At 58.5% G+C, this 210,481-nt stretch overlaps 11 protein-coding genes across 26 annotated transcripts; 6 read left to right on the top strand and 5 right to left on the bottom strand.

The window, feature by feature from the left end:
- Positions 1–5,424: 5,424 nt before the first annotated feature.
- On the top strand, positions 5,425–30,708 carry GBX1 (gastrulation brain homeobox 1). The gene is given in 9 exon segments (XM_053898728.1): positions 5,425–6,446; positions 22,796–22,921; positions 22,924–22,998; positions 23,001–23,078; positions 23,081–23,191; positions 23,194–23,267; positions 23,269–23,308; positions 23,311–23,487; positions 24,736–30,708. Coding segments are annotated over 8 exon segments (1,071 nt in total). The 5' UTR covers positions 5,425–5,914; the 3' UTR covers positions 23,346–23,487; positions 24,736–30,708.
- On the bottom strand, positions 26,652–81,905 carry AGAP3 (ArfGAP with GTPase domain, ankyrin repeat and PH domain 3). The gene is given in 23 exon segments (XM_053898729.1): positions 26,652–27,280; positions 27,282–27,359; positions 27,501–27,756; positions 28,423–28,645; positions 28,792–28,882; positions 28,980–29,134; positions 30,837–30,974; positions 32,712–32,825; positions 36,696–36,864; positions 43,186–43,290; positions 47,873–47,965; positions 51,482–51,519; positions 51,522–51,627; positions 51,629–51,640; positions 53,222–53,349; positions 53,510–53,644; positions 54,030–54,170; positions 54,242–54,245; positions 54,315–54,400; positions 54,609–54,629; positions 54,632–54,695; positions 54,960–55,018; positions 81,267–81,905. Coding segments are annotated over 23 exon segments (2,676 nt in total). The 5' UTR covers positions 81,598–81,905; the 3' UTR covers positions 26,652–27,151.
- Positions 81,906–84,715: 2,810 nt separating this feature from the next.
- On the top strand, positions 84,716–87,246 carry TMUB1 (transmembrane and ubiquitin like domain containing 1). Its single transcript, XM_019424798.2, has 3 exons — positions 84,716–84,848; positions 85,732–86,150; positions 86,431–87,246. The coding sequence occupies exons 1-3, from the start codon at positions 84,735–84,737 to the stop codon at positions 86,780–86,782; spliced, it is 885 nt and encodes a 294-aa protein (XP_019280343.1). The 5' UTR covers positions 84,716–84,734; the 3' UTR covers positions 86,783–87,246.
- Positions 87,247–87,495: 249 nt separating this feature from the next.
- On the top strand, positions 87,496–92,460 carry FASTK (Fas activated serine/threonine kinase). 3 transcript variants are annotated; one of them, XM_019424794.2, is made up of 11 exons: positions 87,496–87,721; positions 88,505–88,927; positions 89,421–89,600; positions 89,727–89,866; positions 90,354–90,567; positions 90,672–90,831; positions 91,065–91,156; positions 91,240–91,375; positions 91,450–91,564; positions 91,665–91,768; positions 92,347–92,460. In XM_019424794.2, exons 1-11 carry the CDS (start codon positions 87,640–87,642, stop codon positions 92,354–92,356), a joined length of 1,656 nt encoding a protein of 551 aa, XP_019280339.1. In that variant the 5' UTR covers positions 87,496–87,639; the 3' UTR covers positions 92,357–92,460. The 3 variants fall into 3 exon arrangements, with proteins under 3 accessions (XP_019280339.1, XP_019280340.1, XP_019280342.1); XM_019424795.2 differs by lacking the exon at positions 92,347–92,460 and having other exon boundaries at positions 91,665–91,772; XM_019424797.2 differs by lacking the exons at positions 88,505–88,927; positions 92,347–92,460 and having other exon boundaries at positions 87,497–87,721; positions 91,665–91,772.
- SLC4A2 (solute carrier family 4 member 2) lies at positions 91,972–104,400 on the bottom strand. Its single transcript, XM_053898727.1, is given in 23 exon segments — positions 91,972–92,216; positions 92,322–92,495; positions 92,750–92,919; positions 93,015–93,268; positions 93,657–93,823; positions 94,023–94,112; positions 94,219–94,473; positions 95,339–95,533; positions 95,659–95,807; positions 95,888–96,103; positions 96,247–96,472; positions 96,584–96,768; positions 96,899–97,013; positions 97,152–97,229; positions 97,231–97,318; positions 97,413–97,548; positions 99,442–99,622; positions 100,633–100,775; positions 100,867–101,099; positions 102,514–102,632; positions 102,713–102,954; positions 103,109–103,274; positions 104,292–104,400. Coding segments are annotated over 23 exon segments (3,687 nt in total). The 5' UTR covers positions 104,316–104,400; the 3' UTR covers positions 91,972–92,135.
- Positions 104,401–109,243: 4,843 nt separating this feature from the next.
- CDK5 (cyclin dependent kinase 5) lies at positions 109,244–113,541 on the top strand. The gene is given in 14 exon segments (XM_053898665.1): positions 109,244–109,379; positions 110,039–110,127; positions 110,222–110,289; positions 110,457–110,517; positions 110,616–110,684; positions 111,410–111,478; positions 111,480–111,506; positions 111,657–111,731; positions 111,897–111,993; positions 112,161–112,178; positions 112,181–112,229; positions 112,893–112,953; positions 113,056–113,136; positions 113,263–113,541. Coding segments are annotated over 14 exon segments (888 nt in total). The 5' UTR covers positions 109,244–109,342; the 3' UTR covers positions 113,350–113,541.
- Positions 113,542–114,580: 1,039 nt separating this feature from the next.
- ASIC3 (acid sensing ion channel subunit 3) lies at positions 114,581–120,684 on the bottom strand. Of its 7 annotated transcripts, XM_053898661.1 has the most exons (12): positions 119,133–120,684; positions 117,914–118,508; positions 117,023–117,173; positions 116,674–116,801; positions 116,316–116,517; positions 116,166–116,222; positions 115,916–116,063; positions 115,522–115,613; positions 115,293–115,372; positions 115,124–115,195; positions 114,894–114,952; positions 114,581–114,761 (listed from the first exon to the last, which is right to left on the bottom strand). In XM_053898661.1, exons 2-12 carry the CDS (start codon positions 118,445–118,447, stop codon positions 114,683–114,685), a joined length of 1,602 nt encoding a protein of 533 aa, XP_053754636.1. In that variant the 5' UTR covers positions 118,448–118,508; positions 119,133–120,684; the 3' UTR covers positions 114,581–114,682. The 7 variants fall into 7 exon arrangements, 6 of the variants coding, with proteins under 6 accessions (XP_053754636.1, XP_053754635.1, XP_053754638.1 ...); XM_053898660.1 differs by lacking the exon at positions 114,894–114,952; XR_008420802.1 differs by lacking the exon at positions 115,293–115,372 and having other exon boundaries at positions 114,712–114,761.
- A 112-nt stretch (positions 120,685–120,796) lies between these two features.
- On the bottom strand, positions 120,797–137,037 carry ABCB8 (ATP binding cassette subfamily B member 8). Of its 3 annotated transcripts, XM_053898659.1 has the most exons (17): positions 136,847–137,037; positions 132,398–132,710; positions 131,874–132,029; positions 131,702–131,796; positions 131,463–131,568; positions 130,519–130,680; positions 130,334–130,419; positions 130,121–130,218; positions 129,737–129,842; positions 126,697–126,730; positions 126,376–126,512; positions 126,119–126,213; positions 125,808–125,941; positions 124,877–125,024; positions 123,268–123,518; positions 122,496–122,636; positions 120,797–121,909 (listed from the first exon to the last, which is right to left on the bottom strand). In XM_053898659.1, exons 1-16 carry the CDS (start codon positions 136,939–136,941, stop codon positions 122,511–122,513), a joined length of 2,142 nt encoding a protein of 713 aa, XP_053754634.1. In that variant the 5' UTR covers positions 136,942–137,037; the 3' UTR covers positions 120,797–121,909; positions 122,496–122,510. The 3 variants fall into 3 exon arrangements, with proteins under 3 accessions (XP_053754634.1, XP_019280325.2, XP_019280326.2); XM_019424780.2 differs by having other exon boundaries at positions 120,797–122,636; XM_019424781.2 differs by lacking the exon at positions 132,398–132,710 and having other exon boundaries at positions 120,797–122,636; positions 136,847–137,005.
- Positions 137,038–137,874: 837 nt separating this feature from the next.
- Positions 137,875–147,435, top strand: ATG9B (autophagy related 9B). 2 transcript variants are annotated; one of them, XM_053898657.1, is made up of 15 exons: positions 137,880–139,401; positions 139,795–139,939; positions 140,059–140,092; positions 140,259–140,333; positions 140,531–140,692; positions 141,242–141,383; positions 142,948–143,702; positions 143,889–144,042; positions 144,259–144,438; positions 145,027–145,263; positions 145,433–145,566; positions 145,751–145,847; positions 146,049–146,172; positions 146,259–146,400; positions 146,564–147,435. In XM_053898657.1, exons 1-14 carry the CDS (start codon positions 139,399–139,401, stop codon positions 146,384–146,386), a joined length of 2,370 nt encoding a protein of 789 aa, XP_053754632.1. In that variant the 5' UTR covers positions 137,880–139,398; the 3' UTR covers positions 146,387–146,400; positions 146,564–147,435. The 2 variants fall into 2 exon arrangements, with proteins under 2 accessions (XP_053754631.1, XP_053754632.1); XM_053898656.1 differs by having other exon boundaries at positions 137,875–139,939.
- Positions 147,401–165,535, bottom strand: NOS3 (nitric oxide synthase 3). The gene is given in 27 exon segments (XM_053898658.1): positions 147,401–147,918; positions 148,033–148,227; positions 148,595–148,743; positions 149,504–149,625; positions 150,849–150,936; positions 151,027–151,237; positions 151,509–151,673; positions 151,675–151,682; positions 152,266–152,453; positions 152,846–152,924; positions 153,038–153,170; positions 154,528–154,702; positions 154,815–154,931; positions 155,329–155,396; positions 158,514–158,618; positions 158,877–159,021; positions 159,203–159,276; positions 159,382–159,576; positions 160,182–160,283; positions 160,787–160,961; positions 161,071–161,210; positions 161,408–161,549; positions 161,642–161,733; positions 163,003–163,165; positions 163,375–163,523; positions 163,869–163,974; positions 165,273–165,535. Coding segments are annotated over 27 exon segments (3,606 nt in total). The 5' UTR covers positions 165,431–165,535; the 3' UTR covers positions 147,401–147,756.
- Positions 165,536–177,834: 12,299 nt separating this feature from the next.
- On the top strand, positions 177,835–210,148 carry KCNH2 (potassium voltage-gated channel subfamily H member 2). 5 transcript variants are annotated; one of them, XM_053898687.1, is made up of 15 exons: positions 177,841–178,325; positions 181,086–181,316; positions 195,671–195,835; positions 196,924–197,367; positions 197,930–198,141; positions 202,490–202,918; positions 203,385–203,772; positions 204,057–204,256; positions 204,699–204,951; positions 206,088–206,281; positions 206,559–206,658; positions 207,257–207,529; positions 207,604–207,790; positions 208,201–208,294; positions 209,590–210,148. In XM_053898687.1, the coding sequence occupies exons 1-15, from the start codon at positions 178,250–178,252 to the stop codon at positions 209,737–209,739; spliced, it is 3,396 nt and encodes a 1,131-aa protein (XP_053754662.1). In that variant the 5' UTR covers positions 177,841–178,249; the 3' UTR covers positions 209,740–210,148. The 5 variants fall into 5 exon arrangements, with proteins under 5 accessions (XP_053754664.1, XP_053754662.1, XP_053754661.1 ...); XM_053898686.1 differs by having other exon boundaries at positions 177,844–178,325; positions 208,117–208,294; XM_053898688.1 differs by having other exon boundaries at positions 177,846–178,018; positions 208,117–208,294.
- The last annotated feature ends 333 nt before the right edge of the window (positions 210,149–210,481 follow it).

Below are 210,481 nucleotides of genomic sequence, written 5' to 3'. Positions count from 1 at the left end.
GGCGAGCAGGAAGGCCAGCGAGAAGGTGGGTGCAGGTGTCGGCCATCAAAGAGGGTAACCGTGGTTCAGGTGAGAGTGAAAGATTCAGGTTTGGAAAAAGCAAACAACTCTACCTACTGCCTGCCCTGTGGGTCAAGGAAGACGGGACGCACACCTGGCACCCGCCCGTCTCTATCTGCTCCTTCCTTCGCGTTAGCTTCGCGGCAGTGGGCGCTGAGAGTCACATGTCCTGGGTTCTAGACTCAACTCTTTCATTAAGTTGTGGATCTTAAGTCTCTTCCCCTCTCTGGGCTCAAGTTGCCGCATCTGTGCAACAAGAGAGGAGAGAGCCCCTGAAGGTCTTTGCAGGGCCAGGGTTTTAAGAACCCACAGCTAGTCCCCAAGCGCAGGTAGGAAGAGAGAGTCGCCCCGTGACGCAAGAGGCCAATCAAATGCACCGTGATCCGTGACGTCAAGGGTCGCTGGACAGGTTTCCCAGGGCCCCGGAGGGCGGGCGGAGGGCGCAGGCGGCCTTCACGCTTTTTCCCGCCAACTGCGGGCAGCAGGTTGCGGGGCGGGGCCTGGAGGACGCAGGCGGTGGGGGCGGGGCCGGGAGGGCGCGAGGCCGGAGAGGGCGTCGAGAGAGAAGCCCAGGAGGGTCGGCGCCGAGGTGAGTGGGCCCGGGTTCCCGCCTGGAAGGAAGTTTGGCCTTGCAGAGGCGGGGCGCGACGGGGGGACGGGCCCGCCTGACGGGAGGGTCCGCGGCCGGGTGTCTCGGCTGCAGGGTCCTGAGGGCGCCGGCCCCACCGCAGCGGGGGAAGTCGCGTGCCGGGTCGGGAAGCAATTCCCGCGAGGCTTGGGCGTGTGCGAGCTCGGCTCACTGGGTGCTGGTGCCCCGGGCGCGGGGTGGGGTGGGGTGGGGGGAGGGGTGCGGGGGAGGATGCCCCGGTGCCCATTCGTCCGTCCAACCAGGGTTCAGGGCCGCGCACACGGGGGGGGGGGGGGGGGGGGGGGTGTGGCTGGCTCCTAGTCCCTGCTGGCGTGAACTTTCTAGTGAGGAGGGGAACAGTGTCAGGGGGATAAGCCCAACGCTGATTGGCAGAGAGTGCTGTTGGAGACTGGGTGACATTTAACCTGAGGCCTGCGTGACCAGGAGGAGCCAGCCATGGGAATGGAGTGGGAAGAGATGGGGGGAGGGCGTGCGGGGCGGGTGGCATGAACCGATTTAGGTTTGGAAAGCTCTCTCTGGCTGCTGAATGGCTTTGGGGAGAGGCGGGGGAGGATCAAAGGCCAGCAGGAGGCCACTGCTGAGGTCCAGAGTCGTCCCCAGAGATGGGGAAGCAGTAGGCGACACTTGGGACCCTTCTTGGAAGACTCCGAGGAGACCTGATGGACTGGACGGGGGGGGGGGGGGGGGGGGGGGTGCTGAAGGAAAGCGTAACCCAGGGTGCCTGTCAGTGTTTGGGCTGAACAACTGGGGTGGAGGGTGGTGCTGATCGTTGCTAAGGTGGGGAGGGTGAGAAGCGGGCAAGGGGTGGAGGAATCGGCTGATCACTCTGGGAGCTAGAAGTGGGAGCTGCCCATTACACGTCTCAAAGAGGATATGTTACAAGGTCCTTTGGATCTACAAGTCTGGAGTCCAGGGGCAAGGTCAGGTCTGGGGATATAAATGGGATCGTTGGCATGTGACAGGTGTTCAGTGGTCTAGGAGAATCCCGACTCCCAAGGGGATGGCTTTCCTGAGAGCGTTGTCTATGCGTTTTGATGGAAATTTTATTTAATCCCACCCGCGTCATTCGCTTTGTGCTTCCCGGAGTCCCAGGTCTTAGTCACTCATGTACAGCTGTGAAGGAGACCACTTCCTGCCCGCAGTGACTTTTCCATCTAGTCTGAAAAGCAAGCGTGTGAATGACTAGTTCAAGTATAAGGGACCATGAAGTGCATGCAAAAGGCACGTGGGAGCAAGAGCTGGGGGCTTGAGGAAGGTGAGCAGTAAAGGGCAGGCGCTTGGGAAGGCTTGACAGGAAAGTGGTAAGAAGGGAGAAGGATTTCCGGCCATGTCTGAGCGTGCACGCTCCTCTGCAGGATGCCTTTTTAAGGAGGGCGGGGGTAAGGGGAGAAAGGTGATGTGGAGTGGCCAATGTGAGGGGCTGTTGCCCAACCCCACGCGTTCTCCCACTAGCAGGCAGTGTTAGGAAGGTCCTTTCTGGGGTTAGACATCCACAGCCACTCTTGCAAGCCGGGGAGCTTCCTCCCCAGCCTCCTGGCTGCGGGTCCCGCGGGCTCAGAACCTCTCCCCGGTAATTGCTTTCCGTAATGTGTTTGCTCCAAACCAATTTCACGCCTCCGTGAGGACTCCGCCCTGCACTGGAGGCGCGGACCTCCCTCCAACACCCCCCCCCCCCCCGGCCACGAACCTACCCACGTGCAACGCGTGCGCACACACAGACGGCACGCATTTTACACAACACACAGGGTCCGAGTAACTGGACACAAAAAATGTACCTGAACCTACACGCGTGCATACTAGACTTGAAGATTCTTGGGTACAGTCCCCGCTCCGCCCAACCAGTGTCCTCACAGTTGAAATGCCCCGCAGCAGCGCCCAGCGCGCTCGCCCTAGGAAGGCTCACCTGGCTGGGTTCCTTTGCCCTCGCACGGCTCCTAGACCAACGCCAGGGGGCGCTGCAGTACTCCGCACTTCTCTCGCGGTGACGCAGCTGCGCGCTGCCGCCACCAGAGGGCATCCGCGGGCAGGGCCCGACGCTGCCCATCGCGAGTGGACTCTCCCGCCAATAAGTGACGTGGAGGTACAGATACGTCGGCTTTGACTTCAGAATACTTCGTTCTTAGCGCCCTACGTGCTGGCTTCCAGACCATGAAAGGCGGGGGGAGGGCAGATGTGAGGTCCGATACAGGCACGAAAGCAGAGAGGATAGATTCAAAATAGCATTTTTCTGTATGAGCCTTTACCCAACAGGTGGAATATAGTGAGAGGGGGACAAGTTCGAGCATGTGGACGATTAAAGAAGCAGAATGCTATTTGAGACAGTGAGAAAAGTGCTTGCCCACAATGGGCCTGTTCAGGGATTCAGTAAGAGAAGCACAGAGTTTTCCTTTGGTAAAGAAAGGAGCCAGCTCTATTCAGATTTGAGAGTGACGGCTTCTTCCCGGGGACTGATAGCAAAGTAAAGGAGAGCCCCTGGCCTGGGGGCTTCTGTCCTTGCCCACTCTGCTCTTCGTTGTCCGTTTAGTACAGGAAGGAAAGGTATTTTGAAAGGCATTTCTTCATGTTTGACCCTTGCATGGGCTTGTTGGCAGAGTAGAAATTAATCACTTCCTCTCACAGATGGAGTTAAGTCAGAAGGGCCAAGGTTACGTGGCTCAGGGAGGGGTCAGAACAGGACCTTCACTCCAGGTCTTATTTACTGGTCCGAGGGAGAGGTGTCGATATATATCCATTTGAGCTTTTGGAATCTTGTACTATGCAATTTTATTACCTATGTAAAAAAAAAAATGGAGTGCCATTCCTTTTAAAAATGTCTCTTCCTTTGTGCTTCATTCGCTGGTGGTGGTACTGCTCATTCAGCTTTAATTTCAGAGCTTGTAAGCCAAAGTCTCCTCAATAATTTATCAAGGCAGTGAGCCTCTGTTGTGTGTCCGACACTGTGCAGCCATCAAGCCAAGTACTGACCTCTCATCTTCAAAGCACAATACACTTTTGAAACCTGGTCTTCCATATTGGTACCGTGAGGCGTGTGGTCACTTCAACAAAGGGTTCCGAAGCATATCTTTAGAGGGATGTACAAAGATTATCCTAGTACACTAGTAGTGAGGTAGGGCTCGCAGACCTAGGGTGAGACACCTCTTCTTTCTCCGTGGCGACATCTTCCCACTAGGCTTGTCTCTCAGAGGTTTCATGAGTTTAATGTAGAGCCCGAGATAGATCAGGACCGCATGGAAACCGCACTCTTCTCCCTTTTCCACTCTGACGAGTTGTCAATCAAGCATAACCAAAGAAAGCGCCCTTCTTGGTTGCCCCCCCCCCCTTTTCTGTCCCACTCTGGTGACGGTGTCTTTCAGGGTACTGTTTTTTAATACCTCAGTCTGACATCAGTGGTGTTCACTAGGTCACCACGACACTCCTGATTTGAACAAGTGTCACTGAGATCCAGAGTTCTCCCCTTGCCTGCTCTGCCTTGGCTCAGAAACGCTTACCTGAGCCAAGTAACTTCCCCTATCTAGACTGCATCTTCCTAAACTGGCCTGGCTTTGCTATTAATTTTAACTAGCTTGACTCTCCCTGCTCCCCCCCCCCCCAACAGTTTCCCAGTGACCAGGTGACCCTCATTTTAGCGAGGTAGGCTTGCTCTGTATCCTGAAGCTCGGGTCACTCTTCTGTTGACTTGCCTGTCTTAAGTCTTTCGTGCCCATTGACCTGAGGCTCCTATCAAGCAAAAATGCCCATGACTTTTGCCTCTAGATTGACAACTACGCTGCTGGGAATTGGGGGTGGGGGCGGCAAAAGACGCTACCATTTCTGTGTCTGAGAATGGGGGAGGTGAGTAGAGTCATCTGCAATTAGCGAATAATTAGCGCTGCTGACCCTTGGGGCTCATCAGCGCTCCTGGGGCCAGCCCCCAGCAATCAGCTAGGGCAGGTCGAGAGTGTCAGGCCCAGGAATGAATAGGGCTCATCAGCGGTGCTGGAGCCAGGGAGCCAATCAGGGAAATTAATAGCAGGAGAGAGGGAGGGAGAGAGAGAGAGGGAGGGAGGGAGACAGAGATAGACGGACAGACAGACAAGAGATACAGATAGAGGTGAGAAATGAGAAAAAAATAGAATAACAACTGGGATGGGGAATGAGAAATAGGAATAATCAGGCAGGAATAGGGATAGAAAGGAAGGCAGGAAAGGGAAGAGTGGGAGGAAGGAAGAGCACGTAAGGGAAGGGGGAGAGGTGAGAGGAATGGTAAGTACTTGGCATAGTGTGGGCACTCGAGGAAATTACCTACAGAGGCTACAGTGAGGAACTGAGGTAGTCCGCCACGGAGGAGGGAGTGAGGACGAAGGGGAAGAGCCACTGTCGAGAGAACAGAGACCCGGGGAGAGGGGAACGGGGCTGGGAAGAAAGTACCGAGGGGGAAAGGGGCCCCTACACGAGGACCCTGAGCTGCGGCGCCCGGCGGCAGAGCGCGCCCCCTGCCGTCCCCGCCTCGCCGCCCGAGGGGGCGCCGCGGTCCAGTCCCGCCCGCGTCGCAGGGGCTTGCTCTTGGGGCGGCCCGGGAGGCGCTCCGGGGACTGGCCCAGGGTCCTGCGGCGGGCGGCGGCCGGGGCCTGGGGCTTTGTGGTCCGGCCCCGCCGCCCTCCCGCCCCTCGCGGTGTGCCCTCCTTGCCGGGCGTCCCTCACCGCGTCCACGCCCAGGCCGGGCGGGCTGGGGGGGGGGGGGGGGGCGGGTTGGGTGGAGGGAGGGGCACCGACCCAGCAGCTGCCGCCGCCTTCTCGTCGGCCGCAAACTTTCACAAAGCGGCGTGTCCGGCCTCATCAATCTCCATTAATAATAGTTGGTTGGGCCGCGGGGGGCGGGCGGGGTCCCGGGCCGGCCGGCCGGGCCGCTGGGAACGGGCTCTGCGGAGGGAGCGGAGCCGGGCGCGGCGGCGGCGGGCGGAGGGAGGAAGTGAAGCGTAATTTGAGGAAGATGGATGAGTCCGGAGGGCGACACCCCCAGCCCGCCCGCTCGCCCGCCCCCTCCCTCCTTATGAGAGCGAGGGAGCGCGGCGCCGGAGCCACACTGCGCCGAGCCCGCGCCCCGCCGCCACCTCGGCCCGGGAGCCTGGGAGCGAGCCCTGCGTGTCCGCGCGGGGCGCCCGAGCCGCGGGGCGCACGGCGGCGCCCGGAGGGGAGCGCCCCGGGGCGGCCGTAGCTCCGGGCACGATGCAGAGAGCCGGAGGCGGGGGTGCCCCCGGGGGCAGCGGCGGGGGCAGCGGCGGGGGCCCGGGCACTGCCTTCTCCATTGACTCCCTGATCGGGCCACCGCCGCCTCGCTCCGGCCACTTGCTCTACACCGGCTATCCCATGTTCATGCCCTACCGGCCGCTGGTGCTGCCGCAGGCGCTGGCCCCTGCGCCGCTGCCTGCCGGCCTCCCGCCTCTCGCCCCACTAGCCTCCTTTGCCGGCCGCCTTACCAACACGTTCTGCGCGGGACTGGGCCAGGCCGTGCCCTCGATGGTGGCGCTGACCACCGCGCTGCCCAGCTTCGCGGAGCCGCCCGACGCCTTCTACGGGCCCCAGGAGCTCGCCGCCGCCGCCGCCGCCGCCACTGCCGCCCGAAACAACCCCGAGCCGGGTGGCCGACGCCCCGAGGGTGGGCTGGAAGCCGAGGAGCTGATGCCCGCCCGGGAGAAAGTGGCAGAGCCCCCACCGCCCCCGCCTCCGCACTTCTCAGAGACTTTCCCAAGTCTGCCGGGTAAGTGCTGGGGCCCGACCAGGGCGCCGGGCGGGAGGCTCGTTCACTTGGAAATCCCAGACAGCAGCCGGCTCAGAATCTCAGCACCTGCCCGGAGCCCTGGAATCCCAGACCCCCAGATGCTGGGTTCTGCAGAACCACCTCCAGTTCTGTTCCAAACACGGCACCTCTAGAGCCCAGAACCGCTGCCCTGCTCTGTCTTCCAGAGTGCCTGAAGCCTCACCAAAGACTTCCCAGTACTCCCTTCCAAATTAGTGCCTTTTCTCCCAGCACTCTACTCCTCACGCCTTGGCTCCCATGTCTCTTTTTAAGAATCCCTTCATTTTTCTTCTCCGCAGAGGATAGAGAAGCTGCAACTGTGGGATTCCTGGGGACACTAGCAAGACCCCAGGGTGAGGGTACATTGGGACAGCTGTCAGTTCAGTAAGGGGAAGGCGATTCTGGCTTCTGTGTTGACCCCAAATGGGCTCTGTGATTGCAGGGGCAAAGGGAGAGTCTTAAAGCAGTGGTGACCACTTTGGTGACCCGGTTTAGCCTTAGTAGTAGAGGTCACTTCTGAATTGGCAGATTTAGAGATAAGCCTTGAAGAACTGAGTAACGGGCCTAGCACCTGCTTGACCAGTACTGACTGGGAGGTCGAGAGAGAGGCTAAAGGCTGGGCTGGGTTGGGTGTGGCACAAATGCCTGGAGTCAAGAATCTAGCTAAGATTCTGGAACCAGTGAGATTCAGCTAAGAGATAATTCAGGAACCCTGGATCCTCCATGGGAAGATGCCCTCTCAACGGAGGCAGGGCGTATTAAGCTGAACCCGGTTTAGAATGAAACTACTCTGAGCCCTCCTGACCTCCCTGGTCAGTCCTTAACCCCTAGAAGCCAGTAAAGCTTTCCCCTATCCAGGGGCAAATCCAGGTGTGAGGAGACCCAAAGCTTATATGATTTAGTGGACTCTATTTAAGAAAAAGAGGGGCTGCGTGCAGGTGTGGGGTTCCTGAAGCTTAAACTTCTTTAGCATGAGGATGGATCCGCCTATGCTTAACCATTCATCACATCAGCTTGGCGGGAGAAAGTGACCTCAGGAGGCCTGGAGGCTGACTCTAGCAGAGGCAAGAAGGAGATCCAAGAGTCCTTTTGTCCTTTGCCAGGAGAAGACAATTCCCGGTGATAGGTTTCTAGGCTCTTCCTTGAAATGGTCCAAAGGTCTCGTCATCCTTCCAGACTCCAAGCGCTGCTACAGGGCTTGTCTTCCTCTTCTTTTCCCCTTGACCCCTGGGCATTTTGGCTTTGGGGATCCAGTTGTTGTTTTTGTACCTGGTTGGGCCGGTGGGGGGGGGGTGCGGTGTCCAGTGGCTGAAGTCTGAGCAGCATCTTCTAAGGAGGATCAAAAGGAAATGATAGAGCAGCACTTGGATGGTGGGAGGAAATGTCCACAAAATTAAAGGGCCCAGAGGGGAGGGGAAAAGTAGCTGGCAGGACGCCATTCGGAAGAAGAATGAATCAGGAGGATTTTCAGAATAGGATAGTCCTAAGGTAGAAAGGAGCAAGGCAGGCCATCAGAGGGATGGCTTTGGGGGCAGTAGGAGCTGGAAGAATAAGCAGATACCTGAGGAAGAGGTGAGCTGAGGGGGAGGAGAAAGGGAGGCAGCCCGGGGAAGGGGAACTGAGGGAGGAACCTGCCTAAGCCCTGGGAAGACTCGTCCTACTCTTTCAGGTCCCCTCGGTTATTTTCACCCATTTATGGAATGGAGGCTCTTTTCTGAAGCAGATAGAATATTTGCTGTAAAAGCAGACAGTGAGTGAGGAAATGAGAGGAGTACGCAGAGGAAAAGAACTGAAAAGAAATATTGAGGAAAGAGGAATAGAGGAAAGGAAGGACCAACAAATGTGCTGTGTCCCCAGATTATCCAAAGGGAAAAGAGACAGAAGAGGTCTGTCTGTTGGAAGAGATAGTTACAAGGGATTTCTAGCCTGGGCTGTAAGAATACTGAACAGAGTCTCTGGACCAGAAGTGTGTGGTGTGTGTGTGTGTGTGTGTGTGTGTGTGTGTGTGTGTGTGTGTGTGTGAGTGAAAGAGTTCTGTTTTGAGAGGTTTGGGAGCAAACTAAATAAATGTTCTAGTAGGAAATGGGGAAAAGTGTCAACACCAGGAGTAATTTTTTAAAAAGGTTTTTCAATATTGGGAGTGATGGTAAACTGGAATTTATACGTAGAGAATGATCAAGGAGAGATCATCATCTGAGGAAAATGTTGGAGGCAATAAAAAGACACTTGTTCTTTGAGTAAAGACAATTTTTTTGGGGGGGAGGGGCGCCTGGGTGGCTCAGTCGGTTGAGTGTCCGACTTCGGCCCAGGTCATGATCTCATGGTTGGTGGGTTCGAGCCCCGTGTCAGGCTCTGTGCTGACAGCTCAGGGCCTGGAGCCTGTTTCGGATTCTGTGTCTCCCTCTCTCTGCCCCTCCCCAGCTCTTGCTCACACTCTGTCTCTGTCAAAAATAAATAAACTTAAAAAAAATTTTTTTTAATAAAAAAGACTTTTTTTTTTTTTTTTTTGGCTAAGAATGATGAGAAGGAGACCCTACAGAGGAAGAATTCTGAGAGGTGCTAGAGTGAAGGTAATCAGTCATATTGGGAAGAGGTACACATAAAGGGTTTATAGTGGGGCTTGTGGGGCAGAGCAGTAAGGAGAGATTTCAGAGGATAGAGACTGAGATCTTTATCTGTGACTGCCACCTCCTATCACTCACCAGGCCACTCACATCCCCCTGGCCAGCCCTCATTTTTCTCCTTAAGTAGTTGAGAAAAGAAAAGGAGATTCCAGAAATGTTAAACGTAGAATCAGTGTGGGGAGTGAGGACACATGGCCCTTGCTGAAAATGGGAAAATGGATATTTGGGGAATTGTATTAGAATATTTAGTATGAAATAAGAGAGTTTTTGCTTGAATAATGGGATTGAAACCTCAACATTAGAAGAGTTTTGGAGAAAGAATGCTGTCTTTAAAATGAGAGAGGAGGAATTGCTCTCCTAGTGTGAATGGGTAACATTGCTCTGAAATTAATTTCCATTTGTTTAGCATTTTACAGTTACTAGCCCTGCTAAGTGAAATTATAGTGAAGGTAGGCCAGTTTGGAGAATGATGAGTGAAGTTCTTTTTCTTGGGAATTACTATTTTTTTTTTTTTTTTGAAATTTTGCTTCAAGAGAGACATCACCTTACTACAATTGATGATGAAGAAAACAGAACTTTATACGATTTGCATGCAGGGGTAGAAGCTCTATTAGGAGGCAAAAAAAAAAAAAAAAACCACAACACGGTGTTCAGAAATAATGGGTAGAAAAGGTATTGAGAATGGTAGATTAAAAATAATTCTGGGTTTAGAGTGTGGGCAACAGTGAGGATAATTGGGGAAGGTATCTTGGTGGAAGTGCTAAAAGGAGAGAATTTGGATTCCTGGAGAAGATTTAAAAGTATGAATCCACAGAAGAGCCCAGAATAGCAAGCCATTTATATAATTAAAAAATCATTAGCCATATTAAAAAGGTAGAAATAAACAGATGAAATTAATTGTAATAACATATTTCATCAAACCCAATATGTCTGATACTACTTCAGCATTAATCGATATAAAAATATTTAGTGAGATATTTTATATCCTCTTTCCATATTGCCTTCAGTCTCCAGTGTGTATGTTATACTCCCAGCACGTCTCAGTTCCATCAGCCGTGTTTCAAGTGGTCAGTAGCCTCATGTGGGCAGTGGTGACTTTTACTCAACATAACTGATCTAAAAGTCGTAAGAACAGAGTCATGTGAAAGTGATGGGGGCAAGGAGCTTTGAATTGGGGTGGATAGTGAAGCCTTCTCCGTGTTAGGAATAACGCAGAAAAGAGAGTAGCAAACTCTACGTAAGTAAACCGTCAAAGGGGAAAAGGGAGTGGGTTGGGCAGCGGTGATCCTGTTGTATGTGAAGGTGCACGTGAGCTCTGACCGAGAGTAGGTCCCAGCTGACTTGCAGACGTGGTGCAAATACGCGTCACAGAAACGATGGGGGAAGGTGATGCTGTGTGCCGGGGGAATGATGGAAAGAGCTGTCCGTTGGTAGAAACACAGAAGAAAACTTTAAATTGGGGGTGCTTACAGCAATGATTCAGGGAGAAAGGAATTGGATTGCTTGAAAACAAAGACTTAAGAAGTGAGGGATGGCAGAGAGTCCAAAATTATCGTTGGATGGATGATAAACATATAGTGAGAGATTCCCATGGAAGATAATGCCAGTATGGAGCATGGTGAAGAGAAGAAAACATTTGAGAAGAAAACACTGAGATGATACAGGAAGAAGAATATGCTGGGACCAACTGGGAAATGACAGTGTAGTGAACGTTATTTTTAAAAACTAAGTTAAAAATTTGCTGATTTCTGAATAGAGATTGGCAATAATGACAGAAACCATGCAAGGAGACTAGGGAAACTTTCTAGGAGCATGATATTTGAGGGCTGATTGCTATGAGCTAAGCACCCAATTGTAGCTAGAGAACATTTTAGGTGACCATCAATTTTTGAATAGGTGCCCATTATGACTGTCAAGATGTATTTACTCATGAGAGAAAAACAGGAAATGATAATGTGATATGGAATCAGAGACTTCTGTTACAATTAGGAGGGAAATTTTTCTTGGAAGCAATGGAGACGCATGTTTTCCCAGAAATGTTGAGCACACAGAGTGTTTGCTCCGCTGACATTTATAGAAAGGCAAGTGTTGCATTAACTTAATGTGATCGAAGGGTCATTTATTTAGGAGTCATGACACATGCACTCAGGTCTCAGCTTCGTCACTTATTAGTTGTGCAGCTTTGGCAAGTTGCTCCCTTCAATTCAGGGAACATTTATTGTGTGTTTATTATGGGCTTAGTATATTCAGGACCCTATGGGAGAGTCAAGTCTTATAACTTCTCTAGGCTTAAGTTTCCTCATCTGAAGCATAAAAGTTTTGATTTAGATTATTTAAAAAAATTTTTTTTTAATCATTTATTTCTGAGACAGAGCATGAGTGGGGGAGGGGCAGAGAGAGGGGAGACACGGAATCGGAAGCAGGCTCCAGGCTCCGAGCTGCCAGCACAGAGCCTGACGCGGGGCTCGAACTCACGGACCGTGAGACCATGACCTGAGCCGAAGTCGGACGCTCAACCGACTGAGCCACACAGGCGCCCCCAGATTAGTTTTAATGTCTCTGTCAATTCCATAGAATAAAAGCTTGTTTTTCTAGCTTCAGTGCATTTCATGGGCCCCTTGTAAAGGGATCTGTTAATTATTAGTAGGGGAAAAATTACATCTTTATTTTTACTTTATTCCTAACTAAAAGTTGGCATTTTCTTTAATTACGAGTGTAGGCCAGAAACAATAGTAGTTTCAGCAGTCACTGAGATTTTTGTCATCAATAGAAATTACAGATGCTTTCTTATAAGTTTATATAGTCTTTGGAGGCATCTTGTTCAAAGAATTAACAGGCGTATATGATTATAACACAAATGCATTTTTAAATATCTGAAAACTGCATTTTTATATAGTTGGCTTCTCATGTAATCCTATGTGTTTTATGTTATACACCTAAAAAACATTATTCTGAGAAGGGATTCACAGGTTGTATCAGACTGCCAAGGAGTTCATGGCACAAACAGTGTTAAGAACCCCTAGTTGAGGGACAGAGATCTTAGAAATGACAAGAGGAAAATTGTATCCGGAGGATTAGAATGGGATCTTGAGGTGCCTTATACCGTTGTGAAAGTAACACTTGGGAGGGTTGGAATAGAGAAGGGGGATCTCTGCGGTGGCATATGTAAATACGGAGATATATATTTAGATGATTAGGAGGGTAATTCTTATACTCAGAATGATGGGCATAAATAGTCTATACTGGGAATAATGGGAGTGAGGAAGTAATTGGAATAATGAAGGGGAAATATTTTAATTGGAAAGGAGGAACATGACATGATGAACGAAGTGCTTTGCATTGAGAGTAATGTCACGATGGGAAGCTATAGGCAAGAATTTTGCCTTGAAAGTAATGAGGAAAGAAGGAGCTTTGCCTCAACCGAAGCTGGGAATTGGGAAAGGGAAACGAGCATGATGGAGCAGATGTGCAACAAGAGAAACTTAAGGAGGACTGATGGCAGGGAAAGGGGTTGGTGGGAGAGGATTTTTATCTAGAGGGAATAGGAAAATGCCCCACGCTGGGGTAGGAGAGAAGAAACCCCGAACCAATGGAAAGCATGGCACTGTCTGTGCAGGTGGTGGTGCTCATGGCTACAGTGGTAGTGATGATGAGGCAAGAGGTCTGGGTGTGGGAGTGATGGAGAAAAGGCTTGGGTTTTTCGTTGGCAATACGGTCGTGCTGGGAGAAAGTTGTCAGCTTAGAAACACCGATGTGTTAATTGGGAGAAAGAGTGTGGGGAGAAGAGATGCTTGAATTTGGTGTGATGGAACAGCGGACTTACACAAGTTGAACTGAGTTGTGGTAGCAAGAGGCAACACAGGACTACAGCTAGTTGTGAAGCAATGTCTTCATTCCCTTCCCATTGTGGAAGGGAAAGGAATAACCTTCAAGTGATGGCATGAGAAATCTGTATTAGAAGCAAGGGGGCTGCAGGGACTCAGAGAGACTAGGGTTATGAGGAGGGAAGAGCACTGTGTGAAAAATGAGCATGGGAGAAGCAGAAAAAAATGCTTCTGAACTGGGGGTGAGGGGAGATGGATTTCTTGCTGGATTACGGAGGAAATGGAATTACAATGGAAGCAATGGAGAAAATGGAAGTGTGTATTGGGAGCAACGGGAAGAGAAGCATAGTGCAGAAGTGTACTAGAAGGAGGGAGGGAGACGAAATTATCCTGAGAGTGAAGGTAAGAAGCACTTTGTGCTGGATTTGGTGACAGCCCTTCTACACGTTATGCATAGATACTAGAAACGTGTGACTGAGGGTTCCCGGCCAAGTCACACCCGTCTATGTCTTAACTTCCTCATCAGTACCATTAGGGGTTTGAGTTAGATGATCTCCAAGGTCACTTCCGGCTCTACAATCGTTTTATCTGTAAGGATACCTTTATTAATTAATTGTTTCCTTTGGGGGGAAAAAGGCATCCTGAGCAAAGGTTGGGGGAAATTCTGTACCTCTCAGTGCTGAATTGTCGTGGCCACTGAAAAGGAGGCAGGCTGGGATATGTACATCTTGAGGCGAAGTCGGGGCTGGGCTTGACGATAGTGGAGGTCTTGTCTTCTGGGATTGGGGAGGTGTTATCAGAGCTATGGCTGTGTACGGTTGTCAGAGAGAGAAACGTCTGATGAAGGTGAGTGATCTTATCAAGGCCAAAAAAAATTTGGGATGGGAGCCCCTGGGTGGCTTAGTCGGTTAAGCGTCTGAGTCTTGATTTCGGCTCAGACCACGATCTCACGATTGTGAGACCAAGCATCTGGCTCTGTGCTGGGTTTGGAGCCCGCTTAAGATTCTCTCTCTTCCTCTGTCCCTTCCCCGTTCTTGTTCTCATTCTCTCACGCTCTCTCTCCCCCTTCCTCCTTCCCTCTCTAAATAAGTTAATAAATACACAGCAACAACAACAAAACTTTAAAAAATTGGGGATCAGTTGTGCCTGACTTTACCTGGTGAGGAAGGAAGGAGTGCCCGTGAGGGAGTGAGAAAAAGAGAAGCCGTGTGGTGGAGCCCGTTCCTGGCCTTCTCCGTTACGTCTTCATCTGGTACAGTATTTGTGATAGGGTGCCACGGCAACCCAGTGTTCACAAAGAGATGTGGTGCTGCACGGCGGGACGAGCATGGGCTTTGGATACAGATATTAACAGCAGCATACTCAGTCACAGTTTCCTCACCAGCAAAACGGGGCAACGATACTTACCTCACAGAGTTAAGGATTAGATGAGAAGATGTTGTTCGGCATCCTCAAGTAATAGGTGTGCAAGAAATTCCTGGTGTCGTCCGTGTACTGGAAACGGATGGGGAGCCTACCTGGGAATTAAGTTGTGGAAGACTTCTTTACTAGAACCGCATAGGATAGGTGACACCCTTTGTGCTGATAGGGAGAAATAAGTCTGGAAGTAATGCTAGAAATAGCACCGTCTCCTGAGAAGTGAATGCCGGGAGAGAACCAAGGTATGCAGCTGATGAGGGTAGATGTCCCATTTTTTCCTTTGGCTCTTTCCCCCTCCTCTGATTTCTCTGTCTCACATTTCGGCATTCTCTGTAGAAGCCAAGACTACCCAACACCTTCCTTCCGTGTCCCACCGGAGCCTGTTCTTTTCTTTACATTGTGTGTATATTAAAAAACACCTCTCCTTCTTTCCTCACCCGAATTCCTATTCCCTCATATGTCTGATCTCGCCTTGACGTTAAGAGCAAAGCTATTGGATTAAAGTAATTCACACTCAGATGGATTAAGGAGATTTTTTAAAGTCCAGATGAATTTCAAACTGGTGGAATATTAGGTGGCGTTATTATGAATAATTTCAGGTAATGCGGAAACACTGTTTTGGATGGGATTGCTGTGGAGTGAGGCGGAGAGGCTTACCTTCCCCGGAGTCGTGCAATTATTGTCACTTGCGGTTACAGCACGGGGTGCGGTCAGAGCTCTTTGGGTTGCAGGTGACAGTAGCTCAACTCTAAGCTAAAATGGGCATTTATGGATTCACGTGGTTCTAAGTATAGGAGTTGAGTGGATCCGAAAATGCAAACAGTATCTGTTAGATCTTTTCTTTTCCTTTCACTTGGCTGAAGGAAAGAGGCTTTGCCACATTCCGTCTTTAAGAGAGGTGAGAAAGGGCACAAGCATAAGCAGCTCTAAATTTTTACAATCCTAGCTTGAGACCCCAGTGGATTCTAACACACACACAATTCACTGGAGTCCAGTCTCCTGGCAGATGGGAGAGATGGGATGTTAGGATTGGTCAGATCCAGGCCACGTGCTGCACGGCCGTGAAGGCGGGGAAATGCGATGGACAGGCCACCGTACTGGGTAGTTGATGAAAAGCGGTGCCCAAAGGGAGGGAGGGACGGGTGCTGAGCAGACAAAAATAAATCCCAAGCAGATGTCTACCTCAACCCAAAAGAAAGAATCTACCTTAACTCCCTTCCAGTACTAGGGAGGAAAGCCTTCTCCCTGGCTCAATAAATACTCCTAAGAGTGAGGGAAGAGACAGGGAGAGCGGAGCGCTGAAGAGAGCTCTGTAATGAATGAGGTGGAGAGATGGGCACGGTAGAAGAATGTCTATTCCTCAGTGAGGCTGAGTCCTGTACAAGAAAGAGCTGTACTTGAGGGATGATGGAGATATTTGTAAACTAGAAGCTAGAAAAAGAAATGGATAGTAAAACTGTTTCCATAATTTGGCGATATTATTTTTTAAATGAAAAAATACAGGGGTGCCTGGGTGGCTTAGTTGGTTAAGCGTCTGACTTCGGCTTGGGTCATGATCTTATAGCTCGTGGGTTCAAGCCCCGCCCCACATCGGGCCCTGTGCTGACAGCTCGGAGCCTGGAGCCTGCTTTGGATTCTGTGTCTCCCTCTCTCTCTACCCCTCCCCTGCTCGTGCTCTGTCTCTCTGTCTCTCTCTCAAAAGTAAACAAACATTTAAAACATTTTTTAATGAAAGAATACATTTCTAAATAAAAGGGATGCTGACTGGTAAGATTACATCATACAAACAATAAGGACAGAAAAAATAGATCTGGTAGGAATTTTGTCTTGGGGAATGATGGGAGAAATAGCCTATTAAGGACAAAGGTGAAATTTGGTAAGTGAGGCCACTCTTATGGCAAGTGTAAGAGCCTTCTCTGAGCATGGTAAGGGAAGATATTAATGATGAGGCTGGAGCTCTGGAGTGATAAGTGAAAGGAATGAGATCTAACTAAAACCAGGTTTGGTGGGAAGGTTATCTGATGAGGCGTCTGGGCATTTACTTCAAGTGCAAAGGGAAAAGAAGATATTTTACCGGAAAGGATAGAAGGAGCATTGGTTGGAGATTTAGGAGACCAAGGTTCTAGACATTAATCTATCTCTAGCCGCGTGACTTAGGAAAATCATTTAATCTTTCTGAAACTCCATGTTTCCACCTGAAATAAGGTTGCCAAACCTTCCATTAGTGCTACTAATAGGTCTACTCTATTTCAGCGAGTTGCTTAAAGGTAAATAGTAAGCGTGGAGATGTTTTGGAACATCAACGTTTGCAAGGGTGCCCTTGGCAATGACAGTGTTGGTATGCCATGAGAGGAACTCTGAGCTTGGAGTGGTGGGGAAATTGCCCTGAGCTCGTCATGAAGGTGGGAGGGGTCCTGGACGGCAGTGGTGTAGAGAAAACTCTCAAGTCAATTTGGAGTAAGGAGTGCTGAAGGGTCGTGGGAGAGTGGAGAGACAGAAAGTAAAAATGAATTTTCCTTATTGCACCAAAAGTGATAGGAAGGGGTGGTAGCATGAAAGGGGATGAGTGAAAAATAAATTGAAAGTGAGCTAATTGCCGTAAATGACGAGAGGAAGTACTGTCTCCACAAAGAACAGAGAAATAATTCCGTGCTGGACATCATGATGAAGATTTGGAAACGAGAATGGTGGCAAACATACCTCTTTTTTTGAGGGGTGACCTGAGTTTCTTTCTACCTTTTGACCTCACGCAAAATTGTTTCTGTATTCAGGAAGCTGAGTAGTTGACTCGGGAGGAGACTTACTACCCTGACAGTAGTTCAGGGTGTGTGAGGGTAGTTGTTTTGAAAGTAGAGGGAAGTCAGAACTGAGTATCATGAGAGAGAGACTTCTCTTCAGTGAATAATAAAGGCTGTTGAATTTATAGAAGGTGAAACCGAACAGGATGGATGAGGGACAGCACAGGGGCTCTGTGAGTTCCCACAGCTGGGGTCTAAAGTGGTTTTCCACTCCTTGGGTGGTTGTCTGCACCACAACCCAGGCCCGGCCCACCCTTCTTGGTGACCACAGCTCTAGATGGTGCAAGTCTGGTGCTATTTCTTTTTTCTCCTGGAGAGTATCTACCGGGGGTTCTTTGGCCCTTGATTTCTTCCCCAGCCTGACCAGACCCGCTCATAAGATGGGCTTTTCTGTACCTCTGGCGCCCTCTTGGAAGGAAGGCCCCACGCAGATGTGTCCCTGGAGCCTGAATACTGCTCTCTGGAGTGGGAAGTATGCTCTCGGCACGGACTTGACAAGTAATTGTGGCATAAACCTTCTGATTTCTGGTTCTTAGGATAATCACATCCACCATGAGAATTCGTAAGAACTCTAGATATTTCCTCGTAACTGATCTGCCCAGAACTCTAGATATTTCCTCGTAACTGATCTGCCCCACACTCATAGGATAGACACCACACTTCTTTCTGATCCTAGGCTTACACGTAAGGAGTAAGCTGAAAACTCAGCATACTCTTACGTCACCAATAACATCACTTTCATGCGCAAAGAACAGAACCTTTCTGTTTGGCCTAGCTATGTACATAGTCAAATTGTTTCCAATTAAAACTTTTTTCTTCTGAAATTATTCTCATCGAATCATTATTTCCCATGTAAAATTTGCAGTGAGGTCTTACGGATCAAGTTTTTTGTTCATATCAACCGGTTATAGCATCTGCGATTAGTAATTTACTTTTATGGACATTATATCTACCAAGCCCAATTATTCTAAATCAAATTTTGCAATTAGCAATTTTATTAAAAAGATTTGCTTCTGTCAGTTTTTAGTCAATAACACGTTTTTCTACGTGCAGTTTGTTTTATTTTGTTTGATTATATTTACCATTAATATTCATTACAAATCAGATAAAATAAAATAGCTTGCATTTATTTTGTAGCTCATCCATTAGAAAAGAGTAAGCTGTTTCAGGATCACTATATTGTTTTGTTTTTGACAGAGTGTGCACGTGCACACCAGGTGGGGAGGGGCAGTAGAGCGAGCAAGAGAACCTTAAGCAGGCCCATGCTCACGTGCAGCGTGGAGCCCCAGTCCCACAGCTACGAAATCATGACCTGAGCAGAACTCACGAAGCGGATGCCACCTGGGTGCCGCAGGATTGGTACATTGTTAAGGGTTGGTCTCCCTTTTTGCCTCACTCAATTCTTTTCAATGTGTCTCCTTCACTTTGGGCAGTGATTCTCGAAGTGCTTTTAGTGGAGCAAAGAACATGTGGCAGGGTGAGAATGCTTTGTTTTGCTCTAAATGCAGCAATGTTTGGGGGGAGAAAGGCAGGGGTGTGGTTTTTGTAAGCTTTTTGCTCTTCCCCCCCCCTATTTTCTACCCCTCCTTTCAACTTTCCAGCCCTTTGACTTTCTCCGATTCATCATTTCATTCTCCTGCCACTACATCTACCCCACTTCTCTCTCGTCCCAGTCCTCTTTCTGCCTTCTTTGGCCTTACCTTTTCTTTCCTCACTTCTCAGTGTTATTCACTGCCCTAGACCTTCTCCTTTGAGAGTCAAGCTGTATTTCCCCCTCCCGTGGCTTTCTCCTATTGCCCCGCCCCCACCTGCCTCCAAGAGTTCCTTATCAGAGCCCTCGATGTCATGATTATAAAGGCTCAGAGAGAAACTCTGGCCCCTGTCACTCGGCATCCCACCGGGATCGAGTAACCAAGAGAGGTTGTGAACCTGTGCCCCATGTATGGCTTTAAAAGCAGCACTGAGGGAGGCCTGCTTATGTGGGCTTGGTTTTATGGAATCTGTCTGAAGACAGAGGGATAGATGATATGATCTCAGGGGGCCCTGCCAGATCAAGGAAGCTGGGAGCCTCGTCTCAATCACCATCAGTTTAGATTTATGGGACGCCCCCTGGGTGCTTGGAGCTGTGCTAAATGATTTCACCCTTCAGGCCCTGAAATCCAGTTTCTGCCTTTTTAGCAGCTGTTTAAAATATTGTAGTGTTGGGCTGCGTTTTTACAAGCTTTTATTCTTTTTATTATTTACTACAAACCATGTTTTAAAAATTGCAAGTTCAAGGATTAGTAATGATGTACGTTCACTTCATGTATTTGGTATGATGTATAGAGTAATGAGGGGTTTCCCCTCCTTTCTTTAGCATAAGACCCTATAGATTCCCACTGCATATGGATTTCTCTCCAGCCAATGTGAGATCAGAGGGCATACTGAAAAGTGGATAGAATCATACTCATGGAGAGGATGTCTTCTGGGGACTGGATGGGGTGGAGTTGTGGGGAATATTTTAGGAGAGGGTTGGGAAAGGAAGAACAGAGATAGAAGTGGGAGAGAGAGGGGCGCCTGGGTGTCTCAGTCGGTTAAGCGTCCAACTTCAGCTCAGGTCATGATCTCGTGGTTCATGAGTCGAACCCCGTGTCGGGCTCTGTGCTGACAGCTCAGAGCCTGGAGCCTTCTTCAGATTCTGTGTCTCCTTCTGTCTCTCTGCCCCTCCCCTCCTCAAGCTCTGTGTCTCTCAAAAAGAAATATTAAACAATAAATAAATAAATAAATAAATAAATAAAAAGAAGTGGGAGAGAGGGAGGAAGGGAGAAAGGCTGGGAATAGGTTTTTATTTAGTCAACAAATATTTATTAGGTGCCTACTCTGTGCAGTTGATTTCCTAGATGCTGAAGATACAGCAGTGAAAAAATGTATTAAAAATCCGTACCTTCATGAAGCTTATATTCTAATAGGAAAAGACAGTCAATAAAATAAATAAAATTGGTGACATGTACTATAGCAACAATAAAGCAGAAAAGGGAGATAGGAATACTGGGAGTTGTTTGTTTGTTTGTTTGTTTGTTGTTTGTTTAGGGAGTTTTCATTTTTAAAAGATGATCAGGGAACATCTCCTTGGTAAAGCAAGGACTTGAAGGAGTCAGGAAATGAGCCAGCGCAAAAATCTAGATGAAGAGCCTAGTATTCCAAACAGAAGAATAAGTTGGCGGAGGGGGGAGGGCAGGGCAGGCAGAAGCAGGGAAACCAGTTTGAGAAAAGGTCGATGTACTGGGCAAGACATGAAGCTGACTTGGATTAGTGGTCGAAGAGGAGGTGGTGAGAAGGGCAGGCTCTGGGATCGGGCATGGGTTGTGAGAGAGAGAGGAGTGAAGGATTGATCTGAACCACAAGGAGGACGGACTACCATTAACCAAGCCGGGAAATACATGGTGCAGATGGTGAAGAGCTGGTTTGGGGGAGAGGTCAGGAGTTCAGTTTGGGACATGTTAAGTTTGGGGTGCGTGGAAACGGAAAGGAGTGTGAGGAGGAACCATTGGCGACGCGAAGGAGGAAGCAAGGATGTGACGTTGCAGAAAACAAAACGTACTTGGCCAGGAAGGAGGGACCGGAGAAAGTGTGGACCGAGAGGGGAGAGGCCGTGAGAGGGATATCGAGACACCACGTGGAGCGGGTGCTGAGAAGCTCTGACCAGCTGCCAAAGAGAATAGAGCATCCTTGCTAATGAAAAGCAACAAACAGGAGGAACATGGGAAGGCTGGGTGAGCCTAAAGTAGGGTGTGCCACACGGGTTTTGAAGTCAGATAGAATGAAGCACGAAAGGAAGAAAGGCAGGGCCTGGGGATAAAAATGCCCTTGAGATGCGCAGCAGCTGACTGTGACGGTGGTGGGTAATCTGGAGGTGGGCTAACAATTCTGGCCTCTAAGGGGAGTGTAAACATGGTTCTCAAGGAAAAGAAACAGGCGTAGATTGATTGCGTCAGGGAAGGGAAAGGACAACCCCGGGATGGGGAAGGGAAAGTTACTGGCTGTCCTGGAGACGCTGAGAAGTTCCTTCTGGAGCACAGGCAGGTGGGGAGGTGTGCTGGAAGGTGTTCTAGCCCCGTAGGCATGCTGCACACACGTTTCCCCTTTAAAGCATTTCACCGCTCCTGAAGTTATTTTACTTCGGGCCGTATTTCCACCTCAGATCTTCTGCGTGTCCCGTGTGATGCGTGGTGGTTATAGATAGATGCAGTCCGGCACCTACAGAAGCCTGCCCTCTTCACAAACATCAACCGGATGGTAAAAAGCTGACTATTCAGTTTACTCTTGTTCTCTTTCCTATGGTTGGACTTTCTTTTGAGTTTTTGTTTCACTGCTTATTGGCCCTTTGGGCAGCAAACAAGGCAGTTTTACAACTCAACTACTGAAAATATTTGTAACGCGTTCTTTGCAGTTCTGACAAAACAGTGGGCAGGATTAAAACCAATGATTAAGTATTAGAATTACACACGGATTTGAAATGCTTCATATGGCTGATTACAAATAATCAGTAATCTACTAAATGAGCCAAAATTTATTTTACCATTTTCCTATCTGTATTTTCCCCTGTTGCACTTCTCTTTCTTCGTCTCCTCCCGTATTCCCTCCAGTTCCTCCAGCTGACGTCAAGCTCGGGGGCCTCAGGATTCTGAACTTGAGCAGAAAGCAGCTGTTATGTTGCTCAAGCATCCTTGGTTGGGAAAGAGGGAAGGTGGGAAAGAGAAGATATCATTTTATAATTAAGGAGTAGGGAAGGGTGAAAAGGGGACTAAGAGGGCTAAGCGATTGGAAGAAAAATCTGGCCACAGATAAGGTGGCCCTGGGAGGGCTCCCCATTCAGGGCTGGATGATCTGGTCAAGAATTAGAAGTAGGGGTAAGGAAACCTCTTTGGGGTAAGGAAATCCTTTGATAATATTTCTTGGCCCAGATTTGGGGATCGGTGGGATGGGGAATCAGATGACCCTTAGGTTTCGTCTGGAAGTGAGATTCTAAGATTCTAGATCTAGGGAAGAGGGAAGGTAGGGAGACAGAACAGAGTTTAGCACTGGGTGGGTGAGGATTCCTAGGAGAGTAACAAAGGCCAGCAGTGTGATGTCCCCCCTCTATCCTGCAGAAGCGCATCCTTCTACACAGCTTCCTCCTGCCCATAGTAACGGAAAGGCTCCTAGGCCGGGTCCCACACTGCTTCATTCTGGGACCTGAGGCTGTGCAGTCTGGATCTGGAGGGCTGGTGAAGGAGTGGAAAGTGACTTGTCTGGGTTTGGAGAAAGCTGGGAAGGTAGTGGGTGGGGAGAAAGAGGTGGGGGGGGCGGTGGTAAAGTTGGGTCACAGTCCTGGGAATGACATTCCTTTGATATATGCACTTACTGCCTCCACCCACTTTGCTGTAGTGAAATCTGTGCTGGTTAATAGCTCTCTTTCCATCTCTTTGTCTTCCCTGAACCTCTTCCCACCCCGTGTCCTGGATGTGCCGTCCTTGTCTCCCTCCTCCCCATCTCCCCCCTTCCATGTCTCGTGCCCTCCTGCCGTCATCCTGTCCGTGCCCGGCCCTGGTTCCATGTGCCTCCTCCAACCTGTCTGCCTTTTCCTTGCCTGCTCCTTCCCCATCCGTGGTTTTCGCTCCCCACAGCAGAGGGGAAGGTGTACAGCTCAGATGAGGAGAAGCTGGAGGCACCAGCAGGAGACCCGGCAGGCAGCGAACAGGAGGAGGAGGGCTCAGGCGGTGACAGCGAGGACGACGGTTTCCTGGACAGTTCTGCGGGGGCCCCGGGGCTCTCCTGGGACCTAAACCGAAGCTAAAGGGAAGTCTGGGGACTGGAGCTGAGGAGGGGGCACAGTGGCAGCTGGAGTGACAGCTCCTGGGGGCAAAAGCCGACGGCGCCGCACGGCATTTACCAGTGAGCAGCTTTTGGAATGGAGAAGGAGTTCCATTGCAAGAAATACCTGAGCTTGACAGAGCGTTCCCAGATCGCCCACGCCCTCAAGCTCAGTGAGGTGCAGGTCAAGATCTGGTTTCAGAATCGGCGGCCAAGTGGAAGCGCATCAAAGCTGGCAACGTGAGCAGCCGTTCCGGGGAGCCCGTGAGAAACCCCAAGATTGTTTGTCCCCATACCTGTGCATGTCAACAGGTTTGCTGTACGGAGCCGCACCAACAAATGGAACAGGGCGCCCGGCCCTGAAGGGGCTCCCAAGGATCCTGGAAGGCAGCCGATCTGTCCCCGAGCCTGCTCTGAGACTGGGTTAGGGTTCTGCGGACCAGCGGGGCTGCTGCTACGATGCTGCCCTGGGAGAGGGCTCCGTCGGCAACTAACTTAGCGCTAGGTACGCTCTCCTGGCAACCTGAGACCTGGCCCCTGGCCCTGAGCCTATTCCAGGGATCCTCAGACCGGGGGCTTCAGAGCTTGAGTCCTCATCACTGCGGAGCTGTTGTCGGGGGGAGACGGACTCCTGGGGAGGGGGTGGGTTCTCACCCACCAAGGGCCTGAAAGCTTCCCACCAATGCCCTGGGATTACTTCTCACAGGGGTGGAGAGAATCCAGGGTGATGCCTAGCCAAGCTGATCACAGCTCCTTATTTATTTTCTGTAAAGTTTGTATATATGGAGCTATCTGCCTCTGTCTGTCTGTCTGTCTGCACCCCTGAGAGAGACTGGGAAAGTTCGATGTTCCGTCATCATTAGCCAGAGTTCAGTTCCCTCTTACTGCCTTGTGGGCGCGGTCTGGCCTGTCTGTAGCGCAAGGGCACGCAAAGAAACAGAATGAAACTGTCACCGGCCTCCTTAGAAAACCTTCGGCTCGCACCATCTCCCCCCATGTAAACTACCTTCACTTCTGTCCTTCCCCGTCCCGGTACCTCCCGCAGTCCGCACCTAGGCCTCACGTTCCCAGCACAACACTTCTTTTCTCTTTACCCATTAAACAGGCAAGCTTCTTCATCTCTGCTTTCTTCTCTTGGGAAGAGCTGGCAGACTTGAGAACAGAAGGTCCACTCCCTTCTGCGTTACGAGGGGAAATGAGTACTTGACCCTAGTTTATTTAGCTGGCGTACGGCCAGGCCCCAACTAGGTAGACGCTGGCAGTCCCGTCAGTGACTAGGCAGGGCAGTTTGGGGGGTGCACCGTTACCATCCACAAGCTCATTACTTTTTCCGGGCAGAGGACGCAGCAGCTTAGTCCATCCCTGCCGCCCTTTGGTATTTCAGATGTGAGGGCCCGGAGCACGACTCCTTTCTGGTCCTCTGTCCGTACTGCGGCAACTGGTGTCTCCTCCCCATCGCGTGTTTTACCAAGGTTGGGGTACCAAATCCTCTTCTGTTATGAAACGACATTGGTTGAGAGGCCCCCCCGCAAAACGGATGAGGCAGGAAGGAACGATGGTTCTGGACGTGTGTACTATAGGGAAGCTACAGAGATAGGACCTGGGAGCTTGGGGGTTGGCATTCTAAGAGCTAGTTAGGGGGACCAAGTAAACGTGAGGGTGAGAGACTTCAGGGGCACTTGCAAGAAACCGGGTATCCTGTGAGCGAAAGAAGACAAACTAAAGCTATTTGCCATTTCCCCCACCTTCACAGAAGGGCTACTATCCTGTACCAACTGTGGAGCGGGGCTGCACAGACACGCCTGCACAGACATTGGGGAAAGAGGATTATTACAGAAACCAGCTGAAGTTGGGATCATGGTAAGCGGGGCTTCTTGGGAAGAAACCTGACCTGCACTGATCTGGGAGGACAGCTAGGGGAGAGAACAGAGCTGCCGAGAAGAAAAACGGGCAGAGCGAGGAGCGAGGCTAGGACGCTCAGAAGGTTAAGGTCAGGGAGGGAAATACAAGCTCAAATACCTGGCCGGCCCCCTCAGCTTCCTTAGAAAACTGCTGCTACTCCTGATTCCTAGGACGGCAGACCAACCAGTATTCACTCAAACATCTACTGAACGCCTCGTATGATGAAGACAGGCTTTCCTTGGCAGTTCCTTTCTCCTAGCTGGTTTTGGCAACCAAACAGCAAGCCGGGGCTGTGACCGGTTATTCGCAACAGGGTCACGGTTCCCCAGCTCGGATGCAGGGGTCCAGGCTGCAATTTGGCTAAAATCCAGCAAGGCTTGAAAGTTAGGTTAAAAAAAGTAGTCCGGACCAGCCCCATTCCTGATCGAGATTGAGGCTGTCTCTGCCCACGAAGGGAACCTATGAGATTAGATGCTTTTTAGGGGCCAGGCTAGGCAGTGGTTGAGGATCACAGGAGCTATTGTCACTTTGGCTGTCGGGAATTCATGTCCACAGGTCTAGGGCTAGAGCAGACGTTCTCTGGTGTTGTGCCTGAGGGAAGGAGGCTCGGGGGGAAACCAAGGCCCTGATTTGCCATTTTTTTCTGGATTTACTATGAAGCCTCCTAAACTATACTGGACAGTACTCAGCCAGTTAAGCAGCTTGTTTTCCTTAGGGAAAATAAGAAAGTTGATTATTGCTAGTATGTTTCTGAGCCCAGGAGCCCCTTCTTATACATACCAAAGGCCCTATTTCTGTTCTACCCTGATCTTTGCCTAAGGCTCTTATCAGCCTTGCAAAAGGGCTGCGGACCAAGAAAATACAATCTGGTTTATTCTCTGAACAGCATTTACTTAGCATTTGCTTAGTTATCTACCTGCACTTAGGTGGGTTCCCATCAGAGTGCCAGCCCCCCCCCCCCCACCCCAGTGTACACTAAGTGTTGGAGAAAGACGGGGCCACCAGCAAAGCGGTTGTAGGGATAGGAAAACGGGCTCCTTGGAGAGCAGGGACCTTAACTTTGCAAGTTTTCATCCTTTAAGAATAGGTATAGAGGGGTTTCCCTCAGGTCTTTCTAGGATGAGGGATAGAGGGAGAAACAGGAACTCAGGATTCTGCCCCCAGCTTGGCAGGATGTTGGTGGGAATCCAGGTGGTGGTTCTGCCATCAGTGACCTACCTCCTCGCCTCTCCTCAAAAGCAAAGCCGAGGCCTGAGTCCCGGCGGCAGTGCTGCCCTAGTAAAGTCCAGCCACTTGCCCTTGTGGCTTCCTCAGAACTCTTCTCCTGCGCCTTGAGCGTCTCCCCGTAGGTCTGGCTGTGTGAGCGACTTCCCAGACTCTTAGGAAAGAGGACGATGCTTCTGTCCTCCTTCTGGTGCACTTTGGCCAGCACCAGGTGTGGCATGAGGTTACTGGAGACCAGCCGGAAAACCTTTCCGAGGGTAGGGGTGGGGTATGTGAGGAGGGGAAGCAGCAGAAAGCTTCCAGTAGGAAGCACAAAGCTCCGTACCTCCTTTCGGGGTTCGAAGCCAGTGCTACCCACAAACTCAACTACGCTGCTGGCAGGAAAGGGCCAAAGGAAACGCATGTAGTGGCCTGAGCAGAGACCTCAGGGCCTCAGGCCAACCGAGAGAGGAGGAAGTCCCAGAGTACAGACCGAAGATAGCACCAAGAAGTAGGGCTGAAGGGCCTTTCTGGAAGGGCAGAGACATAAAAGGGGAAAACAAGGCCACACACGGTCTGGTTTACTGGCTCATCACACACACCAGATATGTACACAAACATAAATACTCCAATGTACAAATTTACACGGACTCACAGATCACCCCCTCGTCTCTTTCATCCAGCACCCCCCAACCTGTGCCCTATCCGTCCAGGCTCCGTTTTAGGATGAAGGCTTGCAGGGGGCTGGCAGGAGAAGGTAGGAATCCGGAGGAGGGAGAGGTCCTGCTCCCCTCTCCTCACAGGTACCTCCAAAGGGTCCTGTCCCTTTTCAGTGGCACCGTGGGGTAGAGGGCTGAAATACCTCCACTCCCCCTCTGCTGCAGCTCAAATCCCAGATGTCTCCTCTGGTCCCTCTGTCTTTCTCATTTGGCTCTTCTTCTGTTTGACTCTTCCTCATTTCCTCTCCTTCTTCCTTTCTCTGTCTTGGCTCCCCCCAGTGCGTGTAGGGAGGAGGGGCCCCAGGCCATGGAGTCCCTCTGGCCCCTGTGCCCTCTTCCTGGGCCTTATAGAAGGCTAGGACTTCGGTGCAGCTCAGCAGAGGTGTTGGCGCCATTGGCAGGCTCTCTGCTGGGGGTAGGCGCTAAGCCACAGCCCTCCCCAGGGCAGCCATGCTGGATCAAGATGTCCGCGCACATCCTGGCTGCCGGCCCGACGGGCGTAGGCCAGTGGAGTCAGGCCCCGGGCGTCCCGGCTCCTCACGTCCACCCCATACTGCAGAAGGAAGCACATTTTCACAGTTGGCACGATGTGGCAAGGAAGGTGTGGGTTCTTGGGGGCAGAACGGAGAGGAGGTTGGCCAGAGGAGCCTTCGAGGGTGGCCCTGGCAAGGCGAGGAGGGCGCCCACAACTCACCCAGATGAGCAGCTGTGTGAAGACGACGTTGGCCATGGCGCTGGAGAGATGGAGAGCCGTCCGCCCATCCCCATCGCCGTAGGTCTCGTTCACCTCCTCCTTGGACCCGTGGGCCAGAAGCATCACCAGCAGCCGCAGGTCGTCCTCCACCACGGCCCGGAGCAGCTGCTGTCCCAGCGGCACGTCCGAGCTCGGCAGCGGGGCCAGGAAGAGCTTCTGTTCGTACTTGGCCCGTATCCAGCGCTCCTTCTCCTCTCTGCAACCACAGGTCCATCGAGGCATGAGCCAACGGGCGGGGGCTGGGGAGGGTGGTCAGGAAATGGCAGGAGCACCCCGAAAGGGGAATCGGCAGAAACAAGGCATAGGACGGGGCAGTGGAGAGACAAACCTAAGGAACGGACGGCACAGAGTGGGTAATGCAAAGGGTGTGGAAGAGGCTGAAAGGAACACTGAAGAGAGGCCCCTCGGGGGCAGCAGGGATGTAGGGGGCTGAGAGGGCAGGAAGATTCCAGGCAGGGCTCCCGTGGTAGCTTATCTGGACCTGCTGGAACAAAGGGGGTGGGGGGCCTACACTAGGGGCCCGTGCGCTATCCTATCTCCCACCCATTCTCCCCATCTCAGAGCTCAGGCTAGGGCCTTCACGCCACAGAGCGATAGGGCCCTGCGCATGCGCCTCCTGCTGGCCCCTGACCTGCTGATAAGGCTCAGAAAGGGCCTCTTGTTGTGAGGAGTCTGAGTGACAGGCGGGGAGGGGGAGGGGCACCCCAAGGGGCCAACTACCGAGCAGAGCAACAGCCAGTTTTAACCCTTGGAGCACGGCTGCAGCTACTCAGCACCATCCCGATCTTCCCCATACCTGGGCACCACCGTCCCTTCCCTTTCTGGCCAGCCGCAGGGCCCCCCCCCCCCTTCATCCACTCACCGGCAGGCGTCGGGCCCAGGCTTCGCATAGCCATCCAGGGCCCCCTCCCAGACACTGTTGGCCAGGGCATTGCCCATGGCGGTCATGACAGCCAGCAGCTCAGGCGGCCAGTCATCGAGGTCAAGGGAGCGGACGCGGGACAGGTGAGCCCCCAGATGTCGATGGGTCCCTGAGCACTCAATGCACATCAGGGCACCCAGGTTCAAGCTGGCCCAGTCTGGATCTAGGCGAGGAGAGGAAGCAGCATGAAGTCCACGGGCAACCAGCGTGAGACCACCAGGGAGGTCCCCTCCGGTGGCCCGCTGGAAGGCTCTCGTCAGGCTTTCCCAAAGCCACCCCGACCCCAGCCCCGCCGGCCTCCACACTCACTGGGGGCGTCGCAGTCAATACAGAAGCTGTTGCCGCGAACGGTGCGAACGGCCTGCACGGCCAGGGCCGCGTTGTGGTTCCCCACGCGAGTCTGCACAGCGGGAGAGACCGGGGGCGGGGCGGGGGGGGGGGGGCGGTCAGTCACCAGGCCACCTTGGGTCCCACCCCAACCGGGCCTCCGTGCCAACCTTGTCCTTGGCGCTGCGGCAGCCCTGCAGGCTGGCAAGGATCTGGGCCTGCACGCTCTGCACCCACAGCTCCCGCTCCTCCGCTGTCGAGGCCTCGAAGTGCCACGTCTGCCCGGTGAGGGACACCAGCACAAACTCGAAGGACTCCTCCGCCTCTGTGGGGACAGGGATATTTGCCACCATCAGGGAGGGCGCCCCGCTGCCACACCTCCATCCGCTCTCCTGCCTGCCTGGCTCTCGTCCTCTTCCCCCCACCCCAGCCTCCGAGGCCAAGCCCACGAGTGCGGAGCAGCCCTCAGACCCCTCTTTCCCGACCACCTGTGGCGCCTCGGTAAAGACAGGGTGCAAGGTCTTCGCGTCCCTGGCTGGCACTGCCAGGAATGGGCCTGGAGTTCGGAGCAGGGTGCCTCCCGGAGCAGAGCGGGGTGTTTGGAGAAGGATGCGACGGGTGCTAGGAGGCGACGCTGGGAGAGGGTGGGGGAAGGCGGGTGCGGGCACCATCCGTACATGTCAGCTGCAGCCGCCTCATTTTGCAGCTCATTAAACCCAATATTCCTGACGGCGTCAGCGTGGGGCTCCTGGGAGCCGGGCCCCTCCCCCGCTACCCTGGCAGAGAGAGGCAGGAAGGACAAGTGGATGGGGAGAGGAGGCGAGGTTGTCCCCACAAACTGGGATGTGTGAGCGGAAAGGGACCTGAGGACAGACAGCCGTGGTGCCCCGCGCTGTAGGCCGGACCGCGACCCCAAGCGACGTGGTGAAGCTGTTCCAAGCTCTGCTCCTCTCGGCCAGCAGAAGACAGCGACACAAATCTCATTCCCAGCGGTCACCACCCTACGGGTGAACGATTCCTAACAAGCGCCGAGACTGAATGTGTCCTGGGGGCTGGAGAGACAACTCAGATACCTGTGGGGAGGCCCAAGGCCGGAGTTCAGGTTCTGCCCCGGGGCAGCCTCTCGCCTCAGTGACACACAGTCCCTGGACGTCTTCCTGCTGGGCTCCTGCTCTAAGGGCACCTCTAACAGAAACTGCCTCCTAGAAAAAGAACGCTGGTACCCTTCCTTCCCCAGGCTCCACCATTCCACCTCACCTTGCTCTCAGTACAGCCTCTGAACTGCACAAACTCGGCCCTTTGTGGGGCTCAGTTCCCGGGTACCTGGGTCCCCTGCCACGCGTGCTAAGCGTCGCTACACCACGGTAGGCTGGGAAGGGCGGCTCTTTCCCCTAGAGGTGATCTCCACCCACACCCCTATCCCTGACAGTCGGAGCGGAAATGAGCCACTACGCATCGAGAAGTTCAACTTCTCTGGGAGCAAAGAGACTTCAACCACTGAGAGAGGAACACTTTGAAGATACTTTGGGAGAAAATCAGAGGAGTGCCATGATCAACGCCAAATTATGAGAAAGGCCCCGTGGAAAACACTCGAGGAGCTGCAGTTCCTTAGCTTAAAGACGACTAAGGAGAGACCTCGCCAGCTAAGACACACGTATCCAGCACCAGTCATGTGCCCAGCACTCAGGAAACTCAACGGGTGATACAAGAGACACAGAAAGCATAGGCCCTGCCCCCGAGTCTTGGAAGGGCTATTGGAGTAGCCGCCTGCTGTCTTTTACCTTCTACAGGGAATAAAAGAGAAGCTCACGTTTTAGTAGAAAGGGTTTAAATTAGGCAGAAGAAAGCGCTTTTCTAAGATTCTGGGTCTAGATTACCAAAAGAAGTTGTGGAACTATGGTTATTGCTAATTATTATTACAAAATGCTTACTCTAAAAATGTTAAGAATGGTGTTGCTTTTAGGGTACTATCCCCAAATCCCACAGCCCACCTCCTGTGCCCCAGTTTCCCTCTAGGTCCCCCTAACCTTCAGCAGCACCGCTGGGGCCGTCTGGTCGGGGGGTCCCGGTGCTCTTTTTCCGCCGGTGCTTCTTCCGGTTGGAGTGGGGAGATGGGGGAGGCTCCAGCTTGGGGCTGGAACTGAGCACCTCAGCCGGGCCACTGGCTGGTGAGGGGAGAGTTGGAGAAGTGTGGGAAGAGGGAGGGAGGGGGGTGCGCAGAGCGCGAGACCTGCCTCGTGCCACTGGGAGCTCCACCCTGAACTGCGGGCCGGCCGGACCACCCTGGGAGAGCCCCGGGGAGGGGTCTGCCGGCCGGTCCCAATCCCAGAGCTTCCCCAGCCTTGAAGGAGGAGAAGGTGAAAGGAGAAGAGTGTGGGGAACTCGGATTAAAGGCAAGGAGGCATCGTCGGCTAGGGCGGCTAGGGCTTTGGCAGCCCGGAGGGGTGGAAGGCGGCCCAGGGAACTCACAGGGAGCTGAAGCCCCAGCAGCTCCGCACCAAATTTATCCTCAATCACACTCCCCGCTCCTCACAATTAATAGCAGAATTAGAAACAATCAGGGAGCTGCCTAATTACTGTCAATTAGAGCGCGCTAATCAAGCTCCCGTCTCCCACACCCCGCCCGGCGCTCACCACTAAATGTCAAACTTCATTAGAGGCAGACACGCTCCCTCCCTCCCTGCCTTCCTCCTTCCAGACTCAACAGAGGGGCCCCAGGCCGTCAGGACAGTGACTCTGGGAAGCGCCCTCAGCTCCCCTTCTCCAACCCTCCGTGGTCACTGCCCCCAGGGGCGCTTGCACTTGGAGTAGGAGGGGGGGGAGATCCCCTGTGCTGTGAGCGCCCAGTTCCTTCCTGCCGTCAGAGCTCAGACGGGGGTTCGTGCTTCGAGGGGGATGGGAGCCTGTGAGGGGCTCCTGGGAGGCACGTGGGGAAAAGAGTTGATGGGCCTTGGGCCAGCCAGGCACTGCTGCCCCGCCTGAGGCAAAGTGGGAGGAACAGCTTTGCCTGGGCTTCTGCGGGGACAGGGAACACCCTGGACTGTCCTGCTTCCCTCACACCCTTACCTGGGAAAGGAGGGCAGCCCTGTGCCCATTTCCCTTTCAATCTGCAGAACTGCTGAGCTGTGACCGAAGGGTTAGGATACGGGTGAGAGAAATTGGGGGAGGAAAGGAGGGAAGGGCAGAGTGAGTGTGTGTGTGTGTGTGTGTGTGTGTGTGTGTGTGGTGGTGCTCACTGAAGAGGCAGGGAGAAGAAATAAGGGGAAGGGAGAGTCGGGATGTGAGCAAGGCACAAAAATGGACAAAAGGGGAAGAAAAGGAAGGAAAGTAGAAGGCGGGTGGGACGGCAGAGACAAGGCCGAATTTCTGACCAGCTACACAGGATGGGGCCTCAGCCTATCCAGCAGCAGGCCTGGGAAAACTGTCCGGATCCTGGATCCTACCTCTAGGAACCCCCTTCTCCGTGGTAGGAGAGTTGCCGCCTTCCAATCGCGTTCAAAGCCCCCAGCCTCCGACCTCCCTACTCCGCCGCCGCTTCCCTGTCCCCCCCGCGGTGAGGCTGATGAGCTGGCTGCGCAGGGGGCTGATGGGGATGCGGGAGGCGCCACCAGCGCTGCCTGGGGACAGCGGTGGGTGGGCAGACAAGCTGCGGAGGGAAGGTCTGGGGCACCAGCCAGCCACAGGCAGGGCCCGGGGGCAGCAAAGGGGTAACCGGGCACGAAGTGGCCTTTGGTTGCTGGAGAAGGGAAGGGCTACAGCGTGTCTCAGACCACCCAGCGCTGGCCCCGCAGCGCTCTGCTGGGCCCCTCCCCTTGGCCTGGGCACCAACCCAACACAGCCTCCCAGGCTGCAGACGATGCCTGGCTGCCCTCCTCTGTGTCGCCGAACAGGGTCCTGCGTACCTGGGGGCAGGGCATCACTCCACTGGTCGGCGCTGGAAACGGAGCAGGAGCGCTGGTGCAGCCCCTCAGGGCGAGGGCCAGCCCAGGCCGGGCTGCTGGCCGGGTAGGGGGCACCTGGGGGTGGGGGGGGGAAGGGTCAGACTGGGAAGGGAGGCTGGGGAAGGGGCACACAGACTTTCCTGAAAGTAGGGCTCAGGGCAGAACTTGCGAAATTCTAGCAGAATGTTGACCGAAAATGAGGGCTTTGCCAGGTACCGGGCCAGGCGTGTTGGAGACCCAGAGGCCTCACCCGGGCCCTCCACAGCTCGGGAGGCAGCTGGTCCCACGTTTCACACCCCTCTCCATGAAGAGCACGTCCGCTCCTGCCCGCTTCCTGTAGCCGGAAGAGCGGGGCACGGGGTACCCACACCCCCATGACCACGGTGCTCCTCGCCTGGCCACCGTCCCCGGCCCCCTTCCCCTCCTGACCGGGCCCCTGCACCCTGCATTCTAGTCCACACATGCCATTTGCTTTGCCTCAGCTTTGGTGCCATTCCGGCGAGAAATAAGTGTATCAAATTCAAGTAATTATGTCTAATTAGTATTAGTAATTATCCTGTTGGGCTGGAGAAAATTAATCTTTCGTTTCCCATCAGGGAGGAATGGCAGAGCCAAGGGGAACCAAAGGCTCAGGAGTCCAAGGCCAGGGCAGCAGGGCCTCCCATGCCCTCACAACTCCCGCCGGACTCCCTCGTCGCGGAGTCCCTCAAAGGGTTAGCGGGGACAGCCACGGGGCCTCCGCTGCCCTGTCACCTCAGGCCACCTAAGCATGGGGACTAAGGCCAGAGGGCAATGGCGACGGGAAGTCTGAGGACAGGTGGACCACGCCCGAGGTGCCGGAAAAGCAGAGGCGGCCGAGCGCTGGAGGTTAGTAAGGAGGCAGAGACAGGGCCCGGGCCGGACACGGTGGGAGAGCAAGCGTCAAAGTCAAGGCTTCCACCAGTCCCGGGAACACACGGGCGGAGTTTCTGGAAGCCGAGGGATGGGAAGCTCTGAGCTGAAGCCACTAGAAGGTAAAGAAACAGGCCAGACACCCCTCGTGCTCTGGGGACGGTGCGATGCCGCAAGGTGGAAGGCAAGTTTTGTGTTTCTCTTGTATTTGTCGTGAGGCAGGACCAGACGCTCAGTAAGTGCCTATTAATATACGTGTGGTGCCAACACTGCCTGCTGGTCTGCCCCACTCCCCGTCCCCTCGAGGCAACATGCCGGCACTTTCTCTTCACAATCCTGCCCCCCTGCCACTCTGGGCTGACAGCTCCCTGCAAACGGCCCTTCCCGGGGCACCCTCGCTCCCTGGCAGGAGACCCTCCAGGGCGGCATAGGCGGTTCCTAAATTCTCAGAGACCTCGCTTCCCCCTACCCCTCTCCTGCTCCCGTCCCCTCCTGGCTTCCAAATCTTACCCCTGCCTCGTCCCCAGCCCCACCCAAAGACATCACAGGCTCAACTTCCTCCCTGAGCCCCCCAACTCAAAACCCCCGAGGGAGGGAAAGTGCTTTCCCTTTTCTTTGTTAATTCTCCCCTCATTACGCCTGCAATCCCACAATCAGTGTGCACTGTAATTGTCGAATTTGATGCTAATGATTAATGAATTAAACATGGAGCCATCAATTAGTCCTCGGAGGATAATTCTGCATAAAGCAGCGGATAATGTAATTACAGTAACAAAGATAATGAGATGTTAACATCGCCCGGTGAGCGCGAGACATGTGTGAGTGTGCACGAGGTCGGTGTCGGCGTGCAGTGGAGGGGACGCAGGCTCGGGGAAATGCCCCGTCTGTGTGTTCTGGGGACGCCGGTGCTCGTGGGTGCCGGGGAATCGTGCAGGTGAGCGTGCGTGTCTCTCTCGTCCAGGCGCACCCCTCCCCAGGGGAAGGCTATCAGGGCCCAGGAATGTGACAGGACAGGGGGTCCCACTGTTTCCCTTTGAGGAAGCCGCCCAGCTTTCCCCTGGCCACCTGACTTCAAGGAAAGGCTCCCCACCTAGAGTCCTGACACTTCCTCATCCTCTGGTATGACAGGAGAACACCCCCCCGCAAGCCCGATGAGAGGCTGCCCCGCATGGCCTCCGTGCAGCCCCGGAGCGCTTAGGGCCCTGGCTGATTCCTGGCCCTCCTTGCCCCTGCAGGCCAGCGATTTCCCAGCAGCCCTCACTTGGCTCTCCGGGCAGAGCACGTGGCCCGCCATTTCTGCCATTCAACCCTTCCCCTAGTGCACCCCTCCAGGGGGCTCTCGGCACCCCACCGTGATGGGCGGGTGCCGTTCTCACCCTTCCTTCCTTTCCTTCCTTTCCTTCCTTTCCTTCCTTCCTTCCCTCCTTCCCTCCTTCCTTCCCTCCCTCCTTCCTTCCTTCCCTCCCTCCTTCCCTCCTTCCTTCCCTCCCTCCTTCCTTCCTTCCTTCCTTCCTTCCTTCCTTCCTTCCCTCCCTCCCTCCCTCCTTCCTTCCTTCCTTCCTTCCTTCCTTCCTTCCTTCCTTCCTTCCCTTAGTCTACTAGAGCTCCCCCTCTGCACGGTCAAGGGCTTCCATCCGAGCTCGGGGTGGCTTGGGGAAGCGTGGCTTTTCGAGTCAGGCACGGTTAGGTTCAAACCCCAGCTCTACCACTTACTGTGGGATTTTACAGGCAAGTTTTTTTAAGCTCGCCGAGCCTTCTGTTTCCTCATCCGCAAAGCGGGGAGGATGACCTCCACTTCCCAGGGCTGCGAAACCGCGGCCCGACAGGGTAGAGCTGCCGCGCTCGGCACCTGTCGATCGGCAGGTGGCAGTCCCTCCAGCCTGGTCAGCGGGGACTGAACAAATGCCACGGGGTGGGGGTGCCACGTGCCCACTTGCCCCAAACAAGGAGGACACGCAGGAGGCCACGGTCTGACCTCTGAACCCGGAGTCGCTCCTGCGGGCCTATCGGCATCCCGAGGGGGGCGGTTCTACGGGGTCTGTTTCGTCCGACTCCAGGGACTTAGTACCCACCCCTCCGTCCACTGAATGCCCGCAGCGGCCTAGTGCTGTGATACAGAAGCACCCCCTGGTCTCCCTGCCCTCTGGGGAACAGCACACCTGTGCCACTAAGAGCCACCCCCGGGACAGGGGCACCTCGCAGCAACTGGGAGGGCGGGAGAGTGTCGTGAGCAGCTGTTTCTGGGTCCAAGGACAAGGAGAGCCAATCATCTAGGACAACAGCAGGGCCCAGAGGCCAAGGTAGATCTGGGGCAAGGGGACTCGGTGCGGGCGGGACAGCAGCGTGGCTTAGGAGCCACAGAGGCCTCGGGAGGCACAAAGAGCCGGAGACAGAAAGGAACGTAAGCATCCTCCACCTGAACTCAGGGTACCATCTGGAGAGGTAAGAACCGGTCAAGGAAAAGCCGCCATGCCCCAAGTCCACACTCTCAGGCTCTAGTCCTTCTTCCCGCACCGCCAGACACACGGCAGAGTCAGCACGGCTTTCAGCTTCCCTCTAAACTCCGTCCTCTCTGAGCAAAGACCCTACCTCTCCCTGCAGCCCCACGGACGTTTGCCCGGGGCACCCCAGGGAGCTCTGCCCCCGTCCACCTCCCTCCCCGCCCACACGACACGCATGCCGGGGGTCCCACCGTCGCCAGCCTTGGCTCCAGACGAGGCCACGTGGTCCCAGGACCCCTGACGGCACCTGTCGGCAGGAGGCTGTCGGGCCCTATGCTCCATCTGCAAACCACCCGCCGGGCTGTACGCCGGCTGCTACCCCTGCCACCTCCGTGAGGGCAGCGTTTTGGCAAATGCACTTGGCCGAGCCGATCCTGAAGCATAACCCTGGGTGGCAGGCATGTCTGGGGCCCTGAGGACCCAGGCTGCGAAACAGGCCCCACAGCCGCCTACCTTTTTAGGCCTCCGTCGCCACACTCTCCACTCTTCTAGAGAAAGGAAGCAATGCTCTCCGTGTGCCCGCCAACCCCCCTCACCTTAGCAGCCACCTCACCTGTGCCCCCGCCCAGCTGCGTGTTACTCCGCTCCAAGGCCAGCCCGTTGGCCCGGGGGCTGGTGCCTGGGGCTGTGGCAGGCGTGGCTCGGGGCAGGCGCTTCCCTGGCACTTTCACTGTCGTCCGCAGCAGGTCGATCTCCTTGCCGTGGATGTTCTGCATGTAATCCTAAGGGCCATGTGGACAAAACAGACAAAGATTCATTAGGACGGGGCACTCCTCGGCAGCACTCGGTCTCTGACGCTGACCCGCCAACTCACAGGTCTTGCCCGCGCCGGAGGACACAGAAAGAGAGAGGAGAAAGCCCAAGTTCTAGAAAGCAGGACCGGGAAGCCCACCGATCTCCACCTCTGGACGACACCCGAGCGCAGCTCTGGGGGGACTCAGCCAGGAGCGGGGCAGCGTCCAGGGGGAAAGAAGGGCGTGGAGCAAGAGCTGAGGCGCGGGGCTCCTCGAGGAAAGACAGCGCAGGAGGCAACGCAAATGAGGCCAAACACCGGACCAAGGCGGAATTTAAGAAGAGAAGGCCCACTGGCCAGGAGAGGAACTGACAAACTCCCCAGGACACAGACGACTGGGTTGCTCCAGGCTCTGGGTGGCCAGCCACCGAGTACTTGGGCCCTGTTTCCAGAAGCTTCCGCCACCACCGGGGCCCAGGGAACTTTCAAAGCCTCGAACAGTCCCTCACTCCTTACAACAGTGCCTGACAATAAATATTTGTGAGCAGTCGAAAAGAAGCCTTTGATTCTTTTTGCCATTCTTAGGAATACAGAGACACGTCCACGGTTTCACGGGTACCAGCGAAATAACAGTAACTGTTGTCATCACCACCTCACCTGCCCACTCCTACGCCCCGCTATTCCCTGCACTCTGGCCACAGCTTATATTTCCTGTATTTTCACAATGACATAGGAAGGGTGTTACCAGGGCCACTTTACAGTTGAAGAAACGGCTCACGAAGGTTAATCTGCCCAAGGTCACATGATCAGAAGGCGGCAGAACCAGACTCGGGCCCCGCCTTTGCAGATTCCCAAGGCAGTGCACTGAAGGCAGACTTCCGCGGCCCAGGAACTCCCCCCGACTTCAAGTCAGCACCCAAGGGGCCCCAGAAGGGGAGGAGTGGGGAGCAACCAGACAGTGAGAGCCGCTCCTTGCCCCCACCCATTCCCACCGTATGGCCACTGGCCTAAGAGTCCCGCGGTGGAGCCGCAACCTGGGGGCCACAGGGCAGAGCCCGGCCCCTGGCCTCTAGCTTCCTGCTTTAGACCCGAGCCTGGCCGGACCCGAGCTCTGCCCACCGCTTCTGGTCTCTCCTTCCAGACGGCCGACTCCCACTTCCTCGCTGCCGTCACCGGCAAGGCAAGGTCTGCAGCAGGTCCCAGCCTCACGTCCCCGGTGAAATATGGCCAAAAAAACTCCTTCCAGGGAACAGGATCAGGCCGGTGGTGCCAGCTGGAGCTTTGATGGAATCCCACCGATCAGACTCCAACCTGCTCTTCTCCCCTCAGGAGCACCCTGGGGGGGCTTGGTACACAGAGTTTCCCTGAGACACGGTCTCCCTGTGGTTACAGCCCCCAGCCCCTCGTACCTTCACCCACTCTGGGACTTCAGACTTTCTGTCACCTGGCGGCTCTCCTGCCTTCTCACCCGTTAGCTTCAGGGAAAAGGGACCGTGTCCTCAGTTTTACTTTTTTTTTTTTTTAATGTTTCTTTATTTTTTGAGAGACAGAGACAGCATGAGCTGGGGAGGGGACAGAGAGAGAGGGGGAGCCACAGATTCCGAAGCAGGCTCCGAGCTGTCAGCGCAGAGCCCGACACGGGGCTCGAACTCATGAACCACGAGATCGTGACCTGAGCTGAAGTCGGAGGCTCAAGCGACTGAGCCCCCCCAGGTGCCCCCGGTGTCCTCTGTTTTAAAGCGCAGGAGGGGAATGCTACCTTTTGGGAGACAAGGAAAAGGTAGGGGCTGACCAGGGGCTCGCAGCAGCCCCTGCTCTGGGAACGACCAAGACGTCGAGCGGAAAGCAGTCACGTGGCCCCAAGGAACCAAGAGAACATGCGAGTTTCCGGTTAGGAGGAGGGGCAAGAGAAAGGAAAGGGCGCCCGATACCAGGCTCCCGCCTCAGGCTGCTCCTCACTTCCGAGGTGGGTCATCAGGACAGGGGACCCCTGAGGGCCGTGGGAAGGAGGGGCGCCGCTGAGGCGAGCACCGTGGCCTCACCAGCGGCGGTGAGGCCCGGCCGGGCCTGTAGATGTCTTCTGTTCTCCATGAGGCTCGGACACCTTCACAGGCACACGGCCCTTCAGAAGGACAGAGGGGCCTCGTCAGGCACAGAAAAAGAGCGCCCCCCTGCCCCCCGCCGTGTGACCAGGGAGGAGCTCGCTTCCACGCAGCTCTGGGCTGCGTGCACCCCCTCCGGCCACCACCTGGTCCCCCATTAGGAACAGCGCCTGGTGCCCAGCACCCCGTGCTCCCAGGGGGTCGGCTTCAGGTCTCAGAACCACAGGACACTAGAGAAGTCAGGAGGAGCAGTCTTCACTCACGGGGGGACCCCTGTGACAACCTCTCACCCCCAGGGTTCTCTGTCGCCAGCGCTGAGCCACGCCACGGTGGCTGGGAGAGACGAACCCAGGAGCCCCCTTCCTGTCCCCCGCCCCGTGTCCCTTCTATGCTTCCACTTTTCAGCGAACGCAGCACGCCCATCTGGCCACGGCTGGCCCTCGGCTCTTGCTTTCAGCCCAGAGCCCAGCATCAGCCCGTCTCGAGCCCTCCTTGGTGGGAGCCCAGCGTCCACTCGGCTTCTGCACGCACCCGTCGCGGGTCCCCGCACAGAGTCTCACACCTCGGATTGGCTGCTCCAGACAACTGGCAACAGCTGGCTGGGCCGAAGACGCAGCTGCGGTCCCCCTCTTGGGGGAGGGGCTCGGGCTGCTCTAGTTCACAAGGAGGTCACAGCAGCTGCAACAGTTTTCAGGCCCCACGACGGCCCTGGGACGCCCAGGCTGGGACGTGGGACAATCGGACCCCATGCCGAGGACAGAAGCTGCGCGGAGGGACTCTGTTCTGGGCCCAGGGGCCAGAGACCAACCTGAGGGGCCCGGCCCCCCGCGGGCTCCCTGGCCACACCAGGGGGCGTGGCTAGTGGCGGGGCAGGCCTGCAGCCTCGCGCTAGGAGGCTAGGAGACTAGGAGGCTAGGAGGCTAGGAGACTAGGAGACGACGGGGCCCAGCCCAAGGACAGTGTGGTAAGGAGCGCAAGGAGCAGCAGCAGGGACAGGGACACGAGGGGCAGAGCAACAGCGTTTCCCTCCGTCAGCAGAACGGGGAGCTCGGCGGTGGCGGTGGCAGCGGCTGCTCAGGAGAGCGGTCACCACGGCTGCCTTTATTACCCACCATCAAACAGCAATTTCTTCCCCAGCCTCCTCGCTAATTACCCAGCCAGCGTTCTCATCTCGTTTTATTACTGGAATTAACAACGAGTTCAGAGCGTGGAAAGCTATTAAGATGTGTGATTAAGCCACATTCAATTAGTTTCTACAAACAATTTAATTGATGTTGCAGATAGAATTAACAGAAGGTGATTGTGTGAATGGCTCCGCTGGCTGCAAAATGGGGGAGGCTGTGGCGGGCTCTCTTGGGCCAGGCAAGGATCGGGCGTAAGGCTTGAGGCCTGCCCACCAGCCCTTCCTCTGTACACCCTTCCAGTCCCTCCAGCCCCACTGGCCTCCGTCGGCAGGTGAGCCACCGGTACGGCCGCCCTCTGGTCCCTGAGACGGCAGCACCCTAGGCCCAGAGTAGTGCGCGTCCCTCTGGGGTTACCGGAAGGCCCCTCGGCCGCACGGCGCCCGAACAGGAGGGAACCTCCCGGGAGACAGGCCGCCCTCGGCACGGGGATGGTGTCTGCTTCTGCGGTCAACTAAGACGCTTGCTCAGTTTGGGAGACACGGCAAAGGGGAGACGGAGGCAGGTAAGCCAGAAACACTTGAGAGCTGCAACCGAGGAAGGAAAGCAAGAAGCGAGGGGGGCGGACGGAGCGGGCGGCCTTAGCTAGGAGGAGACGCAAACCCCGGTCACGCGGCGGCACGTGACGACCCCTGATTTGGTCTTCACTCCGGCTTCCGTTTTGAAGCCCGATTCGTGTCTGCTGAGTGAGAAAAGCAGCGCCCACAGGGCAGGGATGCTGCCATCTGCACAGCCCAGTCCCCCCCGGATGCTGGCGTGGGAGGAAGACATAGGTTTTGATCCCAGTGTCAATGGATGAAGAGCGGACACAGCCTGTGCTCTCAGAGGAGCCTTTCGCTCAACCTCTCCACGAGGTCCCGTGGCCCAGAGAACAAGAGGCCAGCAGGGCCGCCTGCCTCTTAGACTCACCTTGCAGAAAAGCAAGGAAAGGGCTGGAAGCCCCTGCCACCCTGGTCCCGTCCCAGGCCCCTGAACACACCAAGGAGCACAGAGCTCAACAGGCGAGGCGCTGGGAGGGACTCGGAGAAGCTCAGGCACCCATCCTGGCCCAGGCAGGCCCATGGGTTCCCTCCACCCTTCCTGACAACAGTCTAGGCAACACTTGCCCGGATGTTAACTCTCCGGGAACTTTCTCAGCCAGCCCCGAAGAGAGTTGCTCTTGGCACATGCAGAAAATTCCGGGTGATGCTCCGAGTCAAAGTCATGGGTCCAAGTATTAGCTCAGCCAGCGGCTGGGGGACCGATGATGATCCAGCCGGCCCCGCCAAGCTTCTGCTCTCTAATTGGTTGAGTGTAAAACCAGAGTTCTCGCGAGCCTTTACCTTCCCTTCCTAAACCCAAACCAAGCACAGCACCCCACACATTCCTTTGTGTCCCGGGACCCCTCTATGGTCCCCCTCCCCCTTTCCGGGCTTCCTCCATTATCTGAGACATGGGGACAGGCTAAGGGGACAGACACAGCTAGGGCAGCACAAAGCAGAAACAACAGGTAAGGGTGCACAGAGGGGAACGCTAAGGCCACCCCCACACGGAGCGAGGAGGGGTGTAGGGGGGACTAGGACGCTGCGGAGAGGCTAGTTCCCAGCTCCACTGGCAAGACGCCGCCTGAGGAGAGCGACTCCATCTTGCCTGGGGGCCGGGAGGACGGGGTGAAAATACAAGCAGCTGGGAGTTAGGAGGAGCTAGGCTGGCCTAGGATTGGGCCTGGCTGGGAAACGCCGCAGCTCTGCTGTCTCTGTGCTACAGAGCCCTGTACCTGCAGGAGGCCCCGTGACTTTCTAGGACACCTGTGTCGCGCTGCCTCGCACGGGCTCAGCGGCAGGACCGGGTCTGCGTACAAGGCAAGGCGGCCGCTGGAGTAGGGGAGGGGATGGGGCTGAGGGGCCTCTACCAAGTCCCCAAGGCCACCTGGTGTGGCCCGTCCTCAACCCCCCAGTCTCCTGAGGCCAGCTCCCACGCTGTGGAGGATGAGACGCTAGGAGGAAACGCTAAGTAGCGGCGTCCCCCGAGTTAAGGGGAACAGTTAGTGCCCGAGGAATCGGGTACGGAGAAACCCAGGAGGGCGAGGCCGGGCTCCGGCCTGATGGGAAGCAAACCGCCCGCCCGCTCTTCCCGAGCCAGGCCTTCGTGCGTTTTCGTGCCTGGGCGTTGCCCTCGGGACCGGGTTACGGCCAGAACCGTGCATCCCCGGCGCCTCTTGGGTCGGGCCTCCCCGACACCTTGTGCAGATTCAGAGGCAGCCAAGGGACCCTCGGAGGCAGGCCCTGGGCTCCTGGGCCGGGGGTGGGGCCGGCCCGCGTGCTGTGCTTGAGGGGGTTCACGGGAGAACTCATTAGCCCCACAGTGGGGCGGTGACAGAGATGGATTCTGGTGACAGCTGTGTGCTGGAGCCACGCGGTGAGGGGAGGCGGGAGGCGGGAAGGGTGGGAGAGCTGCCACGGGGCCACTCTACAGTCACCGCACCCCCCCCCTCACCGGGGCACAGGCCACACCCCCCCCAGACCCCTCCACCCGCCATCATCGCCACCCCCACGCTCCCTTTCCTCGAGAGGACGCGTGCCATTCTCCGCAGGCCCGGCTCAACTGCCCCCCGGCTCTCCATCACCCCAGGCCCGGGAACCCAGGGACTCCCCTGCTTGCGTGGCTCCCCAAGAGACAACTGGGCAGTGACACCGGCATCCCCAGCTTGAGCAATTCCAGGTAAGTGGGGCCCAATCCCGCTCTCTCCACAAGCGGGGGCCAGGACGTGGGGCCCGACCGCACACAGCAGCCTCGCCTAGAGGCAGCCACCCCGGGGGTGAGTCTCCTCGCAAGGGCGCAGCCACAACTCAGACTTTAGAATGAAGGGCTCGGCCCCGGCCTCGGTGGCACAGGCGGTGTGGTTCCCAAGCCACCAAAGTGATGCTCTTTCAGAAGGGCAGGTGCCTTTGAACCCACTGAGGCCTGCTTCCCTTCACTCGTGGAGTGAGCGCCCCCCTCCAGTCGGGTCACTCTTCCTCGGGTCCCCAACCCCTCCCCCAGACTCACGTGCAGACTGGGGTGGTAGGTGAGCAGTCCGTTGTCACAGAGCGTCACGTACTTCTTCTTCCACTCCTTGTTCAGGGACTTGCCACTCCGTTTCAGCAGGATGCCCTGAGGACAGAGGCGGGATCAGAGACAGGTGCCAGCCCTGCACATCGGGGGACCCGGAGAAGGTCACGGGGGCACTAGGGAACACCGTCCTCCATCGCCCGTCCTCCTGGGCCACTGTGCTCCTCTGAGCAGAGAGGCTGAAAAGGACCAGAGCCGACCTGGGGGAAGCCAGTTAGCCGGGCCCTTCCACGGAACTCGGGCTTCCCTGACGGTTCACCAGCAAGCAGCCTGGGGGCCGCCCCCCTCCCCGGAATCGTGGGGCCGCGTCAGCAGCAGGAGGCAGGGTTTCAGGTGGCCTCCTGGCAGTGACGCTCCTGCCCGTGTGTCTCCAGGGGTGGGTGAATAGGGCAGAAATCTAACCGCCCCCAGAATGTTCCAGACCCCCAAGGCGCAGCCCCGGCCACAGAGCTCAGCAACCAAATTTCCCCTGCAAGCCTGTCCGTGTGTTTTGTTCACTGACACACCCTCAGCACCGTGACAGTGCTTGGGCCACGGCAGACACTCGGCGAACGTCCGGTGGGTGGGTTGAGAGAAGCCAGCCGAGACCGTGGCCGCCAGAGATGCTGAAAGGGGAGGACGCCTGCAGAGAACTCCAAGAACGGCCCCCACCTTCCTCTAAGGACAACCCCTGAAGAGGCCCTCACCCGCCTCTGGCTCTCTCCTCGACACGACAGTCATCACAGGAGAATGAATGGCTGAGGAGAGGAGCGGGGGTCAGGGGAAGGACAGTACCACCAACAGGTCCCGGTGGCAGGTTCTGAGGACCAGCATCAACCGAAGGCAGGAGGGCCGACAAGAGGCAGTGCCGCCTGGAGATTCCCAGACAAAACTCCAAGGGGACAGCCACCAGGAGGGGGCTCAAGCGGGGAGTCAGGATCAGCAGCGGCCTAGGAGAGCAGGGGAAGCACCCGGAGCCCAACCGCAGTGGGCACCAGAGAGGAGGAGCTCAAAGATGTGGCCCTGATCACAAGGCCTTCTCCCTTAGGAATGGAGGGCCCTGCTCTCAGACAAGCAGGAAAACCGGGATTAAGAGATTCGAGTGTGGGGGCGCCTGGGGGCTCAGTCGGTTAAGCGTCCAACTTTGGCTCAGGTCATGATCTCACGGTTCGTGGGTTCGAGCCCCACGTCGGGCTCTGTGCTGACAGCACAAAGCCTGCCTGGCATATTCTCTCTCTCTGCTCCTCCCCTGCTTGCACGTGCTCTCTCATAATAAATAAACATTAAAAAAAAAAAAGAGAGAGATTCAAGTATGAGGAAATAGTATCACCTATGGTTCTGGGGCCCAAAGGTGGAGGTTAACCCCAATTCTCTCACACCTCCTCTCTAAGCTCTTCCGGAGAGCAGGCTCAGTCCTAAAGGGAGGAGGTTAGCCAACAGGCGATTGGAATTTCCTGCCCGATCTACCTCCTCACGAGGGACCAAGATGGGGCTGAGAAAGTCTCCCACCTTTCAATACATCCCCACTAGCACTCCTTCCTTTCTCTCTTTCTTCCCGCCGCCCCCAAAAGGCAGATGCTGTTGCAGGGAGATTCAGTTGAGCGTCCGGGGCCATGTGAGGACATGCTCTACCACCCGGTCCCCCTCAGCACGACACCCTATCCTCACATGGAGCATCTGAAGACGAGTGGTATTAATGGGACCTTCACTGGAGTGGGTGGCTGGAACATTCCGGAAGGCAGTCAGGCCCCTGCCCAGGGGTCCATGAAGGAGCCTCAGTGACCTGCTTCTGGGCGTGGCATCCACCCCTCACAGCCAGGAACAAGGCAATGGTGAGCTGCTCCCCGTCCCCGGGCTGTGGACGACACCCGCGAGAACCAACAGCCAGACTCTGGACAAGGCAGCCCCCAGTCTCACCCGGTGCCCTCAGGAAGCGCTGGGGGGACGGCAGCTCCCCTGCCCCTCCTCTCTCCTTCTTCCACACCTCCTCAGCCTCCGGTGGGAGAGTCCACGCCAGCCTCTGTTCTCAAATCCTCCCAGGCCCCGCCCTGGCCTCCCTCGCCTGACCCTTCCTCTCCATCATGGCCGAGCCCTTCCCTCCTGGGCCCGGTCCCAGCTCCGGGTCAGGTCGAGGGAAAGGGAAGCCAGACTCCGCTCCCCCTTCTGCCGCCAGCTAGCCCCTAACATCAAACAAGTGACCGCCTGAGCCTCAGTTTCCACAGACAGATAGGGAGAGAGACTCACGTATGGAGGTTTCCTCCCTCTTCCCAGCACGGAATCAGGACTCAGGATGCCAAGGAGGGAGGCCCTTTTCTACCCAGAACTCTCTCCCCTCCTTCACCTGGGCCTCGGTCTGGGAGGAGCCACGGACGAGCGCTAATGAGCTCAGTGAGCTCACCGGCAGGGGTGTGGGAGGAGAGCCCGGCTTGATGGAGAAAAGCCGGCCAGGGCCTCAACCTGCCACCCACTCGCGCCTCCAGCCCGCCTCTCACCTGCCAGCCCGGCCCAGACGCAGAGCAGGCGGCAAAGGCTGGGCTAGCCGCACAGTGGATAGGCCTGCCTACCCGGCGCCTCCTTCCCTCTCGAGTCCTGCCTTCCGAGGAGGGAGACGAGCTACAGGGGTTCCTGCTCCCCTCCCTGGCCGGCCCGGCTGCGCACGGCGGAGCAGGAAGCAATCTGGGGCGGAATGGGAGCGGCGCAGAGGCGCCAGCCCCAGAGGACCCGTTCCGCCGCCGCCTCCCTCCCAGCTCCGCCAGCCGGCTTAATTGCGGAGTCCGGATTGATTGGGAATGCAAATGGCAACTGAAATGCAATCTCCACTCCCAGCAGGAGTGGGGGGGCGGGGAGGGGGAAGGAGTGGAATGGGGAGGAAGGGACCCGAGGGTGGGGAAGGGGCCAGAGCGGCCCGGGGTGGGCAGCTGGAGGTTGGGGGAAGTCGCCTCGAGGATGAGCCCCTGGGGCTGGGAAACTAGAGCAGGGAGCCCCCCCCACCCCCAACCCCAGCGCAGGCACACCCTAACCGCCCCGAGACATCCCGCCACGAATCAGCGCTCAGGTTCCTTCCTGCAGGGCGTCCCTGAGGCTTAGTGGCCTCTTTCGGCCAAGTGGCCTAGTCGACCCCTTAGGCTGGCCAGGGGCTGGGCCCAAACCCCGGGTGCAAGTTCACAGGGCCTCACCCCCACCCCTCAGTTCTCCCCTCCCCTCTCTGTGGGGGATTCAGGGAACAGATACCTTGGCCCGTACCCCAAACAAGATGGAACCCCAAACAGGATGCAGGCATTTGAGACCACGTTTATCTCAGAGCAAAGGCCCTGGAGAAAGTGTTCTCTTGTATTTATTCAACGTTTGTGTGCGCGAATACACCCTCTCAGAATGCACCCGCCCCCAAAGCAGACAGTGACGGGCGTCCGTGGGACGCATCCATGGTGCCTGGCTCGCGCACCCCCCCCCCCCCCAAGGAGGCGGTCGGTCTGCAGAGTCCCAGAGACACGGGATCACATCACCAACAGGTTTGTGGGGTCCGATTCTGCACCCAGACACACACACAGAGACACGTCTCTCTCAGCCACTCCACGTGGCCTCTCCGGAGGTGGCCCCACTAGACTGGTCTCTGCCAGGCCTCAGTGTGACGCTATTTCAGGGGAGGGCAGAGGCATTACGTGACGGGTAGTTCCCTGCCTTCTGGGACCCTGACGCTTCCAGGGGTCTCCATTCTAAATAACTTTCACTGTGGGGTCGGAATCTCACTCTCACATAGGAATTCTGGTCAGACTGCCCACGGGCCCCAGCAGGCCCAGCCTGGAGGACTAACCCGACCCCAGGGCCCGGGCCTGGCCAAGCTCTGGTGGTCTGGCCACACCAGTCTCCTCTGTGGTCAACACCTGACAGACAACGTGGCCCCCCGTAGACACGGCGCATCTCACCACCAGCTCCCAAGATCCACGCCGGGCCCAGCAGACCAGCCAACCAAGTCACTGCCCCCAACCTCGTGGGCACCTCAGAGACGGACACCTCCTCGCTTCACCCCCATCCAGCTCAGCAGCTCAAGAACCCTGCTCGACACACCGCCATCTTTGCACAAGGACGCCCTCCATCGTTCAATGTCTTTTTCCAGCACAGGGACTGCTCTGGGGGCAGGTTGTCTAGTGGCCCAGCCCTGCCAGGCAGAGACTCAGAAAAAAAAGGGGGGCCAGGAGGGGGCAGCCCAACTCAGCTCCTCCTTTACCAGCGAACAGAGGCTCGTGTGGACAGAACTGCACCAATGAACCCAGGGTAGGACCAGCCCTCCCAGGGTACCCTTTTGTGAATTCCTTTTCTGGGACTGGGAGAGGTGGGCCAGGTCGCCCGGCTCCAGAAGCGCCAGCCCGCGCGGGCCAGCCGCTGAGGACGGCAGGTGGCTCTCTGCTGCCCCCCGGTGGTGGTGAGGAGGACACGGCCGAGCTCCCACCCGGTAGCCTCTCTTCCCAGGGGGTTTGCCCTCAGCAGGCGATCCGCTCTCCCGTTGAGGATTCAGGCCCGGCAGGGGCAGTGCTGGCCTTACAGTAACCAGCCCCCAGAGGCGCTGAAGAGCGCCGCCCTCCAGCGTTTCCTGGGCCTCATCCCTCACCTCCACCGCTCTCTGGCCACAGGGGAAGGGACTGCTGACCTGTTTGATGGGGATGGCCCGACCGCTCCCGATGCTGTCCACCTTGCAGTCGGCGGCTTTCTTCTCCCTGTCCAAGTCGGCGCCCTTTCGAGACTGAAAGAGAAAAGAAGAGGCGTGTTAGAGGGGCGCAGGGCCCACGGGGGACAGCTGCCCGCCTGGACTCCCCAGCCCTCCCCTCCTCCCTCCTCCTGGGCAGGCCCTAGCAGTGGGGGCGGGGCCGGGGCGGCGGGACCGGGAAGGAACTGAGACCACGAGTATTCCAACGGGTTTATTCTTACACACGGCACCATACAGAGCAGCACAGGTCACTGAGCCAGGCCCGCCCCTTACAAAAGAGCAAGGACACGAAATACCGAGGGCGCAAGGAGCGCGCAGCCCAGGGGGCTGGGGCGTAAGAGAAGGGAAGGGGCGAGGAGAGGTGGACGGTGGGGCTGAGGGACGGCTGGGAGCACAGGGCACGAGAACCGGGGAGAGCCAAGTCCAGAAGTGAGCGGGCAGGGGCCCGTCTGCGGCACAGACACCACACGGCACGTTGCACCGAGCGCGGTCGGCGAGGCCCGAGGGGCACAGTGGATGGAGAGAGAGAGGAGAGAGGCCAAAAGAGGCCCTGCGCCCCTGCCAGGCTCCTGGGGCAGAGCCCGCCCCAATGCGGATCCTAGGAAACGGGGAGGGGCCAAGAGGGGGAAAGGCAAGCGCGCGCGCGGCGTGGGCGTGGCGTCCGGAGCGGAGCAGGAACGGCAGGAGTCCATGCAGGAAGGAGCAGAGGAGGGAGGGGCGGGAAAGCTCCCCCCAGGAGCAGCTGGGCCGGGGCGGGCGCTCGGACGCCCCCGCCCCTCGGGGGCCTCGTTGCGCTGGCCCGGGGCGCCGGGCGTGGGGCCGAGCTCCCTTCTTCTCCATGCAGCGAGCCTGGCGCAGCGCGTCCAGCCGGGCCTGGTCCCCCGGCAGCCCCCAGCCGCGGGCTCCAGCGTTCCTAGCCTTCCCTGGGGGTGGGGGTTAGTTACAAAGGTTCCTGTGGGTCTCTGGAGTGGGGAGCACGGCGGCCGCTTCTCATCTGAGAGCAGTCCCAAGGCCCGGCCCGCCTCCGGCCCCGCACAGGGGAGAATGTCCAGAGGTGCTGTGTGTCACCACCTGGTCTTCTAATTTGGAAGGAGTTGGAAAGGCCTTTTTGTTGATGAAAAGTTGGAAACAGTGGCACATATCTGCAAATATCGAAAGAATAAAGATTTTGGCAAGTTATACTCAAGCCCAGTCGGTCAGCACTGGTGAGGGCAGAGACCCAGGTGCCTGGGGAGAGGAGGCAGCGGGATGAAGAGGAGGAGGAGGAGGAGGAGGAGGAGGCGGGTGGCGGCAGAGGCCGCTGGGCAGTCCATCTCATCGGGGAATGTTTGCCACTGGGCAGCCGGGGCCCCTGTCCCTCCTGTTGTCCCAGGCTGCCAGGAGCCGAGGACACAGGGCACAGGACTGCAAGTGCAGCGCGGGGGGGTCAACCGAGGGAGCAGAAAGAATCGGGCCAGAGGCTGCTGCCCGCAGCTCCACCATCAGCACCTGCCCGGGGCGTCTCCTGGGCGCCACGGCCTCTGCCCCTTCGGCCCAGGGAGGAGGAAGGTGGATGGGGACCGCCGCCACCGGGTCCCCGGAGCAAAGAGCTGGTTGGGGGGGGGGGTGCAGCCTGCCCCAGCCAGCAGGCTGGTGAGCCAGGAGGCCCCCCAACCACCGGAGGATCCCTGGGAGCCCCGAGGGGCAGCCCCCCCCCCCCCCAGGATGGGAACCGGGGCAAGAGTGGCAACAGAATGAGTACATGAAGTCATGGGGGAGACTGGGGACATCGATGGCCACATCCAGGGGGGTGGGTCACAAGGACACCAGGCCACAGAGCAGGCGTGGCTCTGCTGGGGAGGACGATGAGGGCGAGGAGGTGGCCCCAACAGCAACGATGAGAGGGGGAGGTCCCGAGATGCACTCCTGGAGACGGACATGTCTCGAGGCCTCCTCGTGGACAATGGCGCAAGTGAGGTCACCATGGAAACAATGGAAAGAAAAACTAAGGTCGCCACAGTGAAGATGGAGAGAATGAAAGGGCCCGAGGGAAGGCTGTGCCATGGGCGCGCGCAGCAAGGATGGCAGGCGGAGGCAGCACAGCGGAGCAGGCAGCGGAGAGCACAGGGCAGGGGGCACGAGGGGCCGCGGCGAGGAGGCCGGGAGCTGCGCACGGACGGTGGATAGAAGGGGGGGCAGAGGGAGGAGAGCGTGCCCTGGGGTGTTGCAGGCCTGGCAGCGGAGGAAGTGGGAGGTTCGGGATGGTGCTGAGGGAGCGGGTGTCAGACAGCAGATGCCAAGGGCGCAGACGGCGGTCACTGCAAACACAGGCACCCGAGGGCTCTACGGCAGCGGCAGCAGCGGGTGTGGGCACAAGCAGGCAGCCCAGGGCTCTGTGTGTCTCAATGGGCATGAACAGAAACAAAAAGCTTCAGGTCTAGGCAGGGTCGGGGCTGGGGAAGTGCCATGCGGCGGCAGCTGTCAGCAGGAAGGGTTGGTCGGCATGGACAAGGAGGGGGGCACACGGCAGGCACAGGGCAGACGGACCGGGGCACACCGGGAGCGGCAGTGTGCCGGGCGGGCGGAGGCGAGAATGAATGAACAAGGCCTGGGGGCACTGGCTCTGTCTGGGCGGGGCTCCCGAGAGCCTGGCGGGGCCTGCCCGGCCGGCCGGACGCGGGACCAGGCTGGGGACCAAGCCCTGATGGTCCGAAAGAGGCGCACGGACTGACGCAGCAGTACAGAGTGATCTCCTGAGAATCCACACGGGCAGCTCAGCCACCTGTGTCTGACCCAAGCCTCCCAGAATGACCCAGCCAAGTCCCGGCTGGAGGTGAGGGGCTGGGGGCACCGTGTCTCAGATGCTGGGGGCACCTAAGAGCTGAGGGGCTGGGCCCCTAGCAGTGGAAGGCAGTGGAAGGTCCCTGGTGTGAGGTCTGTGAGGGCGGGAGCCTGACTGAGGGCTGGAGGTGGGGAGGTGAGGCCTGGGGAAAGCTAAGCCTTCGGGGGACCCGCAGGCGCGGGTGGGAAGCGTAAGGTCACGGAGAAAACAGAGTGCGGACAAGGAGGCCTGAGCCCCCCATTCAGGCTCCACCAGCTAATCTCCGTGCGGCCTTGGGCCAAAAACTTAGGGGGCTCGGTTCACAGCTGTGGAATCAAGAGCGTTGGGCGGGGGGGTGGGGGGAGTGGGGAGTTAGGACAGACACGTCCAAAGATCCCTCAAGCTAAGCTGGCCCAGAAGACCTAAGGGTCAGGGAGAGGGAGTGAGTGTATGCAGCGGAGGCAGGACAGTATGTATGGATACGCTGCGGGAAAGCCCTTGTGGGCACAGAAGAACAATCTGGAAGAGTCTGGATGTGCGCGAGGGCCCTGGTGAGGGGCCCACGGAAGCTGTGTGTGTCTGTGCGGATGGAGAGCCTGCGGGTGGCATCTTCCTGACTCGGGCTGCCCCGTGGCCGGCCGTCTGCGGTTCTTGCCTGCTCCCTCCCAGCTGGGGGCTGGGCCCCGCCTACTCAGTGAAGGCAGCCGGGCAGGTGCCAGGGCAGGTGCCAGGGCAGGGCTCGGGGCACATACCGTGAAGATGTTGGAGCGCCGCTTGGACTGCTTGCGGACGGTGTGGGGGTGGAGGAGGCCGCCACGGTCTCGATGCGCAGCTCCCGCTGGCTGACGCTGGGGGTGGAGGGGACTGAGGATGAGTAGTCGCTGAAGGCGCTGCTGCCCGCCATTCGTGGCCTAAGGACAGAGAGGGCTGCTGAGGGCTGCTCTGGGGTGAGGGGCAGGCGGCAGGTGGGAGCTGGGAGCCCCTGAGGCATGGGGACCTGGCCCGGGACTCAGGGGGCAGCAGAGGCGGCCTGGAGGCCGGCGGGACGCAGTCACTACCGCACGGGGCTGCCCCCCCGAGAGCCCCGGCAGGGGTGATTCTGTGCCCACCAGCGAGCTGAATCAGAGGCAGCGCTCAGCGGGCCAGAGTTAAGTGACAGAGGTGAGAGTTAAGTGAGCGCGCTGTGGGGTCTTATCTCAGGGGTGGGTCTGGCGCAAAGCAAGAGGTCACCTTGGATGAGCTCCCAGGTCCTATGCCAAAGAGGCAGGAGGCCAGGGTGGGGCTCAGGGGGGCCAGGGGAGCCTGAGGCCTGCTTCTGGACAGTGTGTGCGACAGGGGCAGCGGTCCGGGAGAGCCGAGGCCCGAGAGCAGACCAGAGCAAAGACTGCCACCAGGGTAAGCAGATGAGGGACAGAGGTGGGACAGGAAGAGAGACAGAAGGGATCACAGGATGGAGACAGAGAGTGCACGGCAGTGACTGCCCTGGGACCCGGGAAACACGTACGGCCCAAGGCCTGCTCCCTGCCTGCCCGTAAGATGGTCACTGGGTAGAGAAGGTGTCCCGCCCTGACAGCCTCTTCGAATCCTCCCCTGTGCACAAAGAGCACAATGCTGGCCCTCGGCTGGCAGAGCCACCCGGCAGGGCCCGCGCGCAGAGCCGAGATGTACACGCCTTGAAATGTGCCAGCTGAGGCGCAGCGGTTCAGAGATAGTGAAGACAGACCTCTTCTCCGTGGGGGATGCTTACAGGGAAACTAAACTGTCTGTCTTCTAAACACTAAAGGAGGGGCCTCTGGAAAAAGCCATCAGACTGTCCTCAGGAAGCTGGTGGGCCGGGGCGGGCCCTCAAGTCAACAGCCCTTGGCGGAAGGAGAGCGGAGGGTGTGCGCCTGACCACTCGATCCAGCTCATCTGTGACGACCCAGGGCTTTCTGCAGAGCCGGCCATGGAGTCGGGGAAAGACTTACAAAAGGAAGGGCCAGACCCAAACGCCAAGGGCCAGAAAACAACCAGGCAGTAGGCAGCGAGCGGGCAGGCATCCGAGGGGCGTGATGGGAAAAGTACAGGCAGGACCTGGCTCGGAACACCCCTGACGCCCCTCACGGCACACGTGTCCCTGTGGGGCACGTGCTGTCCTTCCAAATGCAGGCCCCACAGCTGAGGGGCAAGCGGGCCTAAGAGAACTCTTCTGCGCCTCCGAGTGTGGCTCCGCGGGGCGCAGCTCCTGACACAGCCCTATCGGCACCGACCTGAGCGAGCGCTCAGGATGCTTCAGCTACAGTGGCTGCAGGGATGGACGCTACGGGGAGGCGGTCACCACGGGGCACAGATGAGGCCAGGCCAGGCGTGCAGGCGATGGGGAACTCAAGCCAGCGCTTCCACACTATCCGCAAGGCGCGAGAGCAGACGGGGTGGGGACACGCAGGCAGACAGACAGGATGATGAGGGCGGTGGGGAGGACACATGGCGGGAGGCGGGGAGGCTGGCCGCACCTGGTTGATGTGCACGGCCGGGATGGAGGCAGCGGACACTGCCGAGTGGCTGGGGGAGTTGGGCAGTGACTTGCAGGGCCCGATGGCCAGCTGCTGCTTCTTCCGCAAGGCCACGACCTTCTGGGCCACTGCAGGGGACAGCAGAGTCAGTTACCCCTCTGGGGGGAAAGGGAGAAGCCCGGCTTAGAGCCGTCCCCCGCCCCCACCGGGGCCCACGGCCCCCGCCGGCCCGCAGAGCCTCCTGCGCCGCGCTCCGGGGGGCGCCGTCCCGCCCCGCGCCCGAGTTACCGTCCTGGAAGACGCGCTCCACGTTGAGCCCGTAGGTAGAGCACGTCTCGTAGTAGGTGCAGCGCTTCAAGTCCGTGGACAGCTTGCGGGCCCTGCTGTCGTCGATGACCCGGGGGTTTGCGGCACTGATGGCGTCTGTCGGAGGCGGGAGGGTGGGAATTTACTCAGCCGGCTGAGAAGCAGGTGCCACGGCCCGGGAGGGTCGTTGGGGCAGAGGGCGGGTGGGCGGGGAGCTGAGGCGGCGGGCGACACGGAGCACAAGCGTAAGGGCCTCCAGGCCTTAGACCAGCCCTGCCACCGACTCAGAGGAGAAATGAGCCAGCTGCTCTGTTCCCGCGTCTCAAAAGACACGGCGCGATCGTCACGCAGGTGGGAGGGTCTAGCTGGGGGAGATCCAGCGTGCGCGGGCGTGGTAAGGAGGCGCTGCCCGTTCTGGGGTGACACCAGGGCTCAGGAAGCACCGAGAGGGGAGGGACCCGGGACCGCCCCTCCCCCGTGCCAGCCCCGCGGGCCCGCTCACCCTGCGTGCCCACCAACACCATGGGCACCTCGCTGGCATTGCGGAAGCTGCACAGCCGCAGGAAGTAGTTGTACACGGTCTGGAAGCTGATTTCATCCTCCAGGCTGAACACAAACACCACCGCGTCCACCCAGGCAGCAACTAGGGGGACGGAGCAGAATTACCACCCTCACCTGCTCACGGGCAACCTCCGCGCCCCTGTCCACACACACACAGCTTTGCCCAGCCCCAACCAGATCCTGGGGAAAGGGGCGCCACGGGCCGGGGCTGGGGCAGGAGCGTCACCTGGAGCTCAGGGGGGCCTCCTTCATCTCGGATCAGCAGCAGGTAACTCTGGCCATCCACCACAATCTCCTTCTTAAACCGACCCCCTAGGACAGAGTGCATGGTCAGGCCCCAAAGTGGGAGAGCCCACGGGGGGCCAAGCGATTCTGAAATCCACAGCTAGCAACACAGGAGACGGGAGGACTTGGAAGGACAAGGGGGCTCCAGTCCCCCCTCCTTTGCACAGACGACAGCAAAGAGAGGAAGGGGGCAGAGGGGCCAGCCTCAGAGCCCAGGTAAGCCAATGACGCTCACCTTCAGGGGACTCTTCCTGACATACGTCCCTGTCAGATAGCGGTGCACCAGGGCCGACTTCCCACTAGACAGGTTCCCCACAATGCCCTGTGGGAGAGGAAGGGGTGAGAGCAGCGGTCAGAGGGAAGAGACGGGGCAGGAAAGGCAGATGACGTTAGGAAGGAGAGGGGCCAGAGCTAAGGCCAGAAGGAAAGGACCAGAAGCAAGGGGCCTCGGAGAGAGGCCAAGACCTGAAAAGGAAGGGTCTGGCGTCGGGGGGAGGGGGTGGGGTGCAGCAGAGCCTGGGCCCATTGCTCTACCCGTACCCACCCAGCCCCAGGGCGGCCTGGGCCTCCCACAGGGCTCACTCACCACTTTAAGCTCCGGCACCGAGCGGCTCAGGGTCCACTCCTGGCTGTTCACAAAGGAGTCTGCAGAAGAGAAGGCCACCCATCAGGACCGAGGTGGCACACACCTGTGCTATCTGCAACCAGCTGTGTCCTACACTGCCCCTTCTTGGGCCAAGGCCAGAAAACAGCACGGTCCTGATGGGACCCCCAACCCTCACCCCTGATTCCCTAGAGAGCGGCAGGAAAATTCTTCTGGAGGGGACCGGAAGAGTGATAGTCCTCAGGGGAGAGGACCCCGAGAGGTGTGGGCCCAGGGCCCCCCGCCTGGGCCCGTGTGCCTCCTGATCTCTTACTGCTCCAGCAGGCAGTTCCCACCTTGAGCTGTCACACACCCGGCCTGGTGCCACCAGGGCCCAGATGAGAGGCCTCTCCAATAGGTCTCAGCTCAGACCCAAGCTGGGCTGGGCGCCTGGCAGCTGGGCAGGGGGGCCAGCCTCCTGCGAGTAGGGACAGCTCACCCTCACAGGGTGGGGCCACCCACCACATTCCTAGGCAGGGTGAAGAGGGAGGAGCCCTTTACCTGGCCTTGTTCTGTGAAGGGTAGGTTGAATGGGGAGCTATCTAGCCTGCCCAACTGGCCCTCCTCCCCAAGCTCCTCCTTAGTTGGGAGGCCACCACCCTTTCTTTCCCCAGGGACCCCGCCTCCTGGGCTGGCCTGGGCTCCAGTTCTCAGCTCTGGCCTGCCTCTGGCAGCGTCCAGGGAAGGGAAGCCTCTAGCTGCCCAGAGCCCCCTTCAGCCCCACGGCCAGAACCCGTGTTCTTTATTCTCTGCACTGTAACACACATCCTCCAGCCAGCTCCAGGTGGCCCTGGCCTGGGCGGGCCTCTCTGCCTGCTTGCCCTCCCCAGGCTGTCTCAAAGAGTAGCCACCACCATCGATCGGGTCCACAAGTAGTCTCAGCTCCTCTGCACAGGCAGCCGGGAGGGCTCAAGCCCCGCCCTGAAGCTAGAAACTCGTTCAGCCTCCGCCCCTCCTGGGCCTCAATTCTGCAGGTGCCAAAAGTGAGGAAGGGACCTCGTCTCCTACCATACCAGGCCACGGGCCAGAGGGTAGCACCCGGCGGCGGCGGGCGACCCCGACTGGATGCACCTGGAAGGCCTCCTCTGCCACGGCCACTGCCACGGCCACTTCCCCGGCCCATCAGCGACCCAGAGCCCAAAGGGGCGCCGATCTCACTTGGTCCCTGGCCCCGCACACCACACCCACCTCTCCCAGACAGGTTCACGGTTTGTTCTCACCCCCGCTCTCAACAAGGGGCTCCAGCCAGAGAGGACTCCCAGGCCGGGCTCTCTCCCTTACCGCTGGCGCGCCCAGGAGCCCGGGGGCCGCGGCCGCCCGGCGGCTCCACAGCGGCTCGGCGGGCGCGGGCTCCCTCCGGCGGAAGCGGCTGGTGAGCAGTCTCCAGAGGCCGGCGGCGGTGCGGGGCCGGCCGGGCTCGGGCGCGGCGCGCGGGGCCTCGGCGCCCAGCAACAGGTCGCGGCGGCTGGGGAAGGCACCCAGGAGCTGGCGTCGCCGTCGCTGCGGGTGCGCGCCCGGGGCAGCAGCCCCGACTCGGCGCGCCGGATCTCCTGGCCGCGGCGCAGGCGGAAGCTGAAGCTCTTCCTCAGCGCCGACAGGCCGCGCCGGGGACTCGGGGCGCGCGCCCGCCGCCGCCGCCGCCGCCGCCGCGGAGCACCTGCCAGCGCTGGCTGCTCCACAGCGAGGCGCCCCGCAAGAAGCCCGCGCTGCCCGCGCGGCCCAGCCCCGCGCCCGCGCCCTCGGCCGCCGCCAGCTCCAGGCGGTTCACCTCCAGGAACGTCATGCTGGTGGGCCGCGGCCGCGGCTCCTGGGCCCCCCGCGTGCGGCTGCGCCGGGCCGGCGCGGGGCTGGGCGCGGGGCTGGGCGCCGGGCTGGGCGCGGCCGAGCCGGGGAGCCCCGAAGGCGCGGGCCCTGGAGCCTGCGGGCGGCCGTCGGCGGGGCCGCGGCGGCCGAGGCGCGGGCGCAGGAGGCCGAGCAGCAGGCTGCGGGCGCCGGCGGGCGGCGGCCCCGGGCCGCCCGAGCACAACGCTCCCGCGGCCGCGCCGGCTGTTCGCGCGCGGCGCTCAGGGCGGCCTGGAGGGCGACGGCGGCGCGGCCGGTCGGGGCGCCGTGCAGGTCCAGCGAGTCGCAGACGCTGAGGGCGCGGCGGCAGGCGGCGGGCCGCTCCCGGCTGCAACCGTCCCCCGGGCGGCCAGCCCCAGCTCCATGCTCAGGGCCCGCGGGCGAGGGCCAGGCCCATGGCGAGGGGCGCGGGGCTGGGCCCGGGCCGGGGCCGCGGCCGGGGCGCACGGACCTCCGGCCTCTGGGCACCTGGTGTCGGGCCGACGGAGTCCCTCAACGCTTCCACCTCGCAGCCGGCAAGCCCAGACCTGGAGAGGCCTGCAGCCAGCCCCGCAAGGAGAAGCGGCAAGCCTGGCCTGGAACACCCTGGAACGGCGGCACCAGGGGAGTCGGCCTGCTGGGGCAGCCCCCGGAGCCCTCAGAAAACAGGAAATTCCAGCCCAGGGCTCCTCCTCGGATTGGGGCAAGTAGGTGAGGAGCCGTCATTACCAGCAGGGCCAAATAAATAACAGTCCTCAGCAAACCACACACCGGGCCCTGTTTTGGACAGAAGTGGGCATTTGCTCTTTCTCTGAAGCACCAAACAGGCGATACACCACGGGGCCAGAATGATGAAAAGCTTCAGGGAGCAGTCAGGAGGCAAGTCATAGGCCCTCGCTGGCCCTCAGCCTCCTTATCTGTAAAATGGGGGGCCCTGACTGGGGTCATCCTTAGTTTGGGGCTGAGACATTCTGAGGTTGGGAAACTCCAGAATCAGAGTTGCTGGCTCTTCTGTTAGTGGCTGAGGTGATCTTCTCCCCCGGAGACTAGAACATTGTCTAGACTGGGTTAAGTGTCCCACCTAAGGGCAGCAGAAAGTCAACAGGTAAAACCTTCGGGCCCGGGCCACACAGTTCTGGACGAAGCGACTCATTTCTGGTCTGAGGTCTCCAGTGTCCTGCTTGCTGGGTCGCACCTCCTGCTCAGAGGCTGTGCAGAGGCTGGCCGGCCGAGGTGAAGTGCTCGCCCTCAATACTGGCTGGGGCCTGACGCTCACTCCCTCGGAGCTCCGATGCCTGTCCGCGCGCGTGTGGGCTGCACCAGAGACTCATTGAGCGCATGGCTCACCCAGGGGCAGGGGGCTGGCCCGCTGTGCTTTCCAGCGCATTTTAAACATCAGGCCCCGGCCATGAGCTGGTTTACCAGAATCCACAAGGACCATGAGCAGGCAGAGAAACCAGCTTAGGCAGCGACAAGGATGAGGGGGGCCCCCGCACGCGCTTTAAAAGAATACTCCCAAGTTTCCTCCACCCCCAGTCCGGCCCAACTGCCAACGTCCCTCTCAGCCTCAGAATTCCAAGTTCCTGGTTAGAAGCAAAGTACAAGATAAAAGTGGCACATTCCTGAGGGGGCTGGGGTGGGGGAATGCCTAAGGAAGGCAGAGCCTCTCCACCCTAGGTGCTCCTGAAGAACCCAGAGCTGGAAACTCTCAAGTCCTGGGCTGGATCTCCCAGGGCTGGAGAGCCCCGGGGGTGATTGCCTATTTTCCTGGGACTAGTTATTAACAGTGATGGGGATGGCTTCTTCCTCTCCGGGATGCATAGCCCCCAGATAATAGATGGTTCCACAGAGGAACCTTCCCCAGGATCCTTCAGGCATGGAGACAGGAACACGGCCCTGGAACCCTGACTCACTTTTCCACACTTAAGTCTCCCACACTCAACTTCCCTATCTGCCTATCTGTCTGTCTGCCCTCCCTCTCACATACACCCGGGGAGTTACCCCTCCCCAGAAGACCAAAGCTGCTTATCACCAACCGTCCCCCCCAAGCCAGTGAAATTGCAAACACCAGACAGCAGCTATGCCTGGGGACTGAGAAGGGACAGGGCTGCTGTAGAACCCCACTGGCTGTCTCCGTGGGAGAGGAGCAAGACAGCATAAAGGGGTAGAGGCCCCCAGACACACACACACGCATACGTGCTGTGGGGACGCAGGCAGCAGTGGCTTCCCCGAGAAGGGAAAGAACATCTTACATTCTCGGAGGACGCACCAGCTCCTGGCTCCCACGGCACCTGCAGAATCCAGTCCAAGCAAAATGCTCAGCCTGTATCAGTTCCCAAACCTGCAACAGCGTCCTCATCCTCACCTGGCTGCCTCTCTCCTATCCCCCCTTCCCGGACCCAGAGAAGGACACCTGCCTACACATAAATACCGCCGGGACACCAAGCCAGCCGAAGATCTCAGGAACAAGAACAGCACGGACACATACCTCCCTTTCTCATTGGCGTCAGCCCCTGGTCAAGACGAAGTCTGTGTTCTGCCTGACAAGATTCTGCTCCAAAGAGATGTGGCAAACACAGCCCCAAAGACATGAGGCCCCTCCTAAAAAGCTTCAAGCTGGGGTCACGGGAAGAGCACTGAAATCCCGCGACGCTGGCCCTCCCGAGTCCGCAGAGTCCTAAGGTCATCAGAAACACCAGGCTAACTCTTGCTGAGGGGTGAGACAGTCCGTGGCAATTTCTGGGGGAATTAAAGACACAATTTCGCAGGATGCCTGCGGTGTGCACTCGGGGAGAGGGGGGTGGGGTGGGGGAGAGAATGGATACACTTTACCTGGAAGCAGACAGTACGGAAAACGAGCGGGGAAATCAGAAGGACAAAGAGCCGACTCTACATGTATCCACAGCTGGGTGGGCTGGACCCACTAGGTAAACCGGCCTGGGCCTGCGACATTACGAACCCCCGGGAGCCGGGGTTTGGAAAGAGAAAGACCCCTGCGACGGCGTGATCTGGGAGGCACTGCACAGAAACCAAACACTGGTGTGAGGAAAGGGCAGCCTCCAGCCCAAGAATCCCACACAACCTTGGACCCAGTCTCCGCTCAAATATTTGCTAGGGGTGACCCACTGATAAGTAGGCAGCCGTGCCCGGCTGAGGCCACCCCTGCCAGAGAGAGTCTGAGGACGTCCTTCTCAGAGACGAGGAAGGGCTAGCTCTCTGCTAAAAGCCAAAGGGTGCACGTGAGTGGAGGAAGTGATCTGGGCTCCTTCCGGTGGCCGGAGGGGTCCGAGAGTCACCCTGGTGTCTCCAACATCGGCCACGCTCTTCTCGTCCACAAGGTGGCAGCAAAACATCTTCCTGCAGCTTGGGCGCCGCAGAGAAGGGAGGCCCCAGGAAGGTGGGAGGAAGGCCGCAGGAGGACAGCGGCGAGGGCCACACCCAGAGCTGCGGCGCCTGGATGGTCTCTAGCAAGCTCTGTCCCCTCTGAGCGGGCCTCCGGGTGGGGGGCTGGGGAGGCTGCGAAGAGGGGGACACTCTAGACTAGGCTGGCCCACGGCCTCCCCAACAACGCACCATTCCCACCGTAATGGGGGACACGGCCCTCTTTAAGGGTCAGGAACTGTCCACTGAGACGCACAGCGACAGCTTCATCACTGCATGGGTGGGACACTCATCCCTCACAGGTGCTTTTCTGCTGCGTTTACTGCTCCCCCACTAGACCTCGGGCCGGCACGCAAGAGACACGCAATGGTTGAATGAATGAATGAGTGAATGAATGCATGCATGCTAAGCACAAATTACATACCCTGACTTTCATTCTCCTTGTGAGGAGGGAGGCAGACTTAGACGGTCCCTGGCTGGGACAGTCTGCTAAGGAGATAAATGACAGCCCAAATCATCTGCAAAGACTGCCGGTCGAGAGACGTGGGGTGCACTAAGACACAGGCTCTGGAGTTGAAAGAACTTGGTTCAAATTCAACCTCTGGACCCTGCTGGCTGCGTCTGTCCACAGTCACTTGAACCTCACTGGGCCTCGGGTTTTAGTCTATGAACCAGGAGTAATCCCATCTTGCCCCCTGACGTTGCTAGAATAGAAGACCAGTGCTGTGATTTGCAGAGGGTCCGACATGGTGCCTGGCGCAAAGCAGGTGATCGGTTAAGGAAGCCGTTCCTGCCGGCTGAGTGACAGCGTGGAAAGTCCTGTCGGAAGCAGGCACAATTTCAACTGGTGCCAGCTTTCTTCCACTCGGGAACCTAATTGGACACGCCAGCAGTTACACATCAGCACAGGCCTGTCCGTTTGCTAGCTCGCTCTCTCTCTTCTCCGCAAGATGCAGACCTCGGAGATCCCCGGGACCCTGCTGGATCCCGTCTTTCTCTGAACACCTGATGAAAGCTGTCATGGGCTGCGCTGTGTACCCCCCCCCCACCCCGGCCACTTGTATTATGAAGTCCTAACCCCCAGTGCTCTGGAATGTGACCTTATTTGGAAATAGGGTGCTTGCAAATGTAACTAGCCAAGATGAGGTCACACCAGAGTAGGGTGGGTCCCAACTCCCCTATGACTGCTGTTCTTACGAATAGGGGAAATGTGGACATAGGGGCAGTGATGGAGAGAGAAGATGATGTACAGAGACACAGGAGGAAGATGGCCGTCTACAGGCTGAGGAGAGGACAGAGGCCTGGAACAGACCCTCCTGAGTGCCATCACAGGAGTCACCGCCCTGCCTGCCCACTCCTGCATCTCAGACTTCTGGCCTCCAGACCATAAAAATGAATGTGCTGTGGTGCCGTGTGACGGTAGCCCAGGAGACGGACAAGAGCTAGACCCAAGACGGTGGGCTCCAGGGGCCCAGGCAGGTGTGACTGCACAGAAGCTAGCTCCTGTCCCCAGGCCCTCCCAGGGCTGCACTGAGGAACTAGGAGCTCCGCCCCCATCGCCCAAGGTCAGGGTCTCAGGGAGCTCACCAGTGGCTGCGTTCCCCCACCACCCTGTGGAGAAGTGGAGAGGATCAAGGGGACAAGTGGGGGTTGGGGGCAAAGGGAGGAACCCAAGACCACCCCCTGCAGGGCAGTTGGCCAGCCCGGAAATGGCCTTCTAGCACCCAGCTAGCTACTGGATAGCAGTTTCCTCGTTTTCTTTCTGTCCACAAACTCTGCGTGAGGCTCAGTACCTGTGTGCCCTCCTGACCTCCCGGACCAGCCTCCTGACCTTGCTCTGCCTGGCCACATCCTAAAACCCTAAGAGAGACCCAGACAGACACTGCTCCCCCCGCTCAGACAGAGAAAGAGCCACAGGGCTGTCTGAGGACCGTGGGCCCCGAGCACGCTGCGCTCTGCCCAGACAAGTCCTCTGCCTTCCAACCAGTGTGCTTGTGCCATATCACCTCGTCTCCTCCCTGTGACCCTGCGGGGGCAGGGGCGTGTGGCACTTGCCTCGCTGCCTTGTTCCGGCGCCCGGGGGGGGGGGGGGGGGGGGGGGGGGGGGGCGGGGGGAGGGGACACTGGGGACTCCAGACTCACAACGTACCACAGTGTGTGCTTCCTAATGGCTCCTTGCCTTTCCATCCCAATTTTGACACGTTTCCTACATTTCACGTGTCTTCCAAAGTGTTCTCTTCCTTCAGAACTGAGCAATGGTCCGGCCCAAGTCCCAGGAGCTAAAAATCTGCTTCTTCCAGTCCCCTGGCTTCCAAGGGCAGTCAGTTGATGAGATCTTCATTCCTTAGCAGCAGGAGCTGGGCTTATTTGTGTTCACCCGATTTTTACAAAAGTAAAATATCTTGGGGCGCCTGGGTGGCTCAGTCGGCTAAGCGTCCGACTTCAGCTCAGGTCACGATCTCGCGGTCCGTGAGTTCGAGCCCCGTGTCGGGCTCTGAGCTGATGGCTCAGAGCCTGGAGCCTGCTTCCGATTCTGTGTCTCCCTCTCTCTCTGCCCCTCCCCCGTTCATGCTCTGTCTCTTTCTGTCTCAAAAATAAAATAAAAAAAAATTAAAATTAAAAAAAAAAAAAACTTAAAAAAAAATATCTTGGGGCCTCTGGGTGGCTCAGTCAAGCGCCGGACTTCAGCTCAGGGCATGATCTCATGATTTGTGAGTTCGAGGCCCGCATCAGGCTCTCAGCTGTCGGCACAGAGCCCACTTTGGATCCGCTGTCCACCCCCCTTCTCTCTCTCTCTCTGCCCCTCCTGTGCACGTGCACTGGCACTCTCTCTCTCTCAAAATAAATAAATAAAACCTTAAAAAATTAGAAAAATGTATCTTACTCAAGGAAAGAACGGATGAAGTATAATAATTGCACAAATTCGGCTCCAAAATGGAGGCGCCACAGAAAGTGAACTGCTAGCAGGTGCCCCCCTGCCACCGACCCCGCCCAGGGAGCTCGGGTGCACAGGGGGTAAGTTCAGGGCCCAAAGGAAAGGAGGCTGCGGGGTACTGTACCCTAAAGGGGAAAAAAAAAGAAAGGCTTGGGTAGTCCAGTTTTGTTTTAATGTTTATATACTAGGGCGCCTGGGTGGCTCAGTGGGTTAAGCCTCCGACTCTTGATTTCAGCTCAGGTCATGATCTCACAGTTGGTGGGACAGAGCCCTGCATCAGGCTCTGTGCTGATGACTCAGAGCCTGCCTGGGATTCTCTCTTTCTTTCTTTCCCTCTCTCTCTCTCTCTCTCTCTCTGCCCTTCAACTCAAGCTCACACTCACTCTCTCTCAAAATAAACAAACATTTTGGGGGAGAAAAAAGAAAAAATGCTTATTTATTTTGAGAGTGAGAACAGGCACATGCATGCACAGGGGAGGGGCAGAGAGAGGGGGAGAGGGAAAACCCCAAGCAGGCCCCATGCTCAGTGCAGAGCCCGACAGGGGTTCGATCCCACGAGGAGGAAATCATGACCTGAGCCAATATCAAGAAATGGACGCTTAACCGGCTAAGCCACCCAGGTGCCCCGAGAGGCCAGTTTTAAACAGAAGTTTAAAAGTGTCTGAATTCCCCTTACAGATTTTGAAGGCAGGGAGGTAACTTCCTCAGGGGGTGGGGCCTATGCTGAGACCCAGGCTCTAGCCCATTCCCAAGGCCACACCTGCCCAGTGCGGGGGCGGGGGGGGGGGGGGGGGGGGGGTGTTCCTGCACGGGCTCCCATCAAAGGTAACTGAAAGCAGGGCCTGGACAGGGAGATCACCTCCCTCCACCCCTGCCAGTTCCCAGACCCTGCAGCCCTCCCTCAGCATCCCTAGCTGGACTTGTCTCTGCTGTCGAAGCTAGTATCTGATCTGCTCTCACTTCGCCAGGTCCTGGGCTCCTGGACATACACAGGCCAGCCCTGCAGACAGTGGAGCCACCTTCGGTACCCTCTACGCCCAAGGCAGCAGCCACATGGGACACCACCGGTCACCTGATCATAAGAGCCACTTATCGAACACAAGTAAGCCACACTGAGCACCTCACACACACTGACCCGCACAACAACCCTCTGGGAAAGGTAGTTAATCTCCCCAACTTAACAGATGTGAAATCTGAGGCACAGACGTCACACAGCCTGAGGTCACCAGCTAGCAGTGGCTGAAGCTGGCATTCCAACCCGGGCCCTCTGACTGGCCCCGAGCCGGGTGGCCCGGCCAGATTTCTGCAGACATGGGGCCGACCTGAGCCCAGAGCTCATCCTGCGGGGAGCCCCTGCCTGTCTTCCGTTCCGGGTCCTCGCATCAGTGAAGACCAGCCCTGCCCTCCCTAGCAAGGGCCCTCCCTCCAAAAAGACCCCCCAACTTCCTCCTTCCCTACCTTCCAAAATAACTTCTGCCCCAGTCTCACTGCCTCAGTCAGAGCCTGCCTGATCCAGGCTCTGGAGCTACACCTCTGAGAGAGGGGGGGAGGGAGAGAGAGAGAGAGGTGGCACTTACAAAGGAGAAAGCCGCCTCAAATGATTACTTCCAACAGGCAAAGGGAGGCTGTTTGGGGCTGATGAGCCCTTGGCCCATATGACTTTCATGCCACGTAGACAGAGCCACAGAGAGGCTGGGGCTGCGGGTCAGGAAGGAGACGAGTCCATGAGAACACCCTCCCGAATTGAGTTGAAGATGCTTTCCTCCCCTGGGGGAGCGTAAGCTTTCTGAGCTGAGTGTCTTACTCCCCGCCTGCCCTGCAGGGTGTCTGCTGCCTCGCTTCTGCCCACACCCGGAGGTGGTGCCCAAGCCCCGTGCCAGCCCACATGCAGAAGGGACACGGGGCGCCTCTGTGTACCCTCCTCACGCCCCTCGCTACCCAAAGGCCCTGGTTACCCACACTCGACAGTGCGGGGGGCGGGGGAGGCGGGGGGGGGAAGGGGGGAGCCAGGGGACACCCATCAGCTACTGCTGCGGGAAGGGGGGAGGCGGGAAGCAATACGCAGCAAGGCTTGTCGGATTTCCAGGCAGAAAAAGGATCAATAGGTCCAACTACGTAAAAATACAAGATCCAGAACAATTACAAATTCTAAGTACCCAAAGAAAAATAGAATTAAAGGGAAATCAAACCTGGGGGGGGGGGGGAACAAGGTGACCGTGTCAATGGGTTAATATCACAAACGTTGCTTAAAAAACAGGGCGCCTAGGTGGCTCACTCGGTTGAGTGTCCAACTTCGGTTCAGGTCATGAGTTCGAGCCCTGAGTCGGGCTCTCTGCTGTCAGCATGGAACCCGCTTCCGAGCCTCTGTCCCTGCCTTTTTGTGCCCCTCCCCCACTTGCCCGCTCATAAGTATGTGCTCTCAGACTCTCTCTCAAAAATAAACATTAAAAAAAAAACAAAACAAAACAGGGGAGCCTGGGTGGCTCAGTCGGTTGAGCGTCCGACTTCAGCTCAGGTCATGATCTCACACTCCGTGAGTTCGAGCCCCGTGTCAGGCTCTGTGCTGACAGCTCAGAGCCTGGAGCCCGCTTCGGATTCTGTGTCTCCCCCTCTCTCTGCCCCTCCCCTGCTCATGCTCTGTCTCTCTCTGTCTCAAAAATAAATAAAAACATTAAAAAAAAATTGCGAAATGTCTGTTTTATTCACTCTGCTGTCCAAAACGTTTACAGGGAGCACACGACTTTTGTAAAAGGAAAAAGAAACGGAAGCAGCCAGAAGGCTGTTATGCTTGGGGGTCAGAGCTGCACGAGGAAAGGAAAGCCGGTTCACCAGAAACACAGGCAAGTCTGCGCTCTGCTGGCTGCTCGCTCGGCCCCCCCAAAGCCCTGCTCTGGCCAGCCCCCAGCCCCAACATCTGCAGCTACTCTGGGGTCACCACACATTCTAACGAGGACTCACGAGAGCCTTCTTCCAAGCCCGGCTCTGGGTGAGACACAAGGTAAGAAAGCGAGCTAGGGCTAGTACATATAGCAAATGTACCCTTTCCATCTTCTTAAAATTAAAAAAAAAAAATTAATGCGTATTTATTTTTGAGAAAGACAGAGACAGCACGAGCGGGAGAGGGGCAGAGAAAGGAGACACAGAATCCGAAGCAGGCACCAGCCTCTGAGCCATTAGCACAGAGCCCGATGCGGGGCTTGAACTCACTAACTGTGAGATCGTGCATGGCCTGAGATGAAGTCACCCAGGCGCCCCTTAAAATTTTACTTGAGGGTATAAAACCACTTTCACAACACACTCAAAAACTGCTTTTGGCCCCCTGCCCCTTTCCTCCGGGGGGAAGTTTCCAGAATGAGTATCCAGCCCCCCACTACCTCAAAAGGACTGGGCCTCCAGCCCTGCACCGAACTGTGCCAGCGGCTTCCAGAATGCTCTTGTACCACCCCCCGCTGTGGACTCAGTTCTCGTTCACCCTGGTTTGTTACCACCTTCACGTGTCCCGGTGCATACTCACCACCCTTATCCAACCATTCCCCTATTCGACGGCATCCTGGTGGTTTCCTTTTTTAATTTTTTAAGCCACTACAAGCTTCTTCTTTCCATGGGCTACAGGCCCAAAAGTAGGACAGTTGTGTTCAAAGGCAGATGAATTTTTCGTGTAAATGGATCGTGTCTGACGGCTTCTCCAAACAGCAACTCATCGACCCAATCTCCTACGAGCGAGGCGGCCCAACAGTGGCCCTCCGGCCAGCATCGATGGCTATGCGCTGGCCGCCTGCTGTCAGACAGGGGAGCCCAGGACCTCGCTCTTCTGATCTGGGTCCCCGATGACTCATGAGGTTAAGCATCTTTTCATGATTACCAACAACGCTCACCTCCTCTTCTCTGAAGTGTCTTCCTGGCCCTGTGCTCTCCCCATTTGTCTTTGGAATTTTAAAAATCTTTTTCTTAACGGTTCGCGGGAACTCTGTATCACAGGCATTGTAAGCATTTAACTGGCATATGGACACGGCAAGCAAACTCTCCTACTCTAGTCCACAGAAACGTAATTAAATCTGTTAATTTTGTAATGGATTCTATTAGAACGTCTGAACGACAACAACAACAAAAATCCGTGAAACAGCGATCATAAAAAGAGGCGGGCTGGGGCGAAGCTCTGCTCGATCGAAGATTAATGCCAGCTAGGACTCGCAGAAGGAACATGCACCTGAGAAAATCAGCCCGTGGCCACCCTAACACAACCGATGCAGGCGAGGATCGCTGGTGCCTACGAACCAGCCCCAGAGAAGGTGAGGTCCCTGCAGGCAGCTTACTTCCAAGGTGCTCAAGCCCCAGCCCACTTTGCAACTACTGGACGGGAGGAAATGGCCCCTCCAGACTGTTCCCTCTTCAGCATCACTAACAGCAGGGCCAGATGTGACACAATAGGGGGTAACCCTGTCAACAGGGTTTAACCTGGATCTCATCAACGCCCAGACCTCACTCCAGGTCCTGGGCGGCATGAGGGGGCAGGGGCGGGGGCGGGGGGGGGAAGAGAGGAAGAACGTCGATACAGCCAACCAGCAACAGCATCTGAATCCGGGGCACGGACCGGACCCGCTACAAGAAATCTGACCCAGCCTCTTCAGAGGCCGCATGGTGGGGAAAAAAGCATCTTGATGGATCCTGTTCCATCCCGATCCCATCCCGATTTGGAAAGACAAAAAGGTTACGGAAGGTATCTGGGGGTAACTGAGGAAATTTAGTTATGGGTGAGCTCTCAAGTGATGTCAGACGATTCTTGCTCATTCTCTGGGGTAGGATACCGGTATTTTTTTTTTTAATTTTTTTTTAACATTTTATTTATTTTTGAGACAGAGAGAGAGAGAGCATGAACAGGGGAGGGTCAGAGAAAGAGGGAGACGCAGAATCCGAAACAGGCTCCAGGCTCTGAGCTGTCAGCACAGAGCCCGACGCGGGGCTCGAACCCACGGACCGCGAGATCATGACCTGAGCCGAAGTCGGACGCTCAACCGACTGAGCCACCCAGGCGCCCCGGACACCGGTATTTTGTGACGTGGAAGAATGTGCCAGCGCTAGGAGATGCCAGCTGAAGCACCACACCGTCGACAGCTGCTGACCGCTCCCATCACCAAAAAGAATGTGAGGCGGGGAGGAGAGAGGAAGGAGCAAATGTACGTTGTTGTTGTTGTTTTTAAGTTTATTTATTTATTTTGAGAGAGAGAGGGAGCGCACAGGCAGGTGAGGGGCAGAGAGAAGGAGAGCCAGAATCCCAAGCAGGCTCCACGCCATCAGCACAGAGCCTGATGTGGGGCTTGAACTCACAAACTGCTAGATCATGACCTGAGCGGAAACCAACAGTCGGACCATTAACCAACTGAGCCACCCAGGCGCCCTGCACATGTATTAAAATGTTAACGACGCCTTTTGTGGTGGTCATTTTTCAAAATAAAAAGCTGGGGGGAAAATCTGTCAGGTCTTTTCCTTTATAAATTCTAGGTTTCCTATCTGGCTTACGAGGATCCCTCTTATCCCCAGAAGAGATAATATTCTTTAAATTTTCTCCCGTGTTTTATTTAAATTTACTTATTTTTTTAACGTTTATTTATTTTTCACAGAGAGACAGGGGGTGAGTGGGGAAAGAGCAGAGAGAAAGGAAGACAGAATCTGAAGCAGGCTCCAGGCTCTAAGCTGTCAGTACACAGACCGACGCGGGGCTCGAACCCATGAACCGTGAGATCTGAGTTGAAGTCAGACACTCAACCAACTGAGCCACCCAGGCACCCCCTCCTGTGTTTTAAAATTTTTCTCCGTTTCATGGTGCAGCAGCATATGCTGGCCGAGAGCACAGGCTCTGAGACCAGCCTTCCGGGGTCAGGTCCCGCCTCCGCCATCATCTGGGGCCACGCTGGGCACATGCCTTTCCATCTCCCTGCCCCCACCTGCAGGATGGGGGTCACACTCACCCTGTAGGGATGTCCAGAGAATGACCAGGAGGCGCGCGGGGCGGTGCCTGGCATGTAAGGAGAACCATCGGCCAGTTAACCTTTTCAGTACCGTTCTTTCCGAGATCCCAGATCTGATCCTGCCGCCCTTAACGTAGAACCCCATAGAACCCTGCAGCTCCCCGCACCGCTGCAAGAGCCGTCAATCTTGCCGCGTTTGCAGCACAAACACAAAGTGCCAGAGTGTGGGGTGGCACATTTGAATAGTTTAAAAACACACTACGCCAGCAATTTTCATAATCAAACCACTATTCCAGTAAAACAGTGTCTCGCCGTGCCTATCAAAGCAGCCAGGCTTGCCTGGTACCCCCTCGGCCGCCCTTCCACACCAGGTCACCGTGCACAAACCCCATCACGGCCCGAGGCACGCACGCTTGCAGGAGACACGATGTTTCTTCGGTGGCGGCTCAACGGAACATCCGAGGCTGCTGAGATGAGGGAAGGCCTCTGCTCGGGGCCTCACCCACGGTCACCCTGTCAAGCCACCCACCAGTGAGGGTCACACAGTGTGGGCCAGTTCAGGGGTATCTCTCTGCCAGGACTTGGCTCCTTCCCCACCTCCGCCTGGCACGGGCCTGATGGAGGCAGGGCCACACTCCCATACTTCCCAGGGAAGCTTCCTTACTGGACAGGAATGGCATTTCAGGCCTGAGCCAGCGGACCCATCAGAAGCATACAGAGCAAGCACGACACCCATGTTTTCAGTGATCTCGCAGCTCTGACCCAGCTCTGACCCCTCGGGGAGGAGCGTGAACTCCAAGAGGGAGGACAGAGAACCAGGCATGCCTCCTCCCACCCGCTGTCACTCCACGCAGGTCCAGAGCCAGGCCCAAGCCAGCGGAGAGCCAGCTCTACAGACTCCAGTGGGAGACCCCTCCCCACCCTCCTGCCAGAGAGAAGACCCAGGCCTCGGAACGAGGACACCTGGCCCCCACCATAAATGGCCTCCCAACTTTTGGCCCTGCTCCTCAGGCCAGCAGGGGCCCACACGGCCAGGAGAGGGCCCCTTGGGCAGCACCATGGCCCCAGAGCGGGACAGAGCACAGTGATACAGGTAGGAGGCTCCCTGAAGGACCGCCAGTGCCCAGCAGGGCTCCTGGGCTGGCTACAGAGCAGGGAGGCCCCTGGTTGTTGGCCAAGCATTCTCTGGAAGTGACAGCAGGGCTCTGTGCCCACAGGGGAAGCAGATACCAGCTTATGACACAGGCCAGCTGGGGTAAGAACACCGACCGCTCTAGGCCCTGTGAGGATCGAGGGCCTCAAACTGGAAGGGTGGGCCTTGGAGCTGGACAGACCAGGTTTAGACCCCAGCCAGCCTAGCACCTCCATGAGGCTCTCTTCCCAAGACTACTCGGGGTCCAGGGGGAAAGGTGCAGAGCCCCGAGGCCCCAGCCGGCAGGGGGACTGGGGCCCAGGAAATGACAAGAGAACCTATTAACCTAGTTCAGGACAGGGTCTCCTTCCCAACAGTGCCGAGGCTCGGGACGATGAGAGGCCTACGAGATGACAGCCTCTGTCTCCTTGGGTTGGCTCGGAGGTGTCCCATCGAAGCTATCACAAAGGAATGCCCAGCCCACCCCATCCGCAGGTTCCCTAGTGGCTCTCTGGACAAAGAATCCAGGCCCTTCCTGCCATTAGAAGAGCAGAGGGGTAAAAGGAACCTAGCATTTATTGCTGCAATAAACGGGATACACCTTCCTGGGTGTGGTCCAGGATAACCTCACCCCCGAGCAGGGAGCAGGGGGGCGCCTCCCTTCCACAGGAGGAGAGTGGGCTGAGACAGACCAAGGGAGCCAACCGAGAACTATGGGCTAATGGGGGGCTTTACTCTGTGCCACACGTCTTCCAACTGCACACACGTTTACAAAGTTTCTGCTAGAATATATATATTCCGCTATTCATACACACACACACACACACACACACACACACACACACACACACCATAAATTAAAGGCAAACATAAACCAGGAAAGGCTACAAAAACAGCCCCTGCCTAAAATGCCAGACACGGTGAAGAGAATATTGTGACATTTGCTGGTTCCGTGTAGCATCTTGGCACCACCGCCATGGGTCGTGGCTGAAGGGGAGGTGACGAGCAGGATGGCCCAGGCCACCTCTCCTCTTGTGAGCTAGAAGGAGGTCACCATGAGGCAAAAAAGCCTGGAGGCCAAACCGGGCCCGGCTGCTAACCAGTGACCTTGAATCCTGGATCAGTGGCTTCCGCCCTCCTGGCCTGCAAGGCAACAAGACTGGGCTCGCCCTTCTCCGACTGTGCCCCAGGCCGCGCAATCAGCACCCTATTCCCTGACTGGGTGCACCTCCCCGGCCGGTGCTCCATCTGACCTTGTGTAAAGCTGACAGGCAGAAGGCCACCTAGTCCACAGATTGGCCCGTTCACATGACCCCGTCCACCAGCAGCTCACCAATCCGCACTCGAGAACCTGCGGGCCCGTCCTACGGAGACGGAAGGAGCCTGGGGAAGTGTCATGGCCCTTCCCCGCCCGCCTTTTTTCCCTCACCCGAAATTCAGGATTACCCTCCAGGTCCAGGCCACAGAGAGGCAAGGGGCTGAGAGGGGACGCAAGGAGGGCCGAGCAGCAGCCGCATGGGATGCGGAGGCCAAACCAAAGTGACGTGAGCTACACCGAGGCCTGCGGCCAACCCACCGGTAACAAGGCGCTGCCCACCAGGGGCCCCCGACGCACCCATTTATCTCGCAAGAGGGGGGCCTGGGCTCAAACCCCCCCTTCCATCCTTGCACAAAACCGCAGGAGTGCGTGAGACCCCGTGACATGAAAAAGTTTGTGGTGGTGCTCCCACAACAGCAGGCCGCTTGAGATTTTAAGAAAAACGCACAGCGACAAAAACCTACTGCAAATCCAGTAGGATCTGTTGGCGATCTCAGTGGATCTGTTGGCGATCAATCATTGCGGCCGTGGCAGGTGCTCAGGAAGTCCGTGCCTGTGGACTGGCTGCTTGAAACTTTTAAATACAGTAGAACCTTGGTTTGCGATCATAATCTCTTCTGGAAACATGCTTGTCATCCAAAGCGGTCGCACATCAAAGCACATTTCAAGAACCACTGGCTCAATTGTGATCCTGTGACGTTCGGGGTCACGTACGACTCGTATTGCAAGACATCCCTCGTCTATTAAGTTAACATTTAACAGAAATGTTTGCTTGTCTTGTGGAACACTCGCAGAACAAGTTACTCTCAATCCAAGGTTTTACTGTACAAAACTTTAGAAAGCTGAATCCGAAAGGATATACCCCCTCTGCATTCACTTTTTACAACAAACAGGTGTTCTTTTGCTTATTATGGGCTAAAATTCAAGACGTTCTTCCAACACCACGGCCACGGCCCCCCCTCGTGGCTACTGAGCCCTCCCCCCTCGGCCTGTCCAAATGGAGCCGGGCTGAGGGCAGAGCTTGAAGACAGGATGAGAAAAGAATGTAAAATACCCCATTAATAATTTTTCATCCTGATCACATGTGGAAATGATTATTATTTCAAATATACTGGGTTCAATAAAATATAATATTAAATTAACTTCACCTTGTGGGTTTTTTTTTACCTTTTATTTTTAAAGTTTATTTATTTTGAGAGAGAGAGAGAGAGAGAGAATGCAGAGGAGGGGCAGACAGAATCCCAAGCAGGTGCCGCGGCGTTATTGGGGAGCCTGGTGTGGGGCTCAATCCTATGAACCCCAAGATCAAGACCTGAGCTGAAATCAAGAGTCGGAGGCTTAAATGACTGAGCACAAGCGCCCACCGCCCTTTTTTTTTTTTTTTAATCTTTCTTAATATGGCTACTTGAAGATTTCAGCCGACACGTGGGACTCACATGTGTAACCGGGCAGTGCTGAATTACAGCAAACACTTGAATCGACGGGCAAACAATCAAATGAAGGCAATGCTGGATGGCCATGTGACACTCACTGTGACAAACTGCGGTCCAGGGTCTGGACCCCTCAGCCAGAGCCTCGGACAAATCCTGAGGTGGCTCCCCGCTCCGGGGCCTGCCGGGCTATACCAGCTCGCCCCAATCTCCGCCCCTCCAGAGTCCGAGCTACAGGAGGAGCCCCAGGCCGCGGGCACCGCGCACCGTGCACTCACTCTCGTGCCCTCACTTAGTCGCCACCCCCACCCTGGAAATCGTGACAGGGCCTGCCACTCGGGGAGCCCTTCCGAGGGAATGGTGCCACTCTAAAAGCTTTGCGGGCATTCACCGACTTCCTTCTCACACCTACACGACGAAACGGGTGCTTGTTAACCTTATTTTGGCAACGTGGAAGCGAAGACACAGAGAGGTTAAGAGACTCACCAAAGGTCACGCGGCTACCAACTGGTTCAGTCTGGGATTCAAATCCGGGCATCGTGGTTCCAGAACCAGGTCTGTGCCCCACACAGGCCCCTTCACACCCAAGGGGCCCGTTTAACAAAAAAATCCTCACGGCCGGGAAGTTCGTCGGCCCCTCCCTGGAAGGTACGTACCAGCAGCAGAGGGAAGAGAGGGAGCCCCGAGTGGGGTCCAGACCTCCTGGTCTCGCCCGCCCCACCACGCACACAGTCGCACACGCCCCGAGAGGCCATGGCTGGGCTTGAATCCCACTCTATGAGCTTGGGCTCTGGGTTTGCCAGCCATCAAAACATCAAATTAAAAGGCAAAAGAGAAACCGCTGGAGGCGGGCTCACCAACAGTGGCAAGGAGGGGTGCCGACTGACAAGAAAGAGAAAGAAAAACACCCGCTATAAACAGGCGCAAAAACAGAGGCACATCCCTCTGAAGCCATGCGGTGTGGGGCCGCTCTCAGCGCCCAGAGCACAGCCTGGTCAGCCCGGCTCAGGGTCTGGGGCGGGGCGGGGTGGTGGGGGCCCAGGCGCTGCCTGAGAGATGGAGGCACACAAACGTTCACTTCAGAAAAATCTCCATTAAGAGATTAAAACCATCTGACATACAGTATGAACAGAGTAAGGAACCAAGAGGAAGATGAACAAAGGATACGAACAGAATCGAACAAAATACAAATGACCTAGAAATTTTTTTAACGCTCTCACTAGTAATCAACTGAATATGAAATAAACCAACAACAAAAAGCATTTTAATGTTTTTTTTTTTATATTTTCTTAAAGTTTGTTTATTTGTTTTGGAGAGAGAGAGACAGGGAATCCTAAACAGGTTCCGAGCTGTCAGCCCGGAGCCCGACACGGGGCTCGAACTCACGGACCGCGAGATCACGACCTGAGCCGAAGTCGGACGCTTAACCGGCTGAGCCACCCAAGCGCCCCGTCCTGCAGTCTTTTAAAATAGCAGCAAGTGGGGCGCCTGGGTGGCTCAGCCGGTTAAGCGTCCGACTTCGGCTCAGGTCGTGATCTCGCGGTCCGTGAGTTCGAGCCCCGTGTCGGGCTCCGGGCTGACAGCTCGGAGTCTGGAGCCTGCTTCCGATTCTGAGTCTCCCTGTCTCTCTGCCCCTCCCCCGCTCGCGCCCCTTCTCTCTCTCACTCTCTCTCTCTCTCCAAAATAAACATTAAAAAAAAAAAAAAAAAAAAAAAAAAGGCCAAGCAAGGAGTGACCTGCCAGTCACAGCCTGGCAGGAACGAGACCCCAAGTATCCCGAGTCCCCGACAGGGAGCTAACAGATGAACAGATGAACACTAACAGATGAACAGATGAACGCAGGGGCTCCCTTTCTACCAGTGGAGGCTTTTCCACAAACACACAAATCCCACCTTTGCCGAGAAATGCCAGTAATATCAAATCAGCTCCTCTGTGACTGATTTGTGACAGCAGAGAACAGCTAGAGAACAGACCAGGAGGACAAGCATCAGGCAGGTAACAGTGGGCACCTCTAAGGGGCAGTGGGGGGGGGGGGGCGTACACGTGTTTCTTCTGCTTCCTTCCACATCTGAATTTGTTACACAAGCATGCGTGACTTTTGACGCTCACACATATGTTCAGCTGTTTTCAATGTTTAAATGTTTCTGTTTAAGTTTATTTATTTATTTTTGGAGAGACAGAGTCTGCGGGTGAAAGCGCTGTCGGCACAGAGAGGGACGCGGGACTCGAACTCACACACCGCGAGATCGGGAGCTGAGCCGAGATCACGAGTCGGACGCTCAACCGACTGAGCCACCCAGGTGCCCCACAGTGTTTAAATATTTCTGAGTGTTTCCTGAGCAAGCATCTCTGTGCTATATGCAATCTCTGTGCTGCTGTTGGAGGGGAGAGACACCTCCCAGAGCCACCACTCAGCTGGGGATTCATAACATCCAGAAGAAAACAACAGCAAGAGAGAGGGGCCCTAAGTTCCCCTTAAGTTACATCCTAAAAGTTTCCACGGGTTAAACTGGAGGTCAAAAAGCTTCCCTGAGAGGCGCCACAGGAAGGCTGACTGGCCAAAGCTCATCTAGTCCATCCATCCAAGGGAGGGAGCACCAGCCCCGCAGCTGGAAGACCAGTGTCTGGTACGGCCTTGGGAGAGTTACTCAATCCAGGTCCCAGGCTTTGCAAAATGGAAAGGATACTTGCATACCTAGAAAGAGACCTGCCAAGTGTTTGTTGCAAAAGCCCATGACCATCTCCAGCGGGCAGGCGGGGAACGGTAACCAGGGCAACGCAGTACCAGCCAGTGCCCACATCCTCAAAGCAGGTGCTCCAGGTTACCGCCCTCCCCTGCTTCCATAACCCTAGGGCTCAGCTCCATGCCCCCAAATTAGCTCCCCTTTACCCCTTGGCCTGAAGTCAGGAGGAAGGCAATCCGGTTAAACTAATTTCAAGTTAGCTGCGTATTAAAAAGAGAATGAGGGTGAGGTGAGCAGAAGGTTCCCCGGATGGGTGTTCGGGGATGCTGGATGAGGACACAGGAGTTCTCAGGGCCCAAGCCTGCCCCTGCTCCAGGCCTCAGCTCCCCTAAGCCTGCTTTTCAAGAAGGGCCTCTTCGCTCCCGCCTGGTCTCCCCGGGGCCACTGCTCCCTTGGATGCTCGAACCGGGGTCCCCTGGCCTGTCCCCTCCAGACTCAATGCCTCAGCCACACAGACCAGCCTGCTGCTCCTCGAATACCACCCCCTGCTGCCTCTGCAAACCTGTCCCTTCTGCAGGGAAAGTCTCCTGGAGCCCCATGCCTGGCATACAGGTTCCATGAAAGAAAGAAACGGTAGAGGAGGGGCGCCTGGGTGCCTCAGTCAGTTAAGCATCCGACTCCTGGTTTCGGCTCTGGTCATGATCTCATGGTTCCTGAGTTAGAGCCCGCCATCGGGCTCCTTGCTGACAGTGCAGAGCCTGTTTGGGATTCTCTCTCTCTCCCTCTCTCTGTCTCTCCCCTGCTTTCTCTCTCTCTCTCAAAAATAAGTAAACCTCAAAACAAAAAAGTTAAAAAAAAAAAAAGAAATGGTAGAGAAAAGTATGTAGCATGAGCTAGCCCCAGGGTACTTAGGAGCAAGAAGTGTCTTATTCGGAGGGTGTCGTCCACTTGGCAGAGAACAGAAGTTTAGGAACAGAGGACTGAATGGGGGGGGGGGCACCCTGCAGCCTGGAGGAGGTAGTCTTTCCATCCCTCTCCTGTGACCTTGAAGAAAGGGGTCTTGGTAAGTCTTCCCCAGGCTCTAACCTTTGCCCTGGTTTTGTTCAAATCTTGGCTTTATTCCCACCCCTCCCAACCCCTGCTTTGGCATCTCCTGCAGGCGGATCCGTTCAACCTCAGTCAGTCCAGCATGCTGGCGGGGCTCCCCCACCTGCCTTCCACTGTGCTACATGCAACTGGGCCACACGGTAGGAGCTAAATAAATGTATCTGGAACAAACGCAGCTTTCCCAGGCCACTAGCACCCACCCAGATATCCTCTTTTTCAGAATTCCTAGAACTCATCTGTGCAAAGTCCTACCTAAGCCTCCAGGCCACCACCAGGCACTCATTCCTGAAACCAGCTAATTACCGGAACTCCAGGGTAAGTGATGGACCCAGGTCCCTGGGCCCCCATCTCAAACCCACTGAATCAGATCCCTCGCAGGAAGCCTCGGAAACGTGCACTTCAGCAAGTCCCCCAGGTGAATGTTACCGCCAGGCTGGGGAACAGCCAGGAGAGAGTTTCCCGGTCTCCAAAATGCTATGATTGCCCTCCACCTGCCTCACCGCACGATGGGGCTGCTGTCGGGACCTGGTCACGGGACACAGAGAAAGCAGGGTGGACTCAAGCCCCCAGGCAGGCCCGTGAGCTCCTTCTGAGCCCTCCCCAACACCTCTGCCTTCAGCTCAGGGCCCCCTTCCCTCTCCAGCCTAGGCTCAAACGCAACGGGAACACCTGTACCTCCTTACCCCAGTCCCGAACACTCCCCAGCCCGCGCCCATGGTGGCAGGCCCGCAGATCCTGAGTTCACCCTCAAGAGCGAGGTGGAAGGGAGAACGAATCAGCCCACTTTGGGAATGCTCAAAGGCACTTCATCGTTTTAAAAAAAAAATGCTGGAGAACAGGGCGCCTGGCTGGCTCAGTCGGTTGAGCCTCTGACTTCCCCTCAGGTCACGATCTCACAGTTCCTGAGTTCAAGCCCCACAGCGGGCTGTGTGCTAACAGCTCAGAGCCTGGAGCCTTCTTTGGACTCTGTGTCCCCCTTTCTCTCTGTCCCTCCCACTCATACTCTGTCTCTCTCTCTCTCTCAAAAATAAATAAATATTAAAAACAATATTTTTTTAATTTTGGAGGAAAACAAAGGGGGCGACAAGTCGCCCAGTTGACAAAGTCCGGTTCCTCCCCAAGTAGGAGCCACATGGCATACTTGTGGCCGAGGCCGGCTTCCTGGTCCTCCCTGTGGGCCCACAGGGCCCACCCCTGCTTGCACTCCCCTGGGGCAGACCTCCCGGGATTCACATCTCCTCAGAGACAAGCCTGCCTTTCCTGGCCACTTGCCGGGACCCCAGGTGGCTTCTCGCAGGAACTCATCCTGGCTCCTGGCTTACTTGGCCCAGCATCTGCATGTTCCATGTGCCCAGGCTGTCCCCTATCTGGACTGAGGCCGGTTCCTCTGCGGCCCTCTTTCTAGGGCACAGCCAGGAGACCAAGCAAGTCCTGAGAGCTCCTGCCTGAGGCCCCACACAAGCCCTGACTGATCAGCGTGGATCCCTCCTTTCTCCGAGCCTCAGTTTCCCCACCAGGGAGAAGAGCCTGGCTCAGAGGCTCTGCACACGGTGAATCTGCCAGTCCACCACCCCCACCTGCCGGGTACACTGCTTTCATGCCTTAAAACAGCCGGATGGACCCCTCTTCTCCTTCCCTGGCCTTTGGTGGGAAAGGAACTTTTCAAAAACAGCCTGCTTCCCCTCAAATCCTGTCCTGAGACAGGAAAGCGGAATGTTCCTCTGCTTCCTTCCTCCTACCCTGGCTGCGGGGTCTGAGGTGACTGAGTGAAGCAGGCAGAAGACAGGAGGGCAAGGTGCCATGGTGCTCCCTCAGTCCCAAATGGATTCCGACTGCGTCTCCTGGGTCACCTTCAGAGCTGGAACAAATAAATCCTTCACCGAAGTATTACCAGAGTGAGGCGGAAGCTTATTATACACTAGGAAAATGTCATCCCTTCCCACTAAGAGGCTCAGCCCTAGTAAACACAGACCGGCCTCCCGGCTACGGATGTGTTACGTAACAGTATCGCCTGGACCCAGGTTTGATGCTGGGCCCTGGCAGGGGGGCTCGGCCAGGCTCACAGGGAGCCGGGAAACGCCCCAAGAAGCTGCTCTCCTCCCTCCCCCAAGCAAGAAGGTGGGGACACTGCTTTACAAGGCAGCAGCAATATGGTTTGCCAGATGGAGGCTCTACAGCAAGGAAGGATATAGGGCAGAAATTGGAGAAGGAGTTTTCTGGGGGTTTTTTTTTTTTTGGTTTGTTTTTTGGGGGGGTTATTTGTTTTTTTGTTTGGTTTTGTTTTTTGTTTTTTGTTTTTCCCTGCCTGCCCAGAGCAGAAAATCTATGTGACAAAAGTGGTGAAGCAGGGGTGAGGTGGGTGATAAAGATGGATCCCAGGAGAGAGGCTGGACAAAACAGGAGAGCAGGAGGAGAGAGGTGCAAGGCCCCACCAAGGGAGAGCAGGGAAGCGGGGATCAGGAGGGCTGCGAATGGAGTGTGCGGAACAGCTGGGCCTGGTGACAATGAGACATCGGGTCCCAGGATTCACCATACCAAGCTTCCAGGCTAAGCAGACAGAACATGGGGTACTTCCAAACCGCAATGGGGAAGTTGGTCACGGGGGAGGGCTCTACGAAGAGAAAGTCCGCCCAGCACGTTGAATTTAAGACAGGGACGAACACTGAGCACGTCCCGGGAATCGTGACCCTCGTGGCACAGAAGATGCCCAGCTGGAGGCCTCCTGAGTCCGGGCTGGGGGGGGGGGGGCGGGGGTGGTCACAAGCCACTGCTAAGGAAGTTGGAGCTGGATGGGAACCCAGCTGATTCTGCCTCTCCCGGCTCTGGGAAGTGCTCTTAGGGAGGCGTCCTCCCTCAGCCCCTACCTCGGGCTAGTCCATCAAGTCTCTTCGACAAAGGGAGCTGGGGGGAGGGGGGGTATCTGAGAGCTGTTCCTGAACTTCTACTTCCCCAGAGGGACAGTGACGCTCTGGGGAATGGCGACTCTCCCTGCCCCACCCGTTTCAGATCGAGGAGGAAAAATTGGTCATCTCCTCTCTTTGGGGCCCTGGGCTCACACAAATGCCATCTCCTGGTCCCCAGCCACAACGGTGATTCAGGCCATTTACTTGGATCCATGTTAATGAGTTTTTCCCCGTCGCCTAATTAGTTCACTGTGAACTCAGCCTTGAGAGGAAAGAGGTAACAGAGGATTGGGGAAAGGACAGAAGGAAGTCAGCTTGGAGTGTGACAAGAAAAAGGCAGGACTCTGGGTCTAAATGGGGACTTCGGCTCCCAAAACACCGAATGCTCCTTCCCCAGCTGTGGGGACGTCCAAAAGCAGGAAGGGAGTAGTGTTCAGGCACAGGAGCCCCGGAGCCTTACACAAGGAGGGGAAGGTGGGAGTGTGGCCCTAACTGCGAGGCCCAAGAAGTGGACAGGCCTTGCCCACAACTCCATGTCATCGCCAAAACACCTCGCAACCTGCCCTGCATTTCCGCTAAAGCTGAGCCCACCACCTGCTTGCTGGGCGTCCCCCTTCCAATGGAGCCGGAGAGGAAGGAGATGACCCAGGGCGAGGCCCATCTGCCCCTTGGATGCTCAAAGGTCACCGTGCCACCAGGGAATCTGTGGGTGTGGTGCCCCCCCCCCCCACACACACATCAGGGGTCGTGGGATATGTGCCGACAGCGTGAACCCACTTCCTCTGTGCCCCCCCCCCGCCCCGCCGTGGCAGCCAAATTCCGGGGCTCAAGAGCCTAGAGAAAAGGGCGCTAGGCAGGGCAGTGGCCCGGGATTCTGGCATTTGACGCCCAGCGCCGTGTCCGTGGAGGTCAGACAGCGCCCCGCAGTCCCACGCCCGCCTCCCGAGCGGCTCCTGGGTGCGCGGGGGACAGGACGAAAGCGCGGATGTACCGGCCGGTGCCTCCCACGCGGTCGCGCCGCCGGAGCCCCGCGCCAGGCCCGGCCTGCGCCCGCCTTGGCAGCGGCAGCGTGGGGGGTGTGCGTCGGGAAAGGGCGCCGCGGCGAGCGCCACCCTCCGGGGCCCGCGGGCGCTGGGCCCGGGAAGGCTGCCATCCACTAACGGGAGGCTCGATTCCCCCGCCCCGCCGCGGGGCAGGGCCGGGCCGGGGCAGCAGCCCCACCTCCCGGCGCGCCGAGGCCCTCCGCGGCGCCCACCCTCCCAAGGCATGCCTGGCCAGCTCCGGCCCCAGCCCCCCGCACCTCTGCGGTTCTGAGCGCACCTGTCCCCGGGGCGACACCACCCTCACGCCCTGGGGTACTAAGAACGGAAAACGTGTCCCCTGGCACGGGACCGGCCCCGAGCCCCAGTGTCCCCGGACGAGATACAGCGAAGCTTGGACGACCGCTCTGCAGCGCTGGCGATCAGCAAAACCGCGTGGCCAGGACCTCAGGCGCGCGACGACCCCAGACGGGGAGAGCGTGGCCGAGCCGGGCCACCGCGCCCCAGCTCCCGCAGACCCCGGCTCCGCTCACCCTCGATGGAGATGACGTGCTCCCGGATCTGGTTCTGCAGCGCCAAGTCCTCGATGCGCTCGATCAGGTCGTAGATGGCGTAGATATTGGGATGCACGGATTCGAAGCGTTGGATCTCGGCCCGGATGGCTGCCGAGTTGGAGAGTGCGAACTGCTGGGGGGGCCCTCCGGCCAGCTGCTGCGAGGGGCCGCCGCCGCCCCCGGCCCCCGGCCCCGCGCCGCCGAACTGCCCGCCGCCCCCCGCGCCGCCGCCGCCACCGCCGCCGCCCCCCGGCGCCGCCAGACTCGGCTGCTGCTGCGGGCTCTGCCCCCCGCCCGCCTGGAAGTTCATGGCTCTAGAGCCGCGGGGCCCGAGGCGGGCCCGGCCGGGGCCCGGGGCGGCGCTGCGGCGGCGGCGGTGGCGGGCGGGCGCGCGGGGCTGGCGGGGCCGGGACTAAGGAGCCGGCGGCGCGGGGCTAGCGCATGAGGCCGGAGGCCGGGGGCCGAGGCCGGGAGGCGCCGCCGGGCACGCTGTGGCCGCCGCTGCAGGGCGCTTCTCGGCGTCGCGATCCCGCTGCCTCGGAGCAGCCTCCAGCGGCAACAACAACGGGACCGGGAGCGCGCGGCCCGGGCCCTCCCCCCGCGTCATGCGCACGCACCGCCGCCCCCGCCAGCTCCGGCACACGCAGCCCGAGCCCCCCTCCCCGCCGCCCCCGCCCCTCCTGCGCGCCGGCCCCAGCGCCCCCGCCCCTCGCTCGCTAGCTGGCTCTGCAGCCTCCACCCCCAAGCCGCGCGCTCCAGCCCCGGCGCCCGGGCCCCTCCCACCTAGCCTTGGCCCTTCCGCCTCCTCTCCAGCCCCCACCCACACCCGCCTTGAGGGCCACCAGCCCGAAGTGGACAGCCGTTCTGGCCTCCTCCCGGCCCCGGCTCTCTCGTTCTCCTCCCTGCTCTGGTCTGGGTGGGGTGTCCGATCTTTGGGTAGTGCCCGAAACGGTGCCCTGCGCCCGAGGGTGCTGATGAACGCGGCAGATTGGCCGAGAAGGGCCTCTGGCCCAGGCACAGCTGTGCCTCACTTACACAGTTCTGCCTTTTAGTGAGACACGAGCCCCCTGTTCCCGTCCGAGATCATCCCCAGGGACCACTCTGTCCCCACGGTTCTCTCTCTGGTCCTCCCCTGGACTCTAGACTGGGGGCTGCGGCACAGAGCCTAGAAATCTGGGTTCCCTGCTTCCGTTTCCAGTTCTCCCTGAGAGCTTCCTTCATCAGTAGGGCCCTTGGAAATGACACTCTAAACAACAATCCCCACTCATCTTCAACCTTCCCCTAAAAGACTTTCCTTTGGGACCGGGACGGTTCACTGACTGCCACCACCCTGGTCCCGGCTGGTACACAGGCAAAGGAGATGAATCCAATATTATGCTTTCTTCTCCCCTCTCATCCCTTTCAAGAGACTCACCAGAGCCCACAATGCTCTCTTAATTGTCACCCCCTCGCCCACCCTGTGTTCCTGTCGGCTCCTTCCAGGGACAGGGAGCTCCCTTCAATGTCTCAGTTCCTCTGCATCCCCATTGCCAAAGCCATCAGCAGTCCTGCTAATCCACCTCCATCCCCAATCTTTCTTAAAACGTGTAAGAGAGGGCATGTGCAGGGCACTGGCCCCAGCCAATCCAGGGCCATGCCCCGATGTCCTCTGGGACAGTTGACATATGTCAATCTCGATACACACACTTCCACCTCCCAGGCCAAGCTAGGTCTTTTCCCAGCAAACAGTTGACCCCATTTGGCCATTCACATAACTCTGCCCCAGTCACCAAGGCAGTCACCTAAGTGTCTTGTACCTTCCAAAGAACCAGGCACAAGCTACTCAATACCCGGGGCCTCCCTAGCTCCTGAAAGATTCAGGTTCTGTCTACACGTTTGACCTTACTGATGTCTTGTACCCTCTCCATGCTTCATCGGCAAAATATAGTAATTGAGCAAAACACCTAGCTCTCGTACTGTGTAATTCTAAAAGCAATAGCAAACACGTCTTTTAGATGCTTAACTAGAACGGACGGTAAGAATCTGCACCAGGTACCTCTCAGGAAAGATGCTGAGAGTAAAGAGTATCTCAAATGGGTTGCCCCAGCAGCCTAACGGATCTTCGTTAGGACTCGTGGGCTTGTCTACATGTCTGTCTCCTATTATTATATGAGCCGCATGAGAGCAGGGACAAGTTTACCTGTGTGATTCACCATTGTATTCCCAGCATCATGCAGTGTGTGTGGCATTTGGTATACCTTTAATTAATGTTCCGTGTGCCTGGGTGGCTCAGTCGGTTAAGCATCCGACTCTTGGTTACGGCTCAGGTCATGATCTCAAGGGTCGTGAGATAGAGCCCCGAGTTGAGTCGGGGCTGTGCTGACGGTGCAGAGCCTCCTTAGGAGTCTCTCTCTTCCCCTCCCCCCTCTCAAAATAAATACACTTAAAAATGTTTCTAGAATAAATGAATGAATGAGAGGGAAGGAACTAGAGAGAAGTCAGGTCTGTCTGTCATACATCTAAACTGGCTTTCCCAAGGCAACACTTGGGGTACTTGCTCCCACAGGTAAGCATGAATGGAAACTGTAGGGTACATTGCTTTTCATCAAGACTGGCCTATAAAACCCAGACATGAGATCTCTGTGGCCCAGAGGAAGGAGGGGAAAGCCATAATTAGCTGACCCAAGCCAGGCTGGGGCTCAATGTCCTCTACACAGTGACACTCTGAGGACCCAGTTTCCAAGCCCAGATCTGGGTGGAGAGAGTGTACTAATACTAGGTGAACAAATATCTACTGTGTAACAGATCCCTTACATCGTTTTCATGCTTATTTAATAAAACCTAATTTCTTCCTTAGAATTTCATTATGAAATTATGCTTTAGGAACAAAGAAATTAAGATTCAGAGAGATTCAGTAGCGCACCCAAGGTTATACAGGTGATAAACACAGGATAAGGGATCGATCGGCATCTGTGCCAGGCTCCAAGGTCCATGCTTCTTGCATAGTCTTACAGGGGCAAGGGGAAAGGACGAGGGAAACAAGACAGCACAAGCCACCGTGGCCAGCCTTGGGGAGGGGTGCGTAACCAACCTGATGAGACAGCCCATGGGTACTGGGCTCTGAGCCAAAGAGTCAATTTAGGGGACCCACAGTGCCTTTTGGCGTTCACTCTGACATAAGAGCAGACCGGGATAGGGGCCACCTGAGCTCTCCAGTCACTGCATCTGTTAACACGGGGACTCTGACGTGCTCTAGCTGACGTTGGTTTTTGGAGTGACAGATGCCCTGGATGCCAGCAGGGGAGGGGGCGGATCCTACTGTCGCCCAAACCTCAGGGGACTAGCAAGCCCGCCCCCGCGGGCCCCTCAGCGTCTTGCGGGCACCAGGACTATCCTGCAGATCCCCGCACGTGGGTCCGCAGGGTGGAGGGCGGGAAATGCGCACCGCGCAGGACTACAAGTCCCACAATGCTTCGGGCGGCGGCGGCAGGGAAGGAGGGGGTGCCTTCAGGTGTCCGCGACCTCGGCGCCTCCCGCCCGGAAGTGCCCGAGGGTCCGCTATGGAGCTGGCGGAGCCGGGCGGTGAGTCCCTGCGCGTTGACCGCGCCCACCCCACCGCCCCGGGCCCCAGCTGGCCCCCTCTCGTCCCGCCCCCGGTTCTCCGGTTGCCCTAACGCGGCTCCCGGGGGGCGGGAAGATGGGAGGGGTGATGGAAGAGCTGGGGGTAGGGAGGGCGAAGTCCGGATTCCTGGGCGGGATCTGGGGTCCGCCTGCGGACTGGGTTTGGAGAGGCTTCCAGAAGAGGCGCGGAGTCGGGCCGCCACGGGGTGGGCCTTCAGTAGACTGGAGGGGCCAATTTGGGTCGGGGGATGGCAACCATTGGAAGCTCCGAATTGCCAAAGGGCGGAGATTGACGTGTGGTGTGGGGAAGCCTTGGGAAGCAGTCCCCATCCGCGGATGGCCTTTGGTTAAATGATAACGGGGCGGGGGGCGGGGGAAAGAAACCCATTTTCTATCCCCTTGGAGCACCTTTAATGATGGAGGAGTAGATGAGCGTTGGGATGAAATAGACGAAGGAGTAGATAAACTCTGGGACAGTAGATGGGAGACTAGGTCAGCTTTGGGGTGAAGTTCGGTGAGGGTTGAATTTAGGGAAGAGGTTGCTTAGAATGTCAAGGCCCTTAAGTCGGGAGAGTGTTTGGATGAATGGAGGAGCGGTCTGAAGACCTAGAACTCAGTTTAGAGCAAGTTAGGACTCGGGATTTGGTGATGCGAAGGGGCACTTGAAGCAAGGTTGGGACATCAGGTTTCAGAGCAGTAATGTGCCCTAGGGTGGAGTTTGCGTAAGCGGGAGAGGGATAAAGACTGTGGGAGAGTTTGGTGGGGTGGCTTCAGGAGCCTGTGGAAGTTCAGAGGGCTGTTGGCCAGCGATCCAGCCCCTCATGGGTTCTTTGTGCCTCCCCAGCTCAGTAGCGTGGCAGGCAAGGCAGGTGCCATGGCCTTGATTGAAGGGGTGGGTGATGAGGTGACCATCCTTTTCGCGGTGCTTGCCTGCCTTCTGGTGCTGGCTCTCGCCTGGGTCTCAACACACACCGCGGAGGGCGCCGACCCACTGCCCCAGCCATCAGGGACTCCAACACCAGCACAGCCCAGTGAAGCCATGGCGGTCACCGGCAGCATCAGAGGGGAGGCCCCAGGAGCCGAAACTCCCAGCTTGAGACACAGAGGTCAGGCTGCACAGCCAGAGCCTGGCATGGGGCTCTCAGCAACGTCACCAACCCCGGACTCCCCCCAGGAGCCCCTAGTGCTCCGGCTGAAATTCCTCAACGATTCAGAGCAGGTGGCCAGGGCCTGGCCCCACGATACCATTGGCTCCCTGAAAAGGTAAGCTGGGATGGGGACAGGAAAGAAAATTCTAAAGACTGGGGTGGCAATGATCACAGACCCAGAGAGGCCACGAGAGATCGGAGACCTCCCCCTCATTCTATAGAGGAGGGAACTGAGGTCCCCACATGGCACATTGTATTGTTCCCCCATAGCAGGAAGGGACCCCCTTAGAGGCCACCAACTGGGTGGTGGGTGGAGGCAAAGGTGAGTGTTGTTCTGGGCAAGGGACCAGGATTGCCTGAGGCCTGCTCTCTTACCCAGGTCCCTCTCTCCTCAGGACCCAGTTTCCCGGCCGGGAACAGCAGGTGCGACTCATTTACCAAGGGCAACTGCTAGGAGACGACACCCAGACTCTGGGCAGCCTTCACCTCCCACCCAACTGCGTTCTCCACTGCCACGTGTCCACACGCGTGGGTCCCCCACATCCCCCTTGCCCACCGGGGTCAGAGCCAGGCCCCTCCGGGCTGGAAATAGGCAGCCTGCTGCTGCCTCTCCTGCTTCTGCTGCTGCTGCTGCTCTGGTATTGCCAGATCCAGTACCGGCCCTTCTTTCCCCTGACCGCCACTCTGGGTCTGGCCGGCTTCACCCTGCTCCTCAGCCTCCTGGCCTTTGCCATGTACCGCCCGTAGTGCCTCCACGGGCTCTCGGCAGTGTCGCTGGCCCCTCCGGACCTTGCTCCCCACGACACAGTGGGAGTTGTTGTCTGCCCAGGCCCACCACTCCCGCCTGCCTCTTCCCACTACCCTGGAGCCCAGCGCTGCGCAGCAGAGCGCTCCGGGAGTCGGCCGAGGCCCCTCCCTGTGACCTCCATGGCTCTGGGCCACCTCCTGGGGCTGCTGGCTCTCAGCCCCCATTGACAGTCAGCTCTTCAGGGTCAGGCAGCTGCTGTCACTGCCTTGGCCCTGGGCAGAGCCAGGCTACACCCCTGGGCCCATCTTAGTATTCTGTCTGAGGACCCAGCCACTTCTAGTCCCTAAGAGCTCCTTGGGCTGATTTGGGGACCCAAGGACTGCGGGGCGCTGGTGAAGGGGAGCTGGGAGGGGCAGAGGGCTTCTCTGGAACATGTGCAGATTAAATAACTGTGAAGTTTTCACTCTCCGTGTGTGTCTCTGAGTGTGCGGGCCCGCGGGGGTGTTGGGCGGGGAGCCCTTGCCCACTGGGAGAAAAGGAGCGAAGGGAGCGGACTGAGCTCTCCGGGTGTCCAACCAACCTTACACGACCCGCCGCCGACTTCCGCTCTCTGTTCGCCGGAGCCTCAGAGCCGGGCCTTCTGGCTCCGCCCCCGGCACCGCCCAGGCTCGGCGCGCGCAGCTTCCCGGAAGCGGGGGGCGGGGCGCGCGGCGGCGGCGGTCGCGGCGGCGGCGGCGGCGGCGCGCGCGGGGCCTGACGGGAGCCACGTCTGTCCCGGTCGGGGACTGAGCCGCTATTGGCGTCCGGGCCGCGATCCGGGGGCTGCTGGGAAGATGGCGGACTCGGTGGCCCGCCGATGAGGAAGCCGCGGAGGGAGCCCGGCTCCCGGGCCCCGAGACCGACTGAGGGAGCGACCTGCGCGGGGCCTGGGGAGTCATGTAGGGGTGGCATCTGCGGGGCGGGCTGCGGGCGGGCGGCGGGAGTTGGCGTTGGCGACCATGACCACGGTCTGCTGGCGTCCCCGGGCCCGGGTGGGTGTGGGGGCCCCTGACACGGCCGACTCCGCACCTTTGCAAAGCTGCGCGCTCGGGCTCCACGGGCGCCCCGCGAGGTGGGCGCTGCGTTCTCGTTTCACGGGTGAGGAGGCTTGGGCTGAGAGACGAAGCCACTTGTCCAAGGTCATGCCGGTGGTAAGCGGGAGCGCCCAGCATGGAACCCAGGACCGCCGGCTGCGGAGCCCGCGTTCCACCCTCCTCGCCGCTGCCGCCTCCTGCGGGAGGGGGAGGTGGTCGGGAGGGCGTATCGACGGGGCCAGCTGGGCTCCAGGCTGGGCACGACCACTAACCCGATTCGTGACCTCAGGCTTCACTGCCTTTCCTCTCTGGGCCTTGGTTTCTCCACCTGTGAAATCGATGTAGTGCCAGCCCTGCCTACCACCTCATAGGCGTGTGTAGAGGACCAGAGGAGATACGCAATGCATGTGGAATTGCTTTGTAAATATCACTGTGCCGCGTACACCGAAGGTGCCGTTTCAAAGGATGGAAGGAGGCAGAGAGGGGCGGGGTGGGGAAGACTAGAGCAGTCTCAAGGAAGAGTGAACATGAGTCTGGGTTGCTCCGACCCCAGGGCCCTCTGAATTGGGGAGTGAGGTAAGGAGTAAGATAGCGGATTTTCCTCCCCTTTGGAGAAAACCTCACCCCCTTTTCTGGGCTGCCCCTCAGGGTCTCCAACACCAAACTCCATGCTTCGAGTCCTGCTCTCTGCCCAGGCCTCTGCTGCTCGGCTCTCTGGCCTGCTGCTGCTCCCGCCAGTACAGCCCTGTTGTCTGGGGCCCGGCAAGTGGGGGGACTGGCCTCCTGGAGGAGGCCTCCATGCAGGCCCCGTGCAGGGGCTACAGCGGCTTCTGGAACAGGCGAGGAGCCCCGGGGAGCTGCTGCGCTGGCTGGGCCAGAACCCCACCAAGGTGCGCGCCCATCACTACCCCGTGGCACTTCGTCGTCTGGGCCAGCTCTTGGGGTCTCAGCCACGGCCCCCTCCTGTGGAGCAGGCCACACTACAGGACTTGAGTCAGCTCATCATCCGAAACTGCCCCTCCTTTGATATTCACACCATCCACGTGTGTCTGCACCTTGCAGTCTTACTTGGTGAGGAGGGTGTCTGGGGGTGGGTGGGTGTTAACGGAAGAGTAGAGAAAGAGCATAGAAGACCCGAGATCACTGACAGAATTCACCTCTCAGGCTCTGCCAGGAATGGCGCATACCCTGGCACGCTTGCTGCCCCTCCCGTCTTCACAGCAGACACCAGGAGTCCAGCAGCCTTCGTTCCAGCTTAGCTAGGGTGCCAACCCTGATTCCTTCCAATACAGTGCTCTAGAAAGCCACTATAGCGTGTCACCATTGGCATGAGATGAGAACTCACTTGCCATCTTTGTATAAGGCCTTCCCCACAGACCGTCCTGATACCACACGTTCACATGGCGTTTCACCTTTCTCCAGTGTTTCCACTTACACTGTAGCAACCCTTCCAGTCCAGAACGTGGAGACGTGAGAGGTTGGGAATTCACCCACTGAACCCCAGGACTGGAGCAGAGCAGCTCTCCGTTACCAGGACTGCCTCCTCTGACCCTCTCCCTCTCAGGCTTCCCATCAGATGGGCCCTTGATGTGTGCCCTGGAGCAGGAGAGAAGGTTCCGCCTCCCTCCGAAGCCACCTCCCTCTCTGCAACCTGTCCTTCGCGGTGGGCAAAGATTGGAAGCTGCTCTGAGCTGCCCTCGTTTCCTGAGGCATCCACGGCAGCATCTCATCCGCAGCCTGGCAGGTGCTGGAGGGGACTAAAGGCAGGTGGCGGGGAGGGGCCGAAGAGGAGGCAGGTGGTGGTGTCTGGGCTAAAAGGTGTCGTCCAGATCTGGCCCGAGGGTCCAGCATAATAGGCTGTTTTTCACAGAGGCCAGGCCGGAGGAACTGACACCCCACGTGATGGTGCTCCTGGCCCAGCACCTGGCCCGGCACCGGTTGCGGGAGCCCCAGCTTCTGGAAGCCATTGCCCATTTCCTGGTGGTCCAGGAAATGCAGCTCAGCAGCAAGGTGGGATTACCTCCCGCCCTGCCATGCTCCTCTCCCAGCCCTCCTCAGGCACCGTGTCAGGCCCAGCCCCCCATGCAGCTTGACCGGCTGCTGCTTCCTGCGGCAGACAACCAGCTAGGCTCTCTGCTCTGGCCCCCGGGGGTTCGTCTTTGCTCACACCCTCTTGGCTTGTCCACCTACCCAGCGTGTATGCCTGGTTCTCTGCAATTCTCCAAGCACTCGGCGGTGTCTTAGCTTCGTTGAGCCCACTCCTCTAAGTCTTCAGGGCCGGCCCCCACAGCGACGTCTCCTCTACTGGTTTGATTAATCACATGGGGCTCAAGACACTGGTTACGCTGTCAAGCTTCTGGTGTGTACGCCGGGGTAGAGGGATCGTTCTGCCTTTACAGAGACAGCAGCTTGCAGGCCAAGCCTCCCCGAGGCTCAGCTTGTGGCGGATACCGGAGAACTGTTTCGTGCGGGGTGAAGGGCTGCTCTTCCTTCACAGGTGGTACAGAAGTTGGTCCTGCCCTTTGGGCGGCTGAACTACTTGCCCCTGGAACAGCAGTTTATGCCCTGCCTTGAGAGGATCCTGGCTCGGGAAGCAGGGGTGGCTCCCCTGGCTACTGTCAACATCTTGATGTCACTGTGCCAGCTGCGGTGCCTGCCCTTCAGGGCCCTGCACTTTGTCTTTTCCCCAGGATTCATCAACCACATCAGTGGTGCGCGGACAGGAGGGCTGGCTGGGTCCCCGAGGGCCAGCGGGCAGGGGCGAGTGGGGGTGGGGCCCCGCAGCCCAGCGAGCCTCCGGCCTGCTTTCCCACAGGCACCCCTCACGCCCTGATTGTGCGGCGCTACCTCTCCCTGCTGGACGCAGCCGTGGAGCTGGAACTTCCAGGATACCGGGGTCCCCGCCTTCCCCGAAGGCAGCAAGTGCCCATCTTCCCCCAGCCACTCATCACTGACCGTGCCCGCTGCAAGTACAGGTGGATGGGGCAGCCTGGGGGAGGGGAGGGGACCAGCCTGAAAGCAGCATAGAGTAGAAGAGCCAGGGGGACCCTGAACTGTCCATGCTCATGTGCCCTAAGTGGTCACGGGAGGGGACAGAAATGGGCCTCGGGACACGGAAGGCATTTGCCCAGGGTGGAGAAGCGTGCAGGAGTGATTTAGGAGGAGACTCTCGAGCCTTTCCATATTGGTGTTTCCCCTCCCCTCTCAGTCACAAGGATATAGTGGCGGAGGGGCTGCGCCAGCTGCTGGGGGAAGAGAAGTACCGGCAGGACCTGACCGTGCCTCCAGGCTACTGCACAGGTGAACCCCGGTGGGGTGGCCCAGCCCGCAGGGATACAGAGCCGTGGCTGGAAGCCAGCGGCCCTTTCTCTTCCTCCCTCCAGACTTCCTGTTGTGTGTCAGCAGCTCTGGTGCCGTGCTGCCCGTGAGGACCCAGGACCCCTTCCTACCATACCCTCCCAGGTCCTGTCCCCAGGGCCAGGCTGCCTCTCAGCCCACGACCCACGACCCGGCCCAAAGGTAAGGGGGGAGGGCGGAGGAGCCTCCCCTGCCTCTGTGGACAGCACCCTGAGCTATGGTCCGCTCCCCTCCAGGGTGGTGCTGATGCTGCGGGAGCGCTGGCATTTCTGCCGCGACGGCCGAGTGCTGCTGGGCTCGCGGGCCCTACGGGAGCGGCACCTGGGCCTGATGGGCTACCAGCTCCTGCCGGTGAGCGGCCCCTGCCTCACCCCGGGAGGGACTCCACGCCGTCCTTTTTCCCCTCAGCCCACGGGCCCTGTGGGTAACGTGCTGTCCTCCCCCCCCGCAGCTGCCCTTCGAGGAACTGGAGTCACAGAGAGGCCTGCCCCAGCTCAAGAGCTACCTGAGGCAGAAGCTCCAGGCCTTGGGCCTCCGCTGGGGGCCTGAAGGGGGGTGAGGGGGCACACACGGGGCTCAGGATGACCCTCCGATGGGGGGTGGACGATTTGCACTTTGGCTTTCTCTGTTTCGGTTTCTCATTAAAATCCCTTTCCTTCCTCATCTTGCATCTTGTTTCTGGGACAGGGAGCGGGCTGGGTTCCCCCACCTCTTTTCCATCCGTGCCCCCTCCCCATACAGAGACAGAAAGCCAAGGATAGGTGGGGGCCGAAGCACTTTACTGTGGGGGCGGGGGGGTGAGGATGGTAAGGGGACTTTAAATTATTCACTTAAATAAAAATGAGGGAGGGGAGGGGGAGAGCACCCCCCAGCCCCTGTTCCCTCTGTCCGTCTGTCCCTCGGCCGTCGGTCCAGGCAGCGGCTACACAGGCATGGGCATCTCATTGTACTCGTCCACACCCTCCCGCTCATCGAACACTGGCTCCGCCTCATTAGCATCCAGCTGTGGGGGTGGAGGGAATCGAGAAGGTGGATCCTGACCTCAAGCTGGAAGGGGACACCCCAGAGGGCGCCGGCAGGGCTGGTGGGGAGGGGCAGGACGCCTTACACATTTCATCTCTCGCTCGGTGAAGATTCGGGTGAGCACCACCATGCGGAGCGGCACTGTGAGGATGAGGATGAAGGGGAAGGCCAGGGAGGCGGCCGTGGACATGACCGCCCAGAGCAAGGCCAAGCAGAGCAGCTGCAGGGCTGTGAACAGGTGCATACGGAGGGTCCGAACCTGGGGGTGAGGCGGGAGGGGACACGTGAGCCCAGGCTTCTCCCCGGCCCGCCACATTCAGGAGGCCCGCCGCATTCTTCCCTGCACAGGGGTGGGGATGGAAGTGCCTTCCTGGGTGCTTCCCAGAGCTACGTCTGTGCAGACTCAATGGCGGCTGGCCCAAGTGGGCAGATGGGGTGCCGGAGGGTATGACCCCCCCCCCCCAACTGACCCGGAGGGGCAGAGGCACGGGGCTCTTCGAAGCGGGCTCTTACCTTCTTGACGTAGGTCACATCTGGGTGGTGTTTGGGGGGCATGAGCAGCAGGTGCAGCCGCTCGTAGAACTGGATCCCGTTAAGGGAGGTAACTCCCATGTACAGAAAAATTCCAAAGAGCACAGCCAAGGGGATCTGCCGGAGCAGGTCCCCAATAACCAAGGAGAGGCCTGGCGGGGGGGCAGAGAGGGAGGAACGGCTGGCACCAGGGCTCCCCATCCTCAGAGACCCGTCTGGGAAGGGCGGGGGCAAGAGGTGGACGTACCCACAAGCAGGGCGACCAGCAGCCCTGTTACCCGCTGCTCCTTGACCTCCTGGATCTTGGGCTTGTCCCCAGGCGCCACGGCCTTGCTCATGACGGTGAGCGCGTTGGCGTGGGTGACGGAGCGGACAGTGGCGGCAGCCAGCCAGGGCAGGCCGAAGAGGGCACAGATGCCTCCCATGGCCACGATAAGCAGCAGGTCCAGGTGGAAGCCGGAGCCCTTCTGCAGCATCCGCTCCTTCTTGGAGATGATCAGCCTGAGTGGGGACAGGCACTCACTGACGCCCTGGGACCGGCTTGGCACAGAGCCGTGTCTTTCCAGAGCATCCAGCCAGTAGCCTCTGTCTGTTTTTGGAAGCTGGTGGTCCCTGCCCATCCCGTCAGGACAAGACCTCTGTCACGGAGCTGAGCCTTCCCCAGGCCACCCTCCCTGCCCTTCAGGACAGCTTCCGGTCCGTACCGCGCCCATCCCAGCAAACGTCAGTGGAACTTTCTATTGTCTACAAAATAAACTCTAGGGGCCAGCCAGGCATCCTGGGCTCCCCTCACCCAGTGCACCCATTAACTCCCAGCCTGGCTGGGGCTCCCTTCCGTGTATGATGTGGTTCCTGTCCACAGGGCGCCTTCCTGGCTGGGACCACTCACGTGGTGATCTGAGTCTCCATGAAAATGAGGATGAAGACCAAGATGGCGGGCAGCAGGCTGGCAACCATCATCCACACGGGGAAGGAGCTGTTCTCCCCCAGAGGGTTGATGACCCAGCCCCGCTTTTCTGGGGCTGTCACGGAGAATCCACTGGGCACGCTCAGCTTCTGCAGGATAGAGGTGGGCCCGGGGGTCGGTGAACCTTGGAGGGAGAGCCCTGAACTGCGACAGGCAGGGTGAATGCCGAGGGCCTGCTGTGGCAGAGGCCTGGTGTGTGCCCAGCTGAGAGGCAGGGGCTGGGCTGGAGAACATCTGGAGCCGGGTGCCAGGCAGCACCCCCTCCCTGCTGCGTGTGCTCCACCTTACCTGGGTATAGGTGTCCTCAATACTGTAATCCACAAGCACCATGATGAGGATCGCGATGGGCACCCCAAAGTCCCCAATCACCCGCCGCACCTGTGGGCAAGCACCGTGCTCAGGCCCCCGCCTCCCTCCAGCCGTGACTCGGTCACCCTTCCTGGCCCCCCGCTTCCACCTCCCTCCGGCATTTCAGCCCACACACCCGGCCAGGGAAGAACCGGCTGTTCTTGAATTTGCGCAGGAAGAAAGCGATAAAGAAGGTGCCGGCCATGAGCACCAGCGACAGCAGGGCCGTGTTGGGCTGGCCCCGGGGCCTCCCCTGCCTGGCTGGCACAGATGAGCTCCCATTCCCCGGCCCCAGCGTGGCTCCTGCCCCGTGCCACGTGGTGTTCTCGCCGCTGTCTGCCTCAGAGCTATTGGAGACGGAGCAGCCGTGGAGGGGGTGTTCCTGGAAGATCTGGGGAGAGGACAAAGGACTCCATCAGTGAAACTGGCAAGATTTCTGGGCCTGGATGTATGCTGAGCGGGGCAGACGGGATAGGGGATGGTGGGCCTGGCCTCACAGGGGTTGTCCTGTTGATCAAGAAAATGGCTGAAGTCGCCAGCTGTGAGCAAGGGAAACCGGGCATGAAGAGAGGGGCTCGTCTACTTCGGGCAGCTGCGGACTACAGAGGGGCAGAGTGCGGGGCGCAGAGGACCGCAGTGGCAGTCTCCTAAGCCTGACCCAGGCAAGGGTCTGGTGCCCAAGCTGGGACTCTTTGTCACCTTGGGGGCGTTTCTCTTTTATGCTTCTGGGTTGTCACTTCAACAAAAGGACACATTACTTTTGTTATTAAAGCACGTGTGAGTGGGGCGCCTGGGTGGCTCAGTCGGTTGAGTGTCCGACTTCGGCTCAGGTCATGATCTCACGGTCCGTGAATTCAGGCCCCGCGGCGGGTTCTGTGCTGACAGCTCAGGGCCTGGAGCCTGCTTTGGATTCTGTCTCCCTCCCTTTAGCTCCTCCCCTGCTCACACTCTGTCTCTCAAAAATAAATAAAAAGATAATTAAAAAAACAAAAACAAAAACAAAAACACGTGGGTTTTTAAGATTGACGTGCAGCTCCAGTATGTGTGTTGGTGGTGACAGGGAGGGTGGCGAGGGGCCAGGAGGAAGAACCAGCCCGTGCTCTGTGGGCTCCTCAGACAGCAGCCCAGGGGAGCTTCGGACAGCCTGGAACCTCACACCCGGAAGCGAGAATGAGAGACGGGTAGGATGTGGCCTGGCTCCCTCTGGTCCCGAGGCCTCACCCCTCCCAGCCCTGTTCTCAGCAGGGCCTGCTCACCTTAATCAGCTTGTAGAAGGTCTCGTAGATGAAGATGAGGGAGATGAGGAAGGCAAAGATCTCCTGGGTGAACCGGGAGACAAAGCGCACCAGGAAGCTCCCCTCCAGGGCCACCATGAGCAGGGCCAGGAGCACCAGCCAGAAGCCGATCCACACGCGGCCCACCAGGTACTCCAGGTTGTTGCTCCTGCAGAACTGGGGGGGGCGACCGGTCAGGTCCAGAGCCCGGGGGGCTAACAAGGCGGGCGTGTCGGGGAACAGGAGGGGCAGCTGCGGCGGGGCAGGAAGAGCCAGCCCCCAGGTAGCCTGCGGGCCCTTACCGAGAAGAAGGCCTCCTCAAACACCAGCAGGGGCCCAGAGAAGCCGATCACCAGCAGCGGCTGGGCCCCCAGCAGGCAGAAGATCACCCCCTGGAGCGCCGTGGACATGATCAGCTCCGACACCCCAATCAGGTCCTGAGTTTTCTCTCCTGGGGTGGCAGGGAGCAGCTCAGGAGCTGGCAACCAGGGCCCTGTGCGTGCCCTGCCCCCACCCGAAGCCTCTCCTTACCCAGCAGCCCCCCGAAGGTGATGGCAGGGGACAGGGCTGCGAAGTAGATGAAGATGACGGCAGCCAGGCACTGAGGGTCAAGCGCATCTCGGAAGTCACTCAGGTAGTGGGGATAGCGGCGCCGCACGTCCCGGATCAGGCCCCCAAAGGGCCGGCCCGTCCGCCGGAGGGGATCGTCTTCGACTGTGCCTGCCGCCTCTACCATCTGCAGGAGCGCTGCAGCCCAGGCCTCCGTCAGGGCACCCGCCGCGGCCCCTCCGTGCTCACCCCGCTCCTCCACGTACACACGGACCCCAGCCGGAGCCCCCGAGCCCCCGCGGGTAGCCCGCTTCTCGCCCCTGGCCCGCACTGGCCCATACCCTTATCTTGGGCCGACTTGGGCTCCAGTCCCGCCCCCGTGGGCAACAGCCGGCCCTGCTCCTCTCGCTTCTTGAGCATCTGGCGTTGGAAGTGAGCGACGGATCGCAGCAGCTCCTCGCCCTGCACCTCCGAGGGCGGCAGCACCACGCTGCAATCCAGGAAGGCGTTGATGGCGGTCAGCAGGTCCTCCCGCTCGTCTGCCAGGTAGGCTGCCTCGTGGAATTGCTGTCAAAGCAGGCCGGGGACCGGTGAGGGCACGGGGCGAGGCCAAGGGGCCCGGAGCAGGGCTGGGAGAGACCCCTGGGGCGTCCCGGCGGGCGCTGGGGAGGGCCTGACCTTGTCAGACATGAGGGTAGAGATAGAACGGCCGATCTCGTGGTAGTCCATGTTGGCGCTGCTCGGGCCCAGAAGCAGGAAGAGGAAGCGCACGGGCACGGGTACCTCCAGCACCGCGTCCAGCTCCACGGCCTCCCGCAGCCGCACGAAGGCCATGGTGGGGCGGGAGAGGAACTCCACACAGCCTAAGGGCACGGTGCCATCACGGGCAGGAGAGGGCACGGGCCGCCCCCCGGCCCCTGGTCCCCAGCCCCAGGGTGGCACCGAGGCAGGCGTGGCCGCCGACACCCCTGCCCCCGAGACTCGCCCACATACCCACAAGGACCACCGTGGCCTCGGCGTTCTCAGGGATCTTCTCCAGGAGCTTCAGTTCGTGCTTGGACTTGGAGCGAGTGATGCCGGCTGGCGGGGCTGGAGGTGGCAGCTCCCGCTGGAAACACAGAAGAACGGAGCTCAGCCCTGCCGGCCCCAACCCCCACCCCGCCGCCCCACCCGGGCTCGCTCGCAGTCCCTCGGCCAGCCGTGGTGGCTGGGACCTGAACCAGGTAGGGCCACCGTTCCCCCTCACCTCTCGTTCCACCTCTAGCCGAGTGTCGGGAACGCCTCCGATGAGAGGTTCAGTGACATGGGGGTCACTCTCGGCCCCCCTGGCCATGGTGATGCCCTAGCAGGGAGCCCAGGGAGCCGGCTGAGATGTTTCGAGGGAAGGAGAAGTCCTTCTCATCACTCGGGTGGCTAGAAGAGCAGAGGGCGGTGAAGGAAGGAGAGCGGTGGCCAGGGCAAGGGTCAGGCAGGCAGGGGCAGCAGTGGGGGGGGGGGGGGTCCTCACCTGTGTTTCAGCAGCAGGGCCCGCAGCACGTTGGCTCTGTCTTCAGCCTTGATCTGGTCAGAGATGACCATCTGCTCCACCACCTGGTGGGCCACCCCAGGCAGGGTCTGCTGGTCCAGGTCCAGAAGCACAGCCCCTGGAACAGGATGGCACAGAGGGGCCTTCATCCCCAGGCAAGAAACGCAGCCAGGGGGCGGAAGGGAGAAAGAACCAGGGACAAGGGGCCAGCTAGGTAAGCATGGTCCCAGGAAGGAGCGCTGGCCCAGAAATCAGCGAGCAGGGCTCCAGGCCCCAGCCCCATCACCTCTCTGACCTGTTCCTTCTAGCACTCTCTCCCACAAGAACATCGTGGGGCTCAGCAGAGGCCACCGAGGCAGGGCCCTCCCAGAGGCCCCTTCCAAGGAGCGCCCAGCCTCAACTGGGGCGCCCCAGGCCGTCCACTCAGACAGGGCCACTTTTTTTGTTGTTAGAAAGTTCCTCCTTTCAGTGAGCCCCACGCTGCCTCCCCTAACATTCACTCTAGGGTCCTAGTTCTGCCCTCTGAGCGTGACACAGCCTATCTGTGGCCTTGAGTCACCTGAATATGTCACCCTCTGCCCCAAGCTCCTCGACTTCCCCAAGTCCAACAGCTGCTCACAGGACAGTTTCCAGATCTTTCTCCCAGTCACTGCTCTGAACGACTATTTGATACAGAAATGGAAGTCCTTTCAAAAGCGACCAGGTCATTTGTCAAGGTCACTTGCAGGAACACAGAACCAAAGAACGGACAGAACCAAAGACCCCTGAGCAGCCAAAACGGATTGCAAAGTCCTGTGACAAAGCACCTGCACTGTGGCACCTCATACAAAGCCTGCAAGCCTCGCTCAGAGCCTATTTACTCCTGGTTTTGAAATAATTCTGACAGAAGGTTTCTGAGTACCCAGCTGTATACAAATAGAGGCCTTCTGACAGCAACCGGGAGTGACTTCCCCAACAGGAAGGAGCAAACAAAGAGCAGAAATATCAGACCTAGACCTCAAGACTCCTGCATCTTATTTTTTTAGTGAAATTTACATAGCCTGTGGGGCCCCTGACTGGCTCAGTCGGTGCAGCATGTGACTCTTGATCTTGGGGTTGTGAGTTCAAGCCCCACACTGGGTGTAGAGATTACTTAAAAATAAAAATCTTTGGAAAAAAAAAAAAAAGAAAAAAATTCACGTAGCCCTATAGATTAGATCATTTCAGAAAAGTTTCCATCAAAATTCTTTAAAAACATGTCAGCATCCCAAACATACCAGCTTCAGTTATCTGAAAACATCACTTAAAGAAGCCATTTGCTAAAAATCCCAGATAACAGAGAGTTGTGTCAATCCTGCCCTGCAATCACCAATGACAGAGCCCAAGAGGTGACAGGCTATATGACATCATGAGAAGAGAAGGCTCTGTCCTGAGCTCTGGTAACATCATACACTGTGCTGGTTAAGACAAATTTGGGGGGGGGGGGGGAGGGAGGCGGGTGTATGCCTGAGTCGCTCAGTCGGTTAAGCATTTGATTAGGTCATGATCTCACAGTTTGTGAGTTTGAGCCCCACGTCGGGGTCTGTGCTAACAGCTCAGAGCCTGGAGCTTGATTTGGATCGTGTGTCTCCCTCTCTGTCTCTGCCCCTCCCCTGAAAAATAAATAAACATTTGGGGCACCTGGGTGGCTCAACTGGTTAAGCATCCGACTCTCGATTTTGGCTCAGCTCATGATCTCACAGTCCATGAGATCGAGCCGCACATCGGGCTCCACACTGACGGTGCGGAGCCCGCTTGGGATCCTTTCTCTCTGCCCCTCCTGCACTCGCGCTCACTCTCTCAAATTACATATGCTTAAAAAAATATTTTAAAAAATAACACGCCGCAACTAAAAAATAATAAAAATAAATAAGTAAATAACCATTAGGAAAAAAAGAGATAAATTTGTGGGTTTCTGGTCCTCAGAGAACAGGCTCAGTCAACAAGATTTACCTGGGATGAGGATGGGGCGGGGGGGGGCAGGGCAGGTTACCATGGGCCAGGGTCCGGCGGAGCTCAAGGAGGCTGCGGAAGGACAGGGAGGCCACGTGGGGCTTCCCCCAGCGCTCCGTCTCCTCCTCCACATCCTCCTCAAATTTGATCCAGCGCGCTGTCTCCCGCCACTGGGGCTCCTGGTTTTTGTCCAGCAGCAACTCGTTGAGCTCCACAAATACCTTGGGATAAGATAAAAGGGCATGACAAGGTCAGAGCCGGCGGAGCCCAGGGGCTGTTCTCCAAGACAACCAGTGTCAGGGTGGGCGTGTGACCCGGCACGGGGCATGGCACGCGGGCACGGAGGTACATAGGTACAGAGTTCCCTCCTCTGTAAAATGGGAGTAGGAATACCCACCTCAAAGGCCTGTTATGAGGATCGAAAGAAAAAGTATACAAAACGCTCGGCACCGTACGTGACGTAGTAAATGCTTGATGAACGGTCACCACCCACGTCCCCCGACACTGGAGTGTCCTATGCTTCCACGTCTACACGTTCAAAAACTGACAAAACTGACTGAGAACCACAGAAGAGCAGTCACCGCTGAGGGCACTGAGCAGAGGCGTGAAGGAACTGAGTGCGGAAAACGCTCTGTGTCCAGGGAGAGTTAGCCAGGTGTTTCCGTGTGCAAAAAAAAAATCACCGAGCTGTACGCTCAGCCCCAGCGCACCTCGCTGTATGCTGTGAGACCTCAATAAAAAGGTCAAAAAAAAAAAAAAAAAAAATCCACTGGAAGGGGTGGGGTTCAAGACCAGAGCCCTGGAGCCTAAGATGGACAGCGTCACTAAGTAACAGTGATCCTGGCCAATCGCTGCCCCTGATTGATGGCTCGTGCCAGCTGGGCTGTCATCTTCACAGGTGTGGAAGGCCCAAAGGAGCACAGGTGACTGGATTCCAAAAAATGACACGTACTGCTCTACAGAGCCACCTCTGGCCCAAAGGGTCCTCAAGCTCCTCACTGCCAGCTGCCAGGAAATGGCCATGACATAGAAATGAACAGGGTCTAAGATGTGAAACAGAATCCTAACACCCAACTCAACAACGTCAAGGATTCTTGTGCAGTGTACAAGCTTCACAACTGCAGATGGCAGTCCTGGAGTTTGAAATTATTGCTGGGGCGAGGGCGGGGGGCGGCTGTGGGGAGAAGATGGACAGGGAGATGACAGAAGAGCATGAAGTAGAGAACAGTACCTCGTGAGGCTTGTGGGGAGCCCGGGGCCGGGTCCGAGGCGTGGGGCCAGGCTCTCGGCCTTCCCGGCCACCCTGCCCAGACCCTTTGGCATTCTTCCGCACCAAGTGCCGACGCACTCCAGGAACGTCCTCGAACCGGTGGCCTGCAGGAGGCAGAGGAACGGTGTCAGGCTCCCCCTTTCTCTTACGCCCCGTTCCCACCAGCATGGGGCATGGCCCGCGCCCAGCACTCACTCTTCATGAGGTCTAGGTCAGCGGTGGCCAGAGTCTGGGCCTCACTCTCGTCTGTGGGGACTCGGGGCAGCAGAGCCTGCTCAGCCCCAGTCATGCTTCCAATACGCCTCCTCTCCTGCAGGTTGTAGCTTCGGTGCCCAGGCTGCGCTTTGGGCTGGGGGCGCCCGGAAGCTCCCCCGTCATCACCTCCTGCCGCGCCACTGGCCACAGCCGCCACCTCTTCCGCCGGGGCTCTGGACCGACAGAGCAGCCATGAGCGGGAGCCACGCAGCAGGATCCTGGGAAGGGGACTCCAACCAGACCCCCGCTCCCGCTCCCCGCTCTTGGTGGGTGTGGGCGTGGAAGAGTGAAGATCCCAGGAGCGGATGCAGCATTTAAATCTGGCCCTACCCTCTCCTGGCCGTGCTGCCAGAGCAATCACACCGGCTCCCTCCAAACATAAACTGCTCAGCAGCAAAAGAGAGCTCGGGCCAGCCTCCTGGGGTGTGGGGCAAGGTGGTGTCGGGAAACGCACCTAGTACAGCGCCCCCCGCCCCCACCAAGCACACCCCTCGCCATGGACTCAAAGAGGGTCACGCGTCCAAGTTCCTAACCAAATGGAGTCAAGTACGTAAGAACGGGCCTTTAAAAGTATAGACGGCTCCCTGGAGGTCATGAGAACACAAACGCCTTGTCCTTACAGGTGCCAGCTTCTGCTCCTGTCCCCCAAATCAGGATGCCCCCTTCCTCTCTGCCACTGCCAGGGAGCCCAAGCCCTGCCACAACATCCTAAACGGCTCCTCCCCAGCCCCGAGCCCAGGTCCCAAACGAGTCCCTCCCGACAGGCTTTCTTCCCCAGTATCCACCCACCCCTCGCCCCCGGGCTCTCGGTTCTGTCTGCACCCCTGCCCACAAATCTGACCTACTTTTCCAACGCTACACTCTCTCTGAGGCTCCTCCGCCTCCCACCGGCCCCTGGGCTGCCCGCCAGCTCGTGCCCCCGTGCACACGGCCCATGTGCTGCCTGCAGCCTCAGAGAGTCGTGGAGCACGCCCTTCTGTTCCCCGCAGCCCTTCACACTGCCTGGCACCCAGAAAACAACAGGTCCGTGATAGTGGTGACCTTGAGACCCAGGGCAAAGTGGTTTCCTCCAACAAGCCTTTTCGGGCTGACACCCCCAAACTCCAATCCCCCGCTGATACCGCATAAATCTGCCCTTCAGCACAGTAACTTTTCTGGTGCCACTTCCCAGGAGCGAAAGGGACTTCTCCTCATCTTCTCGCATCTTTGGAGCCCCAGGGGGTACTCGGAGGTTACGGATCCAACCCCTGATCCAGTGCTCGCTGCTCTACCCGAAGCCACAGGTGCAGGAGACGCGGACGGGGGGTGGGGGGCGGCCTTAGCCTGCACACCTGTTCTGTGCCAGGCCAACCCACACTTAACTTTCATTCACACCACGCTTCGATTCCTGCAACCGCCTTGCGAGAGAGCTTCTATTCTTCTGCACACGGAAAGGCTGAGGCTGAGAGAGGTCGTACTTGCCCAAAGGGGCAGGGCTGGGATTTGAGCCCCCAGTCTGAGGATCCTGAGGCTCGTGCTTTTTTCTTCTTTTTTTTTTCCCACATCACCTCACTGACACCAGGAGGGGAAGTCTCTGGGGACACTTACCCAGTCTGGGCCCCTCTGCTGGCCCGGGGAGCCCCCTCCTGGTGGGGCAGCGGTGGAGGAGGGGATGGACTGGTCCTCTCTGTCTTCCGGTCGGGGCCTTCATCCTCCTGGAGAAAGAACTGGAACAGGAATCCATGAGGGCAGGTGAGGCCAGGCTAGGGATCCCGGAGGCACCCCCAGGAGCCCTGCCCCCACTCACCTGCACCGAAGAGGGTGTGGAGACAGGGGACGGTTGGGTAAGTGCCCGGGCCCCCTCGGCCTCACTGGCCTCATCCTCATCTTCCTCCCCCTCTTCAATGGTGGGGGTCTCCCCGGTAGGGGAGGCTCCAGGGCGCCTGCGAGGCTTCCTTCCCAGGCCCTGGGGGGTCTTGCGGCGGCGGGCGTCCGGAGGCAAGTGGGCAGACAGCGGGTGATGGATGTGGTGGGAGGACTGGCGGTGGTCTACAGGGAGGAGGGGGCCTGGCTGCAGGCGAGGCGCAGCATCCCTCCCCTCCCCCGCCGCCCTGGTTCCTCCCACTAGGCCCCCCCCCAGCCCCTCCCCTGCTGGACAGTCGAGCCCAGCGCCCCCGCTGCCCCCTCCCCGCTGCCCCCTCACATTCAAAGTCTTCCTCCCCATAGCTGCGGCCTGGCTCCTCTCCTCCTCGAGACCCAGCCTCCTGCAGGATCTCCTCAAACCGCTCCACACCCAGGGTGCGGTGGAGTTCATCCTCCTCCTGCTCGGGGAACCCAGGCGCTGCAGAGCCCAAGCTCTCTGGCTCTGGCTGTGGGGAAGAAGGGGTGGAGAGGACACACGGGGGCTCACCAAGGGTCGTACCCTGAAACCCCACCCTGTGCTGAGCTGGGGATCCAGGACCCCCCCACCAGCAGCCTTCCCCTCAAAGGCCAGGGCCATCTGCGCCTGGCACATGCGCCTGTGCCCGTTCCGGTCCGTTCTAGGGCAGGTGCAGAATCCTGTGGATCCAGCCCCGAGGTAGGGCAGGGCGTGTGAACTGGCCAGTTCACATGGCTGCTGGTGAACAAATCCCCTCTGGCTGGAGAACAACTATCGAGCCTGAAAAGTAACTTCTGGAGGTGCCCAAGCTGACTGGCCAGGACTCTTCTGAGTCAAAGTGAAACCAAGCCCCTGGATAGGAATGCAACGCTTCACCTTGTCAGGAATTCCACCCCCCACCACCAACCCCAGCGGCACCCCACCGAGCCCAGGGCCCCTCAGCCGGCTCCTAGCCCCGCCTCTCACCCCCTCCCCCACCTGAGTCATACTGCAGGAGAGGAGCAGCGGACTGCGGTGGCGGCGATGCTTTGGAGAGCTCAGCCTAGCTAAGCAGCCTGCTGCCTAGCCACAGTCTTTGTCCAGCCCCCACCACCCCTGCCAGTCTCAGCTCCAAGCACCGCCAAATATTTGCTCTAGAGCTTCTGGACCTCAAGGGCATCGGGATCTCCAAGGGCGGGGTATGGAGCCCCCTCCGTGGCGGTGCCAGTGGCCAGAGCAAGGGGAGGAGGACTAAGAAGAAGGCGGGTCCTGGAGAGACACCGAGGTGGGGACAGGAGCAGCAGGGAGTGGCAGGGATACTGGATACAAGATACAGGGGTCGGGGGGCTTGATCCCCCCCCCCCCGCCCTGCCCCCGCCCATCTCGGCAGCTCTAGCCCGTTCCCCAAGCACCGGGCTCCACTCTCACCAGAATTAGCAGCAGGAGGAAGGCGGCAGGAGGTGGCTGAAGCGAGTGAGCACAGGGAGCTACCCAGGGTGGGAACAGGGGGGTCAAGAGCCCCTCGCACCTGAGGCCGCAGGAGGAAGTCCATGGCAGGCAGGGGTGAACTCGGGAAGGAGAGGGAGGGGACCTGCCCGTGCCCCTTCCCAGTCACGTGCCCTGCTGGGCCAGATGACCAATAAGGGGCTGATTATGGCACTTGGGGTTAATCATTACACTCCTCAGGAAAATCAGGAGGGGGCCACGTGGGGCGATGGCCACGTGGGGCAGGGCAGGGCGGGCCTGGGTGGCACGTGGGGCCAGGGGCGGGGCTGTTGCTGCAAGCAAACTGCCCAGAACCACTGTGCTAGGGCGCTACTGCCTCTAAAGCTGGGTCAGAGGGGGTCACCAGGTTACAGACGCAGGGTCCCCAAAGTTCCTCTCTCTCTGAGGCTAAAGAACCTCCCAGGTCTTCAGGAGACAGCCTCCACTCCCTCCACGGGACTGGAAGTAACATGACCCCCCTCCAACCAATACGCATCCCAGACCCCAGAGACCCCAATAAGGCCAGGGGAGGGATGGCAGCGCCCCTCCCCAATCCATCAGAGGCTCCCCTTCCTCCAGAGTCTGCCTACACACACACACACACACACACACGCACACGCACACACAGACACACACGCACACACCCGTTTGATGTGGACCCTCCGTCAGAGCACCTGTGGCCGTGGGAGGGGCGGTGAGGTGGGCTGGGCAATACTCACAGTACAGAAAGAATCTGCGCCCGAGGCGGGGCGCCGGGGGGGCGCTGCTCATGGCCAAATCTTAGCCCTTTTCACTGTCACTGCGGCTTTCAGGGCAACAAGGCGGCGGCATAACCTGAGCAGGGGGAGAGGACCGATCACGTGAGAGCAGGCCTCCAGGCAGAAGTGCCCCAGCCTTGCTCAGCCCCCCAACATACACCCCGCCCGGGGAGGGGGGGAAAACAGGTCTCAGGAATTTCCCGCCAGCTGGCACTGAGCGGTCTCCCTGCGGCTCGGGATCCTCTAGACTAGGAAGGGTTTTAGGGTGGCCCTTAGAGGCCGGAGGGCAAAGAAAAAAGTTACTTATAGGAAGAAATGAGAAAAACAGAGAGGAGAGGACTGAGGCCAAGGAGGCCACAAAGGGCCAGGTGACTAAGGGAGTCCAGGCCCAGACCTCCAGAGAAGGCAGCAGAAATCAGGGTGGGGAGTGGAGGAAAGAGGGGGAGAAAAGACAGGCTCAAAAGGCAGAATCAGGAGCAGTGACTGGTGGCACCCGACGGGGGCTGACCAAGAGAGGAGTATCCTGGGCAGAGGCAGACACCCCGTGGAGCAGAGTGGGGAGAAGGAAAAGGAGAGACTGGAGAGCGCCAAACAGCAAGCAAGGGGGTGGCAGAGACACCAGACCCAGGGCTGGGAGGAGACACAGGACTGTGCCCCCTCCCCTGATGAAGTTGCTCCCTGGGGGGAGGGGCAGGAGCCCAACTCCACTCACTCAGTGGGAGGGAGGAAGGGAAGACAGCGGGCAGCGGGCACTGGCAGGACGGAGCTTTATAATGGGGGAGGGGCACGTGACGGACTGGGAAGAGGGTGGGCACAGAAACCCTGAGGTTCTGCCCTAAGGGGCAGTCCTGATCCCTCCCCTCCCCTAGGCGGGAGCCAGGAAAATATGAGTGTCAGGGCTGACGCCCTCCTGACTGTGACTGTAGGGGTGTCTGGGGAGGGCACTGTGTGTGCGGTGGGGAAGCAGAACAGTTGTGGTTAAGGAACCTGACCAGTGCAAACCAGGATACTCATTCCTAGTGGGGGAGGTGGGGGTGGGGGGGCACTCAAGGTTCTCCAAAGTAAAGTACTTAAGTTCCCCAGTGTGTTGTTGGGGGCGGCGGGTGGGGGGGGGGGGGGACACAGTGTCCCACTTAGGGCAAACTCGGGCATAAGACAGGTCAGTGGAGGGTCAAACAATATACATCTGGGGGGTCAGTCCAGGGTGGGGAGCCGGGAGCAACACATTCTTGGCAAGCACTCCCACTCAGCTGACGCTCTCCTCACCTCCCCCTAGCAGGCCTTCAGCCAGATCACGTCTGGTGTGGGGGAGAGGGGCACAGGGGAGGCCCCCCCCACCCCCGCCTGAGAAGGGTGTGTGGTGTCTTGGGCACCTGCAGGTGCCCCACTCCCACTTCCAGGCTGTGCCCTCAGTGTACTCCTCCACCCCCCGCCCCCCACCCCCTCCCCGCCGTCCCAGAACACAAAGCAGCTTCTGTCCAGAGCATCGGTGCCGATAATCCGGGGTGGGGGCACATTCCGGGACCAGCCCCGACCGGCCCGGGGGATTAGCATCTCCCCCACCCCTGCCCAAGGGATTAGCACCCCGGACCCCCACTTGGGCATTAACCACCCCCCAAGTGAACTCGCACATTCCACAGCTCTTCGACGTGTGGCTGGTGGGGGTGGGGTGGGGGGCGGAGGGAGGAGGATAAAGTGGATTTCAGGCAGCGCCGCCCCCACACTCAGCACGGGCTCCCCACCCAGACAAGCCAGCCCCCCCCCCCGCCCAGTCAGGTCCAACTCTCCAGGCTCATCTTTCCCATCCCCACCCAGGTGCTCCCTCTTCTGCCTGACCCCTTGTCCTGACCTGACCCGACGCCCCCTCTCTTCCCAGCTCCGCCTCCTAACCCGGAGGTCGGGGGTAGCGGCCTGGGGCGACCCCCAGGCTAAGGCACCCTGGACGGGCCTTAAGAATAGAGCAGGAGGTCTTAGGGAGGGGGTATCATCTGGAGCCCCGCCCAGGAATTGGGAAGGCCGGCGGCGCCTCCCAGAGACTACCCTCTCCTGGTGGCAGGGGGCGCGGCACCCTCGATTTAGGTAACTCTAAAAAACGGACCCCAGATCCCGCTCCCGACCCACACTCCGCGCGCCTCCGCATCCTTCTCCCCAAGACCTCGCTTCCCCGCGCCCCAGTCTCCGCCCCTTCCTCCACTTCCACTCCCTCCCTGCTCTGAGTCCCGAGTTCCCCCCTTTCCTTCCCCCTCCCTTCCTCCCTCCGCGGCCCTGGCCCTCCTCCGCCGCCACCTCTCCGCTTACCCGCTTGCTCTGGACTTCGTGCCCCGGGGGTCTCGGGGTCTCTCCCCCCTTCTCCGGAGCCCTCGCGCGCTCCCGACGACTCCCTAGTGCCCACCTCGGGGCGCACCCCCGCCGCTCCCAACTTCTCCCAACTCAACTTTCCCCCGCGCCGCGGGCAGGCCAGCCCCCTGCGTGCGCGCCCCCCCGGCGCACCGTGCGCGGCCCCCGCCGCAGCGGGTAGGGAGGCGGGGAGCCGGGGCCGAGACCCGGGACGGAGGCGCGCTTCCAGACACCGCCCCGCGCTGGGAGCCCGGCGCCCCAGCGGCCACCCTCTCTCCTTCGGCTCAGTCCCGTGAGGCCGCCGCCCGGGCTTCCCGGCACGGGACTTGAGCACCCTGAGGACGCCGTCTCTTGGCCGCATTAGGCACCTCGGGGCGGAAGGGAGGCCGCCTCACGCTGGGGATCCCAGGCAGGAAAACGGCGACACAAAAATGATCGGGAAATTCCGGGCGGAGGAACTTGAAATAGAATGCATCGGGGTCAAGATTCTCCCCCTACGACCCCCCTCACCACCCCCTCCCCAGTAATCCCCACTGCCTCCAAGAAAGGCCGCGTCTTTGCCTGGGGGACGGGAGGGGGTTGGCGATAGGGGTGATTGTTGCTGGAGGTTGGATTCCCATTACCCTGAGCTGACCTAGACTTTTCGAACCGGGGTACTTGTGCCTCCGAGAGATTTCCCTGCGGCGACCTCCCTCCTCGAACCCTATTATAATCATCCCCTGCCATTAAAGATCGCTCTGTGTATTTCTGGCTTTCTCAACTCGATGATAAATTCTTCCAGAGGAGGAGTATACTTTTCTTTTTAAAATCTTTATATTTTTTAGTATGCCACCAGGTGAAGCACAGCATTGTGTTTGCCGAAAACGGTCTGATCTAAACGAGTTAATTAACAAATGTTTAGCACCAACTATGGTTTGGGTGCTGAGGAGTGCTGTTTGGGGCCGTTTTTGTCCAGTTCACAGCCCTCAGAATGCAATCATGAGACAATTAGAGAGGAGAGCAAGAAAATCTATAATCAACTCCTTAAGGGATGAGGTCAAGGCTGCTGCAAGTATAGCATCTGTCTGTGCTTCTGTCTGTTGAGGGCGGTAGCCGACCTGCCAGTCCTCGGCCACACCCTGGTTGACTCCGGTGGGCCCGGGCTCTCCAGACTGGTATGGGGGGTGAGGGGGGACTCCCAGTGTTCCAGCCAGCTTGCCTTGGGGTGTCACAGTGTAGCGAACGGCTGGAGTCGCGTGGGCTCCGAGACGACACACGGGGCCGAGGGCAGAGAGGGGTCTCTGGCGTAAGTTAAATCCAGGGGCACACCTGCCTCTCTTCCCAGCCTTGTGGTTCAGCTGGTCCCTGTGAAGTCATCACCAAAACATGGCTCGGAGCCATTCCCCAATCAATCCTGAGGTCTCCAGATGGCCTGGGGAGAGGTGGAAATCCGTAGCGCGATTGTCAGGAGGTCGTTGGAACCTCGACACCATCAGTCGCGTCAGAGCGCAGCTATCCGGGCAGGGGATGCAGGCCGCCAAATCCCAAACCCCAAACCCCAGAGAGCGCCCCACCCCCACCCTACTGCATTCTGGATGTGTAGTCCCAGAGAAACCCTTTTCAAAAGAAGGTTGTGATCACAGAAAGGAATAACAAGAGCAGGGCACACTGGGAGCTGTGGCGCGACGGCTGTGAGGCCCGGAAAGCGGACACGCGATGCTTCCTGGGACTTGAAGTCCAAGGTTTTCCTCCGCGGTCGAACCGAGGCCCCGGGAAGCGACTGCTGCAGAGAACCTTCGCGCAGCCTGCTGGGAGTTGTAGTCTTTTTGTTGCCTAATGCCCGGGACATTGCTGGGAAACCTGCGAACCCTTAGTACTACACGGCCCAGAAGCCCTTGCGCAGGCAGGGGGGGGGGGGGGGAGGCGGGGCAGGGCCGGAGGCTGGGGTGCCGCCTCCTCTGCAACGCCGGGGCCGGAGTCTTAGAACCCAGGGCCCGTAGGGGTCCCCGCGGCTGCCGCGATGCAGAAATACGAGAAACTCGAGAAGATTGGGGAAGGTAATGGGACTACGAGATGTTCCTGCAAGATCTTCCTCTACAGACCCTTCAGCATTCCTTGCAGCCTGGCTCCTCTACCGTCAGCAATACCCACAGGCTCCGACCTCAGCCCTGACTGCAGCCCTGGCCCCGAGCTCCACACTCCTTGCGGACACCTGTCCTTCCCGTTAGCATTTCCCGCAGACGCCCCTTCCCAACCTTAGCACTTCCTGGAGACCCACCTGCCGACCTTAACACTTCCTGCATCTTCCACCCGTAGCCTCAGCACCATTTGCAAAACCTCACCCAGCCCCCAGCCTCAGTTCTCGATGCAGACCTCCAACCTCAACATTTCTGCCGACCCCCACTTTTCTCCCAGACCTGCCCACCATCCCCAGACCCTCCGGAAGCACCGCCTTTATGATAGACCTCCTTACCCTCGCAGCCACAGCCTATCCCTGCTGCAAGACACGCGTGAGCCATCTGTCTACAGGCACCTTCTCTGCCCCTTCGTCACTTACAAAGCTCTGCAAATGCTGAGCCTTTCACCCTCAATCTCTTCCTTTACTCGTCCAGACATCAGAAATAACGCACACCTGCGTTGCCTGCTCTCCTGACAGGGACTTCCTGGGGGTGGGAAGGGTGGTCCCATCTTTACCCTCGCCCCGACCTTCCTGTAGGCACCTATGGAACAGTATTCAAGGCCAAAAACCGAGAGACCCATGAGATTGTGGCTCTGAAACGGGTGAGGCTGGATGACGATGATGAGGTAGGACTGGGACATCAGGGCTAGGGAGGGGGGTTGAGGGCCCAGGTTGGGTGGGATGTGACTGTTGCCCCGCCCGGCCCCCTCCCATGTGTAGGGAGTGCCGAGCTCAGCCCTTCGGGAAATCTGCCTACTCAAAGAGCTGAAGCACAAGAACATCGTCAGGTGTGTAGATGGGCAGGGTCCTCCTTGCCTGTGTGGTCAGTTGGAGGAGGGGGCTTCAGAGACGGGCTGGGCTGATGCTGGGACCAGGGTTGGGCTGATACAGATCCCTTGGGGACCTGAGGCTGAAACTCGTGGACCTGCCCCGCTGAGTCCTCCCTCCTCCCTAGGCTTCATGACGTCCTGCATAGCGACAAGAAGCTGACTTTGGTTTTTGAGTTCTGTGACCAGGTGACAGGGGGACTGGGGGCCTGTAGCCTTGGGGGAGGGTATAGGGGCCCAGACTGAGGTTAAACTCTGTCACGTTCCCCACCCCCATCCCTTTTTAGGACCTTAAGAAGTATTTCGACAGCTGCAATGGTGACCTAGATCCTGAAATCGTTAAAGGTGAGGGGCTAGTGTCCTGGAGACTCACTGAGGCCAAGTGGCACTCTGTCTTCAGCGTATGCACTCTCTGAGCACCAAGTTCAGGGCCTGAGCGGGGACACGCTGGGGTGTCGGAATGAGAAAACCCTGTCTCTACCTCCAGGAGCTTTCCGTCTGAGCAAGCATCTTGACATGGTCTCTTTGATCTGACAGTAATACTTTGATATCAGTGATACGATTTGCATTTGAGAGACGAGGAAATGAGAGTCAGAGAGATACGTTCGTTCACTCATTCATTCATTCACTCATTCATTCATTCATTCATTCAACAAACACCTATTGGATGCTTTGCTATATGCCAGGCACTGTGCTAGGCCCGGGTGCCTGGCCCCAGTCCCAGGGGAAGCAGTGCTGAATGATAATACAGCACAGCATATATATTGATGGCTACGAAGTGTGTGCTTACCTAAGGCCAGTTAGGGGAGAGATCAGAGTGGGAGGGGGGGAAGGCCCACCAGGCTGTAAGTTCTAGAAGGGTGGGGAGCAGGGCCCCCACATATATACCTATATATATGGGTATATAATACCTACCACCGTACAAAGCAGGTCCTCCGTAGCGAAGTGATGAGGTGGCTGAAAGATGGGTGGGGTTTTGAGGCTAGCAGAGGGTGAAGAGGGGAACGTGACCCACTACTGGCTGCAGCTTCCTTCCAGAAGGTCTGATGCTCTCCCCCCGCCACCCCTCTCCACCCCACAGTCCTTCCTCTTCCAGCTGCTGAAAGGCCTGGGATTCTGTCACAGCCGCAATGTACTGCACAGGGACCTGAAAGCCCCAGAACCTGCTGATAAACAGGGTACCTCTGGGGAGAAGGTGGGAGGTCAGGGAGGCTGTAGTCACTGGCTGGCACAAGTGATGGGGGGAGCTGGGCTGGGAGGCAGAAGAAGGAGGCCTGCCCTGGGACTGTTGAAAACCCCTCTCAAAGTCCCTTTCCATCTCCCGTCAGAACGGGGAGCTGAAATTGGCCGATTTTGGCTTGGCTCGAGCCTTTGGGATCCCAGTTCGCTGTTACTCAGCTGAGGTGAGCTGGAGGGGGGGGGTGGGAGACGGGGGTGAGGGAGGGGTCCCCTCTGAGCATCTTTCCGTCTCCTACTCCGGGTCCCACACAATTGTTTCCCCTCCTCACCGAGCCCTCCTCCCCAGCCCTCTAAGCAGGGGTGGTCGCTGTGGGTGGGGTCTTCTCCAGGTGGTCACGCTGTGGTACCGCCCACCGGATGTCCTCTTTGGGGCCAAGCTGTACTCCACATCCATCGACATGTGGTCGGCCGGCTGCATCTTTGCAGGTGACATGCCTGGGGGTCTGCGGAGCCACTGTCTCTCCCATCTGAGTGGACAGATCGGGTCTGGAGTGGCCCCTCTGGGGAAGGGAGTGAGGCGCTTGGGGCTGGGATAGGACACACAGAGGGTGCCATGGGAATGAGGGGCTCTTCATACCCCACTGCACCCCTAGAGCTGGCCAACGCGGGGCGGCTCTTTTCCCGGGCAATGATGTAGACGACCAGTTGAAGAGAATCTTCCGATATCCTTCGACATTTCCCTTCACCTTGAGCTCTCTGAAGGGGAGTCAGAGGGGGCACCTGGCAGGCTCGGTCGGTAGAGCGTGCGACTCTTGACCAGGGGGGTCACGAGTTTGAGCCCCACGTTGGGTGTAGAGTTTAATTTTAAAAACATGAAGGGGAGTAAGGAACCTGTGGAGCGCAGAGTGCATGGCCTGGGCCAGGAGAGGGGGTGGCTTGGGGCGAGGGGATGGAGGGCAGACACCCCGGTGGGCTCAGGGCAGGGTTGAAGCTGTCTGCTGGAGAATGTGTGACCTGTGACAAGGAGGGCTCACTTGGGGGAGTAGCCGTGAGCGTGTTCCTCCAGCTGAGGAGTGAATCCTTAGGACGCAGGAGCCAAAAGCAGCGGGGGGGGGGGGGGGGGGGGGGTAGACGTGGGAGTAGGAGAAGGCCAACTGGTTCATCAGCAACAGACATCGGGGTTTATTTAGGTCAGAGGAGTGAGCGTTTGTAAAGTGCTTGGTGTGCCCTGGGAACACCCTGCACGTGCTGGGTCCTGCCTCTGTCATGAGCGGTGGGATAAAGTGAGGGGTGTGGAGGTGGGTATATGAGAACCCCCCCCCCAGGAGGGGAAGAGCCCCTCGCCCGCCCCTTTCCACCTGAGTGATCCTTGACCCCGTGGACACACTTCTGGGGACACCAACCGAGGAGCAGTGGCCTGCCATGACCAAGCTGCCAGACTATAAGGTGTGACGGGGAATAGCGGGGGTCCCTTTTGCTTCCCAGCTGTAGCAGCCTCCGGGCCCCCACACCGCTGGTCTGACTCTCCCTGCACCCCCACCCCCACAGCCCTACCCGATGTACCCGGCCACAACGTCCCTGGTGAATGTCGTACCCAAGCTCAATGCCACAGGGAGGGACCTTCTACAGGTGACCGAGGGCAGGGGCCGAGGGTGGGATCCGGACACTTGTCAGGAGGTCTAGGGGAGGCTGGGGCTGGAGGCAGTTAACCCAGCCTGAACCCGCCTTTCTTCGCGCCTTTCTTCGCGCCTTCAGAACCTCCTGAAATGTAACCCCGTCCAGCGCATCTCGGCAGAGGAAGCCCTGCAACACCCCTACTTCTCCGACTTCTGCCCCCCGTAGGCTCCAGGACCTTGGCCGGGCTGGGGCCTGGCCTATTTAAGCCCCCTCCCGGGAGGGGAGGAAAAGCCGGGGGTGCACGGGGTGCTGAGCTCCAGCTGTGCTGGGCCCGGCCGGGGTGGGGGTGCCCCGGCCCGTGTTCTTCGCTCCCTCCGTGGACTTTATTTAATTTCATAAATTGGCTCCTTTCCCACAGTCTGGCTGATGTGGTAGAGTGGCTCTGAGAGGCGGGTGGGCTTGGGCAGGGGTCTCTGTTTTACTGCCCTCTCCGGCCTTGCTTCTGGCTCAGACCCAGCCCAGTGGTCCAGCCTTTGCTCCACTACTCTGAGTGGCCTGACACTTGGGGGCTGGGGGCACCGCCCCCCACCCCTGACCCCTGGGCTCGGGGCAGTACCACCCCCGCACGTGTGCTTATGCTGGCAGCCAGTGTCAGAGTAAGGATGGGCCTGCACCAGAATGGGGAGAAAAGGGCGGGGCCTTTCTTCACGGCTCTCCATACCCCACGTGTACCTCCCCATCTTTCCCTTCACCCCCACCCCCCCACCCCCCATACCCAGGCTGATAGGCTGGGACAGCAGGGATCCAAAGATGCGGTTAGACGAGGAACATTCCTTCCCCTGCCCCCTTGTCAGTTTTCCAATATTTGAGGTACAGAGAAAGAGCAGGGATGGGGCTGTAGCCGGGGCCAGGATGTCTTCTTACTGGCAGGAGTGGGAAGGGAAGGCCTCCCTCCACCATCTCAAGCTGGGACCTTCTGCTCTTTGGGAAGGTTGGAGATGCAGAGCAGTTCCCATGGAGACAGGTGGTGTGCTGGTGCTTGGTCCCAAACGTGAGAAAAGAGTCATGATCTAAGGCAGACAGCAGCTTGTGTTCTTGGAAGTGGCTACACACCCTCTGTCCTCTCCCTGCCCCCCACTTCTTGCCAGGCTCTGGGTCAGAGCCTTCTTCAACTATTCCCTTGTGTGCCCTGAACATAACTGTCCTCCCGCTGAGTCCTCTTTGCCTTGATACCTGGCTTTGGGCTCCTTTCTCTCTGAGATGTCATTTCGATAAACTCCTTCATGCTGAGGTGCAAGGGGAGGACGCCCTCTCACTACTCTTTTCGCCCAGAGAGATTTGTGGTGGTTGACTGGGACCCACCTGCATCTCAGACGCTGTCCACTGGAGGTTGGTGGACGGAGGTCTTTTTTGACCTTAGCCTGACTAGTCTGGCTGTGAGAGAAACAGCTGAGGCTGACGCACTAGAACTTTATTTGGGATGAAGAGGGCAGAGACATGTGCAGGCTGGGCCCGTCCAAGATGTCAAGGTGCAGCCCGGAAGACACAGATGCCAGGTCTAGAGCCGTGTGACGAGGTAGCAGGTGCGGTGAGAGGCAGACAGAGTCTTGGTGACGGCACAGGGAGGGGTGGGGGGCCTGGTGAGACCCAGACCACTGCGCTGGGACAGGAGGCCTTGTTCCCACTGCCCTCCCCTCCTGAACCTCGGTGTCACCCCCTAGACTGGACCTGCCCCTCCTCCCTTGAAATAGGGAGCCATTTCTTGTTACCTGGGGCCCAGGCTGAGGTGGGGAACTTGGGTTCCATGGCTGCCCAGCCGTTCCTGAAGCTGTGGGAGGAGGGAGAGGGTCAGAGGTGGGGAGGAGTCCTCCCTCCCAGGACCAGCCAAAGTCACTGCACGCTCCTCCCCCACCATTCTTTCCTCAGCTGGGTAGGGATGGTGTTCTAGGCTTCGGGGGAAGACATTGGAGATGACAAAGAAGGAAGAAGGGTTTGTTACCAGATTGGTGCTAGAGTGCCTTTGGGAGTGCTTCCGGTTCCAGAAGTATCCCAGGACCCTGTCTTGGAACACCTGGGGGCAAGCAGTGGGGGAAGCGGCCATTGCATACCTTCTCCTGGATCTTATGCACTGATTCCTTCCCCCTCCCCCAGCTGGGGCTCAGGCCCACCTCACAGAGGTAGTCCAGGATCTCAAGGATGGTGAGCAGGCTGGCCCCGATGAACAGCCCCATCTGGCCCCCAATGTCGCCTGTGGAGACCAGGTTACCCATCAGCTTACAGCCACCTGCCAAGCCCACACCTCCCCAGACTTCTGGATGACCTGCGCGCGCTGCGCGCACACACACACACACACACACACACACACACACACACACACACACACACACACACACACACCGAGCAGTTCTGACACTTCATAGGCCTTTTTCTGCTCCACGGTCTCATAGTTGAGGGCCTCAAAGAAGATGTCCAGCACGAGCACGTTCTCTCTGGAGGAAAAGAGGCCAAGAAAGCTCGCTGGACACCCCCAGGTGATAGCTGCTGGCAGGAGAGAGGTGTGTGATCTCCCGTCTGTGACTCCTCTTCAGAGCCCCGGGACGGGTGTCACGGCCCCGTTTGCAGAAGAGATGCTATCACAAAGGTTAAACAGCTTGGCCAGAGTCCCAGGAGCCCCGCGATGATGTACAAGCTGGGCTTGCACCCGGGTGTGCGCACGAAGGCTCGCCCGCGGGAGGGTGCCCCCGCCCTTCCCCCGACCCTGCCCGGTCTGGTCCCGGATGGCCCGACTCACACGATGTAGGCCTCGCTGCGGTTGTGTTTCCGGGCCAGGTAGCGGGCGGCGGCGCGGCTCGGGATCCGCACCATGGAGAGCTCCTTGGCGTAGCGCGTGCTGGCGCAGGGGTTGGGGCAGGTGCACGCGTCCTTCCGCAGCATGGCGTCTAAGGGCCACCACAGTCACCTGAGTCAGGGCCACCCGGCCGGCGAGTCCGGGGGCCGGAGCCGAGGGGGGGGTGGGGACGCGGGGGAGGTCTACCCCTTACCCAGTGCCGGGTCCGCGCAGTCCTTGTATTGCTGGGGGCTGCACACTGGCGCCCCGCCTGGCGTGGTGGGGGAGGAGACCGCTTCAGGAGCAGCTCCCAGGCCCCTTCGCCGTACCTGGACCCCCGCCTCCGCCCCCACCAGCTCCTTACCTGGCATATGCATCATTCGGCAGCCACACTTCCGAGCCACATAGCGGGCCTCACAGGCCAGGCGACACCCCATCAGACTATAGGGGGCTTGGGGGCCTGGGCTGGGGCTGGGAGGACCTAGGGGACCAGAAGGTTCCGGCTCAAAGTCGGGGTCCAGAGGTGCGGAGCTGCAGTCACCCCAGGGTGGTGGCAGGAAGCTCAGCTGTAGTTGGTCAGGTTAAGGAGGCTTCGGGGAGAAGTGGGGCGACCAGGTGCAATGTGAGTGGTCACCGAGACAGCATGCCGAGGGCTGGAGGTCCCTGGGATGGTCTGAGATGTTGCGGCTGAAGGAGGGGGTTGGAAAAACCCGTGAGGATACTCGCTGTTGCTGGCAGGACACGAAGGTCTGGTAGCCGGGGGCTGCCCCGAAGCCCAGCTGGTCGATGGTGGGCGGCTCCTCCTGGCTGTGGATCTGCACTCGGACCCCCACCTCAAACGGGGTCTCCTCTGCAGGGGAAAGGGGGACCCTGACGCCTGTGTCCCAGGAGCCCCCCTGCTGCAGACAGCTTGCCCCAGGATGTGACTGGCCAACCCTGCCTGCCCCCGCCCCCCCCTTCACAGGAAAGGATGTACTCCTCTGGGGCCCTTCCTAGCTCCTCCTCTCCTTCCCAGAGCCTTTTGTACACCATCTCTGCCACCCCTCCAGCCTGACACGGGTGCCCCCATACCCATGTCCCTCCACACGGGCAGATACTCATCCTGCTGCACATCCAGCATGATCTCCAGCCCGTTGCCCATGCCGCCCTTGGGAGTGGTGAGCAGTTCTGCCCCATCCGCGCCCGAGTTAAAGGTGTAGCACTGACCCATCCGGGTGAAGATCTGTGGGTGAGCAGACGGGGGACAGAGCTCACCAGGGGACAAGGAGCCCAGCCAGCTCTTTCCCCCAGGCAAACATGAGACCTCTCCCCTCCCCATCCTCTATGTGGTCTCTTTGAACACGGAACCCACATCTCAGTGCCCCCGGCCCCTCCCACTTACCAGCACAGCTAGTTGGACCCTTGTGGGCTCCCATCACCGCAGCCCCTCCTCCCCCTTCCTCAGCCCCCCAGCCCCCCAGCCCAGGGCACAGCCTGTAGGACAAGTGTGTCTTCAGAGGATGGCAAGAAAGGAAGTGGGTCTCAGTTGCCCTCCTCCAGGACTGGCAGAATGTTGGAGAGGCAGAGGGAAGACAAGCCCACTCCCCCAGGTAGGAGAGCGTTCTGCTCTAGAACGGCCCCACTAGATTCCCCCCAGGCCCCAGGGGCAGGGGCTCCACAGACCAGAGCTCGGGCCCAGAGCCAGCCCCAGTGAGTGCCCTGTGCTGGAAGGCATGACCTTGTACATTGCAGTCCAGCTGAATGGCAGGCAGGGGTCCCCAAGGAGGGCTGTCTCCTGGGCTGGACAGAAAGGCACTGGTGGGGTGTGGAGCCCGTCACCCGGCTGGGAAGGAAAGGATCCCCGGCACAGGTGTGAAGGTCCCCTAGCTTAGGAGGAGCCTGGGCCAGCAAGCCTGGGGGAATTGCGGGTCCTGGGCAGGGACTGGCCGGGTCCCTGGTAGGCCGGGCCGGCAGCCAGCTCACCACGGTGAAGTTCTCGGGACCGCACGGCCAGCCTCGGTAGCGGCAATCCAGCAGCATTTCCTCCAGGGCGTGTCCGGCCCTGGCGTACAGTCGAGCCATGTCGAAGGTGGGACTGGGCATGAAGCCGGGGGGCGCGGGGGGCCGGCCCAGGGCGCGCAGGAAGGCGGCATGCTCAGCGGGCTCCACGCCCAGCAGCGCGGGCCCGGCCCAGTGCAGGTCGTTGGGCGTGAGGCGCGAGCGGCGCAGTGGGTTGATGTTGCACAGGGTGATGGCGGGGAAGGTGAGCCGGTGGCTTTCGCGCTCGTCCAGGGCTGTCTCATGGTGGAACTCCCCGTAGTAGCGCACCCTCTCAGCCACCTGGTAGAGGAAGGCGGCCAGCGACAGGAGCACGGCTGCGGCCCAGAGCCCTCGGCGAGGCGTCAGGCCCCCAGGGCCGAAGACGTGGCCCAGCCCATGCATCGTGCAGCTGCTGGCGAACACGCGGATGTCCGAAGCTGGCCGCTGGGCCTCCTCTGGCCCAGGATGGGGCTTCATGGCTGAGGTCCAGGGTGGGGGACACCGAGAGGGCTGGGGATTGGCGAGCAGGCTGCAGGGACTTGGAGAGAGGAAAGAGGGTCAGTCCGAGGACTGGGAGGGACTGAGGATTTGGGGGGCCGGGCAGGGGTCACTGCAGGGAAGGAGAGGGGAGGAGAGAGTGGGGAGAGGGGCCCAAACCAAGAAGCGGGAAGGCACTGGCCAGGCAGGTTCAGCTCGGCTGTCTCAAAGGAACCAGCCGGGGCTCCACTAGGCTCAGCGCTGGGCCGGGGGCTCTGCAGGAGAGGCCAGGTAGGGCGCAGCCGACTTGGGAGGCAGGGGCCGCTCTGCTGGAGGCTGCTCTGCGGAGCCAGGGCTGCCGCAGAGGATTGGGTTTCAGCAGTGAGGGGGCAAGGGGGCCCGCAGAGCAGTCTGGGGGGCAGGGAAGGTCCCTGGGGCCCCAGGCTGAGCCATTAGTGCAGCGTGTTGGGGGGGAGGGGCGTGGCTGTGGAGGCCAGAGGCGCCAGCGGAAAACCACAGCAATCCCGGGTAGGGCTTGAAGGGAGTCTGGAGAGATGTCGGGGCTGGGGGTGCCTTAATGGCCCTCTAGGTTCCCAGCTGCGGCCCTTGCGGTTGGGTGGAGGGTCAGTTGCTGACCCTCGGCCCGGTCCGTCCCTCCTTTTGTCTCTCCTCCCTTCCCACTAACCTCACTTGGGATAATTTGCTCCTTCACAAAGAGAGGAGTTGGCTCTTGACCAGGCTGGAAAGTGGTGGGAAGTTTGGCATCGGCAGATTCGAGCCCCCAGCAGCCTACGCCGCGTGGCCAGAGTCTCTGCAGGTCTCAAGTCCCGGAGTGGTCGGAGTGTCCTCTTCCCACCTCCCCACGCTGAGGCCCTCCTGAGGCTGGCCTCTGCCACAGTGACTGCGGCACTCTCCGGGGGAACACGGGTGCCCTAGAATTTCGCTTTTTTTTTTTTTTTTTCACTTAAAAACATTCTGGAGACTGGAATACCTCGTACCTGGAAAGCTTCCCCATTTTTTAAATGGATGCATTCTATTCCACTGTGTGGGCGGACCAAGTTTTATCTACTCACACTCCCATTGATGAACACTGGGGGTTTCGTCTTCCATTGTAAACAATGGTGCTCTCAATACCATTGCATGGTTGTAAATTCCCAGAAATAGAACTGCTGGGTCAAGAGGCAGCTGAATGGATAATTTGGTAGATACCACAAAACTCCCCACTGTGGGAATTCTACCATTTTGCACACCTGTATCATGGTGGGCAGTGTGCCTGTTTTGCAGGAGTGGGCGGGGCGGGGTTTTTTGTTTTTTAATTTTTAAATGTTTATTTATTTCTGAGGGAGAGGGAGAAAGGGTGAGCAGGGGAGGGGAGACACACAGAGAGGGGGAGTCACAGAAACCGGAGCAGGCTCCAGGCTCTGAGCGGTCAGCACAGAGCCCGATGCAGGGCTTGAACTCACAAACCATGAGATCATGACCTGAGCCAAAGTTGGACGCTTAACTGATTGAGCCACCCAGGTGCCCCTCTTCTCCTTCTTCTTTTTTTTTAAGTAGGCTCCGTGCCTAACATGGGGCTTGAACTCATGATGCTGAGATCAAAAGTCACATGTTCTACCCACGGAGCCAGCTGGGTGCCCCTGCAGGGGAGCTTTTCTAAAGGAAGAGATACAGTGCCCCTGACCCAGCTGGGGTGCCCCGGGCCACAGTGCCCAGCATGGCATGGCAATGCCAGCCTTGAGAGGGCAGAGCTGGTACATTTGACTGAAGATGCTGCCGATGATCCAGAGGAGATGACGGGGCGGCCAGGGCAGGACTCTCAGCAGCTGGAGCAGACAGACACCTCCAGGAAGTAGAGCGGCGGTCCGAAAGGCTGGTACCTACTGGCCTGCAGTGGGCCAAATGTGTCGTGCTGATCCAAGGCATGGGGACAAAGGACAGCAGGAGAGCCTGGCGGCTGAGGGCTGGGGGGGGTAGGAGTGGGGTCAGCCCAGACACCCCCCCAAGGAGGATGGCCAGGGCCTGGTGTCCAGCCCCGCATTTGGTGAAGTAAATGTTCACCTGTCCGTGTACCGGGAATGGGGAGACGCTGTACGGTAGGCCTGGGAGAACACAGGTTTACCTCCACTAATTTATTTACTGAAGCTTATTTCACTTGAGGCCGCTGGGCTCACTCTGGCGGGCTCCTGGCCGTGAGTGGAAGAAACGCAGTGCACCAATGGACCATGATCATGCTGTGCTGTCGTCACCTGTCCACCTGTCTGTCCTCCTGACAAGACTTTCACGGGGGGCGGGGACATCCTCACGCCCATGGCAGGTGTGCGGCACATGATACACGGATCTTGGAAGCAGGGAGTGAACAACACTTTATTGTACACGTGACCAGCTCCCGAGGCTGTGGCACTGGGAGTTTTAAGTACTTTACCACAGATCATCCCATTTCAACTCTTAAAACAAACTCTCAGGATGAGGTATTGCCAGGCTTATGACCCACGTTGAATAGTCGCCGGAGCCAAGGTTGAGGCTGAGGCCACGTGGCGAGCGTGAGGCTGACCGCACAACCTTCCGGCTCAAGGCCCGCCACAGACCTCACTACTTCCCTGGGTTGGGGGGTGGGGGGGCTGGGATTTGGAGAGGCCGCCCTGAAGAGGTCCAGAGAGACCGGAGTCTGGCGTCAGGAGGGGTCTCTGGGGGGCTGGGCTGGAGCTGGGGGAGCAGGAGCTTGTCTGCTCTCTCTCCCTGGGAGGGGTCTGGCAGGCCGCCGTGGACCTGGCTGGGAGCGGAGGCTGGCTCTGGGCTGTGCCTCCTGGGTGGGCGTTTAGGGGCAAAGCAACCCAGAGCCAGCCCACGCGCTGCCCCCCTGGGCTGTGGCCGCCCCGGCAGTGACCTCTGATCCGTAAGGAAGCAGGTATCAAGCCAGGGTGGCTGTGGCCCGCGGACATTTCAGGTGCTTTGTCCCAGAGGAGCATCTGCTCCTAAGCCACACCCAGAAGAGGCTGCGGGGCCTCCTGCACTCACACCTGAGCCACTGCTGCTTCTTCCAGGCTGACCTCCGGCTATAGCGGGCTCTGCTGGTCCTACTCACCACTGCCGCCCCTGACGCAGGGCACTGCCTGTCCAACTGATTTTGTGTTTTGTCAGCCTGGGGGCAAAGTATCAACTTCTCCCTAGAGGTTTGGTGACCACCAGCACCATACGACCCCTGTGGCTGGAGCCTGGGGTATGTCGGCTCCTTAGTCTCCTTCAGGGCTGGGTGTCCTCATGTAAAGGGGCTGTCCACAATCTCACAGGGTGACGGAGACGAGGTGCACGGGGCCAGGGCAGGGCTGCGATGGCTTGGTGAGCCGGAAGCTCCTTGAGGAACAGACCATGGCATGCCCTGCCCCTTCTCCCCCTTCCCAGGGGCTGGAGGCATGTGGGGCACTTGTTCCGCTGGACGGGAATGGGAGGGGGGGATGAAATCTAGAAAAAGGACCATTATTCACGGAGCAGGGAGGAGGGGAAGCTGTTCTCAGGATGGGGACTGTGGGTTCGAGGGGCTGGCCCAAGGGGCGGGTTCCTTCCCCCAGGGCTCAGAGAGGCCTCTCCTCTCAGAGAGGAGAGAGGGGAGTCAGGCTAGGACAGTGAGGTCCTGGCACGGGTATGGGGAACCCCAGTGTGAACCCCTGATTTGTACAGAGGTGGGGCCGGAAGCCTTTAGGCTATCAGGTAGGGGGATACTTGGCAGGGTTCCTGAGAGGGGCTGGGAGGATCTGGGCAGAGGGAGGGAACAGAGCAGGGGGCTGGGGACTCTGCCTCTTCTGTGCAGCCTAATGACTCATGGCTCTGGCAGGCGAGAGGTAGGCAGGAGGGGGAAACGGGGGCGGGGGGCAGAGGGAGTGGTCCCGACCTCCCCGCCTCCAGCTCAGCGAGAGTCCCAGGTTGCACTGTGAGGCAGGGGAGCAGCAGCCCACACCCCAGCGCACTGGTCTTCCTGGGTGTTTGGTCCCTGGGAGCTCCCCTGAGCCAAGCCCCGGTCCTGGGTGCCGATGCTCGGCGGCAACCAGACCTTAAACAGCTGCTCTCAGGACTTGGGGTGGCGGTTCCTGGGGCCTCTGGGCATCTCGGGAGCTGGGACATCCAGGGCCTGTCTCCGGATGAGCTCCGCATAGAGCCCACCCTTCTTTAGGAGCTCTTCGTGGGTTCCCACCTGGAGAGAGGAAGGAGGGGCAGATGGTCACCCCAACCCAGTTCACAGCCCTAGGAGGGCTGGCTTCTTATAAGCCATCGAGCTCACTGTCCTCTCAGCCATCGTCCCTCCTGGAGACACTATGACCCCAGAGCACTGGCACGTCTGAACTCGCTAGTGCCGTCTCCCTGCTTAGCTGGGTTTTGGAAGAGCATCTCCCTTATGGAACCCAGAGACTCCAGCTTTCACTTGAGTGAGCAGCTGGGAGCTGGGGGCCAGGCCTCATGCAGCCTCCCGGCCTTGCTGCAGACCAGCCTGTGGAGAACAGCTCCCGGCCAGCCCCTCACCAGGGTCCCTGGTGCTGCCTCTGCTATACCTCAGCTCCTAGGCCCCTTCTCCCTAGCGCTCCACACTTCTCTGAGTCCCTTCCCTTCGGTTCTGGGAGTCATGAGGTAGTTCTACTACCCCACGGGACAGTGGAAGAAACGGGCCCTGGGAGGCCAGGGCAGGAATTCCTGAATCCACACAGCGTGTTGCTTCCAGAATACGCCCCAGGCTCCCAGGGCCAGGCCAGACCCTCACAGCTGAGCCACTCTTTCCACTGCATCCATGGCTGAAACTGTCCCAACCCACTGCCTGGCCCCCAGCTGACCTCACAGACTTGGCCGTGGGCCATGACGACGATGTGGTGGGCCCCACGCACGGTGCTGAGCCGGTGTGCGATGACCAACACCGTGCGGCCAGCGCTGGCGCGGTCCAGGGCCTCCTGCACGACCCGCTCGGACTCTGAGTCTAGTGCGCTGGTTGCCTCGTCCAGGATCAGCACCGTGGGCTGCTTGATGAGGGCACGGGCAATGGCTAGGCGCTGCTTCTGGCCACCAGACAGGGTTGCACCCCGCTCACCTGGGGAGGAAGGGGACAGGGCAGGGCCTTGAAGCGATCTTCAGCTCTGCACTTGGGGGCGGCCCTACAAAGGGGCACCTGGGCCGTCTGGAACTTTCCATCTGGTCCCTCAGGCTCACCACCTTGCACCATGCACATTCGCCTGCCTCGGATGGGTCAGCATCCTGATCCCATAACCCTGTGCAAACGCACACGTGCACTCACACCAGACAGCAGGAGGGGCGCACACTCGGGATTCAGTGCACCCTGGAGACACCCAGTGCCCCTCCCACACCGGGGTGGGGTCTCAGAGCCATGCCTGGGCCTGTGGCTCCAGCTGCCTTCTCCTGGCCTGCTGGGTCTCTGCCACCCTGGGGACGTCCACGACCCAGATGTGGGCCCTGGAGTGTAGTGACGGCCTGCCATGGGGCATTCTGGGAAGACCCCACTTGGGGTCTACCATGCTCACAGGAAAACAGCAGAGGGGGCAGCCTGGGAGTGAAAAACAGCACCATGGGGACGGTGGTCAGAGGTCAGCAAGGGCAGACTAAAGCCCCAGATGAGCCTGCTAGTGTGCTGGGGTCAGAGGTACAAGGAAGGTGCCTCTCGAGAGGTGTGGGCACAGCACCTCCAATCGGGGGAGTGTGGACTCTGGGTGGTGACCAGAATGGGCTGGATCAGTAATAGAGCGTGGATGATGGCTAAAGACAGGGGTGGTGCCACCCCTGAAGCTCAGCCAGACTGAGGCCTAAGTTTCAAGATGCGCCAAGAACCCCAGATATGCCTACACCTTGAGACGTGCCGGAACATTCTGCAACAGAGCCAAGGACTGGGGGTGATAAACATGGCCCCAGAGGTTGAAAAAAAGACCCTTTGTGAATGCACAAAGCTGCGAGCCGCAATGTGAATATTCTAGTGTAAGGCTGCAACACTGCAACGTCCCAGAACCACAAAAGCCCTTCTCTGGGTAGGTCAGAAGGGAGACCTGTTCAGTCACATCAATCCCTGTGGGTAACTAGACGGAAACGCTTTTAAATTAAGGAACAAAAGGGCAGGAATGAAACAGGAGCCCGAAGAACAAGGAATTACGAGAAGATTAGCGGTCCAGTGCTTCTGGTCCCGTCTTAGGACGTGGAGGCCGCTGGGAAGCTCTGAAGGTCCCTGACACCACAGACCCCTTGCAAGTGTCCCTGGCTGGGTCCTGCGCCTACACTTTTTGAGGCATCCCCGTCTCTGCAGCCTGCGTGTGGTTGAACCACAGACCTGTGTCTGCCCCCCTCGGCCACGGACCTAGCCTTCCCTGATGCCAGGCCTGTGTCCCTGTGGCATGTTCACGCAGGCCTGGCAGATCCAAGCAGAACACTGTCCCCAGGACTCACCAACTATGGTGTTGTAGCCCTCGGGGAAGCTGGTGATGAACTCGTGGGCATTGGCCTCCCGGGCAGCTGCGTAAACCTCTTCATCCGAGGCACCCAGCTTCCCAAAACGGATGTTCTCCATGATCGTCGTTCCGAACAAGACTGGCTCCTGCAGGTGGCGGGGTGGGTCCACATGGGACATTCTGACTTTGCCCCAAACCCCGGAGGGGTGCAAAAAGGTGATTTTGGCCACACCGGAACTGGCCTCTTGCAAGGCAGGTAGGGGCAATTCAAAGTTACAAGTCCGATAAGAAAAGAGAGATCCGTCAAAGTGGGGAGAGGCCGAGCTCCCTGCAGGGCACAGGGTCCCTCAGAAGTGGGATGGGGAGGTGGCTGGGCCAGCTGGCCTGGCAAAGCCTCTCCTCTTGGGAGAGATGGGGAAGAAGGGGGTGTTCATTCTAGCTTTCTCTGCAGTGGTGGGTTGGTGAGGGTGCCCTCTATATCTAATCACGGGAGGTGGGTGGACCCTCGCTGGGGGGCACCACCTCACACAGAAGGAAAGAAGTGGGGCCGAGGGCATCAGGGTGGGGCCACGGGGGCTTGCTTAGTCAGGGGCGGGGGTCTCTAGACCTTCTGAATACCACACGTTTGTCAGAGGACCCAGGGGTCCTAAAATAGGGTCCCACTGCACCTGGTTGGATGGCAGTAAGGGAGGAGCAGAGTTCCTGCCCCAGGGAGGCAAGGGCAGAGCTGCGGCGGGCTGGGGAGGGCAAGCCCCAGATCCCATGACCGCTGGGGAGCCAGTCAGGAAGGCCTCAGCCTCCTACTCCCGCCCCACAAAGAGAGCAGGGGTGAAGTGGGCGGGAGGGAGGAAGAAGGGGAAAGGCCCAGGTGCAGTAAGGACCGCGAGAAAAGACAGACGGCGTCTGCAAGTTGGAGACACGCTTCCCACCTGGCTGATGAAGCCGATGACCTGGCCTCGGAGCCAGGAGGGATCGAGGGTTCGCAGGTCCCGCCCATCCAGGGTCACTACGCCAGCCGTGGGGTCGTAGAAGCGCTCGAGCAGGGAAGCCACCGTGGTCTTTCCTGGGGAATTGGGGTTGGGGGCACGGGGCGGTCAGGGAGGTGGCATGGTTTCTGGAGGCTCTGCCAGGAAAGAGGGACCCCCAGTGACAGGTGAAGGGGCCCCTCCTCCCACCCCACTCTGAGTGGTAACCGTAGGAAGGAAGGTCCTAGGGTGGGAGGGCGGGGGGTTCCTCTCACCTCCGCCGGACTGGCCCACGAGGGCCACGATCTTGCCAGGGGGCAGCGTGAGGCTGAAGTCTTCGAGCACCTGGAAGCCGGGGCGGCAGGGGTAACTGGAAGGAGCCAATGGAGATCCTTAGTTAGACCAGGTCCTGGCCCCTTTCTGCCCTGGCCCCTGCTCGAGTCTCACTGTATCCCGAGGCGGGGCTCATTTAGAGGGAGACACGGACCCACAGGGCCTCACGCCCCCGTGCCCACCCGCTGATGCCGCTGACCTGAAGCAGACGTTGTGGAACGTGACAGCCCCGCGCAGGTGCTCTCTGGGGATGCAGCAGCCCCCAGCCAGCGGAATGCACGGGCTCAGAGTCATGTACTCAAACACCCGGGCACCCGCACTGAGCCCCCGCACCACCTGGGGAGGGGGTTAATTAAAGTCCGAGGTGAGGGAGGGGTGGGGTCTGAGGGCAAGGCTGGCAGTGCAGCCCCATCTCCTGACACCTGGTTCCTGCAGCACACAGGTGATGCTGGTTGCTGACAGGACTCCAGCCCAGATCCGATGTCCACACCACGGGGCCCGCCCCCTGACTGCCACTCACCTGGCCGAACAGGACAGAGAGGTTGGCCATGGACCTGTGAGGAGGAGAGAAAGATTCAAAGAGTGGGGACAGGAGCCCCAGAGAAGGCTGGTGCCAGAGGGAAGGGTATGGGTCTCGGCTGCATGGGGGCGGAGGACGTGGCGCGTGAGGCTAGGAAACGGGCAGCCTGAAGGCAAACACAGAGGATGTTCCTGAAATCTGGGACAGCAGGAGCCCTGGGATCCAGCAACACCAGATAGTTCTCTGGCAGGTCGCTTCTCCTTGGAACCGCGTTATCTCCTTGTTCTCTCCTTGGCCAGATGAAGCTGACAACTGTCTGCCACCTCAGGCCTGGGGGCTCCGGGGAGATGGGCGCAGGAAGCAGGCACGGGGCTCGGGGGAGCTGGGCTCTGCGCTGCCTGCCTGCACCAACAACACGAGGGAGAGCGCCAGCACCGTGAACAGGTCGGGGCCACGAAGCCCATGGGGCAAGGTCAGCTCTAGTGCAGTGGACTCCTGGGGGAGCAAGGGCTAATTAAGGTGGAAAAATGGATGTTAATCCTTTCAGAGAAAGAAGGAACTCGAAGACCCTGGAGCATGTGAGGGGTGGGGGATGGGCCCCAAAACAAAGTTCCATAGAGACGCTAGCGCGGGCTTGCCCTGTGTAAAACATGGTGCGAGTGTGTCTCTGTCCAGGGGGGGTCACCTCCTCTGCCGTGCAAGGCTGTCGGCTGCTGGAAGGTGGAGAGTCATGCTTCTCAGTCACCGGCCCCTGACCGGGCTGGCCAGTCCGCGACAGTGCGCGTGTCTGAGTGTGCATGTGGGTCCTTGAAGTGGAAAAGACTGAGCGCCTTGAACGGGAAAGTCACTTCTTCCAGCGCCAGGGGTGAGGAAGGGAGGGGCCTGAAAGGAAATGGTTCTGGCAGGCTCAGAGTTACTGGCATTTGCCGGAGGGAGTGGAGAGGCATCGAGCAAGGAAGAGCCAGGACAGTGAGTTATCTGTGGACGACAAGGGAGAACATCCTCCACAAGAGATCTGGAGGCCATTAGGGCCTGGCAGAGGTGCCCGGCAGCAACCAAAAAGCAGATGCACATGACTCGTTGGTGCACGATGACCTTGCTCTCAGAGACAGCTCAGGAGGCAACCCTGAGAGCCCTGGCGGGGGGGCGGCCCATTCCCGGTGAGGCCCAGACCTGGATGTAGACCAGGCGGCCTGGCCCTGACTGTGGTCTGTCTGGGTACCTCTCCGTCTCCTCCAGAGACCCAGTGCCACAAAAAGAACACCTAGGATGGGGTCTAAAGGTTGAGGCTGCCTCCCTCCCCTCCCTCGCCCTGCTGGACCTCAGGAGGAAATACATCAGCCTCCTAAATAGATCGAATTCCTCCAAGGTGGGTGGCGAAGGATCTCCACGTGGGGAGGGCCCCCCACAAAGGATAGTCCTAAGGCCCGTGGCTGTGGGAGCAGCTCTGTGTAGCAGCCAGAGAGAGAGACAGCATAGATGGACTTCCTAGGCTTTTCTGTTTGTAAGAAAGCTCTGCTAACTGGCTAGCCCGTGCTGTGGGGAGGAAAGGAAAGGGTCGGAACTCAGGCCACAAAGGGAAGTGGGGGCCCAGACGAAGGGGAGCCTGATGGAGAAGGGCCAGACTCGGGAGGTGTAGGGAAAGGGAGACCTTCCCATCACTGCCTGTGGAGGGCCATATGGTGACTGTGTGCGTGGAACCAGGCGGGTTTGTCGGGCTCCTCAGGACCAGAGCACGAGGCCAGGGCCCAGCCTGGGGTCTGTGCCAAGTCCCACCTCTACAACAGTCCTCTCGGTCTCCAGGCTACCAGGGAACAGTTCCCAGGCTGGAGGAGGGATGAGGCCACCCACGGTCTGAACTTCAGAGAAGGTGTGAATGGGCCCAGATACGGGAGCACCAGACACAAATGGGGCCAAGGATGGGAGTCCTTTCTACCAACCCATCTTCAGACTGGCTCCAGTCTACCTGGGACAATAACAAGGCTGATGACGAGGGGCGCTGTAGGAAACAGGCAGTAAGACACAATGCAGAGCCCGGCCACGAGTGTCGGAAGCAATGTGGAAGGGGCATGGAGGGGTGTTTGGGGTGAGAGTCTGTTCTCTTGACGTGCTTGACAGTAATTCAGGTCTCTGCTCTTCAATGATTTATTATAGCATATTTGCTCCTCTGTTATTCATCATGACATCTACTTATGCTTTATGTGCTCTCACATATGTGGTGTGGGGGGGAGATGATGAGAAACTGCAGCAGAAACTGCTAGCGTTTAGCTCAGAAGAGAAAGGAAAGGGGAGGCCTTGGGGGTTTTGAGCAAAGGGAGCCGAGAGGTCCGGGCAGACAGGCCCAGTGGGGCAGGTAGATCGCAGAACAACGAACACAGTGAGCTCCAGGCTGGGAAGGGCAGGGGAGAGGCTGAGCCGCTCGGCCCTGGGAAGGTCAGAGAGGATGGCAGGCGAGCTCGTAAAGAGCATGTCAAAGACGGTCTATCTGTATGTGGAATCTCACTCGGCCTTAAAAAGGAAGGAAATTGACACAGGCTACGCTATGGACGAACCTGGAAGATATTACGCTGAGTGAGATAGGCCCGTCACGAAAGGACAAACGCTGTGCAATCTCACTTACGTGAGGCACCCAAAGTGGGCAAATCACAGACGTGGAGGTTGTCAGGGGCTGAGGGAAGGGGTTGTGGGGGCTCAGCATTTAACAGGCGGTTTCAGTGCTGCAGCACGAAGGGCGGGAGACGGATGGTGGTAACGGATGCACAAACTCTATGCTTCCAAACAGTTAAGATGGTAAATTTGACATTACGTGTGTTTTGCTACAATGGCCAATTTTTTAAGAAGCTGTCTCGGAAATTTCGGAACCGTTTAGGCGGCCGAAGATGTCAGCTGCATTCCTGAGCGTACGGACGGTGAATCAGGTTACAGGGTGCTCATGGATGGCACGGGGGCACTCTCCCCAGCCAGCCCCCGGGGCGGGCCACCACCCCCTGTCCCTCCACTCAGCAGGGCTCCTGCAGGACGGGGACAGCCTCACACTCACCTCTGCACCGTCTGGGAGGCCACCAGGAAGGACATGAGGTCTCCCCCTGTCAGCTCCTGTCCAGCCACGAGGGAGCCCCCAATAAACAGAGTGCCTAAGACCATGCCTGCGTGTGGAAAGGGACAGATGGTCAGGAAGGCGTCTGCCTGGAATAGTGTCTACCTGTTTCGTGTGGAAACGAGTGTGTGTGTGTGTGTGTGCACACGTGTGCATGTGTGGTGGTGGAGCTCACGCACCTGGCGCTCCTACAGATGTCTGAAGGACATCAAGCAGGCGGAGAGCCGCCCCTCCCCTGCCTGGCTGGGACCTGCCCTTCACGGCTCCAAGCTCATCCCCAGCCGTGACGGGCGCGCCCACACCCCGGGTGGGGACTTGCTCACTCACAGTTGAAGGCAATGTTGGAGAGCCCCTGGAACAAGGCGATGCCCCTGCCCAGCTCCTCTGCCTTACAGCGGGACCCCTCCAGCTCTGCTCCGTAGCGTCTGGGGAGAGAGGCCAAGCCCGGCTGTCAGGAAGCAGCCGGGCTGGGGTGCAGGGCTGCTGGGGTGCATTCAGGGAGTCCTCCCTGCTTCATGCTCCTCTCCGTCTGGGACTCACTCCTCTTCCCGATGCTCCATGGCGAAGGCCCGCACGGTCCGAACGTTGCCCAGGGCCTCATCTGCTACGCCTGTCGCCCTTGCAATCTGCAAGGAGTCCAGGAAGTAGGCGGCTGGCTTGGGGACGGGGAGGAATGGCGGGGCAGACAGAAACGGGGAAAGCACGGATGGCAGGAATGCTGGTACCTGCTCCTGACACTGGCGAGACAACTTTCGGAGAGCTGAGCCCATTAGGGTGCCAACTCCCATAAGAATGGGTGTGGCCACCATCAGCAGCAGCGTGAGGCGGGGGGACAGCATAGACAGGGACACTAGGCAGCCAGCCACCTGGGTGCAGCTTCGCAGTCCCTGGGGGAGAGAAGGGACACAGGAAGGCTGTTTGGCATCAGCACCACGACACGGGGACTTCACCAAGGGTCCACTGGCTACAGTGGCCAAGGCCGCTTCCCAAGGCCAAGGCCATGAGTCTGACCCTGGAAGGCCAACCAGCAGTCCACCCAGTCATAAAGCATGACCCTTTCTCTCCTACCAGGCACGAAAGGCCTGGGTGAGAATGTCTATGGACCACAGCCTCCTTCCCCCAGACAAATCCCAATTTGCTTTGCCTTTTGCTTTAGGAACTGAAAAAAAAAAGAATTAAGCAGGAATGTCATCCAGGGGCTGCTATGGGCCAGTGTGAGGCATGACCCAGCAGCCACAGTGACCATGTGGGTGGATGAGAACAGGACATCAGTAATGAAGTAAAAAGCCTTTACTCGTTCTCGTTAACACTTGTCAGCATGCCAGGCATTCTGGGGGTAAGGCAGGCCAGGGTAATTTTGCTCTTGGCAAGCCGGTCCAAGAAAGGCTCTTGTCTGAGTCCTTGGGAAGGTTTTCCGGGGAGGTAGAATTTCAGAACAGGAGTGAAACAGCCTGTCCTGACCTTGGACGATACCACAGTACCTCCCTTCCGTGAACTTCCCCACTCCCTCATCCACACCCTCACCAGACAGCAGGCTTCTCACTTGGTGCAAGCCTAGGCTCAGAGCCCAACAGCAAGGTGGGTGGGGCTGGCCTGATGTGTCTACACTGGGGTGTGTGTGTGTGTGTGTGTGTGTGTGTATACACACAGGGGGGCCTGGGGAACTGACCTGGGAGATGACGAGTTTGAAAGATGATTTAAACTCTTGCACATCAGCTGTCAGTCGGCTCACCAGCTGCCCTGTCTTTTTAGCATCGAAGAAAGCAATATCTTGTCTGGTGGTAGGTCAAGGGTACAGTAGGTTGGGGAGAAGAGGAGACATTAGTTTAGGACAAGACCCTGCCCCTACATTTGTCCAGACTTCTGGGGCCAGCAGTTCCCCCTGCCCGCACCCTGCACTGGCAGTACCGAAGCAGGTTGCTGAAGAGGGCCCTCCGCATGTCCACGGCCATGCGCTCGCCGATGCGGGACAGCAATACCAGGTACCCGAAGGTCAGCAGGCCCTGGGAGAGAGGCCGGGGCACTCAGGGGCGCCCAGGAGGCTCCTTTGGGTGCCCCCAGGCCCTCCCTCCTGTTGTACCTGAATGCCATAGAGGATGAGCAGGTAGGTGCTGAGATTCCGGGACTCAGTCAGGAAGCTGCCCACATGGTCCCTTGTGTACTTGGCCACAATCTCCACCAGCTGGCCCAGGAGCAGGGGGATCTGCACATTCACCAGGGCCGCACCCAGTGCCAGCTTGGGAAGGGGGGGGCAGACATTTAGAGGGGGCCATATTCTTCCCCATCCCTGGCCCTGACCTTGGCCCTCCCTCTCCTGCAGCTGTTCATGTTTGGCTAACTGTGTGCTTCTTCGAGTTCCAGCCCAGGCTGCCAGAGCCTGGGGATTCCTGTACCCTGCACAGCCAGCTGCCCTGTGTGGGATCGCCTGGCATCCCTTGGCTTCCAGTCCCTAAGGCAGCCAGCCCTTGCTGCTTCCTGAGGTCTATCCTGAGACTTGGTGAGGCAGACAAGCTGCCCCTGTGCAGCTCTGGCTGGCGCTTCTGCAAACCCCTGGCTGGGTCCTTCCCTGTCCCTGGTGTGGGCGAAAGGGGAGGGGCATCTCACCACGATGGCTGCCGCCAGGACCAGCAGGTGGGGGCGCAGAAACTGCCAGAAGAGCTTCCAGTTAAAGCGGGAATCCCCGACACAAGGTCTGGAGCAGGCAGGAGGGGCCTCTTCTGCCTCACACAGCGCCACAAGGCAGAGGCGGGGGCACTTACTCAACAGCACGGGGCCCAGAAGGATGCCCCCGACCCAGCGCCAGGCAGAGGGTCTTTGGCTGGGAGCTGGAGGCGCTCGAAGGAGGTGAGCCCGGAGTTGGGAGCGCAGCTGGGCCACAGCCCTGAGGAGGTAGGAGCTGTGGCGGCCATCAGAGCACCTGCAGGGAGACAATGGCATCGATGGCTCACGGCCCCGAGTGAACTTCAAGGGAGCAATCAATCAGGCCAGCTCTGGGCTGAGGCCTCTGGACAGCATTTCTTCCTCCGTAGGGTCCTACGCGACCCCTCCCAGGGCTGTTCTTTAGCACCTCAGTTTCTAAGAGAAACACATTGAGGCCAAGTTGCTGAGGAGCAAGACAATAGTCGGTAACCGAGTCGGAAAGGTGTTCTCGCCGTGCCATCAGACAGCTGGGCCCCCTCAGCCTCCAGGGACCCCTCTGGTCAGGGGCCATCTCCAACCCACGTGCTTTCTGATCATGGGACATCACTCTGGACGGCAGCTAGTCTGTAGGCACTCCTTTTACAGCTGAGGAAGCAGAGGTCCTAAGTGAATCTGGTTCAGAGAGGCAAGAGGAGAGTGCCCCCCGGCCACACCCGGCACTGGGCTGGCTTGCAGTGGCGACGCCTGGCCCACGTGGCCCCCGTGTTGCCAGTCAATGGTCCGGCTGTGTTTGATCCTCCCTTCCCTGGGAGGGAGATGCCCTTATTCTCACTTGATGGAAGAGAATGTCACGGGGGCTGAGAGAGCTGGAATAATTTGTCCCCAAGCAGCAGCCTGGACAAGAGGGGAACCCTGCTATGTGACTCCAGAATCCAGGCTTGTTCTAGCCTGCCACGTGTGCTGTGCCCAAGGCTGGGTGTGGCAGGGCCTGGACCGGCCCCGTGTCTTCTGACCCCTGGTCACTGTTCATTGCACCCCAACACCCAGACTCCTCCCAGGCCCCGAGTGCTTATGTGGCAGCGTATGGAGAAAAACGGTGACACACTCCCTCTCTATCAACTGAAGGAGAAAAAAGAAATTAACAATCCAAATAATGTATCCTGTCATCTCAGACCGGCCCAAATCACCTTCTCTGGCCTGCAGTTTCTGTATCAATACACGGTGATGTCGGGTAGAGAGCCTACCGCGTGCCCACACTCTGCTGTGAGGCACGGGAAACAAGAGGTCAACAGAACAGACCATGTAACTACCCTCATGGTGGGAAGGACTAACAGCTAATGACAAAGCTTGCTGAGTGTAAAAAGGGGAACAGCAGGTGCTCAGAGCACAGACCACGAATTCCCTGTGTGAGGGCATCAGGACAGGCCTTCCTGACCAGACCCGAGGGAGAATGGGAAGGAGCTGGCTAAGTGAAGGGGGTGGGGATAAAGTGGGGGAGAGCTGTAGGCAGCAGGGAGCGTGTTTGGGACATGTGCAGGTACGAAAGAAGGAAGAGCTGGAACCTGAAATACAAGGGAGAGGAGACATGGGCAGGACAGGCATTGAAGTTTTTATAGGACAGCTGGACTTTAGAGGGCAATGAGGACCATTCGTGGCTTTTAGGCTGAGCTATGACATAATCAAATCTGCATCTTAAAGATCACAGCAGAGGGGAGAAGGCTGGAGAAGGGCAAGCCTGGCTACGGGGACCCTGTTACAAGCAGAAGTTATTTGGCCAAGAGTAAATGGTGGGATGTTCAAAGATTCAAATGAGGTTATTGATGGGGAGAGGCTTTTAAAAACGAATACGGGGACGCCTGGGTGGCTCAGTCAGTTAAGCATCTGGCCTTTGATTTTGGCTCAGGTCATGATCTCATGGTTCGTGAGATCAAGCCCTGCATCAGGCTCCGCGCTGACAGCGCGGAACCTGCTTGGGATTCTCTCTCTGCCCCTCGTACGATCTCTCTCTCAAAATAAATAAATAAACATTAGAAAAAAACACAACAACACAAAAGGGTCACTTGGGTGGCTCAGTGGGTTAAACATTCCACTCATAATTACAGTTCAGGTCATGCATAATCTCACAGTTCATGACATTGAGCTCTGCACTGGGATTTTCTCTCCTCTCTCTGCCCCTCCCCTGCTTGCACGCATTCACTCGCTCTCTCAAAATAAATAAACATTAAAAAAAAAAAAAAAGGAATAAATAGAATGAGGTTTTTCTTTATTCGGATGGTCTTTTGTATTCTCAGATGCTCCCAGCTGCAGACTCCACCTAATTTTTCCCTTGTTTCAAGGAGGCCCGGGTCCTCTCTGTTATGCCTCCTTCCACCCCATTCCACATGCCTGGCTTTTATGTCTCATTTTCCACTGTGTACTTTATGTCTACCCTAAATTTTAGAGAAGCTCATCTTCCTTCTGCCCAGTGTAAGTGTCCAATTTCCCCATGAGACTTTATATTCCTCGAGGGCAGGAAGCTCTATCTTATCCACATTCATCCCCAGCACTTAGCAGAGTTCTTGTACATAATAGATATTCAGCAAACGGTTATGGTTATGTTTGTTGAGTGCATGCCCTCGTTAGAAATGCAGAAGGGAGGGGACCCTGGGTGGCTCAGTCGGTTAAGCGTCCGACTTCGGCTCAGGTCATGATCTCACGGTCCGTGAGTTCGAGCCCCGCGTCGGGCTCTGTGCTGACAGCTCGGAGCCTGGAGCCTGCTTCAGATTCTGTGTCTCCCTCTCTCTCTGACCCTCCCCCGTTCATGCTCTGTCTCTGTCTCAAAAATAAATAAAAACATTAAAAAAAAAAAAAAAAAAGAAATGCAGAAGGGAAAAATCTGACCTGTCCTGTTACTGCATTGTTTGCAAGTTGTAGACTCACTGAGGCCTACAGTAAGAAGTATGTTGTAAATTGCCACCCAGTACAATAAACACAGGTCACACAAAATTGAAATGCTTCACAAAACAATACTCTCCCTAATGTTAAAGCGGGTATTCTATTCTATTCACTTGTTTTATTTATTTATTTTTATTTATTTATTTTTGAGACAGGGAGAGACAGAGCATGAACAGGGAAGGGTCAGAGAGAGGGAGACACAGAATCTGAAACAGGCTCCAGGCTCTGAGCTGTCAGCACACAGCCCGACGCGGGGCTCGAACTCACGGACCGCGAGATCATGACCTGAGCCGAAGTCGGCCGCCTAACCGACTGAGCCACCCAGGCTCCCCTCTATTCACTTGTTTTAAAAAGTAGGCTCCACACTCAACGTGGGGCTTGAACTCAGACCCTGAGATCAAGAGTCACATGCTCACTAGGCACTCTCTATTACGTTCACTTTACATGATCCTACGCACTACGTTCATTTTCTGATCTACTGTGTTGTGACTTGCACATTTGAAAGACATTGCACTCGTGGGCACACAAATACTTGCATATTATCTGAGGTTTCTCTCCGGGTTTCTCTCTGGTTTAAATGATATCAACACCCTTACTCTCTTCCTAAGGAGTGTTTCAAGCATTTTAATAATTTACCATGGTTACTTTCCAGCTTCTCTCATCTCCTCCAAACTAAGACTCCAAGCAAGGCTTGGTCACTGCCAAGAACTGGCAAATTACTTCCCAGCAACGGTACTTCTAGCTCCAGCTTGGCCCAGCTCTTCTCCTCTTTCAATCAGATGGGCTTTCAAAATGACACAAGTCCCTATCAGCTCACCCCTGCCAATCTGCTGCCTTCCTGGCCCACAGGTTATTCACTCCAGGATCAGAAAGGAATCTGTCCCTTCTTAAAAGCAGTTACACTGGAGTCGCAGTTTCAGGGTCCACGTTGGTTTCCTACCTGCGTCTCTCTCTCAGGACCAACGTGTGTAAACACACAAAAACACACATGTACGTGTTTCTAGATTTTTTTTTTTTTTAATCTCTGCTGAAAACATCCAGATCTAGGAACAATTTCTGTTCAGCTCATATTGAATCTTGGGAGCAACACCAACGCTAAATGTCTCTGGACACTAACAGTTTTTGTCCAAATTGCCAGACCAATTCCAAGAAAGAGGACAGGGAGGGGGCAGGAACAGCACCCAGGCTCGACACCTGGCGCCCTCTGGTGGGAAGCACGGACCCGATGTGGTCACCGACCTAGAGCGTTCCCTCCGCGCAGCCCACAGGCGGATACAGACGGGCCGAGTCTCCTGCTGGCACCTAGGTAGTCGCTATAAATAACTGAAGCCAATCCCTGGGGAGTGACATTCTACCCCCCGGGCCGGCCTACAACTTCCAGCAGGCCTCGCGCGAGCCCGGGACTCCATGTCCCGGCAGGCCCCACGCCCCGCCAGCCGGTCAACGGCCCGCGCTCCCAGTAGGTTTGTCACTTTTTACCTGACGGCCGCGAATGTCTGGAAGCGGAGGGGTAGTATCAGCCTGCCTGGGACAGGGCCACCCCGAATTCCGACCCGAAATAAGTGCACCAACATGATGGGACGTGAACACAGGAGCAGCCGGCAACGGCAGCTTCACCCTCATCCCATTGAGGGCTCCATGTTGGCTCCGGCCCCCATCCCGACAACCCCCTCGCGCCTCGGCGACGATTGGCGGAAAGACGCATCAATCTCGTCGCAAGCTGTGATTGAAGAAAGCCTTTTCGGTCCTTCTCCTTCCGGAAGTGTGATTGGACAGAGCCGACTATCCGCCCGCCCCCGGCTGTGGGCGGGGCCGAGCAAATGGGGCATTGCTTTCCGCCTACTGCCCGGGCCAGCCCTGGGGTGACTTAAGCAGCGCGTGCTTCGTGGGACCCTCTACCGCGGGGTTTATCCGTAGTAACGCGCCAGCGTTACCCGGGACCTCGGGGTTGCTGGTCTATGGGTGCTGCCGGCGGACTCTAGATGTCCCAGGACTTCTAAGGAGTATAGAGTGTTGGTCCTAGGGAATGAAGGGAAAGGGGCCTGGGGAATTTTTTCAAAACATGTGCGCGTTCCATGTGATGCATCCCTTTCTCCCAGACAGATCAGAGCTCCGGGGATGGCAGCCACGTGTATTTGGGAAAAAAATTATCCTGGTGATTCTGATACACTCCGCCTACTCAACGATTGAGAACCACTAGTGTGGAGGTCCCGTATAGCTTATGGAGGCGCCCCCCCCCCACATCCTTCTTTCCCACAGATGCCTTCTTACCGCAGTCAGGGTGACTTGTCTAAGGACCCCACCTCCCAGCTTTTGCACCTCCGTTAAACATTTATTTCTTCCGTGTAATTTGCATAGTTACCCTCCCCCCCACCCACCCACCCCCCCCCCCCCCCCCCCGCCCCTCCACGGTCTATGGGTCTATGACTTCTTTCTGAGTAGTGATTCTGGCTCATTCATCCATACCCCCTTCCCCTCCCAAGTGGTGCCTGATAGAGAAAAGTGCCCTTTATAATAAATTAACTTGAATTGGGGTGCTGGTAGGGCAGCTGTCAATGAATGAATCAGGGGGGATACTGGGTATGAAAATGTGCCAGATTAGCTTGAGGTTGGGCTGGGTGTATGGGAGGGGTCCTAATGTGAATGTGGTGGAATACTGGGGTGAGGGAGGTTGAAAAGAGATCAGGCAAAACCCTACACAACCTGTAGGCAGATGTCTTGGCAGATATCTCTAAGATATGGGAATTTCCTAGCCCCTCTGCAATGTGGGATTCCATCTTGGGCACTAGGATGCCACCTCTAGAAGGAATTCTGCCTCCTGCTCAGGGATAAAACTATGCAAGCCCCGAGCTACTTTAACAATTCCTGTCCCAGGAAGGCAGCACAGAAGGAGAAAAACAGGCATATCTGGTCTCGTGTTTTGTGAGCAATTCCATGATTGCCTCCACATTCCTCCAGTGAACACACTCTGGGAAGCACTTTGTTCCTCTCTCTGTTTCACAGATACTGTCCCCTAAGACAGCCCTCAGGCCTAAGCCCTGGAGGCCCTGACACCTGGGCAGCTGAGTCAGCACCTCAGGAATGGGCTTTAGTAGCAAATCTGTGATTCAGGGCCCCAGGAATGGCGTCGAACATGCCAACAAACCAGCTGCCTGCTTCTCCTCCTTGAGGTGGCAGAAAGGAACTCAACCAGCTCGTCCCTGGGTATGCAAATTATCCTTCCTGATCCTGGCCCCCCAGCTGCCCTCTGCTGGTTCAGCTCTGATGCTTCTCAGGGGGCCCCCCAAACTGGATGAGGACTGGGGAAGAGAGTTCCGGTGTTTCCCAAGATAAAGAGGAAGACAAAACGGAACTCCCAAGGAGCCTTTTTCTACCGAAGCCCCCCCAAACCACTCCTCACGTCTGGAATAGCTGCCTCTCCTTTCTTTACCTCCTCCCTTTCCTCAGTTTCCTCCAACCTGGCTGCCCAGTCTGGCAATCTCCCCTCCCCTTCGTATTGGCAGGCAAACAGAACACCAGCCTTTTCTTTTGTTTTTTCTTCTTTTTGCTTTTGGTCTTAAAGCCTTTCTCTGTGGATCCCTGTGTGCATGTGTAGAGAGAGGAGACCAGGTTTCAAGAAATCAAAGATGTAACATCTTAGCCTCATAGTCTTAGAATCCTTTGGTAGAAGTTTCTTTTGGCTTTGTTATTTTGGCTGCTACTTTCTGGCCTTCCCTTTAAATCCATTCCAGGTCTGAGGAGGGGACAGTAGGTGTCTCTGGTCTGCATGTTCTTCGCCTCTGCCTCTCCAGCTTGTGCTCCTCCCAGGCACAGAGGCTTGGCCGTGACAGGTTTGGCCGCAGATTGCCCTGGAAGGGGTGTGAGTTGTCAGACAGGTGACTGCCGGCTTGGACGCCTGAGGCCTGCCCTGACTGAGTCACCTTGCTGTTGTTGTCACCATCCTTGCTGGAGTCCCTGCTCAGCAACCCAGACCTCTGTGGATACGGCAGCAGCTCCCATCGTCCAAGCTTTCAGGAGAAGCTACTGGCCCGATGGTGAGGCAAGTGGGCTGGGGGGGGAACCGAGGGCGGCTGGGGCGGTGGGGAGACCTGGGGCCTGGATCAGTGCCTCTCCTCCCCATGCCGCTGCCCCCTCTCCCTCCTCCTCCATGTCGGGGGCCTGGCAGAGGGAGGATTTCCATCTTCTCTCTGTCCCCTGCCCCTCACACAAGAAGCTCTCCTTCCTCGGTCCCTCCCCCGGCCCTGGGACCCCCCTGCCCAGCGTTGCAGGCCCCAGGGGGCTCTCAGCCTCCCCACAGTGCCCTCCCCACCCCAACAACGCAGGCAGGGCCCGCGATGACACCCAGCTCTGCTCCCCCCTCTTGGGGCTCCCACTCCACCCCACCCCTGGCCCCAGTGACTCCCCCTCCCTCGCACCGATGCCCCCAGGACCCTCCTGGGCTGCGGATAGGGCCTCTGATCCCTGAGCAGGATTATGAGCGGCTGGAGGACTGTGACCCCGAGGGGTCCCAAGATTCACCCCTCCACGGGGAGGAGCAGCAGCCCCTGCTCCATGTGCCTGAAGGGCTCCGAGGTGAGTGTGGGTGTGGGGCTGCGAGGGGAGCATGCTGGGGAGGGCCTGGGGGCTCCCGAGGATGTGAACTGGGCGCTCAGGTGAGAGCCAAGTCCCAACACTCTCCCCTCTGTGCCCAGGCTCCTGGCACCACATCCAGAACCTGGACAGCTTCTTCACCAAGATATCCTTTGTGCTCGGCCTGGCAGCACCTGTGTGGGAGGGCCCTTTGGTGCTGGTGCCATTCTTGGCCGGTGGCTCTCAGGGCACAGTGGGTTGCGGAAGTGAGGGAGAGGTGTCTTCGAGAAAGGCCCTTCATGCCTCAGGCTTCTTTCTTGACGCACCGCCACATCTATAGCTACCACCAGAGGAATGGCTTTGCCTGCATCCTGCTGGAGGATGTCTTCCAGCTGGGGTGAGATGCTTGTCCCAAGCCCCAGACTCTGTCACCTTGCTCCCTCAGCAGTGCCTGCTGCTTTTAGTCCGTGTCGCACCCCACCCGAGCAGCCCAGAGGCTCGGCAGGGAGGGGAGGACCCTCAGGGCTGACCTGGAGGTTGGGGCAGGAGCCTGCCCTGCCCTCAGACCTGACCACTGCACTCCCTGTCTCCCAGACAATTCGTCTTCATCGTCACCTTCACAACCTTCCTCCTTCGTTGCGTTGATTACAACATTCTCTTCGCCAACCAACCGAACAACAGAACGACACCTGGCTTGCTCCACGGCAAAGTCACCTTGGCAGATGCCATCCTGTCCTCCTCCCAGTGTGCCCAGCGGTGAGTGACAGCTGGTGGGGGGAGCATGGAAGGGGGAGACGAGCAGACAAGCAGACAAGCACCGCCCCCCCCCATTCTTTTGTCCTTTGGTCTAAATCAGCAGTACTCCCAAGTTTTTGGTCTCAGCACACACTGAATACACTTAAACTTGATCAAGAACGCCCAAGAGCTTTTGTTTATGAGAATCGTATCTGTCTATATTTACCTCATTCGAGACCTAAGCTGAGAATAGCTTTAAAATCTAGGAATACACCAGCACACGTTCCATCAGCTGCCGATGTGGTGTCACACACGTAGCTTCTGGAAAAGTCCACTGTATGCTCATGAGAGAATGAGCATGAAAACGGCAGAAAACCTTCGTCTTACCTGAGAAAAGTTGGGACCTTGCCGACACTTGTAAGGGCCTCAGGGTCTCCCAGGGCCCACACGCTGAGAGCTGCTGGTGGAGCTGGGTCCCTCTCTCTGTGACTTTTCCCTCGCTCCCCAAGTCTAGTCTCCCTTTCTATTGGGCCCCCACTTTCTCGCTGCTATCTGTCCCACCCCACACAGGATCCGCTCCAGCCCCCTGCTGGTTTTCCTTCTGATCCTGGCTGCAGCCTTCTGGCTGTTACAGCTGCTTCGCTCAGTCTGCAACCTCTTCAGCTACTGGGACATCCAGGTGTTTTACAGGGAGGCCCTGCACATCCCCCCGGTGAGCTGGGTGGGCGTGTCTGTGGAGGGGTGCCATGTCAGGGGTGGGGACAGAGAATAGGGAGGAGCGGGGGCTGGACAGATGGAAGGGCCCACTGGAAAGCAGGCAGAAGGCCTCGCTGACACCTGCCCAGGCCCTGAGTAATGTTAGGAGAAGAGGTACCACAACTTACTGCTAAGGCTTGGTCCTTACCCGAGTGGAGTTTTGTTGACTTGGATTACAGCTGATGATTTAGGGTCACATGCTTGTGCTCCAAACAGTGGATATTTAGAGGAAGGGCGGTCATCCGACTTTACAGGGCAGGAGGAATTTGGGTGGGGCTGGGAAGGATAGGAGGTGGGAAGGCATTCCAAGGCCCGATGATGCAGGAGGTGGAGGGGCGGTGAGCATCTGTGGGCAGCAGTGAGGAGTGGACCCACCAGCCCGCAACTGAGTGGTCAGGCCCCGTTGGGTGATACCCCCCCCCCCCCACTTTCTGGCCTCCCTCACGATTGCAGTGAGCCACTGTGTGGGCCCCTTCACTGTCCTAGTTCATGCTTTGCCCTTTCTTTCCTCCCCATCTCGTTCATGCTCCTTCTTACTCTGTTCCCCAGTTCGTTCTTTAAGGCTCAGCTCAAAGGCTGTCTTCTGCAGCCTGCTTCCCTTGCTCCCCTCAGAAGCGCAGAACCTTCTGCATGGCTCTCCTGCAGGGCCAAGGGGAGAGGTTTCCAAAAGGCGCCTCGAGTGGGGGAGCACAGGCAGAGTGCAGGGAGGATGGAGAGGGCCAGGGGAGCACCGGTGGGGGAAGGCAGGAGTTAGAGCACTGCTTCTCCAGGAGGCTGCTGACCCTTCTCTTCCTCCTCCTCCTTTCTTTCTCCCCCTCCCCCATTCCTTCCAGGGGAAGGGGAGAGCCTGGGATGGACTGGAGAGGCTGGCCTGGAGGGACTTGACTAAGCCGGACTGGGGCAGCTGGGTGAAACTGGGCTAACGTGAGGTTTGCAGATGAGACCCGAGTGAGATCTGACAGCACCCCACCCAGACATGGACACAGCCGGTGTCTTAGGAGGGTTAATGGGCGGTGGAGTGGGATGGGGCTGGGGGCGGGGGGTCGGTCTCAAAGCATGCTGAGGCAAGAGGTGGTGAGGCTTCAGGTCCTGTGTTGGCCTGCACCCTAGGGCTGGCAAGGAGAGACAGTTCCCAGGTCCCGGCAGCAGTTCTGTGCCCTCTGTGAAGAACCAGGGCGGGGAGGTTTCAGAAAATCTGCTCCTGAGAAGCTGAGACCAAATACCTGAAGAAGTTAACTTACGAGGTGTCCCTGGGAAGCACAAGACTCATGGCCTTGAGAGTGGCAGGGGTAGGAGGAACACAATTCAGGAGACAATGAAGGGAAATAAGCGCCCTGGCCAGTGACAAGGTTAGAGGAGGGCAAGAGAGGGCAGAACTTTCGGGAAAGGTGACAGGTTTCCCCCCTTGAAGGACACTGGGTGAGGAAGGTGGGGAGAGGGCAGACGAGGGAGGTAGCTCCGTCAAGGTGAGTTTGGGCATCACCGAACCCAGCTGACGCTCAACAGCCCCCTCTCCTCAGGAGGAACTCAGCTCGGTGCCCTGGGCCGAGGTTCAGTGCCGCCTGCTGGCGCTGCAGAAGAGCGGGGGGCTGTGCGTGCAGCCGCGGCCGCTGACCGAGCTCGACGTCCACCACCGCATCCTGCGCTACACCAACTACAAGGTGGCGCTGGCCAACAAGGGCCTGCTGCCCGCGCGCTGCGCGCTGCCCTGGGGAGGCAGCGCGGCCTTCCTCAGCCGCGGCCTGGCGCTCAACGTCGACCTGCTTCTCTTCCGCGGGCCCTTCTCGCTCTTCCGCGGGGGCTGGGAGCTGCCCGACGCCTACAAGCGCAGCGACCAGCGAGGCGCCCTGGCCGCGCGCTGGCGGCGCACGGTGCTGCTGCTGGCCGCCGTGAACCTGGCGCTGAGCCCGCTGGTGCTGGCCTGGCAGGTGCTGCACGCCTTCTACAGCCACGCGGAGCTGCTGCGGCGCGAGCCGGGGGCGCTGGGGACGCGCCGCTGGTCCCGCCTGGCCCACCTGCAGCTGCGCCACTTCAACGAGCTGCCGCACGAGCTGCGCGCGCGCCTGGCCCGCGCCTACCGCCCCGCCGCCGCCTTCCTGCGCGCCGCCGCGCCCCCGGCGCCCCTGCTCGCGCTGCTGGCCCGCCAGCTCGTCTTCTTCGCCGGCGCGCTCTTCGCCGCGCTGCTCGTGCTCACCGTGTACGACGAGGACGTGCTGGCCGTGGAGCACGTGCTCACCGCCATGACCGCGCTCGGGGTCACCGCCACCGTGGCCAGGTGCTCGGGGAGCTGCCCGGGAAGGAGGGGGGCATTCCTCTGACCCGGGGCCGAGCCTCCCGCGAATCCCTACAACACCACCACCCCCAACCCCGCCCTGGGCGCCCCCTCTCCCCCGGCCCTGCCTCCCACCCGCACGTCCTCCTAACCGCGGGCCCCCTTCTGCACCCCCATCTCGATCTCCAGGTCTTTCATTCCGGAAGAACAGGGCCGGGGTCGTTCCCCGCAGTTCCTGCTGCAGGCGGCCTTGGCGCACATGCATTACCTCCCGGAGGAGCCCGGCCCTGCCGGCAAGGCCAGCGCTTACCGGCAGATGGCGCGGCTGCTTCAGTACCGAGCGGTGAGGGTCCGGCCCGAAGCGGGCCGCGGAGACCCCAGAGCCGCCAGCGTCTGGTCTGGGGGAGGGCGAGGGGCAAACGGGCTCCGGGCTGGCCATCCCGGGAGCCGGCAAGTGACTCTGGAGGTTTCCGGCCCTGGCAGGCGTCCTAGGAGACCTCTTTGTCCTGATCACGAGTCCCCTCAACGACTCTTTCTCAGCCTCACCTTGCTTCCCCAGGTCTCCCTCCTGGAGGAGCTCCTGTCCCCTCTCCTCACTCCGCTGTTTCTACTGTTCTGGTTTTGCCCCCGTTCCCTGGAGATCATTGACTTTTTTCATCACTTCACTGTGGATGTGGCTGGAGTTGGGGACATCTGTTCCTTTGCCCTGATGGATGTGAAGCGCCACGGCCACCCTCAGGTTAGAGCCCATCCCTGGCTGTGTGGGGTTGTGGTTGGATAGGGGTTTGCTTGCCTCACTTAAAGCAAAGCTGGGTTCCACCCCAAGTTCTATCACTGACCACCTGTGACCTGGAGCATGTCACTTGCCATGTGGTAGTGTCCTTATCTGTCAAATGAGGATGGTGACCGTAGCCAATGCACAGGGCTGTGAGGATTGCATGAAATGATGTGTGCAGTACCCTAACAGGGTTCCTGGCACATTGTAAGTCCAGTAAACAGGAGCGGAGACCATCAGAGAGGCTGAGAAATGAGCTGGTCAGTAGACGGGGCTGGCATAAGGCGGTCAGGCCAGCCAGCCCTGGGGTCCATCGTGCACATGCTGGCAAAACATTAAGCCCGCGCCCTACCCTTGTGCTGGCTCTAGACCCAGGTCCTGTTTTGCTGCTGTATTTTTGGTTGATCTTGAGCAAGTCCCCATCGTGGCTTCTGTTCTTTGACCTGGAAAACGGGGCTAGTGTTTCCTGTCACGCCTACCCCGCAAGGCTCCCACGGAAGCTATAAAAGCAGTGTCCACAGGATGTGAACGATTGACTGTTCTTGTTCTCAGTGGCTCTCGGCAGGACAGACAGAGGCCTCGCTCTCTCAGCGTGCAGAGGATGGAAAGACTGAGCTCTCCTTGATGAGGTTCTCCCTGGTGCATCCACAATGGCGCCCCCCAGGGCACAGCTCCAAGTTCCTGGGGCACCTTTGGGGCAGGGTCCAACAAGATGCAGCAGCCTGGGGCGCCACTTCTGTCCGCAGTCCCCCCACCCCGGGGGTGCTCAGTGACTCCTCCTCACCTCTGGTGAGTTGCAGCCTGGCCTACTCTTCTGCCCTCACCACCCCCAGGCTCTCCCCTCCAACTCACTGTTTGTATTGACCTGCTCCCTGGTCCAGCTTGCCCCCGGGCCTTCCCTAGACTTCCTCCCTCCCCTTCTGGCCTCACTTCTGACACCCTCTTCTCTTGCTCCCAGCCTGAGGCCTTCCTGGCCAACCTCTTGGTGCACCCCCTCCTGCCCCCGCGGGACCTGAGCCCCACAGCCCCCTGCCCAGCCGCAGCCACAGCCAGCCTCCTGGCCTCCATTTCCCGCATTGCCCAGGACCCGAGGTGAGGGGGTGGGGTGGAGTGGGCCCGAGATGAGATGGAGAACAGCGCGGGTGGCGGGGCTGATCCCCCAGGAGGAGTATGCAGGGGCACTGGGGGTGATTGGGAAGGGGAGATCAAGTCTGGCCCTCCCCGGGGGCCCTGGGGGGAGGGGCATGTCTTTGGACTACTGCACCCTCTGTTCCAGCTGTGTGTCCCCAGGAGGCACTGGGGGCCAGAAGCTGGCCCAGCTCCCAGAGCTTGCTTCTGCTGAGATGAGTCTGCATGCCATCTACCTGCACCAGGTGAGCAGAAGGGTGCCAGAAAGAGACATGTAGGGAGAAAGCAGCTGAACGAAATGGAGACTGAGCGTGGGGTAGAGTGTAAGGAAGTACTCAATGGGAGCTGGAAGAGGAGGTTTTAAAACCCCCTGCACCTAGTCCAGGGGCTGTGCTTCACACTGAGGGGCAGAAAGGAAGCCCATCGTTCTTCTTCGTTCCATTTAGCTCCATCAACAGCAGCAGCAGGAACTGTGGGGTGAGGCTTCAGCCTCTTCCCTGTCCAGGCCCTGGTCCAGCCCCTCCCAGACACTCTCGCCTGATGAGGAGAAGCCGTCCTGGTCAAGTGATGGTGAGGTGGTCAGGGTGTGCGGGGGACAGACCCTGGGTTGACGGGGGGCATCGCTGCACTGCCCAGCTGATGGCTCATCTCACCAGGCTCCAGTCCTGCCTCCAGCCCCAGACAGCAGTGGAGAACCCAGAGAACCCAGGATCTGCTCCCCGGAAGGTTTCAGGAGACCACAGATGCCCAGAAGGAGCCTGGCCAGGCCCCTAGCACTGACTGAGAGGGCTCCTCAGGGTTGGTATTGTCTAACTGGGGTGGGAGCTGGGGAATGAAGAGAAAGTTGGGTGGAGCCAGACTTGAAGGGATGGGGGCAGTGGTGGGAATTCAGGGCGATAGGGACGGTCATCTTTGGAATGTAAACCTCCGACTGCTTGCCAAGAGCCTTCTCCTCCCCCAGGTTCCCTGGCTTCTCCAGCCGTAGGAGATCAGACAAGGCCGAGTGGAAGGGCATGATGCCGAGCCATCTTTAAAGACCCCCGCCCCCCTGACTTTAGATCTAAGGATGTTTCAGTTGGGCAGGACTTGGGGGAGGTTAATGATAAGCTCATCCCAGAGAGCAGAGAAAGGGTAGGAGAGGAGATGCCAAAGGCATCTGGAGACAGTGTTAGAGACGATCCCCGTCTGAAGGGGCTAAGGGGACACCACACCAACTAACTGTCCTCGAGCAATTGCCTGGGAAGAAATCCCCAGGTATCCTCAGGGTGGAGGACGGGGCCAAGGTGGAGGCCTAGCTAAATGCAAGGGAAACAGTGAGGGACGGGACCTGGATGGCAGTGGGCTCTCCAAGCCTGTCTGGCCTTCACGTTCCACTGGGGACTTGTGAGTGGAAAGACTCTACAGAGGGCTGGTGGTTTTGGAGCTCAGCACTGGCAGCGCTGGCTGCGGAAGTGGGTGTGGATCCTCATCCTGTCTGAAACCGGCTGTAAAGGTTGCTCATGGCTTGCTGCACCTCTTTGTGACCTTCGTCTCTGGCGTCCCCACTCCTGGTGGAGGGCTGTACCTCCTTCTCAATCAAGAGCAAGGAAGCAACACAGAACTGCCCGTGATGGGCTGGAAGCCACATTTCCAGAGCGCTGGGTCAGAGTGGAGTGTGTAGGATAGGACTCCCTGGCAAAGAATTGCCACGCCCTCCAGCTGCACAAGTTAACAAAGCTTGTTGTTCTGCAATTTTAATCGATGGGGCTGGGTTAGGCATCTTGGTAGCGCTTGTAACATCGGGTCCAGTCTCTTATGGTGAATTTTCAATAATAAATATTTTAATGATTTAGAGATTAGGATTCGAGATAAGATACTCCCGAGGGAGGTAAGGGGAACCTAAAACTCACCTAATGAACACAAAAAGGGGGTGACAGTGGGCCCGGGAATATCTGCTGGGAGGGACCCTCCGGACCTGGGGCAGGTAAACAGACCTAGAGAGAGACACTTCCCTCATCCCCTGGAATACGTGGGCAGTCTCTGGATAGAGGTGGGACGGCACCTCGGGAGGGGAGGGAGAGGTGGCTGGTCTGGTAACACCGACAGGAGAGCGGCAGAACCAGAGTAGACCGACGGCCCCTCTCCTGGAACTGGGATGGAAAGCAAGAGGGGCTCTCAGGGACTGGGGGTGTCTGGGCCGGGCGGGTCGAACGCCCAGGGCACTGCGCCGCGCAGATGCCGCTCCTGCAGGGAAAAACTCTGGGTGCGTATGCGGCTAGTCACCTCCTGGGTGCGCAGTGTGAGCCCGAAAATGTCCTCGTGATAGCGTTGCTGATCCTGCCGGGAAAGAGGGCAGCGGATCAGAACACGAGTGGAATCTAAGCGGGAGTGGGCCCCGCCCCCGGGATGGCCCTGCCCCGCCCCGCCCCGGCATGGTCCCGCCCCCCGCACCCGCAGCACGCCGATGACGTCGCCGGCCTCGTCCAGCTCCATGTCGCCCTCCGTCGCTAGGATTCGCTGCACCGTCTGCAGGACGCTGGTTGCCATGGTGACGTCGCCGCACACAAACATGTGGCCCCGCTCGAGGCACAGCACGCGGTGCACCTCAGCCGCCAGCTCCGTCCGCAGGATGTCCTGCACGTAGGTCTGAGGGAGGCGGAGGTTAAGCGGCGCGCCCTAAGGAGCGCGTGGGTCCCGGGGGCGGGGGAGGGGCGGGCCAGGCGGGGCTTAAGTGCGCGGCTCTGCGGCCTAGAGAGGTGGAGCCAAACAAGGGGCGGGGCTTGGTGAAGGTGGGTGAGACCAAAAGGCACGCGGGAGGGGCCGAGTGGGGGCGGGGGCCTGCGTGACGCGGGGTGCCCGCTGAGGGGCGGGGCGCCAGCTGAGGGGCGGGGCGGGGCGGAGGGCGCGCACCGGAGGGGCGTGGTCGGGCCTGGGCCTGGGCGCCCTGCTGGAGCGCAAGAGGGCGCTTCCCCGGCCCCTAGCTTCAGGTTACCACGGCCTCAGGGGGTCGCACCTTAGGGCAGTCGGGCTCCCGGGAGAAGGCGGTGAGGACGCGTCCAAAAACCCCGCGCTGCTGGGCATCCTGCACCTCGTCGCGGTAGAGGTGGTCGAGCTGGGAGCATCGGCAGCCGAACACCAAGGTCATGGGGGCCGGCTGCAGCCCTGCAAGTAGCACTGCGGCTTGGGAGAGCCCCCTCCCAGGGGCGCAGCCCTAGCGACTTCGCCCACTGGCTACTGACAGCCCAAGCCTCTGGTGTCTGGCCTCCAGAAGAGTGCGGAATGCTTTCACAGAGACCTTGCCCGACCCTGGTTTGCGGAGACGACGCTCACGGGGAGGCAGCTTACGAGAGGTGGTGGCTCCTCGGGTGGAACGACCAGCGGTGGCATTGCGCTAGAACGTGGGGCTTCTGACTCAGACGCCCTTGGCACCATCTGACACGGAAGTTCTAAGAGCCCCCATCTAGCACGGTCCCTGCTCCAACCCCATATTCTTCCACACCCTCAGTTTCCGCACTCTCTGCCTTCCTCTCTGTCACAGCCCCCTCCTTTTGTTTTACCGGGTGCCCTGCACACGCCATGTCCAACCTGAACATCCTGTAGCTTCCTTGGGTCTTGGACACAGCTGGGTGAGCTCTGGGGCAGTCCCAAGTACACTTTGGCCATTTGAGTCCTAGCCCCATTCTCCCCAGACTTCCAGTTCCCCCTGTACCCTTGTCTTTAATCCGGTTCGACTGCCTACTTTGTGTCTGGCACCAGGGAGCCAAGTGAACAGGGCACCGCCCTCTGGTTGATCTACTAAGTTTCTGTTCACCTCTGTGGCCTGTTCCTTGCCTTCCTTCCTGTCTTCCAGGTTTCTGTCTTCCAGTCTCTGTCCCTTTCCCCCCTCCTGCCTTCCAGTCATTCCCTTGGCCCCCAGTCTCACCTTTGCTGTCAATGTCGTGCAGCCGCTCCTGCCAAAATCCCCGGAAGGGGGCAATACCTGTGCCAGGGCCCACTAGGATGCAGGGCAAGCTGGGATCAGGCGGCAGCCGGAAGGAGGGAGCCCTAGTGGAGAAACACTGTCGGCCCCTGTGCTTTCCCAGCTCCCCCGATTCTTACCATCTTCCATTGAGGGGAGAGAAGAGAACTCAGGTTCCACTGATAAGTGGGATAATACTTGCCACATGTGTTCGACACAGTCTCGCTCACAGTGAGCACGATGTATTTATGGAAAGAACTCTACCTGCAGGCAGAAACTCCCTGGACCTGTGCTTCTGGAGGTTGGGTCACAGGAAATACAATGTAATTTGAAGTGAAGAATGTTCTGATATCTCAGTTTAAGAGATTTACAAAACATGGGAAGGGAAGGACAGCTTTTGGCTCATAACGAGTTCACTCATTTTCAGTCATAGCCTTAATACGGGTATTTGGATCGTATTCAGTAGATTGGTACAGTGTGTGATTCCTCCTGATGGGTTTGGGTGACGGGACCTAGTTGGTGCCCATCCTGGAAACTCTTTTAAGTCCCCCCTGAGACTTTGGGTCCTGGCTGCTGGGTGGGGTGAGACTTCTGAACGCGGCACGCAGGAAGGGCATCCTGAAGACTTTAACTTTCTTCCAGTCCTTACTGATACTTTGGTAACTTAACTAGTTCTCCCTGGACTAAGTGAGGACTAATCCTGGAACAGGACACAGTTCCCAAGTGCCTGACTGCCTCCCCAGTCAGACTGACCTCGAGGATGTAGCAAGGGATGGGGCGCCTGGGTGACTCAGTCGGTTAAGCATCCGACTCTTGATTTCGGCTCAGGTCATGATCTCCCGGTTCGTGAGTTTGAGCCCCATGTTGGGCTTTGCGCTGACATTGCGGATTTGGGATTCTCCCCCCCCCCCCCACTTCAAAAACAAACAAATAAATACAACTTTCAAAAAAGTCAACTAAGCAGGGGACATAGTGTACCTAGGTGCAGCAGGAGCTGCCGGGCGAATCCCAGCCGTGTCTCTGGGAGGGGAAGCTTTGGGGCAGGATGCTAAGTCCAAATGAGTAAAACGCCCAAAACTTCGTCGAAGTTCTGAAGTCGCTTAAGCGGACACCCCGTCCTTGGTACGTGTTGAGTCGGTCCTCCCTGCTCCCAGTCACCAAAGTTTCCACCCTCACCCTGTGCGACCACCTGCTGATTCCTCTGTCTGTCCCCAGCCATCTGTCTGTTCCCGGCCGTCCCCGGGGCACTTTGTCCACCCCTGCTTGGATGGACACTCTCTCCTTTGATGTCCCTGAACTACTCACTCACCCCCTGATGAAGCAAGGTACGGGATCTCCGGCCTTCAGCTGGCTCAGCCATGTGGAGCAGACTCCATAGTGCAGGGGGCCCAGTCCATCTGGGGGTCGGGGAGGAGAGAGAGGGTGCCGATGAGGGGCCCGTCCCCGGGTCCCCGTGTGGCCCTGACCCTGGCCCTTCGCAACCTCACCCTGGGTCCTGTACGCCAGCACGGCCACCGTGAGGTGAATCTCTCCCGGGTGGGCGCTGGGCGCCGAGCTGACGGAGTAGTACCGGGGCTGGAGCAGGGGCAGCTGGGTGAGGAGCAGGGGGGCAGGCAGCGCCACGGACGGGAACTGTTCCAGCGCCTCCAGCAGCGTGGGGCACCGGAACCACTTCCACTCCTCGTAGCGCCGGGGGTCCTGGTGGGGGCGGGGCGTCACGGCTCTGGAACCTCCCAACCCTGCCTGCTGACCTCCCTTCTTCGCTCCTCCTGAACTGAGCCCCCTGGGGTCTCTGCCTCCTTAGTTCGGGCCAACAAACGTTTCTGGAGCGCCGAGAACTCAGCGATGAGTTAGTGACTCAGGGGCTGGGTCTTAAGCCCCAGGACACGTGAGCCAGGTGCCTGCCCCTTCCCCACCCGGCTCGTCCTGCCTCACCAGCCCCTGCTGCCCGCCCGGGGTGGCCCTGCACCTGGCTGAGGCTCTCCAGCTCCTGCTGTTCACCGGACTCTTCCGCCAGGGTGCTGAGCAGTCGAAGGAGTTGAGGGCTGGGCGGGGAGGTGATGTCCAGGAAGAAGGTGAGAGCCTGGCGCAGCGTGCAGGGGGGCAGCCGGGGGTCCCGAACCCAGCTGGGGGGGTGGGCCACCTGGGGGGTGGTGTACAGGGGAGGTCTGAGGAAGAGGCCAGCTGGAACTGCATGGTCTGAGGCGATGGTTGCTTGGGGGTAACACCAGCCCTGACCATCCACGTCTTGTGCTTTATCGGAGACGTTACCTTTGAATAGTGGTGGTGAACCTGTGTGGGCAGCCCCGGTGTGTGTGTGTGTGTGTGTGTGTGTGTGTGTGTTTGAGGCCCTGGCTGGTTTGGGTTGGTCTGAGCTGTGCTTCTCCCCCACCAACTTTAACCCTAGGCACTGGTGTGGCAGAGGGTGGACCCGACGGCAGCTATGGAGCAGGCTGGGCTGTCGGGAGGAGACTTTGGGAGGAGCTCAGAGGGAGAGGGCAGCCTTCTGGGGGGCATGGGGGGCAGGTACTGGGAAAGCCACCCTCTGTGGACCATCCCGCAGCAAGGTCACCCTGACAGGAGGAGGCACAGGCGGCTCTGAGCACAGGCATTACGGCCGTGAGTGGAGGTGGAAGCTGCCTACCAGGTCCTCAGCTCAAGGGGACCCTGAAGTCAGGGGGACAGGGTGGGCTGTCACTGTCATGTCCCAGACCACGCCTTCTCACCAGGGCTGCCCTTCTCCAGCTGCTCCACGGCCACGGGCTCTCCTGGCGGAGGCGGGTCCTCCACACGGCTCAGCAGCGCCTCCACGAGGCCCGGTCGGTTGGGCGGGCAGATGCCTATGTGGTCCCCCGGCTGGTACTGCAGCCCCTCCTGGCCTCCAGTGTCCAGGCGCACCAAGATCGTGGCCCGGCTGGGGGGTGAGGAGATAGGGCAGTTAGGGGGAGCGAGGAGGACCTGGGAGGAGGGTGTTGGGATGGGGTGGCGGGGGGGGGGGGGAGGAGAGGCCAGGACAGGTGTGTGTGTGGGGGGAGGAGAGGTCAGGACAGGTGTGTGTGTGGGGCAGAGGCCAGGACAGGTGTGTGGGGGGAGGAGAAGCCAGGACAGGTTTGTGGGGGGGGGGAGGAGAGGCTAGGACAGATGTGGGAGGGGAGAAGAGTCCAGGACAGGTGTGTGTGTCGGGGGGAGAGGCCAGGACAGGTGTGTGTGTGGGGGGAGGAGAGGTCAGGGCAGGTATGTGTGTTGGGGGCGGGGGGGGGAGAGGCCAGGACAGGTGTGGGTGGGGGCGGGGGTGGTTGTCCTTACGTGGACTTGCTGCTTTGCAGGTTTTCGACTGAGAGGATGGCAGCCTGGAACATCTTCCTCCTGTGCACATGGATCAGGCCTGGGGGGAGAGAGAGACTCAGCCAGAAGCCCGGCCCGGCCCCTGAGAGTTAGTCCTGGGGCCCCGGGAGCCCAGGGGCGGCCGGCAGGGTCAGGGGGAGGCCAGAGCCTCACCTGGCAGCAGCTGGAGGCCCTCCGCCTGGGTGCTGAGCCGGTACCTTTGGCGCTTCCAGCTCCGTTTGGCGCTGAATATGTCCCGGGCGGCAGCCTTGGCGTCCTCTCCCACGCAGAAAGTCTCACAGGAGGCCTGAGGGGCCAGGTGGGGGCTGAGGGCCTCTGGCCACCGGGGAGGGCCGGGGCAGAGAGGAGCTCAGGGGGGCTGAGGTGGGAGGCCGAGCTGGCCTGTTGGGTGTCCGGTTGTCGCCTTCCATTCCGGGGACCGTGGGAGTGGAGGGGCCCTGCCGCGGCTCACGCCTGTGGCGGGGGGGCGGCCCCGGTGGCGGGATGGAGAATGGGATCGAAATGGAGGCTGAGGCTGACCGTGCCTCGTTCTTCGGCCCGTTTCGTGGCCGGGCCACTGCACTAGCTCTGCCCTGACACCCACTCGTTCGGGTCACACCGGCTGGTTACTTAATCTGGTGGGCGTTCATCTCTTAGGGAGCGCGGTGCTCGGCGCACGGTACGTCTGTGCGTTCAGACCTGCGTTCAAACCCTGACTCCTGTGCTTAAACTCCACGTGCCTCAGTGACCCCATCTTTACACCCCGTTAGGTTCTGGCGAAGATTATGTAAAACCCTAGAGCGCTCCTGGCGCAGGACCCTGCATTTGGGGGGGTTGTGGAAAGGGTTTCTGGCTGGTCTGTGCCTCCTGAGTGGCTCACAAAGGCTGGAGGGGGCCCCTGGGGCAAGACCCCTGGGAGGGTGCATATTCTATTTGTTTCTGTTCAGGTACAAGTCCTGCAAACTGCTTGGCCAGCTCCCGCCTTGAAATCCAGGGTCCCTCTGTGATTGGCTGCTCCCTCTCCTCCGACCTGTGTCACCAGTCTTGTTAATCTTTCTTTTGTGTGTGTAAAGTCTTATATCTCTTCCTTCCTTCCGTGGCCCCCTCCCTTCCTTCCTACCCCCACCGCTGCTGCCGGAGTTAGTGAGTTAGTTCAGCACCTTCCTGCTTCTAGTTGGATGTTCCTCTCATTGACCTCACGTCTTTAAAGTGGTGTCCCTAAAATCTCACGGTGCGCCCTGCTTTTCCTGTCCCACTCCTAGCTTCCAGGCACTCCCTTTCATGTGGTTTCTTTAGTCTTGTTTTCCATTCTCCTCCTCCTCCAACTTGAGCCTGTCTCTTTCTCCAGCTGGACTTTCTCTACCCCAGCAGGCCCTCTGCCTGCGCCAGGTGCCCCCACAGCCCCCCTCCAAGGATGTCCTCCTCCTCTCCGTCGGCCCAGACCTGCTAAGCTGTAGCCTGGGAACCTTGGTTGGGCCAGCGCTGCCCTGCAAGGGCGTCAGGAGTGGGAGAAGGAGCCTGGCCAGCTTCAGGCATGACCCCCAGACCAGGCAGAGCTGCCCCTGGAGGAAGCCCAGGCTGAGAAAGTCCCAGCTCTGTTAGTCTGGGTGTTCAGGTGGGAGCGGAAGCCTGGGTCAGATGCGGGGACAGGTCCAGGGGCTCACCTGGAAGGCGGCCTGGGCCCAGCCACGGAAGGCCTCCTCCTGGCCACACAGCTCGTCTCCCTGGCCCAGCTGCAGCAGCCGCTCGCCACCCAGCTCCTCCAGCCGTGTGTCCACCGCACGGGCGAAGGCACAGAAGTGGGGGTACGCCCGGGAGCCCAGCCCGAACACACAGAACCTGGGGTGCAGGGAGCCGTCACTGGAACCCACAGCCGTTCCAGCCCCACGCGTGCCCAGGCAGCGTGCCCGCCCTCCCCCGCCTCCCCTCACTGCAGCCCCCCCCCCCAGACCTGAGGGTACCCAGTGCCCCTGCACTGTCTGTGTTACTGGACTCCTTTCTCTTCCGCCTCCAGGAGGACACCAGCGGGTCTGAGCAGGAGACACTGTTGAAGCGGATTTTGTAACTCCTGGCAAAAGAAGACCAAGACAGGGCCGTCACAGGGAGCTGGAGGCTCGGTGCGGGCCCAGACACAGCCAGGGGACAGCTTCAGGGTGTCTGCATCTGGGGTAAGAAGGGCCCTGTCCTCGGGCTTGGCTCTGTCTCCCAGGGATCTCTGCGCCTTCAGGCCCTGCCGTGCCCGCCTTGTTCTCTCTGAAGGACACCTCAGGACTGACCAGACTGTGAGTGGGCAGGTCACAAGGGAGGAGGGCATCCTGAGCTGTGATGGGGTCCAGGCCCCCTCACGTCTGCCCTCCAGCTTGTGGAGGTGCAGAGGGGGAACATTTCAGCCCCCCTTTCCTCGTTGTCTCCAAATGCCTCACTGCCCTCCCTCCACCTCCCCCCAAAGTCCCACCCCCACTCACCTGTGTTGTTCTGGCCGAGGGGAGCTGTTGTAGGGACCAGACATTTCCATCAGGGCTGCCGCAAAACTCTGGCGAGGGGAAGCGTGGTTATCGTGGTTAGTTTTGCTTTACTTCAAACCACACAGAAGTTGAAAACTGTACTGGGCTGATCCTTAGAATTCTTATCTGTAAATTGTGATTTTGTTTGGAAAATTTCAAACCAGGTAGTGGCTTTCTGGAAACATGGCAGAACCATAAAATGATAAAAGGGAAAATCTACCCTTACCTTCCCTCTAGTCCGGGCCCCCAAGGCAGGGGCCCTGTTGACAGGTGCTTAACCTCCGAGCTCTGTTTCGTTGTACTCAGAAATGTATCTGTATTTATAGTTTGTTAAAAAAGTAAAAATGGGGCCACACCATATTTATCTGCTTTTTCTTAACAACCTGTCATGGATATATCATGGATGTCCTTCCTTCCAGGTCATCACATGAAGAATGACCTCCTTTCGAAAAACAAAATTTTTTAAAATTCTTATTTATTTGGGAGAGAGAGGGAGGGAGACAGAGAGAGGGAAGGAGGGAGGGAGGGGGAAAGAGAGAGAGAGAGGGAAGGAGGGAGGGAGGGAGGGGGAGAGAGAGAGAGAGAGAGAGAGAGAGAGAGAGAGAGAGAGAGAGAGAGAGAACCCAAGCAGGGAAGGAACAGAGAGAGGGAGACACAGAATCCGAAGCAGGCTCCGGGCTCCGAGCTGCCAGCACAGAGCTTGACCCAGGGCTCAAACTCACGAACCCCGAGATCATGACCTGAACGGAAGTCAGATGCTTAACCGACTGAGCCAGCCAGGCGCCCCTGACCTCTCCTTCTTTGGAATGGCTACATAGTGCCCCCTCATTGGCAGGTACTACATGTACGAGACTTCCCTCTGACTCAGGACCTCTGGGTGGTCTATGACCGATGCCCAAGCACTTGCATATATACACTCCTGCTGCCTCTTTTGCGTGTTTCGGTAGGGCCACCCTTAAAAGTGGAGTTACCAAGTCAGAGGATTTAAAGACCTGATGAGGAAGGTGAGTCAGACCGTCCTCCAGCAACCAGGTAGAGCAGTGCTCTTTGCTCACTCCTGCCAGCACTGGATGTGGCCAGTCCTTGATGTTTCAGCCAACTCGATAGGGGGAGAACAGCCCTCAGTCTCCCTGCCATGCCTCCATCTCGTCTTCTGGAAGGCTGAGCCGCGTCATGTTCTGCCGGAACATCTTGGCGCAGCAAAAGCCAGAAATGCGGCAAGGCTGGGACGTCTCAGCATTAACTGTAGATGCATTTGGGTGGTGGGGGTCTCTAGGTTCAAATACTGCCTAAATTTTGTTTTCTGAACCTTTTGTTGAAGGGTCACACATGCAGAAAAGCACACAGGTCTTTAATGTCCAGCTTTCTAGATTTTCACAAACTGAACCTACCTACGTAGTCCGCATCCTCTCCAGAAACATCGCTAGAATCCTAGGATTCACCTCCTTACCCCTCCGAGTCACCAGCCCCCCCCACCCCGCGGGGGCAACCACTCTCCTGATTAAGTCACCACGAATTCGTTTTGTCTTCTCTGCACTGAATACAGAGTGAACCCTATGGTCTGATTCTTTTGTGTCTGGCTTCTTTCCCTCTACGTTACATTGTCAGGTTCATCTATATCATGTGGTTGTGAGCCGTTCGCCCTCATTGCTGTATGGACTTTGAATAAAACCACAATGTGTTTCTCCATTCTTACTGTTGATTGTCATTGGAATTGTCCCCAGTCTGGGACTATTATGAACAATGTTGCTGTACACATTCTTGTTAGTGTCTTTAGTGAATACACCCCATTTTCTATGGGGCGTATTCCTAGGTTTGCTCCATTTTTTAAAAAATCAGATAAAATTTACATACATTGAAATGCACAGACCGTAGTGTGCGGTTCAATCCATTTGGCTGTTCGGCAGGGTTTTTCTTTTGTTTGTTTGTTTGTCTTAAAGTTAAACACACATTTACCCGATGACCCAGCAATTTTCTCGGAGGTATTCATCCAAGAGAAATGAAAACATAGGCCCACAAAAGCCTTGCACAAGAATGTTCACGACAGCTTGATTCATAATAGCCAAACACTGGAAATGGCCCAAGTGTCCGTCAGCAGGAGAGCAGAGAAACACGCATTGTAGTCACATAGTGAGCACTGCTCAGCCGTCGAAAGGAATGAGGTGCTGAATCACTCACGGTGAGATGAGCCTCAAAAGCAGGCCGAACACTTACCGTGTGCTCCCCTTTCTATGACATCCTAGAGTGGGCGAAACTAAGGTGACAGAAGTCAGAAGGTTGCTGGCCTTCGGTAGGGATGGCCTGGGAAGGGGCTGGCCGGAGGCATTGACGAAGGGGACTGCCCAGGTGATGGAAATGTGCTGGGTCTTCGTTGGCTCGTGGGTCACATGAGTCAAAACACTATTCTTATACTAAAAGAGTAAGTGATTCTATCTTCCTTTGCAAGGCAGATGAGAATGGGGGCCGGCATGGGCCCCACGGCAGGGGGAAGGCTTGCATCGGAATTCTGCTTTAGGGTACTTGAGGAGGTACTTTGTGCTAAGAAGGCATTTATCACCTAGACGCTGAAACATGAGAGCCCCAGAAATGAGTGCAGCTGGGGCCGCCAGGGACGGAGAAGCTGGAAAGATAATGGTTAATAATAAAGTGTTCTGTGGCGGTGCTCTAGTTTGCTTCTTTAAGGATTTGTTCAGAAAGCGAAGTTGCCTGATCTCTGCTGACATCTCTTTTTCTTTCGTCAAGGAAAGAAGAAAAGGAAAAGCCGACATTGCGTAGCGGGCAGAGTATCGCTGTTTTTCTAATTTGTCCATGCTTGAGAGCAGTCTAACCTCGTCGGTCAGCCCAGAAGTGCCTTCCATGTGTTAAATGCTTGTACTGATCATGGAAATGACTTGGGGACACACTGAAGCAGGTGTGTGTGTGTGTGTGTGTGTGTGTGTGTGTGTGTGTGTGTGTCAGGGGCAGCCCCTGTGTGACCTGGAGAATGGCTTGTGCAGGCTCTGGGGTCCCAGTGGAATGTCCACACTCGCACTCTGGGGGACTCTCAGGGCATCACCACTCTCCCTCGTGGGGATGGGGTTCCTGCCCAGCCACTCCATGTTGAGTCTTCCCTCATTCCCAGTGGCCCCTTTACTGCTGGGTCTCACCTCTCCATTCTCTGGGGGATCACCATTCCCGAATGTGCTGGTCACGACCAGCACTAGCGTCTCATGCTCGAGGGACACGACATCATACTCATCCATGCACAGGACCTGTGGACAAGGAGAAGACAGATGTCCCAGGGACTTGGTCTCTGCTGCCCTTGTACCTCTACTCTGGGCTCTCGAGGCAGGGCACGATTCCGACCCTGACTCAGGCCCCTACTCAATCCCTGAATCCATTTGGATCCCGGGGTTCCTCCTGGGCTCTGACTTGTGACCCTCTCCTGTCCTCCAGAGCACATCTGAAGATATAGATCAACCCCCCCCCCCGCCCCTTCTAGGTCCCCACCCCTCTGGGCTTAGCCCTACCCGGGGATCGAAAGCCTTCCGGAAGAGTCTCCCCAGCTGCTGTGCATAGCTCTGGGCCCGGCCGGTCTCGGAGCCATACAGGATTGTTGCCTTTACTCGCTTTGCCATCACGGTGCCCATGAGTGAGGCAGAGATCTTCACCGCACTGCAGGCGAGGGTGGGGTGAGGGGGGGGTCCCAGGCACACAGAGCCAGGGCCTCCCCCGGTGCACGGTCCAAGCAAGGTCTTGGGGCGCTGAGTGGTGGGTGTGGGAGTTGGTGGGCCTTCCCACTGCTAAAGCTGGTGCCCTGGGTGTGGGGGAACAGCAGCATTCCTAGGGCACCTACTTGGCCACTTCCTTAAAGGTCTTCTTCCTGGTGATGCCGGCACCCTTGGACCCACTTCCCTTCCACGGGTCTGGCTGCAGGGGAGTGATGGGGGGAATGGAGGAGGAGGAGGTAAGTAAAGAAAGCAAAAATTTGGAGGCCCCTGGGGGCTGCTGACAGCGGGCAAGTGGGGTGGGCACCTGATAGTGGAAGGCAGGGGACAGGACATAGTTGACCATCTCCTGATGGAACACAGGGGTGAGGCTGCCGGAGATGGGGGGCACGATCCAGGCCCAGTCGGCAGGGCAGCCCCCCCTAGCCTTCTGCTCATTCTCCAGGTGCTTCATGAAGGAGGCCGTGGCAGCATGGTGGTCCACAATGGTCACTTTGGCCAACTGGGGTTGGGGAGGCAGGGGCTTAGACTCAGCCTACAGACCCACACTTGTCACCCTGACCACCGCTGTGTCCTGGGTCACCCCACACCTAACACAGGCCGTGTCCCCCTACCATGCTGTCACCCCTGCACCCATGCAGCGTGCACGGCCACCCCCGAGGCTCAGTAGCAGCAGCTCTGGTCTCCCACATCTGGATGTCCTGCCCCCACAACCAAAACATCCTAAACTCTGGCCAAGTCCTCAGCAGGCAGTTTCCTCAAACAACAATGCTCAGCAGGCCTTCAATCCTGGAGTTAGCATTCCCAGAAGCCAGCGGGTCCCACAAACCACCGTACCCACTGTGCCCTGGGGGCTTGCATTACTGAGCATGTGCTGGTCAGCAGGGCTCCCGGCGTCCCAGACCATCCTACCGCGGCACCCGGAATCGCATGTGCTGTGTCCCCGGACCGGAGTTGCATTGCTGTGTCCCCAGACCTGCAGGCCCAGTGTGCCTCACGGACTATGGCACTTCTTCCTGTTGTCTCCAACTCCTGCCCTGTCTCTAATTGCCTCCCTCTCTTCCAGCCCCAGCCCCTTGCCTTCCTGGCCGGTCTGGGCCTGTGTACCTGGTAACTGTGCAGCACGGCCAAGTTGATTTCCACGGCTGCCTTGTCTTTCCACAGGGATGAGGTGGTCCGGGTATCCAAGTCCATGCAGACGGCCACATCCTGGGAGCAGGGGTGCATAGCGTTGGTAGGGACAAGGTGTAGGGGAGAGGACGGAGTAGGAGGCGCGAGGGTGGCCAGAGGCCTGACTGCTTAGTTTGGGGCTGGTTCAGGTCCTTGCCTGCAAAGGCACCCCAAAACATAGAGGGACCCTGGGTCAGTTACTTCTCTGCCCCGGGTCTTAATTTCTCGTCTCTAAAATGGGTCTTAACATTGTTTTGCAAGATCTGCTTTGAGAATCTGATGAAAGCTATAGAGCCATAGGTCCTATTCCCAGAAAAACAATTCCATATTTGTACCAATACACATGCATTCCTTTGCCCCAAACTTGTGGTCCCAGAGCCTCCAAAGTTCTAATTTGAGAGGCGGCTGGGACCTTAGTCAGACTCTCCCAGCTGCTGACAGTCTGTGGATCTGTTTGCACGTCAAAGGCTCCAGCCCGGAGGGGATGGGGCGGGCAGCTCCCCGCCCCCTCCCGCACCCTCTCCCTACCCTCTGGTCCTCACCTCCAGGATGTTGTATCGGTGCGGGTCACACAGGTTCCGCGTGCCGATCTCAGTGCTCATGTACCAGCCGCTGAAAGGGGCCGCGGGGAACTCCAGCCCCCCAATTTCCAGCAGCATGTTGCTCACCGCCGGGAGGGCGTACCAGCGCAGGCCCAGGGCCGCAAACCACTCCAGCCTGGGGGTGTCGGGGTGTGGGATCAAGCTGCCCGTGGAGCCTCGGTGCCTGGCCACCCCACCCCCCGGGCAGCCCCTCCACCACCTGACCCAGGCCCTGCCATGCTCACGTGGGGTGCTCCAGGGGCACCTCGAGGACCAGCTCGGGGGGCAGGGCAAAGAGTTCCGGGGGCTCATCTGGGGCCTGGAGCAGTAGGGGCAGTACGTCAAAGCGGCCGTTTCCCGGGGTCCAGCCGTGCTGGATGCAGAGCTGCGGGGAGCAGGGCCAGAGGGGCGTCTGAGGGGCCCAAGCCCCCACTCTCCTCAGGGACCCCCTTCATCGGCATCTCCCTCCGTCATCTCAGTGAGGGTCCCCCCTCCCTGCTTCATCGCCCACCCTTTGGACCCCGTGCCCCATCGCAGAGCCCTCACTGGCCGGCCTCCACTTCTCCGCCTCTCTGTGCCCACCTCAGTGATCTCCACATTGGCTGGGTCCCCCCGCACGGAGCCATCCTGCTGCCTGTACCCCGCGTAGCGCACCAGTTGGCTGTTCCAGATTCGGAAGTCTCCGCGGCCTGGGGCGCGCTGGGGGAACACTGTGATGGCCGAGCTGACATGGGGACGACAGCTGTCAGAGCCCCACCTCTGCTGGCACCTAGGGGAGGGATGCCATCTGGCACAGTGTTGGGGGGGCCCACTCACCGGAGGTTGCCCCGGTTGGTGGCATACTTGATGTGGTTGCAGATGTAGGTGAACATCTCCTGGGCAGAGTTGCAATCCCGGGCATCAAACACCTGAGCCAGCCAAGGCAGGGGGACAGGGGGACACAGGGGTCTTGACTATCAGCTCTAGGAGAAGGTAACGAGGCAGGGGAGGGTGTTGCCACCTCCTGAGAAGCCTCCAAAGGCTGGAGGTGTTACTCGTCACGGTTCTTTCTCCTCCAAGGAGCCTCCCTGACTGCGTGCACACACACTGAGTCCTTCCTGCCCTGTGGCCCACACACCCAACGCAGCCTTGTCTGCCTTTATCTCCTTGCTGGGACATCCCCCCCCCCCCCCCGCAGAAGCTGACTCAGTACCTGCCACAGAGGAGGGACCCAGTCACTACCAACCCGACGGCCAGGGAGGGGTGCCAACTGACGGGGAGGCCACCTAAGGGTGTGGGTGGTGAGTTCCCCATTACCTCATGGTGCTCAAGCAAAGGCGGGTGACCCCCAGCCAGTCATCAGACTGTCCCTGAGCACACTGCTGATGGGAAGGGGGTTGGCTGCACGAGGTGGCCGTCCGGGAGTCTGCCTGTCCTGATACTCCTATGCTAGTAGAAGCCATCTTGACTGGCTGAGGGCGGGGGGGGGCCGCAGGGGGCCGGGAGATCCCTTTCCTGCTTGTGTTAGTGACCGAAGCAGGGGGTGGCATTGGCTGGCCTGGGGCCACGGGAGGGATGTAGCAGTGAGTGTGATCACATTTGGAAGGTCTGATGGGTTCAAAGCTGAGCTTTGAACAACTTCAAGGGTATGCAAGGTTCAGACAGGATGCTTCTTTTATTCAGGACTTCTTTGGGATTTGCTGAGCATGTGGCTTTATTCCAAATTCTTTGGTGGCCAGGTACAGCTAAGGAGGCCAAGGTCATGGGTTAAGTTCCCCTGCAGGTCAGCTCGTTTCTCTTAGGCTGTTCCAGTGGTGGGAGCGTGAAGGAGTCTGTGGGGCCCAGGCAGGCACTAGAGGGCTGGGCTGGGCAGGTGAGGCCGGCACGGAAGAAACAGCCAGGGGCCTCTTCCAGAAGATTGCTTCTGTTGAACTGATGATACCGCCCAGGGACCACGGCTCAGCTGTCCTCACTGACCCAGTGTATCTGGGTGTTTCTCCTCGCAGCCAGTCAAGACACTGCCTCTGGACGTAACAACCAGGTGGTAGCTACTGGACTGGGGGCTCCCCAGGGGTACCGATCTCTAAGTCCCCACTGCTTGGGACCCCCCTAGGGAAGCCTCAGGGGCTGCCCTCACTGATCCTTTCCTTTTTCGTGTCCCCCAGTCCCCATTCTGGGTGCTTGCTAGCCAGCCACACCTGCAGCTTCCCCCACTGGATCCGGCCCACGCAGCGGGGTGCATTTCTCCAAGCCTGCTTAGCCCCGAACACCAGCTCGCTCTCCCGAAGCTGGTATGTGCCTGCGGCTGCTATCTCGGCTTCCACCTCCTGAAGCCTCTGCTCATGGGCCTGGGAGCCACTCCTGTGGTGGAGCAGAAGGAAGTCGAGTCAGCGAGGGGTGGGGGGAGAGGTTCCCCAGGCTTTGTGTGGGTGTTGGGGGGAGGCTGGTGTCAGGGTGTGGGATGGGGAGCAGCTCCTGGGGAAGGTGGTCATCATTTCGAGGCCTCGGCAGGACCAGGGCCCCAGGTCAGAGGACAAGGGTGGGCCGTGGGTCTCAAGGCACGGTGTCACCTCTTGATGGAGCTGTAGTACTGGTTGATGAAGTCCCTGGCCTGGCTCAGCAGCTGCTCAGTGGGTGGTGGGTCCTGGGAGGGCCGGCTCTGCAGTTTCCGTGGAAAAACCAGGGAGCCCAGGCAGCGTCTAGGGGTGCAGGGCCCCTCCTGGGTTGGGGTGGAGGGCAGAGGCAGAGAGAGCAGGGAGCACAAAGGTGAGGACCTGGTCAGGGTGCAGAGGCAGGGGAGGGGGCAGAGGGAGGGTGGGTCTGGGCAGGTGTGGGTTCAGGGCTGGGACCGAGACTGGAAGTAGGGGTGAGGTTGTGCCAGGTTATGGTAGGACTTGGGGCAAGGGCGGGAGGCCGGGAGTCACCAAAGTCCCCTGGGCGTCCCTTATCTCCTCTGGCTCTTCCCAGTCTCTCTTGTCTTTGGAGACCAAAGGGCGAGTTCTAGAGGGGACTGGCCTTTGCCCCCCTGACCCTGACAGGGGACGGGGAGGGCTCCCGGCCTTACCTGCTGAGCCTGGGCACTCAGGGTGTCGTAAGTGATGCTCCCCACCTCCCAGTTCTTCACACGAGGGAACTTGGGCCCCTCCGGGGGCTTGGTGAGGGGGGGACTGCTGGGACCCAGGGGAGAGGTCATGGGGGAGGAACTTTTTTCCCCCGGAGACCCCTCCGACAACATTCAGAACCGCAGTGATTGATTGCTTGCCTGCCATGGGCTTTCCTACACTTTCTCTGTCAGCCCCCTCGAAAACCTTAGGAGGTAGATAATATATTTGTGTCCTCATTTACAGACGAGGAGGGACCTGAGGCTCAGAAAAGTTAGGAATCTTGCCAGGGGCCACATGGGAAGAACTGGTCCCTTTAAAACCCAGGCCCACCTGTCTCCCAAGTCGCCAGACCCTGGGCTGCCCAGGGCTGCAAGCACTGAGCTCCTGAGCCCCTGGCCCAAGGGTGGGTCTCATCCCTGTTCAGGGCCCACCTCACCCCTTCTGGACAGGGGGGTCCAATCCCCCCCCGGAGCTGTGATGAACCCTACCTGGAGGGGGATGGAACCCACCCTTGAGCTGAGGGAAACCCTGGGATTCCTCAGCCCAGATTTTCCTCCCCAGTCACCCCCTGCTGATAGTAACTGTTGTGTGAAGGGAGGCCTCAGAGGCCTTATCACTTCCTCCCAGAGGCTGAAGCCAGCAGCGGGGAGGAAGGGAGGGCCTCGGACCTTGGGTGCGCCAGTGTGGAGCCTTCCCCGTGGAGCTGCCTCCGGCCCTGCCACCCTGCCTGGCCTGGCACCCCACCTGGCCTCCAGCCGCCCTCTCTCTCTTCTTGGGGCTGAAGGTACCACGTTAGTTTGGGGTTGACAGCCGCTAGGAGGTGGGGCCTGGAGGAGAGGAATGCTGCCTGTTTGCTCTCTTCTCAGCCTCCCATGCCAAGGTCCTGAATCTCCTGGGCCAACTCTCTCCCCTTCTAGATCGCCTTCTCATTCCCCTGTAACTACCCTCCCTGGCCCCTTTCTTCTCTTAAATAATCCTCACCGTTTGTTGGAGGCTTGTCGTGAGCCAGAAACCCGCAACAATCCCATGGAGTAATTATTGCTATATCCCTGTTATGTATAAACGCTCAGAGAGGTGAAGTAACTTGCTCAAAGTCAAACAGCTCTTGGCGGCAGAGTAGCAATTCAAACCCGGTAAACCGGCACCTTTACCTCCCGCTTTCACCTGTTGCCTGCTGGTCCTGACCCTGGTCTCTTCTCCGAACCTCCCTGATTGTCCTGTTCTATCCACGCCGGTAGCCCTTTTGTGTGGGCGACTTGGTCCTCCTGGCCGGGCTACAGGCTCTAGCCCTTCCCAGCCTGGGGCTCTAGGGCTTGACACCCTCCCGCCTGCCCCCTGCTTCTCGCAGCTTCCAGGGTCCTTACCTGCGGTCTGGCGCGGGTGGGGGTGCGGGTGCCGGTGCCCTGCCGGGCTCTGCTGTCGGGGAGGCTGGGCCCTGCTTGCCGCACAGGCCCAGGCCCAGCCCCAGCCCCAGGCCGCAGGGAGGCCCCGGCTCCTGGCCCACACTCTTCAAATTGCCCATGTCAGCCTCGCCTCCGCTCTGGCACTCTGAGCAGAGCCCAGGCCTTTTCCTTAGGAAGGGGAGGGGGCAGTGGGAGGGGGCTCTCCGGTGCTGGCCCTTGCCCCGCCCCTGCCCCACACACAATGGGACAGGAACAAGGCAGGCTGGGAGGCTCTAAAGCCTTGGGCTCCAAGCCCGCCCAGAGGGTGGGGGGCCGGACGCCTGGGTTCCGCTCAAAGGACTAGGACTGATAAGTGGGAAGCCAGGTGTTCTTGGAGCCCTGGGGCAGGGTGGGAGTGAGGGAGGGGGTAGGGGTTAGGGGAGGAGTCGGCAGGGTGGACAACCAGAGGGTCAGAGAGGCCTGTCAGTGTTGTCTGGCCAGAGTGGAGGACTTGGCCCTTGCCCTTGCTGGCTTTGCCCCGAGGACTTGGGTGGGAGGCGAATGCTGTGTCAGTAGCAGGGGACGATTCCCGGACTCCTAGTGACCACGGGCACCCCTAGGGTCCCTCCGGGTGCTCTCCTTCCCCACTCTGTCTACAGCTAAGCCCTTCTGGACCCCCACCTTTGAGTGCCTTTGGCTTCTTGGGGATACAGGCTCAACAAGGATTCAGCGACCCTTTGTCCTTGAGTCTGGCATTAGGGTATCCCTTCCCCTCCCAGCCCCAATTTCCTGGAACCCCCGCCCCCCATGACTCAAATGGGGGACACAAAAGAGCAGGAAGCTGCCATCCAGGGCCTCCACCCCCACCCTGTCATCCAGTGACGCACGCTTCCCCGGGGGTGGTAGGTCAGCGGATAGGCCCAGCGGTCAGTGCTGAGGCAGGGCCTGCCCACCGGGAAGATCTCGCAAGAGTGCAGGGACGGGGAAACTACAATACCCAGGGTGCAGGAGGTGCACAGCAGCCCTCTTCAGGCACCTCGGGCCGTCGTGCAAACTGGGGTTTGTAGTTCTAAGCCACGGGGTTGGCGGGGGGCTAGAGAGAGGGTTTGAGCTGGGGTACTCTGGTCTAGGGGTCAGAGCCTCGTGGATTTGAGACCACAGAGACTCACAGAAGCTGTGAGAAAGAAACGGAAGGTGAGAGACTGGGAGAGGCAGAGACTGGGAGAGGCAGACAGGCAGACAAACAAACACGGAGATTTGTGTTGGCTGGGCTCCTCTGAAAAGCAGTGGAGGGTAAGGTTGGGGTGGGCCTGGGTGGGGGCCGGGCAGGCGGATCAGCCGGAAGGAACAGGCTGTACCGTGAGCTCTGGGGTCACACCAGGAAGGTAGGGTCTGCCAGCCTGGGGGGAGGTGGGTGAGGGGACCTTGTAAACACAAAGTGGCCTCAGCTCCTGAACACCTGGAGGGTTTGCTCCCGCTCTCTTGCAAAGGGGCAAGTGGGAGGCAGACGCACAAGGTCCAAGCCCAATCCAGACCCGCCCCCGAGGGCCCCGGAGCCCAAGCCGCCACCCCACTCGCCCCCTTCTCCCAGCAAGGCAGGAGGTGGATTCAGGCCCCTTTCCACTTCTGCTTCCCATTCTGCGGGGTCTTCACTATGCAGAGCCCCTGCTGGCCTGGCAGAGAGCCTCCCAGAGCTCACTGTGGTCTGAGCCTCTTCCTGGCTAATCCTTGTTCCTTCTCTCCATTCACAGATATCAGACCTGCATCTTGTTCTGGAAGCTTCCATTGCCTTCCCTTTATCTTTCACAGACATGACTCCCAATGGATGTCTTTGGCTTCTAGCTCCTTCTTGGCGTACTTCCTGAAGGACCTGACCACCACACAGCCCCAGTGTGTTTCCTCTGTGAGGCCTCCCTCAGCACCCCCTCTGTCTATGCTGCCCCACCCCCCAGGCCACTGTTTGTCTCCCCTGCCTCCAGGCCCTGGGAATATCTCTTGCTCTGGTTCCTCCCAGGGGTGGCTCTTGGGCAGCTTTGCTGTCTGTCTTTGACTTCTCTCCCCCATGAACGTGCGTGCTCCGGAAGACCCAGGTCAAGTTCTTCTCATCAGGGATCCTGTTGGGCCTGAGTGCACTGTACCAGGTATATGCTTCACGAACATTGGTTGTTTAGCTGTGAGCATGTGCAGCCATCTAGAGACTGGAAGCTGTGTTCCGGAGGCAGGGGAGAGGGGCCACCGAGAAAGGGGTCGGCTGAGGCGGGACAGGTTTGGATGAACCGAAATAAAACGTCAGTCTTGTGAAAGGTGATGGGTCCCAAGGAGGAGCATTTTCTGGTCACGAGGCGCGGTGGCGCTGATGGCTCTATTGACGTTGATCTGGGCAGAGGGAGCCATGGCAGAGGTTTTAGGAAGAGGAGAAAGCGTCAAAGGAAAGACAGAGAAAAGCTTTATCTTTCACCACAGGGAAGTTTTTCCTCTCCCACTCTTCCTGGGACTGTGGCCAGTACTGGCCTGTGGGTCCTAACTTCCAGTGAGGGACTCTGGCCTTCCCGAATTTTCCACCTGTGGGCTGGGGACTTTCTCTTCCCTCCTCAGGGCCCTGCCCAGTCATGTCTTTTTCCACTTTGCTCTTTGTCAGTCATTCCTGCTAGGGCATTAAGGCTTATGCGGCTCAGTGGACCATTGCTCTTATTAGCAGGTGCATTTTAAAGAGTAATTTCTGAAATGACAAAAATTTCAAGACCTGCAGACTTGAAGTTCCACTGATAGGAAAGTTTTTAATTTTGGATTGTGGGACTTTAAGCTGGAAGGTCTTTGAAGAGAATCCGTTTGGGAGCCCAACCCCTGGGTCCCTGGCAGTGGCTGTGTTTTCTGCCATTGGGAAGGCTGGTCCAGACCCCACCCCCATCTGCCCTGGTCCGTGCAGGTGACAGACCCTTCTTAGGTAGGTAGCCAGGCCTGTGGCTCCTCCTGCTCCCTGAGAAAGATGCAAACCTTGTTCTTGCCTTCCCTTCAGAGCAGAGCACTGGGCAGGGCTTGAGATGGGATGCCCTGACCTTGGGGGAGGGAAGGCTCTGGCCTTGAGGGGGGGTGTGTAGGGCTCTGGGGGGTGTTGAGGGTGGCGGGTGACGGGAGCGGAAGGCCCTGACTCTTTATAGCCCGACCTGGAGTTGTTCAGTGTGAGCTGGAAGTGCCCCACCCTCCCCACTATGAGCAGCTTCCTTCCTGCCTGCTGGCAAGGCCTGGGTGGGGAACAGAGGGGAAAGGAGGGAAGGGAAGGGAAGGGGGGCAACCCAGCAGAGGGAGGGGAGCACCCTTCTTCGGCCAGGAGCCTCCGTTTGATGTAACACATGCTGGCTGGGTTGGGAGCAGAGAGGTTTGCTCAGCTTCCAGATGATACGGTGGAGGCTGGATGCTTGGCGGAGGGGCTTTGGGCCGGGTCTGGGGTGTTTAGGGCTCAGGCAGTGGGAGATGTTGCCTGTCTAAAGGGGGCTCCTGTGCTGGCACTGTGGAGCCATCGTGCCGCCCCAGCCCTTCTTGAGGGAGCCACATGAGGGCAGCAGAGAGCTGAAGAGAAGAGGTTGGAGAAAACGCCTGGACTCAGGCACGCCTGGTCTATGATACCCAGGATGAGCAAGGGCCAGGGGCACACACCTCTGGGCCCATCTGGGGTGCGCGTCCACATCAATCTTCTGGAACCTTGAAGTGGTTTGTTTGCATAAAGCCTGAAGTTCCTGATGACGGCTCTGTGACCAGCCCACCCTGGGAGAACAGGGGTGTCTTCTCTTGGGAAACCTCCCTGCTTCTGCACAGGCCATCCCAGTATGGGGAACTGAAGGTGCAGGGAGCCACGTTTAGCACAACTGGAGGCATGAACATCAGGTGCCAGGGCTCCTGAGAGAGGAGGCAATTCTAGCAGCTGTGAGAGTTGGGGGAAGGAGTTTGGGGCCTCCCTTCGTAGACGCTTGTAGATGCTGCCTCAGTTGCACAGGTGGGCTCCCTAGGGCACATTGACCCTGTTCTGGATACTCTTCTGTCTCTTGGCTTTCAGACTAATAGGAAAGTCAGGGGGTGGAGAGACCTTTGAGACTCTTAAGACCTTACCCTGGGAGTGACCCGTGACGGTCAGCTTTTGGGAGCTCCTGGGGAGTTGGCACTATCTTTGTGAGGGAAACCTGGGTATCTCCAGGCTTTGATTCTCTCTGAAGTTTAGACAGTTTCTTCTGAACCACAGACCTGAAAAGATTGTGTGTGTGTGTTTGTGTGTGTGTGCATGTGTGTAAGCAGGAGTGTGTATGTACGTGAGTGTGTATATGTATGTGTATGTGTATATGTGTATATGTGTAAACACACATATGCATGTGCCCTTGGGCAAGTGTTTCCTGGAACTTCCTCCTTGACCTGCCTCCTCTTCTGGTCCTTGCCCCTTCAATGCTAATTTGGACTAAGAACATCAAGATGAATATGAATGTTTTCACATCCACGGGGACTTGAAATTGCCTTTTGTTCCTGGGATCCAGAGTGAAAATGAAGAGTTTTTAAGGGTCAAGCTGAGGAATGCTGAATGACGATCATGGGGGCCCCTGATTCAGGCCATAGGGCCTCCACATAGGAGGCCACAGTTGTCAGGGACTGGTCTGACAGGCCTGCCCCCTTGCCCCCACCCTCCTCCTCTCTGTCTCCTCCAATCCTTCAGCCTGGCCCAGTTTCCTGGTGTGGTTGCTGTGGTGCTGGGTCTCTTGGGAATTGTGGCTTTGAACATCAAGTGTGCCCAGCATGGAAATTCCGTAGCAACCATCACGAGGATTGGCTAGGCGGAACCCCTTCTCCCTGCCTCTAAGGTGCTCTAGGGAGGGACCAGGCCCTCTCTCCAACCCAGGATGAGATGAGAAGCTTATGGATCCTGTAGCCTGATTTGTGAAATACAGAGACCCTGATCCCAAACCCTGATACTCCTTTCTTTAGACATTATGTTGTCTTCCTGCCCTCCCAACTGGATTATAAGCCCCTTGACTCCCAATGATTATAGAACTAGACATTCCTGCTGTTGATGATGATCCAGTCCTTTCTTGGGGTTCCCATTCTGTTGTCTGGCTTCCTAAATTCCAGCCTAGGCTGCTGTAGGAACTGGCCAACCTCAGTTCCTGGAGGATCCTAATTTAGATATTGTTCTGCCCTGAGCATCCAGAAGAGGGAGCACCTGATCCCTTTCTTTTTCAGGGGAGAAAAACTGAATCCTCTCCTGCTGGACGTTTGGGGCCCCCGTGCATAATCGGCCTCTGCTATCACCTTCACACCCTTATCAGCTCTATCTTCCTACAACAGGGCCCCACTCTGGACTGCTAATTACCCAGAGGGACAGCTATGAGGTGTCCTGAGCCCTCAGACAAATTCTCCCTAACCCCTGCTTTGTAAAGCCTTCCCTTCCCTTCCCTTTCTAGCCTTAAAACCATATCTCCTTACTCTGAAGTCAAAGCATTCGTTGTTTGTACCACTTCTTGCCACATGGGATCTAGGACCATGTGAGTTCTCTTGTTGGATGCCATTAATTGTATTTAGTTCCTGTAATATATAATCTGTTCACATGTAAGCATGTTTTCTTCCCAACTAATTGCAAACTTTTCAAGATCCAGGGACTGGGTTGTATGTTCTGCATTTCTCTAGGGCTTTCTCACAGCATGGGGCACACGAACTGGGGAGATGATGGAGTGGAAGACCTGGTGGGACCTGAGTTCTCTTTTCTAGTCCTTCATGTTGGTTGATGACTCATGGGATGAGGTAGCTACCCTTCAGGATGTGGAGTTAGTTTGGGGTTAGCATTCTCATGCTCATTCTCCCACCCAAGCTGGGGTGGGCTCTGGATTCTGCCTGATGAGATTGGCAGAATGAACAGGGAATAGTTATGAAGAACTGGCAAAGCCACCTCTGTATCTAGAGTTGTTTGGGTCTTGTATCTTCTCTGTCTGTCTGTCTCTCTCATACACATACGCCCCAATGCACACCCTCCCACCCACACAAAGACATCTTGAATTCTTGATTTCTTTCAGTTCTTGTTATATGTGGTGTATAATCCCTGACCTGGTCTGGTGTCGGGGATGGGAAATCACTTAACTAAGAACCAGGAGAGCTGCTTCTTGTACAGCTCTGTTTCTAACTTGTGGCACATTCCTGAGAAAGAATCTGCACTGCTCTGAATCTGTTTTCTCATCTAAAATATGAAAGTGTTCCCTTCTGGCTCTAATATTTCATAAAGCAACACAAACCCCAAGGGAAAGCCAAGGAATTTCAAATGTAAAGTTCAGGGGAGGATTCATATGTTTTCCTTGATGACTTGGGTGGAGATGAGGGAGGAAGGCACTTTCTGGACATACGTGAGACCGGAAGTGGTGCTTCTTAGCACCAATTGGCAAAGCCAGCTCTTGCTTCACCGTATGCTGCCTCCTGGAACTACTGGCCAGTTACTGAAGCATTTTCATGGTTTGGGGTGACTGTCATATTCACTGTGTCCGTAGAAGGGCCCCTCTTTTGCTCACCTGAGCTGCCCTCCCTGGTTTCCTGCTGAGTCTGGCATGGAAGGCTTTCAGCACCTTGGACAGAGACAGAGCTCCCGCCCAGCTGGACCTGTGCAGCCAAGAGAGCTTGGGATCTCTTGCCAGGCCAGCTTCCCTGGCAGGGTGGCATCAAAGCGTGATATGCTCCTTAATATTTTTTAGTCCTTCAGAACACCCAAAAATAACCCCCCAACTATGTCAAACAGTGCACTGGTTCTGCAAACTCTGAGGGCATTATTTAAAAACAACAACGAGATGCCTGGGTGGCTCAGTTGGTTAAGCGTCCAACTCTTGATTTCGGCTCAGATCATGATCTCATGGTTCGTGAGTTTGAGCCCTGCGTTGGGCTTGCACTGACAGGTCCAAGCCTGCTTGAGATTCTCTCTCTCTCTCTCTGCCCCTCTCCTGCTCTCTCTCTCTCTCTCTCTCTCAAAATAAATAAACTTTAAAACAACAACAATTATATCCTAGAACAGTGTCAGGTACATAATAGGTACTTAGCAAATAATTATTTTAAAGGAATACATGCAAATTTAAGCCTCTAGACCAGTATCTTAGTGCCCTCTTTATAATCAGGTTCTCTCTCCCCATCAGTGCCTCCTATATCATAATTCTGGAGCTTCTACTATTTGATAAGTTCTGGAGCCTTGCTTAAGCCCCTTCTTGTGTCTGAGGAGGCTGAGCTCCATCCCTAAATAAAAAATACAGATGGCTATTAGGTTCTCAGGCAGAGGAAATTTAAGCTGACCTCCCCTCTTTGTCATTTGGGAGTAAGTAGATCGGTGGGAGGACTCCACATCTGACTCCTATTGGAATTTTGCTTAATGAAAATGTTCACTCCCTCCCTCTGGGTACCCAAGAAAACCCTGCCCGCCCAGGAGGACCCAGCCTTCCGAGGGAGTCCTCCTGGTGCTCTAACACAGTCAGAGCCCTCCCTCCTCTGAAATCCCCTCTGAAATACAGTGTCACACCAGATTGTTTTCATGACATTCATGCTCATTAGTTCTCCCCAGTTAGATTATGAACTCCTTGCAGGTGGAGTCTGTACCATAGGTCTATTTGTTTTCAAGAGACCCTACAGTGATGAGGACACAGCAGGGTGCAGTGGGAGACTGATGGGTTTGAGGGTCTTCTCACCTACCCTTGTGGGTCCCCCACTGCACTTATTTTTGGTTTGAAATAAATACGTAGGATGGACCAGGGTGCTATCTTTGGGGTCATCATTGGACTCAAGGGAGCTTGGATCAGAAAGCAAAGGCAGGAGGTGGAGCTGGAGTTGGGTGCTGGGGGAAAATAAAGGAATTGTTGATGGGTGGGGAGTGCAGTTGTGTAGAATTAAGGGAATCACTCACTGTTGGGGCTGGAAAGGATCTCAGAGATCAGCTTGTTTGGTCTCCTCATTTTACAGGTAAGGAAAGTGAGATTTAGTGATCCTCCTAAAGTTACACAGCAAACAGGCCTCTTTCCATCACCTCTGACCTGGTTCAAGTCTTTGACATCCCTCCCCTGGACTACTGCGTACCTTGCTGGGGAGGGTTATATTTTTTCAAGATGGTGTTGCCAATAGATACCATCGCACATGTTTTTCTTATAATATGTCAGTCACACTCCTCCAATGAGAAGTGCGGGTCTTTTTCCTCTCTTTGATGAGCCATGATTATGGCAGAAGTTCTTTTATGTGACTTTTGAGGCTACGTTATTAAAGGTGGTACAACTGTTGCCTGAACCGCTCTTGGGACACTTACCCTTCAACCCAGCCATCATGGTGTGAGGAAGCCAGGCAGCCACAAGGAAAGGCTTTTAGGTGTTCTGGCCCCAACCCTGGCTGACAGCCAGCATCATCCACCAAATGTGAGCAAATGAGCTTTTTAGTCCCGATATGAGTGGCGCAGACCAAGTGGTCCTGGCTGAACCTGCCCAAATGGCAGAGACATGGACAAAATAAACACTGTCATTGATTTAAGTCCTGGAGTTTGGGATGGCTCTTAGGCAGCAATAAGTAATTGAAACACCTCATGTTTGCCTCAGTTTCTCCAAACTGTTATACACATTTCATTAATTCAACAGACCTTTATCAGATACTGACTATATGCTAGGATCTATACAAAGACAAATATGATTTCTATATTTGTGGGCCATACATTTCAGCTGCCATCATTGTTCTTGTGCACATAGAATAACATCCAGACTCCTCAGTCTAGTGCTAACGGCGCTCGTCTAATGCTCCAATGACACCACGCCAAACTGTTTTGTCCCCAGACTAATCTTTATTCTCCAGTCTCGATGCCTTTGCTCATTGTTGTCTCTTCCACCTGCAGTGCTCCTGCCCTGCCCCATCTCAATCTTCAAAGACCTGCTCTGAAACCTCCTTCCCTTGCAGGGTCCTCCCTCCCAGACTCCCCCAGTTGAAGGTGAACACACCTCCTTGTAATCCCACAGCACTTAACGCAGACTGCACTGTTTCTTTCTGCCCTCTGCCTTTCTCAAGCCTCAGTAGACTGTGACTACCTGGATGAGGGATCCTGGCTTATCCCTTCTGTTCCCCCCCCCCGCCCCCCCCAACAGTGTCTGGCACCTAGGGCCCAGAATGTCAGAAGCCCCCAGTGGACATGTATGGATGTGATTGGTAGAACCAGAATCAGCAGTCAGGTTTCCCGAATCCTAGTGTCCAGCACCTTCCTTGCTTCTTTTGATACCCCCATGGCAGTGGAAAAGTCCCACCGGCAGCTGGTAGCAGGTTGGTGGGAGACCTCGATTATGGGGCGGGGTTGACAGGGGGTTTGTAGATGGCAGTGACTGGAGGGAGCTCTGGCTCCTTTGCTCCTTTGCTATGGGGCTGAGGTGGGGTGCCCTCCCTCCCCTCCTTTGACTCTCCCTTCCCTTCCTTCCTTGCTTTCAGCAAGCCCTGAGCCCCAGTTCTCGAGGGGCTTCTTTGACCTTACTCCCCTCCAACCCCAGTTCATATCTGAAAAATCCCGTTTCTCAGGACTCAGTTCCACAGAAAAATAAGACCACACAATGCAGCCTGAACTTCCCCTTGCACAGCGAGGGACCTCACTGTGTTCTTCCCTGCACGCCACCCCCCCCGGGGGGGGGGTGTTCTGAGGAATCATTTCTTCCTAAGCTGTCTTGCCTGCGCCCATCTGACTGGAACTGCTTCCCAGTCCCCTGTGATTATCACTTGCTCTCTTGGGTCCTATTTTGTCTTTGTCTTGCTTGGCCTGCTCCTTGGGGGTCCACCAGCAAGCACAGACTTCAATTTCTTGTCTCGTTCCAGGATGCCCTGGCTTGACTCCCTCAAACTGAGCAGGAGCTCAAAGTGGGATGGGCAAGATGTTTTCTCCATAGACTTTTCTCCCTAAATTGTCTCTTTCTGGGAGCTGGGAGGAGCCTATGTGTCCCACTGTCAATACAGCCTCTGCCTTCCCTCAGTCACAGGCAGATTTCGGGAAGAGGTCTTCCCTGGAACCTCTTTGCAAATGGCTCTGTGAGCCCAAAGTAGGATGGGTAGATTCTGGTTACTCTGGGTTTTAAGGTTGGGCACTTTCCTCTTGCTCCTTAATCTGGGGGTAATGAGGGTGGGAAGGTGGGGCAGGCATCTTCATCAGCTTCTCTGTTGCCCTATACCTCTACATGCCTGGTACCTGTAGCCCCAAGAAGGATGTCTTTGGAGACACCTCACCCCCGTTTCACAGCTCCCCTTCCTCATCCCCATCCTTGGCTGTGGGGGTGGCTTAGTGGGACTGCCTTCAGACTCTCCTCTCAACCTCCAGGAAGTCAGAAACCTGCGTTCTGCTTGACTTCTGAGAGAGAGAGACAGAGAGAGAGAGAGAGAGAGAGAGAGAGAGAGAGAGAGAGAGATTTGCCTCTCCTTAGCCTGAGGGAACAGCTCTCTTCACACCTGTATCTGTGCCCAGGAGGAAGGCTACTCTGTGCCTGGTCTTTTCTCTTTTGGGAGGATCAAGGGTCCCTCTGACCCTGTCCCTCTCAACCCAGGCCTGTCCCGGGATGAGAGCACAGGCCTGTCCCGGGAACACGGGTACCGCAGCAGGAACAGCTGGCCAGGCCAAGTGACCAGCTCCCTTCCCTTCGGCCTTGGTTCTGGAGAGAAGGGAACGCCGCAGATGTCCTCCTCCATATCCTCTCTCCTGGTGCCTGTACACACTGCGAACCCTTCCTGACTCTCTCAACCCCCCCAGTCTGGAGGGGAAGCCACCCAGCTCCAACTTGAATCAGCCTGGACTTAGGGCAGGCAACCCAGTGTTGGGGAGGCAGGGGGTAGGTAGTGGTGGTGGTGGTGTGGAGGAGGGGCTGGGCAGTAGTACCCAGATGGGCTGTTGTGCCTGACACCAGGTCACAAAAGAAGGGGAGTTGTGCTAAGGAAGGCCCCAGGCGTCTTGGAGTGCGAGCGAGGAAGCTGCCGGAGGTGGAGAGGGCCGAAGGAATGACTGTACAGGCAAGAGCCTCTGGTCTTTTTTAGCATCAGCTGGTGGAGCCACCTCCTTCTCTCCCACTGGCTGCCTCCCTGAGTCACTGCCCACCCACCAGCAAATAAAAAAGAGGTGTCATCTGCTGGCCAGTGGCCCCATCTGGCCCCGGTGTGTGCATCTTTTTTGCTCCTGGGTGGAAGGTGCGAGTCTGGGTAGGGTGGTCTCACCAAGACCTCTTCCTCTGGGCCTTTCTCCTTCCAGACTCCGCTTCCTTCTTTGCCCTTTGTTCCTCCCCTCCCCCTACATCCCATGATGGTTCTCCCCGGTGACAAGACCCACCCCCTTGCTCCAAGGACAGAGGCAGCTGCAAGCCCTCAGGGGCCCCCACATGGCCCCATCCATCTAGCGGAGCCTCAGATCTGGGCTGCAGGGGAGGGGACCCGAGGCTGGCCGCTCAGCTGGCGACTCCTCCCCACCGGCCAGCTCAGCTGTCAACACTCGGCCTCCCTGCCCTGGCCTTCGCAGGGCCCCGCCTGGCTGCGAAGACCGGGGACACCGTGCCCCAGAGACCCTCACTGAGACCCAGGCAGGCGGTGGGCAGGCGGCGGGCAGACACCCTGCCTGCCCTTGAGCATCCTCGGGCCTCCTTGCCTAAATAAGGGAGCTGCAGCTGGAGTGAGCCAGCTGGCCCGGGGGGGAGGGGCCTGCGGCTAGGCCAGGGTTTTCCGAGGGGCTGGGCCGCCGCAGCGCCGCAGGGCCCCGAGCCCGCCGCGGATTGGGCCTGCAAGGCTGGCCCGCGCTGCAGAGGGAGGGAGGGCCACTCGCACAAGGGGATCCCCAGGCTGGAAACTCGCGCTCAGGGGCCTATCTTTGATCCCGCAGCTAGGAGGCCGTGTCAAAATGTACCTTTCTACCTCTCTGTTCAGGAGAGCCCCGAATAACCCCAGAGAGGGCCGTGTGTGTGTGTACGCGCGCGCGAGCGCGCGCGCGTGTGTGTGTTTGTGTTGGGGGGTTGCTCTGGGTGCGTGCCCCTCCTAAATCTCACCCACCCTTATTCCAAATCGCGTCCCACCCGGGGCCTGCAGATCATCTTGCCCTTCACGTTTCCCGTGCCTCCCCTGACCCTGGGCTCATCCTCCCAGGGCCCAGGCCTCGCCCGTGTCACCTACAGCGGGCTTTGGGCGCTTGTTGTGTGTATCCAGCCTGTGCTTGGAGTGGTGGGCGACAAGGGCATAAGGGGCCAGACCTCTCCAAGTCAGGTTTCTCAGTCCTTCCAGCCCGGGGGTCGGGGGTGGAATCCCCAGGCCCCTCCCTGGCCGTCTGAAGGCCGGTCATCACACCTACCCTCACTGTTCCCCTACCTAGGGGTCCCTTCCCCCTCTTTGGGGCGCGCGAGTCCCGGGGGCTCCTGGGCTGAGCTAGGGGCTGGGGTGGGGGGAGCCCTTGACGCTGCTCAGCCAATGGGAAGGGCGGGCGCGCGGGGTGTGGGGGGGGGGGGAAGAGGGCGGTGCTGCGGGCGCGCGGCGGGCGGGAGGGGGCCGGGAGGCGGGGGCCGGAGCCCGAGGGGCGCGCGCCGCGTTAACCCTTCCGCCGCCGGGCCGAGCCGCAGGCGCAGCCGGAGCCGCGGGCGCCGGAGCGGCTGTCGGCGCGGCGGGCGGGAGCCGGGAGCCCGGCGCTCGGGCGGGCGGAGCGCAGCGCGGGGACGCGGCGGAGCGGGGCCCGTGGCTCGGAGGGGGCCGGCAGACAGGTGTGCGGGCGGCCGGGCGGCCCGAGCTCAGGCGGCTCCAGGCCCGGCCCGCGGTCAGGAGCCGGGAGCCGAGCGGGGACCCCGCGCCCGCAACCGAGTCCCGGCCCCGCCCGTGGTCTGCTTGGCCGCGGGGTGCGGGGATCACGGCCGGGCCGGGCCACCCGAAGCCTGTGTCGGGCCGGGCCGGGCCGGGGTGGGTGGGGGCCCGCCCGGCCCGCCCATGGGCTCAGGATGCCGGTGCGGAGGGGCCATGTCGCGCCGCAGAACACCTTCCTGGACACCATCATCCGCAAGTTTGAGGGCCAGAGTGAGTGGGGGAGGGGGCCGGCGGGGAGGGGGCTCTGGGGGCGGGCCGAGCGCTCCCGAGTGTGAATGGAGGGGCGTGCCCCGGCCGTGTGCTTCGGGCTGGTGCGAGTCAATGGGGGCTGGTGGCCTCAAGGCGCTGGCCAGGGGTCTCGAGGGCAAGGCTTGGTGCTGGGGGCCGTGGGTTTGGAGCCAAGGGGGCTGTATTGGGGCGCAGGGCTGGAGGCTCAGCTCAGGCTTCCAGGATCCGGAGTGTGTGTGACATCTCAAGTGTGCAGGTATCCCTAACTCCGGTGCCTGGATGTGGATGGGGCTGTGTGGGGGCAGGGACAGAACATGTATGGTCCAAACTGTGAGACACTAAGTACTGTGTCTCAGCCGTCTTGACTGTGTTTTTGAGAGACTGAGAGCCAAGCACTTAGAGTCAGTGCCTAACCTGCTCCTGGGGTGTGTGTGTGACCCATGAGTTCGGCCCTGCTTGGGCAGTGGGGAGGTATTTTGGACAGAGCTGCAAACTGTGGGTTCCCAGGTGACAGGGTGTCATGGCCTGAGACTGGGCTCTAAGGGTCTAACAGGCTCAATGCAGTGCCCCCATATTGTTGATTTTCCTGCCCTGAGCCCCTTTATGGGGACTACAGCACCCCTAAGCCTGGTCCCGTAGGGGAGGCTTCCAGAAGTGTCCCAGGCTAGGTGAATGTTCTGGTGTGGGTGTTTTATCCTCCCAGCATGTGTGCGTCTCTCTCCAAGGCTGCATGTGCCATGGTGGGTGTGACTGCCAAGGGCCCTGGGAGCAGGGAGCGGGTGACATTCCTTGCCCATGACCCTGTGAGCACAGGACAACGTGTGCTTGTAACTGTGGTGGGGGGAGGGAGGGATCAGTTTGACGGGCAGCATTGTCTGAAGCCGAGGAACAAGATGATCCTGAGGGGGAGGAGACTGACACGGTGGAGGGCCACAAGGTGGGGTCTTTCCTTTTCAAAAGCTCCCGGAGGCTGTGTCTGCATGGAAAGAACCTGGGCTAGGATCTGGGGGCTCAGCTTCTGGCCCCACCTCTGCCACTGACTGCCACGTGACCTTGAGTGACTCTTCCTTCTCCAAATATCAGTTTCCACATCTGGAAAGGAGGGGGTGGCCAAAGGAGCCTTTCAGATCCCTTCTGTGGTGTATTCCAGGAGCTCGGAAGGGGTGGGGGTAGGGCCTGCCTTCGAAGAAACTCGCTCTTCTCTCTCTGGGCCTGGGAGCTGGTTTCTCTTCTCCAAAGCTGGTGTGTGTGGCTGGCACTCTGGACTGCCTTGGGCTTAGGTGGAGGTGGAGGCCAAGTCAGGGGTCTTTTCGTGTGACAAGGAACCCTGACTCCTGATGGCTGCCTGGGAGTTGTGGAGGCCTGGTGAACTGACCTAAAGATGACCCAACTTCAAAAACTAACTTCCTGGAGACAGGATAAGGGATGGCTTTAGGCAGCCTGTGTCGGGGAGCCCTTGCTGTAGCAGCCTGGGCCTTGTCCATGGGATTGCCCAGAGCTGCAGACTGAGAGGGCTGTGCCTGCTGGAAGGCGAGGGGGCAGAGTTCCAACTGCTACCCAAAGCCCCAGCATTAAAGGCCAAAGTGGCCGGAAACTTCTGTGTTTATAAAAAGCTCTTATCCCGGAGTATCTTCCCTGGCACCAGCTGGGTCTGCCGCCTGCCTGCTGCTCACCTGCCAGCTAGGCCCTGGGGGCAGGTGTGGAGTGGGTGACCCACGTCCAGCTGAAATGGGTCCATTGGGGCACCTCATCTTGACGGGGTCAAACTGAAGAAGGCCTCCCTTCCCTGGGTCTGTCTTCTTACAAGCGGGCCACTGTCTCAGGTCCATCCCTGGCTCCCGGTATTTTCCGGGATTGAAGCCTCAGGTCCCTTTCCTTGCTCCCTATGACCTTGGGCTTCTGCCTGTGACCCTCCTTTTATTCCTTCTTCTGTCAGACCTAAGTTCAAAAGCTAGCTCTTTTACAAGCTGCAAGATGTGGGCATGGCTCTGAACTTCTTTTGAGCCTCAGTTTCTTCATCTATAAAACAAAGCTAATGATGCCTATCTTATGGGGTTGTCAGAGTATTAAATGAGAGAGGGCATCGTAGGTGTTCACGTGGTACTTCCCTCGTCCCCTTTAGAGTGCCCACTGTCCAGCCCCTGACTGCCCTTAAGGGGCGCGTAAGTCCCGGGAAGTACTGACCTGGTAGGGTCCCCAGGTACTTGGGGGAGTGATATCCTAAGGATCCCCGGGGTAAGGAGTGCCCAGTGTGCGCCCCCCCCCCCCCAACCCCCGCCCCCAGTCTAGAGAGCAGAGGTCAGGAAGAGAAGCGGGACGACCTGATGCAAAGGGAAGGCTAGCCGCCATCTCTGGCCCTTCCCAGGCTCCCTTTCCAGGCCCAGTGTTTATCCCTCCGCCGCGGCTGCTGACACGCGTTGCTGACACCCGCCCAGGCTGGCCTCGGCCCCGGGCGCGGAGGGGGCGGGGGGCCGCTGGCAGCCTGCCCGGGGGAAGCCATGCAGCCAGCCCGCGGGCCGGGCGGGGGAGGGGGCGCGTCGCCGGGCAGGGCCGGCGGAGGCACCTGTGTCGGGCCACACAGCTGCATTCGCCCCCTGCTAGGGACCCCAGTCGCCGCTGTGCTGCCTGGGGCGGGGAGTCCCCCGGCGGGTGGCTGTGTGTGACAGGAGAATGCGCGGAAGGGCTGGGAGCCCCCGAGGCAGGGGTCCCTGCTCACGTGCCTGCTCATCCCCGCCCCCCCAGGCCGCAAGTTCATCATCGCCAACGCTCGGGTGGAGAACTGCGCCGTCATCTACTGCAACGACGGCTTCTGCGAGCTGTGTGGCTACTCGCGGGCCGAGGTGATGCAGCGGCCCTGCACCTGCGACTTCCTGCACGGGCCGCGCACGCAGCGCCGCGCGGCCGCGCAGATCGCGCAGGCCCTGCTGGGCGCGGAGGAGCGCAAAGTGGAGATCGCCTTCTACCGGAAGGATGGTAGGCGCGGGCCGGGGCGGGGCCGCGACGAGGGGGCGTGGTCGCGACTAGGGGGCGGGGCCGCGAGGGACTGGGGTGGGGGTAGGGACGGCTGGATCCGGCGAGGCCAGAGCGTGGCGGGAGACCCGGCGAGTGCCCTGCGGTGTGTGACCCCTAACTGGGGCCACTGCTGTGGGTCAGGTGGCAGGCGCCGGCTGGGCATTGGGGTTGCCGGACGGAGTGGGTCTCTTCACCTCATTCATTCTGGCGGGATGGTTTTTGGGGTGACCAAGGGGCTGTTTGGCTGTGGGTATGGCGCCTTTGGTTTCTTCTTTCCCTGGGCTAACGTGGGCAGGTTGAGGTAGGTGGGCTGGAGTTTGACGGGGCCGGGATGGCAGGTGAGTGGAAGGAGTTGACAGAAGGTCAGGTTGGTGGCTGGGCACTGACTTCCGGCCCAGGCCTCTAGCTCCCCTAGGGCAGCCCCTGCCAGGTGATTGGTCTGGAGAGATGTCACTGAGGGTGAGGCAGGGGGGCTGCAGGACTCTGGCTCTCTGCTGTCCTTCTCCTGCTCCTCTCTCTCCTGTACTTAGGCTGCACCTGGCAGGAGGTGCGTGCCTCTCCCCACAACCTCCGTTCCCTTTGTCTCATGGTTTGAGTGCCCGCCCATCACCCATCACCCCTTCCTTCGCCAGGTGTCTCTGCTCAGCCACCGCCTCCCAGCCCAGCTGCTCTGGGCTTCCGGACAGTGGATAAACAGAACCCTGGGCGGGGCTGCTCTCGCACTGTGCCTGCCCTGGTGGGCTGGGCTCTGCTCAAGGAGGGCAGTGAAACAGGGCTTTGGCAGGCCTGCAGGTATTGGAGGGCTGGGGAGGTGGCTCCAGAAGGTGCCACTGGACTGGCCATGGATGCCCAAACTCTGCTACTCACTAGTGTGTATCTGATGAGCATTCACTGAACCCCTGTGAGCCAGGTGCAGTGCTAGGGTCCTGTAGATAGCTCAGTGAACAAGACAGATGAGGTTACTGCCAGATGGGAGCTTACCTGCTGTAGATAGCACTCTCCGCTTTCCCCTGTGGGTAGGCAGAGTGAGCCAGCGGTCCTGTGTGCACCTGGCGCTGTCCCTGGAATATCCCCTGCATGCTCAGTCTAGCGAAGCTGCCTTGCATCTCTCGATGGCCCCGCTTTTGCAGGCGTGCACAGCCTGTGAGATCACTGGACCGCGTTAGAAGGGGCACTCTCACTGGGGTCCTGTGGAAGGGAGTTTGCTTATAGAAAATGGGGTTCTGGCTGGGAGGCAGGGGCCAGGAGAGTAGATGCAAACTCTGAACCTTCTGTTTTTCCACTGAAGTCTCCCCAGAACCTGAATCAGAGCAGATCTGTTTTTCTATCTGCCGGGCCATCTAGTGCTAGCACGCATTGGTGGGTGGCTTCTATGTGCTGGACGCTGGGCTAAATGCTTCACTTAGCTTATCTCATGGAATCTTCACAACAGCCCTGGGAGGTAGACACCATTTGCATCTCCATTTTATGGATGAGGAAACTGCACCAAAGTCGCACAGCTAGAAAGTGGCAGAGCTGGGAACGGAGCTCTGTCTGTCTGATCCGAGCCCGACCCGTCCTGCTTTGCTGTCACCTATTAAAAATGGCCCCACATAGGTACAGGCATATCTGTATCCTGCACGTGATTTTGTGTACAATTTGATTCTGAAAGTTTGCAAACCATTGGTGTGATGAAAGGAATGTTGATACGTAAGTCCTGGGATCAGGTCTAACACCGGAAATTAGGTAGCTTGAGAACTTGGTTCCTGCCTTGAGCCTGTTTCTGCTTCCAGGGTAAGGTGCTCACGCAGCCCCTTGGCAACAGGGGCCTGGGTGCTTCCATCTTCCCCATGGTGCTCGGGGAACTGGCTCTCCTTCTCGTCCCAAGATGGCTCCTTTGGGAGAAGATGGCCATGGGACCCCTTCTTCTGAGGTGCTATCGGGAAATCTTGGTGACCTTGAGGATCACTTCATCCAGCCCACTTGAGTTACAGATGGAGAAGCTGAGAAGCAGAGGTCCAGTTACTAGTTAACCAGCAGATGAAGTGGGACTAGAACCCAGGCCCCCTGCCCAAGTGCACGTTCTTTCCTCCCTCCCGCTACTCTCCAAATGGGGATGCCATCCAGAAAATCGTGTGCCAGTCCTCTCTGCCTGCCCTCTTGTCTGCTCTCACCTAGTTTCTCCTGTTGGCCAACAGGCTGGCCTTGACCCTCGGGTCCTATGGGTCCCCATTTGTCCTGGCACTTGAGGCCCAAGATGCAGACAGATCTCCTCTGCCTCCCTTCTCTCTGCCTTGAAATGCTTAGGCCCTCAGGCAGATGCCTGTGGCCTGCCCCGTGCCGTGTATGCCGTGTATGTGTATGAATAGGGAGGCAGAGGTGAGGAAGGGCAGTGCCGCCACTCGCTTCTGTCCAGGCCCTTTTCTGGGTCTCTGCCTGGGCCAGCCACCGGAGAGTGGGTCCCTGGGCTTCAGCTCCAGGGAGGTGGGTGGCTGGGAAGGAGGCGGGGCCTTTTGCTGGCAGGCGCCACTGTGGACAGCTGTGCTGTGTCGGTGCCTCAAGCCTAGCTCTGTGCAGTGTCAGGGCCTGGAGCCAGACAGCCCCATTATTTAGGTGCTGGGACTGCTGGGAGGTGGGGAGGCCAGACTTGGGGCGGGGGGTGGGTGCGGGCTGGAGGGAGAGACACGAGGTGCCAGGGCTCGCTGGCCCCGTGTCCGTGCCCCTTAACACGAAGCCCAGGATTAAGACGGACCTGGGAGTAGAGCCGGCAGCTTGGGGCCGGCAGGCAGTAGCAGCCTGGGGGGCCCTGGGGCCACGTCTTGGTGGCAGGTGCTGCTGATGCACACCTGTGTCCCTCCACGGTTGGAGGGGTGGGTGGTGGGTCCTTTGGCGGCTCTTCCTCACTTGCTCTGTCCTCTGCCAGGCCTCAGGGAGGCCCCCTGCTCTCTGTCCCTTTTGTTCTCTGCTCTCTGTTTTCATCTGTCTGCGCCCCGCCTCCCACCGAGTTCAGCCTCTGCTCAGGGACTCTGCTCCTCTTCTCTTCCAAGGTGGCCTCCCTGCCGACTCCTGTCCCCTTGGTCTTTATCTCCTCCTCCTTACACCTGTCTCCCTTCTTCCCTCCCTACAGCACCCCTGAGCCTTCCTCCTCACCTCTCTTCCTCTGCCCCTCTGGGCTCTATCTGGAAGTCTCTCTCTCTCTGGCTCCCCATACCTCTGTCTGTTCTGGCCTGGTCTCCACGTCCCTGTGTCCCCGGGGGCCTGTGCGTGGGTGGGGGACGGGGGTGTCTCTAGAGAAGAGTCAGTCGGCTTCTCCACTCCAGCTGCAGGCTGGTTGCCATGGCGACAGGGTCAGAGGGCCCCCACTGCAACAGCTGAGCTGTGGGCTGGGAGAGGGGTGGGGACCATGGGGCCCGCACGCTCCTCAGTGTCCCTAGTGCCCACGGGGAGCCAGAGCCCCAGTGGTGGCCTCGCACCCACTGCTGTGTGGTTCCCAGACTCAGACTACAGCGTCTCAGGTGCTTGGGCAGACACTTCGGGCCCCAGCAACCCTCCATATATACCGGGCCACTTCCCCGTTTCCTCCTTGTCCCCTGATCAGACTCCTCACTGTGACACTCTGAGACTCCTCCCTTTTCCATCGTGGCCGAGCTCTGCCCAAGCTCAGACGCCCACTTCCTGTGCCCCTGTCCAGGTCGTGATCCTCAGGCGCCCAGACCCTCATCAGCTGGGCTGCTGGTGAAGGAGCCCCTGGGTATACTGAGGCCAGGCAGGCAGGTGAGACAGAGGTGGGGGTCCAGGTGTGTCCCGTGTCCCTGAGATGGGAGCACACCAGAGCGATTTCTGGAGGAATGAGTTTAGACGCAGGCAGCACCTGTCTCAAGGGTGGAAGCCTCACGGGGGCTCCCTCCACCTTGGGCCTCCAGTCAGGGCCTGGGTGGCTTGGATACGTGGCGTGTGAGAGCACGTGCACGTGCCCCTGCACGGTAGCCAGGAGCAGGGCCCAGGGGCCTGGGGGGCCCTGCTGCCCCCAGCCAGCATTTCTTCTGCAAGGCCGCTAGGGAAGGGTCATTCCTGAGCTAGAGTAGGGTGCCCTGGCCTGCTTGGGAGCTTCCTGTCCCAGCACCACCCAGGGGTGAGGTAGCCTGCCAAGACTGAGGGTGTCAGCCACTTCTGGCCCGCTCTGGGGTCTGGAGAGTGTTGGGAGGGCGGCTCCTCTGTGTTGTGTCTGCTGTAGCCCCCGGAGAGGAGCTATGTAAATATTTGTGCAGAGCCTTCGTCCACAATGAGAGCAGAGTTTGACGGTGGCCTTGGGCTCCAGGGAGGGGGGCTGTGGGCATCAGGAGGGCCGGCATGGGTGTGTGAGATGGGGTGAGACTCAGCCTCTTTGCTGCCTAGAGGTGGCTTCCAGGGCGATGTGACTTGAGAGGTTCCAAGAAAGCCCTTTTGCACTTAAATATCCCCTCTGAGGATGCCCCAGATGCCTCCACTAGGGAAAGTTTTGCTTGGGTGGAGAATGAGCCTTGCTTTTGAAAAACATGTTCTTTCTCATCACCTGCCCCTGCATGTAGGGGGGAATGTGGAAATATCAGTCCCTTAGTGCGATTGACTTTGACAGAAACTTTCCTCCCTGATATGGGAGCAGGGCTAGAAGAGGTGGTCGTGGTGGGACACCTGGGACACGAGACGAGAATGGGAGACTTGGGGCACCTGGGTGGCTCAGTCAGTTAGGCGTCTGACTCTCGATCTCAGCCCAGGTCATGGTCTCACGGTCCGTGGGATTGAGCCCCGCATCGGGCTCTGTGCTGATAGCATGGAGCCTGCTTGGGATTCTCTTCTGCCCTCTCTCTCTCTCTCTCTCTGTCCCTCCCCACCCTCTTTCTCTCAAAATAGGTACATAAACTTAAAAAAAAAAAGAATGGGGGAGGCTCTGGATGAACTGCTGTCCCCCAAAATCCCCTGCAGGCTTTAATCTAGGGGCCATAAAGCTCTCCATGCTATGGACTGTGGGTGGCCTCACACAGGCCTCTCTCTGGTTTGGTCATCTGTCTACCAGACAAGAAGTGTCTTCTCCTTGGCCCATATTCTCCCTCCTTCCCAGTTCTGGACGAGATTGCCGTGTCTGACCTCCCCAGCTAGATCATAAGCTCCACGAAGGCAGAGAGTAGCCTGTCTGTTTTGTTCTCTGTGGTATCTGTGTCTAGTCCACACTGGAGCTCGGTACAAATGCATGAATGAATGAATGAATGAATGAATGAATGAAGGGCTGGGCAGTGTGCTGTATTGTAGAAGCCCTATACTCGGAGTCAATGACTTGGAACAATTTCTGGCTCAGCTAGACTTGCACCTGCTTGGCCATCGGCCATGTGTCCCCAGGTCCTGGCCAGCCAGGGGAAGTGAGCTGACCCAGGGCCTCAGCATCTCTGTCCCCTACGGTGCTCCCCTCCTTGCCTTGTGCCCTGCTCGCAACCCCTGCTCGCCTCTCCCCCTCCTTCCCCAGGCTTCTGCCTCTCCCTCAAATCACTGAAACCGTATTTGTGTTCATGTTTCTTTTTTTTTTTTTTCTTTCTCTTTCATTTCATTTTCCTTTTTATCTCACTCTCCAGCCCCATTACCCTCCCCTTAGGCAACCATTCAGATGTACTTACTGTGAATGTGTTGCTTGCATATGTTCTTGCAAAATGTGTATTTTGTCTGGATACACACAGGCTTAATTTATGTAAATGATATGTGCTATATATTATATTCTGGTGTTCACTTGACTTGCACAGGAGTATGCCTTTCAGTCCATCCAGGTTGCTACTTAGCATCTAGTCTGTAGCTTTGTATTTTGTGGTGTGTACCCACCTCAGTTTACCTGCCTGCCCTCCTGGGCAGCCATCTCCAGATTTCCCGCATAAATAATGCCGCAGTGAACATCCTCAGCCATGGTCCCTTCTGGACTCGGGTGAGGATGTCTTTGGGATGTATCTGCAGGGGTGGGATTGCTGGATCACAAGGTTTGTGGACACTTAATTCAACTAAGCACTGTCAGACTGTACCCCAGCATAGCTACCCCCATCACCACTTGCCTAAACAGGGTACCAGATTTCTAGTCCCTCATATCTCTGCCACACTTGGCGTCATCCACGTTTATAATTTTTGCCAACCTAATAGGTGAAAGTGATAACTGGCTGCCTTAAATTTGCATTTGTTTGATATTGTGTGAGTCCTGGCGTGTCTTAGGCTCCATTGCGTTTTGTGTCGATTTGCCTGTGAGTTGCCTGTTCATATCCTTGCTCACTTTTCTTTCTTTCTCTCTCTTTTTTTTAATGTTTATTTATTTTTGAGAGAGAGAGAGAGAGGCAGAGAGAGAGAGAGAGAGAGAGAGTGAGAGAGAGAGAGAGAGAGAGAGAGAGAGAGAGAGAGACACGGAGCACGAGCGGGGGAGGGGCAGAGAGAAAGACACAGAATCCAAAGCAGGCTCCAGGCTCCAAGCTGTCAGCACAGAGCCCGACGCGGGGCTCGAATCCAAGAACCTTCAGATCATGACCTGAGCTGAAGTCGGATGCTCAACCAACTGAGCCACCCAGGCGCCCATCTTTGCTCACTTTTCTCATGAAGCTACTGTCTTTTGCAGGAGTTGCTTGGGTATTCTAGAAATACACATGCTTACAGTTAAATATTCAATATATGGGTTCCAGACATTCATTCCTGTTGGATGGAGATATTGCAAGTATCTTCTCCCGTTCAATTATCTCTCAACTTTATCCGACAAAGACACTTTGTGTTGATACAAATTAACTGACTTTTAGCTTTGTTTGTGCTTTTGAAGTTTTGTTTAAGAAATTGTTCACCACCCTGAGGTTGCAGAGGGCTCCATTTTCTTCTATTAATTTAATTGTTTTACCTCTCTCGGTTGGCTTTCATCCATCCTGAGCCTCCCTCTGTGGTGTCAAGCGGGGATCAAGTTATATTTTTTTTTTCCGTGTCGTGAGCCAATTTTCCCCACACACCTAGTAAACAGCCTGTTCTTTTCCAGCATTCGCGGGGCCACCTTGATCGTAAGCTAATTTCCCATCTATCCATGGGTCTGTCTTGGAGCTCCCTGTTCTGTTCCAAACATTTATTTGTCTCTTCTTGCATCAAAACCACACTAAAACAACTGTGGCATTTAGTATGTCTTAGTATCTGGAAAGGCGAATATTCCGTCTTTCTTCTTCTTTTTAAAGATTGACTCAGGTATTTGTGGACCTCTCTTCTTCTTTATGAACTTCAGAGAAAGTTTCTCGAGTTCCTGGAAAGAAAACCCATACTAGAATCTTGACTGGAATTAGATTAGTTTTGCAGATCAGTTTGGGGGAGAATTGACATCTGTATAATATCCGTCCCATCCGAGAGGCTGGACTATCTCTCCATTTATCAGATTGTTTCTGTACTCTTGATTAGTTTTAAGTACCCCCCCCCCCCCCCCGCCCCCGCCTCCCCACAGAGGTCTTGTGCATTTTTGATCAATTCCTAGTTACTTTATAGTTTTTGTTGCTATTACGAAAGAGACCTTGGTTTTGACTACCTGTTCTAATAGTTTTGTGCTGGCGGAGAGAAATACTGTCCATTTTGGGGCTGACCTTGCATCTGGCAGCCTCATTGAGCTTGCTCTCTTATTAGTTCTAATTGTTTCTCTGTTGATTTTGTTGGTTCTGTGGGGAGATGATCCTATCATCTGCAGACAATGCCAGTTTTCTATGTCTTTGTTTGGGTCATTGCCATGTGTTTTGATGGTCAGAGGTCCATCTGACTCCTCAGGAGGCTTCACGGGTGTCTGCATTTGTACCTGCATTTGTTCTTTGGAGCGTCCCAGCGTCCTGTGAACGGGGAGAGTCCTGGAGGGAATACAGCTCTTGCTTTAATGATTGAGAAGCTGTGGCCGCCTGGGCGATCGATGAGAGTGCTGGAATTGGGGTGGGTGTTCTCAAGGCATCCCCTGGCTCTCTGGGGTATGCTGGGAGCTAAGGTGGGCATGTAGTTCTGGGGCTTGCAGACAGTTGGAGGCAGGTCGGGACCCCAGGTTGTTTCCTGGTGGACTGTGGCTGTTTGCCCTCGCTGCCCAGCGGCAGGCTGTGCGGGAGTCACAGGAAAGAGCACTGGTAGGGGTCTGAGGCTCAGAAACTCCGTGCCTTTGTGGCTCTTGCTCTGGTCCCCTGCCCTGGTTCCTGGGCTGCCGGCCTTTATGTTCCACGCTGTTGATTAGATTTAATAGCACTTCAGGAAAAGACACCTTGATTCTCATGGTGGTTCCAACAACTGTCTCGACTCAGCACGGTTTTGAAATGGGCAAATTCTATCATGAAAGGCCAGTTGGCCCCCCGGGATCTGAAAGGGAGTTTAGATGGGAGGGGGGATGGCCCTGTCTGCACCCACCTAAGTGCAGGTCACCACCCTGACGACCAGTCCTTGGATACCTGCTTGCCCAGGACTTCCTGTGAAACCAGCCCAGCCCTGGCCTCAGGGCTCCAGCTTGGGTAGGGGGGAAAGAAGGAAGCTCACCCCAGAAGCCAGTGCACAATTACCTCCTACATTAGGGATATAGTGTTAGAAATTCTCAAAGAGACGTATCACATGGGCCAGATGGAGCAGTCAGTAACATCTTTGTAGAGGGGAGTCCTGCGGGTCCTGGAGGGATGGCAGGAGCTGGCAGGAGGAGGGGTGGGGGCTGTGGAGTTGGAGAACCAGGCGAAGCTGGGGTGCCCTGAAGGGGCTCTGAGGGAGCACCCGGGACCCGGCAGGCTGGGAGGCCCACCCGGGACGGCGGGCTGAAAGGTCTGAGGTGGTTGGGATCAGGGATTCCGGAGGATTCCAAGGGGGGGCAGACTCCAGGAAGTAGGAGGGGGAAGGGAAAGCTTGGAGGAGGGGAATGAGAACGGAACTGGAGAGCAGCCTTCCCCACGTGAACATGGCCTTGTTTCACCTTCCCAAGGCTCCTGGGGGCAGGGCAAGGTCGTGGCTCCCAGATTACATAGACACGTGGCTGTGTCCCTGGAGGTGGATGGGGCTTGGACCCAGGGCTTGTCTAGAAAGAACTCTTCTCCTGAGGCTGTTGCATTGTCCCTGGGGAAAGGTGGCACAGGCTGGCCGTGCAGTGGGTTTGCGGGGGAGGGGTGGTAGTCTGGCTCGCAGCACAGAGGGCCCCAGAGGGCCCTATAAATGACCCTATAAATCCCTGGGAAGGTGTCAGGCTGGTGGAGGCGTCTGTCTGGAGATGGGAGATGGTCTTTCTGAGTGAGTCGGGGGCCGGATCATGGCTTCCCAGCTCCTGCCCTACAGCGGTCATTCTGCATTGCTCAGCTCCTGGAGGGAGTCAGGGGCAGAGGACCCCCCCCCCCCCCAAAACACACACACACACTCACTGGCTGACCTCTCAGGGTTCCCTATTCTGTCTCCTGAGCCTGCAATATCCCTGGCCTTCCCTGGGACCCCAGCTGCCCATGAGAGCGGTGTTAGCGACACGGTGGCCCCTGGCCAGGAGCAGTTCCTGCTGCACCTTCCTGTCGCCGCCACCAGGCTAAATATAACCTGACACTGCACAGCCCTGGGCTGCCGCCGACAGAGACAGCCTCTCTGCCTGGGGGCGGACAGGGAGGACTGGAGCCCCAGCCTCCTGCCCTCAGTGTGACTTTGGGCCCAGCTCCTCCTGCCGAGAGCCAGGCAGGGAGGTGATCCGGGTGAGGATGGCTGCCTCCCCGAGGTCACCTTCCCTGCAGGGACCCGGCACCCTGCCTCGTTAGAGCTCTGGATGCTTCCACAAGGCCATCTGTCATTTCATCTGGCACCCAGGGCAGGAATCACTTGTCCCTGCAGTACTTACAGGGAGACTGAAGTCCAGAGAGGTGGGTGGCCTGCCTGCAGCCACACAGCAATTGCCCAGTTCTCCAGCTGACTGGGGCAGGTCAGCTCAGCCCTGTAGGCTCTTCCCTCAGCCTGTGTTACTCTCTCTTCCTCCACCTCATGCTGGGCTCTGAAATGGGGTCCTTTTGACTCCTTGGCTCAGTGAGGCCAGGTGCCAGGCCTGTCCTGTGCACAGTGCCCCCAGTACATCATGTGGGTGCTCAGTGAATGTTCGTGGGGGAATGAAGAGACATGTTCAAAGGAGCAGTGATGACATCTCATTTACGGATGAGCATCTGGGGACTCTGACCTGAGGGGCTTGCCCAAGGACACTCCGGGTCACCTCAGCCCTTCCTTTCTCTGCCTGCTGGGGGCTGCCCTGAAAGATAAGGCCTGTCCCTGTTGAAGCTGAGTATGGCTTCTGCCTGGAGCCCAGCCAAGGCAGTTTGGGACTGTGGGTGGGGTCCCAGGTCCCTGGCTAGGTTGGGGTGCCGGGCAGGGACCCTGCCTCTGGCTGCGCGGCTGGGTGTGGTTGGCACCAGATGAAAGTGGGCCGGGCGATGTGTTCTGGTGGAAGACAGCAGGGGGTCGGGAGGGGCTGTACCTGCTGAACTTGGAATGTGTTCAGGCCTGATTCTCCCCCAGGACCCCTCCCCCTGCCTGTCCCTTCTCCCCTCCTTAGTGACCTGCCATCAGCTGCATGACCTCTGTTGGCTATTAGGATCCGAGGCACAGAGGAACCTGTCAGTGTATGGCTATTAATCAGCCGTGGCCTCCGCTTTCATTGTGTCCATCCCCACAGGGCCCGGGGTGCCCCGAGCTCCGGGAGGTAGGCAAAGGCTGGACACCCAGCCGTCAAGTATCTTCAGCTGGGGCTGGGGGTTGTGTGGGGGGGTGGTGGTGTGGTGGTGGTGAATGGGATATTCATTCATCCCTCAAGCCCTGCAGGGTGGGAGTGATCCCCCCCCCCCCTTACCCATGAGCACCCTGAGGCTCCAGGAGGGTAGGTGATTTGCCCAAGGTCATCCTGGAGCAGTGAGCAAAGGCCAGCTGACCGCACAGCCTGCAACCCCCCCTCCTTGGCACTAGGGAACCTCACAGCCTTTCTGTGGGCAGTGTGGGGTTCCTGCTGCTCCCCTCCAGGCTGTCCCTTCCCGGAGCGCTCCGCGCTGGTGGCCTCGGGAGAGTTGGCCGTGCCTGCCACAGAGTGGCTTTCCACGGAACTGCAGCCTGGCCCGGCTCTGGGCCCAAGTCAGCCTCTGCTCCAGGGGGAGCTGCCCTGGGGGCAGGGCAAGGTCGGAAGCGGGGGAGGAGAGAAGTGCAGGGTGGGGGGGGGGGGTTAGGTAGGAGTGGGTCTAGGGGAGGGTGAGGCGCCCTTCTGTGTGTGCAGTGCCAGCCCTGGAGGCAGCTGAGCCGTGGACTCCCCGCATTTCTTTGCTGGGAAGTTGTGTGAAGGTCAGAGCCCCACCACCCACAGGCTGCAGTTTGCTCGGGCTGTCCCTGGGCCCAGCCCTCGACCTGTCTGAGCTTCAGCTGCCCTGAGGGACGCACACTCGCCATGATCCCAGCCAGTGATGGGATGGGGATCGCTGGCAGATCTGGCGGAAGAGCTGGGGCATGGGCGGCCTGACAGCCCGTGGGAGACCCAGCCAGCCCAGCAGGGTGGTGGGAGGAAAGTAGAGCCTCAGAGAGCCCTGGCTGACTTGGGGCCACTAGCTTTCCTTCCTTCCCTGTCCCCTTGAAAATAGCAGCTGGAGCCTCCCTCCTCACCCTCATCCCTGCAGCCCTCAGGCAGGGCTCCAGTTCACATTTTTGGAATAACCAGGGCTTTGACAGGGTTATTTGAAAGGGAAAATTCCTTGAATGTCGACCAAGGGAGAGGGCCAAGGGGGCTCTGCATGTCGATGTCTGTCTAGAGTGGGGAGCGGCTCTGTACTGCGAGGGGGCTTCTATCTGGAGTTTTGGCGGCCCGGCAGGCAGTGGGGTGGCGATTTGGGATGCCACAGTCCTGGGCTACCTGAGTGACAGCATGCAGTTCTGGCTGCCTCTCTTCAGAGAAGCCTGAACTGAGTGGGCGTGGGGTATTGAGGCCTTGGGTTCAGACTCCGAGGCTCTGTGTTGGGGGCAGAATCCCCAGGCCATTCTCGAAGGGTTGGGCTCATCTCCATTTCAGACTTTGGACTTCTCTGAGACGAGTGTCCCCGGAGGAACCGAGGAACGAGAATCAGGGGCCTGGATTACTGGGGTCCCAGGGATGGGTGTTGGGGGTCTTGAGGGCTCAGGTTTCCTGGTCTCTGGCCTCTCCTTAGTCCTGATGAGGACCAGTCCCTGTTCAGGCCGCCGGCCATCACCATATTAGGGCATAAACTCTAGCCGGGCTGCCTGGGTGCCAAACGGTCTCCAGCTGGGCCCGGCCCCCCTGCGGCTCGTGACACCGCAGTGGGGCTTCAGCCAGGCCATGTCAGAGGCCAGGGGTCAGGGGACAGCTGCTGGAGGGAGACCCAGACAGAGCCCTCAGCTCAGGTCTCCCAGGCTGAGCCGTGAGGGCAAGGATGCGGTGAGTGGAAGGACTTTGGGGTGGGGTGCGGAGAATTCCTGGTCAGCACTTCCCCTGGCCCAGCTCTCCCCCCCCCCCCCCCCAACGCCCCTTATCCCAGTGCTGTCCTGTTCCGGTTGGTTTCAGAGGATGGCGTCAGGAGTGCTGATCTGCCTCCCTCTCCCGGCCTTGTCCCCAACAAGTCCTCCCCACACTGGGAGCATCTCCCAGGACTCAGGCCCTTTGTACCTGGCCTGCTGGAGGCTCAGCCCTCAGGGCCTTGTTGGCAGGCATCTAGCACTAGCCCAAGTCCAAGTCCGGAGGCTGCGGGGGGTGGGGGAGTGGGGGGTGGGGGGTGGGGGGGCAAGTTTGTTGGCTTCTTCCTCGACTCAGTTCACCACCCACACTTCCTCTCCACCCTCCTCCTTCCTGACCTCACCCTCACCATCAGCACTCCCCCATCCCTCACACCTGCTGCCGGGCCTGCTCTCTGGTGCATTGTTTTAGGTGCTAGGCCCTTCAGAGGGGACAACCGACCGACCACCAACCGTGGGGAGTTAGGTAGGCCCCTGCAGTTCAGAGAAGACAGATGATCACGGGGGAGCCAAGGCAAGGAAAGAAGTTTGGCCCAGAATGAGAGGAAGATGAGGAACGTGCGTCTGGTCCCTGTTGGGTCCATAAAGAAGGAGGAACAGAGTGTTTACGCGCCTTCCTGTTTCATCCAGGAGCGCTTCCTGTGGGTGGGAGTTCTGAGCTGGGCCTCAGAGGCTGAGAGTGGTCACTCTCAGAAATGAAGAGAGAGAAAGGTGAGGGGCGGTGCCCTGGGCAAGGAGCAGAGGCGGACTGGGTACACTGGGCCTGGTGCACTGACCTCACCTGGTGCAGGGGCTCTGGTGGGCAGAGAGACAGAGATTGGGAGGGGAAAACAAAAGTCAAGGGACAGAGAGAACAATGAGAGACAGAGAGGAAAGGTCTGGAGGCCACGCTTCTCAACTCTCTGCCAAAGGGTTACTTTCCTTTATGTCTACATGTCATAGACCAGCCCTTTTGTGAACTACAAAATCACACGCGTGGACGTTGTGGGAACCCCACATTGCTGTAATGGTTTTGAAACTCTTGCCCTCGACTGGTGAACGCAGCTTGTGGGTCGGCATAGCACTTGGGGACTCATGTAGGGAGAGCAGAGTCAGAGTACCTGTTAGTCCCTCACCGTGTTCGGCACGTGTTGACTTACTTCCTCTTTACAACTCATGAGAAAGGAATTACTATCATTCCCATTTCATAGGTGAGGAAAATGAGGCACAAGGAGGCTACATAATTAAAGATAAAGCAAAACAAAACAAAACAACTGGAAGCTGGATGCAGAGATCCTGGGCCTGAAGTCTGCGGGCTCACCTGCTGTGCTGGGCTGCCTTGGGCGAGGGAAGGCAAGGATACATCGAGAGGATAGGGAGGGAGACAGAGAGAGGGCTCCACAAGAAGCGGTGAGCAGGCAAGCACGGGGTGCCTGGGTGGCTCAGTCAGTTAAGCGTCCGACTTCGGCTCGAGTCGTAATCTCACGGTTCATGGGTTCGAGCCCCGCGTGGGGCTCTGTGCTGACAGCTCAGAGCCTGGAGCCTGCTTCGGGTTCTGTGTCCCCCTCTCTCACTGTGCCTTCCCCACTCACGCTCTGTCTCTCTCTGTCTCTCAAAAATAAATAAATGTTAAAAAAAATTTTTAAAAGCAGCAGTGAGCTGGAGTGGACAGATCGAGGGAGGGAGCTCAGGATGGCAGGCCCAGGGCAGAAGGAGGGGTCGGTGCAGGAGACACTGGAGAGGACGGGCTGGGAAATGTGGCTGAGGGCCGTGGGGGAGGCATGGACTGGCCCCTTTGGGTCCCGCTCTGCTGTGCCCACCTGAGGGGCCCTGGGGTCACAGTGGCCACGTCCTCCACTCTGCAGGGAGCTGCTTCCTGTGCCTGGTGGACGTGGTGCCCGTAAAGAATGAAGATGGAACCGTCATCATGTTTATCCTCAACTTCGAGGTGGTGATGGAAAAGGACGTGGTGGGGTCCCCGGCCCATGACACCAATCACCGTGGACCCCCCACCAGCTGGTTGGCCCCGGGTAAGTGTAACCATACTCTCAGGTCCCTTTCCTGAGGCCTTGAGGTTACCCAAGGTCAGTGCTCTGCAGGAAGTGGTGTTGGGGTGCCCCTTTCAGAGGTTGGGGAAAGAACACCAAGGATCTGGCCTAGGCCCATCTGGCTCAGGATGGACAGACAGGGCTGGGGTGACAGACTGAGCCCAGATTCACAGGTCTTTGGGACAGGACGTACCTGGTTTCCTAGCCTTACCTGCTTGGGTTCCTACCACAGTGTCTCCTGGGAGTGGTCCTCTCTTCAGCCCCAGGAATGAGAGATTCACCCTTCCCACATGGCCTTGGCCATCTTGGAGCAGCTCTCCTGCTCATCAGAAGGGCCCTGTCTCTCAGGGATTCAACTCCCTCTCTGTGTTGCTTCTGCCCCCTGGGCCTTGATCCTGGACTGGCCAGCTCCCTGCTCTGGCCTTGGCTGACTGAGGATTTGAAGGGAATGCTCACCATGGCTGGAGACACAGAGGCCTCACCTCATGCTCCCGTAACACAAAGCCTCCCCCCCCTTCTCCATGATGTCCTTTTTGGGTTTCATTTTAATTTTTCCCCCTGGCAAAAGATTCCACCTCTTGGCTTCTCAAGCGCTGGGAAGGCAGTGTTAATAACCCTGGCCTTACCTGTTCTGCAGGTACTGTCTGCAGGATGGCGGGGCATGGCCGGAAGGCATCGCTCCTCCATGCAAATGCAGGCTCTGCCATTTACTTGTGAGTTGCACAACTCACGGATGCCTAAATTTCCTCAAGTCTAAACAGGGGATAATGATACCCACCGGCATTGTGAGAGTCAGGCAAAGTGTATGTGGAGCCCACTGTGACCTGTGAGGCTCAAGAAACGGTAGTTTATTATTGTCAGAGCCTTAGATAAGATCCTATGCCGCAAGCTGTTTGAGACTTGAGTTCTGTGCAGCGGGAGTGGGGGTGAAGGTGTGCCGCCTGCCTGGGGCTCCCCGCCTCCCTCCCCTCGGTGGCTGTGGCGCCAGCTCCCAGGCCTCCCTGCCTCCCGGCTGCCCTCCCCCCTCTCCCCCCGTCTCCCGTGGCCACCCGCCTCTCTTCTCCCCGCAGGCCGAGCCAAGACCTTCCGCCTGAAGCTGCCCGCGCTGCTGGCCTTGACGGCCCGGGAGTCATCGGTGCGGCCCGGCGGCGGCGGGGGCGGCGCGGGCGCCCCGGGGGCCGTGGTGGTGGACGTGGACCTGACGCCGGCGGCGCCCAGCCGCGAGTCGCTGGCCCTGGACGAGGTGACGGCCATGGACAACCACGTGGCAGGGCTGGGGCCAGCGGAGGAGCGGCGCGCGCTGGTGGGCCCCAGCTCACCGCCTGCCTGCGCGCCCGACACGCACCCCTCACCCCGGGCGCACAGCCTCAACCCCGACGCCTCCGGCTCCAGCTGCAGCCTGGCCCGGACGCGCTCCCGGGAGAGCTGCGCCAGCGTGCGCCGCGCCTCCTCCGCTGACGACATCGAGGCCATGCGCGCCGGGCTGCCCCCGCCGCCGCGCCACGCCAGCACCGGTGAGGGCCGCAGCACCCGCCGGGCCTGCCCCGTTCGGGGCCCTCAGCTTCCTCCCTCTCAGCCTGGTCCTGTGCGCCTGGGAGATGGAAATCCCATTAAGCACTTACTTAATCCCATTAAGTGGCCTTTTACTCCATTAAATGTCCATTCATCCCATTACATTCTTCCACTGGCAGAGCCTTTGCTGGCTGGTGGAGCTCGCTCTCCCAGGATGGCCCGGAGCAGGGGTGGCCATGGGGAGTGTGAAGGGCAGGAGAGGCCTCTGGGTCCCAGCTACCATCTGGCCCTTGGGCGGGTGCCCAGGGCCCACTGAACAGACGTTTACGGAGGACCATCTTCCTCCATCACCTCACTGCTGTGCCATGGCATGCTTCCTTACAGTGGCAAGGACTCTGGCCTTGTTCTCAGTGACTGCCTGTCTCCTGAGTTGGCCTCACTGACTCACTGTACCCCACGGCCTAGTCCACACCCGGCCTGCCACCCTGACCCGGCTCTCCCCTCCACTCCGGGGGCCATGCACCCCTGCCTGCCACCCTGACCTGGCTCTCCCCTCCACTCCAGGGGCCATGCACCCCCTGCGCAGCGGCCTGCTTAACTCCACGTCAGATTCCGACCTCGTGCGCTACCGTACCATTAGCAAGATTCCCCAAATCACCCTCAACTTTGTGGACCTCAAGGGGGACCCCTTCTTGGCTTCGCCCACCAGTGACCGGGAGATCATAGCACCCAAGATAAAGGAGAGGACCCACAATGTCACTGAGAAGGTCACCCAGGTACGTGCCTAGCTCCCTGGCTCTCCTCTCACCCTGGAGGAGCTTGGAGGGGGTGGGAGTGGGCTGTGGTCAAAGGGGGGTGGTGGAGGGGCCTGGTCTGTGAGGGCCTCTGGAGGGTGGGCAGACCCCCTGGCTGGGGGTGGGGGTGGGGGATTGCAGAGCTGGGGTGAGAGACAAGTCTGAGAGGTCCTGAGGAAGAGAGACTTCAGGGGAGAGGAGGGGAGAAGAGGGGAGGGGAAAGAAGGGGAGGAAAAGAGAGAGGAAGGGAAAAGAGAGAGGCAGATACAGAGAACAGGTTGATGGGGCACGGGAAGGACAAGGCAGTTGAGACAAGGTGGGCTGGAGAAGGCAGCCATAGGGACGCGATGGGGTCTGCTCACTGGGTGTGGTGAAGGAGGTATGGGGTGGGCTAGGAGCAAACTTACAAGAGACTTCAAATGAGAAGCGGCCACGGAGGTCAAGGTCAGGGGTCTTGATTCTTCTAGGCCGACGTGATAAGCTAGATGGAGGTGGGGGGGTCCTGTGCTAGGGCTTGAACGGCTTGGAGGTATGCATCCCTGTCCCCAAACCACGGGACAGGAGAGGGGAGGGTATGATGGTGGGTGCCCTGATACAGAGGGATTAAGTCCCAGAGAAGACCACCAGCCTTTGGGGGCACTGCCCAAGACCGTCCGGTGGCAGGACCAGCCTGGTCTCCTGGTCCCTCGGTAGCAAGGTTGCTGGCACCACCCCCCACCGCCCAGTCCGTGCCGACTCCTTCATATTCTGGCCTTGGGGGTGGGGTGGGGGAGAGGGTCCTGAGTGGGGATGCCTGCAGTAGGTGACGAGCCCGGGATGGTGGGGGCTCCTGGGCCGCACCTGCTGAGCCCCAGTCTCTGTTGCCCCCTCCTGCGCCTTCCTCGGCAGCTCCTTGAGTTGGCCCGAGAGAGGGAGCTGCCCCCTTTCGCCCGCTGTTGTCGCTGCCAGCCTCCTCGGCCCTCCTCCTGGCCCTGCTCCCGCTGCCTCTGGCTCTCTGGGTCCCTGCCAGGTCTCCAGCCCCTTGGCCTTGACTCCAGAATGTTCCCCCTCACCCCAGGCCCCATATCTGGTTGCCTGCCCCTCTCCCCCTCCTGCCTCTGCCTCTCGTTCCCACCTGGAGCCCCGGTTGTCTGCCCTGCTCCTGCGCCCGCGCCCGCAGCCTGTGCCTGTCGTGTTGTGGTCTGTGCTTTTGGTCTATATGTGGCAGCGTGCGTGTGTGTGTTCTTGGCTTTGCCTGTCACCGGGCGGTCTCTCCATCTCTGGGTGTCGGTCTGAGTCTGGCTGGCTGGGCACTGGACCGGAGGGGCGGGGGTGTCGGGGAGACCATTAATCTGCGGTGACAGGCCTGGCTGCCGGGGGGAGGGGGAGGGGCGCGGGCTGCGGGAGCGGCTGCAGCAGGAGCCCTGATCGGGCCGCGGGGGAGGGGGCCGCTGGCCAGCCCAGGCAGGGCGGGGGAGCCCAGTGTGGCGGGGGTGGGGGTGGGGGCCTGGGAGGAGGGGCCGGCCGAGGAGCCGAGGTTCCGACCGCGGAGCTGCTGCTGGGCTGGCGGGCGGGCAGGGCGCAGCACGTTGGCAGCGGGGGGCCCCGCACCGGGGGGCTATGGGCGGCCCGAGCCAGGCAGGCTGCTGTCCACACTCACTGCCAGGGTGACCCCAGCCCCGGGGCCCAGCCCCAGCGACCCTGGCTTCATGCCAGAGACGGCCCTGGGCGCCAGGCCGCCAGCCTCTGGGGCGCAGCCTGGGCTGGGACTGCTGCTGGGGCGCAGGTGGGGCGCTGGCCAGGCCCTCGGGCTCCAGAGCAGACAGGCTGGGGGGAGCCAAGTCCTCCATGGCGGCCCCAGCAGGGAAGGCAAGCGGGACAGGGGCTCTGCAGCCCAGGGCCCAGAAAGGCCGGGTGAGGCGGGCCGTGCGCATCTCCAGCCTGGTGGCCCAGGAGGTAGGTGACCCTCCCCCCCCCAGCCACTCCCCCTCCTTTCCTGGGCTGGGGCACTGAGGCAGGCGGTGGCGAGGTGGCAATTTGGGTGCGGCCTGGAAGGCTCTGGCTCCGGGGCTGGGCCGGAAGAGGGCTTCTGAGAAGCAGGACGGTTCGGGGGAGCCGTGGGGGCTGCTGCTCTGCTCAGCCCACCGCTGGCCCCTTGCTCGCTCTCCTCCAGACCGGCTGCGCCCGGGTGGACAGTGCTTCTCTTGCCAGGGCTTTCCCTCTGCCATGGCTTCCCTGGCCCACAGTCCTGACTCCAAATGCAAAAGGAGGAGAGGAAGAGGAATGAGATGGGTGCCCAGAGACGATGACGGTGGGCGAAAGGGGAGGAGGAGGAGAGGAGCACGGTGGGACAGTGAGAGGGCTGGCCGGCGCGGCCTGGCCCTGGGGCTCTAATGCTCCCCACTGTGTGCCGGGGTGGGCCCTGAGGTGGGGGAGGGAGGCTTGGGCTGCTTCAAGGGTCTGAGGAGGGTGGGGGTCAGAGGCCACTGGATGGCAGTGAGGGCAACCGGAACTCAACCATCTGGATCACCTCTTCCCTGGCAGCCTGGGGTGCTGGTGGCTGTGCTGTCTTCCCCCAGGTTGATGATTCTGTAGGCACCTCCTGGGAGTCACCTCTCTGCTCCCAGGGGCTTCTGTCAGCCTGGAGCAGGCTCAGGGCAGTGGGAGGCGGCTTAGGAGTGAGGCTGAGAATCCCACCCACCACCTGCACCTGACTCTGCTTTGGCTCCTGGGCTCCTCCCAGCAGGGGAGCAGGTGTGGGTGGGAAGAAGCCCACCCACAGGTGAGGACCCGGGATTTGGCTTAAATAAGCGTCAGTATTCTGTGGGACCACGAGTCAAGGGGGGTTACATGCCTGGCCCAAGGCCGTATGGTAAGCTGGTGGTTGCAGAGCAACCTGTAAGGTGTGGGTCCAGGCCGTGAGTCCCAGGCTTGCCCCGTGTGTGTGTTGTTGTGCACTGGGCCTTGCTATGTGTGGACTCTGGGGTGGGGGTAGGGTCACTGCTGTTGGTCTCTGAGGCTTGGGGATGAGCCCCATCCAGGGGCAGGCACCTTCTTCCACCCGTTGTCTGTGGGAGCCCTGGCTGGTTCCATTTTTTCAAACCTCATGTGACCAGTGAAAGGCCACTGCTTCATGCTCTCTGCCTTAAGGAGCAAAGCAGCTGGGGCTGAAGGCAGGGCAAGACACATGCTTCTTCCCGTCCCCCAGCCCCCAGCTGCTCCCCCCTGCCCACATCATACGTCTCTGGAGCTGCCCATATCTACTTTAGGGTGGCCAAACCCCTAACCATGGCCCATCTTACCTTCCAGTTACTTCCTCTAAGGAGATGGTCTCCAAACAGCCCATCTGGTGATGGTGGGTCCAGGGGATCCCCAGCTTGAGTATGAATGGGAATCTTTGGGGGTTCCATCCACCCCAACTGTCCCCAGCCCAGAGGCCTGAGGATGTGGGGCCCCGGCACTCAGTGCTTCTTGGAACAGGGCCAGTAACCTTGGTTCTAAAGGGGCTGGCTGAGGCCTTGGGTTTGGCTCCCTAGGGTTGGCAGGGCTAAGGCTGGAGGGCCTAGTGGGGGGACTCTTGGGTTGAGTCGGATGTCTGTAAGAGAGGATTCTCGGGGGCAGGAGGGGGCAACGGGGGACAGACAGGCTCCTGGCCCATTGTGGGAAGGCTGGCCTCAGTCCTTCCTAGTTTGGCTTGGGAAGAGGACGACACGGCTGCTGCCACCTGGTGTGGATGGCAGGCCTGCCTCTGAGAGGGCAGGATGTGAGGTGAGCCTGTGCAGGACTGGGTGTGACACTTCTGAACATTTGCCTGTGTGCGTGTCGGTCTGTGTACACGTGGGCATGAGTATGGCTGGGTTAGGTCTTCCGTGGGCCTTTGTAGGTGTGTGGGAAGGCAGAACTTGAGGGCTGCCCTGGGTCTGGGGAGTGGTGCATGCGTGCGTGCGTGTGTGTGTGTTGTATATGTGGTGTCTGGGGGCAGTGGGCAAGGTCACGCGGTAGAGTTCTAACCACAGCTATGGGTGCGCATAGCTGGTGGGGAGTAGCACGTCTGGGTATCACTGCATGGTGCTCCGAATTCAGGTATCCAGACAGCAGGTCCACGTGCCCCGTGGGGAAGTGGAGCCCCTGGGTCACGAGGTGGTCACTGACTGTGGCCACTTGGCCAAGGGATGGGCATTCCGACTGAAGCTTGTCGGCTTTCCCCCTTACCCTGCTTGGTCTCTTCCCTGGAGGCCCAGCAGAGATGTCATCTGCTCCCACCCTGGAGATCTCACGCCCTCCCCTGCCCCGGACTCCAGTGGGACATCATCTCCTCACCTCTGCCCTCCCACCCTCCCTACCGGTCCAGGTCCTGTCCCTGGGGGCTGATGTGCTGCCAGAGTATAAGCTGCAGGCGCCGCGGATCCACCGCTGGACCATCCTGCACTACAGCCCCTTCAAGGCCGTGTGGGACTGGCTCATCCTGCTGCTGGTTATCTACACGGCCGTCTTCACACCTTACTCGGCCGCCTTCCTGCTGAAGGAGACGGAAGAGGGCTCCACGGCCCCTGACTGTGGCTACGCCTGCCAGCCACTGGCCGTGGTGGACTTCATTGTGGACATCATGTTCATCGTGGACATCCTCATCAACTTCCGCACCACGTACGTGAATGCCAATGAGGAGGTGGTCAGCCATCCCGGCCGCATTGCCGTCCACTACTTCAAGGGCTGGTTCCTCATCGACATGGTGGCCGCCATCCCCTTCGACCTGCTCATCTTTGGCTCTGGCTCTGAGGAGGTGAGCTGGCAGGGAGGCCGGGAGGGCACCTGGAAAAGGAGAGAAGGTGAGGGGGTACAGGGGGCAGCTGCCCCTTGGCCACTGTCCCTCTCCAGGTGAGCCACTCCCCAGGCAGAGGGCCAGAGAGGCCGCCTTTTTGTCTTTGTCCATCCAAAGAGGCCGCCATGTTCTAATCACACAGAAGTGGCCTGGGAACTCGTGGGGGTTCTAGGCGGGCGCCTAAGGGTGGGTGTTGTATCTTCCAGAGCCCCATTCTCACCGGGGGGACCGTGAGCCCCTCTGTCACAAAGATGAGCCCTTTTGTCACAAAGCTAGGACAAAGATTAACGGGACTCTGTGCCGGGCTTAGGGAATGGGAGCTTCCGTCATTAGGAGGTCCTGGGAGGAAGTCTTTGGGGATTTGACTTCCGGTGCCCCCTCCCTCCTCACCTGTTCCCACACTGAACGTCTGTCCCCCACCCCGCAGCTGATCGGGCTGCTGAAGACGGCGCGGCTGCTGCGGCTGGTGCGTGTGGCGAGGAAGCTGGACCGCTACTCGGAGTACGGGGCAGCCGTGCTCTTCCTGCTCATGTGCACTTTCGCGCTCATTGCGCACTGGCTGGCCTGCATCTGGTACGCCATCGGCAACATGGAGCAGCCACACGTGGACTCCCGCATCGGCTGGCTGCACAACCTGGGCGACCAGATCGGCAAGCCCTACAACAGCAGCGGCCTGGGAGGCCCCTCCATCAAGGACAAGTACGTCACGGCCCTCTACTTCACCTTCAGCAGCCTCACCAGCGTGGGCTTCGGCAACGTCTCCCCCAACACCAACTCGGAGAAGATCTTCTCCATCTGTGTCATGCTCATTGGCTGTGAGTGTACCCTCGGGGGCGGGGCGGCCCGGAGTCTGGGAAGAGCCCGAGATGGGCCAGGGCAGGGGGGGGAAGCCCTGAGACCACCAGCAGAGCATGTGTGGGGGCTGGGACACCAGGCGGAGACTCAAGGCAGAGCCCAAGGGCACGGGGACCTGGGCTTCTGTGTTTGTGCGTCTCTCGTGCGTGCTTCCACTGAGATGTGACTGCGTGTGTCGTCGACCCGGTGCAGGGGCGGGCGGGGTCCCTCGGATGCTGACGTCCCCACTCACCCCCGCCCCCAGCCCTCATGTACGCCAGCATCTTCGGCAACGTGTCAGCCATCATCCAGCGGCTGTACTCCGGCACTGCCCGCTACCACACGCAGATGCTACGGGTGCGGGAGTTCATCCGCTTCCACCAAATCCCCAACCCCCTCCGCCAGCGTCTCGAGGAGTATTTCCAGCACGCCTGGTCCTACACCAACGGCATCGATATGAACGCGGTGAGGCCGCTCGGCTTCGCTGGTGGTGGGCTGGAGGGAGCAGGGTCACAGTGAGACTTCCCTGGATGCAGTGAGCACGTCTGACGGCGTCACGTTCTTTGGTTCAGGCGGTCACGGTGCTAGTGCCTAGAAGGACCCTGAGAAGTACGTTCTGCTTTTGATAGCGGAGCTCGTGTACTGGGAGAACTCTCACTGTGGGGCGGGCCCAACCAGGCCCTTCCGTACAGGCAAAGCATTTAATCCTTACAACAGCCCCAGGCAGGAGCTGGTCTCTACACTTGACACTAGAGAATGGAGGCTGAGAGCAGGGAAGCATCCTTCCCGGAGGGCGAGCGAGGGCGCCCAGCTAGAAGGGGTGGACTCTCTGATGCTCCTCTCAGGGTCTCGGGGTGGGGGGTGCGGTGCCTGAAGACAGCGTGCTGAGCCAGCCCAACGCCCCCAGGTGCTGAAAGGCTTCCCCGAGTGCCTGCAGGCAGACATCTGTCTGCACCTGAACCGCTCGCTGCTACAGCACTGCAAGCCTTTCCGAGCGGCCACCAAGGGCTGCCTGAGGGCCCTGGCCATGAAGTTCAAGACGACACATGCACCGCCAGGGGACACGCTGGTGCATGCTGGGGACCTGCTCACCGCCCTCTACTTCATCTCCCGGGGCTCCATTGAGATCCTGCGGGGCGACGTTGTCGTGGCCATCCTGGGTACGGGGCTAGGTGCGGGGGACCGGGTGCTAGGTGGAGGCCTGGAGAGCTCTCAGGACACAGTTGTTGGGGCCGTGGACCCACTCCTGCCTGCAAGTAATTCGCCTGAGCTTAGACCCTCCACGGGGGGGGGGCAGTGGAGAGGAGCCCCACGTGGGGCGGGGCTGCTGAACTCTGAGGGTTCTTAGACTCTGTTCCCTACAGGCTCTCCCCACAGGCAGCGACGCTCTTGCTTCCTGAAAGCAGGACCAAATCCAGATACTCCAAAGTGGGCAGTGGAGGGAGGTTATGCATCTGATTTTACTAAGGAAATTTACTCAGTTCCCTGCGGCCTCAGGTGATACAGCCCAGCCCAGCCCAGCCCTCACCATCTTCAAAGCAAAGGGAGTCTCACCCCTCTTTCCCTCCCAGCTGTGCCTGGGCAGGGGGCTTCCTGTCCTCTGCCTGTCCTTCCCTTGGCCATGTGCCTCAGGGCAGATGCATCACAGGGGGCCATTTTAGATTTTTATTTCTCAGTTCAGTCAACACCTATGCTCACTCCACAAACAGCCCGAACACAAGGACAACCCAAGTTTCACTATGTAACACTTAGCTTTAGTGCGTGTGATACATTCTGGTGTCTTCTGTGCTGTGATCAGCTTTGCTATCCTATTTTCTTTTGGTAAACAAAAATGCTGGTCTTGTTTCGCTGCCGTGTTATGACCTATAGCTTGAAGGGCCCTGTTTATGAGGGTGCAGTGATTGGCCAGGATGGTGTTTGGGGCATAGGGTTTGGAGGGGGGTAAAAGCGGACTTAGAACCCAAGGAAGCCAGGGCCATGGGCAGAGAGGGGTGTATCCAGGCTGGTCCCGCTGGCCGGTTCCAGTTGTTGGAAGGCAAGGAGGTCCAAGCCCTCTATGCCCCCACGGCACTGATGGCCATGCTGAACAAATCCTGCTTTGGGGAGCAGCGGGGAGATGGGGCTGGCTAGTGCCTCCCTGGCTCTGGGGGCTGGGGCTGGTGGGTGGGTGGCCAGCCCAAGGGGAGGCCCCGAGCCTCCAGCCCCCAGCCCAGGCTGAAAATGCTGGGAAGACACATGCCTTTTCCCTGTACTGCTGCGCAGGGGCTGAGACCCTACTCTTGGTGTCCTCCTACAGGGAAGAATGACATCTTTGGAGAGCCTTTAAACCTGTATGCTCGGCCCGGCAAGTCCAATGGGGACGTGCGGGCCCTCACCTACTGCGACCTGCACAAGATCCACCGGGATGACCTACTGGAGGTGCTGGACATGTACCCCGAGTTCTCGGACCACTTCTGGTCCAGCCTGGAAATCACCTTCAACCTGCGGGACGTGAGTGGGCTGCCCTGAGGAGGCTGTACCCTGGTGGCTGCCCCCGACTGGGGTGACCTCGCTGGGCCTGTTTCCCTAGCTGTCTAACGGTATCAGAGCTGGAAGAGGTCAAAGGCCCGGCCTCAGCTCTCTTGGTGGAGCAGAGCATCTGTGCGGGGAAAGCTTCCTCACGGCGGGTGCTCCGGGCTCCACGTTCTCTACGTTAACGAGGGGGTTGGGGCTGACCGTGGCAGGGCAGGTGGGCGCGGAAGGGCACTGACACCGCTTTTGGTTCTAGACCAACATGATCCCTGGGTCTCCCGGCAGCGCGGAGCTGGAGGGCGGCTTCAACAGGCAACGCAGGCGGAAGCTGTCCTTCCGCCGGCGCACCGACAAGGGTGAGGCGGGGGCGGGGCGGGGCGGGGGGGGGGGGGGGGGCAGGGTCCAGGGGAGGGGGGCGGGGCGTGAGGGCGGGCGGTAACTGCGCGTAGCTCTGAAGACTCTCGTGCCCCTACCTTCAGTGTTCCCCATTCTCTCGCCCCTACTGACCAAACGCTGTCCACTTCCCTTTAATGCCCACTTGAACTGGCACCTCCTCCGGGAAGCCCTCTTCCACCCTCCTGGGTGCCGACCTAAGCTTCTTTGGGCCTCAAGCGGCTGGCGGCTTGGCGCTGCCTTGAACTCATGAGGGCAGAAGAGAAAGACAAAGGAGGGCGAGGGGGCCAGCGCAGGGGGTCCCAGAGAGCCCCGCCCAGCAGTCAACTATCTGAGTTGACCTGGTCCCGCCCCCCGGGGGTTCTCATTCCGCTTGAGCGTGGGTGGTGGTGGTGGGGGGTGGGGTTGGAGGGGGCCGGGGGTAAGAAGAGCGGAGGAAACAACCGGGGACAAACCAGGACGTCCTGGCGCAGCCCTCTCCCAGGCCTACTCGGTCCCCTCCCCTCCTCTCCCCTTCCGTGCCTCCGGCCTTCTCTGAGGCCCGTTCTCTGTTTCCCACAGACCCGGAACAGCCAGGGGAGGTGTCGGCCTTGGGGCCGGGCAGGGCGGGGGCAGGGCCGAGTAGCCGGGGCCGGCCAGGGGGACCGTGGGGGGAGAGCCCATCCAGCGGCCCCTCCAGCCCTGAGAGCAGTGAGGATGAGGGCCCAGGCCGCAGCTCCAGCCCCCTCCGCCTGGTGCCCTTCTCCAGCCCCAGGCCCCCCGGAGAGCCGCCGGGTGGGGAGCCGATGACGGAGGAAGGGGAGAAGAGCAGTGATACTTGTAACCCGCTGTCAGGTAGGGTGAGGGCCCGGCTCAGGTGGGTGGGGCGTGGCATCTGACCTGGCCTCAACCCAGTTCTCTGGCTCCAGGCGCCTTCTCAGGAGTGTCCAACATCTTCAGCTTCTGGGGGGACAGTCGGGGCCGCCAGTACCAGGAGCTGCCTCGCTGCCCTGCCCCCACCCCCAGCCTCCTGAACATCCCCCTGTCAAGCCCCAGCCGGCGGCCCCGGGGCGACGTGGAGAGCAGGCTGGATGCCCTTCAGAGGCAGCTCAACAGGTGAGGGCGGCTCTGTGTGTCGAGGGGGCGGGGCCTGCGTGTGTGTGTGTGTGTGTGTGTGTGTGTGTGTGTGTTCCTGGGCGTGAGATCTGTGGGTTTCTGGTAGTATTATAGCCTGAAAGGAAGGTGTCTGCTCCGTGTGGGCTTGTCTGTGTGGGCCACACCCTGACCCCCTCCTCCCGTTCAGTGCTGAGAGAGGGACTGCACACACAGAATGGAGAGGGAGCCTGGGGTGGACCAGCTGGCTGGTCCGTAAGGTGGTTCCGAAATCACCCGGTGTCTCCACATCCCCGAGAGCCAGAGCATCCTCCTCCTTCTTGCCCCAGGCTGGAGACCCGGCTGAGTGCAGACATGGCCAGTGTCCTGCAGCTGCTGCAGAGGCAGATGACGCTGGTCCCACCTGCTTACAGTGCTGTGACCACCCCGGGGCCCGGCCCCCCCTCCACCTCCTCTCTGCTGCCCGTCAGCCCCATCCCCACCCTCACCCTGGACTCGCTTTCTCAGGTAAGTTCCAGAGCCCTCTGCCTGCCCAAGGCACCCCAGCCCCTGCCTTTTCTGCCCCTGGCCCACTCAAACCTGCTTTGCAGTCCTTTTCCTGAAACGCGGGGCCTCAGCTTCCTCCCACCCCCGTTTCTGCCCTCGTCCTGGACTGGACTTTTGGAGGAGGACTGCCTCGGGAGCTGCAGACACAGGGCGAGGCAGGAGAGCCCCCAAACCAAAGCCCCCAAACAGCAGGACAAAGGAAACCAGCGGGCTGAGAGGGGTCACCTAAACAGCTAGATCTACTCAGGGGGCCTGTGTCATGGCCAGGAGGGGTCTCCGAGGCCTGGTGGTGGGTGCTGCGTGCCAGTCCACCCCCGGCACGGGGTCCCTGCCGTGACCGGCCGCTGCTCGGCTCTGGCTCCGCTGCCCACCCGTGGCTCTCACAGTAGCCACTCTGCAGGGTTGTCTCGAGGGCCTTGGCCGAGCCCCAAGGTGGCGCTTCTGGCCCGCATCTCTCCCCTCCTGCGGGAGTGGGCCTCTGTTGCCCTTCGTCCTCTCCTGAGTGGACATGTGTGCTCCCGGCCCCTGACAAGACAGCTGCGTCTGGGCCCCAAGAAGGGGGTTCTTCTGGCTCCCAGAGGTGGCCTGGGATCTGCTCCCCCCTTCCTCTGGCATCCGCTCCCCCTCCCATATGCTGCCTGCTCCTGTTTGCAGACACCAGGGCCCACGTCAGCAAATGTGCCAGTCTCCCTTCACGGCCTCCCCCGCGGAGCTCTCACAGCACACTCGTCAGCATCCACAAACCCCTCCCGCCTGCCCTGGCACTCTCTCTGGCCTTCCGGGGCCTGGCCGCCAGCCTGCCTCTGCTTCTAGGTCCCTGAGTTCCTTCTAGATTGGAGGAAGGAGCCTTGTTTCTTTTCCTGTCCCAACTCGGGGCCCCTTATTCTGGATTGGGTTTGGATTGTCTGCGATGTTCCCTGGGGGGAAGAGGGGAGTGGCTGCAGCCTTGGGCTCCCCCTGTGTCAGCGGCCACTCCCAGGGCTCCCTGCTGCCCGCTTTGGCTCCTGCCCACTGCGAGTGCATTTCTCTTCTTCCAACCTCAGCGCTTGCCTCTTGTGCTCCAAGTCCCGCTCTGTGTGGCTCGGCCCTTGTCCTTGTCCCGTTGAGCCCTCTTCTGCTCTCCAGTCCTCTGTCACCGAATTCTCCTGATGCTCTCTGTCGTTTGACCCTCCTCTCTATTCACCCGAAAGCCCCCTCCGTCCCCTCACTCCCCTTCCACAGGCTCCTCGTCTGCTCACACTGTGTTCTCTCTGCAGGTTTCCCAGTTCATGGCGTTGGAGGAGCTCCCCCCGGGGACCCCAGAGCTCCCCCAAGACGGCCCCACTCGACGCCTCTCCCTGCCGGGCCAGCTGGGGGCCCTCACCTCCCAGCCCCTGCACAGACATGGCTCAGACCCGGGCAGTTAGTGGGGCTGCCCATTGTGGACACGTGGCTCACCCAGGGTTCAGCGCACTGCCTGGGCCCCTCCCCTCAGAGGCCCTGCCCGGGAGGCCCTGGCCAAGAAAGGGGAGAGGAACATGAAGGCACAGCCCCCTCCCCCAGCCCTTGGGCCCATCTCTTCCTGCAGTCCCCTGGGCCCCCATAGGAGGGGCAGGGGCAGGGACAGGGCCGGGCAGTGGACGGGGGTCTGTGGTCTCCCCACTGCCCTGGGGGCATTAGCTGGTCTAACTGCCCGGAGGCACCCGGCCCTGGGCCTTAGGCACCTCAAGGACTTTTCTGCTATTTACTGCTCTTATTGTTAAGGATAATAATTAAGGATCATATGAATAATTAATGAAGATGCTGATGACTATGAATAATAAATAATTATCCTGAGGAGGCTCCAGGGTGCTGGACCGTGCGGCCCTGGGCCCGCTGTAGCGTGCGTTCACATTCACACATGCGCGCATGCGCCGGGCTCCGTGGGACTCTGGGCGTATCTGTCTGCGTGGGCAGGGTCTGCAGGAGCTGCCCTGATACCTGGGGGTGCGCAGAAGAGGTGTTCCCTGGGGTCTGCCGTGGGGCATCTCCAAGGCCTCCAGACTCCTTGTGGGCCTGGGTTCCCCATAGCCAAGCACTGCCTGGAGTGTTGTGAATAGAGAGGCAGTCCTAATGGGATGCCAGGACTGGGTCCAGCCCCTCAGGGTCGTGTTTCGCTGGGTGGCATAC

Source organism: Panthera pardus, unplaced genomic scaffold (genome assembly GCF_024362965.1).
Source record: "Panthera pardus isolate Hobbes unplaced genomic scaffold, ASM2436296v1 HiC_scaffold_9, whole genome shotgun sequence".
Lineage (NCBI taxonomy): Eukaryota > Metazoa > Chordata > Mammalia > Carnivora > Felidae > Panthera > Panthera pardus.
Note: the sequence above shows the minus strand (reverse complement) of the source record. Positions and strands in the feature narration are given on the sequence as shown.

Excerpts from the sequence above, each read along its gene's own strand:
- ABCB8 (XM_019424780.2), bottom strand. The coding sequence starts at position 136,941 with ATGTTGGTGCACTTATTTCGGGTCGGAATTCGGGGTGGCCCTGTCCCA. Across the intron at positions 130,420-130,518 it reads CTCGCCAGTGTCAGGAGCAG|ATTGCAAGGGCGACAGGCGT; the intron begins GTACCAGCATTC and ends GACTCCTTGCAG. Across the intron at positions 125,942-126,118 it reads CGTGGGCCAGTCCGGCGGAG|GAAAGACCACGGTGGCTTCC; the intron begins GTGAGAGGAACC and ends CCAATTCCCCAG.
- ATG9B (XM_053898656.1), top strand. The coding sequence starts at position 139,399 with ATGGTGAGGCAAGTGGGCTGGGGGGGGAACCGAGGGCGGCTGGGGCGG. Across the intron at positions 144,043-144,258 it reads GGCTGCTTCAGTACCGAGCG|GTCTCCCTCCTGGAGGAGCT; the intron begins GTGAGGGTCCGG and ends TTGCTTCCCCAG. Across the intron at positions 145,848-146,048 it reads ATGCCATCTACCTGCACCAG|CTCCATCAACAGCAGCAGCA; the intron begins GTGAGCAGAAGG and ends CGTTCCATTTAG.
- TMUB1 (XM_019424798.2), top strand. The coding sequence starts at position 84,735 with ATGCTTCGGGCGGCGGCGGCAGGGAAGGAGGGGGTGCCTTCAGGTGTC. Across the intron at positions 84,849-85,731 it reads GGAGCTGGCGGAGCCGGGCG|CTCAGTAGCGTGGCAGGCAA; the intron begins GTGAGTCCCTGC and ends GTGCCTCCCCAG. Across the intron at positions 86,151-86,430 it reads ACCATTGGCTCCCTGAAAAG|GACCCAGTTTCCCGGCCGGG; the intron begins GTAAGCTGGGAT and ends CTCTCTCCTCAG.
- ASIC3 (XM_053898660.1), bottom strand. The coding sequence starts at position 118,447 with ATGAAGCCCCATCCTGGGCCAGAGGAGGCCCAGCGGCCAGCTTCGGAC. Across the intron at positions 116,064-116,165 it reads CTGCGCGGACCCGGCACTGG|ACGCCATGCTGCGGAAGGAC; the intron begins GTAAGGGGTAGA and ends GGTGGCCCTTAG. Across the intron at positions 115,196-115,292 it reads TCCTGGACTACCTCTGTGAG|GTGTTCCAAGACAGGGTCCT; the intron begins GTGGGCCTGAGC and ends GCTTGCCCCCAG.
- KCNH2 (XM_053898686.1), top strand. The coding sequence starts at position 178,250 with ATGCCGGTGCGGAGGGGCCATGTCGCGCCGCAGAACACCTTCCTGGAC. Across the intron at positions 178,326-181,085 it reads CCGCAAGTTTGAGGGCCAGA|GCCGCAAGTTCATCATCGCC; the intron begins GTGAGTGGGGGA and ends CCGCCCCCCCAG. Across the intron at positions 195,836-196,923 it reads CACCAGCTGGTTGGCCCCGG|GCCGAGCCAAGACCTTCCGC; the intron begins GTAAGTGTAACC and ends TTCTCCCCGCAG.
- FASTK (XM_019424794.2), top strand. The coding sequence starts at position 87,640 with ATGAGGAAGCCGCGGAGGGAGCCCGGCTCCCGGGCCCCGAGACCGACT. Across the intron at positions 89,601-89,726 it reads TCTCATCCGCAGCCTGGCAG|AGGCCAGGCCGGAGGAACTG; the intron begins GTGCTGGAGGGG and ends TGTTTTTCACAG. Across the intron at positions 89,867-90,353 it reads AAATGCAGCTCAGCAGCAAG|GTGGTACAGAAGTTGGTCCT; the intron begins GTGGGATTACCT and ends CTTCCTTCACAG.